This window comes from Ixodes scapularis, unplaced genomic scaffold, assembly GCF_016920785.2.
Source record: "Ixodes scapularis isolate PalLabHiFi unplaced genomic scaffold, ASM1692078v2 PGA_scaffold0__279_contigs__length_252992795, whole genome shotgun sequence".
Lineage (NCBI taxonomy): Eukaryota > Metazoa > Arthropoda > Arachnida > Ixodida > Ixodidae > Ixodes > Ixodes scapularis.
In genome coordinates, this window is record NW_024609835.1 from 89,819,075 (window position 1) to 90,107,432 (window position 288,358).

Below are 288,358 nucleotides of genomic sequence, written 5' to 3' on the forward strand. Positions count from 1 at the left end.
GTTAGGGTGTGATACCTAGATTCTGCGAAGTTGGTAAGGCAATTAAATGAGACGACGAGTGTCCCGGACGTGCTAGAATATTTGCCAGTGCAGAATTGTGACCGCCAGCCCCCCCCCGGGGGGGGGGTCTTTATCACGCAGTAGTGATTGCACGAAAACACTGTTTTACGAGACTCATCCAGTTCGAAACGGCCAGGAGCGAGCAGGAGGTTGAGGCTCAGAAAAACCTTGAAGCGACCTGGCAAACTAGCTCGCCACCCCTTGCACGCTGGTAGTAATCCGATCCGGTGAAGTTTATAATTGTCCTGGAGGTTTATTTTCTGGGACGGAGGAATCGCCTCGCAAAAAGCACAAAAGCCGACACAACTCGAGGTCGAGGAGCGTTCTACCATACAAGTGGCGTCGGAAGAGGAAAAACGGGGGGAAAGAGGGTAGCGGGGGGGGGGGGGGGGGGGGGGGGGGCTTTAGCCTCCTTTTTTCCCTTGCAGGTATTTCGGACTGTTAAAGAAAACAATACGGGGAAAGAGGGCGTGGTCGAGCTTATTTTAATCTGAAATTATTTATGCATATGTATAGCTACTGTCGCTCTTCACTACATAAAAGGTTGCGTAGATGGTCACTGTTAGAAACTCGTTGTCAGAAGGCACTGCTCGTCACATGCTTAGTGGTTCGGAAGTTCAAAGCTGTCTTTTCAACCTAAACACCTGTGCCGATAGTAACAAAAGAAAAAAAAAAAGAATAAATGCCGGAATAAAAAGCAGGAGAAAAAAAAAACTATAAAGAATTCGTCGGAAGTGTTCTATTCGTGCTTATTCAGAGGTTCAGAACTTCGAAACAAGTTTCTTTTACCAGAATGTGTACAGGCTAAAAGAAACACGTCCCAGGAACGTGAAGCGAAAAAAAAAAAGTTTTCTTTTAATGACGTGCTGAACTTGAACACTACTAGAAATCTTCTGCAATGAGTTAATTTATTCCTTAACGTGAAAAAACAACAAATATATTATTTTGTATTCTGCAGATGGCAATGATATGTACTGTCTGTGGTGCTAATTTAAATGCGATACCTCAAACAACTTAGACGAAAATAAATATCAAGTTTAGGTCATAATTGCATGCAGATACATGTTTGGACATTTCTTCGAAACTCACGTTGAATAACAATAATCACATCTTAAGACGGCACTTACCTGTAGCTATACATAGATCATTCTTAAAAAAGTATAACATATCTACCATAAATAGCTCCGGCTGCAGCGTGCTTCAAATCGGGCACAAACGATAATCGTCAAAAACCCGTCGTGTCGTCCGTCCTCGCCCCTTCGGGGATTTATTTCTTTAAACCTAAGCATGCCAGAACATTGAAATAAATGACATTGTCTTTCGTAAGGAACGCAGCACCGCGTGTAAAAGTTCGAGAAAAAAAAATTACGAATGTACCCCACTCCTTGAAATCAAATGAAACCGGCCGCCGGTCTTTCGAAGTTCGACGAACGTCGAACTTTTACCCTAAAAGTTCGAAGTTCGTCGAACTTCTGACTTTTCAGAATTCGAAAGTTCGAAACTTTTCGAATTCTCTTGATAAATAAGTTCGAAAGTTCGAAATTCATCGATTTTTTGGTCAGTCAAGCTCGAAAGTTCGACAAGCATCGAACCTTGCAGCGCAATAAGTTCGAAAGTTCGAAAAAGATCGAATTTTTTAGCGTAATAAGTTCGACGGTTCGAAAAGCGTCGAACTTCTTAGCTTAACAAGTTCGAAAATTCGACCTCCGTCGAATTTTACGATATAGACAATTCGAAAAATCGAAATCTTTCGAACCTTTCGAACCGCTTGATTCGATCATCGAAACTTCGATTCGAAAAAAGTTCGCGGCATCCCTACATGTTACTGTCAAGTCCAAGCACCTGTGTGCCCAAATCTGCACTTTGCACAGCTCGCTATAACACAACATTTCCAATATTGGATACCGTACAGCTTTATTTCTTCATTCGTTAGAAACAACTTTCACACCTGCTGTCTTAATGAAACTTGGCCCACTTCGTGCAGAAACTTAGTGGACATCTCACTCGCCTCCAATATTATTGTTCCAGCAGTCCTACGTTTACAGCGACGAGCGAAATAAATTTCCCACTCAAAGCAATTATGGTGGCGGCCGTCTTGCTTTTCGGAAAATTACTCCAACTCCTTTTTTGGCCGCAACTAGAGAAATTCCACCGAATAACGACTAAAGCTCAATATATAAGAAGAGGAGAACAGCTAAATGCCCTTCTTAGGTCTGCCCCAGCATTCATGCAACGTCACCCTCAACGTATCGGCTCAAAAAGCAAAAGTTTCGTCCGTGCGCGCTTTCGCCGCCATAGCTTGGCATGCGAAAAGGCGCCGCCGGCTGCTGAACGCGCCTCACGGTCGAACGCCAGCTCCTCCGCTACCGGCGCTGCGCGCGTTTTTCAAAGCGCCCCCTATAGCTCCCGCACGGAGTGTATATGTCGCATAAGGCTGGTGCTATGCACGAACCTATGCAAATGCCCTCTTTTTGCGTGTAAACACTTCCTTCATACATGACGTGCAGGGAGCTTAAGTATGTGCGGAGGAGATCGAGGAAATCGGATGTGCTGATCCCACTCTGGTTTTGGAATTTTACGCTTCCGTAGACGTCGACGCACTCTTCCACTGCCTCTAAGGCTCCTTGCTGTGGCACGTTGTATAACCAGCTTCAAGTTCCCCTCTCACACCACAAAAACCGAACGTTTATCAGAAAACAGGAAAAACAGCACAAAAATCGAAAGTCCACACATCTTCATGAAGACATTTATTATTATTTCATAGCGTTCGCTCCTTTTCAAACTCATGCATTGGGAAACTCATGCGGAAAAAGGAAAGAATAAACAGTTGTTAGTCTGCGCCCATTTGTGTTCGTTGTGTTTCTCCTCATCTCAATGTAAACTCATCCATTTCATTTCAATTTTTAGTCACGCGTTTGTTCTGTAGAACTTCGCAGCGCAGCACGTCTATCAAAGTACAGAGAGAGATGGTCAGAAATTGAGTCCGCCGAAACCAGTGGCCGGGATGGTCCCCAAGGCGAAGGTTGCGGGTTCAATCCCCGCTCCTGGCCCAATTTTTCGCCAGCTCTCTTTCCCTTTCCTTAACTTTCATGCAATAAATTCAATAATCACCTTCTCTCCTCTTCGTTCACAATATTACACCGCTGCACTTGTCAATCTTCACTTATTCCCATTATATATATATATATATATACGAATGCCTGCCTAAGGTCAAAACGTCAAATATTTGGTTTTCCACCCCTCACTCTACATCTGTTTTCTATGTATTCAACCTCCAACCAACATGTCCCCATATATTTATTGTTTCAGTATTTATGTGTGTGTGTGTGCGTTTAATATAGCCTTGAAGTCGAGGTCAGATTCTGGAAAAAGTTGAAAAACATCACGTGATGTTTTTGAAAGTAGTGATTTTCCACTGTGCGTCACAGCTGCGTGTGTTCCCATAAGGACAGTCATAGGAATGTCACGCCTTTTTTTTATATATATAGATACTTATATGGAGGTAGCGAAACATGTCCGTACAACGGAACAGAAGTTACTTCTGCGAAAGAGCCTTTCTTGTTTTCGTACAGAAAATAGCGTTTGAGAGAAGGTGGAATAACGATTTTCCCAATTGCTCAAACACGCAATTTTGAGGAGCGCAGGAATAAAACGTAAAACTGTCCACATTGTAAATATTTCAACACTTAAAGCACGCAAACTACTGTACATGACAAAGTTAAATTTATTTCATTTTATTTTATATCTGAAGTAAAAATAAAATCGCACACTTGGCCTTCTGCGCAACTCTTTTACATCAGGGCATTTTTCGGCGATGTTTAGCACATCTTAAAATTAAGTTCTTAAAGGGGCGGTGCAACGATTTTCAGACTCTGCACAATTAACTGCGGAAATTAATCTGTGTCGCCCTTGGAACGAAGAACAAAAAACCGTATTTTCTCGCGAGCGGTGGTTTTTATGTAAAAAAAAAAAATGAAACAAATCGAAGGTCCAAGTGCCTCTCAACTCTCCACGTCGCCTCTCGGGTGACGTACTTTGGGGGATCACATGGTTTCCCCGTGGGTTCTCTCTTTAGAGACCCCATCGCAGAGATGTACAAATTACTCAAAAAAGGTAGTTAGGTTAGTGAGTATTGACGCCAAAAGTAATTGTAGTAGAGTAGAAATTACGCACTTGTAATAGCAATTGAATAAACTACTAACTACTGTAAAAAAGAACTGAGTTACTTTTGAAGTTACTTTCGAAGTTAATATTTTTAATTTTGTGCTAGCAAGATGAACATCACTTTTGATTCGTGGAAAACGCTGCGTGCCTAAAATAAATGCAGTCATTTTATGGCTTGCGTACTCACCAATATAGTGTATTCGTTCGCAGAAGCAAGAGACTGATCTCACCAGCCAGTTTGACTACGCCACCTAACGCCACCGATACCGCAATTCATTGGGGGATCTTTAGTCTTTGGGCACGTGCGACAACCTCGCTGGAGCTCTCTGCATGTAGAGCATGACACTGCACGCACGAGTCATGTCGCGCCCTCCTGTATGGCTCCCGTGAATTAAATTTATGGCGGCGTCACGCATGGACTGAACGCTTAGTGAGATCGGTTAATTTAGTTTCGAAGTCCTTATCGGAGAGCTTTACCCTTTTCCTCCTAAAGACGTCCCCAGCCAAGCTAAAAAGACGTTCCACCGTGGCGCTTGGTGGAAAGACAGCGTTCAATTTTAGAAACAGGCTGTGCAGGCTTGGGTAAGCGAGTGTCGGCATCTTTGGTGTCGATGACAAAACATGTGAGGTTCGCCTTCGGCCAGGTGGTCTTTTATAACAAACTCTCCTCCTTTTTCTCTTTTTTCTTCGGTAAGTTGAGATTGTTATGATTGCCCCTCTTTATTAGAGAGTTTGAGTAGACCGTTTTGATTTTCCGCTCCGCTCTGAGGGTGCCAAACTGCGCATGCGCGGCCTGCTTCGCCGGAATGCAAAGTGGAGGTCCGAATCCGTGTTTTAGTAGAGCATTTTTCTACAGCGTAAGAGCATTTTGAGATGGTTCGAAAAATTTGCTCGCGTAGCCGCACAAGAGGACACTAGTAAGACAAAAAAAAACCTAAACGTTAACACCAAGAGAGTGAAAGGGAGCGTGTTCGTAGAGGTAGTAAAAACGAAGGCGACAATATTAAACACAAAAGAGTAAGCACACATCCGAGAAAAAATATTCAGCAATAAAATATAATAATCGTTCCACCTTGTGTGCGAGTGAAGCCGAAGGTATAAGCATGAGCATGTTGCTCTAAATGGTACTTGCACTGCACGAGCGCGCGTGCTGGTCAAGGGCGCTGAAAGGCTGGCACTCGCTCTTGTAGCTTCTTCTCCACTCAACGTTAGCTCCACTCGAATTAAAACTGAAACGAATTTACGTATTCAAAGTAGAAAAATGTAAGAAAAGGACGAAGTTTGCACATTGCGAGTACATTCTTTTGCGAAGTACGAGCCCTTACAAAAAAATTTATATGTGGCCAGATCTGTAGATTTCAGATATGGCCATATCAAAAATTGGCCACATATAACCTGATATGGTATATCTGCCAGATATAGCCTCATAATGCCAGATATAGCGCCTGATACCCCTGGCCAGGTATGAAAATCGCAGATATGGCTAAGTAAGGAAATTCCAGATCTGGCCAGGCAGTTCAAAAGGACACAAGCCTGAAATCAGCACTTTATATCTTTTTATTGTCTACAATTCTCCCAAGTGCCCCGGCCCGCACTTGTGGAATTATAGAAACGGTGATCCTTCAGCTGTTCAGAAAATTTTATTCCACAAAAATGCATGCTCGCTGCACGCAACAAACATATTCAAGGGTCTCGCGGGGGACTGATCAGTAGTATCAACTAGAGTTTAAGGCCCATTAAACAGTAAAAAGTTGATCATGACGCGACCCCTCACCACACAAAGGTAGCGGCACGACCACCGGCGGAGGAACTCTCGTTCGCCAAGGGAGAACTGCTGGTCGTCCTGGTAGGCGGTGAGTTCTTTTCGGATGTCCCACAACAGCGGCCACAACGCGCGGCGTCGTTGTCGCTGGGCCGTCGCGACACAACGGTTTCGCCACACCACCCACTCACATATTGCCACTAGTGGCAGCGTAAAGGCGCCCCGCGGGCAACGGCCTTGTGTGACGTATACGTCCACCCCGAGACCTCGAAACGAGCGCTGTATTATGCGCCATAGGTCACTCGCCGGTACACACTCTCTCATGACGTGCGCGTTTGTTTCTATTGCACCACAATTGACGCACTGTGCGTCCCGTACCACTCCCCAGCGGAAAAGCCTGTCTTTTGTTGGGAGGACACCCCAACCCTTTAACCATTCAAAGTCGCGCACGTGGTCCGGTAGCGTGGACGAAGTCAGTGCCAGCCACGGGTACGGCTGCACCGCGCCCGGCGGCGGCGGGGGTTGGTCTGCCATCACTAGGCGTTCAACAAGCCTAGGCACCGGGGCCTCGAGTATCTCCTCTCGTGACACGTGGACGCTGAGCTTGTCGAAGAGATCCGCGGTAGACCTGTAAAATGCAGGGGTCGTCTCCGCGCGGGGCCGAAGAGGGCTCGGAAGAGTGTCTCCCAAAAGACGGTTATTGGCGCCGAGGAAGTAAAGCGTGAGCGGCCGTGCTGGGTTGTGTGGTCGTCAAGGATTGCCAGGGTTGTCTTCAGGGCCAGTAGGGCGCTGTCAGCTCGATGCACGGAAAGCTCCTCCCTCCTTCACAGCGGGTGAGGCATAAGCGGGAGCGCCTCACGAGTTCTGTGCGGTTGTTCCAGAAGAAGGTAAACAACGCCGAGCGCACTTGGAGGATGAAGGGACGCGGCGGAAGGGCTACGCGGGCCACATGCCACAACCTTCCGCAGAAAACCGCCTGAACGAGGTACCGCCGCACAGCCATGGGGAAGTCGTAATGGTCAGCCTCAGCGGCCTTCTCAATGATCTCTTGACGCAGGTTGGCCCAGGTCTCCGGTGCCACGCCGGATGCGTCGTACGAGATTCAAAGAATGGTAACGGACTGTGCTCGCGGCAGAAATGGCGGGCACGTGGGGGGAGCCTTGATACAGAGAGATTTGCTTTTTTCAGGGTTCAACCGTGCGCCGGAGAGGTACGCGTACTCGTCGAAGAGTCGGAGGGCCTTCAACAGGCTGTCTTCGTCGCGCATGTAGAGGGTCACGTCGTCCGCATACGCCGAGACGCGAAGCTCACCGGACCCAGGTAGAGCAAGTCCGCTTATGCTGGGGTGCCTGTCGACTCCAACCAGGAAGGGCTCTAAGCTGAGGACGAAAAGTACCGGCGACAGCGGGCACACCTGCCGAACTCCTCGCGTTACCGGAAAGCGTGCCACTAAGGAGCCATTCAGGAACAAGTCACTCCGCAAGTCACTGTACAAGGCTGCGAACAGCTGAGCACTTTCGGAGAAGCCAAACCCGTCGAGAACACCGAGCAGGTATTGGTGCTCGACGCGGTCGAACGCCTTGGCTTGGTCCAACGACACGAGAAGCCTGTTCGCCCGTCGGGAGCGTGTGAACTCCAGGATGTCGCGTGTGAGAGTCGTCAAAGTATGTATGCTGCGGCCCGACACCGAGCACGTCTGTCGGGGGTTCACCAGCTCCGGTAGGAAAGTTTGCAGGCGCGAGGCTAGGGTCGCCGCGAGGAGCTTGTAGTCACTATTTAACAACGTTATCGGGCGCCATGCCCCGGGATCGGCATGGTCACCACCCTCCTTGGGAATGAGTACGATCCGTCCCAGCCGAAAGGATGGCGGTAGGAGGAGGTCTTCAAAGTAGACCCGCACGACAGCGGTAAAGAAGTTCCCGACAATGTGCCAGAACGTGCGGTAGAACTCCGCTGGGAGACCGTCCGGCCCTGGTGCGGAGCCGTTCTTCATCCGCTTCAAAACGTTCCACAGCTCGGTCGCGGATGGGGGCCGCCGCAGGCCCGCGTCATCCTTGGCGGAGATCTTGGGGAGGCCGCTGAGGAGAGTGTGCGACGACACCGAACAGCGATCAACAGGCTCGTCCGACTGGGCCAGCGATCGGAAGTGGGCTGCGAAGCGACCATTGTCAAGGTGGCCGGGCGACCCCCACGCGGAGGGCGTCTGCTGTCTTTCAAAGACTTGTAGGCTTGTGCGATGGGTGTAGCGCAGTACCTCCGGGTGGACCGACGGGCTCCTCTGAGCCTGCAAGACAATAGCCGCGGTGGAGTCCCACCAAAGGTATCGTTCATAGCGTCTCTGCAGCTGGTCGAGGTACGCCCTCATGAAGGGGGTCAAGGCGCCCCCTCGGCGGACGATACGGATTCGGAGGATAGTGTCTTGCAGAAGCCCTCGATGCCATTCGCGGAGGTGCCGTCCCATCAGAGTGCTGAAGCTTTGCCATTGACCTTTTAGGCGGTCCCAAGAAGCCGGCTCTGGGCGCACGCCCACTAGCGACTCCTTGACCAGGTTGCCTAGCGTGCGGCGCGTGGTCTCGTCGTGGAGGATCCTAGAATCCAGACGCCACGGACGTGAGCGTGCGACGGCAGAGTCGAAGCAGAACTTGATAAGTAGCGGACGGTGATCGGAAATCTCTTCTGGGCACGACGGGAAGTCCACCGCAGTACAGGTCTGTAGCGCGGCAGATAGCGTGCGAGGCAAGTACAGCCGGTCTATGCGACTTCCCGAAGCCCCTCTGTTCCACGTTGACTGGTGGGTGGACCCATGCAGTAAGGACCATCCGTCTACGAGGTCGAAGTGCCTCACAAGCCGCCGAAGTCCACGGGCGGACCAGGTTGAGCGACCCTGACCAGGACCTCGAACGTCGGCGTTAGAGTCCAGAACGCAATTGAAGTCGCCGACCAAAAAGCACGGGCCCGCGTCGAGTAGATGCACGTCTAGGCTGCGGAAGTAGTCGTGCTGGAAGGTCGATACAGTTGGCGCGTAGACAGTGACGAGGCGAAACTTTCGTTCACCGAAGAAAAAGTCCAAACGAAGAGTCCTTCCCTCCGTATCAAAAAGATAAGTGGCATTGCGCAGCAGACTTCAATTGCAGACAACCACGCCCACGCCCGACGCGCGGCGCGGCGCGTAAGAAAAAAAAAGCAGTCACAAAAAACCGGGCTTCGAAATCCACAACGTCACGGAAGCGGGCAAAGTTGGTGCCTTCCAAGCACAGAAGATCGCAGTTCTGTATCCTCGCGAAGTGCATCACTTCAGTTTGCTTCGCTGGGTTTCGAAAGCCCCGCACATTCAGGGATAATATGCGAAGGGTGGCCAGTATAAAGTAAAAAAGGGGGATAGGGACGCCGGCGTGTTGCTTAAAACGTGGAGCTGTCGGACGATGCTCGAGAGGGGTCCCGACGCGAGGGGGAGGACTTTCGCGGTTTCTTGGGGCACGTGGCTCGTGGGCCCCCACTGTCAGTTGAGCGGGAACCGCTGCTCCTGAGGGGACGCTTGGAGTCCCCGTGCGGTAGTCGGCTCGAGTCGGACTCCGGTGTGTCAGTTGTGGTCGTATCCATACTGTCGGTCGGTGTCTCTGCGGGGCCACCTGGAGCGGGGTTCTCGTCGATGACGAGGTGGTCGCTGTCGCTGGACACCTCGCCATCACCCGACGCTTGGCTCCACGCTGCATAGGCGGTGTCGCCGACAACAACCGCGGCGGTTCGGGCAGAGTCCGTCGCTTCGGCTGAGGTCACCCCCAAGCCGGTCGGGCTTGGCTCAGGTGGGGCGGGTGGGGGCGGCGACGGAAGAGGCGGTGGTGCGGCCGCGGCTGCGGCGTCAGATGGTGACGGAGGGGCGACAGTGGAGATGGTTGGTACGGCCGGAGCTTCCGGGGCGATTGGACAGGTCGCGTTTCCTGGGTCCAGGGCCGGGAAATCGGTGGCGTAGTTTCCGGTGACCATGGAGGAGTAGCTTCTCTTGGCCGTGCAGTCCACAGTCGCGTGGGTTCCACCGCAGCGTCCACAGTTGTGCAGCCCTCAGTTGGGTGCCCGAAGACACCGCAGCGGTCGCAGTAGCCCGTCGTACACTGTGCCCGGACCTGGCCCTCCTGCCTGCAGCGTCGGCATATGTGCTTCAGGCCGCGGTAGTCAAAAGTAGCACGATGTCCGGCGACGCGCAGGAAGTTGGGCAGGGGGTTAGCCTCCTTCATCTTCATGCGGATGAAGCGGGTTCATGTTTTCACAGTCGCCCTTTGGTGGTAGGTTCCGTAGGAGACGTCGATGACTTTGCCGTACGGAGCCAGGGCTTGGACGAGCTGGTCGTTGCGCACAAACGTCGGCAGGAAGAGGCAAGTCACATTCGTCACCTGCGGACCCGTCGGCACGATGGGGACTGACTGGTTGGCGATGGAGACGCTGCCGGCCTCACGAAGCTTGAGGGTGGCTGCACGGGTTTTGACGACGACTTGGAAGTTTGTACCTCCTAGGTGCTGCGCCGAGAAAATTTCGGGTAGCCCCGCAATGGCGGATATCCCATCAAGGAGATCGTCCGCCGATGTGCCTACTGGCACGACAACGTCGAAAGCGTGCGCTTTCGGCGGGGGAGAAGATTCCGTCGACGCGGCCGCCATGGCGGTTCTCACCCTCGGCGGGGCGCTCGACGACACGTAGCCAGGGACAGCAGAACGCAGGCCCCGGACGAGATGCAGCCAGGAAACCAGGAACTCAGGAACAGCGACGAGGTCCCTAGTGATCGCTAGTTTTGACCAGTTCCATGGTTACACAGCTTCGAGTGTAATTCGTAGTCACCCTGAACAAGCGTCCCATAGGGCTCAAGTGCCTGTCATATCACTTTTAAATTTTCTCTTCAATTGCAGCGTTTATGATACTGTGCAATCTGTCCAACCTTCAACCAAGCTGAGCCACCGAAATCTCTTACCATATTATCATTCTCGTGACTGTTGTTTTAGCAGGAATTACTTAAAAGCCGAGAAATTACAACCAAAACCGGGATTTAGCTCGGATTCAGCGGAGCTGTTTATGACAATTCTACCGTTTCTAACTTAAAATCAGCGTCTTTGAAGCTGTACGAGAATGATAATAATGTAAGAGATATGTCTGCAGCTCATCCAGGTTGAAGGTTGGACGGAATGCTCAGTGCTGACATTGGCGGGACATTTTAAAAGTGGTATGGCAGGTATTTGGGTTCTGTGCGGCCCGTGTTCAAGGTGACTCCGAATTACACTCAAATCTGAGTAACCATAGAATTGCTCGAAATTTTCGATCACTAAGCAGCTGCAGGAACACCGTCCCCATTATTCCTCGAGTACGGGCCGAGGCGCTTGGGGGATTTAGCAAATTGACTATTCGGGTGTAATGTTAACACTTTGAAATAATTAAGCTACATTGAACTCCTCGTGAAAACTGGCTAGCACACATCATCTCAAACTGAAGCTTGACAAAGCTGAAGTTTGGGATTATTTTTGCTAATATTTAGCTCGCGAACAATGAGTCATTCAGAGTTTGCTAACAAAGATTTTTTTCTAAACTTTTTTTAACTTTCTAATATATTGAAAACCGGCCGCCAGATAAGTCTGTTTATACGCCGGATAAGTCTATATACGCCATATCAGGCTGTATATATGCCAGATAAGTTTATATATCCGGCAGATAAGTCTGTATATATGCCATATCAGGCTGTATATACGTCAGATAAGTCTGTACATACGCCAGATAAGGCTGTATATACGCCGTATATAATCATATAATGTTTCATATGGCGAGATATGGGCCAGATATAAGATTTCCATACGGGAGTATACAGTGTTGCTCCAGGGGGGCTATGTTGCGCTTTTTGCACTCCCAGGAGACTAGGGAGAAGGAAGAGACGTCAACAACGCAGCGAATGCAGATTGGATGTTGATTTTGTTTTCTTCTGTCAACATCCAATCTGCGCTTGTTCTATTCGTTGACGTCACTTCCTTCTTCCAAGTCTCCTGGGAGTGCAAAAAGCGCAGCATAGCACCCCAGGCTAGCAAGGCATCTGCACGATGAATCCCCGCTGTTCTCAAGGAAGGAGACTTCTACTAACGAGATTAAGCTGGCTAGACATCGAATCTATGATTTGTATCCCTCGTGCCATCAAGCGCCGAAGCTTCCTTTCCGAGCGCGGTTTGCTGGATATTTCCAACGTAGAAGAAAAACCCTTAAGGAGGCTATCCCGCTTAAAGAAGGACCTGGCTGCTCTGCAAGCGGGCCTCCAAATCCCAGCACCCGACAGATCGGCGCAGGGTGTTGCCAATCTGGCGAGACGCTTTGCATGGTTTTTTGCCGACTGGCCTATCCCAACCGTCTGTTCTTAGTTGAATGAGCGTTCGGACGGAACTCGTCGGCGTTCTTCAGTTTTGTGAACTTCATCGTGGGTCACATCAACGAGAGGTTCGGCCACCTGCTCACTGGCATGAACAAACATAGGTGGTTGACCCTGGCGAAACTGGAGCTGGTCTCACAGGTGAGACCTTGCATGGTTTGTGTAAATTTCGCGTTTCCATTGTTTCTAGCACAGCTGCTCTGTCTGGTAATAAGTTACTTTTTTCTAAACGCCAATAATTTCCCAGGCAGCACAAAACGTCGTGGAAACGTCGAGAAAATGTCCCGGACGTCCGTGACGTCCCGCATGACTTCGATCACGTTTTTTCGATGTTGAGGTGACGTCCTTATATAACGTTTCATTAGAGTCCAATCAGTGACGTTGTGGCGACGTTGTATTTCAACTCAAACATCGTCAACGTTCCCACGACGTTCTCACAAAGTCCAACGCTCACGTTTCTTTGACGTTGAAATGAAGTTCATAAATGACGTTTCTTTGTCGTCCTGTCCGTGACGTGCTGGCGACGTCACGTTTCAACTTTAACGCCGTCATCGTCGCCACGACGTCAAGACAAGACGTTTTAGCAACGTCGAGCACTCACGTTTCTTCGAAGTTAAAATGAAGTCCAGGAGGATATTACATTATTACCCCGTCAGTGACGTTTCAGCGACGTCGCGTTCACACCTAAATGTCGTAAACGTCATACAAGACGTGCTGGCAACGTCGACCACTCACGTTGTGTTCGACGTTTTTAGATTTTGCAGCTCCATCTCCAGCCGCAGAATCGCTGTGGTCAAGGTGACAGTGCTTAAGAGCCGCAAAAAACCTTGATTTTTGAGAGGTTGAGAAATTTAAATATTTATACATTAATTTGCGTATTTCAAAATTCTATTGATTGCAAATCGATGACGCTAGGAAGGGCATTTGCAAAACTCCATGTACACGGGAAAAAAAAATGATCTGAAAGCATGTTGGGAATATCATTTACTTTAGATGTGCTTGTTATAATTTTGGTTTGTTTAAAATATTGTTACGGGTTTAATTTGCGACTAGAACGGATCGAGTTGTGCAATTCTTGCATTTTGTATCACTACTGCGTGGTACACGTTAAAGACCCCAGGCTAGTGGTTGTACTGCACTGCCTAAATTGCTCATCTACAGCGAGTGACTCGTCGCAACTTTCGATGGCTGACCAAGTACACGCTGTATAAATGAATCCCGGACAAAAGCTCACCGGACAAAAGCTCACCCATTTTTTAAAAGACCCGGACAAAAGCTCACCAGGAAAAAATTTCATGTTGGTCTTATAGAGAAACCAAGTTTAGAGAAAAAGGCGACGATCCTCCTTTTAGCGAATTCGGCCACCGCGAAGCGGTGTGTAGGGATATGTCAGGTGAGTTAACATTTTTGTAATGAGCCGCCGCAGACTGCCGCCGCGAAGCGGCAGCAGCGCAGCAGGGTGTTTCGATTAACACGCGCACCAGTGATACCGACCAGTGTTGCGGAATGGGCGCCTTCATTCCATTCCAATTCCATTCCGGGGAATTAGAGTTTTCGATAATTCAATTCCTTTCAACTCCTAGGAATGGGGACACTGGGCACATTCCCACTCCTGGAATGGCTGAATCGCTCCATTCCATTCCTCTAATTCCTAAACGTAAAAATTGGCACTTGACAGCTACATTAATTGTGCAGTGTTTCCGGCATAAGCAGCATAAAGCTGACATTTTCAAACGCATAAATAATTGCTAAAAAATAAATCCCTAAAAAAAAGCACTGATCTTACTAAGCTCACGGTGCTGGATTGCCTGGGTGACTCGAAGCGTCCGCAGCGGCCCATCGCAAGGTGAAACAAGGTATGCAGTAAAGTCAAAGGAAATGAGCGGGCACCCGCAAGCTTGCTTGTAACCTTAACCCACTTGAATGTAAAACATATAACACAGAAAACAAGCATCGGAAGAAAGACCAGGCAAAAGGCGGACTTACAGGTCACAATGCAGTATAAAAAAACAAGGGTCGGAGCAAAGCGCAAGAGGAGAAGAGAGAAGTGAATCTCGCTTTGTTTTAATGCTGAAGCAAACCCAGATTTCGCGCTTCAAAGGAGTGCGTGCGAATGAACGTGGAAGGCAGCACGGTTGGCTGCCTGCTAAACAAGGCGCCTCAAACTATAACAAAACAATAACTGATCATCTTTCGGCGGCGTGCGAGTCAACGAGTTATCAGAACTCTGCGAGTTATAAGTCACCCCCCCCCCCCCCCCCCCCGGCTCCCAGACCTCAGTCTGTGCGCGCGCGTGCATCCTCTATGCCGTCGCGCAACAAAAAAAAACAAAAAAAAACAAGACAGGGAGGGCAATGAGGAGCCGTGCATGGAGGTTTCTTTCATTGCCGCTGCTCCCTTCGTTTCTTTTGCTTGGTTTCTTGTTTCGATCTCGTGTAACACCAGTGAAGCCCTTCTGCGCGTCCGTGATAGGCGCCACCGCCACCCCCCCACCCTTTCCCCCTCTGGTCTTCTGCTCTGACGCTCGTTTTTTGTATTGCATTTTTTTTTTTTTTTTTTTTGCGTTTAAGTCTGTTATATGACTCTGCGCAGGCTAGCAGTTTCCCGCTCATTTTACTTCGGAGCAACAGACTCGCTGACTGGCTCGGCATAGCTAAACGTAACCCCCCCCCCCCCCCCCCCAAAAAAAAAAAAAAAATGAAATAAAATAAATAATTGGGCCCATTCCATTCCCATTCCATTCCGGGCAAAAGGCATCTAATTCCATTCCCATTCCATTCCCCCCAACGTTGCCGCCCATTCCATTCCCATTCCATTCCGGGGTCACGAAAATGCAGAATGATTCCGCCATTCCAACTCCGGAGTGGCAACTCCGCAACACTGATACCGACGCAAAGTAGAAAAGCCTTTTTAAATAGCGTCCTCATTTCGATAAACGGCATATCTCTAAGCTGAGGCCCTGCTTTCTCTAAACCGCGCTTCAATAAAACGTGCCCGTTCTCTAAAACATGTTTTGACGGAATGGCATTCGATCAACCGTAGTAAACCCTTGCGTGGCATGGGGTACAAGTTAACCTAAAAATGGTGCAATGTCCATCGCGTCCGCATTTTATTTCAGCCCGTGTTTCGCCCAGGTAGCGAAAAAAAATGAGGTGAGCTTTTGTCCGGGTCTGTGAAAAAACGGGTGAGCTTTTGTCCGGTGAACTCTGTCCGGTGAGCTTTTGTCCGGTGAGCTTTTGTCCGGTAACCCAATTTGCTTTTTGCACGCGCGTTGTCGTCTTCCATGGGTCCTGGGCCCTGGCACGCGTCTCAGGGGCGCCGCTACACTATCGCCTCTTCAGGTGATTTCAGGCCTGCATCCTTTCCTAGGAGCATCCATACTAGCTGCTCCGCGACCACCCGCTTCGTATTTTCTAACCCATGCTCACCTGCGCACAACCAAAAAATTCGCATCAACATCACAGTTCATCCACAACACCAACTTCCAGCGCCTTAGCGTTTTCGGTAGATCGGTAGATGGTAGTCTTGTCACGTGACTGTCAGTACAGTTCTATAAATAAAATGCCCGGCAATGACGAGACGAAATCTGGTGGATACTGTCAACGGTTTGTGGAAACCTGAATGGCCCAGATGACGGTCCAAAAAGCGTTCAAGTCCAGTCCGCACCTACGTGCCGGAAAAAAACAAAACACAAAAAAAGGAAGAAAAAAAGAAGAAAAAAAAAACAGCCGGCACGGCGCGAGAGAGAGGGGAAAAGGTAGGCAGAGGAGATGCCGGTGGCAGCCCCATAGAGCCCCATGCGATGCGTCGGGAAACTCGGCAAGAAGAGGGCGAGAGAAAAGTGGGGGAAAATAGCGACGGACGAGCAATTGACAAGCGTAAGTTCCGGGTCGTTCCCAAAATATTTCACTGAATGTTTTGTTCTTCGAATTCGCCCAGAGAGAACAGCTCTGGGATCGGTCCAGCTTTTTCCGAAAGCCAGTCACTAGCACCGGTCTTCCCGTCTATGGGTCTACGAGGCAGGCTGCTGTGTCGGCGCGATTTATTTTTTTCGAGTCTGCAAACAGTGTACGTGCTGCGGTTGGATGAGTCGTTCAAGTCGCCCCAAGAAGAAGTCGGTGATTGCCAAAAACGTCGTCGTATTCAGTCACGACTCGAGGACCTTTTTCAAACGTTGAATCGCACTACTGCTCGGATCAAGGTTCCTGTGAGGATATGAATGACGCCCCCCAGAAAACGAAGTGCACATAACGGCGCGTCAAGTCCAGTCTCCGATCAAGACCCTTCAGACGCCTCCGACGATCCCAATCAAGAACGCCCAGCGGACGGAATCCCCCTTCTGAAACCATTCCCGTGCACGCAGCGAGAGTACCAGCTATGTGCGATGGGGCGGCTAAAGCACGCGCGTCAGCACATTAATCAGAAGCTGAACGAGGTAAGCGGTGGAACATTCCGTGCTGCGTGACATCGTCTCTTGTTTATTTATTTACGTGAATTTGTTTGTTCTTTTATATTTTTGAGGCTGGCACATCCAGGGACGTCTCTTGGAGGCACTCCGTATTGCATCTCGTGTCTGAAAATGCTCAAATAAACAGTTCGTACCAAACCTGTGTTTTAGTTACTTCCTTCGTACTTGCATAATAGCAACTTGCCTTCGCAATAATACTAAAAAATTACTTCTTTTTTATGGGGGGGGGGGGGGGGGGGGGGGGAGGACACGACGGCTAGGGAACGTAATTTGGAAAGGTTTCTCGACGTTCTGTGAACGTCGTTGGTAGTCCGGATGCCGTAAACACACGTATCATAAACGTCGAGGGAGGACGCAACGGCCCACTGAGACGTGCATGTGACGTGCAACAAACGTCATTTGGAACGTCCCCTCGACCTTCTGTGCACCTTTTCTCGCGGACATTTCAAGGTTTTATCGACGTCGAAGGAAGGTAACGCTCGGACCTTCGACGTTTTACGACGTCAAGTTACAGACGCCTTCGACGTTCTTTCGACGTTTTCTTCACGTTTATGTGCTGCTTGGGTTGAGTCTTTACTTTTGTTTGGGCACAAAAAAAAAAAAAAAAAAAAAACAAGAAGGCGTACATGGGCAGTGTCAGGACAACTAACGACGAGCACGTTTGTAATCTGTGAGTTTTATTAGGCCACTTTTATAAGCCCTCTATGCTCTACTTTACGCTCTGCAAGAAGCATCGTCCCCACCGCGCATGCGTGGCTCGCTGTGAGTTGGAGCGTATAGTTAGCGGAGTGAGCGTGCGCTCCGCTTCACAAGTTGTAGAGCGTACTGCCCTCAGCGTCCTTAGTGTGACCGCTTAGATCTCAAGATGGCTGCACTTACTCAATACGCGTCGATGTTTTTCAGCGTGAGCTCAGCTTGAAAGAGGCAGAATCAGGAAGTAAAGCGTACCCCCCGCGCGTGAAAAGTAAACAATTCAATTTGAGTTCTATGTAACACAAAACAGGCATAATCAAGCGAAGTGAACGAGTATCTATCTCCTTGCAACCAGCACGGCGTCGGCAAAGTCGTCGCGTTTTACTATGGCTATGCAGTCAGATGTACAGGAGCGCGTGCTTGAACGCCGATTATACCTGTGCACGTGCCCTACTGTCGAAAATGCCACTGAAAGCTGACCACGAGCATAGCGCTCGCAAGCTGCACCTAAGAAACCATTCCCTCTCAACTTTATTTATTCATATTCGCTCGCAACTTTTGAATGGTTTAACTTTCCTCCGGACATGTTCGCTTTGATTTCCTTGGTAGATTTATAAAATAACAGGGACTTGAATGCAGCCTTTTTAAAAGTGCAACCCATGGTGCCGCCATTCTTCGAGGCAGCCTTATTTTGCCAAGTGTCTAGGGAGCAAGAGAGCTGCGTCATTGTTTGTCACGGATGCGAGTCAAAATCTACTAGACACGAATGCTGCGTCAATGCTGACTATGAAATCGGTTTTAGTCACAAGTGTCGCACTAAAAGCGATGCCCAAAATATAGCGGCCGAATATGTTACCCGGGGGTGTTTTGAAAAGAGTTACCAATAACGGTCGAAAGAGTATTCCACGTCAAGTTTTTGTCTGGTGAGAACCAGACAGGCGTAAACAATGCAAAATTTAGCAAACACAACCTTGGACTTTTAAGCAATAGTGGTAGATTAGAGCGCTTTTCAGAAGTTTCGTTTTGAATTCCGGCGTAGCGGGCATCGCATGCACACTTTGACGGCCTCAAAGCTTAGCGGAATTAAGGAACAAATATATATATATATATATATATATATATATATATATATATATATAGATATAGATATAGATATAGATATATTAATTTACAATACACAGTTTTTTACAACAGTGCAATGGAAATACGCTTTATCGTAGAGGAGAAACAAGTCCCATATCACATGTTCTGGTAGTGTTTCAATACTGCTCTGTTGTTAGAGTGCCTTTTTTGTTCTTTTTACTAGGTCGTCAAAAACAAGGGAGCACCCCTGGACAACTGTTGGGGTTTTTTTGACCGCACAGCATGCCCATATGCCGTCCATCAAAAAATCAGAAGAGGACCACAGGAGGGTGCTCGTCGTGAAGCACCAGTAGGGTGCCTACATGTATGTCTGTCTTAGAGTGCCTTCATACACACGCGCGCTTTTGCTTGAGTGGTGACATCTCAGCCATTTTTCCGCTCAACCTTTTTTTTTATGCATTTTGAAGTGCGCGCAATCCGGTGTCGCTCAGCTCGAGCGCGTAGCTTTGGCTAATGCATAGACGCCATTTTACCGCCCGATTCACGCACCGAGTGCGCGAGAACGTCACGCGCTGGCACATTCAGGGCAACAATGGATGTCCTCACCCTGAGACAGACAGACATCTAGGCACCCTAGTCTGTCTCAGGGTGAAGACATCCATTGTTGCCCTGAATGTGCCAGCGCGTGACGCTCTCGCGCACTTGGTGCGTGACTTGGACGGTAAAATGGCGTCTATGCATTACCCGAAGCTACGCGCTCGAGCTGAGTGACACCGGATTGCGCGCACTTCAAAATGCATAAAAAGAACGATTGGGCGGAAAAAAATGGCCGAGATGTGTGGGCGGTTCTTTAACGCCCCTTCCTCGGGTGGACAGACACACGCTCTAGGTTAACTGTTTATTAAGCCCCACCCCTGCCCGTTTCGATCTGGGTGAGCATCGTACCGGCGTGCGGTCGTGTATCACTACTGCGTGGTGCACGTTAAAGACCCCAGGCTAGCGGCTTTACCGCACTGGCTAAATTGCTCATCTACAGCTGGGAGACTCGTCGCCCCTGTGAGGCAGACCAAGTTCTAGGCTGTATAAACACACACACAACCCAATTTTTTTGTTTATTAACCCAACAATGTTTACGAGGCAAGCCTCACGTCAATGTCCGGGCAGTCGGCGGGCAGCGCGCAAACGTCGCCCTGGGTCGGCTTCCCGATGGTCTGGAGGCGCTCAAACGTCGTCCATGGGAACCTGTGGTTCCGGGCAAGTGGCCACCTTGGTTTCGACGGACACTCATCCAAGGGCTCCGGGAAGGTCCCCGGCTTGCGGCGGCAATCCAAGCCCCGCAGTCTAGAAGCCAGGCAGTCGTCTTCCATGGGGGGGGGGGTCGCAGCTCCGGGCAGGTCGCCGGCTAGCGGCGGCAATCAAAGCCCCGCGCTCAAGAAGTCAGGCAGCCGTCTTCGTTCGTCCCGCACAGCCGAGAGCCGTAACAGTCGTCTCTCCGTCCTTTTTCTAGCCTCGTCATCCTCAGGCAGCGCCGCTGTGGGCACGAGATTGTCCACTTCGGCGACGCCCCTTCGATGCTATGGCCACATGTAAACCCCTTGATAAAGGCAAACACATCGAGGGGCTTTAGCCACATGGCGTCAGCAGCGCACGATGCGGTGGGAAGGAACACTATGGGTTCCCACAGATGTCACCCCTCAAGAAAAAGCACTCGTGTGCATGAAGGCACTCTGAGCACCAGGCAGTGATGTGCGCAGAAGCATAATTTGTCAGCTGGACGAACCCTACAAAAACCATTAACATGTTTTTTTTTTTGTTTTTTTAATATTAGAATGCATAAAAAGATAACAGTAAATCCTATTCAAGCTTTTGTACTGAGCAAAATACCTGTCCAACTAGGCTGAAAGGCATCTAGAAATATTTTAATAAAAAACATTTACTAACGACTGTCATTTTACTTCTCAGATGTGCGTGTGAATAATGCATGCAATCAAATTACAGTGTTACTCGAATTCAGCATTGTAAAAGTAGCCTGTGTTTCGTGGCCTTCTATTGCAAGAAAAGACCGTAGCACAAGTGAGGCTGAAACTATAGGCAGGAACTTAAGCTGAAAAACGCACATTCAAAAACACACAAAAGAAATAAAAGAAGTGTAGTCAAGCAAAATGGTTTCATGTCACTCCCCCCCCCCCCCCCCCCCCCCCAAGGCAAACACATACAGTGCGCTCCACTGTTAATACGAACACGAAAAAAAAATCGCTTTTACCTGCAGTTTATTTCTTTGACAGGTATTGAAAGAGCTGAAAATTTGTCACTCAGATTAGTGAACCAAACGAGCGCTTTATTCCACACCAATAGGCTGATTGAATTAAATTCGAGGTCCCTCGAATTTACGGTGAAAAATAAAAACAGAATATTAATTGTTCCCGCTAATAGTGTCGCGCAGTGTACATAAACACCAAGGTACCCTATCACAAACCGAAACATACGAAGAAGAAAAGACTCATTTCATTGGGGGAAAAAAGTAGAGATATAAATGGAGCACTCACTTTAGCTAATTTTCACTGTCTTGCCGCTTAAAGTAACCAGACAAACTATCTCTCCGTTTGCCGACTGCTTTAGTCTTTGGTATTTAGCCTTTACTTTTTGGCTCTGGAGAGCCGCGGCACCGCGGAAAGGCTGCAGCCCGTACCACCGAGGCCCGCTGTGCCGCGTCTAGGGAACATGGTAATTTGATGAGTATATACGTGCAAGATGACGACGACATGGGTTGTTGGTATTGAGGAGGATGGCAGTCCAATAAACCCTTTCCGAAATTCAGCCTGGCCACTTTGATCGCTATCATCATCTGCGAAAAGGCATCTGTGCCATACCAATGGCGGCCTTCTAGCGACTCATAAAGGAAGACGTTGAAGATGCTTCTAAGCGGATGATGCGAGGCCTGTACATTCGGGGGGTCAGTACGACGCGACGTAGGAATGTAACGCAAGAGCTACGTAAGCGTTTATTTCTAATAACTCAGATTCAGTCAATCTGCAGGCGGCACACAATCGGCTTTAAAGTATTTTGGTGAATAGAATTTTCCCGAAGCATCTGAGTGGGATGGAGCTTTGTTCTGAATGCGGGTTCTTGGTCACCATCGAACTGAAAGTGACCGAGAAAGAACTCACACGGAAGAGTTCCTCGCGTGCCGTTGACTTGCTAAAGTGACGGTGCCGATACAAGTTCATTTCCGCCACTGATATGGCAAAAGCTAAACTGCTTTACGAACCACCAGATGGCACTGAATTTCGGAAAGGGTCTATTCGCAGAAGTCCAGATTTTGTGGAGCTGGGTTGGGCGGGTCAGGGGCGCTACGTTGCGCTTTTCGGACTCCCAGGAGACTAGGGAGAAGGAAGTGACGTCAACAACACGGCAAACGCAGATTGGGTGTTGATTTCGTTTTCTTCTGTCAACATCCAATCTGCGTTTGCTGTGTCGTTGGCGTTTACAGTGCCCTATTGCACTATCCACACCGTTCCTCCCTAACCCCCCTCCCCTTTCCTGGAGTGCTTGGCTGGCGTCAGACGAACCGGATGACCAAATGGCCTTGGTGTTACAAGCCATGGATGTTTTGAACACTTAATTTGTGCTCAATATTAAAGTGCATTCTCTCTCTCTCTTACTTCCTTCTTCCAAGTCTCCTGGGAGTCCAAAAAGCGCAACATAGCACCCCAGCAGCGAGCCATGAGGATCTTGCACGCCGTTCGATCAGTGCATGAAGGAGCACCAGGAACATGATGGCGCTGTTGCTCACTGGGGTCCACTGGGATCAAAGCATCATGCTTCAAGGAGATGGCCCAGCCAAAGTAGAAGCTGCCGCTTCCGAGGAACCGAGGCCCTGGGCTCAGATTGAGGCACCGCCGTCGCCCGGTGTGTCATCCTCTAAACGTCGTCGTCGTCATCTCGCATAGAAAAATCGAGCCCGCTGGCTTAGACAAGGCAGCACCTGTTCCCAGCGTTCAGGGGCCGTGAAAGGATTGCGACCAGCGATTTCTCGAAGCAGCCAGAGGTTCTTGACCACCGTGAAACGTTTTCTGGAGGACGCCGTTTCAAACAAAGTCTGCGCAGCCATCCTACTGCAGCGAGGTTCATAACAGTCAAGCGCGCTCCCAAGAATGATTTCAAATGGCGAAAACCTATTCCAATTCCTTTTCAGAAAAACACCATCTAGTGAACCTTTGCTGAGAGTGGAACGTGCTTCTTAAAATGGCGACGAAAGCGGAGCTGACGCTTTACGCTCAAGTCCCAGAGCGGGTCGCGCATGCGCGATGGCGACTCCGCTTTCGAAAAGAGCGGAGCGAGAAAGCGAAAACGGTCTACTAAAACTCTCTATTACCACGACGTTCGTAGAGTATGCTGAGCGAGTGCACCTGACAGTCAAGGGATCGTCTCGCGCCGCTACGATGAGATCATCCGGATGACTGCGCATCTAGTTGCAATGCTAATACTACACTACTAAAAAAAGAAAAAAAAAAAACGTTGTTTGGCTAAACAGAAGATAAAACGAAATATACTTCGCCGCTGACGCAGGGTTTAACAAAAAGGATTCCCCAAGGGTGAGTCGCAATCCTCGCCGGCGACTACGGTGTCCTGACGCGCCTGACACACCTGACAAGTAAACCGTTCTCAACAAAGAGAAGGTCTTCCTCGCGTGGAAGGTCGGAAGGACGCGAAGGGTTATGTGAACAAGCATCGGCGCTCGTACAGTTGCAGCTAGAAGTGGGAACGTGCTCCCATGAACGGATTATTCGTGTATGCGTCTGTGCGCGGGCTAGTCCGGCTTTGCAAGGGAGTATGCGCTGACGACGAGGCGACCATGGGATCGGGCGCCCAGCTGCGAGGTCATTCCAGTGGCTACTCCCGTAGAACCTACCGCTTGAACCAGAACTCACTAAAGGGAGACAACATGAAAACGACAACAACCCTCGAAGTGTCCCCGTTTTTCACGGTTGCAGCTGGAGGCGCGGCGCCTGCGTGCATTACCGGATGAGGTGAATACCCGACCAAGGCTTGTTATGCATCTCTGCCTGCGTTCGTGGGCGAGGGTGTCATGTTTTGGCTGCTCGTCGCCACCTTGGCCCAAGCACGCCTGTGATGCAGTTTCTACGGCTGCCCGGAATGTGAGGGGGCCCCTTGTTTAGTAAAGCCACTTCATCTGCCGGCGTCTTATTTATTTCTGCGCCCAAATCTTTGTGGTGAGCAAACTTTGCACTAGAATTTGAAAGTAGTTAGTAATTTGAGTAGAAGTTACGTGAAAAACTTACTTAAATTAAGCTGCTAATCACCTAAATAAAGCTGTATTTGAAAGTTATCAAGTTATTCGGAAAAGTAGTTAAACTACAGTAGTTTGAGTAGAGTAGTTAAACTACAGTAGTTTGAGTAGAGTAATTAAACTACAGCAGTTTGAGTGGAGTAGTTGAGCTACGTCAGTGTCTGCCCAGCCGCTTCCTCCGCGATTATGGACTTTTAAAAGATTAGCATCATCGAATGTCGCGCCGAGCGATTGACACCAAAGACGGTTCGCCACAGAGGTGAAGGCGAGTGTAGCAGCGGAGGGGGACAGGTTTTTTTTCACTTCCGCGTATCCCCCAGACACACATCAGTTCCGTTAACCGCCACAAGCGGCTGCAGATTGGCAAATATTTCGTTTTCTTCTTTTCGATTACGCGCCGGACTAACAGTTTTTTGGGGCAAGGTGACGCGTTTTCGGTCACTTGTGCCTGGATAAACAATATAAAAAATACAATCTGCCAATTCCTTGAACACTAAAATCGTTGCGCTATTCCTTTAAGCTGACATTTTTGTACAGAGAATTTCATCTTTTGTCAATTTTTAACAAGAATGCTAGTGCTCAACTATTGTAAATGTGTTTTTGCATTGCGCCAGGAAATTTTCTAAATATCGAAAAAGTCAAAATCGGGCAATTTCTGTGTACCAAAAACAAATAAAAAAAACAATCATCCTTATTCTCTACAAACTTCCATTGGTGGACTCTTCAAAACGGAGAATTTAAAATGTGCAGAAAATGTAGTCAGGGTGATTTCAGATAAGATCGACCAAAGGGTGGCTGGTCGACATTTTTAAATCAACTGATGTTTTTATATGACATTGTCTAGTGTCTGGTATAAACGAATCCATACTTAGTTTTGACCAGAAAAAAAATTTGGAGACAAGAAAAATCGTAAGGCAGGGAGAGGTGGACAGTTGCAATAACGCGCACTGATGGAGGGGGCAAGTTTGAAAGTGAATAATTAAAACAATAAAATTAGGAGAATTTTAAAACTTTTTACAAACACACTATGGGTACAACTTGCTTGTAATATAAAGTAATAATATTTATTAAAAATTTATTTAGTTTTCTAAAAATTGCCAAACATGCCTGCTGGAACGACAAATGGCAAACTTTGGAAATCTGTATCTCTTGAAATAAGTTAATCATTATTACATAACTTGCAGACATTATTTTACTAATATATGGCTATTATTGAAAAAAATAAATAAGGTATCTGAGTGACACAACAGTTACAATATATTTAGGCAAACATGGGAAAAAAATCAAACAAAGATAAATTCCAATGGGAATAAAAAAAAAACACCACCTTCGATTTTTTTTAAATTTGGGTACCCTGTTATACTCTATTTCGGCATTCATTTCTATTAGAAACATGTTGCATGATTGCACTGTGAAAGAAGAAACAACTCCCCAAAGTAGGGTCCTTTTTCAAAGCCTACACTTAGCAGTGTCCTATACAAGAAGTGACTCTGAGTTCCAGTTTCATGAAACTTGCACAAATCTTTTATATACATTTATTCAGATGAGGTCATTAATAAAAAGAGCGATCGGTCACACAGTAAAAGGGAGGAGAAACTATATACAGCATTTTACATAAGCGTACAAAGTGGTATCATATTAGAGACTAATGATTTGAGAAAAGTTGATGCAGTGTGAAGTTGTACCTTCCGGTATATTTTACATCTAGAGTAAAATAAATAACTTTACTTCCTCACACAAAAACAAAGATATAATAGTAAGATATTTAGGTTGGCTGTGTATTTACGATTACAAGCAATTTCAGGTGACGGATGCCATAGTGCCTAACTGGAGCAGCTTCGATGCTCTCGGTGTATGAATGAATCGTGGCAAGCCGATATATTTTATCCTGCTCGAGGATAACATTTTGGGATTTTTTTTTATAGTGATCAGATAAAAATTATTAGTAACCACCAACAAAAACAGTAGGTTAAATACCCCGTGAAGAAAAATGTGATAAATAAGATGTCCCTGCATTCAAAATGAGCAGTCCTTGGGAAATCAAATTCGGCACTTTACGCCAAGGTTTTCCTCGCTGTACTCATTTAATAAAGTTGCTTCCAAGCAGATCCGACTGTCCGTGCTACATATACGTCACAGGTCCCTTCTGTTGATGACTTGCTGAGCCGCCACGCGTGCCAAGACTGAATGCCAGGGAAGGCGCGCACCGTCAGCCACTCTTCTTTTAGAGCGCAGCTCTTAGGGGCCCGTTTCCGGCTTAAGCGGCGTCGGCGTCGCCGTCGGCGTCGCCGTCGCCGTCGGCGTAACCAAGGTCATCCCAAGGTCACGTGACCCCTCCAGGTCACGTGACCCCTCCCAAGGTCATCTCAAGGTCACGTGACCCCACGTGACCCCTTGAAGGTCACGTGACCCCCAAGGTCACGTGACCTTGGGGGTCACGTGGGGTCATCTTGGGATCACATGACCCCCAAGGTCACGTGACCCCTCGAGGTCACGTGACCCCTCCCAAGGTCATCTCAAGGTCACGCGACCCCAAGATGACCCCACGTGACCCTTTGAAGGTCACGTGACCCCCAAGGTCACGTGACCCCCAAGGTCACGTGACCCCAAGTCACGTGACCCCTCTGAGGTCACGTGACCCCTCTGAGGTCACGTGACCCTCGAGGTCACGTGGTCTCCTCCCCAAGGTCACGTGACCCCCAAGGTCACGTGACCCCTCCCAAGGTCATCTCAAGGTCACGTGACCCCAAGGTGACCCCCACGTGACCCCCCAGGTCACGTGACCCCTCTGAGGTCACGCGGGGGTCACCTTGGGGGTCACGTGACCTTGAGGTGACCCCCATGTGACACCCAAGGTCACGTGACCCCCAGGTCACGCCTTGGGAATTGTAAACGGCTTTCATTTTTTTTTGAAGTAGATATATGTAATTTTGTGTTTGGTGTACGAAAACACAAAACAATAAATAAGGGCTTATTTTATACCGGTGATTCAGTGAATGGCAGTAGAGGTGTACAAATATTTGGCTAAAGTTTTCAGTTTTCTTTGAACCGCTATATGACCCATTTATAGCCGGTCCATACCTGCTGGAACTGTTTTTGTTTCCTCTGCTGAGCTGAATCTGAACCGAACCGAAATATTTGAACTGTAACCTGAACCGAAGCGAAAACAGTTCCGATTCGACACCCTGCAAAATGTTAGATCACGATTTTCCGTATTTTGCTTCGCCCCAGCCACCCGCGTGCTAAATGGAAAGTAACCTTCCAGAGTTAGTTGTTGCAAACGATTTCTTAATAAAGCCGCGGCCATTTACATATGCAGGGCGTCTTAGAGCGCAGCTCCTAGGCGCCCGCTTCCGGCTTGAGCGGCGTCGCCGTCGCCGTAAACAAGGTCACTTCAAGGTCATGTGACCCAAGGTCCGTGAACCCTCCCAAGGTCACGTGACCCCTCAGGTCAAGTGACCCCGAAGGTCACCTCAAGGTCACGGGACCCCAAGGTGACCCCCATGTGACCCCCAAGGTCAGGTGACTCCCCAAGGTCACCTGACCCCCCCAAGGTCACGTAACCCCCGAGGTCACGTGGCCCCCTCCCCGAGGTCACGTGACCCCCCCCAAAGTCACGCGACACCCCCCCCCGATGTCACGTGACCCTCTCCCCCCGAGGTCAGGTGACCCTCCCGGAGCATATTACAGAATGAGGGGAGGGGGATTAGGGGGAGGAGGAGGAGAAGGGGTCTACCCTCAGTACCCTTCCCTCCTCCTCCTCAAGAGCTGCGCTCCCATTCGGCGTTACAGGGAGTTGTAAACGGCTTTCACTTTTTTTTGTTCACGATACCGAACAACCTCATTTTCGTCCAGATATACAAGATGCACGCCTTTCAGTTTCTTTGATAGAACGCTCACCATTGTCCTGGCCGTCTGAATTGCGCTTACTGAACGTTCTCTCAGGTTGTTCAGCGTGGCCTGGTGCTTCACGAGTCCGCCAACTCCGTCACATGCATTTTTCCCATGTCCAGATGCAGAAAATAACCACTGGGCTTGTGGGCAATCGTCCTTTGCAAATTGGTGAAGCTGGTAGCGATTCTTGAAATGACTGGCGGCGCCGTCACTTACGTATGTCACGTACGAGTATACCGCAACGTTGTCTTCAACCCACTCCTTCACTTTTTCTAGAGCCAAGCAAGCGTGAGCGGCGTGGTGACACAGGTCCTCACTGATGATGGCAAAGCTGTTTGCAGATTTTCTTGTCGTCACTACACATGTAAATATCGAAACTTGTTTTTTTTTTCCAGTGATATGCTTGCACTTCGTCAGGAAGCACGATGGTCCAGTTTTCAGCAAAGTCAAAATGAAAGACAATGCTCCCGCGTTGCATGCACTGTTTTTCATCGTAGATCACTTTACCTTGCGTTTGCCGGATATGGTTGTGAAGTACCCAACTTCCAACCGTCACTTGGATGACTTTTAGGAAAGTCTCAGGTTCCAAAGTTTTTTTCACAAGGTCGCCGGACTCCTATGTTGCGAGCACAATCTCTTCATCCTCCGGGATATCAAGTTCCTGGAGTGTAAGAAACTGGCCTTTTGGGCAGTGATCACAGTCTCCTTGAAGGCACAGTTCTGTTGCTGGGTCGCACAGAAATGCCGAGTTCATTTCACCAGTGTTCAATGTTGAGCCTGTAACGTTCTCTAGAGCGGCAATACAAAGATAATAATTGGCGCAGCGCACACAAACGCACACTTCCTGGTGTGGAATACATTGGACCCGTCTAGGGCGCAACGAATAAAACTTCGTTAGCCCAACGCCGGAATCGGGATGCTTGTCTTTGTATATACGGAAGGCCTCTCGTATTGAGCGTGTCATGAAGCGCTTTGGCACGAACGTTTTCTCTCCGTTGAGCATGACAGAGATGACGTCCTTCTGGTTGGGACTTTGGCGCGAACATTGTAGCTCGTCTTTCGTGAAGTACTCTAGGGCAGCAGACAGGTTCTCAGGGCTCACCTTGCACCTCGTGTAAGGATCCGGCTCATACCACACGCCATGCTTTTCCTTGAGTTTTCGGGATTTACTGATGAGGTACATTGAGGCCTGTGGAATCATCTTTTGAACCTCATTCTTCGTCAGTGTTGACGGCAGGAGTGTAAGCAGTTGACAACGTTCCCGGAGAGAGGTGGCGGTTTCAAAGGCCTGCCGAAAGTTGTCCACCCACTCAGTGCATGTGGAGCATGTTGGTTCGGACGACCCCGATGGTGCGTCCCTGTCGTACGCAATACGTAGCCTTGAGCGTATATTCTTGACAGCAACCTGCTCCAGTTCTGTCTGCTTTCTCTTGACATAGGCAGGCCTGTCCCGACTTCTTACGACGCTTGGTTGTCTCAGCGGCGACACATCTGTAGGTAGTATGCTGCGATTTAGATCTTCAATTGCTTCTTCAGCTGGCACAAATATGTCAGGGCACTGCTCTGAGCTTCGCATCGAGATCACCTTAGTGATGTGCATGAAGCAAAGGCAGCACAGGTAGTCCGTCGCACTCACTTTGGTGGAACAGTCAGGCGGAAGAATTTGCTCCAACGAGTTTAGGTCCAACTCGCCAACACTTCGAAAATTCCGCTGCTTTGGTATAGTCTTTTTGTGTTTGCAAAAGTAATCTGCACAAAACACTCGTTCGGAGCTCCAGGACGTCTTCATAATGTATACATCAGTAATAGAAATTAAACCCCAACTGATGGCATATAATTGCCAAGTGAAAGAACTACTGGGTGCACAAGTGACAAGTCCAAGGCTGAGGAGCTCACTCACTGCAAACGTACATTTGTAAAGAGAGGTCACAACTGAGGCTGTCGGCAAAGCTTGATCCACGTCAAAGGAAGAAAGAGGGAAAGTCTCCAGACAAAAAATTGTGGTCAGCGGCCTTCGAAAAAGACTTTCCGGAATCGCACTGTCGTCCATCCACGCGCTGATACGAAAGCACCCGAGCTTCTACCACGTGGTTCATGACACAGCCTGAGCCATGTCGGCGACCGGTTCGCGAGGGGTTGGCGGTGGGGTTACGTTGATGGTCACTCGGATTAGCCCTTGCTGTACTGAGCTACCGCCTGCAGTGCCTTATCGCCGGCTGGTGTCAACAACGAGAACACACACACCCTGTCTACACCAAAACTACAAGCGTTCACCGCACACGCGTCGCCGCCGCTTTTAAGCTTTTGTGAAATTGCTTTCTTTTGCCGCGGAGAACCGCCTTATCTTAACTACGCGCCTGAAATCCTTCCAGGCGGGCGTACACAATATCAAGCGTTTCGAGAAATGCCCGTGGAGTAGAACTATGGGAAAATTCGGAGCCCGCGATGTCGATATCGTCGCCGTTGTGTTAGTACGCCGTCGCGTACTGCAGTCCCCCGTTGGGGGAGGGGGGGGGGGGGGGGCGGTCTTACTACGATAACATGGCGACAGCGTTTACACCCTATGTATTCACGCGAGGCTCGAGTATTTGGGGATAATGCTGCCGGTTGGTGTGCCCCTTTGTGCCTGATATTATCGCCCGTGACGCCAGCGAGTGAGATGGCGACAGGCATGACTGCTCAGTAAACAGGCGTCGGCGGCCATGTTTTGCTGGTTGAAGCCAACCCCCTTGTCCTTGACAGCGAGCGGGGAAATGCGAAAAAAAGATTGTATCGGCCGTTTTGCCAGAACTAGCGACGAGTGTCGTCTGTGGTTTCCGGCAACTAGTTTGCCATAATCGTGAGCTTAGCGAGGAAATGATTTTTGCTAGCCACAGAACACTACCACGCAGAAAGGGAATGCTTGAACATGTTTTTGTTCTGGATATATATCAGGGATATATATGAGAGAGAGAGAGAGAGATGAAGGTAGACCGGAAGAGGGAATAGCATATAGTGTCGCAGGAGAATAAAGTAAACAAAGTTCCTAGTGGCCGATGGCTGCATGATCTTTTCTCGGATCACTAGTCCGTAATATGATACCTCTTTGTACACAGTAGTTTCTCCTTAATTTAAGTGTGTGAACGATTTCTTTAGTTATCATTGGCCTCATCTGAATAAAAATATATAAAAGATGTGTGTTGGTTTCATGAAACTGGAACTCAGAGTCAGTTCTTGTATAGGACACTGCTAAGTGTAGGCTTTGAAAAAGGACCCTACTTTGGGGAGTTGTATCTTCTTTCTCAATAAAATGATGCAACATGTTTTTAATGGAAATGAATGCCGAAATAGAGCATAACAGGTTACCTAAATTTTAAAAAAATCGAGGGTGGTGTTTTTTTTTATTCGCATCGGAATTTTTCTTTGTTTGATTTTTTTTCCATGTTTGACTAAATATATCCTAACTATTGTATCACACAGATACCTTAGTTATTTTTTAAATATTAGCTATATATTAGAAGAAGAATATCTGCAAATTATATCATAATGATTAAATTATTTCATGAGATACAGACCTCCAAAGTTTGCCATTTGTCGTTCGAGCAGGCATGTTTGTCAATTTTTAGAAAAATAAATAAATTTTAAATAAATATGATTACTTTATATTACAAGCACGCTATACCCATAGTTTGCGCCTAAAACGTATTAGAGTTCTCCTAATGTTATCGCTTTAGTTATTCACTCTCAAACAGGCCCCCTCCATCAGTGCGCGTTAATGCAACTGTCTACCACCTCATGCCTTACGATTTCTCCTGTCCCCAAGTATTTTTTCTAGTCAAAACTAAGTTTGGATTCGTTCATACCAGACACTAGACAATAACATATAAAAACATCAGTTGATTTGAAAATGTCGACTAGCCATCCTTTGGTCGATCTTATCTGAAATCACCCAGCATTATATTGTTCGAAACTAGAAAAAAAAAGTTCAGCCTGACGCACGGTGTAAGATGCACCCTTCTGGGCCCGTTTGCTCGAAGCTGGTTAACTAACCGCGGTTAACCGGATTTCCCTACAAGGGGGAATTTCGGGTCACGTGACCGGCAGAGTGAGTACGGTGGGGAAACAAGGCGGTGCCCCGGTGAGTGAGCGCCGCTCGCTTTGGAACTAATACGTCATAGTAGCTGCAGTAGCGGGCGAGTGAGTCAGCAATGAATGTGCAGGAGGTTTTCGCGTTGCTTTACCTCACTTAAAACGCAAAACATGAGCAATGACCTCGCCGCATTTTTTTAGATAGACTTTTGACTCTGGCCATTCCTAAGCCTAAATGAACGCGATAGTTGTCGGCATGGCAACGTCTTTGGAAAGTGGATTGCCTTGACCCAATCGGCCGGGTATTGATAGCACACAAAAGCAGAGAGCGTTCCCATAAACCTTTTGCTAAATTTAAAAAGCACCAAAGTGCATGCTACGAGTGTAGTTACACGCGCTGCACCTGCTAGCGTCTGCAGTAATAACTGTTCTGAAGCAAAACGCCTAAAACAAATTTTGCCATGCACGCGCGTTCGTCAAAGATTTATTATGATTGGTTACTTCAAATCTTTTATAAGTGGAAGGCCAGCGCGCGCGGATCGTAGAATTACACTTCCAGCGTTCTTTTCGTGTCCGGGTAATTTACTACTAGGTCAATTTTCAGTGGAGCCGAGTTACAGGTTTTTCAATTTATGATGGTGTTATATACGGTTCCTACATGCTGGCCAACCATGCTGCCGGTGTACCGCACGCCTTTCACTGCTCACTTCTTTCTCATTGCTTCTAGGACTCAACTTCGTCGACCTCTTTCGAACTTGCAAGGAAATTTTAACGAGGCTTTTCTTCACTTCATGCAGCCAAATATTTAGAAAATTTCCAAACAAGGGTTAATTTAGTTTTACCTTGCCGATTATTTGTACCACGAGCAATAAAAATGGTTTCTGAAGCTCAAATGGTTTTCGCGCTGCGTCGCGAAAACCAGGCAGCGCGCATCTTTTGGGTCCCCCTATTTCGGGAACCTTTCCACGGAAGCCACGTATATTCGCTACAGCCAGTAGGTGACACCAGCTACCACCCCATAATAAAACACGGAGCTATCGCTCATCCAGCCCTCGTCAATCTTTCTAGGTACTTGTAGGTACCTAGTAGGGAAGGGCTTAACCGCGGTTTAAGGTGCAACCTCACCGTGCATGACGTTTTGGTGCTTTTTCGACGGCTTATAACTTACTTTCTATGTACCTTACAATTATAAAGTTTGTGTCAAATTAAAGAGCCGTTTCTGAACAATGCTTTAATGTCTTGATATCACGATTATTTTTAGTTGTTAGTTAATTATTTGGCTTTTAGAAGACCACAGTCTCTAATATTGAAAAAAATATTTCTCGAGTTATAATGTCCCATCGTCCACGATATTTTACGTGAGCGTTCGGTTAGATGTAATAAAATAAAAAAAGTAAGCAAGGAACTGTACAGATAATGTATATTTTAAAATACAAAATAAAGTTTAAAATCGTAATATTTTATGGCGCTATAAAAACGGAATCACGTCAACTAATCAAAATAACGAGACATTAAATTGTGAAGCATCCTTCAATATTATATTTTCCAGAACCTCCATATCGATATATTATACGTTAAGAATGTTATAAGACCTCAAACTTTTCCCATTCAGTTACGGCGAATTGTAGTTTCTTAATATAAAGTACAGATGGCGACACTTGTTCAAGAACAGCTTCATGTGCATTTTCCGTCGTGTGCCGCTTGGAACGCCACGTGAAAGACAGAAAAAGCGCCAGATGTCAAGGTGTCAGATGCCTGGATGTCCGCAGTGAGCGAGCCAGAGATGTGAGAACAACAAGCACGAGGCTGCGGGTGCACCACAGCTACTTTTGCGCGCGTTCTACTGTGCGTCAGTACACATGCTCGACGCGATCCAAATGAAATGGGCGCCTTGAAATGCATTCTGCCATTTCAGATTCCGCCACGTATGCGAAAATATTTTAATGTTTTTATCACTTGCATAAATCATTTATGGTATCAAACTATGCTTGTCGGAATGGTTCGACTATATTTTGTTTCAAAAACCACCTCGATGGCTCTTAAGTGGCAGTGACATTAAAACGTCTCAGTTCCTCTCAGCCAACGCGCTGGCCTATGAATCTATAGTTCTCGGGTTTAAATATCGGCCGAGGCGCCCGAATCCGACGGACGCCAATCTGAGATTTCGGTTGCACGTCGAAAGATCTACGGTTACTCAAAATAAACCCGCAATATATTTTTTTTTATTATTTGGGCGTGGTAAGTGCTTTTTGTTGGTTTGGCTTGTGAAACCCTAAGATCTGAATATTTGCTTTGCTTTACCTTAGTTCGGAGCGCAACCAACGCTACGGGCTGATGAAGCCACTGAAGCAGCGCCAAGAGCGCGAAGTTAAGCTGTTCGTATTTCTGTGCCTATGCGGTCGGGCTAAACTAAACCCACTAAATAAGCTGCGCTTCATACAGATATGGATGCTTAAAATGATGGATGTCAGTTATCTGAAGCATTATCTCAAATCACAAAAACGCTTTTCCGTCCTCCACAAATGTTTAAACAGTTGGCGACAAAGCAAAGCAATATTACGTGAGCTTCCTGCCACTGAAACTATCGCTGAGGACGTCGCACTTTTGAATCATGACGACCGGCAGTGGCATTTGATTTGTTACTAACCACCAACATGGCGGCGCCCAAAACAATATCGGGGGAAAAATTGCCGATACTCTAAGTGTAGCTCATTTGGTCTAGCTCACAGGATAAATCAAGTACGGCGGGGGATCGTTGGCCGAGTGTGTTGTGGCACCGCAGATCAGAGCACGTGGAGAAATGCTCGAGTGCGAGCTCCGTTCAAAGCACGGAGCTCCCGCTGCAGAGCGTGCAGGGACTAAATCCCCTCGATGTATTTGCGTTGGTCTTTCAAATGACTTCAAAGGTGCCAGTGCACGAGGCCCGTGTCTCGACCGGCCCTTGGACACAAATGGCGACGCAGCACTAATACATTCGAGTTGCCCGTGTGGCACGCGTGCCACACGGGCAACTCGAATGCCATTTACAACGAATGATATTCATGTGATCAACGAATGGGCTCGCGATCTGTCGCGCGTGGAACGCCCCACGCTCGGAGAGTCGCGCGCTGATTGTCCGATCCTTCAAATGTCGTTTGTTTTAAATAGAATTCGGGTTGCCCGTGTGGCACGGGCACCGTGGGCACGGGTATATATTCACTGGCCTTTGAAAACGAATGGCGGCGGAGCGCCCGCTAGTGGCACGTGTCTTGCGCGTTTTCACAATAATGGTTGGCGGTACTTGTAAAAAACGCCTTTATCAAGGGGCTTTAGCGGGGACCCTGGGTTCAGTCGCCCATCTACATCCTACAGTCGTGCGATCGTGTATCACATATACTGCGTAATGCACGTTAAAGACCCCGAGCTAACAGTTGCACTGCACTTTTTATAACCTTCATCGGGTAACAATGTCGTCCTACGAAATTGCTGCTCCCTAAATAACTAACGACTAATTTTGAATGCGCCGTTACATCGCATTTTTAATGTGTGTTCGAGGTCTTTTTTATTTTTATTTTATTTTTGTTTACATCTTTGATTATGTGGCTTTTACTTATAATGAAACAGACTATAGTTGTCAGACTTCTGGAAAATATTATATTACTAAGAAAATAACACGTAAACGTAAAAGTAAAAAAAAAAAAAGAAAAACGCATAGGCGCACCTAAGAAAAATAATTGAAATAATAGAATTGATTATAATTGTGTTTTCAAAGGTTTGAGCGCCCGAAACGCTATTAAAGCGAGCTCGATGCTTTGGATGGTGCGCTTGTTCCAGTGGGGGATCGTTGAGCGCACCAAACGCTATAAAAGCGAGCTCGGTGCTTTGGATGGTGCACTTGTTAACTGGAAGTGTAGTTCAGAACACTATGCTCGCACTCGTATGTTCCGCTTCGCTCGCAGGATAAAGCCAAATACTTTATTGGTAATGCATTTAGTGAGACAAAGCTTACCTTCTGTATATGTGCAATGCCCTCAGTTTTCGCGTTATTACAACGCTTGTTTATCATTATTGTTTTCGTTTCCCACAGCGATTCAGTTCGTGCTCTTTTTTGTGCTACATGAATTATTAAAGACCAAGGTTACCCAAAAGCATTCTTTTTCGCGGATTGTAAAAAGAAAAAAAAAACCTATGCAACTTGCCACGTGTGCCACAACTAATAGAAAATATTCTAAACTTCACATATGACCGCTTGCCTGACTAAACATTGTTGTTTGTCAAGAACAATTGCGATCGTATGAAATCACGTGGGAAAAACTCGTTCTAAGCACGCGACCGTAGGCATGCAGTGAATACTCATAATCGGCGCCGAGATGATTGGTGGAGTTTTTCTACCAACCCAGAGTTAGAATGTTTCGTTCTTTCTGCAGTAAGCAATCAGGAGACAACTTACACCAAATCTGAGGGTAATAAATTACTATGGAGCATTCAAACACAATGGCCTGAGCAGTATATGTGTACAAGCTTTAGCTTTTGATGCACCCTTAACTTTCGACACGCTCAACGCTAGTGTAAAACGTAGGGCTGTTTCATTCTTAATCAGCGTACAATGTGCGTGCTTACACTATAATTTATACAACGTCAAAGCCTACCCAATTGCATCGTTTTCATTTTTGCACACCCCTACTTGCGCGCATGAATCACAAAATTAAGGCTGGCACAGGATGTCACAAAAACAATTTACAGTTTTTTTTTTTATTGCAAAAATAAACCACGCAATGCCTAACGCTCATTCTCCGCCCAAAGGTAGCGCTATAGGTCACAACCAGATGCCAAAGTTTCATCGCGAACGGGCACCTTATTCAAAAGTTATGTGGTTTTCTGAAAATTCCAATGGGAAAAATGGAGCCCATTTTTGGCCTGTTTTTCGCTTATAATTTTTACTTATAATTATTTTTTACTTATTTTTTCACTTATAATTTTTGAAGAAGGTATCGCATTGGGCTGAAACTTTGACATCTGGTTGTACCTCTAGCGCTACCTATGGGCGGAGAATGAGCGTTCGCTGCGATGCCTATAGTTTATTCTTGCGGTAAAAAGAAACCTTGTATTTTTTTTCTGTTGTGACAATCTGCAAGTTGCCTAAACTAAGTGCAAAAGCTATCAACAGACCCAGAATCTTTGCATGGTCAGTCATTGTATTTATCACCGAATTCGTATTAAAATTAATAATTATTCTTTACTGCTGTGAGTTTATTTTTAACCTCGGCATTTTTTATTATGACCCCCGCACCAGTCCTACTTTGGGTTTACCAAACTCAACATCTAAACCTGAGTGTCATTTTTTGTGTTTTCCAGTCTCGTGGTTTGGGTCAAAATAAACATTCAGCTACCTAAATGAGACACCCGACCGCCCAAAAAATAGTCTTTTCTTTTAGGTAGTTAATTCCTCAAGCTAGAATTATGGGAACCAGACTACGACGTCATCACATTTTGCTGGAAATCCACAAAGATCCAAACACATGCACGATAAAAGGGCCCGGCTCGTCATATTGCCGCCCGCATCGCCGAGAAAGCAACGCTCGGTCACGGATTTCTGGAAGATTCGCGTTCATCCTTTTACCAGACGGAACTTTCGCCCTGTTTTCTTGTCCTCGAAAGTGCCAGTTCATCTTCGCCCCAAACGCGCGACGCTCGAACCTTCTTTGCCGAACTTTCGAGATGGTGACGTGGCGCACTGTAGATAAGCAGCTCGACCTCGTCGAGTCAATCTCGCTCTCGCTCTTTGTTACGCTGCCGAATCGCCGCCTGCTTTTCTGTTGCCTCGACGCTCTTTGTTTACTTTTTTTTTGTTTGGAACAAGTTCGTCGATTAAACCTTTATTTTTCAGTTCACTGTTCGTCCTCTTGTCACCTTAATTCGTATCAGTATAAATCTGATCACATTGTAATATGTGTCATTGGCCTCTGAAATCTCCGACAACGGCGCACAGGCAATTTTATATTTTTCAACGCATCGGTAGTTTTGTTGTGCATGTGTCTCGCCATTTCGCTCAGGACGATTTTCGCGTTTTGTTCTGCCTACATTTGCTGGAAACGTGAGCTCGGAGCGTGGCAACCGGCCCCCTTGCACGAGAACTGGCGCAGCCGTGCGCGTTCCAAAGAAAGCTCGTGCAGAGAAAACCAAGCAAGGGACCAGGGATGTCAAATTCTGGATATAGAAAAATACCCAACTGTATTGAAGCGCCACCACACACGATTTCTCGCATTGATGCACAGGCCTGGAAGGCGATCCCACCGCCATCTGTTGGTTCAGAATCACACTAACCAGGGGTGGGGTTGCACCTTAAGGCTGCGGTCCCACGGCAGCCATCTTGAACAAGGCGTTAGTTCAACCAATAGACGGCGACACGCACCCGTGGGGTGGCCGAAACATTGGTCCACGGTGGGATGGCTCGAGCACCATCACGTTCCCCTCCTGGCCTTGCTCGCGCCGCTGCCAGCTGTGCTCAGCTATACTTCGTTTCAGCTTCGGTCCAGACGCAGCCGATGCTACAAGCGTGGGCATGTGGCTCAGAACAGTACTTGCACTGCACGAGCGCGCGTGCTTGGCAGGGATGCTGAAAGCCCGGAGCTCGCGCTTGAAGCTTTGGCTGCGTCTGGACCGAAGCTGAAACGAAGCTCAAGTAGCGTGGCCCAGCAAACGGATGTATGCGAGCATGTCAGGCTGGGTATAAATTGTTCTCTGATATAGGGAGATGCGGTTCGGCGGTTGTAACGGGCTTTCGCAATAAATCTTACCAAGAAGGAATCAAATGTTGATTGACGTGTCAATATTCTATCAATGAAAATTTTTTCTGCAGGAATGCACTCTCAGTAGACTCAATCTTCCAAAACACCAGTGGAAGCGGACGTCAAGTAAACTTCTTCGGGATTTACGGTACTTACCTCACCATTTTAATGATGACTAAAATAACGTCACGAAATATTGTGTTTCACGGGGTCCGAAAGATGTTGTGAAGGTTGTTACATTATAGTTCCCAGAAACTTTCTGGAAAGACTCGAAGTCTTCCTTGAGCCCAACGTCATCATGAACAGTAACTGAAAACGATCCACTATTCAGTCGGTGGGTGGCGAAACGTATCCGTATCTGCGGAGTCATGATCGATGCGTACTCCAGTTGGCTGGAAGTTTTCACGATGCCTGCCACGACGTCCGAACACGTCATTGACGTTCTACGGTCTCTTTGGTCTACTTTTGCCCTACCGAAAATACTTTTCTCTGATAACGCGCCAAATCTTGCTTCAAATAAAATGAACAAGTTTTTGAAGAAAGAAATAAACGGCATCAGGCATCACGTTAGTGCACCATACCATCCTGCAACTAACGGGTAAGCAGAACAGATGGTGCGCGAAACAAAAAAAAAAAGCAATTTTGAAGCTTACGGAAGAAGCAGTTCAGTGAAGAATCGCCAGGTTCTTGTTCCAGCAGCACGCGACGGTCTCATATTACACGGAAAAAACACCCGCCGATGCAATATTCGGCGGACGAAGAGCCACACCCCTCGATCTCATGATACTATGGCCTACGAACGAAGATCGAGAAACTCCCACATCGGGAGTAATGGCAGTTTATTCGGTCGGACAACTCGTCTAAGTGAGGAATTTCAGCGGAAGCCGGGCCTTCCAGGTAAAACTTGAGTAGAAAAAGCTCTATGTTGGTTGACCAGAAGGTGTCATCCCTCTGAATACGTTGGATATCAATGCCCTTGAGTGTAAATATAACTAAATCACAAAACTCTCTTTGTGTATTGTGTAACTGCCCTTGTATTTGATAATAGAAGTTAGGGTGGCGATTTGGACCTTTCACACCAGGCTCCTTTTTCTTATTTTTCGCCTCATACTCCTTTGCGGTTTAAGTACGCTTCAAGAATCTTTTGGAACGGGGGACACTTTACGTCAACGAGGCCATTTGTTCCAAGTAGTCAATCAGGGAATGCTGCTAGGAATCCGTCCCTCATATTAACGAATAAGCTGCACTTCTGCATAGTGAAGTTTTCCTGTTCCACGTACAGTTGTAAAGCAGCAACCTCATTGATTCTACCATATACTGTTGCGGGTGAAGAAAGTCTTTGGCTACACGATACTTGAAACAAGTCTGGCACTGTACGTTGTGGTTCGACACCCACTAATGTCGTCGTCCTTACAGAGCCTTATCATTGCATCATTACCTCGAGCCCCCCCCCCCCCCCCCCCCTCATATTGCTCTTCATCAACAGTAAGTACAATAGGCTACCGCCATATTACAATGCAAGAATTGAAAAATTGAGTCGTTCAGTTCTTCAACAAACTTATTATTTATATAATGTTATTACGTCACATTACCTCGAGACGATCGACGTTCATCGTCGATCTTCAAATACTTATACCTGTATATAAATTAGACGCACAAGGGTCCGTGGCCGAGTGCTTGGTCTAGCGCACACCAGCTCGGAGCACTTGGAGCGAAAGCTCGCTCTGCAGAACCCACCCCCGCCCCTGCCCGTTTCTATCTGGAAGATCATCGTACCGGCCTGCGGTCGCGTATCCCTACTTCGTCGTGCACGTTAAAACCCCAGGTTTGCGGTTGTACCGCACTGGCTAAATTGCTCATCCACAGCTGAGGCAACAGACGCCTACTAAGGCAGACTAACTTCCGGCTCTATAAACATACACACAACAATTTGCAATTAGACGCATAATAACAAAAAACACAGCGTGCCGCCTCTTTTCTTTTGATGCCTTTTTTAAACCAGCGAAAGCTCGCGCGTTCTCTCTTTTGAGACGGTTAGAACGGTCGCACATAAAACCCGCGTTTCTCCTACCCGGCCGTTTCCTCCTCTCATTATGTGTAATTGGTTATAACTAAATAAGCTGTAATAATGGTGTATTATTCATATTTTTTTCAGTTTCAGTCAGGGAAAAGGAGTTTCGCGGGAACTAGAGCCGATAAATGATCTGCGCTTAGAGTATCGGCACTCTCTTCCCCGACAGTGTTCAGAACACCGCCATTTTGGTGCTTGTGCAGAGCAGGCGCAACTGCCGATTGTCATGATTCAAAAGTGCGACATCCTCAGCATTAGATTCGGTGTTAGGAAGCTCATGTAATGTTGCTTTGCTTTGTCGCAAACTGTTAAAAGTGGAGGACGGAAAAGCGTTTCTTGTGATTTCAGATAAAGCTTCAAATAACTGGCAACCACAATTTTAAACCACAATATGGCCAAGTGCCGCTACTCTGAAGCGTAGCTTATTTTATGACACTATTCATGCTCTTGTTCAAGAGGCTTGTAATACCTGGAAAGGCCATGACGTAAGCCCCGTGGATTCCGCAAGCCACTGCCTTTTGACACCTGCCTCTTCCTCATTGTTCCCAATTGTGCCAGTAAATTAGCTATGGTTCAGAGTAATCACACTTGGCCATATTGTGGCTTAAAATCATGGTTGCCAGTTATCTGAATCTTTATTTAAAATCACAGGAAACGCTTTTCCGTCCCCCACAAATGTTTAAACAACCCGCGACAGAGCATTGCAATATTGCATCAGCTTCCTAGCACCGCACCTAATGCTGAGGAAGTCGCACTTTTGGATCATGACGATCGGCAGTTGCGTTTGCTCTGAACAAGACCCAAAATGGCGGCGCCCAAAACAATTTTGGGGAACGGGGTGCCGATACTTTAAAGCTCATTTAGTGACTCTAGGCGTGAAGTGAACTCGGGTGTATTTTTTCCTCTTCGTCTTTATTGTTTATTGATTTCAGTCATATCGAATAATGAACACATTATATCACGCTACGCTTGTGTAATTATTTGTCTTAGATTTATTAACCTGACCCAGTACTTCAACCATTCATTTATCGATAGTAAATCTTCCAATAGATTTGTTTAATGTGAAGGTAAAAAGACACGGAGATTGATGATGATACAGACGCCAACGCCGCCCTCGGAAATTTTTGAACATTAGAAATCAGCAGTTTGTCTGCCATCCGCCAGGTAGCGCAATAAAACACCCAAACAGATTTTAATTGTTTTTAAAATTAGCTAAGCTCGACACCTATTCAAAAACCAAAGCAAGATAACTGTGAAGATTTAATACATCGCAATGTATATATATTCCAAAAAATAAATGTTATTAGATGCCAATAAATCTGTTTGATGTCCAAAAAAGATATGCGTCAAAAACAGGTAAGTTTGAAGGGCTCCTGGAGCGTTATGACTTTTTAAATGAAAAAAAAGCCATGGTCCACCTCTTTGGCAACCATTGTAGCTCTAAATGTTATAAAAGATTTTATCATAGATTAATTATTTCCTCAGCGGCATTTGAAGTACCATGACTCGAAGCTCAAAAAAAAATGCTACGTTTGACGTAAAATATCTAAACAAAAAAATTTTACACAACATTAAGTTTTTTTCTGCATATTACCAATTATAAGCACTACATCCGTAGCTTATTTCATTGTCCTAGCGCTTGTCATTAAAAACATATTTGTGCTCAAAAATTTCAATTTTAGGGCAATATTTGGATGGATGAAAAAAAACAAAGTAGTGCAAATACCAAAAAAGTGTATCGTTACATTCTGCTCCAACATCCTCTTAACAAGACTGCTATATTGGAACCGTGCTATCTTTAATGGATCGTTCATAAAACATAAACTAGCGGAGCAAGTGAGGGTCCGCGCCATCATATTCGCATCGCTATAATTGCGCATGAACAGTGAAAACCAACACACACCTAATATCAAATGAAAGAGGATTGCATTGCCTTTCGAATGACATCAATCCCACAAAACATTATTTAAAAGGAGATGAGTAATGACCTGCCAAAAAGTACCTAAACTGCCACATTCAGTGGGACCGTGGCCTTAAGTTAACCGGCTTCGAGCAAACGGGCCCAGGTGAGGACACGGCGGGGCTAACTGCGCGGCGCGAGGAATCAGATAGCGTTCGTTCGACGGGCATCCGAAAGGCTGCATCATTCTGCGGCCACCGTGCCCGTAAAGCCCCTCTATCCTGGGAAAAGTGGCACCATTTATCGTTGTAGAAATGCTCGAGGCAAGTGCCGGCCGCGCCTCTTCTGGGGAATTAATGGCGTCTGAAATCTAGCTCAGTGCTGTGCGGTGCCGCCATGATCTTCCCAAAGGCTGCACGTTGCACGTGCCTCGTGCATCGACAAACCTTGCGCTACTGATAGTTTTGTAAAGGACAAGCTTTAAAGATGATGGTGCCATAGAAAAGTTATGACGGAAATACCCAAGCATACGGTTAGCGTTATTTACTATACGTTTGACATGCATTTGCCAAGACAGATTAGCTGTTATGTGAACCCCTAGATAATTGTATGACGTTAACTTGTTCAAGTGCACTGCCTGAAAGTTGATAATCGTAAATGCTGCCACAAACGGTCTGACGCGTAATTCTCATTACTTGACATTTGTTAGTATTCAGACGCATTTCCCAGATACCAAACCAATTAGAGATTTTGTTAAGGTCATTCTGAAGCACATAGGAATCGGAACTAGTAGAAATGACTCGAAAAATGACACAGTCGTCGGCAAGCAACTTGATGGATGAGTCGATAGAGTTAGGAAGGTCATTAATGTAGATGAGAAAGAGAAGAGGACCAAGCAGAGTCACTTGTGGCACACATGAAGTAACGGGGGACGAGGATGATTTGAAGTCGTTAGCAACTACAAATTGGGTTCTGTTAGACAAGAAACTTTCAATTCATGCGAGAATGTTAGGGTCAATATTTAATCTGCTTAATTTCAAACAGAGTAGCTGATGAGATACGAGGTCAAAAACTTTAGAAAAGTCCAGAAATATGCAGCAAACATGAGATTCATTATCTAAAGCAGCAAAAAGTTCATGTCTAAATGAAATGAGTTTTGTCTCACAGGTGAACGTCTTACGAAAGCCGTGCTGGTATGATGTAAAAACTGCCTAACTCTCAAGGCAACTAACAAGGTTAGAATAAATTATATGCTCTAGTATTTTACAAGGAACACTAGTTAAAGATATTGGTCTGTAATTAAGGGGAGAATGCGAAATTCCTGATTTAAACGAGGGTACCACATTGCCCACCTTCCAATCGCCGGGCACAATGCAGGTATCTAGGGGATGTGAAAAAAGTTTCGACAAAATTATGGAGGAGTATACTTCGGTGATCTTCAGAAAGTTTGAGTAATATCATCAGGTCCAGGTACAGATGGCGAAGAAACTTTTAAATTTCGGATTAAATGTATCACACCAACCCGGTCAATACGCACAGGATCCATATAAAAAAAGCTCAAATCAGCAACATCAGGAAGACAAACGGAGGGTAGATTCAAGAACGACTTTGCAAACACTTCATTAAACACTGAGCAGCATTCAGACTGAGGAATAGTCACACCATTAGCGTCGTTTAGGTATATCTTATTCTGTTTCGGACCACAAACTATGTTCCACAACTTTATAGGGCTGTTTACCAGTAACAAAGGAAGTGTGTTATTAAAGAAAACTCTCTTAGCTTCTTTCACTGCGCTTTTAAACAGAGCTGTAAATTGACGATAAGCACACCACTTCACATGACTCTAACTCTGTTTGGCTCTGCGATATAACCGCTTTTTCTTTTTTGAAAGACGCTTTAATGGAACGTTGAACCAAGCGACTCGATACTTGCATGAGACTACGCGTAATGGTATTATTTTTGCTAAATAATTCACCTTGTCCCTAAAAATATACCAATTAGTTTCGATAGTACGTTCCGAAAAATCCAGCATGTATTCACCTAAAAACGCTCCAAGCTCTCTGTTTATGGATTGATAGTCGGCCTTGTTGTAGTCCCTAATATACTTTGGCTTACTGACTGAACGATGAGCAGATCATTCAAGAGTTAAATTAACAAAGCAATGACCACTTAGACCGGGCAAGTCGGTTATTGAGTTAACCAAGTCAGGAGATGTTGCCAAAATGAGATCAAGAATATTTGCTCTCATGAAGAAGTTTGTGTAGGTTCTGTTACCCTTTGAGGAAAATTAAAATCAGAGCAAAGGTTTACAAATGCCGTGGATTCACTGTGACCCGGAAACAACCGGGCGTGAATCATTCCAAAGTATTTTCGGAAAGTTGAAGTCCCCTAACAAAAACAAAGGCGAATGAGTGTAATGAGGGTGTTAGATCGCGTCTTGAGTTCGCGTCCGTAATATGAACGCGAACTCAGCAAGGTCATTAAAAATTTTAAGCGTAGATTTGTACGAAATCTATATAATAGACACACTGTCTGCTACCACTTTTATGGCTACGAATCTTTTTTTGTGGACCTCAATCTTTTAACTCTTCATGATAGAATAATTGCAAGAGATATGTGCGTTTTGCATGAGGTTGTGCAGGGTGCTATTGACTGTTCACAGGGTTTTTGATGGCCTTGAAATTCCGTGTGCCCTCTAAGCGGTCAATCAGCTGCCGAGACACTTTTTATTTTAACATGCGATTAACCTGTCCGACGAAATGATTGCAAGAAACCTATAATGCCTTTTTCTTAGACGATGACTATTTTGTTTGATTTTGTTACTTGAAATACGTGCATTTACCTTATGTATTCACTCATTGGACAGCGCTCTGACACCCAGGCCACTTGGCTGTTGCAGGCACTTAATAAAATTATCTATCTATCTATCTACACCACGTGAGAAATTTTAATCCTTTTATTTATGCTTACACAACGTACAGATGAAACTAAGTTCTGTTGTTATTCTGGTTCGTTCGCATCGCTGAAACTCTACGAACGTTCCTTCTCAACACAGTATTTAATTAGCTCCCGAATGTTTAAGGCAAGCTTAACATTTCAATGGGCACCAAACGCTTTTTAACCTTAAACTGTTCAAGCAAATAACTTTTTAATGTAAATTTCTGTAAATCAGATAGTACAAGAATACTCGCCAGGCAAACAAAAGGGCAGAGATATTATGAAGGCAGGCCGAAAAAATAAAAAAAAAAGATATCTCCCCCAGCCTTCGTCGTTTTGTTGATTTTTTTTTTCTTGTAAACTTACGAGAAATATTTTTGGTTACATCGAGCAAGCATTTATTTTATTTATTATCTTTACATCGGGTATATTTCTGTATATGTATTTTTGCTCGTTTCCTGGCTCTAAGCATAAGCAACTGCATTTGTAGGCCAGCACTAATATTTTGTAATTTCTTATTTGAATAAAGTATTATAACTATTATCACCAGCGTGCTCTGCGTAGAAGCCAATATTTTTGTTCTTTACTTGAATGTTTAGAAGAGTATACGTTTTAGTATTCTCTGGTTTATGCTCAGATTGGGCACTTCTCTAGCTAGTGTGCCCTCAAACCATAAATATTCTAAAGAGGCTACAGAACACCTGATTTATATTTTATTACTTTATTTTAGTTCAGACAAAATAAAACTCCCAGAACCATAGGGGCTCTGAACGCTGCTGTTGCTGTCGGCTCTAAGTTTCCATGAAGCTCTCCCTTGGCAAAGCAAACATTAAAGCAATATACTTTTTTTACGTAGAATGATCGATATGACGAGGGGACTCTTTTTTATGGCATTCTGAGGCTATAGCAGGTCCGTCGACCCTCAAAATATCCTTGTCTGCTTCATGCCGCAGCCGTCCGGGCACTGTTGCTGGAGTACGGCTCGTGCCGTTGCGCACGACTCGTCCGTCTGGTAGATTTGATGGAACACCGTGCCGTTGAAGGTTTCGTCTGCAAGAGTTGAAGTGTGCATTCACTGTCAGTAATTTACACAGGCACAACCTCAAAGCCCCTCAAATACACACCCAGGTTAAGTTCGACCTCCAATCCCCCAGAGCCCGTTCCTCCCCTTTGAGACAGAGCACGCAGAGAGCTTATCGCTACGATGCATCGTGTAAGCTCGGTAAGTAAAAAACAACACACGAAACGTTTTGTCCGAACTATGAGGTCAAAGCTGTGATACCCATCACGACTTGAGCAAGAGAAACGTCATGCTGACTCATAGTCTTTTATGTATACTAGCAATGCAACTGGGGAAGCTAAGCGGATGGGGAAAAAAGAGGATGTTGCCGTAAATTAAGATCAAATCTGGACAGTATTACGATACAGATGTATCGCGATGGTATCTCATAGCTACTTTCGAGTATCTGTATCTCTGTATAGATAGAGATACCCATAAGAATAGTAATTGTATCTCAGTCTTCAAATGCATTTACGATGTATTGATTGTATCGCGATACTTTGCCAAGCTTAGGTATATTGCTACATTTGTCCTCAAAAATTAACTTTGGGGTTTTCGCGATAAACTGACTACCAACCTTTTTGGTGCGAATGATCGCAGAATTTCTATATTCTTATGTGTATAGACGCTTTGCGGCAGCTGTGCATTGGCGTCGACATAACCGACCTTCAATTACTGTTTCTTCTTATGACGTTTACTTCATTTCATCATGACCAGAGCAGTGCAGTTTATTTTCATTTTAGATTTTACTGTGTCCTTCTCCCCTGTCTTGGCTCATCAATGCCCGCTTCACTGGCACGGCATCTGGGTAAAATAAGAAAAGGTCGGCGATGACGGTTGTAATATGGCGTGTGTGCAACACGTCTGTAGTAAGACCCCACGCACAACGACCTATACAGGGGGAAGCCTGGTTGCCTGGTATGTATAACGCAGATGAAGTTCCTAAATTGTGAAAAAAATAAGTCTTTCAAAGAAAGGTCCCTTGCAAGAATAGCGCAGTGTAATCTCTTCCCACAAAGCCCTCAACTTCTTCCGCTTGTGGGGACTTTGGCGGCTCCCCGGTCCAGTTCCCCGACCACGGGGCACAGGTGGAGAACTTTACCGCGTGGGCGGCGGGGTCAAGGCGGCAACGAGCACATCGCGCGCGCCGCCAAGATAAGGCGGATCAGAGGCAGCGCACTGCTAGTCGCTGGCTGGACTCAAGCGCCGCCGGTGCTCGTTGGTTTTCTGTTAGTATTCTTCATCGTCTCGTCCATGTCCAATTAAATGTAGTTTCTTGTTGTTGAAACCGTTGGCTCCGTGTTCTTCCTCCGGGTCGGGTATGAAGCAAGGCAAACCGACCCCACAGTTTAGCACTCACCCTGGTTGACTAAGCCCTTAAGAGGACAGTTTGAAATATGCTCTCACGAGAAAACAGGGTTCATATTGAGCAAACGCCCTTTGACACGCACGACTTCTTTTTCTTTTTTTTTTTTTTTTGTTTTTAGCGGCATTTGGGATGGTAGTATTGAGTGCAACAGAAAGTCGAGGGCAGAAAGGATATTCCTTGAAATTAACTACGTCATAGAAGAAGCGGCAACTTTGCCCAGGGGCCCATGCGCACGGCGGCGCTGTTTAGGTACCGAGTCATCTTGCTCTCGAGCACCGCAAGTGCCGGTCAAACGGATGTGCAAGCGTGCCTATCGCTTGGGCACGCTTGCACATTCGTAAAGGGGGCAACTAAAACCATGCCAAAATGTTTGCAATTTAATGGCGGACAGCTGCTCCGCAGATCAGCTGCTCGTGCGCATGCGTGCGTTCACGCGCGGTGAGAAAGATAGGGGGGAGTGGGGGAGAGGCTGGAGCAAAGATTAGAACGTTTGCAGAGGATCGACGTTTTTCGTCCTCCTCCCGCACTGTAATGCAAAGACGACACAAATAAACCACGTGACCCCGAGTGAGCACTTGGAAGCACCCTAAACACTAGGCACGCTAAGAATGGCAATCAAAGTGGTCACGACAGCGGCAACCTGGTCATAACTACAAATGGCAGAGGGTTCTTCCGTAGAGCTCCGAGTCCTTTACACGGTAGAGAAGTGGTTCTCAAATGAAGGTTCGCGGACCCTTTGGGGTTCCGAAGGCCTTCTTATGGTACCCGACACCCTCGACCGTCAAACGAGCCGAGCGACAAGATTTTTGTTTAGAATAGACGATCTCACCAAGCGTTCCGCGCATGCGCGACGCCACCATAACTTTAGCTCACGGGAGGCAGACGGCCGTGCATGCGAGGGCTCGTGCCGTCTCCTGTTCCTCACGCGCAGAGCTCCAGCAAGGTTGTTGCGCGTGCAGAAAGACTAAAGTTCCCTCGACGCATTGCGGCAGCGGTGGCGTAGTCAAACTGGCTGGTGAGATCTGTCTATTGATACTGGCTGTTTTACATGTGTGCCGAGTGAGTAAAGCTAATTATTCTTTGTTTCGGAGCTGCAAAGTTGGTTTCCACGCATTTACTTTTCTTTATTTACCGTTTTGTTGTCGTAATTATCTAGTATCTCACGTTAAACCCCCTATGAATCTCCCATCACACTTCAGCCGATCCAGAAAGTATCCAGAAAACATCGGTGGTTAAGAAGCACTAGCTGTGGTGGAGTTCAGAGCAACTGAATGTGCTCCATCGCCGTGGCGCATGGCTACGAAGGTATTTCTCCTTTTACGAACTCTTCTGCGGGTCAGTTGTCTCGTCGTCACTTTCTCTTCTTTCTTTTTTTTTTCTTGCACTATTGCGCCACCATTGTACTGGTGTCCCAATTCCTTCTTCAAAAACATTTAAGCGTTTATCAGCGATGTCAAAAAGTTGAATCTGAAGCACAGAAATGTTTTACTGGGGTGCATGCCTTTTACAATTATAGCTTGGGAAGTGATGGATTACAAAGTAATTTTGTAACTGCCATGTTAGGTTATTACCACAAAAATTTGTAATTTGATTGCATTACAAAATTTATGTAAAGGATTACTTCAACTATAGGCAACTTGAGTAAAAATACGAACACATTCTTCGTTAACACAATTCAAACATAGTTCAGAGAGCCGATCAAAATAATACCATATTGTAACCAGGTCAAAGCTGACCTCTTCATAAGCTTCATAGCCATCTCTAAACTTTCCGATGTTGGCAGAACCTGTGACATGAAAGTATAAAAGGCAGAATAACTTACTTATTACGTAGACAGTGCCGTTGATGGGATCTTCTGTGAGAACGACCTCAGCTCGTCTGCCTGAAAAAAAGAAATAGCAGCACAGGTAGTTATTGCCCGCTTAAAATATATCATATTGCATGTTAATTTGAAAAACAAAATGCTCATTTATTTTGCCAATGACACGACCGCAACTAAATCAATAAACTTGCGAAAAAGTGCACATTTAGTTCAATTTATTGTTTTCCTTTGAATGGAAGGTTAAGTTTTGTTAATTCGGGGCCAAACGTAAGTTTAGTTCAATGCATTATTTGTCTTTGATCGGACGATTAGCGGGAACAGTTTTCTTTTTGTCTCGGCCTCGGGAATACCGATTAGAACAATATTTTATTAAAACATTAATGGACTGGTATTGCATTAATAGTAACGTAATTTTGCGGTCATTTGTGTCGTTATTCTTCACGCGGAAGGATGGCGGGAAGGAAAGTAAATTCCTTTTTCGGCGCAAGTGTTTCTCGCGTTTGAGGTGATCGATGGTCAAATGAGCTAGCGCACACTTTCTTTAGCGCACATTAGGGTGCCTTCATGTGCGCTTTGTTCAGGTTGGAGACATCTGGCCATTTTGTCCTACATTTTAATTTTTATTTGTTGTTCAGAAGCGCGTGCAAGTGCGTGTCCCTGCACGCGCTTGTGGCGATGACTGTGCTATGACGACATTTTGTTTCCGTCGATGTCTTTGTATCTTACCCGTGAGTGCGTGTTTTCAGCTTCAGGTGCTACAAAGGGTAGCGCTCTTTTCTGTCTTGTCCTTCTTCTTTCTACTTTGTGCGCTAAATACCTTAATATGTTAGGGTAGCATCACCCTAAACAGAAGGACATTGAGGCGCCCTAGCGCACATTAGCTTGGAGCTCGTGAAGTGAAAGCTCGCGTTGCTGAACCTAGAGTCACTAAATGAGCTGCGCTTAGAGTATCGGCACTCCGTTCCCCGGCATTGTTGTGGGCGCCGCCATTTTGGCTCGTATGCAGAGCAGACGCAACTGCCGATCGTCATGATTCAAAAGTGCGACTTCCTCAGATTTAGATTCGTTGTTAAAGGGGCGGTGCAACGATATTCAATTGGAATGTTTTACACTTTACACGAGCTTACTGGCACTAGTGGGACTCAAGGATACTCACACGCAACGCCACCGGCCAAGAAACTCCCTAGTTGCGGCGTAATTTCAAGGACAAAACCGAGTGTTTTCATTCAATCTCTCCTTCGCAAAATCTGATGACGTAGCTGGGCGGTGGCAGTACCGCCCAGTGACGATATTTGAATGCGGCTCATAGATTGGACCCGAGCATGGCGTGGACGCTCGATTTGGGCTCGTGATAATCGATAGCTCGAGGCGCATTCGGGTTATTGCCCATGTCCAATCGCTGCAACGACGACAATAGCCGAGCCATAGCAATGTCTGGAACTCAGCGCGTGTCCTGTGCTTTGCCAACCCCAGCGCGGGGCTATGATCAACATTGGCGGCATATAATCGGCTCCAGATCACGTGGCCGTTTGTTCTGGTTGCGAGTTGAGGGGATGAATTCTGCTCGTTTTTCTTTATTTCTTTCTGCGACTTCGAGTGCGTGTGGTGAAAAACGAACGGGTATTTCACAATTCATTAACGTCAGGGATCCGTTCTAAGCGGTATTTGCGCAAAATACAAAAGTCGTTGCATCGCGCCTTTAAGAAGGTCACGCAATATTGCTTTGGTCTGTTACGAACTGTTAAAACATTTGTGGAGGGCGGAAAGGCGCTTCCTGTGATTTCAGATAAAGCTTCAGATAACTGGCAACCATGATTTTAAGACACAATATGGCCAAGTGTCGTTACTCTGAAGCGTAGCTTATTTAGTGGCACTAGCTGAACCCAAGATCCCGAGCTCAATCCCCACCCCTGCCCTAGAGCCACTAAATGAGCTGCGCTTAGAGTATCGGCACTCCGTTCCCCGACATTGTTGTGGGCGCCGCCATTTTGGCTCGTATGCAGAGCAGACGCAACGCCGATCGTCACGATTCAAAAGTGCGAGTTCCTCAGCGTTAGATTCGGTGTTAGGAAGGTCGTGTAATATTGCTTTGCTCTGTCGCGAACTGTTTAAACATTTGTGGAGGGCGGAAAAGCGTTTCCTGTGATGTCAGATAAAGCTTCAGATAACTGGCAACCCTGTTTGTAAGACACAATATGGCCAAGTGTCGTTACTCTGAAGCGTAGCTTATTTAGTGGCACTACCCTGCCCTTTTCGATCTGGATGAGAATCGTGCCTGCGTGCGGTCGAGCACCACTACTGCGTCTTGCAAGTTAAACCCCCAAGGCCAGAAGATAAAATAGTGTTCTGGCTAAATTTCTCATCTACAGCTGAGAAAGCTGACCCACATTGGGGTAGACTACCTCCCGGCTGTATAAACACGCACACAACAAAATTACTTACTTTTGTTTTGTGTGTTCTTGATTTACCGATTTCTATACATTTCTTTCTGTATTTTAAAAGCTTCATTCACTATAACCTACCCTGCTAACATGTCAAATAGTAATATCGGTATAAAAAAGATATGTACCAATAACGCTTCTGAAAGTGTTTGAACCGTTTTAACTTCTTCAAGCGTTGTACCTAAGATAAAAAAAAAAGTGAATTCATCGTACACACGTCCTGTTTCAAAAGGTATACCTAGCAATTTATACGCATTTTTCAAGAATGGGAGCGATTGAAATATCCATCAAAAAGTCACTTCGATACTGGCGCTAAATAAAACAAGAACTATCAAACTGACCTAACAATTGTCTTTGAAGTTGGTTCTTTTTTTTTTCTTCTATCTTTTGGTATCAGCCTAGTAAGTAAAACTCAGTTTACTACAAACAGTAGAACTGCCGTTGCTCAATGAAGCATTTTCGCCTCAAATGGGGACTAGCTTTATTTTCTGTGCGTGTCATTCGCCTGCAGTATACATTTTGTCTCGTAACACAAACTTTATGGCAGGTAGCCTTTTATTTGGGCACTCATCGACTACGTCCGCCATCTTAAATTACTAAAAGCTACCACGTATTATGCTCGTGAAAATCCTACTCTAGACTCCGACAGGGTGAGAACAGGAGGGAGGAGCTTCCGTTGGCCCGTCCTCCAGCGCGAGGTTCCTACCTTCGACAGCGCTTCGCCGTTTCGTGAGCGTCGAGCGTGCCCGTACGCGCAGCCAAACTACTATAGATGGCAACGAGTGCCTGCTGAAGGACGGTCATCCTAAAGAGACGCCCTTGCCGCTGCAAAGGTCGATTCACACAGCATCGTTTTCTAACGTTGACTTTAAGTCATCGAAACATCCGCGTCTTCAACATCGCGTACCAGGCTATCGCCTTGAACTGGTAACCCCTCTTAAGATGAAGCGAAGATGTACCGGTAATTTGTGGCGTATGCTTACGTAAGCTTTCGTAACGTAACATGAGCTAAGAAAACGTGGCTGTGTGAACCAGCTTTACTCCTGTCAGTGACTATACCCCTTGTCCCAAATAACGGCCAGGCTATTTTAAATCGACCGGAAAACATCGGTCTCTTAACCTATGACGTTCTGATATTGTACAGCGTTGGCCACAGGAGGTGCATTTTTTCTATAAAATTCGCAAAGAGCGAACTTATCTGAGGAAAAAGTAAAAAAATAAAAAGTCTTAACTCCTATGGAAACGCAGCGAAGCCACCGGTATGCAAACCATAGGGCGCCCTATGGTTTGAAGACCGGTGGCTTCGCTGCGAAGACCGGTGACGATGGCGATGACGTCATTGTGATGACGTCATCAGTGGCGTCACCAGTGACGTCACGCCTTCCACAATGCACCACGCGGGTACGCCGACGGTGACGGCGGCACCGCTCAAGCCGGAAACGGGCGCCTATGAGCTGCGCTCTAAAACATTGAAATCTACGGCGAACTCTAAAATATGCAGCAAATACTTCACCGGAATCGAGAAGCGAAATGCGCTCGCCCACCCAGCCCACCCTTGGATGTTTCCATTAGCCTACAGGAACATAGTAGTGGGAATAGCGGAACGGCACGAAAACAATCGCCAGGCTATTCTCAAGCTCACTCAGAAAGTAATAAACGCACATAATAAGAGCCAGTCTACTCAACTTCAACTAAGAAAGCTCTCTTACCTGATTACGCGAAGCTCGAAGATTTTTTTGCTTGCGAGCTCAATTTCGTCTGCGGAGTACGGCGCGCCGTGACATCCACTTTTCCGTCGAAACGGACCTCCTTCCAGAGGTCGGCATTTTAGGTCGCCCTCACTCACCCTCACCCTCACAGCCACACTCACCTAAGCCCCTCACTCACCCTCACCCTCACAGCTACACTCACGTTCAGCCCCTCTCTCACCCTCACCCTCACAGTCACACTCACCTTCAGCCCTTCACTCACCCTCACTGAACCTCGCGGCCCTCACGCACTCACCGCCCTCACGGCCCTCACGCCCCTCACGCCCCTCACCGCCCTCACGGCCCTCACTCACTCATGGCCCTCACGCCGCTCACCGCCCTCAGGCCACTCACGGCCCTCACGGCCCTCACCGCCCTCACCACCCTCACGGCCCTCAAGCCCCTCACGCCCCTCAGCGCTCTCACGGCCCTCACTCACTCATGGCCCTCACGCCACTCACCGCCCTCAGGCCACTCACCGTCCTCACCGTCCTCACCACCCTCACGGCCCTCACGGCCCTCACAGCCCTCACGCCACTCACCGCCCTCACGTCCCTCACCGCCCTCACGGCCCTCACCGCCCTCACCGCCTTCACGGCCCTCACCGCCCTCACGGCCCTCACGGCCCTCACGCCACTCACCGCCCTCACCGGCCTCAGGCCACTCACCGCCCTCACGGCCCTCACCGCCCTCACCGCCCTCACGGCCCTCACGCCCCTCACGCCCCTCACCGCCCTCACTCACTCATGGCCCTCACGCCACTCACCGCCCTCAGGCCACTCACCGTCCTCACCGTCCTCACCGCCCTCACGGCCCTCACGGCCCTCACAGCCCTCACGCCACTCACCGTCCTCACGGCCCTCACCGCCCTCACCGCTCTCACGCCACTCACCGCCCTCACGCCACTCACCGCCCTCACGCCACTCACCGCCCTCACGCCACTCACCGCCCTCACGCCACTCACCGCCCTCACGCCACTCACGCACTCATGGCCCTCACGCCACTCAGGCCAGCTTCAGATTGGGCAATTTCGGCCAGAAACTTTACGTCGCAACACCAGCAACACGCGCCGCCCGCAATCACACGCAGCAACCAATTGCTGCAATTTGCCATCGTCATCATAAAATTTTATTTTTCTTGCACTATTTAGACACAATTACGCGTTATAAACGTGTTTTTATGCATTTAAATCCCGTTAAGAATACTAATGCACCTTTCTGAAACAGTTTATTTCCAAAAAACGATCGATTTCAAACGAGAACCAAGTCTTTCGGTGTCATCATCACCGGCACGAGGTATCACGTGAAAATGTTCGTCCCTGATTAGATGCAGCCGCTTCAAACGTATTCGAATTGCTCCGAGTTGCTTGCTTATTTCGAGCCGGACACGATCTCAGCAATTCGTGTCGATCTAGGGAAAGCTAGAGAACAACCCGCCATTAACACCAAAATTGCTGAGAAAGATGCTCGATCTGAAGGGGCCTCACGCACTCACCGCCCTCACGGCCCTCACACCAACTCATGGACTCACCGTCCTCACGGCCCTCACGCCTCATGCCACTCACTGCCCTCACGCCACTCATGGCCCTCACACCCCTCACGCACTCACCGCCCTCACACCACTCACGCACTCATGGCCCTCACGCCACTCACCGCCCTCATGCCTCTCACGCACTCATGGCCCTCATACCCCTTACCGCCCTCACCGCCCTCATGGCCCTCACGGCCCACACCGCCCTCACGGCCCTCACCGCCCTCACGGCCCTCACCGCCCACACCGCCCTCACGGCCCTCACCGCCCTCACGGCCCTCACCGCCCTCATGGCCCTCACGGCCCTCACGGCCCTCACCGCCCTCACAGCCCTCACGGCCCTCACGGCCCTCACCGCCCTCACAGCCCTCACGGCCCTCACTCACCCTCACACTCATGAATTTTCCTGGTTCAGAAACTCACTCACCCTCACCTCGCCTGTGAAGATGAGGGTGAGTGAGGGTGAATGAGGGCCCTCATGAGTGAGGTTTGCCGAGGTATGCCTCCTTCACGTCGTACACGTGGCCAGATGCATGAAGGAGTTTTCCCTTCGTCATATTGGCACCACGGAAGAAGCTTTCTGGATTCGTAACCGCCTTAAACCCTGTCGTAATCACCACAGGAACACTGTCTGTTGTGCTGCTCGTCGCCATTGCTTCCTCCCGATCATTCTCCACCGGCTACAGAAGAAGCTTTCCGGATTCGTCATCGCCTTAAACTCTGACGGGGATACTGTCTGCTGTACTGTTCGTCGCCATTACTTCCCCATGACTCTGCGCCGGCGGCACGGGAAACCAAAGAAACTCTTCGAATTCGTAAATAACAAATCCCGTCGTAATCACGACCCGGACACTGCCCGCTGTGCTCTTCTTCACCAATAATTCCCGATGATTCTGCGCCGGCTACCACTAGGTGGCGGCAAACAATAAACGACCGCTGCGACGCGCCCGGTTTGCTCGCTTCCTATAGTACCGGATGCAAGTTTATATTGTGACCCTCAGAAATGTTAAGGAAACCGTGGTACTTTTAGTAAGCAAGTTCTCTTAGAGTAGATCCGTGGCGTTTATAAGTCGGCACTTAAGGTCTGTTCACACGATGCATCTTTTAGGCGCGCAACAGTTTCGCGACACTCTAGTTTCGCGAAATGTGCTCGTTCACACGTACCGCTTCAAGTGCAACAACACACACCGATGCACCGTTTCGAGTGAGCTCCGAATCAGATCGCTATTTATCTGGGGACCTGCTTTGTGCATGTTATGCAGTCAATTTACTTTAATTTTTTTTTTCTCACATACTGCACTACTTGGAGCGATCTCGCGTGTGCGCTAAGCCGATTGAGGCGGAAACCAGTACGTGGAGGACATGTGCCGGCGCCGAGCCCGCACGCAGCCAATTCATTGTCAAAGCTCCTATCAATGCACATGGTATTCATAGAAACGCTACGTGCCCAATCTGGTTACTTCTCGGCGCCCATGTCTGCCCCGAGTTTACTGTGCCAACTGTTTCAGAGAGCGCACATGGTTTCACGTTCGCTTGTAAACAAAGCAAACTTGCTTTCAGTTTACTCGATGGTCTCTTATCCAGCGGTATCGTCGCGACAACAACGCTATGAGCACTATTCTAATCTCGCCAACTCCCGCTAATTGTCTTCGTCCATCACTGGATTTTTTTCCCGATATGCTACTTACTTTTCCTTCAGTAGTGCTTGACGTGCTTGCGAAAGCGGCGGCAGTATCCATCGTTCGTGGTTTCGGTTTTTTTTTCGAATTTGGCTCCGCTACAACACCGGCAGTGAAGTGGTCTTCTCAAACAGCTCGCTCCCCCCTCAAAGGACACGTGAGAGCGTTTCTGAGCGGCCATTGGCGCCGCCCTCAGAGTGATTGACAGGACTCGGCAAAGTTTCAGCAAAAGCTCGCTCCAGAAGCAAGGTGTGCGCGACAATTTTTTTAGATACGCGCGTCCTTTTCGGACTCGTTCAGACGGCGTAACCTTTTCGCGACACTAGATGCGCGAGAAAAATGCATCATGTGAACGGGCCTTTACTATGGTGAGGGGGCACGTCACTGTAGTGCAGTTGGAAAAAGTGAGGGGGCCCCGTCACTGTAGTGCGGTAGGCAAAAGTGAGGGGCCCCGTTCCCCGGTGCGGTCTTTGTCTAACGAAACGGTGAGAGCGCTTATAATTTATACGCGCTTTAACCTAGGCTGCCCCCCCTTCCTCCTGCGTTAACACACACGGCAGACAATTCGATCATGCGGCATTATTGAAAGTTACGAAGGGCCTGTCACTGTAGTGCGGCAGGCAAAAGTGAGGGGGCCCGTCCTGTGTTGTATGTGGTGGGAAGAGTGAGAATTAATAACTTGTAATTTACAAGCACATTAACCCACGCTTCGCGGTCTTGCCCTGTATAGCGTCTGTGACCTAAATAAAAAAATGAAAAATGAAAAAAAAGAGTATCGTCCAGAACGCGATTCAAACCGTAGACCCCCGCTCGTGAAGCCGATGCTGTACTGTCGTGAGCAAAAGTCTGGATAACACGCGAGAGCCGACCAAATTGCATCACCGCGCTCCCTGACGGCGCGGCGCCTGGTGCCGAGACCCGCGCAATGCGCACGCACGTCCTTTTCTATCTGCTGGCCCACTCGTTCGCTCGCTTCAACGCGATGCGCTGATGAGCGATTAAATGGGCACTAGGTGCCGCCCCGGGAACCAAGATTCCGAGAGCCTCGCTCACCGCTCGGGACGAGCTTGCGTGATCCGCGGCACGCGCCGTTCGCGCATATCTTTCCCGCGACTCAGCGACGCGTTAAAAACTGTCGCTTCCCTACATTCGTTATTTTTAAGCTTTACCCTATATTTGCCCCGGCTACAATGCAAACAGCTGCTGCTCAATTTATTATGCACACGTTGTAAAGGGTCAAGAAGTCAAGAAAACAACGAGAAAAGAAACATGGTACTGGCCACAAATTCTCACCATGGTTGTTCGCGAAGTGACCTTAAAATGTTCAGTTTGACATCATCTGTGATGACTTGTACCGGAAGTCATAAAATAAAGCGGCTATGCAACGATTTCCGGACAATGGCCAAATAATTATAGGAGGTGTTCTCCGACACTACTAAAGTAAAGAACAGAAAAGCGATTTAGTCTCTGTGCCCTAATTATAATTTTAAACAATAGCAAAGATTCAAGTTTCCGGCACCTCTCAACTCTCTAAATGACGTGCTCAGTGACGTCAACGTGAGGATGCACCGGTTTCCGTGCGCTCTTCTCAAGGCTGTTTATTCTTTCTCTCTCTACTGCACTTCGTGAGGCGTTGAGCTGCAGCGATCCCCGCGTCACCGTCACGGCGCGTTTCCCATGGCCGCCGTGCAGGGCTGTCGAGGGGGAAATATTTTCATTTCTGCTTTGCGATTACACAACAGAATTGCAAGATTTTGCAGGAAGGTGGTGCTTTTTTGATTCTTTCTGAGGTTATCAACAATATAAAAACTACAAGTCACCCAAACTGAACCGCGCCTCTTTTCCCTTCTGTTTTCTTTCTTGTTTTTTCTTGGGAGGGGGGTTAAATAAATGTTTCTTTCTTATTTGGCGTTTTCTTTTTGCTCGTCATTCACCACTTTACCGCGTGCGCATGATCACTCGGAAGGAAGGCCAAGGCTGCCTCGAGTACACGAATACAAGTTCTACAATTCATTGCGGCTGCATCAATATAAGCGACAGTTTTTAACGCGTCGCCGAGTCGCGGGAAAGATATGCGCGAACGGCGCGTGCCGCGGAGCACGCGAGCTCGTCCCGAGCGGTGAGTGAGGCTCTCGGAACCTTGGTTCCCGGGGCGGCACCTAGCGCCCATTTAATCGCTCAGGAGCGCATCGCGTTGAAGCGAGCGAACGAGTGGGCCAGCAGATTAGAAAGGACGCGCGTGCGCATTGCGCGGGTCTCGGCACCAGGCGTTCCGCCGTAAGGGGGCGCGGCGATGCAATTTGGTCGGCGCTCCCGTGTTATCCAGACTTTTGCTCACGACAGTACCTCAGCGCCACGAAGCAATTCCGGAATGAAGTATCCATTGGACATCTGTATCGGTTGCTGTTGCCCCGTCGTCGGTAGTGCAGTTTCTCAAGTGAGGGGCCACGTCACCGTAGTCAGTTCCTTATAATTTATGAATCACCCGTTAATTCTTTGTTTCCTCATGCAAAAGTTGCCACAAAAATTAAAAAAAAAATTAAACGAGAAACGTTTTGCTTTTCAACTTGCAGGCAGAGCAAGCAACCGCGTAATCTAGAGTCGATTATATGGCGCCAATGTTTATCATAGCCACGCGCTGGGGCAAAGCACGGGACACGCGTTGAGTTCCAGAGATTGGGGAGCTTTAGAATGGTGGGCCCCACTAATCTCCACTATAGGGGGGGGGGCTGGATGGCGCATTGAACTAGAGTTCCTGTATAGGCTCCCTACGGTGCACGTTCATCTCCGCAGCGCCGTCTTTCCTGCACGGCATGTTGATCCCGCTCGTCACGTGACTGAATTCGGCGAATAGCGGCGCCGCGCGTTCCAAGAGCGCGGCGCACTACCAAGCAGGGGGACGTACGCCGGGGCGCGTGCAAGGTCCACTTTCCTGCACGACACTTGATCCGGCTCCTCACGTGATCGGATCTTGGCGAATAGAGGCGCGGCGGCACATGGAAAACAGACGCGCAACTCTGGCTCCCGTAGGGAGCCTATACACGCTTTCAGCGCGCGCCAAATTCAGCCGCCATAGCCGACCTTCTCTTGTCTTACCAGATGTATAGCGACTGAAGCGGGCGTTGACGAGTCTCCACAAGGGCCTATGCTGGGGAGAAGGACACGGTAGAATCTGAAATGGCAATTACCTGTCCTGCTGTGGTAATGATGAAGTGGATCGAACGGAATAAAGGTGCGTTTATACTCCAACGTCGGCGAACCTAATGTTCGCCGGCGCAAAACGATGTTCGTCGTCCACTTCGCCACGCTGCGTCACGCTGCGGAAGGAATTGTCAACAGTGTCTATACTCCGGCGCAGTCTAGCGAGCCTCAACGCGCTCGTCCTTGCTACGCATGCGCGTCGTCATGGCAACCAGGGCAATCGCGTTACCATTGCCGGTTCCTCGGTTTGTCGCCGTTCGAAGCGAGCCCGCGAGTCCTTGTTCCGCTTGTTTAGGTCTGCTGTCAACATGAACGTAGACGCTCAAACAAAGAAAAAAGAAAATAGCAGCTGTGCTCCTGTGGCGTCGAATACAGCGCCGGAGGAGGCGTACGATGTATGCGCGCGACATCTTCGACAAGCGGGGTTGGGAAGAGGGATCACAGAGCGGGAAGCCCAAATGCTGAAAGCTTGTGTATGTGCGTGCGTGTATGTTTTTGTAGGGTTCGGTGTGTGTGTGCAGCAATTACTCTTCCAGAACACTAGCGGCGGCGTTCCTTTTCGTCACCGGCGCCGCCACCACCGTACCATCGCTTCCCCCCCTCAACACGCAGACATACGCGCCTACACAATACCCACCCTCGCCGTCGTAAACCATCTGTATGAACGAGTGCGTGCATCCACAATATGGGTGAAGGGATTCCCCCGAGGGGTGCTTTTCCTAAACTATTTCTCGCAAACCACCGCAAAAGACGGGGACTTTTTTCTTTCTTTTTTTTCAGTCGTACGCATTGGGAGTGGGCAATTTAAAACTCTGTCCGTCTTTTGTCCAAACCCGTCGCAACGTTTTCATTCTTTTTAAACTTTGTCACATGGTGTTGTTTACTGCTGCTTGTCAATTTTGTTTTCCGTCCTTTCCGCGCGGGTTTAGTCGTCCGACTAAAAATAGCAGCAAAAATAATATAAAAGATGCTTAGAGCATTGACTATCGGTTCCGTAATAAACATATATGTAGCAGCGACAAGCCAGCTGCCATGCCGCGCATTTCGTGGGCTATTCATACTGGGCCAAAATAAAGCGGGCCTCAGCGGGCCGGTGAAAATGAGTGCCGGGCCGGGCCGGGCCGGGCCGGCTGTCTGAAATATATAGCGGACCGCGGGCTGGTCCGCACCCAAGAGACAGCGGGCCGGGCTGAGACGGGCTTCTAAATATCGGCCCGTACAGACCTCTCGTACTCACAACTTCACTCGCGTAAGCGAAGATATAATTTAATTCATTTCGGCAAGTTCTACAGGCGGAGGAGACATGGACATGCAAAGTGTCAACTTATCGCTCTTCATGCCGCAGATTGTGGTCACCGGACGCCCATCCGTTCTCCTTCCTGAGCTTGTCCCGGTAATCAATGCAGCCAAGATCGTAAAGGCTAGGGCGACTTCTGACTGCGTCAATGAGACGCTCGGCATCACTTGTTGGCAAGTCCGTTTCGCTACCGCTCTGGCTCATCTGGCTACCGCCGTGCGCCATTTTGATTTCTCCCTACCCGTCGCTCGCGCAAAGGTTTCTGGGTAACGACCGCCGCCAGCCGACGCCGAGATTCGAGCAGGGCCTACCTCGGCGAAACCTTCGCCGACGGTCGCCGAGGCGCGCTACGTTGCGTTACGTTCGACTGTCGTCGGAGTATAGACGCTCCCTTTGCAGCAACGTAACGCAACGAGGTCGGGCGCGTGCGCCCGTCGACGTTACGTTGGAGTATAAACGCACCTTAAGAGGAAACAAAAACTGGAGGTCGGTCATGGCGGCGCCCATGCACAGCTGCCTGAAAGCGTCTATAGACGCTTTTCAGCAGCTGTGCATGGGCGCCACCGTAACCGATGTTATGATCGGCCACCCAGAAGGCGGGTTCGGCTTCCTGGCAGCGCCATCGACCACCCATCGACTGACCGGAGTCTCGGGCTCGGCATACTTTGCGCAAATACCACTTACAACGGATCCCTGACGTTAATGACCTATGAAACACGCGTTTGTTTTTAACCCCACGCAATAGAAGTCCCAGAAAAAAATTAAAGAAAAAAGTGAAAGCCGTTTACAACTCCCTGTAACGCCGAATTAGAGCGCAGCTCTTGAGGAGGAGGAGGGAAGAGTACTGGGGAGGGGGGTCAAGTGACCTTGGGTGGGGGTCACGTGACCTAGGGGGGTCACGTGACGATGACGATGCCGATGACGTCATCAGTAACGATGACGATGCGGATACCGATGACGTCATCAGTGACGCCACTGATGACGTCATCAGTGATGATGACAATGACGATGCCGGTGACGTCATCGGTGATGATGACGATGACGATGCGGATGCCGGTGACGTCATCAGTGACGTCACTGATGACGTCATTAGCGATGATGACGATGATGATGCGGATGGTGATGATGACGATGACGATGCGGATGCCGGTGACGTCATCAGTGACGTCACTGATGACGTCATCAGTGATGATGACAATGACGATGCGGATGCCGGTGACGTCATCAGTGATGATGACGATGACGATGCGGATGCCGGTGACGTCATCAGTGACGTCACTGATGACGTCATCTGTGATGATGACGCTGACGATGCGGATGCCGGTGACGTCATCAGTGACGTCACTGATGACGTCATCAGTGATGATGACGCTGACGATGCGGATGCCGGTGACGTCATCAGTGACGTCACTGATGACGTCATCGGGGGTCACGTGACCCCGGGGGTCACGTGAGTTGGGGAGCCACGTGACTTTGGGTGTCACGTGACCTTGAGGGTCACGTGACCCTGGGGGAGGGGTCACGTGACCTTGGGGTGACCTTGGGGAGTCACGTGACCTTGGGAGTCACGTGACCTTAAGAGTCACGTGACCTTGGGGTCACGTGACCTTGGAATGACCTTGGGGGTCAAGTGACCTTGGGATGACCTTGGTTACGCCGACGGCGACGCCGACGGCGACGGCGACGCCGCTCAAGCCGGGAACGGGCCCCTAAGAGCTGCGCTCTAAAACGAGCAGCGTTCACCCCCTCAACTCGCAGCCAGAACAAGCGGCCACGTGGTCTGGAGCCGATTATATGCCACCAGTGTTGATCATAGCCACGCGCTGGGGTTGGAAGAGCACAGGACACAGGCTGAGTTCCAGACATTGTTATGGCTCGGCTATTATCGTCGTTGAGCGATTGGACACGGGCCACTACCTGAATGCTTCTCGAGCCAGTAATTATCACGAGCCCAAATCGAGTGCTCACGCAATGCTCGGGTCCAATCTGTGAACAGCATTCAAATATCGTCACATGGGTGTACTGCGCTCCCCACGTTACGTCATAAACTTTTGCAAAGGAGAGACTGAATGAAAATGATCGCTTTCGTATTTGAAATTACACCGCAACAAAGGAGTTTCTTGGCCAGTGGCGTTGCGTGCGAGGGTTCTTGAGTCCCACTAGTGCCAGTAAGCTCGTGTAAAGCGAAAAAAAAAAATCCAATTGAATATCGTTGCACCGCTCCTTTAAAGGAGCGGTGCAACGATATTCAGTTGGAATTTTGTCTCTCGAACACCTACTTCGAACACCTTGAAGGTGATTCAAGGGGGAGTTCTACCAACAGACCAGCGGAACGGCAATGGGCGCTTCCATCTCAGTCACAATGGCCAACCTGGCAATGGAAGCGATTGAGCACAAGGCGCTACAATCATTCAACCCCAAGCCCCAAATATTCCTGCGGTACGTCGACGACTGCTTCTGTATCATGCAAGCGCCAGAAGTGGACAACTTCCTGGCTCACTTGAACTCCATTGAACCAGCCATCCAATTCACGGTGGAGCACGAAATGCACGGCTGTTTACCTTTCCTTGACGTGCTAATCAAAAGACAGGGTGAGGCACTGAATTTCACAGTGTATAGGAAGCCTACGCACACGGGACGATACCTCCAATTTGATTCAAACCACCCGCTAAGTCACAAAGCGTCAGTAGTTTCGACACTTCTAATGAGGGCAAAGAATATATGTTCATCTGCAACAGACAAAAGGAAAGAGGAGCAAGCGATCACCCGTGATCTAAAAAATAATGGATACACAGGTAACTTCATTCGCCAGATCACTCACCGTCTAAACCGCAGTCGCCGAGACGGGCAACCTACTGGGACTGCACGTCCTAAACCGATTGCACGCATCAGCATACCCTACACAAAAGGGATAAGTGAAACACTATCCAGGATTTTTGCAAAAGAACACGTCACCGTGGCCCATAAACCTGTGACCACACTCGGGCGTTTTCTACCTCGGCCAAAAAGTCGTCCACCCAAGGAAAGGGCCCAGGGTGTAATTTACCAAATATCCTGCACCCAATGCCCCGCCTCCTACATTGGAGAAACTAAAAACTTCCAAGAACGGCTCCGTCAACACAAAAATGACGTACGCAACTTCGACCGCGAACGCAGTGCTCTGGCGGAGCACTGTGAAGTTAATGACCACCGTATCGGATTTGAAGATGCAAGCATTCTGGGTACTGAGACGAACCTACGCAGAAGACAGCTGATAGAATCCTGGCATATTCAAAACACCGCAAATAACATCAATAGGTCTCTAGGCACCTTACCCAGTTTATATGTTCATGGGTTACGAGATACAATCAAGACGGCGCAGGCGAAACGAAGACGACCAGCAATCGACAATGAAGAAGAAGAGATAGCCAGTTCAAAAAAAGACAAAGAAGCTATTATCCCGTTTAGTCGCCCCTGAGGAAGAAACGAACTGTTTCGAAACGTTGGGACAATTTTTCGACTTTTTGGTTGGCGTATTTCTTTATTTTTTACATCAGTTGGAATGTTTTTCTCTTTACACGAGCTTACTGGCCCTAGTGGGGCTCAAGGATACTTGCACGCAGCTCCGCTGGCCAAGAAACTCCTTTGTTGCGGTGTAGTTTCAAGGACAAAAGCGATCATTTACATTCAATCTCTCCTTTGCAAAATTTTATGACGTAACGTGGGTATCGCAGTACACCCATGTGAAGATATTTGAATGCTGTTCATAGATTGGACCCGAGCATTGCGTGAGCAATCGATTTGGGCTCGTAATAATTACTAGCTCGAGAAGCATTCGGGTAGTGGCCCGTGTCCAATCGCTGCAACGACGACAATAGCCGAACCATAACAATATCTGGAACTCAGCCCGTGCCCTGTGCTTTGCCAACCCCAGCGCGTGGCTATGATCAACACTGGTGGCAGGGGCGGATTTAGAGGGGGGGTCCGGATGTCCTGACCCCCCTCTTGATTTCTGCATGTGTAAAATTTAGGGCGTGAAACGAGGGAGAGGGGGAGGGGTTTCCTAAACAAATGGTACGCCGACCAACACCTGACCCCCCCCCCCCCCCCCTCAGGAAATTCCTGCATCCGCCCCTCACTGGTGGCATATAATCGGCTCCAGATCACGTGGCCGCTTGTTCTGGCTGCGAGTTGAAGGGGTGAACGCTGCTCGTTTTTCTTTAATTTTTTTCTGGGACTTCTATTGCGTGGGGTAAAAAACGAACGCGTGTTTAATAGGTCATTAATGTCAGGGATCCGTTCTAAGTGGTATTTGCGTAAATTACAAAAATTGTTGCATCACCCCTTTAAAGACCCCAGGCTAGCGGTTGTACTGCACTGGCTAAATTTCTCATATACAGCTGGGAGACTCGTCGCCCGTTGAGGCAGACCAAGTTTTAGGTTGGATAAAAATACACACAACCCAATTTTTATAGGGGAACGTGACTCGGTGCGCGAGCAACGTCTACTTTCCTGCACGGCATTTGAGTCTGCTCCGAACGTGATTGGATTTCGGCGAATAGCGGCTGTGATTTTATGAACACTGAACCGTTGTATAGGTGGTATCAGTATCCGTCAACATCTGCTTGCCGGCGAATAAACGCTAATTCACCGGCTAAAGCACGGGATAAAACACAGGCTGATAAAACGTTAAAGAAAAAACATAATGTTAAGCGTTTTATAAAGACTAACATTGGTTTACTTTTGTTTTTTTTTGGTAATTATTTTATTTCATAGATTTACACACGCCCCCGCACCTTTTTGCACGCTGACCCTAACCATCTTGGACACGGCCCAAACCCTTTTGCAGACGCCTCCGAACCTTTTTGCACGGCCCCAAATCTTTTTGCACACTCCCCCGAAACTTTCTGCACACACCTCCGAACCCCTTTGCACACGCCCCCAAACCTCTTTGCACACGCCCGCGAACCTCCTTGCGCACGGCTCCGAATCTTTTTGCACACGCCCCCGGAACCTTTTTGCACATGGCGCCGAATCTTTTTGCACAGGCCCCTGAAACGTTTGCACACGCCCCGGACCCTCTTGCAAACGCGCCCGAACCTTTGGCCAACGCCACCAAACTTTTTTGCACGCGAACCGAACCTTTTAGCACACGCTCCGAACCTTTTTCAACACGCCACAGAACCTTTTAGCCACTCTCGTTTCCAACAAACTGATACGGCACAGGAGGCAAGTGTGTCCCGCAGCTCTAATGCCCGAGTCTCACTAAAGCGAAAAACAGAAGCAAACGACAGCGACAGGCCTCAAACATTTGCAGCATGCTCGCGATGGTACCTTTGGCAGGCGTTTCGTCGTTCGGTTTCTTTGGTTTGAGGCTTTTGTCTCTGTCGTTTGTTTTTGTTTGTCACTGTAGTGGGACTTGAGCATAAAACGCGCGATGGACGACGGCGAACGAACGCGAAAACCACATGTCTTTTAACAAAATGTTTAACGAGGTTTTAATGAACAATTAACAAAATAACCAGGAAGCCTCGATTTGGATAGATTTTGCCTAAAGTTCGATCTGAAGTTGCGAAACCTACAACTCTGCTGTCCTATATAAACTAGGTTAGCAACAATTTGATTTATCGAGCGTTAAATAGAAGCGGTAGTACGTGAAATTGTTTTTTTCGCTAGTTCTCGCACATGCCCCACAATATGTGCCGGACGAGAATTGAGATAATAACGAAAACAGAACAAATCAAACGCTCGCCTAGTTCTCTATAGGCACTGCCTAAATGGTCTGCCACATATTCTGGCGGGGGTACGCAACGATAGGTTTGAAACCCTTCAACTACTTGTGCAACTGGACTCCAAGCTAAAAATATTCCACTCACTTAGCCTGTGAGTTTGTCCGCATATCTTCAGTCGATCTCCCCTCGCATTGCGGCGCATATCGTCTAAGAAACTTTGCGGTGCATCAGCCCCTCGTCCGCGCTGCTCACGCCATAGACTCAGATAAACCTCTTGACAAGAACGCTGACAGTTTCGGCTGGCATTTAACGGCGGGGCAGCGCTGGGGGGCTACTGAGCGAGGCCAGTCAACAGCCACGGAAATCCGGTCCTCACTCCCTCTTGCTTTGCGTCTCTGGTGAGCTCAAAATTTTCTGGTAGAGACAATTCCAGTGTGCACGAAACAAAATAATCCAACGTGCTATAAATTTAGTCTACTAAGACCCTTTTCATGGCAGACGCCACCAGTCAGTGCCCCAATCTTTGACGTCCCAGAGAAGTTCCGGTTCACAAAGAGAATGAGCAAAGCCCACCTTAACGCAGCTGCTTCAAACGTCGATGAAACGTTTAAGTACCGATTCTCCAAATAACCCCCCCCCCCCCCCAAAAAAAAAAAAAAAAAAAAAAACAAGCATGAAATTTGTTGAAATTTTCGAATATACTTGTAGACACACTTGCCTCCTCCAAGATGTTACATTTTAGAACCAAAGGCCCTCGTTAAATCTCCAACATCGCTGTCTGCGTAGCATTTATGTTTTTTTAGCACTGGAGCCAGAAGCAAGCTTGACAGGCTTGCGAAGGAGTTCATTTATAAGCAGCGAAATGGTCCATTGGCGCGTGCGTGCCGCTTTGTCAAGCGAATGAAACGCAATGCCATCCAGAACGTAATGCGTTTGTGTTGATCTACTCGGTTTTCAAGAAAGCGAGCAGGTATATTGAGTGACACATCACGCATACTTCGTGCGTTTTTCGCTCTCAGACCGTCACATCCGCTCATTGCTCCTCAATCTCGTGTAAAATACTGCGCTGTAGTTCGTCTCTATGTCTTTTCAGCCCTGCAAACATTTTTCTTAGTTTTTCTGTTTTTTGTTTTGTTTTTGCATTGTTCGCATATTAAACAAAAAAAAAACAAAAAAAACAACACTGCATTCCTTTCCTAAATGCGCCGCGTTCTGCAGCATTGCCATTAACTCACTTTTAGCTTCACATTATACTACATTGTTGGAAACTGTCCCTGGCATGACCAGTCATCGCGTGATCTTACCCTGATTTGGTCACGCGCTGACGCCCACAAAAACAAAGGGATTCCAGCCGCTACCACCAAGGTTTTTAGATATACCAGTTGACAAGGTCCATGGAAGAGCGCGGTTCGATATCAGTAAGCAATAATTAAACTTTTGGACGCGTATAGGCTCTACGAATGTTTTTTTTTTTTTCATCGAATCGTATGGGTTACCATCACAAAATTATGAATTTTTTTTTATTGAAAAAGAAAGATCGCAATGTTCCCCAAGGCCTGTGTATCATAGAACGAATATCAATTATAACTTTCATATTTCTCTGAAAACGTTTTATTTCACGGAATGTTCTTGAAAGCTGACCATGCCTGCACGCGAGCAGGTACGGGCGGATAGCGTTTCCAGAGACACCAGTAGACAGTTTTAGTATAGCGTTGCTGGATCTTACGTACGCAATACGCAATAGTATAGCGTACGCTAAAAAGGACGTGCTCGGACTGAATTTAGTTGTGCGTTACGTTTTCGAGTGAACACCGCGCATGATCTTGGTTAAATTTGCTACAGCCGTAGAATTCCGCGTGCTTATAGCGCAACCATGCTCCTGGAAAGAAATATTGAAAAAGAAAAAGTCTCCAATCATTTTATTTCAGATTAAACCAAGCCACAGCTGCCTCGTCAAGCGCGCTTTTCTGCGGGGTAGAGAGGCTACGAGTACGAGTGCGTAGCCAAATTCAATCACGGAGCCTCCGTCAGTCGTCCCGTCGAAACGGTACCTTTTATCAATGCTATCGCGGAATGAAGTTCAGGGCCCTAATGTCCAGTGTATAGCGAGAACTTCGGCGATTTCTTTTAGAGTCGTTCGTCCGTTGGCGATGAACTGTGGGGATAGGCTTAGCGTTGAGCAGATCGCAGCGTCGACGCACACTGCGAGCGGGCAACATTTCCACTGTGCACTCCTTCAGCTGCAGGGCGATCTGATTCAACCGCGGTAGGTCCCAGAAAGAATCGCCGAGCTGAACACCACACAATTTCACGTAACACAGAACTTCGAAAACACCGCGTCGCCCTTGCTGCGCCAGTCGAGGCAACCGCCATCTAGAAACTGGTGCTCTCGTTGGGTCCGAGATCTCTCGAGACCATCCCGCAAGGCCCGCTAGCCAGCAACGCAAAATCCCGAGCGTTGCGTGCGTACGCAATACGCTAGCCCTTCTATTGCGTTCTGCGCATGCGCACTCACGACCCGCAATCTCCTTGCGTACGCAAAGCTATAGCGTACGGTCCACTAAAACTGTCTAATAGGGAGTTTTCGTAGATCGTTTCTGCTGTCCCGCAACGCTCTCCGCAACGAGCTACGCTAGCCGGAACTCTACAGTCAAGGCCATCGGCGCGCCGGCGCAGTAGCGGCTGCTTCGTTGCGGAAGGCTTAGCGGAGTGGGAGACGCGGTCTACGAAAACTCCCTAATGTCAACGCCTTCACGTTAACTTAGAGCCACTAAGGGCCGCTTGCACCAACGCCGCTTACCTTAACCCAAAGCGGCACTTTCCTAAGCCGGCTTAGCGCCCTAAACCGGGCTCAGGTAAGCACGGGTTTAAATTCCGGTTGCACCAACGTTAAGCCGGCTTTACAGACGCGCCCCTAGCTAAACGCTGGATTTGCGTAGGGAATCTAGGGACACACAGAGCGAACTAGGGAACGCTCAGAGAGACGAATGCGATTGGCGGAGAAGAATCACGTGATGTAAAAAAAAAAAAAAAACCTTTCGTAATAGTCGTGTTGGCATCTGCTTTTCGCTGTATTTCTTCGGTGAGTAACAAATTAAAGGTCTCCAAATTCAATCATTTTTTCGTTTAACTTTCAATAACAGAAGTCAAAGCTTCAAATAAACACGAATGCTCTTTACATCTGTGATTGTGTGTTAAATATCGGTTGATAACAGGATATTTTGACAGTGGTAGTAGTTTTCGTGCTCACATTTTGAGGTGAAGGAGCCATCGGGGACTCTACTCGCTACATCGCTGAAGACCAAACATCATCGATATAAGTAGACAGGCAAGATGACTACTAAAATCAAGTCAAGCCTGAGACCGATGAAGTTCAAAACAGTGACGAACTCGCCACGGCAGCTGCGAAAATGCCCGGAAATCGTCGAATAGAAGTCGAAGAGAGGTCAGGTCACGAGACCTTGCATCGGCGGTACTCGTTGCTATCAGCAAGGTGACAGAATTGCACTGTACCGTCGTTGAACATCCGCTGCAGCCTCAAACGGACTTCAGTTTCACACTGTCGGGTTCAGAAAAAAAAAAAAAAAAACTCCCACTAATTTATTACATCGTGCCGATAAGAACAGTCGTCTCTTCTCATCGACTGCCCCAGCCTCCCCCGATACAGCAATAAACGAATCTAGCATAGTAGTCGTTACGATTTGTCGTCGTTACGATTTGTCGTCGCCACGAATGAAAGATATAAAGCAAAATATTCCTAAAAAATCGCGATCACCAAAAAAGTTACGGTTATGGAACGATACAGTTTTCTGAAGCCAAGATTCTACTCGCGAGATTAGGAAAATTCACTGAAGATTGTCTCAAAACTCAGAAAACGAAAGAAATTGAATTTTCGTTGTTTTATTACTTAAAAGCGCCGCAATCTAATGCGAACGGCAGAGGTGTCGACAATCAGCTGATCGCCGAGATCATGTACTGCCACTATTCAACGCGCTGATCGAATTGAAGGATACACGCTACAAGTGTAAATAAACAAGGTGGTAAATAACAATGCGTTACGGTTATGCGAAAATTAGTAAGTACATACGAATAAGCTCGTTGACAGAAGAACCAACGGGAAGACAGACGTGAGCCCGTGAGCCCCACAGACCCACAGCTCCGTACGTATCTCGGTTAGGGCTAACACGCCCTGAGAGTGGAGAGCCAACTTGAAAACAGGGGTCGATAAACACTTCACGCGACAATATTTTGCATCCTTGTCACGATCGAAGGTCATTTTGTCGAGACTTTCACGCTGATGTATAGCCTAAAACACTTTGCACAACCAATTTCGTCCACCGCGTCGACCGCGACAAACCAGCCGCCATGTTTTTAATCCAGGATTAAGAAACAACAAAAAGCAAAGCGCCCAATGTTGAGCGCTCAAGTTAAGCGTAGTGTAGTGCTAGGTTTAGCGATAAGCGAGTTTGGTGCAACCGAACGAAACCGAAACTAAGCTTAGGTTCCCGGCTAAGCTCCACTTTGCGCTAAGCGGCGTTGGTGCAACCGGCCCTTAATGAGCTACGCTTAGCGTATCGGCATTCCGTTCCTCGAACTGCTAGTGGGAGCCGCCATCTTGGTGCTTCGAGCAAAGCATACGCCACTGTCGATCGTAATAATTAAAAAAATGCGAATTCCTCAGCTTTTTACATCGTGGTAAGAAGCCCAGGTGATGTCGTTCTGGTCTGTCGCACTGTTCTAACATTTCTGAAGAACGGAAAAATGTTGCCTGCTATTTCAAACAAAGATTCAGATATTTGGCAACCATGATTTTAAAGGGGCGATGCAACTATTTTTGTGCTTTGCGTAAATACCGCTTAGAATGGATCCCTGACGTTAATGACCTGTGAAACACCCGTTCGTTTTTCACCACACCCAATCGAAGTAACAGGAACAATTTTAAAAAAAGGAGCAGGTTCACCCCCTCAACTCGCAGCCAAAACAAGCGGCCACGCGATCTAGAGGCGATTATATGCCGCCAGTGTTGATCATAGCCACGCGCTGGGGTTGGCAAGGCACAGGAAACGCGCTGAGTTCCAGACATTGTTATGGTTCGGCTATTGTCGTCATGGCAGCGATTGGACACGAGCCACTACCCTACTTCTTCTCGAGCTTTCGATTATCACGATCCCAAATCGAGTGGCCACGAAAGGCTCGGGTCCAATCTATGAGCCGCATTCAAATGTCGTCACTGGGCAGTACTGCGACCTCCCAGCTACGTCATTAAGTTTTGCTGAGGAGAGATTGATTGAAAACGGTCGCTTTTGTCCTGAAAATTACACCGCAACAAATGAGTTTCTTAGCCAGTGGCGTTGCGTGCGAGTATCCTTGAGTCCCACTAGCGCCAGTAAGCTCGTGTAAAGTTAAAATCATTGTAACCGAACATCATTGCACCGCCCCTTTAAGCACCAAGGCGGCCGAAGCGTAGTTCCTCTGAAGCGAAGCTTATTTAGTGACTCAACGAAGAAGGACCATTTTTGGAAGACGCTCTTTTTGTTCCATCTTTTGCGCAAACTTCATATTTACCATACAAATTACAATATATTCACTTTTCACCGTAAGTAACGAGTATGAGTCTTTCTCTCTGTTACACCCCGTATCTCCATATGGCAAGGCGATTGGCCGATAGTATAGCAAGCGCTTCCGAGCGCACGCTATACGAAAAAGTGTCAACGTTCTATGAGGCATGCAGACTGATTTTGATCTAGTATCGTTGGCTACCACTGCATATATGTTGGCGTGTGAACTCTACTCGCTAAAGTACAATATAGTACGGAAAGCTATTAACGCCAAGATTTTTTGGAGGCACCCTCCTAGAGTTTCCGTTCGTGACGCCATTACCAGACGTTTTCTCGCTGTAACGTCGTGAGTTGCAATTTTTGACTACTTATTATCTGATCCAAAGTACAAGCTCGATGGTATGCGTAAAACGCATCAATAAAAGCTTCGAGTCATCGCATTCTTAAACCAACATCGTCACAGTTGACGCTGGCATTACGCTGATTTCTGTCGACGAAAAAAAAAATTTATGCAGATAAAGACATCCTAGTGAGCGTTTGACCAATACAAGATTTCGACCACAGTGATGCTTTTGGTCACGTACGTCACAAATGGCAGGCGAGCACAGCATGGGAAACGTTATTAACAGGCATTTTTGAAAAGTAACGATCGCCAAAGACGCTTGCAGTGCGTGCGCTAATCATCAAAACGGCGGTGTCTGCAAGAAACTCGTGGAGTCGAGTGCCGATGCCGAGACCCTAGCAATTCTTGAAGCCATCACTCGACCTCACAACCCTTCTGGGAACATATTGTTATGCGTACAGATAGTCAGAAAGCATTTCGTATGTTTCCCGACAATACTCTACCTTGGCACAATCACAGCATACTGCAATGCCATCTTGTCAACCATCCCTTCCTCTACGTTACCCTGCAATGGATTCTTGGACATCACGGCTCGGATGAGCACAACCGAGCTCATGAGCTCACCCGCGTAGCGACTTTTCCGCGTCCTTTGTGCCTATGGCTGGCCGAAGACAATCCCGTGGAGCGCAGAAAGCTCTTACACAAGGAACGTACACACCTCCTAAAAGAACTCCTCGACAACGCATACACTTTTACCACTCCCCTCTCTACCCTGTCGCGGGAGGATATCGTCGTTCTCCGCAGACTTTAGACGAGCTCGGTTATGATCCCACTCTTCCGCCCCTACATACAAGGGCTTTCCTGGGCGCCTTATTTGCCCTCACTAGAACGAATAGCCCTCCCTTCAGGACTGCCTATGACACTGCTCCCACATTCAACCTATACTTCGATCCACCCTTTCCTTCCTACCCCCCGATATTCAACACCATTAGTGGGCAGTTGTCTCGTCCCCCCACCCGATGCGACCCATACTCTCCTACCGGCCCTCATTAGGCATGGGAAGAACTTGTTGGATGAGAACTGGTGGGGCTAACCACTACTGAGCCCCGGACCCTGGTGTATGAGTAAAAATGTGCTCTCTCTGTCTCTCTTTCTCTCTCTCTCTCTCAAAAACTATATACCCTGTATACTACGCTCACCTTCAGATAATACTGCAGCCAATGCAACAAGCACGAGGTCACGAGGTCACGGGCGGCTTTGAAACCTTCTACCTCAGAACAAGCGCTCGCGCAAGAAAGGCACGTCTGCAAGACAGGAGTGCGGGCTAGCTCGCGCTTGTGCACATGACATCTCATGCACCCTAGCCTCGGGCCTGAAAATTCGCTACAAAGGCGAGACAAGGACGGAGGAAATTTTCATGCAATTTAATAAATACTACTGTCAGGACTGTTCTGTAAAAGAGGCTACGCTAGATATATATTTTTTTTCAATCGATATGTAAAAAAGTTTTATTTTTTTTAGTTGGTACACTTGCCTTATTTATTTATCTTAAATTTATTTTAAGTCGGCAGTACTAACGCAGGATCGAACAGGGCTAACTTTATTTTTTTTTTTTTTTATCGAGCAACTTTAACTCAAAATCTGTACCCCGTTTCCTGATTCCACTAGAGATCGAACTGCAGGGTCCACTCAGCATTTTTAATTTTTCTGGATTTTGTTATATGTGATGTACACACAAACGAATCGCACAAACGAAACTTTTTTCCTCGAAAGCGCGTTCTCACTACTAGAAAAAATTTTATTTAAAAATTGCGCGACGGCTTTGCTCTCACCGCGGAGTGCATTAGTTGCTACATTTGCGGTCCTGTGGAATGCAGGCAGGGTGTGGTAGGATAAAAGTGTTTCCTGTTGCATGTAACACACCAAAGTTTAAGTCAACTGCATGCAATTATTATGTGCTTTTTGAATGAAAAATTATATAAAAAATATATAAATTTAGACCCGGTGCAACAAATACACTAACTTTCAGGCCTTCTACCTTAATATATATTGCATTAGCGACTTTGAAAACTACACATAATATAGGCCAGGGCATCTAATTTATGCCTGCAAAATATGAACTTCCGATAAAAAGAGAAACATAAAACATATTTTGAAAAACATTTTCAAATAAAGACTCATATTAAAAAAAAATAAAAAAACCCGGTCTCAATTTTATTAAAACTCTGGGGTACAACTCTCCTCAGGCCAGGCAAAAAGAACGTACAAAAACATGTTGCATCATTTGCTTGGTACAAAAGTTCTGAGCGGTCAAAGTGGCGGTTGCAAAGCGTCTTGACTCCGGCATTTTTCGCCTCACCCCGCTGCTGGTATATATATATATATATATATACAGTAAAAGTAAAAAATAAAATCTGGAAAGACGTTTTTTTTTTTTTTTTGTTACAGCAACCTACAATACATAAATTCCTTATTCGTGAGAAAAAATTACTTTTTCATAAAAAAAAAATTTATCTATATATATATATATATTTTTTTTTTTATGAAAAAGTAATTTTTTCTCACGAATAAGGAATTTATGTGTTGTAGCTTGCTGTAACAAAAAAAAAAACGTCTTTCCAGATTTTATTTTTTACTCTTTTTTTTTGTGGTCATTTGAAAGCTTACGCTCCTTAATCGCGCTTAGAATTCACATGTCTCGTTCATTGAAACTGTAGGGAATAAAAGAACGACGCCTCGGGTACAAGGCTACCGGGCGCTTATGTTACTGCGAAGCCAAAGAGGAGGTTTATTTATGTTTGCCACGCGGTATACGTAGTTCCCGGTCGCAGTCGCTGTGGCTGTCAGGAGCTGGTAAGACTAGGGTGCCTCAATGTCCTTCTGTTTAGGGTGATGCCACCCTTTGTAGTACCAGATGCCGACAGCACGCGCTCACGGGCAAAATACAAAGAAATCGACGAAAACAAAATGTCGCCATAGCACAGTCAGTGCCACAAGCGCGTGCAGGGACACGCTCTTTCACCTGGTTCTCAACAAAAAATAAAAATAAACGTGTGTGACAAAATGGCGAGATGCCACCACCCTAAGCAAAGCGCGCATGAAGGCACCCTAGGTAAGACATTTGAGCTTACGTTTACCGCGGGGCAAACGTATATATCTTCTTTGGCTCCGCCGTAACATAAGCGCCCCGTTACCTTGTACCCGAGGCGTCTGGCCTTTATTCTGTACAGTTCTAATAAACGCGACTCTTGCAGACTTCAGCCCAACTCCGGCACGAACAGTTGTCTATGCGCTTCTTTCCTTACGTCTAAAAACGTAACAACGACCTAAATATGACGGCTCGTCAACGCTTCGCATTGAACAGTATTTGGAGAGTCCACTACTCTGAGCACATCTGGTGGATTACTGCGACAGGTCAGCTATACTCTTTTCGAATGCGCGGTGGCTTGGTGTCGGCGCGTCAGTGATGTCATCTAGATATTTGTGTGTTTGTGCGTGTATGCCCAGGAAAGGGCACAGATGCAGAGCTTCACTGCACGTGAACTTTGAATCTGCCTGGTTTGTGGCCGCCGGCGTTGGTCGTCAACGGGAGAACTCCTCGGTCGCAAGAGCATTTCGAAACCTTCTGGTTTCAGTTCGTTTGGCGGCGCAGACGAAGCAATGGGAGAGGTGACAGACGTCGCCGTTGTGCACTCAATGCACGCAACACATAGCTCACTCAGAGTTTTCTGCGCTGATTACATCCGCGTTCGCAAGAAGAAGATACCTACCAAAAGAAATGCTCACAGTGTCAAGCTCCTAGGTGTTGAATCACTGCGGAAGCATGCATGATACCAGGATCTGCTATTTTGCAGGATATAGACCAGCAGGTCTGCCAGCTCCGCTTTGGGCGCCTGAAGGTGCTCCTATTCTCATCTACCGGCTCACCCGATGAAACCAGCGAGACATTTCTTCAGGAAGAGGAAGAGCTAATATCCTTATCTGCCAGCGCACCTGAAGAAACCAACGATACATTTCTTCAAAAAGAAGAAGCAGTCAATAACCTGACCAGGTGCGTACAACGTTCCAAAGTTTTTCCGTTGAAGCCAGCATATTCCATTCGGAAACGGCTCAGAAAATCTTATGGGCAGAAAAAAGAGGCAGAGATTAAAAAAAAAAGTGTTGGCAAAAATATGCGCACGTTGAAGTATCGCCCATGTACTTAAACATGAGCGTACTTTTGTTAAACTGAACCAAAGAGTTTAGTACCCGTAATAAGTGGCGCACGTTCTTTCCACCAGCCAGCAGCCGCCGGTGTGCGCGAGCACACGCAACAAAAATGACGTCACAGACCTCCATTCGCGGTTGAGAGGACAATGAAATGCATGGGCTTCGGACTAAAGGAGAATAAAGACAGGCTTTTCATCTCTACAAGTGAAAGCTACGTGCTTGTTAGACCAATTCATCGCTTACTTTTTACACCAGGCACCACTGTGTAGATGAAAAACTTGTCTTTATTCTCCTTTGGTCCGAAGCCCATACATTTCGCTGTCATCTCAACCACGAATGGAGGTCTGTGACGTCATTTTTGTTGCCTGAGCAGCGCACACCGGCGGCTGCTGGCTCGTGGAAAGAACGTGCGCCACTTATTATGGACACCAAATTCCTTGGTTCAGTATCCCTTTAACACTTTTTTTTTTCAATATCTGCCTATTTTCACTACCCATTATATTTTCTGAGCCGTTTCCGAATGGAAGATGCTGGCTTCAACGGAGAAACTTTGGAAAGTTGGACGTACAGTGCGCCTCAAACTTAACGCCTCCACGAGATGGTTCGGTTTCTTCACTTTTTGAGCTATTCCTGAACATAGCAGTCAAAATGGCTGGTGAATATTTGTGTCCCCGATGAAAACTTAACCAGGGGAAGGTATTCCAGCAGCTGCAGCGATCAATTCATGTTTGGGTAGCATGCAATAAAATTGAATGGATCAATATTTGCGAAACCGAGTGGCGGCGTTAAGTTTGAGGGGCACTGTACTTGGTCAGGTCATTGACTGCTTTTCTTCCTGGAGAAATGTCTTGTCGGTTTCATCAAGTGTGCTGACAGATTAGGATAGCTCCTATCCTGCTTTGGGTGCTTTGAGGCACCCAAAGCAGTGCTTGCAGACCTAGTCTGCATCCTGCAAATCACCAGATCCTGGTAGTATGCCGCGTCTGCAGTAATTTAACATCTAGACGCTTGACACTGTGAAAATATGTGTTGGAAGGTATCTTCCTCTTGTGAAGGCGGAGGTAATCGGCGCAAAAAACTCTGAGTGAGATATGTGCTGCGTGCATTGAGTGCACAACGGCGACGTCTGTCGCCTCTCCCATTGCTTCGTCTGCGCCGCCAAACCAACTGAAGCCCGAAGGTTTCGCAATGCGGTTGCGAGTTGCGACCGAGGAGTTCCCCCGCTGACGACCAACGCCAATGACCACGATCCAGGCAGAGTCAAAATCCACGTGCAGTGAAGCTCTACATCTGTGCCTTTTTTGGGCATACACGCTCAAACATACAAATGCCCAGATGACATCACTGACGCGCCGACACCTACTCTGCCACCGCGCATTCGAAGAGTCTAGCTGAGGTGTCGCAGTAATCCACCTTGATGCGCCCAGAGTTGTGGATTTTCCAGATATTCTTCAAGGGGAGGCGTTGACGAGCCGTCATATTTAGGTCGTTGTTGCGTTTTTAGACGTAAGGAACGAAGCGCATGCCGGAGTTAGGCTAAAGTCTGTTCGAGTCTCGTTTATTAGAACTGTAGAGAATAAAGTCACAACGCCTCGGGTACAAGGGTACGGGGCGTTTATGTTACGGTCATACTTGAGTAAATTACTTTCAAAATCCAATTTATTACAATTACAAATATATTGCTTCAAAAGTAGTTTAATTATAATTACAATTACTACTACGTGAAAAGTAATTAATTACAATTACAAATTACTTTTTTGAAGTAATTAAATTCCCTTACGATTACTTTGTTTCTGAGAGCGACCCGACTTGGGCCATGTAACTTTAAAGAAGTTGTATAGAATGCAACGTAATTGTTCATTCCTTGCCCTAATGTTTGAGGAGGCTTAAGCATTGCTGCATAAATGTCACGTAGTGTACTTTCCTTTTGTGAATTTTGTTAAATTCATGATAGAGATTGACAGTTTGGGGCAGTGAAGTACTTCCTTCTTATATTTTTAATAAATATTAATAAATTAGTTCCTATGTTGGAAGATGCCAGACGGCTAACGAAAAAATTGGGTTGAAAGACTTTTGTTAGTTCGGCAAATAAAAATGCGTCAATTAGTCATATATGAATATCTTACAACTATTAATCCACATGCGCTAACACGACTGCATTTACATAATGACATCATAGTATTGTAAACTATTTACATTGAGTTGAAATTATAATGGCTCAGAAATTTATAAGAACCGAATCCATGCTCCCGAATCATTGGTGACAATATTCACAGGTGCGAGGTCAGTCTCCAAAATGCTTATGCAAATAATATCCGAAATAAAACCAACAGGAAATAAACTTAAAAATAATGCAAAGATACAAATATGCAACAGTACTGGAAGAAAAACGTATAAAACTGGCAGAAACAAACAAACAAACAAACATAGAGAACTAAAATTTCTAAACTCGAATGAAAGCTGAAGCTAAATTTTTTTTTCTTCAATATTTGGCACGCTTACGTTATCGTTCTTTGCTTGCTCCGCAGACGGCGCCACACGGCGCCGTTGAGGTAGACTCCAAAGGATTGTCTCTCAGCCCGCAGTGTAAGCAACAAAACAACCAACAACGCAATGCTATTTTTGTTGTGCGTGTATGTGCATGCGTGTCTATGTTTGCGAGTGTGTCACCGAGCGCCAGGCCGCTTGTGCGAGCGCTGAGGCTTTCAGAGAGGTTCCGTCGGCTCAACAAAGTCTTGTAAAAGTAATTGTAATTGTGCCTAAAATTTCGCAATTACTGACACTAGAAAGTAATTAAAGTACAAATACAATTCATTTTAGCCGAAAGTAATTTATTACAATTACAAATTACCAAGACAAGCATTTAAATTACAGTAATTTAATCACTGTAATTAAATTACTACCCAAGTATGGTTACGGCGGAGCCAAGGGGGATACGTACGTTTGCCCCGCGGCAAACGTGAGCTCAAATATCTTACCAGCTCCTGACAGCGACAGCGACCGCGACCGGGAACTACGTATCCCGCGTGGCAAACATAAATAAACCTCCTCTTTGGCTTCGCCGTAACATAAGCGCCCCGTAGCCTTGTACCCGAGGCGTCGTTTTTTTATTCCCTACGGTTTTAATAAACGAGACATGCGAAGTCCAAGCGCGATCAAGGAACGTAAACTTTCATGAATGCCCGTAAAGAACCACAAGAAAAGAGAAAACCGGAAATAACTAGTCGTTTCTAACAGCAAACTACAGCACATACATTTCTTATTTGTGGCGAAAAAAAATGTTACTCTTTGCTAAAAAAGAATAAAAAATATACCAGCAGCGGGGTGAAGCGAAAAACACCGGAAGTCAAGACGTTTCGCATCCGCCACTTTGACCGCTTAGAACTTTAGTACCAAGCAAATGAGCTTATGCAACATGTTTTTGTACTTTCTTTTTGACTGGCCTTAGGAGAGTTGTGCCCCAGAGTTTTAGTAAAATCAAGATTTTTTTTATTCGATATTTTTTTTAAATATGTTTTTTATATTTTTTTATGTTTCTATTTTGATCGGAACTTCATATTTCGCAGACATAATTTAGATGCCCTGGCCTATATTATGTACACTTTTCAAAGTCGCTAATGTCATACATATTGAGGTAGAACGCCTGAAAGTTAGCGTATTTGTTGCCCCTAATCTTAATTTGTGAATTTTTTATATAATTTTTTAATTCAAAAAGCACATAATAATTGCATGCAGTTGACTAAAACTTTGGTGTATTACATGAAACAGGCAACATCTTTTACCTACCACATCGTGCCTGCCTTCGACAGGACCGCAAAGGTGGCAACAAATGCAGTCTGCGGTTATGGCAGGGCCGTCGCGCAATCTTGAAACATTTTTTTGTAGTAGTGAAAACGCTTTTTCGAGAAAAAAAGTTCAGTGTCGTGCAATTCATTTGTGGGTACATCATATATAAAAAAAAACAGAAAAAGAAACATGTTGAGTGTACCTGCAGGTTCGATCTCTCGTGGAATCACTCTGCAAAGCAGGTGTGATCTTCAGAAACGAGGGGCGGAAGGCATGCGCGCTTGTTCGCACAACTCTTCTCGGAAAAGATCGATTGCGGCCGAACGGTTCGCTTAGGTACTAACGTTCACTGTAACGATTTGAGGTCATTTCATCGCCCCAACATGACGCACGTAGAAGAACACAGCTTCATAACGCACTGGTCAAACTTAAAGTCCCTAGGTAAGAGCTTCCTACAAGTAGCGACACTCTGAAGCGCGGACTGCATGACGATGCAGGTTTTAGGAATCAAATGGCGGCGCACAGCAGAGGTTTGAACTGAATTCCGCCATTTTGTACCTGCGCAATGTGCTTTGTCATTTGTATTGGTTATCGTTACTTCTAAAATAAGTCTCAAGGAATTTTAGTCAAACTGTCTGTCTAAAGGCTGCCGTTCTGGTCTCTAAATCTTTACAAAAAATATAACCTCTCGGCAGTATTTTATTTCACCTTCGAATGTGGAAGGCACATTCATTTTCACCAAAATGTCCATAAGGGATTCAGGCAGGCCGCAATTTCCTAAAAATGACAGTCACACCAGGGGCAGTTTGCTCATCTTGCGGCCGCGGCCGCGGCTGCGGCCAAGAGGGATTTTTATGTCACGTGACCTGCTCCATAGGGACGAGGAAGTACCTAGCGTCCCTGCTCTAATGGTGGAAACATTCGCATTGCTTCAAGTACAAAAGCCTAACTTCACTCGCAGAAACTGACTGCAGGGATTTTCAACTCTAGTCTAATTGACCGCCCCTTTATACTGTAGAAGCGGCAGGTAAAGTTACGGCCAGGAAGGGTAAATACGAGCCAAAATTTAAAAAAAAACACTCGAGATAAGAACGGTGGCAGTACATTTATATATCCCCGCCAGTGCCGGCGGCTCGCCCCTTCTGCTGTGGTCGAGAGGTTAGAGGGCCAGTACTTGTCGTCGCAGCGGAAAAGTTCCTCGTTGAAATCGCGCTAGGAACCTCTTTTTTCTTCTTTTTTTTTGTATTTCGCGCGTATCTCATTTTTTACTGTGATCCTTTTTACAAATCATCCACTTGCACTACTGCGCCTTGCACGGTTTTTACTGTTAGTTCCACCTGCTCAATCGAAACATCGGGAAGAAAAAAAAAGATCAAGGCAAGCTAACGGTGCTGATACAATTGTTTTATAATGTTCAATAAAAGCTAGGAAACCAAGATAACAGTATCGGTATGACTTTCACACAAACGAAACCGAAACAAGCCTTCTTTCCCCAGCAATTAAACTTTTATCTGTTTTTAAATATACAACGCTCTTGCTGCGACTCTTTTCAATAACAGGAGGCGCCTATTTAGTACTAATAAAAACTGCAGTCGTAACAATTAAAATTTAAAAAAAAAACTTCCACAAAATAAGCAAAATAAAAAAAAAAAAAGACTAACAGCAGTGGATGCATTGGTTGAGCGAAATCCTACAGGCAAGGCAGCGAATCAAACGTCTGAGAAACTCATAAAACCGAAATAAAAGAGATCATATTTTTACTTGCATGGAATCTGATAAAAGTTATATTTTTACTCTTTACATTTTGCTGTGTCAATCGCTTTGTAATCTTAACACATTACTTGTTTAATTTTAGTTATATAGCAGATGATTACAACCGAATGCAAAAATGAATCAGGCGTCGACATCGCAAACCACCCCTCAACGCAAACACCAAAAATTACTTTGGATCAACAAATGGAATTAACTAGAGCAGTCGGAAAAGGAAAACAACAAATTCTAGAGAAATTCAGCAGCACAGTTACCTGGCGAAAGAAAGAGACGGGCATGAGAAGATATAGTAAACTTTACGCGGAGTGCACGGCAGTTGCAGGAGGCGTGGCAGAAGTTGGTAAAGAAGGCCAGAGACATGTATACGCTCTTCCGAGGCCATGAACAACGAACTGGTGAATCAGAACTACCCACGCAATGATTTTATAGATCTCATAGGGCCTTGTCTACGTTATTAGTTAGTGTGCAGTCAAATACAACAAAAAACAAAAGAGAGTTTCTGGCGCGATTTTAACCTTGAAGTCACGCCGCGACGTCAAGAACCGGCTCTCTAACCTCTCGACCACAGCAGAAGGGGCGAGCCGCCAGCGCTAGTGGAGGTATATAAATATACTGCCACCGCTTTTATCTCGCGTCGTTTTTCCTATATTTTGGCTCATATTTACCCTTCCTGGCCGTAACTTTGCCTGCCGCTCCTACAGTGTAAAGGGGCGGTCCATTGGACTCCAGTTGAAAGTCCCTGCAGTTAGTTTCTGCGAGCGAAATCATATGCTTTTCTGCTTAAAGCGACGCCATTAGGAAGGGACGCTCGGTACTTTCTTGCTCCCATGGAGCTGGTCACGTGACATAAAAATCCCTCTTGGCCGCAGCCGCGGCCGCGGCCGCAAGATGAGCAAACCGCCCCAGGAGCTCGCGCTGCCACTTTGAAGCATGCTCCAAAGCGCGCGTGCCCGAGTCTGTCTCGAGTAATAGACTATCGAGCTTTCTAAGACAACCTGTTCAATTTCTCCCGTTAGCGCCTGTAGCTACCAGTGCAGTGCTTGTTCGGTAAGACACTCGTGTTTTTATACGCGTAAATTCTAACATATTTCAGTATATAAAATTTAAAAATATATATATATCCGTCTATATCTCCAGCCTGCGTATTAATTTCATAGTCCTTGTTAAAGAGGCCATGAAACAATATTTTTTCCACTTTCGCTAAATACTACTCAATATCACTCCTTAGCGCTAATAACCGAATAAACCTGCCTTAGTTTTTCTTTCTAAGTAATGACAGTCGGCAAACAAATTAGAAAAATATGAGCATCGTTCCTCTCCTCAACTCAGAGTCAGAAAAAGCGGCCAGAGGTCCTGGTGCCTATCTCATACCGTGAACGTTGATCATAGCCACACGCTGGGGTCAGCGAAGTAGAAAACGCGTGCTGAGCTTCAGGTATTGTTAGAGATCGGCTATTCTCATCACCGCAGTGGTTGGACAGGAGCATCTACCCGACTGTCCGCCGAGGCATTGATTGTTACGAACCGAAGTCGAGTGCCCACGCTGTTTTCGTGTGCAATCATTGAGCCGCGCTCGACTGTCGTCTGACGGGTGGTTTTGATCCCACAATTACGTCATTAAGCATTGCTTAAACAAGACTGAAAAAAAATAGTCCCTTTTATCGGCGCTATTTCACCTCGACAAAGAAGCTACTGAATCAGTGGCGGTTCGTGCGAGCACACTTGGGTAAGACTAGGACCTGTACGCCTCTGCAAAATCATGAACATTCCAACCCAATATCATTCCATGGCCCCTTTAAAGACCTAATCATTTACGTGCCGCTGACCCTCACCTCCGTAAGCGAAGGTGATGCTGTCCGTCTCGGGGACGTAGGAAGCGTCGAATGTGAACCTGGAACGCATAAAATAAAGAAATATAATTATAACGGAACTTGGTTTATTTTTGTTTCCATGTCAAGCGCCCAAAACGTTAGTGCGTGATGCGCGATAAGAAAAAAGAAGCCAGGTTAGCAGTTTTTTAGCACAGGTTCAATTTCTCGTGGATTCTACAGTGGAGAGGCGAGTCGCCACATTTCGATGGCTGGCTGACTTCGTTCTGTCTAAATATTAGCATGTCGAAAAACATGGTTCTGTCTTTTTATGTTCATGAAAACATCCGTTCGATACTCTGCGTACTTTCTTCAAATAAAAACAAAAGAGGCTTGTTTTTACCGCACAAGCTTATTTGTTCAAACAGGGCTAAATAGCTTGAAGTGCCGAAAATCACACTTTTCACTGGCAGACATTTCCTGGTTATCTGACAAACTCAAAAGCGCGAACACTCTAAACTGAAGCAGAGAAGACTAGAAGCTCAACTTCCACTAAGCCAAGCAAATACTCTCAGTTTGAAGCCTCTGGCTTACGGATCAGGCATTCTGACTTCTTACTTGTAGACTTGATCTTCAGTGCCGTTGATGGCGAACCATAGCGTCACGGTGGCATTGCCGTTGTTTGGTTCGGTGCCGTCGAAGAGCGAAGTGTAGTTGACGGACAGTTCCCTGTCAGGGGTAGTCCCATTGCGGTAGCACTGGAATAGGAGCACCGGGTTGGACTGCAGTTCCTGCACCAAATAAAATAATGACCGATCCTGTGTGAATCCGCAGTACAGTCGTAGTGAGAGCAGCGACACCTTGTCTGATCCTAATGTATACTTATGTATCTTGCACATTCTGCACATCATGTTTAGGAATGATGGCCAAATATCTCCTCGGAAAGTGACATACTCGTAAATAATTATAAAAAATATCTAGATAGATGATGCCCAATGACACCTAGTGTGGTCACATGACATCATGTGACACCATGATGTCATCTTACGTCCTGACGTCGTGTAACAATGTGACATCACGTGACTCTGACGTCACTTTGTCACGTAAAGATATCAATGACGCACGTCCTACAACATCCTACATCAACATCATTTTGTGTGGGTGGAAGAAGTCACGACAGTTATCCAAGTAAAATTTATTGTTAGGGGTGTTGCGTTTGAATATGTTACCTATTCTAAAGTTACAATAACAAAGCTACCAAGGCCTTCTAAAAGTTCGTGCATTTGCATTTGACGGGATCAAACCACAGTACGTTTTATGACAAAGTGGGTTGCGATGAACGTGCGCCTTCAGCCGTTCTCACAACGGTCAATCAAGCGTCTTTACCAGGCATATTTAAAGCCATCGAGGGATGCACGCGTGCAATGGGGTGTACCACTGGTCGTGCCTTAATCGACTGTCAACAAGTGTTTTGCAGTCTGTCGTTTTTATGATGTATAGACGCTTTACACACGCGCCAAATTACAGCCCCCATTTTCTTTCCCAGATGCCGAGCCACTAAAGCGGGCGTCAACAAGCCTCCAGAAAGGCCAATGCTGTGGAGAAGGACGCTATAGAATCTAAAATGGCAATAACCTGCCCCGCTATGGTAACGATGAAGTGAAGTAAATGTAATAAGAGGAAACAAGAACTGAAGGTCGGTTATGGCGGCGCCCATGCACAGCGGCTGCAAAGCATCTATAAGCAGTGTGTGTCCGGCTTAACACATTTCTGGAAAGTAGCGCGCGTCCTCGAGCGGCGCGCGTAAGGCATTATGGAAATAGTGAGGGTCGCTGCTCCGTCATCTGCTGCAACCGCCGTACCGCCTGTGAGAACCAGTTTGCCCACGTTCACATTGGGTCCCTGTTTACGGAAGGCGGCAATCTATGCAGCGCCCACCGCTGCGCTGCTTTGTCCATATGAGGTGGGAAATCCTCAATCACAGCACGACTGTCTATATTGGATGAGTCATTGTTTTGGTTGAACCCCTTTTCTTTTTTAAGGTGCAACCCCACCGTGCATGACGTTTTGGTGCTTTTTTGACGGTTCATAACTTTCTTTCCATGTATCCTACAACTACAAAATTATTTTAAATTAAATACATGTTTTTCAACAATACTTTAATGTCTCGATATTACGATTATTTTCAGTTGTTAGTTAATTATTCGGCTTTTAATAGACCGCAGTCTTTAATACAGAAAAAAAAGTATTTCTCGAGTTATAACGTCCCATTGTCCACGATATTTTACGTGACAGTTCGTTTAGATATAATGAATTAGAAAGGCATGCGACAAACTCTACACTAAATGTGTATTTTAAAATAAAAGACATAAACTGTAAAATTGTATTGTTTTATGGCGCTATAAAAACGGAATCACGTCAACTAATCAAAATTACGAGACATTAAATTACGAAGCATCCTTGGATATTACATTTTGCAGAACTTCCACATTGATATATTACACGTTAAGAATATTATTAGACTCAAACTTTTCCCATTCAGTTATGGCAAATTGCAGTTTCTTAATATAAAATACAGATGGCGACGAGTGTTAAAGAATAGCTTGATGTGCATTTGCCATCATGTGGCGCTTGGAACGCCACGTGAAAGACAGAAAAGCGCCAGATGTAAGGGTATCAGATGCCTGGATGCCCGCAGTAGAGTGTTCTAGAGGGTGCAGTGGCAAGAGCGGCGCCCGCTTACAATGGGCCGCGTGAAGACGGTCAACGTAGATGCCGCGAGTGGCGCTGGAGTTGCGTGCCCTAGGAGAATTTGTGGCAGATGGCAGATGTGCGATGAGCGAAGAAGACGACAAAGCTGAGGCGGTACGCTTCTCCCGAACGTAGCGCCGTAGCACTTTTCTTTGTGGTGTAGTGGTAGGGAGTCTTCCCCGTTCCGTTGCCGTCTCGGTCATAAATGCAAGGAAAAAGACGGACGCACACACTGCTTCGCGCCGGGGTGCAAGTCGGGCTACCCGGTCAACAAGGGGAGCCACCAGCGATCGTAAGCCGTCGCTGTTTCCTGCGCCAAAGGGGGAGTCGCGTAGACTACAGGTCATAAATGCAAGGAAAAAGACGGACGCACGCATTCACGTCGTCTTAATCGACGTGGGTGTGTGGCATTCCCTTAATCGAGGTCATCTTAATCGAGAAGATAAACGCCTTGCCGAGACATCAGCGGTGTGCGAGGGACATTTTGAACCGCGCCTTATCGTACGGGACTATGTGCACATCGTCAATGGCGAAGAGGTTAGATTTCTATGCCGCAATATATTACGACTATTTTGTAGTCTTTTTGCGTACTATGGTTGCTGGATATCTGTCATGTGCTTGCTGTATATGTCGATTAAGTGTATTACCACTTTTGAGAAGTCATAAAGAGGCGAGTTGAGAATAATATCTTTTTTTCATATTAGGGGTTGTTGAAGTTCGTGTTCATATCGCATTTTAATGCTTCATGTACCCCCAGTAGGGGTATTGTTTCTTCATAGACTGCCTTCCACAAAAAACTATTCGCTATATGTTCGCCAGTTGCAGTGGCACCTTAGCCGTTCCCATACGCGCTCCGCCTTGCACTTCATACAACGCTGGTCCCCGCATCAGCAACACGATGACAAAAAACAATACACCAGTTTATTGTTCCTCTCACCATTAAAAAAGTAAGAGATTTATTGAGATTTATTAGTCTATTTTTCCCTGTTATATCAGTATCGCGTGGTTTCTTTCGCAGCTATTAAGCGTGCAGCCCAAGTGATATAGCGTTGCAGAACGACCTGTCAAAACTGGGAAGGGGGGCGGGTCGGTATTAATCAAATGATCTCCATCAAAAACACGCGAATAATAAAAGTAGAGGATAGCACACAGTCTAGAGGCATTAGTGCAACGGAAAGCCTACAATTTTTCACATTAGCACTTGTCCTGCGTCGCGAAAAGCTCCAATCGAACTACACTGTACTAGTCGAACCACAGTACACGCCGAGCAGCGCCGACGACGAGGCTGACGGGGGCACGTCCCTGTAGCAATATCTAGGAAGGACGAGACGAAGCCATGTCCGCTGGGCTCTAGACATGAAGCGCGTGTGTCGCCGGCGCTTCGTTCTTCTTTGTTCAAGCCTCTTGCCACAGTTTCTAGGGCTCAGAACAGCAGCACTACGGTGTCGCCTACGCGCTAAATCTTCACGCGGTGGCCGCCGCTCTTTCCACTACAACTCTCTAGAACACTGTACCCGCAGTGAGCGAGCCAAATATGTCACAACAACAAGCGCGACGCTGCGCGTCCTACTGTGCGTCGGTACACATCAACGTTACTGGAACAAGCTCAGTTTCACAGCTCCGCCTGCGACGTGGGCTCAGTCAAGGTCACGAGAACTAGCAGCGCTGCAGTCGAGTCTTACTTCCGGATGGTCTAGCCTGCCAAGTTTGAATAGCAGTACTTGGGCGCGGGCGAGTTGGTGATTCATACTAACACTTCACAGCGCAAGAAAACAGACGCGAACAAAAATGAACTTCAAACACTCAAAGAAAGAACTCTCACAGTGCGCTGACTTTCAACTTTGTTGCGCATTACACTTTATCTTCATGATCTTTTTTTTCTATTATACACATGGAAGTAAAAAAAAAAACAAGGAAGAAAAGGAAAAGAAAAGGAAGCTCTTAACGCGGTGGTAGCAGACGACGCGCGAGACAGGGAAGTAAGATCCGACTGCAGCGCCGCTAGCTCTCGTGTCCGCCACCTGGGCTACTGGCCTTCGCAGGCGAGAGTAGGGAGCTGTAAAACTGAGCTTGCTTCAGTAACATTGGGTACACATGCCTGACGCGATACAAATGAAATGGGCGCCATGAAAGGGATTCCCCCATTTGGGATTACGCCACGCACGCGAAAACATTTTAATGTTTTTATCACCTGCAAAAATCATTTTCGGAATCTAACCGGGTTTGTCGGAATGGTTAGATTCTGTTTTGTTTTAAAAACCACCGCGGTGGCTCTTAAAGGTACGTTTATACTCCAACGTAACGTCGACGGGCGCGGCGTATCGCAGCGCGCAAAGATACTGATTGGCCGCTGACATCGAGTTCCTGGTTGCCGGCCAACGAAAGGGGCGCGTTCTGCGCTACGCTGCGGTCACTGCGCTCAACGTCGGAGTATAAAAAGCCCTTAAGTGGCAATTATATTAAAACAAAACACAAGACATTAAAATGTCTTACTGTCTCTAGGCCAACGCGCTGGCTCACGAATTCATATTTGTCAGATTTAAATACGGCCAAAGTGCCCGCAATTTGTCGGAGGCCAATCTGGGATTTCGGTTACACGTCAAAAGCTCTCCAGGTAATCAAAATAAAACCGGAATTGTTTTCATTGGGCGTGATAGGTCATTTGTGTTGGTTTGGCTCGTAAAACCCTAAGGGTGAATATTTACTATGCTTTACCTTAGAAGTCTATTCACAAGTGAATAGACCTCTAAGGTGAATAGACCACATATGAATAGACCTCTCCTTGAACTAGTAGCCTCGCTTGATATGAAGAACAGTGGATCCGGTGACTTCAACGCAATATTTCATAACGTAACTTACCGCAAGAAAATTCGGCAGTGCACTGCCGAATTTTCTTACGTTAAGTTACGTTATGAAATATTGCGTTGAAGTCACCGGCTCCACTGTGCTTCATATCAAGCGAGGCTACCATTTCAAGGAGAAAGCATGACTCGCGACACTCGAAACACAAATCTTTCAGTAACTTATAGGTAACGTATCTTAACGTAAGAAAATGGGGCAGAGTGAATGAACCTTAAGGCTCATTCACACTGCCTCATTTTGTATGCTGTATACACGATTGCAAACAGGGCACCTCGCCGCCGCCATATTTCTGCTCGTGTGAGCAAGCACGTGAAATTGCAATCCTGCCAAAGCCACCTCCACGCGCATGGCGCACATGCTTGAGCGGATGAGGCACAAGTCGGGACGCCATGCTTGCAAACGTGTATAAGCAGTGTGATCCCGGCTTTAGGTTTTGCTGGCGTCGACTTGAAGAGCTGCTTCCACGAGACAATAGTTCGCGATACCGGTTAGTTCGGATGTTCTTTGAACAACAGCGCATCACAAGGCGGTTGGAGATTCCTGACAAAGTTTGGAGTAAACATCCGTCTCGATCTCGCGCCTAACGCCCAAACGTGCCTTTGCCAAAGGATGTTGTGGAACAACTCGGCGAGGAAAGGGAGGAAAAGATCGAAGTGCATGATTCGCACACTGCAAACGCAGAATCACTTTAAAATAGCGAAAAAAAAAAAAAAAAGCACACCGAACAGAAGCGGCAATGTTGCCAACAGCTATGTATTTTTTTTTTGTGGAGCCCTGCTTCTTACAAGTATCATTAACACACTGTAGCGTCATTTATTTCGTGCCTTTTTTATATAATTTATAATAATACGAAATTATTCGAATAATACTATTTATTTAGGTGTCCAAAAACAACCGAGAATTTATTTTATTTTGTACACCACCGTCGAAAGCAATAAAATAAAAACGAGAAACGTTAACCATTAAGATATAGGACAAATTAAGAGGCATATAAGCGCTCATTCGATTGGCTGCGGTACAATTTAATTGATGACGAAATGTCAAGATGAGGTGGAGCGGTAGTGTTTGTTATGCAAGGACTGGATCCGAGAAAGTGACGAAGTATTACAGGGTGAGTGAACATAAAAACAAACAAAATGTCTAATTACACGTAAAGGAAGATGAAAATAAACTTTCCCATGAAGCTGCGCAGAATAAATTGCCCCATTTATAAGCTTTAGTAAAAACACCAAATTACGAATAGTTTTTCTGGAAGACAAAAGTGAAACGGAAAACATTTTTAGTACATAATCATACTTATAATCGAAGCGCCGCTCAGAAAATATAATATACACAATTTTAATAACTTTTTCTGCACATATTGAATGCTCATGGCCTACATTTTAGATATCAAGTTCCATGTCACAGACGCAAATTCAAGTCGTGACCTTGTTAAAGAATCGAAAAGACGCAATAGAGCGTGGGGGTCCTTAAAATTATTCGTCAATCGAGATACTATATTTCTAATACTTCAGAAGAATTTATAGGCACCACAAGAGATATATGGTTTATAAAATTTGAACCACTATCAACACATACGCCAAGATGTTCTCTGACTGATACACGTTCTATTGGTGTTCCCGTCGATATTGTATGTAAAATAAACAACATTTTGCCGTTCGGAAAAAGGATAACAGCTTTGTTTTTTGTGGGCTGAGAGAAGTTGGCTTAGCTTAGATCACTCGAGTATCGTATATTACAGTCTAAAAGAGTATGAATGATCATGAATAATTTAATAACATCAGCAACAAGTACCATTTTAAAACTCTATGCTGAGGAGGTTTCACTTTTCAATAACTACAACCGGCACTTGCGTCTGTTCTGCCCTAAGCCCCAATGTGGCGGCGCCCACAAAAATGCCGGGAAAGAGAGCGCCGATAGTCTAAGCGTAGCTCATTTATTGGCTCCAGGGTGCACCAGCGCGTTGGCTCAAAGTCACTGAGGCGTTTTAATGTTAGGTCTTAATATCATTGCATATTACAAGCCACCGAGATGGCTGTAAAACAAACTATAATCAAACCAGTCTGACAATAGACTGATAGCGAAAATTATTTATACAATTTATAAAATCATTAATTTGTTTTGTTATATGTGGCAGAATTGCAACTAGCTGAATCCCTTTCATGGCGCCATTTTTTTTTTTCGCTCCTGGCATGTATATTGACGCACTGTGAAATGCGCGCAAAAGCAGCTGTGGTGCACCCGCAGCCTCGCGCTTGTTGTTCTGACATCTCTGGCTTGCTCACTGCTGGCATCCGGGCATCTGAGACCCTAGTATCTGGCCCTTTTTCTGTCTTTCACGTTGCGTTCCAAGCAGCACACGACGACAATGTACACATCGCGACACTGTTAGCGCGAACACGTTATCGGCGCCTTTTCTCATTTTATTAGGAAAGAGTATTAGTGGGCCCACAATTTTAGCCCTTATATTAGAGCCCTAAATGAGCTCTTTCTATAGCAATAATATCTTTGATGACAACCTTTCGGTTCTAAAAGAAAAACACAAAAAAACTGGCGATCGCTTGTTCGCGCTAACAGTGTCGCGCTCTGTACATCAAGTTATTCTTGAACACGTGTTGCCCTCTATTTTTGATAATAAGAAACTGCAACTTGCCTTAAATAGAGCCACTTAATAAGCTGCGCTTAGAGTATCTGCACTCTGTTCCCCGGCACTGTTGTGGGCGCCGCCATTTCGGTGCGTATGCAGAACAGATGCAACTGCCGATCGTCATGATTCAAAAATCCAACTTCATCAGCATTCGATTCGGTGTTAGGAAGCTCATGTAATATTGCTTTGCTCTGTCGCGAACTGTTTAATCATTTGCGGGGGACGGAAAAGCGTTTTTTCTGATTTCCGATACAGCTTCAGATAACAAGCAACCATGATTTTGAGACACAATATGGGCAAGTGTCATTACTCTGAGGCGTAGCCTATTTATTATGCGTGTTTTAACTTGACAGTTAAAAAAAACGTTTGTTTTCTTTTCAGGGGCCCTTTAACTGAATGGGAAACGTTTCAGGTCTAAAAGTAAACTTCCAGTGCAATATATCAATACGGAAGTTCTGGAAACTGTAATATCCAAGGTTGTTTTGTAATTTAATGTGTTGTAATTTTTCTTGCTTGACGGAATTTCATTTTTATAGCAAAATAAAACAATACCATTTTAACGTTTAATTTTAGTTTAAAATATACATTCTCACTACAGTTCCCTGCTTACTTTGCTAATTCGCTATATCCAACCGACCGTTTACGTAATTGGGACGTCGTAACCGTAGAAAATAATGTTTAATGTTAATGAAGCAGAGAGTATTGTCTGTTAAAAACTGAATAAAAAAATAGCAACTAAAAATAATTGTAATATTAAGATATTCAAGCATAGTTGAAAAAAATTATTTAATTTGAGATTTACTTTATGTCCGTAAAATATATTGTAAGAAAGTTATAAACCGTCCACAAAAGAACCGAAACTGTATTCACCGTAGTGGTTCAGCTTAAAGTGACCATGAAATAATTGTTGGGCTGAGATAAATAATTTTCTATTGGAATCTTACATATCGCATATTGTTTAGTGGGCCAAAAGAGAGAAAAAAGATAGGCAATAGCCTGCTTTTCGGTACAAAAATGTGAAGATATAGCGGATTATTCCGTATCTTCTTTCCTTCAAAGCTTTGCGCCTTTTCACTCGAATACATCCGCGGTACCCAAAGCACGTCAGCCTACACCAGTTCACACATTGGACATGAGCAGTGCGTCACTCAGTCGACGAATATTTGGATTCGCGTTCGTGGCCAATGAGTACCCTGACGGCACTCATCGTCGCTTGCGAATGAAAAGGAGCATGGTGTCCTTAAAACGGAGGGTGGAAGATTGGAGTCATCGTACCGGAGCCCAAGCACACCACGACCGCGTGGTTTTCATTCTGCTTTTGAGTTGAGGAGGAAAGCTAAGAAGGAAGAAGGTGAAAAATCATTTCATGGCCCCTCGAAGATAGCAGGATCCCCGGTGCGGTCGCTGTGTTTCTTGGTTTTCCCCTGACAGTGTTCAGTACCTTTTTGTGTTATTATTGCGTTTGTTTTGTATTAGACAACTCATTTTGCTTGGTGTCGCAAATTAAAATGACCTTCCGGTATTTTTGTTTGTTTTTTGTGGTTACTTTTTTTATATCCTTGTTTTTGTTTTGTTTCTTTCTGCGTTGATTCCACCATAGGGTCAAAAAGTGGTGAGAAACAGCTTTGTCAGCTTTCAGGGATTGTCTCTGGGCCTCCGACTCCCCACTCCGTCCCCTACGATGAGAATATTAGGGAGTTCTGGAATAGAGGGACCGCAGCGTTGGGCCCAGTAAGCGGCTTGGGACGTCTGACTGCCCCTGCGCAAAACGTATGCGCATGCCCAGTGCGACTTATTAAGCTGCTTGGGGGACTCCAGAGTAATTGTTTATGACTCAACACGTTGATGCCCCCCCCCCCCTCCCCACACACACAGACACACAAACACACGCACTCCAAAACTCCCTATTTTCTTCCGGGTAATGGGAAGGGGTGCTTTCCTGTTGGCCATGATAAACTAAGGTCCTTTTGCGTTAACCGTCTCCTTAGGTGACCTTTTTTATTGTTGTAAAAAGCAGTTCAATGTGAAATTGTGTAAAAGATTTTCCTTGCCTCGTACTTCCTTTGCGTGGGAGTGCTAGAGGAAACCAGAGCGAGGATTGACAGTCCCAAGACTGCGAAGAACGCCGACGTCGGAGCAGGAATCATGGCAGCGATCTTCCTGAAAGATGTAGACACTTGCTGGGTAGGGAGCCCTGCGAAACGTTTCCAGACATACTGCTTTGCTTTGCCAGGTTCATTTTAAATATATGCAGTCGGCTGCCTACCGAAACAAGTTTATGACCTAAATAAGTTGTACCGAGAAAACGCACGAAAAAAATAAAAATACCGGTTCGAGGTGAATCGCATTCACGGTGTAAGATATGCACGGTGTTTAATTTCAGCTCGGATTTATTTGTATATATAGGTGGTGAGAGTTTAACATGGTTGATTAAAGTCAGCTTCAAAAAAACCTAGGACGAAGGAATGGATAAACACGACAGGAAAGAGCTGACTGGCTCTACTTCTACAATGTACTTATTAGGCTCGGCTGACATTAGTTGAGAAAATATTCGTGACGGAAAGTTGAATATAAACTAAAATCCCTTAATAAACTTTCGAATTAATGGTTTCATGGGTCATGTTGAAATTGCAGTATTGACTGCAATCACTGTTAGAGGCACGATCAATTAAAACAAATTACAAAACGGTACTGGATTTTTTTCTGGAAATTATTCGATCACATATCGCGTTTTGTCTCCCGATTCAAAAATTGCTCTAAAAGAGATTGTTTAGAAAACCCTGCCCACAATCACGCTGGAAACAGTGACGTCGTTGTTTTAATCATGTCGCTACTGTCTCGGCAGCGTTTCCCTGGTGGTGCTTGGTTAGCGTGGTGAGTACGCTGACAGCATAAGTGACGACGTGACCTCAATGATACCCAGAGAAAAGCTCACCGGAGATCACCGAGGACCAGCTCACCGTAGATAAGCTCACCGGAAACAAGCTTACCGGAGAAAAGCTCAAAAACTAACCCACCTTTGTGCGGGTTCGGAGAAAAGCTCACCAGTCTCTGACAGACCCGGAGAAAACCTCACCTCAAAATACATTTTTTACGTAAGGTGGTATTCATCATTTAAAGTGCTACCAAGGTTTAAGGCTCCTATCACGCAGGTCGTACACGCTGCAACACAGTTAGCGCGAAGCGATGTTTCGCATTTTACTTAGAGGAGGGGTTGACCAGCGTCAAAGTATGATTGCACCAGTTTGTGCCCCGAATGAGCAATTTCATCCGCACTAGCAGTCTTTATGGCAAACTATAAAATCTAAGAAAGTAAACAAAAAGCCCATCACTCGTTTATGTTGACACTGTCCCAGAGTACACACCTCACATCAGGTTAGAAAAAAATTGTAAGTAAAAAAATTAATTAAATCAATTATGTTTAATTAAATTCATATTTATTTAAGTTATATTGTATTTATTTGGTTCAAATAACCGTACCAAGCAACATTGATCATTTATCACTACTTCCATTTTTAAACACTGGATAGTTTGATAAAATCTTCGAATCAGTGAAAATAATGCGAAAGAAAATGACTGCAATTTTAACAACCTTTTGTTTATGAAAACCACGCCATACTAAAGCAAAAACAACTTAGCTTATTGTTAATAAAAAAAGCATATTTTTTTGTGTGATTTGATTGTCTTGCAACTCAACATTCCTTTATCAGTTTTTGTACTTATCTTTCGCGTTCCGATTTGATTGCTAAGAAATGGGACGTAACTGACGAACGAAGTCGAAGGTAGAAATGAAGCCCAACGCATCGATATGCTCCGAAGACAACTGCCTTTTTGCTCGTATTCAGCCCGATATAAACATTACGTGCGTGATAATTGTTTAGTATAAATAAGGAACATATGTGCATAAAAAGCATCACATGATGAACAAACGGTAAATAAAAAATACATATTTTGTGACAGTTTTTGCTGGAAAGGTTTGCCTTAAATCATCCAAGTAAAACCGGTCTGATATAAATCACGATTTAAATAATCTTGATTTCTATTCTCCGCATTGACGGTGTCGCCTCACTCCGTTTTATATACACCCATTTCGCGCGAGTGTTACCATATTTAATTTTGACGTTGCATGGATAGGGGAAATAGGGCATTTTTATTGTCCATTAAAATAAGGTAATAATTGAGAAATGAGAAGATTTGCCTATCCGTTGTCGGGATACTACGTAAAAGGTCATTTTATAAATACATAATCAGAAACTGCACAAGCTGATGCCCTCTGCACTGGTTATATTTTCCCGGATGGAAAGGGGCTCGGCAAATGTAAACTGAAAATAAACGTTTAATCGGAAACTTGTGCCAAACAAAATGAAGAACGAGCGTCGAGGCAGCAGAAAAGCGGGCGGTGATTTGGCGACGTACCAGGAAGCCCAAGAGCGGGCAGGATCCTTCTCTAATCTGAGTGACTATCTCGAAAGTTCGCCAAAGAAGGTTTGAGCGTCGTGCGCTCGGGGCGAGAATGAATAGGCACTTTCATGAGCAGGAAAGCAAGACGAAATAATAAAAGTCACGCCCTGAGCAAAAAAAAAAAAACACGCAAAAATAAATGCGAATTTTCCAGAGTTCTGTGACCTAGGCCATGTTCCAAAATTTACTCGATCTTACTCCTGGGTCGCTAAATTCGTGAAACTCAAAGTTGGGGCCGAAGTTCACGGAGCGCACCGATTGGCCTATCGCGACAATGACTTCGCGCTTTTTTCGCCGACGTCCAATCGGCGCGCTCCGCTAACTTTTGGCTCAAACTTTGTGCTTCACGAGTTGAGGGCCCCAGGGGCCCTAAACTCGTGAAACACAAAGTTGGAACAGAAAGTTGGCGGAGCGCGCCGATTGGATGTTGGCGACAAAAACGCCGAGTCATCGTCGTGATAGTCCAATCGGTGCGCTCCCTCAACTTCGGCCCCAACTTTGTGTTTGACGAGTTTAGGGCCCCAGGGGCCCTAAACTCGTCGATCACAAAGTTCGAGCCGAAAGTTCGCGGAGCGCGCTGATTGGACGCCGGCGGAAAAAGCGCGAAGTCATCGCCGGTATAGTCCAATCGGCGCGCTCCGTGAACTTTGGCCCCAACTTTGTGTTTGACGAGTTTACGGCCCCTGGGGCCCTAAACTCGTCAAACACAAAGTTGGAGCCGAAAGTCCGTGAGCGCGCCGATTGGATGCCGGCGAAAAAAGCGCCAAGTCATCGTCAAGATAGTCCAATCAATGCGCTCCGTGAACTTCGGCCCCAACTTTGTTTTTGACGAGTTCAGAGCCCCAGGGTAAGAGTTCAGAACCTTGGCGTTCTAAAACATACCCATGTCCAGCGTTTTCCAATCTATGTGTTCACGTGACAAGGCCCGCGAGAGTAACTCGGATCCATTTGGGTAAGATTTGGAACTCAGCCCGAGTGTTGCTTGTTCGGTCCTGCACGCAGCAATATTTCTCCCCCGTTATTTTTTAATTGGCGCTCTATTGAAATTATTCAGTTTACTTCCATTGGGCAAACGCCTGGCGTGTTATAGGATGGTTTTATCTTTTAAAAATGATCTCTGTTAGTGAAGCGCAGAATGTCCGAATGCGCATAAGTCGCCCCAGCATACTTCGGTTGAGTGAACGTCCGTCACTTGAGTGAACGCTTGATTCTTATTTTCGCAGGTGAGCTTTTCTCGGCATTCGTCAAAAGGCCAGTGAGCTTTTCTTCGCATCGGAGAGTTTCATGGTGAGATATTCTATGGTGAGCTCTTCTCCGGTGAGAGACCACGTCACTCCTCCGAGCGTCACTGTGGTGGGGCTTGATGAGTTCTTTTTGCGCGCAATTCGCTAATCGTGATGGAAAAAAAAACGAATCGAACGATTCATATTTCAATCATATCTGTTATCGCAATTATTCTTCTTTATATTGATCAGGCATCTAAAAGTAATCACCGTCATTACGGCAATTCCAACGCGACCTTTAAAACAAATATTTAAGCAGCTGATTAATGTAGTATATTTAATTCGCCAACTTATCATGAGGATTATCACCTCGTCTAATGTCCGCCGAGACTAATGAATGCATGGTCAAGACAAAGCTCGTTTCTCGTCCCCTGTTTTCTTCTTGTCAGCTCGAAATAATATCAGACATTCTGTATTTAGGTAGGACGCACAGCACGGCGAAGGCTTGGACGCGATCGACCTGGGGTTCTAAGTCGACATTCGACGAGAAGGTCGGCGGGATCCCCGACCGCGACCATTGGCCAGCGCTGCTCTTGACCTTGACGCTGGAAATCGGAGAGTTCGGTGATCTCGCCGACTTTATCACTGGGTGTCAGACTTAGAGCCCCAAGGAAAGTCCTCTTGGCACGCGCCCAAGTAGCCTCGGTCAAACTGCAGTGTCTCCGCCGCCCAGACAGCCAACAGAGAGAATAAAATAAGAAGTCTCCTACGGGCGCCCGTTCTTTCCCTTCGGAGCGTACGCTTTGAACTTGACGGACGCTGGCTTTTGAACACTGCGTCAGATATCTCTCCGCATCAACGCCTTAATGAAACTTCTATTGCCCTCGTTCTGGTTAATGACGAAGCAGCGTCTAAGCAAAACGCGTGGCGCATCCAGAAAACGACTTTACGTACAAGCATGACTCCCATAGAGAAGCACGGAAAACCGGGCCCGTGAGAGGCTGCCACTATTCGCGTATCGAACGTTCATCTGGTGGCGCCGCCTTCTGCGTATATATATATATATAATATCTTACACCTCGGTTATATCTTAAGTTTAGGTTCACGAATCGGGCACGTGTGTGAACTCGGCGCGCTAACCTTATAAAGAGCCCCGCGTTCCAATATGAAATATAATCATGACAAATTACTGAATGTTGAAACTCAACGCTGACCCTCTGAATGTGACGATTCTCTACCGCATGTTTCTATGAGTCAAGGGAGATTATCGCATCAAAATGCACTTTTTTTTCGTCTCTAGTCTACCGCTCGTAGGCAACGCTTTGTTCGATAAATAATATTTATGCTGTCAGTTGAGAATAACTCTAGACAGTTTTAATACATTATAATCCCGAGAACCGTCTTGCGCACAGCCACTTTTGTCCTGACACTAAATCTAATAATACTCTACTGCTGCAAGTAGTGCTAGCAGTTCTAGTAAAACTAGATATCTTTAAACTCTCGCAACACGCACTCATTCAAGGTGCGTTCGTTGATTTCAAATAAGCTCTCACGCAGCGATTTAAAAGTGGCGCACGATGGCCTCCGTCGCTGCTGCGCCAAAAATCGCCCAATTACTTCAGCAATCTAGAAAAAGAACATATATTCAACTCACTTCAAAGCGATGCAACGCAAGGGTGCAGGATTTTCCGGCAGCCGGTGGCGCACACGGTAGAATACACGATGGCGGGCGCGTGTTCGACCCTACAACTGCGCCGAGTCGCTTTTTTCCCCGACTTTCCTCGTCGGCCTTCAAAGAGCCGTCTGCTCGTCAGGACGCTGCTGGTCGGTTTGTCGCAAGTAATCCAACCCTTAAAAAAAGAAGAAAAAAACTGAAAAAATACGAGAACCTTTGATATTTGACACCTGTATATCACATTTCTTTTTTTTTTTTTTTTGCTTTTTTTATGCCCGTTGTTTTGGGAAGGCCACCGCGAACTCCAATCGTTTTAAGTGGTCAAAACCAGCGTAACAATTCGTGTCGCGTATCAAGGTCCCCTCGTTAAAGATCACGGTACGAAAAAGCGGGCCTGCTGATTAATAAAAAAATAAAGAAACGAAGTCCTCGCAGAATACATATAGGGGTTCTAAATTTCGTCAGGGTTTGACCTTATTTATCAATTTCCATTTAATGAATAGGAGGATAGAAGGGACGAGAACTATATCAGAATATGTTTTTTTTTTTCTAATGAGTTTTCTGTCAGATGTCACGTGTTATACAAGATGTTTGACTTTAATCTGAAGAAATGTAAAAAGTTGGCATTATTGACATTTTAGTTTTAAAATGCTTGAAATACAGTATTTAAGCTGCGATCGTTTAATGTTATTTAGAAGAGATTAAGCCGTCGTTTCTGGGAGTGAAGGAAAACCTTAGTTTTATCATTCTCCGTCGATTCATTGAGCGGGGAAAGTCGGTGAATAGGTCACCTGGCGTCAATTTTATCGCTAGATTTAGCGGGAAAACTCAATCGGTGTATAGGTCACGTGACGTCCGGTTTCCTGGTGGATTTAGTGGGAAATTTAACTGATATGTCACGGGTCGTCAGGTCACGTGACGTCAATCCCCCCGCTAAATTTAGCGGGGAGACGGAAGGTGTTTAGGCTACGGGTCATCAATTTCCCCATCAAATCGGGTGGAGGAACATATTTGGTATATAGGTCATTTGACGAAAATATTTTGGCTAGATTTTTATGGGGAAATTATATATGGTGTCTTGTAACGTCAGATCACCGGACGGCAAATTTTTCGCTAAATTAATCTGGAAAAGTAAATTAGTGTATAGTTGACGGGATGTCAGGTGAGGTTACGTCAATTTCCCCGCTAAATGTAGCAGGGAAAATGAATTGGTGTTTAGGTGACCAGACGTCAGGTCACCCGACATTAATTTCCCCGCTAAATTTGGCGCAAAATTTAATTCGTGTATATATCACGTGACGTCAGGTCACGTGACATCGATTGGCGGCACGTGACCTTAACACCGATTGAATTTCTCCGCTAAATTTAGCGGGAAATACACGGACGGTCGGGACGGACGGACAGTATTTTGGGATTGGCGGGTGTCGCTAAAAAGCATGTCATGCTTTGAAAATGATTCAGAGTTAGAGAAGTGCTGTGTTCACCGTGTGTTTGTCAACCTCGGCGGACATTACGTGAAGTGATAACCATCACGAGTAGCTGGCTAACTGACTAAAATATTATTTCAATTAAAGTACTCGTTGTATGGGCCGGGCCGCCTTTAAACTGCAGTTCTATCCACAGCCATTATGACAAACCATCACCATCATCATTTATTAAAACTTGAATGCCCTGAGGGGCATTACACAAGGTGGGGGGTACAAGTTGGAAACATGGTTATATAAAGCAAAGAATCAGGAAAATGAACACTCAGACACTTTGAGGAAAAAGCAAATTAAATAGAGAAAGCACACAAATAAAACATTTCTAAAAGTACAAATCGAATTTGCTATTAGTGCAAATGTGAATGGTTGGTTAGTTGGGATATGAATGTGCTATGATCTGTATTCCAGTCAGTTCTTGTTTACAGCAAGGTGTAGTTAAGAAAAGAGACCTATGAAACTAAAATTGGACGGACCTTACAGACGTTATTACAGCGATGAAATATGGGGGTGGCTTTGAAATAAGAATAAAGATGTGATGTCATGGTTGTCAGAATAACAACTCTTGTGAAAAAAAAGACAGGCGTGACAATGTTCTTCTACAGGAAAGCAGGTCAAGGCCATTTTTTTTTTTTTTTTGCAACGAATAATTGTTTGTTTCTCGCGAGGAATCCAAAAATATGAATCAGATGTCGCTATATTGAAGTGTTTCTATGTTTGTTATTAATGAATGTCGCACAGGGGAACCAGATGAGTGCGTGTATTATAGTTGTTATCTTACGAGTGTAACGAAGTCTAGTTGTTTTACTTATTATGGTGCTAGTTTTAGATTCAGTCGAAGGTACACTCTTAGAAAAAAGGGTATGGACAGTCCTCCCTTAGGGGGAGGAACGGTTTTGTAACCTATGTTCCTTTAGAAAGAGAGAAACTTTCGTCCCTAAAGCAGGGGAGCAAAGTTCCTCCGTCCCCTGCATCTCATTATGGCGGCCCTGAATCCAGCAAATCGAGCTCAATAAGGCTTAAAGGGACCATGAAATGATTCTAAAATCGAATTTCATCCACCGCAAGTCGTAAAAGGTGTGAAAAAAAAAACACAAAAACACAAAAATAGGGAGCCAAAAAAAATCATTTGCTATAGAACTTTTGAAAGAAAACTGGACTCTTTTGCGCCTTCTTTCCTTCGCCTTTTCACTACGATGCATCCGCGGAAACGGAGCACGTCAGCCGAATCCACGTCGCCTGTTGGGTAAGAGCCTACCTCACCAGCACCGCGATCGTAAACAATAAATAGCCGGCGAATGTTTCCTAAAAGTTTTGTTAAATAATATTCAGATCAGCATTTTGTGGCATAATTAGAGATGTGTGGCGAAAATTGCCAAATTTGATAATGCTGAGAGCCAAGCGCCATCTATCGTGTGGTAAACGAAGCAACTACTGCGCGTGCGCAGTAGGGCAGGGCCGACTTCAGTTACTTGGGTGGCGACGACCGACGAACGTTTATTTCCTTTGATTTCCTTCCTCACAAAACTCTGACTGATTGAACGTTTATTTTTCTACGTGTTCTTCTCGCGCGTGCCGACTTCAAGCAGCAAGAAAAAAAGTACTTAAAAACAGACCACGACGAACAAGAACGCTGGATACGAATCCACCGACTCCGACGAAGCGAGCTGTTCAGAATATAGGCCTAGCAGGCACTCTGACTCGGCGCAGCGTTGCTTCGTCGCAAGACCGTCTGCCTACGACCGGCTGGCGTGCTGAATGGAATATGCCCGCGCGACCCTTGTGGACTCTTCCCGTATTATAGTTTGATCGCTGACCTCAATTTCAGATTAAGAGGTGAGGTCAATCTCTTCCCCTTGTCTTCCGAGGCAGTGTTGACGAACACTCGTCGAAAAGGGACTCCCATCGATTCTATCTTCTTGTTTTGTGTGATATAGAGCTGAAATAAACACCGTATGGATTACCTTCGTAACACGGTATGTACACTTTGTTATTGGTATGCCATTTTTATTCTGAAAGACTGCACATCACTGTCTAGCTATAACAGTTCGTGGGAGGTATACGTGCAAAGCCGGTCCAACCTTTCTTTGCCGAGTGTCGCGTCAGTATCGAGTTGCAATCGTAAAAGAACGGTCCCGAAGCGCTTACCAACAGCGCGAATACAGCACTTCCATCAAACGCGCGCGTCCGCTCCGAGTGTGAACAGGTATTTACGTGGCCCTTGCTGACACTCGTAGTTCAAACGTATCTTTTTTAACGTCGGCTCGCTCCTGCATCTCCGAGGCCGCGAAAAACGCCGCGGCAATTTGTTTCCATCTACGTCGCTTTGCAAACGACTGACACGGGCCGCCTTTTACCAACAATGACAGTTGGGTTGACTTCTGGAGTCTTCACCGGAAGACTCGCTGCACTTACCAACAGGCATACCGGCGTATGGGACTAGTCCCATGCTGTCGCTGTAGCGCAACATATCTCATTGAATTTCGCTCAGCTGCGATGCGGCGATGAGAGGCGCCGATTCAGAAAATACCTCGGTCACATTAGCGCAGTAAATCCTACCTGCGCACCCCAACTCGTCGCCGCTAACGCTCCCATTCTCCTACTGCCGAGAGAACTTCCGGTTCTGGAAACACCGTACGTCACGGCTTGTTTTGCGGTCAGTTGGAGAGAAAGAAAGAGTCGATATTTCATTAATTTTTTGTGTAGAAGTTAATAAACCGAGACGAAAACGGATGCCTGTTCGGCATTCAGTGAACATTGACGGTTTAATGTAAAAGTTATCTGGAAAAAGTAAAAAGGTGATTTCATGGTCCCTTTAACGAGGACGCTACGTCTCGTGTACGGGACGAGAGCAGCAGCAAATAAAAGCGTAACACGAGCTTTCCGTGAACTGTGTTTATTTCCGAAGCCAGATTCTACCCACAGGTACAGAAAGTTGCGTTTTGAAAGCAGTTACTCGGCCTTCTCGTCGACAGGACTGGGATGTGAAACAGAGACAACCGATACCCAGTTACTTCGCGCACTTTCCATTTTACCTTTGGTGTTCCTCGAGTCACAATTTTTTCGCCAACCGCACATCACGGAGAAATGGCAAACCAATCCGCGAAACCAAAAGTCGCTCTCAAAAGAACAAACTCGAAGCCGCTGTTTAGCGCGTAGCGTGAAAGAAGGTTAAATCGCTTGCCACCAGATGGCAGGGTCAAGCAGAGTAATTGCAACTTGCTCGGCTAGGCGGCGCGAGGTACCTACTAATTCATGCTCTACAAAAAAATACTTGTTTTCTCAGCCCACTATTGCACATGGGGATCCTCTACTATACACACATTACGCATAGTACAAGCATCAGGTGAACATACATTGAGCACATACACATACATTGCACATACAAACATGAATACAGCGGCACACCACCCTAGTCCGAACACTACACCCGTGCCCTGCGTTTCCGTCTTTTATACTGGTCGTTCTTAACGTACAGAATTTTTCGGTGATTGAATAAGCAATAAAAAATATTACCAGCATGTTGATTTTTTTTTTTTTCATGCAATGTCATACCTCTGAGAGTATTTGGAATGGCTCAGGGGATGAATCTCTTATTAAAAAGCAAACGCTCGATCACGTCGTAATTATTTGAAAACAATGAATCAAGCCGTTCCAATGCGGTTCTAAGCCATGAGTTTGTTTCCCCGCACGGCACGTCGTAGCCTGTATTTCTATTGTAGTGTTTGTTTTTCTATTTGTGCTGTTCGCGCAAATCTGCAATTGCCGTCTTGAATTGATCTCTGTAAAGCGGATATTCACTCAGCTGGAAGTGATGCTTCACGGGCTGAGAAATCGCTTTTCGATCAACTTGAATGCAGTCAAAGCCGCGACTTGCGGCAGGTGTTAAGTGTACGGAGCTACGCCGTGGCGAGCTCGAAAACTTCTAGCGCTCATCCCAGCGCGCCACTTGGAGGGCAGTTTCTCCAGGAACCGTAGTATATTTAAACAGCAAAATAAAGGGTAGCTTTTTTCTTCGATTTTACCTACTATTGTTTTTTAATGCTAAAATTCCACACTGTCAATATATGTACTTTCTGTCACGATTTCGTACTGTTGTCCTTGCCCCAGAGCGCAATCGCTCTCGGGGACGAGACAACCTACGGTCACATTGGCCACTGTACGATAGGAGCTTATACTGTTCAGACCAGCGTTCCAACATGACTATCCGCACGTTGATCGATTGCACGTAATCCCTCAAGTGGTATTAAACTTTTAATGTAAAGCGGAATGTCATCCTGCGACACCCCGCCCCCTCCGATCACGGCCCGACCGGCGGCATCAACGCTCGACAGTTTACGCCATCTCATCTTGTTGTTACACCACTGATACGCGAACACACGGTCACATCGGCGATAATTCCAGTCTTCTGTTCACAAGCCACAACACTGCCATCACGATGTTGCAGCTATGTTGCTGACACGCACAAATACAGAACCACGTTGAACGCCGGTCGCACTCGGCATCGGAAAACAGTACCGAACTCAGCACGGAAGGCACCCAGGCAGCCGGCAGCAAAACCTGCCTGTCTTGGACGCAGTTCCTGCGGTTTCCATAACGTCGAAAACGTCGACACAGATCCGCGTGCTTTCGCTACTGTAGTTCCGTGCCGCGCGAGTCCCGCAATCCGGAGGCGGCCATCGCCCAGTGTACGTGACGCTGCTGGCACTGCTCCGGAACTTCGCTGTTTCTAGCGGCTTCGTTTGCTCATTTGATAAAATTAGTGATAAAAACGTCAATGCAACCGAAATGTTCTGCACGTTTAGACTACAAGACGGAATTACAGGCGGCCTTCGCTGCCGCTGAAGCTCAATCAACTCAAGAGCTATTTATTAAACAACGTGCGCGACCTGCTCGAAAAACGAAACCGGAAGAAGATGAGTCGGGAGGGCGAAAGCTTGCTCCCGTCTGCCTAGAGAAGGAGAAAAACGTTTCGTTCCTCCCGTTTTCTCGTGTCCGCTTGGGGGCGCGCCAGTAGAAGGGAGGAAGACGCGCCGTTGCTACTTTTTTCCTCCATTTTTTCTTAAGGCCCGTTCACACTCTTGCGACTGCTTGCGACCTCTTAAACCTGGGTTCCTTAAAACTTCTTAAACCAGAAAACACACTGGCGCCATCTATTGGGAATCAGTGTAAACTCGGCGGTCCGGCATATTTCTTTTTATTTCTCGCGCAATATCCTTTTTTTTTTGGATCAAAAAACTTTTGTCAATGTTATAAACGAGCCTTTCTATGGGTATTACGCACATTTGACCTCGGAAATCCCGCAAAACCTTCGCTTTTGTGAAATGCAGTTCTAGGGTCACCGCATAGATGGCGCCACAATGTCAGTGTGTTCCCTCATTCTAGAAACATTTAAGAAGTTGTAAGAGATCTCGTCTCTTTCAGTCGTACTCGGTCGCAAGAGTGTGAACGGGCCTTTAGAGTGTAGTGTGATATGTGTGTTCCATGAAAGGTCGTCAGATAGGCGAACTAGGAGATACTTGTAAGATGGACACTCGACAATTACCTTGCTGCACATTGTGTAAGTAGACGAGAGATGACTATGAGAACGTGTAAAGGAAACGGGGGGGGGGGGGGGGGGGGGTGTTGCTGCGGTTTAAAAGAGTTTATTAAATCTTTTTTTATTATTTTTACACCAGTTGGCTTGTAGGGTTATGTCATCATCCAGATTACATACAAATCGGTAAATTACTCAGTCGTCAGTAAAGTCGTATAGAGGATGTAATGGGATGAAAGAGGTCATTTACAAACATTTATAACCGGGAGGGCCAATAACACCGCCCTGGGGGATTCCGAATGGTGCAGAAGAAAAAGATGACGAATAGTTTTTAATTACTTATGCTGAGTACGATTCGTTAAACATTGCCCGATCCGTGATCTCTCGGATGAATGCATGTGAAGTTGGTTTAGTTTGAACATGAGTAAATTATGAGTTACCGTATCGAATGGTTTCCAAATATTAATGTTTGTGGCGTCAGTCTATGTCATTATCGGTGTCACTGTGTATTTTATGAACAAGTTGGGCTAGTTCTGTTTCGTAAGAGAATGATTGCCTAAACCCGTCCTCGTTAGGAAAAAAAGTGGTTAATTTCGATATACTTTATGCCATTTGAATATATTACAAGCTCAAGAAGCTTGCATGGGACACTGGTTAGAGAGATAACACGATAGTTTGATGGTGAAGTTCGATCGCTCCATTTGTGTATTGGGACCCCTCTGCCAATTTTCTGGCCTTTAGGAAGCACGCCAGCGGAAAAACATTGCGGGAAGATAATGAATAAAAAAAACGAACTTACAGTGATTTGGTGTTCTTCAATAATTTGAAGTTAATTTCGTCATCTCCAGAGCGGGAAGAGAGCTGTAACCTCTCCATTGATCCATTGAGCTTGAGATCCCGGAGAAAGTTAACTCAATGGCAGCCATGGGAGGGTGATACAAGTTGTTAATATGAGGCATGCTACCCTTGTCATATCTTAAAAGAGAAAGGGGAAATAATGATTGAAGGGGCGGTGTAACGATGTTCAATTGTAATGATTTTTACACGAGTTCACTGGTGCTAGAGGGATCCAAGTATACTCGCACGCAACGCCATAGACCAAGAAACCTTTATGTTGAGGTGCAATTTCAAGGATAAGAGCGAGCATTTTCTTTACCTCTGCTTCCTAAACCTTTATGACGTAACGTGAAGGTCGAAGTATCTCCCTGTGGTGGTAGTTGAATGCGGCTCATAGCTTGGATCCGATCATTCCGGGAGCACTCATTTTGTGCTCGTGATAATCAATAGCTCGACAAGCATTCGGGTAGTGGCTCGTGTCTAATCGCGGCAATGATGACAATAGCCTAACCCTAACAATATCTGAAACTCAGCGCGTGTTCTTTGCTTTACCAACCTCAACGCGCAGGTATGATCAACACTGGCGGTTTATAATCGGCTCCAGATCACGTGGCCTCTTGTTCTGGCTGCGAGTTGAGGGGTGAACGCTGCTCGTTTTTCTTTATTTTTCTGCGGCGTTTATTGCGTGGGGAGACGAATGAACGCGTGTTTCATGGGTCATAAACGCCGATGATTAGTTCTAAGCGATATTAGTGCAAAGAACGAAAATTGTTGCACTGCCCCTTTAAAAAGCTCCCCCAAAAAAACTCTTTTTTAAACAATCAGGTAGGGACACGCGTGTCAAAAAACAAAATTTTACGCGAAAAAAAAGCAACATTTTTTTAGACCAATATTGACGGCGCGAGACGCGATTTAGTCGGCAATCACCTCATTTCCACTTGTTTTATCTCTCGGCATTTCGGGCGCGTGGTGGAGAGGTGGAGCGGCTTCGCCTTGACTACCGAGATGTTCATTCCAGAGTGACCAGTGACGTCATGAACTTCGCACGAAGAATTTCAAATAAATCTCTCGCCGTCAATATTTTTCTAAATTTTTTTTTTTTTTTTTGCGCGTGCAATTTATTTCTTGACACGCGTGTCCCAGCCAGACGGTTAAAAAAATAGTTATCTTTTCAGGGGCCCCTTGATACGGTTGGAAATTTGTTCATTTGATAATGGCTACCGACCATCACTCATTCGTAGTACAACCAATTTGAATGAAGCAAATACAGACAATTTAAACCGTTTGAGACAATGTCAACGGGTTCTCAGATATTCATGAATCAGCTTTTGCGTTTTAATGATTAATTCCGAAACGAGATGCATATGCAGCGCAAGAACTCCCGCCACATTGAGGTATAGAGGTTTTACGTAGACGTGTCGCACACCCCGCCAATAGGGAGTTTTTGTAGACCATTCTCCCACCTCCACTCGGCTCTCCGAAACAAAGACCTGTGTGCGGCGCTAGCGTTCGCCTCTAGAGTCCCGGATCGTGCAGCGGGTTGCCGAGAACGCTGTGGGACAGCGTAAACGATCTACTAAATCTCCCTATTACCTTGGTACCTTGCCATTGACAGATGCGCCGGCGTCGAGTATCCGAGGCCGACGAGGTGATGGTATGGGTGTTTGCATTGTCGACCGCCCTGGACGCGCCTCCAAGGGAAGAAAGTCGTCCTCTTGTGTATTTCGTTGATCTTCTTGAACCTCGTAAGGACGCTGCAGGATATCACTGTAAGGTTTCTTTCTAGGTGCTCTGCTGGGATTCTCTGGTCGTGGTTGGCGGTGAACAACTTGTGGATTTGGTGACGGAGCTCGGCGCCCTGTTTGCCTTCCGTTGATGATAGAGAGTTGTTTTGCAGCAGTGGCGGCCTTTTTTCGCGGACATCGGGAGTGTGTGGTTGTATGGTTGCCGCTGCAGTTGGCACATTTTGGTTCTTTTCTGGAGCTACACTCCTTCTGGTTGTGTGGTCCTGCACACACCTTGCAACGACGCTCTCCTCTGCAGTTCCTGGTGAGATGTCCATACCTTTGGCAGTTGAAGCACTGAACTGCCTGTCCAAAGTACTGCTCAGCGGGATGGCTGGTAGATGCACTGAAGCATGGCTCGGTCCGTCCGAAAAGTGAGGACGACGGTCGTTGAAGGGTGTTGTTCCACAATTCTGTCGTCCTGGCGTCGGTAGTCTACTTGACATTGAACGGACACGACTCCAAAGTCTTTTAAATACTCCAAGAGCTCATCGTTGCTGTAATCAAGTAGCACTTTTTCATAGCTCCTGGAATATGGCTCCGGAATATGAGCAGTTACCTGGATCTCTGCGAGAGACGAGACTGCGAGAAGCTTGTTTGCGGAGTCCAGGGATGAAACATTTACGGAGAGATTGCCTGCCTTCTTTGTTAACCTTGTGCGAAAATTTTTTTTTCTTGTGTGACCCCTACGATCTCGTTAGCAAGCACGTTTGGGTTTACACGCCAGAAGGACGTGTTTGGTGTTGTGAACTTGAAGACTACGGGAATGCCTGTTGCGCGGTTCTTTTCAGTATGTCACGATAGTGTACGGTACGTCATTGTCGGTCTCATCGGTTATGTCTCTCAATGAATATAATGAGGTGTTATCCTTGCCTTGGTCCCTCTCGACATCAGTGCTACGGATTCGTTTGGATGGGATGTTGTCGTCCGATACCGTTCCACTAATCTCTTGAAGAACCAATTGAGGAGGGTGAGGCAGTGGGCGTCCATCCTCCTGTTGGTCATTGGATATTATGTGGTCGCTTATGGCGTCCATCTTGGCAGGCAGATTGGGCGTCAAACGCTTTCTGCTACACACAGAAGAGGTTCGCCCTCCATTTGCGGTCGGCGGGCTATCGCGGTGCACAATTGTTGATGGTAGATGGCTTCCATTCGAGATAAAAAATTGAATTAACTGGCCTAAAGCGTTTCGTTCTGAAAAAGAGCGAAAAATCGAGCTTCTTGCTCTGAACACTTCTTCCTCTCTCGCACATATAGGGGTCTTGTGCGGTATCGCGTGCGAAGTTCGTACGGGAGGGCCCATCGTATCGCTTCGGATGTGCAAAACCGGTTCCCTAGAATTCCCAACTACCAATCATCCGGAGTTGCTCTGCCGTGGTCCTGCGCTTTTTTTTCTTCCGTGTGATTGGTTCTGCCTGTGGCAGCGAGTGCATTGAGATGACGATTCACTTTTTTCGATGCGATGATTGGCTCTATGGAATCGTACACCGTAGGAAGCGCGGTCGAATGTATCGTGAAACGGAATGCAGGAAGGTTATTCTAACAACAGTCTCAAGTAGCGGTAATAGGGTTGTTGTTGAAAACTTTATTCTTCGTACATTCAGAAGGGAAAAATGATGGGATCAGGCGACCGGGAGCCCTTGAGCCCCGGCGGAATCCACAGCCCATTCACAGGCCGCCGCTTGGACGACCGGATCTGAGCTAAACATCAGTGCGTCCCACTGCTCCATAGTTTCGACGTTCCCATATCTCTTCGGGAGGTTTGGGCACCCCCACATCATGTGGGTGAGGTTGGCTGGCTGAGGACAGAATTGCATATGCCCGTGTACCTATCAGGATAAATGTGCGAATATATTGTGGGATGAGGATATGTGTTTGTCTGCAATCGGCGCCAGGTATGTTCCTGGGCCTTGCTTAAGGATTTGTGGCCGGCGGGGTATCGTTTGCGAGCGAGACGGTATGCCTGCGTAATTTCCTGATACGTGGTCAGTACATCCTTGTGGAGGGTGAAACCCCTTTCGCTATCTCCCGCTGCCCGGTAGGCAAGTTCTCGGGCGGTGTTGTAGGCAAAGTCGTTGCCTGGGAGAGAGGAGTGGGCGGGTGCCCAGACAATGCTGACCGTGTCAGTGGGACGATGTCTCGGAGGATCCTGGCCGCGAACCTCGATATGCGGCCCCGGGCGTAATTTTTAACTGCGCGCTTGGAGTCCGAAATAATGATGGTAGCGTTGGGTAGCGTGAAGGCTAGGGCTATGGCTGTCTCTTCCGCATCTTCAGTACTGGTGGTGGCGATGGATCCGCCGTTGAAGTACCCCCTGGGAGTTCGTGACGACCATCGTCATTGCTGGATTCGTGGCATGGTCGGCCGCGTCCGTATAAACTGCACCGAGATCCTGATGGTATCGTTCGTGAAGATGCTTGCAGCGGTCTCGGCGACGTGCATCGCGGTATTCCGGGTGCATGTTTTTTGGCAGTGGGGAGACCAGAAGGTGCTTCCGGACTTCCCTTGGGAGGTTCATTTTGGGCTGCGTCGTTTTCTCGTGTTGAATTCCTAGCGCGGCAAGAATATGTCGGCCCGTCGCCGTGCTGGTGAGGCGAGTATATTGAGAGTGAAGGTGTCCTTCAATGAGTTCTTCCACGGTGTTATGAACTCCGAGCACTCGTAGTTTGTCGGTGGATGTGCCAATAGGGAGCCCTAAGGCCGTCTTGCATGCTCCTCGGATGGTTGTGTTTAATTTGTTGCGTTCCACTGCGTAGGGTTTCATGTATGAGGCGATGTAGTTGATGCGACTAAGCACAAAAGCTTGTACGAGCCGAATTAAATCATTCTCCTTCATTCTGTGATGCTTGTTTGATGTTCGCTTGATGAGGCGGGATGTTTGATGTGTGACACTATCCAGTTTGCGGATCATTTCGCTGTTATGACCGTTGCCCTGGAACAACATACCAAAAATGCGAATGGTGTCGACCTCATTTATTTTTGTGCCTTGTAGAGTCAGCTTCAGTCTGCAAGGTTGTTCACGCGTCGCTTTGCCTCTCCGTACTGGTCTGAGCACCAAGTACTCCGACTTCTCTGTGGAGCAGGTCATGTCTCGGATGCCTGCGTACTTTTGTACAGCGTCAATGCCTTCTTGCAATATACCTTCGAGACTTCCAGCCGTGCCTGCCTCCACCCAAAGTGTGACGTCATTGGCGTAGAGACTGTGTTTGAGCCCGCGGGTATTTGATTTAACTGCTCTGGCAATCGACAGAGATCAACGTTAAACAGGAAGGGGGAGAGGACTGCCCCCTGTGGGGTGCCTCGGCCACCCATGAATATCGTCTGAGAGGTGGTGTCTCCGACCCTTAGTGTGGCTGTGCGACCTGTCAGAAACGCCTTTACGTAATTATAGGTCATCGGTCCGACTTGGAGATATTCAAGATTTTCCATGATAGCCATATGGGACACGTTGTCGAAGGCTTTTTTAATGTCTAGGCCCACTACTGCTCGGTAGTTCTGTTGGTTGAGCGTGCAAATTGCTTGATAATGTATTTGGAGGAGGACGTCTTGAGTGGATAACCCCGGCCTGAATCCTATCATGGTGTGTGGGAGAAGGTCTTGATCATCGAGATAGGCGTGCAGGCGAGCGAGTATGATATGTTCAAATAACTTTCCGATGCACAATGTGAGGGATATGGGCCTTACATTTTCAAGTTGCAGAGGTTTCCCCGGCTAGGGTATGAACACCACTGTGCCATGCTTCCATTGCTCAGGAAGAGTGCCTTCCTCCCAGCATTGGTTAAGGTATTGGGTTAACGCCTCTATCGAGTTGTCGTCGAGGTTCCGTAGAGTCTTGTTTCGCACTCCATCGGCTCCCGGTGCCGAGGTGGTTTTGAGCTTCTGAAGGGTGGCTCGTACTTCGTATTCTAGTATCGGGGAGTCGAGTTCTTCATTGGGTGATCCACAGTAATCGGGGACGGTGGTGGGTATCTGGTTCCCTATGTACCGGGTCTGCAGTTCTTTATGGAATGCATCCATGTCACCGCGATGGTGATGTATGAGACGGCTCATGTTGCGGCGATGTTCTGCCTTCGTATTTTCTTGGTCAAGCAGGTGTTTGAGAAGGTGCCAGGTCTTGGCCATTCCCAAGCTACCCTGCATGTTGTCGCATAGTTTATGCCATTGTTCATGGGTGAGGTTTGTCGCGCTTCTCCTACAATATCTCTTCATTCCTTGTTTGCATACCTTTTCCGCAACTGGTACCTGTAATCATGGTTAAACTCTCATGCATGTTAAACGCAGTATAGAGGCGACTTAGGTATCATAGTGGAAATTTATGACGGGAACGGCTCAGACTAGAAATGAACGATTTGCAAAAACACTGCAAACGACTTATTTTTCGCGGGCTCAATATTTCGCGATTCAGGTCAACGCTGAAGTTTTGGAATAATACGCGGGTTTTAATTTTCGCCACGTGTTGGGATCTTGATATAGCTTCCAATGTGTTTGCATTTTACCGTAATTGTTTGCGGGTCCTACGTTTCGCGAATCGTAGGCGATTCGCGAAATTCGAGAAAATTTGGTTCTTGCGAAAATTAAGTCGTTTGCAATATTGAGTTGCGTGGAGCAATTCCGAAACAAAAACGTACCGACTAGGCTAAATACACTCTCAGAGAAACTGAAACTGCCACAAGCGACTGAGCAAGATGTTGACAAAAATTTCGTCACGTTCGTGCGGAACGACGCGCGAATTCAGTGGAGACAAAGCTAGAGAGCGTAAAATAATAATAATAAAAAAAATATATATAGACATATTGTTTAAAAAAATCGCAAAAATATAGTGTAATACCACTCGATTAAGGCTAGAAAAGTACGCCGAAGGACCAAAAATAACCTAGTCCCCCCCCCCCCCCTTCCCCCCCCCCCCCCCCTTTCTTCTGTGACGACTGACACGAGTGACGGCCTAGCGCGCTCCTTCATGGCGTGCGGGCCGGAGCGCCAGGAAGAGGGCTTTTTTGTGGGGTGGTGTTCCTTGGAACTATTGGGCGGGAAATCGACCTGTAGGGGGCTTTATCGAGCTTGTTGTCCCCACAGCCCGGTGTTTACTAGCACAGCATTAAAAATAAAGTGAGCTTCGTCATGCTCGATCTGGGCACAAGTGCTTCTCTCTTACCGGCGCTTAGGTCGCACGAGGAGCGGCCTTCGAATCGTCATCTTCGATATCACTGATCAAAAACAAAAAGGAAATTGGAGTTGAAACTAGGCAGGCGAGAGGTTAAGAAAATTGGATTCATTGTCCCTGCAGCTGAAGCGTGCCGCTAGAGGCGTGACTGTTCCATTTCCTCCCCAATACGCGTCCCGGCCAGTGGCTATGTAGGAGCCGTTTGGCTGGTAATTTAACGTTTTGCGCGGTTTTTTCAAGCTGATGCCGCCGGCTCCTGAAGCTTTTTTGCATGTTTTGCGCGGTTACAGACGCCACCAGCCTCTTGAGCCTTTTTCGCGGCTATTAATGCTTTCGCATTAAAAGGCGATAAATGACGTGCTGCTGGTCATGGTGGGCCCTGCAGTCACTGATGGTTTAGGGAACGCAAGACATTTCTAGATTAATCCCGGGAACATGTTTGTAATATGCAGAAGGTCGATGCGCAAGAAACGACACATGATTTGCATGATTTGGTCTGTAATCCTTCCATAATTTCAATGAAGACGGCTAAGCCTATTCTTTCAAGCTCGCTTACGCAAACACACCACCTTAGGTTTTCAACGTAGTGCATAAGATTCGTGGCAAATCAGTTTAGTGGCAATGCTTACCTGCCTAAAACGGAAGCGTTTTGTGCTGAGTCAGTTGATCTGACACATGTAAAGGCATCATCCGTTTACAATCGCCATATGTCTTAAGGGTGGCGGCCCCCTATTGGTCGCTAGAGTCACGAATACATAGGGACAATTTTTTTGTTGCAGTTGAGAGTAGGGCAGTGCATGGACAGTTTTGATCAGGGCTAATGCACGCGCTTCCTTTTCATTCACTGCATGGTTACAACAAGTTCTGCCCGAGAATAGACGCTTTCAGGCAGCTGTGCATAGGCGCCGCCATAACCGAGCATCAGTTTTTGTTCCCTCTTATTCCGTTCACTCCACTTCATCATTACCACAGCAGGACAGGTTATTGCCACTTAGAGTGTTACTGTTTCCTTCTCCCCAGCGTAGGTCTCTCTGAAGGCTCGTCAACGCCCGCCTCAGTGGCTCGGCATCTCGGTAAGACGAAAGAAGGTCGGTTATGGCAGCTCAAATTGACGCGCGCGGAAAGCGTCTATAGACGATTGTAAGCAAAGCGACTGCCGCCACCATGTCTGGTCGTGCGGACAAGCCAGTGCGATTGCAGCTTGCCCAAGCAATGTTCACGCGCAAGTTAAATGCGCTCGCATGCATGTTGCATGTGTTGTGCGCTGCATGTTTCATGTCTGTGTGCATTATATTTGTTGTGTTTGTGCTACCTGTTCTAGCGTATAAAGTGTGCATTGTCTGCTTGCGCTCGAGTGTCCGGGTGTACCTGCAGTGTCTATGTGCTCGTGTTTACACGAATGCGTGCCAAGGAGTGTGGTCTACGTGTTAGGCACACGGTCTCGCCGAATTTTAGCAGACACGCCAAGAAATGGCACTGCTTGAGCATATATTCGCAAGGATATGTTGAGGCAGGTTTTCTTTCTATCCACATGAAAACTTAATTCTTTCACGTGTGTGATTATAAGTACTCTGCGTGCCTAACTTAAGTAACTCCAGAATATTTACGATCACTTTGTAACCTAGGGAATATCTTTGTTCTTGAAGTGAAGACCGTTTTCAACGGTAAATTCATAGTTTAATTTTACAAGAACCGCGTAAATGCCAAAATAAAGTGAGCGAGTACGATTGATGGCCTTTCCCACACTTATAGAAAACTTCTTAACTTATTGGTTTTTAATACTTCAATTATAAATGATGTTTTGGTAGTGGAGGTAACTAGAGGGGGAAAATCTAATAATGACTGGGCACAAGAAGATATGCAAGTCTATTGCGAAAGTCCTTTTTACGCCCCCTATCGTGTGCCAAAAGCAAAATGTATAATTCTGTTTTTGTGTGTGGTAAGCTGAACCAATACCACCCGGAAGACAATGTCTGTGCCATTGTGTCTCAATCGCCATCCCGGTACTCTTCGTTCTCTTTTATGCCTCGCTGTCAACGCTATGCGCCGAAAAACTGAGGGAGACAATGAGATGAGTGCGCGCGGGGACGTCAGAACGTCGAGCTCCTGCTGGGACGATTATAGTGGGTAGACCTACAGCTAGCTGCATTTGACTGCGCTGGACTCGTTGAACGCGTTCAACTGCGAGGGCCAAACGCCGAATACTGGCGTTCCGTTCTAACCCGTTCGACGAGTGCAGTGAAGTCAAAGGCAGTTAGTTACCTATAGGTCTACCGCCCACTAACCATTCTTAGCAGAGCTCGACGTTCTGACGACCCCGCGCGCACTCGTATCCACCTCTCTCTCAGAGTATCGGCGCATATCTGAATGCAAGTTAAGAATGCGCCAGATAAATACCACCACGTACCAGCTACGGCATAAAATCAGTAGTCATGACGAGTTCTGCGACATATGGGCTTTTAGAAGAGAACGACGCCGGCGCAGTGAGTTCAAGGGATCGGGTTGGGACTCTACTCGTGGGCCTGCTCGGATAAACGTGATTTTTCTGCGCCCAGCTTGTCTTTTCCTTCCTGCGGTTGAGCAGTATGCACCGATTCATGTAGACGTAAGCGCGACGTGCGTCTTGGTAGCGGACTATTAGTGTTTTCCGGAGGAACACTGACTGGCGGTATTCATAGTGTAGGAGGAGCTTCTGGCGCAAACAAGCTCCAACGCTGTTAAAGAGACTTGCGTGAGCCATGGATTTGTTCGGCACCTCCTTCCCACGATAGTGATTGCGATTGAGGCACAAGTTGAAGGTACGTGCTCTAGCAGCAGTGCGAGGCCGCACCACTGTAGAAACTACAGAAGCCGACTCAATATATTACGAGGTGTTATCAAAACACTCTAGGATTATTTCTGTACCTTAACAATAGACAATAGAATGGTGATGCGCGCGCAGCTATCGAAAACAGAGACCTTCGTGTCTCTTTTTGTCGAAGGGCGCCGCTCTATGTACACTTTTGGTGCGCGACACGAGTTTTTCTGACCACGCGTGCGAGAGCAATGGCGATTTCAACATGTACCGCAAACAAGAAACGAGAGAAGACTTTAGTTTTGCGTCAAACTCGGTGAATCTGAAAATACACATAGTAATATTTCGGCAAGCTTACGGCAAACAAATATTCAAAACTGTGACGCGTGCGCGGTGTTTTGAGTGGCGCAAGCGCTTCAAGAATGGTAGAACATTACTGGAAGACGAAGAAATTATCGACACTCCCACCTTGATAATGTTGAGGATTTGTGATACTAAACTAAGGCGTAGGACTTCTCGTCTACGTGGTATTCTGGAAAAAACAAGGTTTGCTGCAAATTCTATAGAACAAATTAAAAGTATACGTGGTAAGGATAGGATTATGGCAGAAGTCTATGTTATACATCGGGTAAATTTCAATCGTCTTGACAGCCATGAACAAATTTCGTCTATATTACTATCGCGTTCGTCAAGCTCAAATGCACCTAGTATCTTAGAATTTGTATTGAATGAATCTAAAGGCCGAATTAAGACGAGGTTTTGGCTGCTGATTACAGCCTTTTCCTGAAAAAATAATACTTTTATAAAGTGGAATCATTTGCTCTAAAAGTGTGTCGTTCCGCTTCCATTTCTAACCGCCACGTTCGAAACTTATATATCGTTGTTTCCTTTCTTTGCAGTACCAGACGTCCAAGCGATATTCTTGCCAAGCTCGACCCTTCAGCAGAGGCAATCATTGAACACACTGCAAGACAAAACAACAAGCCCGGGACAAGATAATCGTCACGACACACACTTCAATCTTCAAGAACTAACTATAAACTTTCAATACTCTCAACGCTTTTACGAACAGGCACGTTCATCAGCGTGCATTCTTGTGTTCACAAGAAGACATCCCTAATGCAAATGCCTAGAAAAAAAACTACAGAAGCGTATTTTTCACAGCTGTGAACTAAATTACGTAGATAGGTCGGAATTAGTTTCTCATGATGGAGAATATGAGCATTCACGTAGTATTTGGCCTTATTAAGGTTCTGGTAACTGTATATGACATTTGTACATTGCCAATTTATATGCTACTTCAGAGGCCATGGCACTACTGGAAGAAAACAAGGCAGCGCTTTGGAATTCAACTTGATCAGAATGACCCTGCATCTCCGTACGTGAAGGCTAAGACCTTCAGGGCGGAAAGATTTTCCAACGTAGGGACACTGAACGAGCTAATGACGGAAGCCTTCCGAAAGTACAACGACCGACCGTGCCTGGGTACGCGCCCCATCCTTGGAGAAAGTGAAGAACAAAAGGACGGAAAAGTTATCAAAAAACTATCTCTTGGTGACTATGAATGGCTCACATTTAGTGATGTAGACCACTTGGTTTACCTAATTAGTCGTGGTATCATGACTCTAGGTTTAAAACCTCGAGAATACTTGGGAATCCTAGCCGAGACCAGGCAAGAGTGGACTCTCACAGCGCTCGCCTGCTTCCGCGTCAACGTCCCTCTAGTGACGTTGTACGCAACATTGGGCGAAGACGGCATTATACAAGCTCTCAACGAAACGGAAGTGACCCACCTCGTAACTTCTTACGACCTGATGCCGCAAGTTGCCAACGTTTTATCCAAGACTCCTTTTATAAAACGCATCATCTATATGGAAAGCAAATTCAAGAGGACACCGGTGGTAGTTCCAAAAAACGTAGAGGTGATCCCGTTTTCTGAGCTTGAGAAGCGAGGTAAGACTGCGGACGAAAATTTCAAAGTAGAGACGCCGAGAAGAGACGACGTGTTCATCGTTATGTACACAAGTGGCACCACTGGCATTGCCAAGGGAGTCATGATAACCCACAAAAACATCATGGCAACTTTGAAAGGGTTCAGCGTCAACTGCCAAACTTTTGGCACTGGTAATGACGACTCACACATTGCCTACCTCCCCTTAGCTCACATCCTAGAGCTCTTAGCTGAATGCCTGACTCTAGGACTGGGAGCCAAGATTGGCTTTTCATCTGCTTTAACACTCACTGACGCATCCACTGGACTGAAAGCCGGATGTCTGGGTGACGCAACTCTATTGAAACCCGTTTTCCTGGTGTGCCCGCCACTTATTCTCGATCGCATCCGAAAGAGCATCACAGATATTGTGACGGCCAAGGGGCCCTTCTTCGCCCGCTCCTTCGAGTACCTTCTAGCTTACAAAGCCTTCTGGCTAAGCATCGGCTTCAACACAACGATTCTGAACCGTTTGGTGTTTGACAAAATGCGCGCTTTGGTTGGAGGCCGCGTCGCATTTTTAGCCACGGGAGCAGCGCCGCTCTCAGCCGATACTGACGCCTTCATACGGGCCTGTTTTGACTGCTGTCCGATACAAGGCTATGGACTTACAGAAACTGCTGGTTCTGCAGCTCTCAAGGATCTGGATGACAGAAGTTTTAAAAGTATCGGTTCGCCAATCCTCGGTTCCTACATCAGGTTGGTGGACTGGGACGAGGGAAACTATTGCATCACCGACGAACCGCACCCGCGAGGGGAAATAGTGGTGGGAGGAGACTGCGTGACACCGGGGTATTTCAAGAACGAGGCTCTCACTCAGGAGTGTTACAGGGAAGAAGCTGGTATGCGATGGTTTTACACGGGCGACATCGGGGAGGTGTATCCGGATGGCACAGTCAGCGTAATCGATCGCAAAAAGAACCTGGTCAAGCTTGCGCACGGGGAATATGTGTCCCTCGGTAAAATAGAAACCGAACTCAAAACTTGCCCAATGGTCGACAACATATGCGTTTGTGGTAACTCCTTCAAAACATATTTGGTCGCTCTCGTGGTGCCTAATCCAAAGCAACTACAGAACCTGGCTTTGCAAGAAGGTGAAAGCGATATGAGTTTCGGCAATCTTTGCAACAATCCAGCTATTACTAGAGCTGTGGCAAACGCTATCGCAAAGCATGGACACCGAGCTCGCCTACACAAAACGGAGATCCCCGTCAAAGTTAAGCTCTGTGTTGAAGAATGGCAGCCGGACACTGGCCTGGTGACTGCGGCCTACAAGCTTCGCAGGCGTGAAATTCAGAAGTTTTATCAAATGAGTATAGACGAAATGTACGGTACAAACTAATTTAGCCAAGTGATGTGAAGACAAGTACAAATCAAACGACCGACGAATGTCAGGCGTCTTCACTATTATGTCCTGACATCATCCAAAGCAGCGATGGAGATCTTAAGTTTTTCAGTTTTCTTCACTTACCTAGGGAAACGGCAGTTTTCGTTGCTCCGTAAATAAAAAACAATATGTTTCACTAGTACCACAATATGTTCATCCCTCTACTCGAAACTCGATTATAGTAATACTGATTATAGTATATACTGGTGGGGAAGCATCGATGTAGCCGAACAGTCTCAGATTCATCTACTACGGACACAGCCTTCGGCCATATCAGTGTGGTGTCACTTTTGCTCGCTCTTGTACTGCCCTCAAAAATTTCTTATGTCCACTGCGTTCGTTGGTGTCTGTTTCGTGCGGCTGCTTCGCTCTTTGTAAGGTTGAACTGCCTTTTGAGTATCTTATTATGTTAAGCGTCAGACTAGTGGACTCTGTTCTTCCTTTTTACTTTCTTTTTGCTTGGTTTTACTATGACGGCACAAGAACAGCAAGTTGTTCCTTGACACTACTTAGTGATGGACTGATTGATTGATTTAGTAAAAATATTAATGATATTAAACCGTGCTGTTTGTCACCATTTTGGGCTGAAGTATTTATTCCAGCTGAAATATCATCTAATGTTTCTGTAATTTTGCCTAATGGATTAAAGCCGATCTTCTAATCACCAGAGAAAGCCTTTTTTCAAACTCGGTGAATGTTTTAGGGGCGAAGCTCCTTAGGGTCTAGCCTTGTCCGTCCGGCGTCCGTGCTCACATCGATCTTGCTGGTGCTCGTGCTCGTGAGCTCACGTGCTCGTCTAAAACAAAAGAAAATAATGAAAAAAAAAAATTTTTTTTTCGCAGTCGACGGGATTCGAATTTTTGCGGGGAGACCCCAATGGATTTCGAGTCCATCGCCTTAACCACTCGGCCACGACTGCGGGGCGAGTAGGGGGCTCTGAGATGTGGTAGTAACTCAAGAGCTGGGGATGTCATAGATGAAACGTTGCATGTAGCCGCTCAACGTCTATACAGGAGAGGGCGCTGCGGTCAAATGCTTATATAATCGCGTTAAACTTTGCATGCATTGGCTCAACGTTCATAGACGAGAGGGCGCTGCGGTCCAATGGTCAAATGCGTATATAACCGCGTTCCATACCACACATTCTCTTTCATGGATGAAACCGAACGAAAGGCTTGGCATGCTGCGGCTTAGCGTCTACGCAGACAAGCACCACCAGAGCTTCGCCCCAATCAACATCTTTCACCACGTGGAGATGCGGTCGTTTTTTAGAGCGCAGCTCTTAGGCGCCCGTTTCCGGCTTGAGCGGCGTCGTCGTCGCCGTCGGCGTCGCCGTCGCCGTCGCCGTCGCCGTCGGCGTAACCGCGCGGTGCATTATGGGTAAATTTTCCCGAAGGAACCCGAGGTCCTCCCGAGGTCCTCCCGAAGGAACCCGAGGTCCTTCGGGAGGGCCTCGGGTTCCTTCGGGAGGACCTCGGGAGGACCTCGGGCTCCTTCGGGAGGACCTCGGGAGGACCTCGGATTCCTTCGGGAGGACCTAGGGGGGGGTCACGTGACGATGACGTCATCAGTTATGATGACGATGACAATGCGGATGCCGATGACGTCATCAGTGACGTCACTGATGACGTTATCAGGGATGATGACGATGGCGATGCAGATGCCAATGACTTCATCGGCATCCGCATCGTCATCGTCATCATCACTGATGACGTCATCGTCACGTGACCACCCCAAAACCTCGGGTTCCTTCGGGAGGACCTCGGAAGGACCTCGGGTTTCTTCGGGAGGACCTCGGAAGGACCTCGGGTTCCTTCGGGAGGACCTCGGGCTCCTTCGGGAGGACCTCGGGAGGACCTCGGGTTCCTTCGGGAGGACCTAGGGGGGTCACGTGACGATGACGTCATCAGTGATGACGATGATGATGCGGATGCCGATGACGTCATCAGTGACGTCACTGATGACGTCATAAGTGATGATGACGATGGCGATGCGGATGCCAATGACTTCATCAGCATCCGTATCGTCATCGTCACGTGACCCCCCCAGGACCTCGGGTTCCTTCGGGAGGACCTCGGAAGGACCTCGGGTTTCTTCGGGAGGACCTCGGAAGGACCTCGGGTTCCTTCGGGAGGACCTCAGAAGGACCTCGGGTTCCTTCGGGAGGACCTCGGGAGGACCTCGGGCTCCTTCGGGAGGACCTCGGGAGGACCTCGGGTTCCTTCGGGAGGACCTAGGGGGGGGGGTCACGTGACCTGGGGGTCACGTGACGATGACGCCATCAGTGATGATGACGATGGCGATGCGGATGCCAATGACGTAATCGTCATCCGCATCGTCATCGTCATCATTACTGATGACGTCATCGTCACGTGACCCCTCCCCCCGAGGTCACGTGATCTCTCAGGTCACGTGACCCCCCCCCCCCCCCCTTTCGAGGTCAACTGACCCCCCCAGTACCCTTCCCTCCTCCTCCTCAAGAGCTGCGCTCAAATTCGGCGTTACAGGGAGTTGTAAACGGCTTTCATTTTTTTTTTGGTTACATTCCGCTGAAAGACAATTCTACCTGGAAACATATTCTCGTTAGCACCGTGATAGCTACGCATGTATTTAACTTTTCAAGAGGTCGTTTGTCATGTTGGCATGAACCGTTGCCATGGCCTCAGTCTGAGACTCTAAGCAATTCTCTATGCTGCATTACTGTGTATCGACGGTATGCTGGGCTTCTCTAAATAAAATCACAATCCCAGCAGGCTTTCACTTCAGCGTCAGCAATGCATGCGCTCAAGGGACGCGAAAGTTGAGTTGTAGTATAAGCAGATATTGGGGGGGGGGGGGGGGGGGGGACTTTTAGCAAACCGTTATCGTGTTCCGCGTACTTCACTACTCGAGTCATTGAAGCATGTGTCGGGGTCGCGATAAGGTTAATTGAACTGCGTACGTTTATTTTAGCATAGCATTACAGGTTAGTGTGAGTCATGCCGTGTCTGGTCACAATCTGATGGACAGGGGGTCCGCGCGCGGAAGCGGCGGTCAGAGTTGAGGGTCACCCAGCGGCGGTGGCGATGATGATGATCTCCCGACACCTCTCCCCCCTTTGGGAAAATAACACTTACACTTCCCAAAAGCGGTCAGATGGACGACTCACACGACCACTCCTTGTGACGGTAGGTGCCGCGGCCGGTTGCAGGTGTCCTCTTGTTCGACGTGTAGTGCCGGTCGTTGTCTGCACCACGTGAACGGGGTTGAGCGCGCTGGCCCTAGCATGTGGCCGTAAGACGCCGCTCCTGTCAGAATTCTGACCGCAGTTTCAGGTGGAATAGTGTCGAGCGCACGTGCTCTGCGGCGCTCGCCATAGTGCTGGCGCATCTTCTCCTTTTAGAAGGCATTTCTGGAGTGAAAGTCGGTGTGGTCCCAGTGAGGTTCAAGAGATTCGGACTTTACTGGCACGTTTGTGCGCAGTCTTTGTCCCATGAATAGCTCCGCTGGCGCGTAACCTTCGATTCTCTGGGTCGCACGCTGAGCCACCAATGCCGTGTGGAAGTCTGTTGACTTCTTAAGGGGTTCCTTAGCCGCTTGGACTGTCCTCTCAGTCTCCACATTTCTCTGTGGGCAGTCCGGGCTTGGCGTTAATTGGGTCACTCCCCATTCCTTCAGAAACACCGCGAATTCGCGTGAGGCGAATTGTGGTTCGTTGTCTGGTTCGGAAAATTTTCTGCGCTCCATATTGTGCAGATATTTGGTCGAGGGCGGCGATGATGTCCCTGGTCGTCGTCGTCCTCATAAGTTCCAGCTCCAAGAACCTTGAATAGTAATCGGCAGCAATCAAATAATTACTACCTTCGTAAACGAAAAGGTCAATGCTGACCACTTCCCATAGGTACTTTGGCAGTGGAGTCGCCAAACACGGAGGGTGGCCGGGTTTCCGGTGTTCTTGACAAACGGGACCCCTTCGAACGCAGCTGTCGATGTGGAGCTCAATGCCTCGCCACCAGACTGAATCTCGCCACCAGACTGAATCTCGCCATCAGACTGAATATAATTAACGTAAATATTAAAAAGACAACGACTTATAATACATCCCCGTGGAACACCAGTAAGAATACGCTTCGAACTTGACGAATATCCATCAATATAAACTAATTGCCTTCGATGCTGTAAGTAAGACTTCACTCACTGCAAAGCATGCCCTCGAACCCCATATGTATCAAATTTTGCTGGTAAAATTTTATGATTGAGGCAATCAAAAGCCTTTGTGAAGTCTATGAATGCTCCAAGAACACTTTTTTTTTTCTTCGGAAATTTCAAGATGAATTCTTTCTGGACGAGTAGTGCAGCCCCGGTAGATTTATGCTTTAAAAAACCAAACTCAGCAACTTATGCTTAGAGTAAAAATTAGTTATACGTGTATGAAGTACCTTTTCAAGTGCTTTAGAAAATACTGGCGATATGAAAATCGGTCTGTAATGGACCTTTTCCAAATACCGACGGCACCAGGCGGTGGCTGCACGAACCAAAAATCAAGGAAGTGACCTACCTGCGCTACCATCGATAATGGGAGCTACGTTACCAGTTGCTTCGCTCTCTGAGCAGCGTCGCGTGCCCAACGCAACGAGGTAGGCCTAGCGCGACTTTAAAGAAGGAAATCCGTAGCGTCCACCCAAACGTCGTGTTTTTCTTTCCGTCCACTTTCTTTTTTCGTGTAACACAATTATATATATTCTGCAATTACGTGTTCTACTCGTCGATTTACAGCCTCATTCTGAATTTCCTCGATTTTTTCGTGCCGACTTCCACCGCTTGGCATCGGGCGCTCGCGCGTGCGCAGAACGCTTCTCGGAAAAGGTCCATTACCTATAACATTTACACTCCCCTTTCTGTGTAGTACTGACACTTTTGCTATTTGCATTCTTTTAGGAAAAACACCAGTCATCAAAGAAAGATTAAATATATGCGTTAGCACTGACGCTAATAAATGAACAACATAAGTAACAGGCGTTCTTTGTAAGCCATCCACGTAACAAGCTCCACTTTTCTAAAGTTGTAAAATTACAATAATGACCTTAGGTTCTACAACCGGATCTAAAAAAAATCGAGCTGCTGTTTCTATCATCAAAAACACAATACTTTACAGTAACAACCCCGCTTCCAATATTCACAAATTACAGGCTAAAAGGGTTCGCCAAAAAACGTTCGGTTAGTTCAACAACGTTAAGCACTATTTTAATAATTGAAATAGATAAACAATTCCTATTTAAAAGCAAATTTTAACTTCTTCCACGTGACGTCCGTACACCCCTCTGTTGCCTTGAACACCTTGAGGTAGTAGCGTTCTTTAGCACGCCGTAAATTACCGCCAATAAAAAAGTAACTGTTACTAGTTATTTCAGAAAGCAATTTACAGGCTCTCTTAATCATTTCATTTATGCCAAGTGCCTACATATTAAGATGCAGCCGCCTGCGTTCACAGCAAAGAATATCCAGGACGTCCACCGCTTGAACTTCTATGTCGCGGTGAACATTTAAAAACTCTAATCCGAGCGCTCATTTGAAGTGGACGCTCTCAGGTATGTTTTCAACCGTCGTAGCGAAGAAAATGAGCTCTCGGCTTCCGCCGTTGTTACGGGTAGAGACGCTAGGACCCTGAGGAAACGATGAACGTTTGGGAATAGGGCCTCCGGACCGAGGGCGACCACCTGTGGCGTACACGTGACGGGCGTTCCAAATTTCTCCCTCTTGCATCTGGCAGCCCATGTGAGCAGCTCACATTGGAGTTCAGGAATAAAAACCAGGCCTGAATGGAGCTCCAAAACCTCTTCAGCGCCGAGACCAGCCCCGCTTTCCAATATTTTGAAGGCAAAAGCGTCGAAAGTAATTGCAACATGCGCCGGTGCTTTTGAAATCTCCCATCTAACTTTGTGATCAGATAATCCATGAAAGGATGGAATACGGAACGCTTAAAATGCTCTTCCGTTCTTCCAGCGGAAGTGTTAGAGCGGTGACGTTGCCGACTTGTTACTCGCGGCATCTAAATTTCGACTTCAGTTGTCTCGGCCAGTTTAATGGCGGCTTGGAATATTGCTAAGTGTTTGTGCATAAACGCTTGCTCTAATTTTGTAACTTTTTTTGTGTTGCTGTTTAATTTTTCATGACAGTATAGCTATCTTTTTGTTTTTTCTGGCCGGCACGTGTTGGTAATGCAGTGGTACATCAACAAGCGGAGGGAGTTACAGTAGGAGAGTAAGCCACTGTACCTGTCCTGTAAATGAAGCCTGCTCCGTTTTGAAAAATGACAATGCGGCTTTAGCCGTTTTATCTTAAAGGGCCCATAAAACAAATTTTGGGCTGGGATAAATCAATTTAGATTGGGATTTTGCTGATAGGACATCGTTCAGTGGGCCAAAAAAAAAAAAGGTAGAAAGTCAAAAGCCTCCCTTCCGGTACGAAAATTTGAAAACACAGTGGACTATTCCGTACTTCCTACCTTTCGTTAGCTCTTTGCCTTTTCGCTGCGATACATCCGCGGTCCCCAAAGCGCGTCACCAGGTCCAAACGCGCGTCACACGACACTGAACCACACTTATTATTTTCACCCCTAAGCTGACATTGTGGTGGAAGCTACGCGCTTGCCGGACCAATCAGCCACCTCTATTTCACCACCTGACCTCATGCTCTGCGCGTGGGTATGCGAGAGAGAGCGTGATCCCGTGGCAAAAGTGTGGCTGACCCAACCAGCACGCAGCTTAAACAGCACTGTCAGCTTTGGGGTGAACGGGGTGGGGAAAGCAACTTTTGTATGAATTTTGAGCGACGGGCTAATCTTCTAGGGAGAGAATGGCTGTGTCCGGGTACAGACGAGAGTCCGAGCGAGAGGAGACTAGACTACCCTCTTTCCGTCTTGAACTGTTTGGTGGGGGTAGGGGTAGTAGTAAGGATGCCGGTGAACCCCTCCCGAAATAAAATCCTGGCTACGCCACTGGTGGTGCTGTTATCGTATTTAGTTTGGTCTCGGTGTAAGCGAGCGATCCTGGTTTCAATGGTGAGTTTTCCAACGGAGTGTTTTAGTAACACTGGCTTTCGCATTCCACTCTTCAAGGTAGAGATTACTAGACTACTAGAGTGTTGGGGTCCGGAGTGGCTCGCGTGAGGCGTGTGGTGTAGATCGCGATAGATGTCGACACCGGCGCATCGGCAGTAAGGTCAATATGGTGGTGGTTGTGCGCAAGCACCGCGTGCACGCGCACGTGCGGCGGCACGTGCGGCCTACGGAGACTTTCTCCTGCCCTGTCGACTGCCGTGCGGCGATTTTTTCTACACGCGAAGCCTCACAAGTCCCCATTGTCGAGTCGCGCAGGTCAAAACACTGCCCCATATTCTAGTATATTGTACTAGAGAGGTACGGAAACGAAATGACGTGACTGCGAGCTCTCTACCTCTCGCTTCAAAGTCCACAAGAGAGAAGCTCAATGCGCATCGCGCTTGTGACGGTAATGGTTCCTGTAGTGACACGGGTACTGTAGCTGCAAGCGTTGCCGCTTTGTGGCGTCATCGCGTGACGATCTAGCCTAGAAGTAATATCGGAAGATTGTACGGCCAATTTCATCCGTAACGTCGTTCGCGGCCATACAGGTATTTTATATGTCACTAGCTCACCGCGCTAGTTTTACACCGGAGAGGTAGTAGTTCGAGGGAATCAGTGTGTAGAAATAACCGTTAGTACCTAGTCCTGTAGTACCCAGCAATGGGGATAACAACAATCTGTGGGTGCCATATTTGAGCGCGCTGTTCACAGCCCACCCCGGGGGGCGGGGGGGTATGGTTGGTTTGGCATATTTACCCGCGTCCTCAGACCAAGTTCCTACCTAACGTCTGCGAAAAATGGCAATCCGAATGGTATGGAATGCACGTTGCGGAAGCACTCTGGAAGCTTTAACATATACGACTAAGTGAACACGTTAGCGCTCTCCGCCAAGTCACATTCAGGGTCGCTAAACTCGTCGAGCACAACTTTGTGCCCGAAGTTTGTGGAACGCGCTAATTGAGCTCTTGCGACGCTGACGTGGCGCCGAGCGAGGTGCTAATCATTAGAAGGCTCATTTCCTTGACAGCGGCAGAATGTAGCAAAGTTTATCGGGGCGTGCGTGCAGCGCGTGAGGGGCGAGAGGAGCCCGCTGATTGAACGGCTTCGCAGATGACGTAGCGCCCGTTTGTCCCTACATCGCTACGCCAAGTTAAAATAAATGCATTGCAGATTGTCCCTAGGTGACCTGTTGACGCTCAAAATCCCTCCAAAGTTTGTGTAACAAAAGAAAGTGATAAGAAACCTTGTTTGTCGGAGTTGTCGCTGACGTCAAAGTGACGTTTCCGAACTTTGCGAGAGCCGTGGTTTGAGCTCGAAATCTTCGCTTCAGATCGAGGCGAAGTTAAACTTTGTCAACATGGCGGGGCCGTGTGTTACAATACACATTCTTGTGAAGGTGTAATTACCACAGTACACATCTTTTTTGGGGTGTGCGCACTGGCCCTGGACCCAATAAAATGACTGAACAAATAAATTACACAAAGGAGTCACCGAGACAGCACGTCACTACTTGGCCAATGTCGAGGCAATTTCGGATGATAACCGGCTCCAATATTGGCCGGATGTACGGTTTTCCGCCTCGTCCCGACATCCGGCAGGTGTGGGCGTACCGATGCAAATAAACGATTTATGTCTAATAGCACTGGCACCACTGATCTATTTGTAGGCTGGATCGCGGATAGAGGCCTGCATTGCTGGGGTCGAGCGACACCACCGGCAGTCATCGCTTTACAGGAGCGAATACATGCTGTGGAAAAAAACGGGAAATCTCAATTTTAATACGATAGTAGGTTGTTCTCAACCATGAAACTTCTATCGTGTTTTCCGCAAATAACAGTTAATATTGTGGGCAAGAATATTAAACGCGTTAGAATACAAATCTTTTTTTAAACAATTGTTTTGTGGTTGAGAGTCGAGAGCGACATTGTTGGGCGTTAACTGTGATGTGTTTAATGAGACAAGGGTTACCAATAGTTATTATGGAGTCATACATGATCTCGGAGTCATCAGGGCTCATCAAACGATAAGTTAGAAGGCCTTTACTGAGGACATTAGCATCGTTTTAACCACTTGTACATAGTGCTTCTGGTGAAAGCTTTTTCTTTGAACTGCTGTGAGGTCTTTCGTGACAAACTGAAACCCGGAGCGTGCCGCTCAGTCGCTGAACGTGCCATTTATTTAGCAACCGAAGCAAGCGACGTCGGTAAAGTCGGTGGTGCTTCGGCCGATTTGTTTTTCTTTAAATCGATGTTCGAACGATTGAAGAATGTCTATTTGATCTCCAAGCAACCGATATAATGATCGCAGCACGTCATAAAATACTCGCCCTCGAGCAGCGCATACAAGCTTGCTTCTTTTGCGTGTTTCTCCCTTATGGCGAATTCCACTGGTCGTTTTGGAGCGCGCCGGGATCGACTTTTCTGGAGCGAGCCTATTTCACTGGGCGATCGGGATTGAGACCGACATGTTTCACTGGTCGTTTTGGATTAGCTCCCGCTCCAGATATCGATCTGGATCCGATGGCGAATTCCACTGGGTGTTTTGGAGCGCGCCGGGATCAGTTGACCAGATCCGAAATGGAGCTCACAATCCGAACGGGGTCGCGCCGGCGATGGATCCCCCGTGGAACATGACCACTGCTCTGGGATCGGCATTTGCCTTCATGTCATTCAACTGCCGGGGAATCCCCTTTCCGCGGCGGCCGCGGTCGGTTCGACGCACGAGCGGCAGGAATGGCTCAGGAGCTATTGCCGGAATGTCCATAGCGCGGACCCAAAACCTTCTCTTCTCCTTCCTGGAAAACGAACCGGCTGTCGAGCCAAGGGGTAAACGCCCTGTCACACTGAGGGGACAGTTGGACAACTCTATCCGGCAACACGGGGAAGTCGTGTTGCCGGCGACCCTATCACATCGCGGCAACAACAACAGTCGGGCAACATGTTGCTGCCGCCCGGCAACAGTGTTGCCCGATTTGTTGTCCGACAACCCTGTCACACCGCGCTGACGGCGAGGACAACACGGGGAACACTCCGTCATCTTGATTGTTTACCTTCGTTCGTGTGCGGCGCGGAATCGCTGGAAATGTGACTCTACAAAGTGCTAGTGCGTTCGAAGGGCCGGGAATTACCACGGTACGACATCAACCAGTGGCTGTAATTAGAAAACTTGACACGGGGAATATTTTCCGCTCTTTATTTTATCGAGATGTTCGTCATTCGCTGACAAACCCTAACCGAGGAAAGTGACATTGCTGATATGTTCGGCATTTACGCCACCGTACAAAGTGTTTCTGTCCGGTCCTTCCATGCAATTCCTATTTCTACTGTGAAATTGCGTTAGCACCGGCAGTACCCCAAACCGTCTTTTGTAACGTGGTGTTGAGCTGAACTGACAGTGCTTCAAAAGTGCGACACCGACACCATCGGCCTTCATAACAATCGGTGGAATAAATATTTTTCAACGCTGTCTACTTGTCTACCGCCTGCTATGTGTTCGATTCATTGCCCCAAAACGTCCTGGGTATTTTTGAAACAAATCAGGTGTCTGGTAGCGGCTGGTTCCAAGTTCCAAGCATCAACGTTTTCGCAATCGCGGCGCTAACACGTGTTCGACGCACGAGCGGCAGGAATGGCTCAGGAGAGTCTAGCAAAGATTGCCGGAATGCCCGTAGCGCGGCAAAACCCTTCTCTTCTCTTCTCCTTCCTGGAAAACGAACCGGCTGTCGAGCCAAGGGGTAAGCAAGCGGCCATTACCATTTCTTCTGAGGCGAGATCAGGCGAGATGCCCGCGAGAAAGGAAGTCACGTGTGTGCGCCGAGGGCTGAAACGCTGACCCAGCTGGCTTCCGGTTGAATCCGCCAAAATCGGGGGAGCGATTTTTCTCGGATCCAGATCGAGATCTGGAGCGGGAGGTAATTCAAAACGACCAGTGGATCACGTTCGTCTCGATCCCGATCGCCCAGTGAAATAGGCTCGCTCCGGAAAAGTCGATCCCGGCGCGCGTTAAAAGAATTCGCCACGAGAAAAGTCGCTCCCACGATTTCGGCAGATTTAACCGGAAGCCAGCCGGGCCAGCCCTCGGCGCACGCACGTGACTTCTTTTCTCGTGGGGCATCTCGCCTCAGAAGAAGAAGAAGCACGTCGCTGGCTGGGCTCCTAGATTGTCTCGACATCAGAAGAATTCGTAATGGCCGCTTGCTTACCCATTGGCTCGACAGCCGGTTCGTTTTCCAGGAAGGAAAAGAGAAGGTATTTGCCGCGCTACGGGCATTCCGGCAATCTTTGCTAGAAGCGCCTGAGCCATTCCTGCGACTCGTGCGTCGAACACGTGTTAGCGCCGCCGTAGCGAAAACGTCTTCGAAACGACCGCGGCGGCCGCGAAAAGGTGATTGCCGGGCAGTTGAATGACGGGAAGGCATCCGCCGATCCCGGAGCAGTGGTCATGTTCCACTGGGGATCCGTAGGCGGCGCGACTCCGTTCGGATCTTGTGCTCCAATCCGGATCTGGTCGACCGATCCCGGCGCGCTCCAAAACACCCAGTGGAATTCGCCAATAGAGTTGCGTGTATTGCCTGTTGTTAAGCATTACAGACGTGGACGTAGTTCAACTACTCTACTCAAACTACTGTAGTTTAACTACTTTTCTGAGTAACTTGGTAACTTTCAATTACAACTTTATTTGGTAATTAGTACTTTTATTTAACTACGTTTTTTAGATAACTTCTATTCAAATTACTAACTACTTTCGAAATGTAGTGCTAATTTTGCTGATCACAAAAGTTTGAGCACAGAAGTAAATAAGACGCCGGCAGATGAAGTGGCATTTCCGAGCAAGGGGCCCCCTCACATTCCGTTCCCACGTACTTATACTCGGCAGCCGTAGAAACTGCATCACAGGCGTCCTTGGGCCAAGGTGGCGACGAGCAGCCAAAACATAACACTGGCGCGCACGAGCGCAGGAAGAGATGCTTAACAAGCCTTGGTCGGGTATTGACCTGATCCGGTAATACACGCAGGCCGCGCCATCAGCTGCAACCGTAAAAGAAAAACCACCCCGAGGTTTTTTTTTTTGTTTTTTTTTTTTTGTTTTTTTTTTCGTGTTGTTTGCTTTTAGTGAGTTCTACCTCAAGCGGTTTGGGGGTTCCACTGGAGACGCCACAAGAATGACCTTGCACCTGGGCGACTGTTCCCGTGGTCGCCTCGTCGTCAGCGCATACTCCTTTGCAAAGCCGGGCTCCCCCGCTCACAAACGCAGACACGAATAATCCGTTCATTTGAGCAAGCACGTTCCCGCTTCGACCTGCAACTGTGCGAGCGAGGATGCTTGTTCACGTAATCTACCCCTATAAAAATGGCTTCCGCCATTCAATATACATCTGACTGACATTCTATTGCCCCTATCGCCATTCGATTGCTCTCGCTTGAAATTTATGGACACAGTATTACCCCTTTATTGAAGTTTGGCACTGACGTGGTAGGCGCTACAATGGCAATCAAATGGCGAAAGAACCCTTTAGCGTCTTTTTATTGGCAGGTGTCAATACAGAATTCGGGTATCGTCTTTTTATACTCATCCTATTGTCAATCAAGCGTCCCCGGTGGCAGTGCAATACCGGCCAAATTCTGCTGCAAGTAAATCAAACTTTAGGTACAAATCATAGTTATAATATACGCTAGAGGTTCAATTGGCTCTTGTGTTCCGCGGCAAATTGAAGAAAACCATACATGGTAAATTTCTTCCAAAATGTAATTTAATTACAATTACAACCATTTCGCTCCAAAAGTAGTTTAACCATAATTACAACTACTACTATGTGAAAAATAATTCATTACAATTACAAATTACATCAAAAAGTAATGCAATTACTTTACAATTACTTTTTTCTGGGACCGACCCTTTTCGTCTATATAACTTCAAACAACATGTTAAGGATGCAACGCATTTCTTCATTCCTTGCCCAAATGTTTGAATCGCCGAATATATGTCACGAATTGTACATTTTTTTTTTTTAATTTTCTTAAATTAATGAGAGAAGTTAACAATTTGGGATAATGAAATCCTACGTTCTTATATTTTCAATAAATAATAATAAATTAGTTTATATAGACGAAGACACCAGATCACTAAAATAAAATTGGTTGACACACTTTTGTTAGCCAGGCAAATAAAAATGTGACAATTAGCCATATCTGAATATTTTAATAGTGTTAATATATGACTACAATCTACATCCACACGCGCTAATACAACCATATTTACAGACAAACGTTTCATTTTTTCCTAAATTATTTACAGTGAGTTGAAATTACAATGGCTCAAAATTTATAAGACCCGAATATGGGCTCCCGAATCCATCATGACAATATCCACAGGTGCGAAGTCAGCTCAAAAATGCTTATGCAAATAATATCCGAAGTAAAACCAACGAAAAATAAACGTGAAAATAATACAAAAAATGCGACAGTACTCAAAGAGGGGCGCAAAAAAAACTGGCAAACAAATAAATAAAAAAAATTACTTCATAGACCCTTAAAAACCTCAGCCTCGGCCGCCTTTTTTTTTTTTTTTTTTGACATTTTGTTTTGTTGGGACATTTGACGATATTTACGACATTTATTTTTTATGACTAACACTGAAAAAAAGAAAAGAAAAATGCTGTCGACGACAGTGCTAAAAGCGCGAGCTCGTTGCTTTGGATCGCGCGCCACGAGCGCTCCAGCATCGGGTGCAGTCATGCCAGTCAAGGCTACTCGCTCGCTGCTTGCACGGCCTTCGCAGCTATTCTATGCAAGGGTGATAATCCGTCGTACTGCACACAAGTACAGCTCCAGAAAAATGCGTACGAAATTACTGCGGCTGGGCTCTGTCGCCTCCGGTACACGTAATCTTCATTTGCAACAGGAGTGACGGACGGCACCGGGCGAAGTTTGAAAATGGAGAACGCTTATTTTGATGTTCCTAAGAACGCGACGAGTACAGGCGGCAATGTTGACAACACGCACCAGCGCGGACACCGCCGAGCCGCCGAGCCGAGCACCCAGCCGCACACACGCCGAGCTACCGACATTTCACAATGCAGTCAGCGGCATCCAGAGAAAACGTGTTGTTGACGTAAAAATAACTGAGATGTCAAAATAAAAGCTGCTATTTTTACGTCCATGACGGGAATTGTCCACGCCCCCTGGATATCCAATCGGTGTCGAAAATACGCAGCCTCCGATTCCAAACCGGAACTAAAATCCCGTCGTAGTTGTGTGGCTAAGCGAAGTTTCGTATCGCGTATAAAACTTTTATTTTAATACATTTGTTTTAGTTCTTTAAGTTTGTTAAAACGTTTTATTGTTTTGGTTCGCTACTGTTTTATGAATAGTGTTACATTAACTTTTTTATTTTCGCATTTATTATGCACCTCGAAACAAAGTCTTTTACAAGCCAATCCAATCCACCCGGAACTTCATTTGCGTCGAAGCTTCCGAAGCTTTGGTGTGTCTTTTATTTTTACGTAGAACTCATATCGATCCGATATGCCGCGTCCGAGAATGGATTTTGCGACTAATAAGTAGCGAGGCACCACGCGAGCAAGAATGAACGGCCCTGGAGGTTATGGGCACTGCTCAATTGGCTCATTCCTCGGTGCTTCTCGAAGGTAAGCCTTTTTTCTCTGTGTCCTAAGCTTCCGTTCAAGCATCTCCTTGGTTTGTTTCCTTGCCCTGCCTTTGCCTAATCGCGCCCGAGAAGTGTATTCTGACAGGTATTTTCCTTAGGCGAGCATCTGTCCTCGCGCTTTTCGTCAAACCGTCCGACGGGTTGCGAGTTCTAATCGCGAAGCCATGAGTCGGTCACCCAACACGTCGGTCGACCTGTCAAACGTTTTATCGCACGTGGTTCGTCACTTCGCGTCGGCACGCATCGCTGCCTACCCATATCTGTACTGGCCAGGTTTCTTTGTCGGCCCGCGCGTCTTATCGCTGTGGGTGATCTCAAGCGACGCGAGCGAAACGCGTAAAAAAAGAAAACATTGTGGTTGGAGCCGTTTGATCTACTGCGCTAGATATATATATATATATATATATATATATATATATATATATATATATATATAGAGTAAAGCTATACGCACTCCGGAGTGCACTTCGGCCGGAAATGGCTATACGCACTCCTCCGAGAGATCATGCCGCTCGGGCCACCCTTTTAGAACGGCGCGTGTATCACTGGGGAGCTCGTTAACACAACCCCTCGCCTGCGTTCACGCCGCTTCGCGGCGACAGTATCGGCTGCTAATTACAAATCGTAACCAGTACACGCCGCTTCGCGGCGTCCAGCCGGCAATCCAAGCCCCGCTGTCCCCGATGGCACCTCGAAAGGGAGTCCCATACCATTTAGTTTTGCGAAGTTTCTCAACAACATTCGATTTTTTTTTTTTTTTTTTTACTGTTTATCGCAAAAAAAAAAAAAATGTCCTAAATACCGCCAAATGCCTCGACGAAACAAAATGTCTGAGAAAAAAAAAAAAGAAAAAAAAAGCAGGCCCACTGCGGATGGAACCCGCGTCCACTTGCGTATGAAGCGGACACCTTGACCCCTATGCCATGCCTCCGCTTAGAAAATTCGTTGTGACCACTCGTTTTATGCGAGAAAAGCGGAGTGCGTATAGCCATTTCCGTCCGAAGTGCATTCCGGAGTGCGTATAGCTTTACTCATATATATATATATATATATATATATATATATATATATATATATATATATATATATATATATATATATATATATATATATATATTTATTTATTTATTTATTTGGACACACAAAATAGACGGGCACTAATTAACTTCACTAACATGCTCACATACTCTCCACTTGTCATGATTTTTGTGTGGGCTTTGCCCGATGATGCTAGTGAGTCATTCTCGTTTCAAGTGGAGTGTCCAAACCATTTTGCACGCATGTTCGGACTCTCGGGATTTGCAGAAACTGGGAGTCTGCAATGCCTGCTGTCCTTGTCTTTTTTTCTCCAGTTCATCTTTTTTCCTTGTGCAACAGCAGACTGTCGCACAAGAGCGACATCTTTTTCATGCGTGGTGTCACCTGAACCATAGAATGCTCGCTTCATAGTGTGGCCCGTGAGGCTGTGCGCTTTCCGCTGTCTGCTTTCACGAACACAAATACGGTGATGTACCCAGAGTGCACCGCTCGCTAGCCTTGCGTGAGTACACTCTATATGGTATATGTTGTTCAAAGTACCTTTATGCATAGCTGATCCAACCTGCATTCTCTTTTGCCATTGCCGGTAGCGAATTGTGTCTGTTTAGTATTGCACACCTGCCAACTTCCCCGTATTAACCAGAAGTCTCTTAAATTTTGATCAGTTTGTATGATTGACAGAAAAGCCTCCCGAAAAGAGAAATTACCCTCCCCCTCTCTTTTGTACTAAAGAAGAGTTTTTGCCATCACTGTGGACGGCTGCAATCCCATGAGCATAGGCAGTGCAATATATAAATATAATGAAGTTGTCTTCATGCAAATTTGTTCTCAATATTTCTTTTTAAAACACCCCCCCCCCCCCCTCCTCCCCTGCTTAGAAATTATCCCCAATTTGGTTTCCCCAAACTTGGAAGGTATGGTACTGTCTGTGGCTTTTCTATCTTGTGTCATTTATGTAACGTAATATATCTGTTCTTCATATTTATAGTCGCTGCAGGCCTGGTCAAGGAGGAGTTGCTCAGTGAACTACTAGTTTGAGTTCCCTGAGACGGACACCACTGACATCACCTACAGTGCCGAGGTACAGGCTTAATGGCAGATATCAATAGGAGATGATGGTAAGCTGTCCTATTTAGCAGTGTCGGAGTAACTCACTTGAGTTTTCATCACTGTTTTCGCTGGCAGTTTGTTGCCTGCACACAAAAATGGTCCATTAATTGTCCACGTCCATTAAAATTGATGCAGCCTTCACACTTCTGCGGTTTAGAGCGATTCGCAGACATATGTCAATCATAGTCGAAACAGCGTGGCTCATCATTAGAGTTGAATGCTGAGTTTCGCTTGGCAACTTTTTGGCCACTTCGATCACTACAAAACATTATTTGCCTTCTCAGGTACGTGTCACGTCTGTTTGGTTGGACAGCCACCAAGTTGACTTTGATGTCAGCGCCTGTTGTCATCAGAACCTGGTTCTTGTGCTGCCACATCATTTTTGGTGGTGGCGCTGTCGTCACCTCCCAACACTTGCGCTCCCCGAGTTCCCATTCAAGATGGTGAGTGGTATACTTGTGGGGGCCTCGCTGCTGCAGGTGCTGCCATGTAGCTCTGGCTCGTGGTGGCTCCACCGCCATCATTTGTGCTCCCTGTGATCCCAGCCGGAGTGGTGACAGGGATTATGCAAGGGCTCTTTGTCGCAGGTGCTGCCACGGACTTTGGCTCGTGGGGGTGCCGTCGCTACTGACAAAGCCTCTGCTCCCCGTCGTCCCTGTTGAAATGGTGGCTGGAACTTGGAGAGGGTTTGCTGCCACAGCCGGTCAGTTCAAGTTCCGCACATTCTGCCATAGCCCTTGGGAATTCGTTCCTTCCATGTTGAGGTTCTAGTAGGAGAAGTCCACCGCTGTTGAGCTACATGTCACCACAGCAGTCAATCTGCAGAGGGGCACGGCCACGTGACCACACCTCTGAAATGTTAGAGCCTTGCTGTGGACATGGAAGCCGGTGTGAGAGATTTAATATGCGTCTGGCACATCTGCCCGGCGAAAGAACTCATGGGTGTGCCACATGGAAAGTGAGCAGACTGTGCAAGTCTCTTTTACAAAATGGCACTAACAATAGGTAGTGTCTGAATCATTCTTGTCTTACGTAGGTGGTACTTTCTAGGCGTAATGTGTTAGTAGATAGCTGTGGTGTTATTGCTTAACTCTGAACAAGATACAAAGTATGAGACATTTTCAGGCCAAGTAAAAAATTTCTGCTCACTTTAATCTTGAAGATCTTCCAGAGTTTCACATCATCCAGCAATCCTGAAGGCGATGCACCACATGTAATTATAATTAATATTCCCGCTCTTAGTTTACCAGGAAGGTGTTCAAAAAATTGTAAGTAGTGTTAGTTGCTTAGGAGAGCGATGTGTTGCACCTTGGCGTTCCATTCACTTTGGGATGAGGTGCTTCATTCTTGTGCGTCCTTGGTTGTTTCCTTAGCCCCTAAAGATGTTGGAGATTTATATGTTTTATTTTTGGGGAAACCATGTTATGTTAGTATCTGGCATGCTTTTTTTTTATTGCTGAAAGCTGTTTGAAGTGAGCCTTTTGTCCACCTAAGAGCATAATGATTGGGAGCTTCACTCAGGTGTGTGTTTCTGGCCACACCGCAGAGCATGATTGTAAGCATCGATGTATGCTATTGATACCAAGATCGGGACTTCAGAGAGGATCAGTCAAGTCTTCCTATTTTTATTTCCATTGATTCTTTGGCATTCTAGATATCTTTTTGTAAGCTTGTTCAACTTTCTGGGTCATAGTATTGGGTCGTTCTGTAATTATCATATGCTTTATGCATTTGTCATTAGTCTCATCTGAAGTTGTCATGGGCACATGGCTGACACATTTGGTGCTGCTTTGATTTGGAGGGTAAATATTGTCCGCCATAGGTCTAGCAAACTTCATATATTGTACACTTCAAGATTTTCTCGTAGACCTGATTACTAGGCAATAAGCTCCTTTTCAATATTTGCATTTACTTAAATTGAAAAGCCAAAAGGCTTTTAATAATCAGCCACATGCAGAATAAGAACAGTGTTTCTGCCACCTAGTGAGGGAGAAAATGGGTGGGGGGTGGAGGCCAAAGCAAACGCAAGCAGTGTGAATACAACTCTAGGACTTATATGCGGGGTAAGTGAGGAATTTGAACTGTCTACCGAGACCATGTAGCTCACACATTTAGCAGAGGATAATTGGGTTTGATTTAACAAGCTATTGGGGTGGTTGTAAAGCTCCTATACAGCCCCACATGGAGTCACCCTGCATGCACTGATCTAGACTGCTCGTTTCACATAGATTTTTGTGACCTATTGATCTAACTGCTTCTTTTATTTGCAAATTTTTGTGTTATTCAGGATAATTGGGAACCCAGCAAAAGGTTGGCATGTCATTTTACAGTGTGCTTCACTCTAAAATGTAATGCATGAGCAGTGGCCAAAGCTGATGACACTTGTCTAATGAGGAAATCAATGATACTGCACAAACTGAAGCATATCTTCCTGGGACCGTTGCCATTCCCCTATACAATTATTGCATGACCTCCTTGTTTTTTTTTTATTGCCCTCAATTAATTTGACGAGGACTGGATTGCTCTTATCCTTAATAGGTCGGCGTGTCACGTTTATCTTGAGGTCCAATTAACGGGAAATTTGTTTTGATAAGTTAAATAAGGGGAACAACAAAATATTCAGAGCAATGTCTTTTTTTTTTCTTTCTATTTTTGTGTATCACCGAAACATTTATTGGTCACCGCATTGGAACTGGGAGTGTAACGCACGAAGAGAACTGCAGTGTGACCCTCCAGTCTCTGCCGTCAGACGATGCACACATTCTGCAACATAAATGCAGGATCAGCTTTTTTTTTTTTTTTTTGGGGGGGGGGGGGGGCGATTTTTCTGAGATGACATGAAAATGTTGTGGTCATCACCATCAAAGTGATTTGTTGTCTGCATGTTCCCTGCTTTAGTAACAAGGCCACTGACAAGCCGCTTCACGGGTACTAAATTGAACCGCTTGACAAGTTGCTCAAAAAATAGTGATACACAAATGGCAGTACGAGGACAAGTTGAAGAACCACAAGCAGCGCTTGTCCTATCACTTCTTCAACTTGCCGTTGTCCATAGCACTATTTGTGTTTTGCTCCTCTTCATCTGCTTCATAAAGAGAAAATATATAAGGCTGCTTAATAAAATGACAGCGTCCGTCAAATCGGTAAACATTTCTCTGTAAAACATATTGCCCTGGCCAAGTCCAAGTCTCGTTTTCACGATGAGTCGCATAGTCAATCGGCTAACAATGGTTGATGAATATGATGTAGTTCTACTGAATCAGTAGCATACTTCAATCTCTCTTCTGCACAAAACCTATGTTTCGGAGCGGTTGGCATAGTGTTTTCTCGTCAGCCGAGGGGCTTGAAGCAGGTGCTTAATGTCTGTGAGCCTCCACCATTGAAATTTTAACTTGTCACTTGCTCTAGAACTTGATAATGGAGCAATGGCAGATTTTATGAAGTTTGCGAAACCGACGTCGGAGACCTTCGAATGGGAAAGGTTTACAGGGCTAGAAAAATAATGACAGCACGTCCTCACTCACAATTATCTGTAATAAAAAGACGGTGCCCAAAGAACTGTAGCTAGTTTTAAGTGTCACTCGCTGAAGCGGTTTGTATATAGTGTTAATTCTTGCATTTTGCTGTTTTTTTTCTGTTTCAGGATCCAGTGTTACATTCCTGTGGCTTTTTGGTTGTTTCCCAATTATTGCAAGGGAGTTGCAGGCTTATCATGGGCGACACAGTGCTTTGGTGAGTGTACCTTTTATTTACTGCTTGGCCAATCAAATCGAGTGACTTTGCAGGAAACTCTCTACAGTTTCAGGATGTTTGAGGGTGTGTTCTCCTTCAGACATTCTGAAATGGCACAAATTTTTTTGTGCTGCATCACGATACTCTGTTGAATGACCAGCTGAAATCGTAGTAGAAGCTACATGCTCGTTGGACCAGTCATATGTCTACCTTTCGCCATGTGTTACACTCCCGCCCATAACCATGTGCAGAAGGCAGGGTCAGGTAACGAGGGGGAGGTGGTTGATTGATCCGGTGGGTGCGTAGTTACCACCACAGTCAGCTTAGAGGTGAATGTTAATTACTCAAGCTTTAAATAGGTCACAGTACTCAAAGCTTGAGGAACACCTGAGAAGTTTTTAGAATGTTTTTATTTACAGTGTCTACTCGCTCCACGAGTCTGAAACTACGTCCAACTCGGCTAGCCATCAAGCCAATTTTCTTTCGCCGCCAAGCGGCCAGGCCACTTCAAACCAGGAAAAGCATAGCGGTACATGCTTTCATGGCTGCAAGTGTGTAGTTGCGGATGTGATCAACAGTGAAACCGAGCGGCGCATACACGTAACAAAGCTGGGGTCGAGGAATTGCCCAGCTTTGGACATGTTTCGCCCACCGAATGCATTGATGTCAACAAACACACGGTCATCTGTAGTGTGCTTTCGGACAGTGAAATCGTGAAAGTGGTTAGGCCTAAGGACGGTCGCGTCACTCACCATGCTGAGTGAGCTTCCCTAGTAAAAAAATCTTAAATGTATAAAAAAAATTTATGTCCAACAAACGTGTATGATCCAATAAGATCATATAAGAAAATACAAGAACCTTATAAAAACATATAAGAACAATATAAAATTATATTTGAAGTTATAAGAAACTTCTTTTCAGTTTCTTAAAACTTCTTATATAATCTTATATATTTCCTATATTGTTCTTATACGTTTTTATAAGGTTTTTATATGATCTTATTTGGTCATATGCTTTTATTGGTCACCTAAATTTCTTACATGCAAGATTTTTTTACTATTCACTAGGAGGGCGCTTTTCCTTTGACAGAAGGCACACCGAAAGCACCCTAAAAAAAGGTTTTCAAATTGTAGAACATGGTTATTGTAGCGCGCCCACGACCAGCCGTCAATGCGCCTCCGTCAGTGGAGACATGCAACAGTACTTTGCCGTGTCATACTGCCACCTAAAATTACATTTTCGCGAAGTGTGTAAATGCAGAAATTTACCCTGCATAATGAACGCACCCCCGAAATATATGTCACTTTCAGAATAAAGAGGTGTGTTCATTATGCGGGTAAATATGGTAAAAAAGTGAATGATGACTCAAACAAATGCAAAACTCATACATTGGAATTTGAAAAAAATCACCAACCATATCCTACAACAAGGTCCCAACGTTTCAAAAACAGCTTGTTTTTTTCTTCAGGGGTGTCTGCTTCCAGATAGGGGACAACAGCTTCGTTTTCTTCTACGACAGTCTCTTTTTTTTTCACTTCGTTAGGTGGCTGAGTCCGTTCACGTAGCATGATAGCAATGTGCCAGTGGACCTATTGATGTTTCCTGGTGTTGTTTGGATATGCCATGACTATAAAAAGCTGCTGGCAGAAGTTTGTCTCAACATTTATGAGGGTGTTGGCAAAGTTGATGCGATATTCATTGTCCTCACAGTGCTCTGCAACAGCGCTGCGCTCGTGGTCGAATTTGCAGTTGTTTTTGTGTGTTTGAATTCTTTCTGGGAAGTTTTGTTTTTCCAATGTAGGTGGCATGGAATTGAATATACAATGCCTTGCGCTCTTTGTTTAGAGGGATGACCTTTAATTCGCAGCATCATACACCAAAGTATTGATACCGGTTTGTGGGACACCTGAATACTTTTTTTTACCAGCATACTTGACAGCGCTTCGCTAGTCCCCTTTATGTAGGGAACACAGATGCGGGTGTGTGGACGGATGTTTTTGAGTTTTTAAGCTTTCTCCCGACCAGGCAGGCCTCTGCCAAAATGTTCACCCTCAAAACTTGCACTGCATGTATAATGGCTCTTGGTCTGCGAGAATTTTTGTTTTAGTTTTGTGTTTGTTGAGCATTATTGGGCAAATGACAAAGGCTATGCCACCTCATTATGACCACAGTAAAAAGAGCTATACACTTGATAACATAGTCCTGTCATGTTTTTGCTTTGAAAAAAATGTTAACACACAAGATTAATCTATTTCTTGACCCCTTGACTGGGGACCCATGACCAAAAAAAAATTTTTTTGTCCCTATTTTGCCTATATTTTTTTGTACGAAACTTTTCTTGTGCTACCATCATAGCTTTAATTTCTAAAGGAAAATTATTTCCGATGTTAGGGGATAGATGGTGCTTCCTCCCGTACGATAAAAAGAGTGAGGGTTTAAAGACGCACTCCCCAAACTGATTGAAGAGTGGTGCATCTATGAGTGTGCCCCCCAGGCTGCTGTTAAAATTGCCAAGCATCCAAAGATCTTATCAAAAGTAATAGATAAATCTTTGTCTAAGGTGAAGTGAATATTTACATTAAATTCAAGTAATGATGCAATAACAACATGGCAGTGCCCAGAAGCTGCATGCGCATGAACGAATTTCACCATCCAAACGGATGAAGGACCGTTTTGGCAGAACTGGACAATGAGGAAAAGGGAGGAAAAGGGTACCAATACTTGAGTGTAGCTTTCTAGGCGCTATTATCATTTTAAATTGCAATTCTCATTTGCTCTTTCAGCTCGCACCTTCACGGAGTGCAGCAATGTGGGGAAGCAAGTCGAGGACAGCCTCTCTCGATTTCTGCCCCGGGGGCGCTATGCTCTTCAGGTAAGCTGCTTCCCTCTCTTAAGAGACACGAGTAGACCCTTTTATTCAAGACAAGAATGACGATAATAATCACATAAGATAAAATGGGGAACAAGGGGACAAAGGAGCTTCCTCTTTGACCTTTCTCCCCCTTGTACCCCTTTTCCAGGGATTATTATTGTATTCATACTTATTACATTATTGTGGAGTTGACATTTTGACAACCTGTGGTTGGCTGATGTGTTGTGGAAGTTAAAGCTATTGCACATTCAAACATTGTGTGAAATACAGTAGAACCCTGCTGTTGCATCTTTATGCAGTCACAATAAAGGATCATGACATGAGCGAAGATGTAACAACTGATAATGCCCTTGGGATAGCTATAGATGTTTCAGGAAGCTGTATTCTCTGTTTATCTTACCTTAGCTTTTATGGCTGTAAAAAAGATTGCCTTATTTTATATGTTGACAATTTTTTCAACACTTCTTCAAATTGTGGTTGAAGTATAAGTAACACACTGTTTACAGACAAGCTTGTGTTTGCCCACAGCAGCTATGGGCACTGCATACGCAGGAACTAGATTCGTGTGAGCAGACATGTGTATACATGTGCTGTGCCGACAGCGGCGCCATCGCAGTGATGCGTTGTCTATAGTTGCAGTTAAAAAATTTTTGAAATATAAGGATGCTAAAATTCTGAGCCCATCGAGCTAAACCACAGCTGCCTCAAACAAATCACTGCACCCTGTATGCCACATCAAAGCGGTGGGGCTTGATGCAATCAGCACTGTTTGAACATGGTGGCATGGAGGTGGTAAAGAAAAATGGGGTGTCGTGAGAGCCTGAATCTCTTATTGTCATACAGTACCAAGCAAGAAACACTGTGCAGAGAGGCAAGGAGGTAAAATAAAGGGAGTAAAGCAAAAGGGACAGGGTATGTGTTCCTAGTAGTCATGCCGGCCACCTTGAGTGGCAGTGTTTGGGCATAAGAACCAAGAAGGAAATTCATGAAGCCTGTAATTCTAACACATATATACTTTTGGACGTTCGATAGGACCGGTTTTCGTGAACATAACAGCCGAGAAAACATGTGAGCAAGGTTCTTCTGTGCATATTTTTTAATGTGCTGCAAGAATATTTCTGGTTATATGCCCACTTAATTTATAATGTTTTTCTTCTTTCAGCTGACACCTTACAGACATGTCAGGAAGCAAGGAAAGGTTCTTTTTTCACTCATCGTTTACATTTGGGTGATTAACTTAGTCTTGAAAAAAAACACGTCATTTTAATGACATTGTGATAAATAAATTTTGGGTCTTTAAATTGTCCTTCAATCTTTGTTTTCTTCCCATATTGCAAGCCGGCACTATGTGTATCAAGCATGGAATCAATGGTAGGCCATGTAAACTATTGCAGTTTTTCGGCTGGCCAGCTTAAAATTTACAAGGGGTTGACAATGGCAAAATGGTCACGATGGTCGATCAAATGACGTCTATGTGATAATTATGCCCTTATAAAAATGGTTGATGCCATTTTGTATTATTGCCAAATGGCAACAGGTGTTTAAGAGCAGTCGATCAGCAGGCAACAGATGTTAATCGTCATTGAGATGTCATCTTGTTGACCCGGATAGCCATTTCGCCACCGTCAACTTTTTGCCGTTCTATTGGTTATTGTCGGTGCATTGCCAGTGTATCTACATGCTAATGCTAATTGGCTATTGGAGGCAGTCAAAAGACTATAAAATGTATAGTCCTTTGATTGCCTCCTTTAGCCATTTAACGTTAACATGTAGATACACTGATGATACACCGACAATAACCAATAGAACGGCAAAAAGTTGACGGTGGCGAAATGGCTATCCGGGTCAGCAGGGTGACGTCTCAATGACGATTAACATCTGTTGCCTGCTGATTGACTTTTTGTAAACAGCTGTTGCCATTTGGCAATAATATGACTTTCAAATGGCATTAACCATTTTCATAGGGGATATCCTTCGCGTCCTTCCGAACGCCAGGGAGACCTCCTCTTTGGTGAGAACGATTTATTTGTCAGGCGTGTCAAGATACCGTAGTCGCCGGCGAGGATTGCGAGTCACCATTGGGAGAACCTTTTGTTGGACCCGGCGTCAGTGACAAAATATACATCGTTTCAAAAAAAAAATTTTTTTTTTTTTTAGTAGCGTAGCATTAGGATTGGAACGAGACGCGCAGTCGTCCGGATGATCTCAACGTCGTGGCGCGAGACTTTGCCCCATGATGGTCAGGTGCACTCACTCAGCGTACTCTCCAAACGTCGTGGGAATAAAGAGGGGCCAGTCATAACAATCTCAACTTGCCGAAGAAAAAAGAAAAAAAAGAGGAGAGTTTGTTATAAAAGACCCTGTCGGCCGAGACAAACTTCACATGTTTCGTCATGGACACCAAAGATGCTGACACTCGCATACCCGACCCTGCACAGTCTGTTTCTGAAATTCAACACTGCCGTTCTATCCAGCGCCACGGTGGAACGTAGTCTTAGCTTGGCTGGGGATGTCTTTAGGACGAAAAGGGGAAAACACCGTGATAAGAACTTTGAAAGACAATTGCGTCTGCGAGCAAATAAACTATTTTGGTGAAAACGCAAACCAAAAAATTACTGCATTTATTTTAGGTTCGCAGGATATTTCACGGATCAAAACTGCTGTTCATTTTGCTACCACACATATATAAAAAGTAACTTCGAAAGTAACTTCAAAGTAACTCGCTACTTTTTTACAGTAGTTAACAGTTTACTCAATTACTATTACCAATGCGTAATTTCTACTCTACTCCAATTACTCCTGGCATCGATACTCAGTAACTTAACTACCTTTTTCGAGTAATTTGTACATGTCTGTCAAGCAATGGCCGCCGGTGATGCCAGTGACGGGCTTCCGACCCGCGATCCAGACTTGCACTGTGAGAGTTCTAATGCATTACATTCGCGGAGTGCTGCACAGAGAACCGGCATCCAACGAACTTGCCGAATGCACCGAGTGCTGACTGATGCTGTCGCCATTGATGTTGTGGAAAAGTACCGACCTCAAGCGGAAACTAGCGCCGTTTTGTTCGACGTGATGGGTGGGAATGCGGGAATGCCCAGTCGCTGCCATCGTTTATCTATAGACGTCGGTTGCTGCAACGTGTAACTTATATTCGAGATGACTTTCAATTAAGTAACTCGGTTGTCAGAGATATCTACAGACGGCGTAAGTTTCCGAAACCAGCTGACTACAAAACTGCACACACTTGAGACAATTGATGGCACTGTACGCGCAAGAGCTTGCTTCGTTTTAAGCATGGTATTATGAGTGAACCACTGAAACGATACGGCTTAAATCTAGTTCGTTGGAATATCTAGCAGTACGTTTCTTAAGATTTTTTCATTTCCCTGGTGAGGGCATTGAGAACGAGAGCTTTCTCAAACAAAATGCGACGGGGCAAGTTAGCTGTTGTTCAATATGACTTTGCTCAAGCCTCGAGAAACGTCTCCATGTTTAGTTTTTTTTTTCCGGACGCTGAGTGAAAGCGCCACAGGTTTCTGTTGTGGGAGCTTTATCGACAAATGTTCCACTTTTCACCCGCATACGGATGATGTGAGATCTCGCGGCCTCTTTGTTTGTCTTGGGCCTTTAATTGCACACTGGTAGGTTTCAGCGTCTGTACGGCAACATAGCGACTCAAATTTTGCAAATAAACGACGGGTTGTCGATTCCTCCCTTCGTGAAATGTCAGGCGCTTACAATTCAAGCTCGCGTTTTAGTTTGTGGCCCGCGGGACGCGATTTCGAGCAGAAAATCTACTTTTTTGTTCAGTTCCGCTGTGCGAATGGCTCATTGTAGCAGACGAACTTCCGTCGTCTGCCCTCGCTCCTCGTCTGAGCGAGGCATGACGGGATCGAATTTCGGCCCAACGGCGCTACAGAGCCCAAAGACAACGCACAGCGAGCGGCGTAAACGCTCGCCTCCCCGCGCTGTATCGTGTTCTCGTGCACCGCCCAGGGATCGCGGGGGATTTCTCGTCAAAAGTTGCAAAGTGGCGCGCGCAGGGAGGAGGAAACTTTGCGGCGTTCTTCTGGTCACTCCGCCCGCTACGGTCAGGAAGCAAAGAATGTTCTGTTCCACGCGTTTATCGACCCAGGGCTAAGTAACTCCACGAGCGAGCCATACTGCCGCAAACTGGCGCTACTTCTAATTAACTCATGACGTGACAGTAATCCAACGGAGCTTCACAGACCGCCACAGACGCAATTTTCAAATATGTTTGTTTGTTTAAAGTCTAGTTTTCTTCACTTTTCTGCAGGCAGCCTAGAAATAAAACTTGTGTTTCTGGGCTGCCAGTACTAATAGATCTAAACAAAGAAATAAATAAGTGCGGAAATTTCGTTTCTATAGGCACCCTTTTAAAGGCGGAGCTTTTCTTGAACCGATGGGTGCCCATGTAATGAAGAAAAAATAGACCTTTACAAATCTTTGTAATGAGAAATTAGAGCGCAGCTTTTGAGGAGGAGGAGAGGAGGGTACGGAGGAGAGGTATGCCATTCTTCCTTTCCTCCTCCCGTGCTACTCCTCTGCTCCTCCTCCATTCCTCCTTGTCCCCTACGCGTTTCCTCCTGCTCCTCCCCTCCTCCTCATACTCCTTGTTTCCTCCTCTTCCCTTTCCCTCCACCTCCATCTTCCTCCTCCTCTTGCGTAACCTCCCATCCTCCTCCCCCCATACCCTCCCCTACTCCCCGTTTCTCCGCTAAATTAAGCTGAAAAATTGACGCCAAGTGGCCTCAACAAAAATTCAGTTTCCCCGGGAAACTTTCGCGAAGAAAATGACGTCACATGACTTCGTATCACGTCACCCATGAACCAATTCGGTTTCTCCGCTAGATTTCGCGGGAAAATCGACGTCAGGTGACCTCAAAAACAAACAAATTTCCCGCTAAATCTTGCGGGGCGGTTACGACGACCTCGACGTCGTCATACGCGGAAACGGGCGCCTAAGAGCTGTACTCGTCGAAAAATCCTCCTAGTGGAGCGGAGCAAAAGCACAGGAAAGCTTGGTGATCGTACAATCCGGGGTTCGATTCCCGCGGCGCAGTTAGCTAAATCTCGGTAATTATAATCAAGTATTAATAATTGAGACTTAGTATGTCGCTATATATGTTTTGTATGCCTAGCATGATACGGGCTGTGTACGCATAAAATCCGATCCATAAACACTATTTTTTTTTTCTTTTCTGTCGAGAGTGAGAAAAAAGAATGGCCGGACAACAAGAATCTCCAAACGCAGCAGAGGTTTATTTCACAAAGGAAAAAACAGACCTCAGTAACACATTCAGTGTTCCAATTCAGTGCACAGGCTCTGCTACCCAGGTGGTGTTGGTACGTTTCAACGTGTTTTTCACAGACCAGCACCATATGACCCACAAAAAAAAATATTTCAAAAATCAACTGTCTTTGAGCAGTGCCAATGACGCCAACGTGGCACACCTGTTAGTTGACAACGTCAGGTGAATTATTGTCCCTTCCTGATAGCAGATTGCCGCTAACAAAAACAAGTCTCTTGATAATTTTGCTTCAAAAAGACTGAACCAAAATATTCTAGGAACATAACTCAAACGACTAATATATATATATATATATATATATATATATATATATATATATATATATATATATATATATATATATATATATATATATATATATATATTTTTTTTTTAGCGACAAATAATGGATTTTTTACACCCGTGTCAACATCAGGCCAGCCACAAAAAAAAAAAGTATTCCCTTTTTTCTTCCGTTGCGGTACAAAGATTAAAGAGTACAATCGAAAGGCTTACACCGGCACTATAGAAATTGAAGTCGCAAGCTGAGTAGAATCACGGTGTCATCATAGTTGAGTATTTCCCCTTTTATCATTAATTATTTTCATACAACCCAGGTTCCCACTGCAGGCCCTGCTTCCTTCATCTGCCTTTCCCGCATATCGCAGTAGAGGCTCGCGAAATGCCTTGTTTGTTGTCACGAAATAAAATAGGGTGGTCGCCGTACTCCATCAATTATGTATAATTATTCACTCCGATATTCACTTTAACGACACTTCCATTCCTTCCGCACAGTTCTTAACGGCAAGTCGTATTCGACAAATGCGGAAACTGTTCAACACAATATTGTCCCGCGACCTCTGTACACCGAAATGGCATACGGAACTGTACTGAATGGAACATTTTCTAAAGAATTATGAAGTGAAAAAAAGAAAAGATGTTTACAATTCTCTGTAATGCCGAACTAGAGCGCAGCTCTTGAGGAGGTGGAGGGGAGGGTACGAAGTGGAGAGTATGCCCCTCCCCCCCTTCGTACCCTTCACTCCTATTTAGTAGGAAATTTTCGCTAAATTTGCCGCTAAATGTAGTGGAAATATTCCCTGCTAAGTATTGAGGGGAATTTTTCGGCTAAATTTAGCGGGGACTTCCTTCCGCTAGATTAAGCGGGGAAAATTTTCGGCTAAATTTAGTGGGAATCTTTTTACGCTAAATTTAGTGGGAAAATTTTTCCGATCAATTTAGCGGGAAAATTTACCCATAATGCAACGCGCGGGAATGCCGATGCCGACGCCGACGACGGCGACGGCGACACCGGTCAAGACGGAAACGGGCGCCTAAAGCTGCGCTCTGAAAACTAAATATGCACCGTATTTTACGCACCCGGTGTATAATCTGCAAAAGAAAATTGGGGGTCAAAAATAAAGTTTTTGCTTGGATAGTCTGCACCCAGTGAATGGATCGGACGTCGTGCTTAGTCCGCACGCCCAATCCGAACCTAACATTTATCACACACAGCACACCTTGACAAATTCCTGCAGTATTAGCTCACAAAGTAGCTTGTGTTATACATAAATCAACAATAATAGACTGATATTCATAAAATCCTTCACCTCTTATGACAGTGAATGATCTCGAAGAAAACAAATCCTTGTATAATCTGAACTTGTAGATAGACGCACCCGCTAAAATTTCAACTTTTAAACATGTATAGTTTGTGGACTATAGCCTGAAAAATGCGGTAGTCGTTAAGACAAGAAAAAATATTTGTCGTTTTAAAAAATGTTTAGCAAAATAAATTATGTGCGGTACCATAGTTTCTTTGTAGACCTTTTTCACGAGGCTGATGCCATATTGAATTTTGTCACTTGCGTATGGGCGAGAACATTGTTTTGCAATCGCCACACCAGTATAATACGTTTAGGATATAAGCGTTGCCGTCTATTTTTTTCCAACTTTCTGGTTAAAAACGTTAATTCTTTTTTATTCCCCGATACCGAATACGCCTACCAGGTGGCTCGGGACGAGTGTGAACGAAAAATGTATACACAGAGAAAACCCAGTGTGTCACCGAGAAAGCAGTAGATTGTCTGGAAACAATAAGAATGAAAAGAAAAAAAAAATAATCACGCCGAAAACAAGAAGTTGCGATATTAGCACCATGCATCGGCAGCAGTCATTCTCCGGAACACACTTTGCCGAAGCGAAATGAGTTTCGTAATAAGGTTCGGAGGGTGGTCGCTGCTGTGGCATGGCGCTTATATAGGAGCCTCTGTTTGAAGAGCCTAAAACTTAGATTTAAGAGCGAAAGAGAGAAAGAGATAGCAACTCGAACCAGAATGGGCTCTTGCAACCTTATGCCGGACACCTCCTGCGCAGATTATGTAGACTTGGTTCGCTTGCGCATGAGTGCGTTCTCGCGTGGAGAGAAAGATAAGGGGAAAATAGGCAGCAAAATTCTAAATACTTTGCTAGGGAATACTTTTTACTCTGCGAAAATCTCATGATCTAAGAGCCGACAGCTTTTGCGTAGTTAGAACGGCTGGACGCGCGTACACGCTTAGAAAAAAAGGGTCTATATAGCACTCACTGAAGGAAGGAACGCACTTGTAACCAATGTTTCTTCAGAACGGGAGAAACTTTCGTCCTTCAAAGCAGGGAAGCAAAGTTTCTCCGTCACCTGCATCTCATTATGGCGGCACCGAATCAAGCAAATTGAGCTAAATAAGGCTTAACAAGGACGTTACGTCTATTGAGCGGGGCGACAGGAGTAGCAAATAAAAGTGTAACACGAGCTGTCCACGGGCTGTATTTATATCTGAAGCCAGCTTGCCCCGCAGGTAAGGAACTTGCATTTCGAAAGCAGTCACTCATGGTGTATTAAACTGCTCACTTTCCAGCGCTCCACTCCTCTGAATAAAATCTGCGAGATCTGGGAACGCCTCCAAATCCGAGGTATGAGAATGGCGCGCCAGCCGAACGCTCGGCAGCTTTTCCGAGCGGCCAAAACCGCCGACACGGAACCGGATACCGAGGGCAACTTCCGCAACCGCTCCACTGCAATGGCGCAAGCTACCGCCCGAAACGAAAAGTTTGGCTGATACCATTCATCTATTTATTCAGCACACCTCCACGTCGCATCACCAGTGTCACCACTACTATCGCATTTATGGCGGTGCAACGGTACACCCGTTTCAACGGTAGGAGAAATGGCGGTCCCAAAGGCGAATCTTCGTTTTCCCAGTGAAAATCTCCCGCCAAGTGCCGAAGGCCTTCGGTACTCAATGATATCTGGTGCGTTTTACCGCCAGTAAAGCGAGGTGCAGTACTCGGCCTTAAAGCCACTAAATAAGCTACGCTTTCAGAGTATCGCATTCCTCTTCTTTGGCACTTTGCCGACAATACAGTCGCTCTATTCAACAATATTCTGGTTTGCTGCGGCATCATTGGACAGCAGCAGTCACGTGAGTCACTATCATCATCATCGCGTTTTTTCAACGCCCCCATCTTGGGTCCAGCGATCCACTGCCTGCTGCTGTTTTACTGTTTACTGCGCGCGCACGCTGAAGTCCGTCGCTCAGCACGCATTTTTTCCTTCTTATGTCAATATACGAACAACACGACCTTGATTCGCTGCTACAGCTGCGGCTACGGCTGCTGGCGAAGGCGACGGCTACAGCTCGGCTTGGCTCAGCTACAGGCACTCCTCCATCTGCGTATGGACCCAAGTTGGCGGCGCCTGACGCGCTTCAGACGCGTAGTTTGGGAGTTTCGGTACTCTGAAAGCGTAGCTTTATTTAGTGACTCTACTCGGCCTGTGAATTTAAGTGTCAGTAAGCATTTGGTGAATTTTCTCGCTTGCCTTTTGTTCTCGCGTGCTTTTTGCTGTGAAAGTGCTTTGAATCGTTTTGGAGGCACATGATTTTGCTGGACTTTATGGGAGCGAGAGTCTGCCACCACGGCCAGAGGCCGCTACCAACAGTAGAGCGCGCTTGCAACTGAGGTTCAATCTGACTTACACCAAAGAAGAAACATATCTGCCTTGTCAACAATGATCCACGTCATGTAAACACATTGTCCAATAATCTACATATAATCTTTCTAGCTTGAGCTAACAAAGGACTGTAGATATGCCACCTCAGAATCGTACAATGCTATTGATGGGGTGCTAATGCACGTGTCGCCGTCGCACAATTCCTTGTGAAAAACGCCTCCGACATCTCCCTAGTCGTTTTGTTACGATTCCTGCTCAGGATAACAGTTTCCTGAAGCTATGGGCCACAATCGCATCGGTTGCACTGTATCGCAAGATTACCCGAGGGCGAAGATCTTACTGCCAGTGCGTGTTCCCTTAGTCTGTCGTTGATGCAACTTCCGGTTTGTCCTATGTAAACCCTCCCACACGTTAAAGGTATTCTACACACCACCCCCTCCTTGCACTCCACATATTTAGTTTCATGCTTCTTCTTACATATACCCACCCTCAAATCTCCCCTTTCTATTCTTGCACACAGTTTGCACAATTTCTGAGGCGTTGAGAGTAGTACCGGTACTTCATGTTTTTCGCCCACTTTCTTCATACTATGGCTAAATTTGTGCACATATGGTATCATGGTCGGTCTAACTTTCCGCCTGACCTTCCCCCTACCCCTTCACCCTCCTCGAAGTTTTCGTAACAATCTTTCTGCCACGTGTTTAATAAGCGTAAGAGGGTACCCTCCATCCTCTAGTTTCTTCACCTGTATACCAAAGCCCTCCGCCATTTTGTTTGAGTACGATTTAGTCAGCGAGGCTCCCAAGCACGTAGTGGCAATACCTCTCTTAATAATTTTAGAGTGGTTTGAGTTTTAGAGTAACACCGCTTTCCTTGCTCTGGGGGAGTAAATCCAACATACATGGGGTGGCTTAAATATCAGTTTCGTTTCAGGTCCAAAAGTTGTAAAATGCACTGTACAGGATCGTCTGCAGTGAAACTCAGACCGGCGGCGCAATTCCTAAAAACATCAAACGTTTTTTTGTTTTTTTTTTAAAGTAAACTTTGCTTTTTTATTTTCCTCCCCCGAGTGTAACAGTACCAGGCAGTCGTCTACATACCTAAATATTCGGATGATATTACTATCTAGTTTAGCTTCAATATGTCGCTCGTATTTTGCCAAAATTAACTCACTCAGCACTGGAGCCATGTTCGTCCCAATACATATACCGTCCTTCTGCATGAATTGCGAACCTTCAAACGCAATATAGGTGGACTCCAGGTAGAAGTTCAACTTCTCCAAGAAGCTCCTTCCATGGATACCACATTCATTTTGGAACTTAACTTCCCCATATGTATCGACCTCTTCTCGTATACTTTCGAAGAGTTCCCTATGAGATATCGCGTAAAACAGGTTTCCCACACCAAAGGAAGCCGCGTGACAGAAACCTTTGTTAAGATCTCTCAGGAATTGAACCACGCCCTCTTAGTTACATACCTTGAAGGGGTCCTGGCACTGAAGACATTGTCATTGAAGATAAGACGACATCTGTAGTTGCAATGATCCCTTTTTTTTCAAATTCAAATTCAAATTCAAATTGTTTATTTGACATTCCTTGTCGAACAAAAAATGCCAGGGCAGGAACAAAAAGCTACAATACAGTAGCTTGACGGGGTTCCTGCCCCTACCTTGGCATAAGAAACAACCAAACCGACAGTTTAAAATTGACAAGACATATACACAGAAATTCAAACTATGAAAAATATACATGTAACCAATTTACATCAAATATAAACTAATACTGACATCGTGCACACTAAAACATGTATTCCGACAGTTCTATACAGGAAAGATATAAAGCAAATACAACAAAATTTTTGCACAATTATTCACTGTGTGAAAAAGTGTTCTTTCAATGTTTTTTTACAAATGGTGTGTATATCAAGGTTCCTTTTCTCTAAAGAGTTTAGACAACTAGGCATGCGGTGTTGCAGCCTGTCTAACCCATGATTAGTACGGGAAAAGGGTACCAGCCAGGAATCCTTTTTTCTAATATTATACGATGCATCATGAGGCCTTTTAAGGTTACACAACTTGATAAAAGTGGAATTGTTATTTTTAATGCTAAGTTTATATTTCATTATTAGATTAAAATTGTATAAGTGCTGGAAGGGAAGCACATTGAGTGAAGCAAATAATTCTTTTGTGTGGGCATCGTATGGGGCATTTACTATATGACGAATAGCTTTTTTTTGTAATAAATGCAACTTAGTTTTGTTAGCTTGCGACGTCACTCCCCAGACAAGGTTGCAGTAGTTTATATGGGATGCAAAAAGAGAGTTGTAGAGCATTAGCTTGACTTTAGTTGTTAGTATTTGTCTGAATCTACAAAGTATACCGCAAGCCTTTGCCAAGGTCCCAGCAACACGGTCCACGTGTGCATTCCAGCTTAAATGTTGATTAAAAGTTATTCCCAGTGTTTTGACTTCATTTGTAACTTTTATCATTTCTGATCCAAGCTGTATATTAATATCGCGAGTTATTAATTTTTGCACAGGCGCAAATAGTACGGCTTTTGTTTTTGAAACATTAATTTCTAAGACGTTTACCCTTGTCCACTCAAGCAGTTTATTCAGAGTAACATTTGCCAAACTAACGAGATCATTAATGTTATTTGACTGGAAAAAAAGACTGGTATCATCTGCGTAAATTAAGCAATTTGTGCACTCAATGGAATTTATTATATCGTTGATGTAAATATTAAACAACACTGGTCCCAATACACTTCCTTGTGGGACTCCCGAATGGACACTTAGAAGAGGAGAGCGTTTTTCGTTAATTACAACACATTGTTTTCTATGAGTTAAGTATGATTTTAGAAGGTCGCCAGGGATTCCTCGGAAACCGTAATGATCTAGTTTAGTGGATAGTATTACGTGATTAACTCTATCAAATGCTTTTGAGAAATCAATAAAAATACCTAATGTCAATTTATTGTTCTCAAATCCGTTTAGTATGAATTCTTTTTGTGTCAGTAAAGCTAATTCAGTCGACATGCCTCGACGGAAACCGAATTGCCGCTCCGTAAGTATTGAGTGCTTGTCGCAGAAGGAAGAGACTCTTTTGCATATAATCTTTTCTAAACCCTTCGAAATAACAGGCAGTACTGAAACCGGACGATAATTCGAAAAGTCATTTTTATCGCCAGATTTAAACAAGACACTCACTCTAGCGCGCTGCATGCTTTCTGGAAAAGTCCCCGTGAGTAAACAAGTGTTGAAAATATAACAAAGCACAGGCGCTAAGATGTCTAATACAAACTTTATAGGTTTAATTTCTAAATCATCAATGTCACGGGCCTTGCTATTTTTGAGTGTCATAAAAGTAGAGCAGATTTCCTCACAGGTTGTCGGCGCAAAAAATGCCGTATTTGAGTTAGGCGTTCCTAGAAGTCGTTTTACTCCACTGCTATCAGTTCCAGACACCACTGAGACTAAGTTCGTAAAATATTTGTTAAACGCATCTGCAAGCTCATTGCCCACTACTGTTTTATTATTTACTGTTAAGCGTAGTTCTTCATTATGGTGAGAACCACAGTTTAAAAGTTTGTTGATTTCGCGCCACACCACCTCACTCTGAGTACTTGAGAATACATTCTCGTAATATGCTTTTTTAGAGCTACGCAAAACTTTCGTCACAAAATTTCTATATTTTTTGAATTTGGAAAGATCATTCAAGTTTCTCGTTTTGACAAATTTCGAATATAAAACATCTCTTTTCTTGACCATTCTAAAGCAATCATCTGACATCCAAGGCTTCCGTAATTTTTTAGATTTCCTTACTTCCTTTAGTTTAAAGCAAGTATAATAAACCTGCTTAATGATGGCTATGAAATGTTCATAAGCTTCCTCAGCATTTGTAGATTCAAGCACTATACTCCAGTCTATGTTTGTGATTTCACCTCGAAAAATTTCCAAAGTTTTGGCATTAATTTCTCGCATTATATACGACTCAGTATGTCGTGCCTTTCCCTTGAAAAATTCACTATCTTTAAAAGACATGTAAATTGGAAAATGATCACTTAGACATGTTATAACCCTACCCGACGTTACATCGTCATTCATGTTATTTGTCAAAAACAAGTCCAGAAGGCTTTCAGAGTGACAGCTAATTCGCGTGGGCTCAGATATAACATTCCTACAGGAGAAGGATTCAATAAGTACCTGAAATTCACGTGTGGCTGCCGTATTCTGCAATAGATTTATGTTGCAGTCGCCGCCTATAATAACGCGCAAACCATTTGTACTCACAAAGTCTAACAACCTATCCAGAAAATCAAAAAAAAATTTTAGATTTCCGTTAGGAGGGCGATAGATGACAGCAAATACATATGTTTTGTATTGAAGTGTCAGAGCTTCATAATCTATGTTAATTTTTGAAAAATCTGATAGCAGGCTGCATGACAATTGCTCAGACACAAACTGCAGCACACCACCACCACGTCGATCATGTCTGTTTAAGAAAAAACTCTTGTATCCAGGTAGGCTTAGTACATCGCCTTCGCATGAGTACCATGTTTCGGTAATCATAATAACTTGAAACTTAAAGCGAAGTTCACCAAGAAACATGGTCAGTTCATCATCCTTATTTCGTGCAGACTGTGCATTACAATGCAGAAAGGCTAAACAATCACTGCTACGAGGGCGCGCGATATCTCTAGGTGCAGCCATCAAAAAAAGAAACAGATAAGCATGCAGAAAATGCGGACTAAGCCTCGTTAGGGCCTGCAGCTGTGTCACTCATTTTCGCCAGGTCGGTTTCACAAGTAATTTGGATTGCGCGGGATGTTTCTGTTTTTCGCACGAACACTTTGCCGTTTTTTGTCCACGCGAAGCGCCAATTCATTTCCCTCTTTTTTGCAATTGTCATTCCTAGCAGCTTTTTTAGTTTCGGGCACAGTTGCTCGTTCAAAAAGATTGGCTGTCTCACGGAGAAGCCTATTTCATCCGTTGTAACCCTTATCTTTCGTGCCTTCCCAAGGACTGCGTCACGCTTATCACGACTCTTGAAGACCACCACAATGTTGGAGGTTGTACCGGCGTTTACACCTGAGTTTTGACGACGATCGCCTTCAGCACTTTGGCCGGAATTACTGCTCTGGCTTGCAGTACTGTTCCGTACAGGAACACGGTGGCAGATCTCAACATCGTCCCCCGTTATAGGTTCCTCAAGTGCACCGCCAACCTTACCAAGCACTTCGACTAGGTCCTCGTTGCTGTCGTGAGGAATGCCTTTTATTTCAATTTTTTTTTTTCTGGAGTATTGATCCAGAGTCGTTATACGCATGGCGTTTTCGTTTGCCAGGATTTTGAGTTGTCCAAGCTCATGCGCCATCTGCTCGTTTAATGCTTTGAGGGTGGCATTTTCTTTCTTTAGGTCAGCACATTCTTTCCGGAATGTTTCAACATCTTTGTTCATGTACTCTAAGCTAGCCTTCAGCTCTCTAACTTCCCTGCGCACCTCACGTTTAAGGTCAGCAATGTCACTTCCCATTGCACACAATCAGCGCGTATTACAGTACCAATACACAAAATAATGAAGAACAGTTGGCAGCAGGGGCAACGGAGATAATAAAAAACAATTTTAGATATACAAATTGCAACAAAGTATCACAGCCCCACCTGCGAAATAAGTTGAAAGTCAGCGTCCGTTCGGTCCGTCGCCTCCGCTGCCAAGTGATCGCCGAAGTGGCCGCGGTGTCCTTTTCACGAGAACGGAACCAGGATGGCCAAGCACGTGATCCCACGAGGGCGGGCCGTACAGTGCAGTTGCACTCGTCGTTTGGCTTCTGGTGATTGTTCGCTGCTATCTTCGCTTGCCACGGGATGCTGTTGAAGTCTGCGAAATAAGTTGAAAGTCAGCGTCCGTTCGGTCCGTCGCCTCCGCTGCCAAGTGATCGCCGAAGTGGCCGCGGTGTCCTTTTCACGAGAACGGAACCAGGATGGCCAAGCACGTGATCCCACGAGGGCGGGCCGTACAGTGCAGTTGCACTCGTCGTTTGGCTTCTGGTGATTGTTCGCTGCTATCTTCGCTTGCCACGGGATGCTGTTGAAGTCTGCGAAATAAGTTGAAAGTCAGCGTCCGTTCGGTCCGTCGCCTCCGCTGCCAAGTTTGTGTAACTATAGACCTCAATGGCATACTCTCCTTATGTGTTTTTACTGAGAAAAAAAATCTTAAGATGAAATTCCTTAGCCTGTACTATTGAGGCCTTTAGCCTGTCAAGGCCCAGACTGTGACACATTTCGACGCCCTATCCTTTACCTTCGTGAGGAAGATCTTTTTCACTTGCTTAAAATCCTTTATGACCGCCTGTTTACTTCTTTCTAAAAAATCAGCCTCGGGAACCATGACAAAGCTACCCTACTTATCAGCCACCAGTAGCTTGAGTCCCTCTTTCAAACCGTAGGAGACAACCCGCTCCACCTTATGCCTTTCTGAGGTCCGACCCCTATCTCCCGGGGTAGTACATCCACTCCGTCTAATATACATCTATTTCTGTCCGTTTGCACTATTCTTTCGCCTACATTTCTGACAAGTGCGAGCAGTCCCTGTGGCTGTAGGTTCGATTCACAGTCAAGCTTGGCACCTTTTACCAAACTCTTTACGATCGCTTCAGGTGCTTTGGCGTCCTCCATCATCACCACGTTGCACACGCCGCTCTTCTTTCCTCTCGTAGGCTTGGGCAACGCCATCCGTAGACGCCATAAAAATTCTGTGCTACTTCCAGCTTGCCGGCAACATTCCCTGAACTTCCACTCCTCCAGCTTCTCGTCCTTATAGACAGAATAGCACCATACCTTGAGGCCCTCTTGAAGTCTCGCCTGCCTTCAGATTTCAGCGCGAGAAGGTGGCAAAGCACAAAAACTCGAGAGATTGCCAGCTTGGCTCAAATGTACATTAAAACAATCTAGCGAAAAATCGCCCAGAAACAGAAGGCGCCTTCGCAATCCAGAATTACATGACGGAGCATCTCAAACTCACCAAACAAACCGCAGTTGGATCTAATTGGAAGGTAGAGGCCGTTGTTTTCGAACCATGATTTCACTGGCAGTGTTTTTGTGTGAAAACTGATGAAGAAGTCCTTGGTTTTGGAGGAGACAGCCAGGCTGCGCCATCACGTGAGGAGATGTTTTCCGGCGGATGATTCAAAACCCTTTGTGCACAAAGGTTCTCGAAACATGCTGCTAACTGTGTCCCAAAAGGTTTTCCTCTTTTTCACTTGCTAGAGATACTCCCACAAGTACCTCGATTCAAAGAATTTTGACGCCTCGACAATTTCCTTGTAGAACCGCAGGCGCTTAACTCTCAGCGGTTGCTCCAATGTGCCAGCTACCCAGTGGCTAGGGTGCGCGCCTTCAAAGTTATGGTAGGACCACCGCGTAATTTCATCATTTGTGTATCTGAACAAAAAGAACCGACATGTTTTCACTTAAAGGGCCACATGCATCAAGGCGAATTCCCCATTCTTGAGGTTAAGGAACGCATTTGTGCACTTCGTTTTCTTCCATCGGCGACCACCAAACAAATGCTGCGAAGTGCTGTTATGCCTTGGACACTGTGCTGGCGTCGACTGGATTAGCCTGGGCCGTATACATCAAACAAAAAGAGGAAACAGGGTAACACAAAAAGCTTCGCTGGATAAAATGTTCCATCTTATCCTTCTTATCCAGCAAAGCTTCGTGTGTAACACAAAGATGGCATCTTCTGAAACGTGACCGACGTTTCATACCTAGAACTTTATCCCTAACACGCCTAATGGCGTTCAGTCGCAGTTACTCAGCCACGCTCCTGGAGATTTGTCTAGGTTAAGACGAGATTCCGATATGGCACAAAACCCTTGAATTATGTCCATAGCCCTCAAAGTCCCTTCTCTTTCGGAAAAGATAACAGAAACATCATGCGCGAACACTCGGACTTTCAGGTGTTTAGCTGGCAGTTGAAGCCCTCGGATTCCTTCATTTATTTAGATAGCCTGACACAGTGGATCTAAGTAGACCGCAAGTAGCAGAAGGGAAACGGGCATCCCTGCCTGACTGACAATTGTACGTTGATTTTTCCTGATGTTGGACCGTTTACTAATATTCTGGTGGATATGAAGTTGTAGCACAAGTGTACCCAATCGGAAAGAACATTGCCTATGTTAATGCATTTTACGGCCACGGGAAAACAAGAATTCATGGTCCACTCGGTCGAAAGCACGACTCGTCAATCTGAAGGACCGCAAGGGGCATTTTGAACACTTCAGCCACTTCGCATATTGTTCGTATTGCGTGGAGGCTGTGCTCAAATGAACGCGACTTCAACGCGTAGGTCTGGTGATCTTCGAACACATTTCGCAATGCCTATTTTTTGCCTTTTAGCTAAGATTCTAGCCAAAATTGTATTATATGTACGCAAGACACTTATGGGCCTAAAATTGTTTACTGAAGGTATGTCATTGCCGGAGTGCGGCTTGGGAATGAGTACCACTAGTAATTGGCGCACGGTGGGCAGTAAGCGTTTTCTTTAGATTATCTCCTCCAACACTTTCTGTAGGAGATGTTCTAACTCGTCGGGAGACATATAATATTCCGCACATATGCCGTCGGAACTGGGGTACTTGTTTGACGACATTTCCCGTATTGCCCTTCGGATTTCGTTTTCCGTAAATTCCGTGTAGGTTAAGGCTGATTGATTAACCTGCCCATTAATCGATTAATATTAGAATCACGATTAACTTGTTTAACAATTTAATTAGTTAAGTTTTGACAAACAAACAAAAATATCAAACTTACACCCTTTCACCACGCAGACGTGGTCTAGAACACATGTATGAAAGTAAATTGATCAAATTTCGCCCTAATGTAAGCTGTAGGTAAGAGAGTTTTAACTACAAACAAGCCGAGAACGTTATACGTGTCTCGGCCACTTCAACTCTGTACGAGTGTCTGTGTAGCGCAGCAGAGACTACTGTGAACAATCAAAAGAGCTTACTATGGTCGGAGAATATCAACGAACTCTGCCTCTGCGGCTGAAGTAGTTATTTATGAGTTTGAATGTTTCTAGACTGCTCTGAACTGCCCATCAAGGTGTTTTTAAACTCCGAAATTCTAAATTGCTCCGTGTGTCACATATTCTGCGAAAGTAAAAAATTTAATTTCGACGTATTTTAAACTACTATGCATAGGAATGAACAAAACTGATTAATTAATACATTTATGAGTGTCGAATAATCGGGTTCCGTTTTTTAATCCACGACTAGCCATAGTTACGGGTATTTGCGTACCCCTTGGCTTGCTTCCTTTTGAAGCTGCTGTAGCATATGCCTTCCGCAAGACGGCTATCGCAGACGTTTTGCTTTTGAAACGTTCGGACGTATATTCCTCTTCAGATATATTTGCAATATCCTCTTCAGTGGAAGCGCTTTGTTCGTTTTCGTCTTTTATCTTGCGGATGGTACTGCGCTTGATTCTTTGTTTCTCAAAGAACTGATAAAGCTTTGAAGGTAGTTCATCACGCTCGACCTGTTTTTCCCGGCGCCTCACCACAGCCCTGTAACTTTTTTTCATCGAAGTCAAAAGCTCGTATTTTATGGCTTTTTTACTCCTCTTTTTCGTCTTTTTTTTTGTTTTTTTTTTTTGTTTTTAATTACGAAATTTCTTTTGCCTTTTTTTCTCCATATGACCTTTCTTCACTTTTCACTACCGCCTTCGAATTCGTCCAGCTTTCAGTATCAAAACCCGAGTCTCCAGCTGCTAACCGCAGTTTTTTCTTTTATGATAGTTGAAATCTCTTCATCCTCAACGAGGCTCTCGTTTAAATTTCAGTGCCCACTAAAGTGCGTAGTTTAATGGTGGCTTGTGCCAGCCTTCCACTCAATGGTGACCATGCCATGGTCTGAGAAAGGAACAGGTGAAACATCGTTGCGGGCGTTTTTGACTTCAAATTCATCTAATATTAAAATTTCGTATAACCGCGCGATAGACTCACCAATCATCACGACCTTCGGAACTGCCAACACAATTTAAGTCACCGGCTAGAATGACCTTCGCCGGCGTATCAACCACAGAAATAATCAACTAGAAAAAAACTTTTCCGCTCACTCAAGTTGTTTTGCGAGTACACGCATATCACGCTTATCAAGGTGCCCGTTAAAATACAGTAGACACAGCTGATTCTGCGGCAATCGTCGTGTCCAATATCAGAGCATGCCCTCAAGAAATATTTCCTGAGAACAAACACCGCGCATCCTCCGCTTTATCCGCTCCAGTACGAAAGAAAAACCTAATAGTGTTTCTTGAAAACTTCAGGCGCTCTTTCTTCTTCCTCTCGTGTTTCAGTATTAGTTCATGAACACAGCGTAAATTAATCCGCTTTTCTAGCAACAAATCTAAAAGCCATTGATTCTGCATGGAATTGGATACCGAACTTAATACATTGAGTGTGCCAACGACTGTCATGATTGTGTTTTGGGATATCATATCACGCGGAAAATCTTGCCTTGTATAAGCAATCATAGATGCTAGACAAGAAAACAATCAAGACAACCAACACACTTTGTTTTACCGGTTGGCGTATTTCTGAAGAAATCCTGGTTTGGATCACGTAGTGTTCATGGCAAATACGTGGTCAAGCGACGACGCTCCGACTACCCTCAGCTTGAGGACAGATGGAACGTTGTCCACCTGTTTCCACCACTTGCCACTGACGATGTTGTAGCGTTGACCGGCTGCGCTATCTGGCATGGTTCCTTTCACCTTGCGCATAGTAGTCGTTTTGCTAAAAAAACTAAAAAAATATACATACACTCGGTTCTGAGCTCACAGCGCCGAGTGAGTGTATATTTTTTAGTGGGTCTGTGTTTGTGAGTGTTTCTCTTGTGGTGCGCTGTAACGCTAATCGCGCGGCGCCGTCAAAACTTCTCGTAAACAAAACACGACAACTAATATTCCAGTCGCATTCGTTCTGCCGCGCGCGTACCCAACAAAAAAGTTCCCTATTTATATTTATTTGTCGCTTTTTTTTTAATGTACTACAATGCTTTCCTAATGTCCTCGGGAAAATAATACGCCATGAAACACAAAATACAACAGGAAACGACGCGAATTCAACCGCCAGCAGTGCTTGAAACTGCGCCTACGCAGGCTGCGGCTATCAAAATCACAGTCCACTCGATTAGGGTTAGCAGGGACGCCGGTGAGAATTCAGCCTCGAACCCAGTGACTGGGCTGGAAAATGGTTGCTTGCTTCTGGGGTCGAGTGCTTCTTGGAAAGGTGTATAGGCGCTAAAAAGCTGCTTATTAATCTTCGTATCAAGTGCAACCAAAAACGAAGATTAATGCGTAACTTTTAGAGCACAAAGGAAGCGCCTCATAAAGATCGCAAGCACCACGTGATGGACCTGTGCGCCGGTTAAAAATTATCCTAGTAAAACTGGTCCGATTTGAATCATGATTTAAGTCACGATTTAAATCATCTTGACTTCTATCCTGCACTCTGTTTGTAGCCCTAGTTCCGCTTTTTTATCAACCCCTTTCGCGCGTGTGTTATCAGATTTACTCTTGACGACAGAGGGAATTTGACCTTTTTTGTTTTCTGATCGAATGTGGGAAGAAGCGAAGCCAGAGCTTCTTAAACAAATGGGGAAACATATAAATCAGACAGTACGGTGTCGGTGTACTACAGAAAAGGTCATTTTTGTAAATAAATATGCAGAAACTACTCACGCTGCAGCCTCCTACGCTGCTTATAATCCCCCTCCATTTTTTTGTTATTCGGGAAACGCCTGACGTTTACGGGACGTCTTTAATGTTTTAATAATAAATTCTGCTAGTGAAGTTCAGAATGACCGCATGCGCTAAAGGTCGAGATCACACTATACATCATACAAAAGGCAGTGGCATACGGATTCGAAAGCGGGTCCCCGCGAGATCCGGGCTTCCAATGCCGCATGGAAACGAGTACAATGAGGAAACTTGGCAGGCGGCATTCGAACCACGGATATTGCAGTGACTCGTGCTTGCAGACTGTCTTTGTGTTGATGTATGAGCAGTGCGACCCCGGCAGAAGGCATCCCCGCATAATTCAGTTGAGTGAACGCTCGATTCTTGAGGCTCATTCACACAGTTCCGTGGACTGCGTTGCGCTCCGTTGCGTCGTGAATCACGGCGCCTCTTCATTGGCTCGTCTGAAGTGTCGTCATAGCAACAGCTCCAACGCCACTATATGAACCAGCCTTTAGATTCGTAGGGGATTTTTCTCCGCATCCTTCACACGGCCGGTGAGCATTTCTACGCATTGGACAGTTTTGCGGTGAGCTTTTTTCCGGTGAGCTAATTTTCGGTGACCTTGCTTCCGATGAGCTTTTCTCCGCCGCCCCCCTAAAATCACTTATACGCGTCCATCGAGGATAAAAATGTCGGAAAATATTTGCGGAGCATATTTAGGGATAATTTGGAGGTGCATTTATTTACGATGTTCTCGTATATGTCTAAGGTAATCGGCCATTTATTTATGTTGTGAAATCGTCAGTGAGTAATAAAGTATTATTTTATTATCATCAATTAATTTTACTATATGAAGTTCAAATAACTGCTTGAGACCAACACGGGAGTATGATACTCAAAATCGAAAATACGCCAGCCCTTCAGCCAATCTGCGGAAACGTGCTTTTTTGTTCGCTGTTTTGCAGTGTGAAGCACCAGGTCGCGGGGTATGGCAAAAGGGGCATTCTGCTCACATGATAGATCTAAAAGCAAATACGCGGAATGTGCAGGAAACGAAAAATAATAAATGGTATTTTTCTATATAATCCAATACACGATGTCAAAAAAAATGTATAGAGAGGCAATGATATTTCTAAGTACACATAAATAGCGCGAAGGACAGATGAAGATTCCTATAATCCTAACATAAATCACATTTGGGCATCAGCTAACATGAACTCGAAACTTCGCGAAACACGGACTCGGAAGGCTAGCATTATATACGGTTTTACGTGTACTTGTTTTCGGCCCTCACTTTACAACCGTACTCTCTATCAGTGATGCACATTAACATTTTATTGGGCTGCCGGATATCATCGCGAGATTCCTATATATACTGCACAACTTTAATATTTGGACATCTGATTTGCTAGTATTGAGAACATGGAATTTCACCAGAAAACTGAACTGTTTAACAGAGTTTGCACGAGACGCCATCGCGCACTATGATGGTGGTCAGTGCGATGTGTTGTTGCAAGGAAATTCGAATTCTGTGGTGCAAAATGCACGCTGCGGAAGGTTCGCGCTCAGTGCAAGTCATGTATTTGTGAGACACAATTTATTATTTTCTGGTGCAGCGTCACGAGGAATGGCGCGAGCGTCCGGTTTCACGAAAACGCAATTTCTTGCAGCAAATAAGCTAGTTTCCGGGGCCACGTTTTTCTCGTCTGTGCCGAAAGTGCGGGGAAGAGAAAGCTTTACAAAACACTGTGTTTTTAAAACTACCCCCTCTTTTTTTCTTTTTTTTTTTTCGTTGCTAATTTAGAAAATATATTTTATTCCTGAGCTATACTCCCTCCTCGTTTCGGGGGTGTTCATTTGACAATTATATTTGTGTAACTTCTTAACAGTAATCCTCCACTGCTTTTATTTAGCCCCCCAAAACTGAAAGTTTAAACGAAACTTGGGAAATAACTTGAGGACGACACTCCTGTGAGATATAAAGCGACTGCGACTGGTCTTTCTGAGGCCACAAGGATCTTTCTTCTCAGGTATCCCTCTGATACGTATACTTGCAGCTCTATGTAACGTCGGATTGAGAAGTCCCATTTATTTATTTGAGTATTAGCAAAAGTATACACGATCACCCCAATGACCAATCAATACGAGAACATCTGTTTCCGATGAGAAGATGTGTTTCTGATATTATTGTGTTTTCAATATCCGGGTATCTAGTTTCTGACATCGATCTTGTCTATCCCGATAGCTGGTCGCGCGCTGCTAGGTCTAACGTAGGAGTGCGCGACCAACTAGCCAATTTTATCCTATCCTAACCTATTCTAATAATTTAGAGAAAATAAAAAAATAGATTTTCAATAATTCATCAATAAATTTATTATCAACCGAAGATCGATGATCGCATGACAGTCGATTATCGCACGACAGTCGATCACCGCTCAATGAATAGATCCACTGGGAGTCGCCAATGTCTGTGACATCATGTCACGAGACATCTGAGAATTTTAATTACTACGAAAATTATCCCTTGGCTGGTTTCAAACCAGCGACATTTCGTTCAGAAGCCCGATGCGGTACCTCTCCGTTACGGATGCAATTGTCTCTTCTTTTTTTTTCCAACGCAAAAACAAGTTTATTTACATCATATTTACACGTTCACTCACAAGAGGTCAGACCAGATTCATACAGAGAGTATGACCGAAGAAGAAAAGGCACGTGCATCCTAAGATGTTGCATTACAAACCGTATCATCAGTAGATAGACAAACAAAAAAAACGTGACGCGTGCTACGACGCAGTACACCCTAAGAAATAGGGGGCGCACAGGGGTACTGCCCCCGTCCCACCATGCAACTCGCCAAAACCAAACCTCCCCACCCCGTCCAGCGACCCCGAGCTGGCGACACCAACCCCCAGGAGAGGCTCGATAGTCGAGCAATACAACCCATCAAAATAGCCAATGTACTCATCAAAGGCTGCATTAAGACAATCAAGGTTTTTTTGGCCCTGCTACAAAAACTCAGTAGTGATTAGATCCCGTGTGCAATCGTGGGAATTTGTCACGGAAGTGGGGAAAATCTTTAATAAATGAAAATAATAGGCCACTCCGAGGCCAACAAAAATTACTTTAAAACAAAAAGAATAGAAGTGCTAGGTTGGACCGATGGCAGGCGATAGATCCACGCCCGGTGCAAGGTCAGGTAAGGAGGCGACGACACGTAGATGGTCGAAAACAAAACACAAATTTAAAAAGACTTAACACCAAGCAGTCGGTGGCGCGCGGCGACAAAGTAGGAACAACATAGAAATCACTTACCGAACTATCCAAACACCCTCGGGAGTACATGCACTAACATTCCGGTTAGTAACGCTAATAAAACATTCCCGAACAACCCTCGATAGGACAAACTTAAAATTGATCTAACACGTTGGCCCTAGCCAATCACAACATAAAATAAAAGTCTTATCTGTAGTCCAGACGCTGCCGAAGCCTGTCTTGGAGTCCCTGGTCGATGAAGAGGAGTCGTCACGGAGTCCGGAATCTTCACGCTGCTTGCAGGGACGACCCGACGCCTTACACGCGCACGCACACGCACCGCAGTGCAAACACGCCCGAAGGCTAAAATAAGCTCAGGTCCACCGGCAAACTAGGGTCACAGCCCTACGTACAGGAAATACAATCGCGACTCAAAGACAAGGCAATGACGAGCGGAGTCCCGGCCAGCTCCGGACACTGTTAACCCCAAAGACCAACCACCCTTTTTCCTTCCAGTCCACGTCTTTATATTCAGACCAGCAGCATTTTCAGGGCTCTTAATCTGCCAATCAGCAATGAGCTTCTTAGCGCCAATCACCGCACTTCGTTTTAGCAAAGCAATTAAAAATACAAAGTACAGTACCGAGAAACAATCCGCGAGAGACTTTGCCCGTCTGCGCGGCGGTGAACGCAATTCGAGATGCCTGGAGCACTGTCTTCGGTCGACAAGCAAAATTAAAATAACAAATACAACAAACCAATGCTCTCGGTCGGCTTCGACTTTCGAAGAATGGAGACACCATCCAGCGCTCCCATGTCCTCTCTCACCTGGGGAGAGGGTTCTTCCGCCCGGTTTCATAAACACCCGCATGGGAACGGGCACGGCCGAAAGTTGACACCATGCATCTTGCACGGCTGGTGTGCCCGAGAGTTCTTACACAAAGCTTACAAGAAAACCCCGCGATTCGTGAAAGAATTGCAAGGACTCGCGGCTCGGTTACGCTATGTCAAGTTCAGGTTATAGTTGGTGACACTTCTACAAGGTGGCGCTTGAGGGCGCCGCCACGCCAATCAGCGTCCTCCTTGTTGGCTCGTGGGAATGCGTGTGGGTACAGGTGTGGGCATGCCGCTGGATGTCGCCATGTTCAGTGTGTAGCAGTTGGTAATATTCCCTCAAGATGTCGCGAGTAGCGCGGCTAATCTTATCGGTGACTTTCAATCTGTTGACATTTTCGTAAGGTGTCGTATGCCCCAGGAAGCAAACGCTCTCCGTCATTCGTGTGGTGAAGATCGAGCTGTCGAGATGTTTGGGAGCGGACCTCTTACTAGTTGCACGAGAAAACACACTCGCTGAAGCGAGATAGAAGTCTGCGCTAGAGACCGTAAGACAAGCTACTTCTTTGTGACTGCACTGGAACTGCTCCTCTACCTGATTGTGTTCGTCAAGTTCCCTCCCTACGAAGTTGACCCAGTTGTGTTCCGGGCAGTGTCTCGCGTGTACGAGCACTACGAGCGAAAGGACGAGGAGTGGCCATCGCACAAGGGTCCTTTCACATTCTTGTCGGGTTGGGTGAGCAAGGTGATGTCCAGGGTGGCCGAAGCGGAAACGATTGACCTGGTGGAGTTTCTCTCGGACACGGTGTATGCAAGTATCATATCGAAGCAGCCTACGTGCATCAGCTGGTCACTGCGGATAGTGTGGACTCGTGGAAATAAATTAACAACTATATTTATTTGTCTTCTTTTCTTTTTTTTCCGACCCGGCAGAAAAGATCGGACCTCGCTGTCGGTCCAGTCAGTCTGATGTTGGCCAAGTTCACAATCGGTCTTTTGAATGAACGATCAATTTTATGTGAACTTTTTCTCCAATGCCTCCAGTGAAATATTTCACAATAATACTTTAAGTAAGTTTAAAGTGCAGCTGTCCCAACCTATCCTATTAAATAAACCGTATGAGGTAACCCTAGAGGAATTAAATTTTGCACTGAGCATCAAGAATGTGACGAAGCGATCTAACAATATCTATTTGGTTAGGCCAACGGACGCTGGGCAAGTGGAATCCAACAAAAAGTTTTGAATCCCTGCAAAACAAGACGTCCTCCCGTTGTTGAGATGTTTGTTGAGGAAACTGTTCGGTCCCAAAGTGAGCCTCGATCGAAAAGAAAGTTGTTATTCTATAACCTTCCAGAGGAACAACGGTTTGCACATGTCGTCTGTCTTAGCCAAAAAACTTGGCTTTTCAGAACAAATATTTGGTTTAGGTAAGCCTATGGAAGGCCGTTTCATAGAGGAAGATACGTTCGATAAAGAGGTTGAGGTAGGGCCGACAATAATTAAGCACGTCATGACACAGGACCGAATTGAGATCTTCGAGGGCTTCTATGAATCGGCAGAACACCTCAATGACGTGATAAACAGTGCATACCAATCTGCACTCAAACTCGCTCCTTCAAAAATGCGGCTTCTTCATAGCCCCTATATAACACTCGTAGCATAGCAGTGGCATGACAATGGATATTGTGGTGATTTCGGGGTCAACAAGGTGGGAGCAAGAAAATGAAGAAGAGAAAGAGATAAGAGCGAGCAGTTTGCACGAGAAAAGAGACTGAGACGAGAGACGAAGACGAAGTACAAAACGTTCTCGGGACGGACAGGGCAATCATCAAGCTCACGGGGGCTAACCGCCGAATTCAGAAACCTCTCTCAAACTACACTCAAACTGAAGGGCCGTTCCACTTCCTCGAGGAAGGCGCGAGGGCCGGCGCTGGCCAATCGCGACGGCGGATCCGTCCCCGCGATTGGCCAGCGCCAGCCCTCGCGCCTTCCTCGAGGAAGTGGAGGGGCCCTTCAGTTTGAGTGTAGTTTGAGTGAGGTTTCTGAATTCGGCGGTAAGGCTTGCAGCTATACGCAAGGTCTTCACCCCACGTCGAAGTCTTGCAGCTTTACGCAAGACCTCGTTCCGCCAAGACGGCACAACCAAACCCGGGCTCCACTGCTGCACCACCAACGAGAAAATGAACTCTGATGAAGCTCGCCGTATCCGTGAACTGTAAGACTTCCATTAGTATCGTTTCTTTTTTTTTCCCCTTTTCTTTTTGTACTTATGTCATTCGCGCTTAAATCTTGTGCTTTTTGTGTTAATCATTGTATTATCTGTCGAAATCTAAAGTTTATTTTTCTTTCTATCTATCAAACTGGTCTCGATATCCTTTCTCTTCGCGTCGCATACCTGCGAGAGTGAAATAGTCCACTACAGATATATATTGATCAGTCAGCATTCGCCACACATGCTCGGATTTGGTGAAATGAACGTGTATACTTCCTTTGCCTCGGCAGACCTTGAAGTCATATTATATCAAAATAATTACGTTTTTTACGTATTGCGATATCAAAGAAGCAGAACACGTTGGTTATGTGAAAGCCCCAATTTTAAGAGCCGTTTCTTTTGTGGTGACCAAGGAAAAGGAGATGGTATCGTAGTCATTCAATTTGCTACAATATAAGAAAGGGATAGTGAAGTAAGTCAACACCATTTGTCTGGAGCTCACTGGTGAGAAAGGAACCTATATTCAATTTCTAGACGGATCGGGTCGTGTCGCAGCCACTGGGAATTTTAGAAAATGCTCGTAAAGCCTGCACCGTGCGGTATGAACCATTTTCTCGGTTCTGGACAAAAAAAATTGTCACATTTTGCGTCCGGGCCTTCGTTCCAAGTGGGGAGTGGTCCACTGTCCGACATCTATCAAAGAATATCGTCGGTGTTTACAAGCGAGTGGCTCCATATCTCGGTCGAAAACTCGTGGCCAGTGGCAGAGACGTAGCAGAGCGCGTCAGGCAAGGATCCCCACTTCGAAATGTCTTCAACAAAATAATTGTCCGGACGTATCGAAACACGAGGGACGAGCTTCTGCAAAAGCTCTCCGGTACATGTCATAAAAAAAAGAAGACCGAGAAACCTTCCTCACTCCGCCCATAAAAATCTAGACTTTTTTGATACCTAGAGAATGTCAAGCGTGACTTTTACCCTCCACGAACGATCCTGTTTGTGTACAACGGACAAACTAGAACGTTTTTCGCTGCCGCCTACTTCGTTTGCGCTGGAAAAATCGGAATATTTTGAGTTCTTTCCCGTCGCTAGTGCAACCTCTACGCCTGTTTTAGAATTTAACGTCCCTCCTTTTAGACCAATACTTTCACGTTTTAAAATATAGCTTCCTTCCCATGTAATTTAAAATCGTTCGAGCCATTGGCGATCCTGCGAGCACTGTTGCATCCGGCAGGTCGGTTACGAACGACAAAAGGATTTCGCTTCATTCCTCTGGAAGCTCCCTCTTTCAATACCTTCACGTTTATCTGAATCAAATTCTGGTCAGCTAGTACCAAACGTATGCGTATTGTTTATACCTTGATATTTTTCTTAACGCAAACTAGGCAAATGGAAATCATTTTCTTTCCGCGATGTTCTACGAAAAAGACCTAGTGAATACATTGGAAAAGCTGTAAATTCCGCCGGATGCCAAGGGACTTGCCGCTCGCTTCAAGCATATCCAGGGATCTACTTTTTGCGATCTGTTCTGTCCAATATTCAGCAACATTTTCCAGCAAGAAAAGCTCCTACTTAACGGCGTGGAAATCCGCATCGTGCTGCGACAAAATATCGAAGATTTCAGACTCTAGGCTGCTTCGACGGTTCAACAAAAGAAGATTGTTCAGATTCCTCGCATCGTTTTGTACATTAGACGAGTCCAAGTGGCCCTGACGGTGCTTGTCGGAGTCGAAAGGTGACTGCAATCTACTCCCACAACATACCTGCTACGTGGAGTGAAGATTAAAACCAGAACCGTTTCTCCCGGTGTGTCACATATTGTCCTCGACGACCTCTAACTTCATCGGGTTCCCTCTAATGTCACATTCAATTGGGGCGCACCACACCGCACCGCACTGCACCGACGGACGCGTCGCGTTCACATGGTCGTGTCGGTGCGGCTGCACTACATTCATTTGGGACTTGGTGCGGCGCACGACACCGGCGCGTTGCTGCACCAGCTGCACCGTCGGAAGGAGACCGTGCAGCTTCGCGCACTGCGGGCCGGCGCGGCCTTGAGTTACCGCTCTCCGCCTCCTTCGGCCCCTTCTTTCCCTCGCTTAGTCTTCCTCGTCTCTGTAAACATGGCGGCTCGGGAGACTCTCGCTAGATGGCGCGCGCCGCCGCCCCACTCACGGCGGATTTCGTTCAGTGCTCCACCCGTTTATGTTTTGCCCTTGAATTGACCGCGCCAAGCGCGTTGCCCGGCGGAATGCTTCGCGTTCACTTGGTAGTGCGTCATACGCTGCACCCGCGCAGTGGCACGGCCTTGGGGGCAGCACTTTCTCGGTGCTGCGTGCGCCCCAATTGAATGTGACATAAGCTCGTCGTCGCGTTTGTAAACAGTGAATTGTTTTAGGGAAGTCACGAACAGGACCCCTTCAAATTCGAAGACTTCAATCTGAAAACGGCCGTACTGGACGTCGGTGGGTTTAAGCAGACGGAAAATTTAGATTTTAATCAGTACCTTTATATGAAGGCCTATATGAACTTACTGCATCGAGTCAATCGAAAAGACGTTCCGTTTTCTGAAGGTGCCTTCTCAAAGGAGTTTTTTCTTCTCTACTACACTTTGACTCCCGACAGGGAAGAGCAGAGCTTAAGTCCGATCCTCACAGCCAATGCAAGACTCACCCTCGACTTTCAAACAAGACCTAAATAAGGCAGTCACGACTCTGTTCATGTTGGAAACACACGCGTTTTGGAAATTGGCAAGGAGAGACGGGTCAGGCTCGCTCATTGAAGAAATGGAGAAAACCAGTGTGTCGAACCGAAAAAAATACGGGTTCGGTTACGGTTCAGGTTCAGGTAAATTTATTTTGTTCCGGTTCAGTTCCGGTTCGATTAATTCGATCCGCGAACCGGTTCGCGAACCGGTTCGGTGCGCTGCACCGGTTCGGAAACCGGTTCGGAAATTATAAATGACAAATTGCAACATCAAAATAAATTACAAATAAAACATCTGAAATCAGCATATACGAAACGGGATACATCGTAGTGTAGGGCTCAGGGATTTCTACCAGGAATGGTTTCTTTATGTGCACCCAAAGGTTACCTCACCGACGTTTACGCATTCGGACTTCATCTAATTGGGTCCGACGCAGTAGCTGTAAAATCCGCGACCTCCTTACAAACCCACTTACAAGTAGAACTCGCTAACTATCCCGCCACCTCGGCGTGTAAGCAATTGAAGGAACAGTGGGGACGAAATATAGCTTTCTTTATTTGAACTAGCCTTCGGTAACTCAAATTAGACCCTTAAAAAAGTTTTCATTAAACAAGATACGGAATATGAAAAACACTTCACCGAACGCAACGCCAGAAGGACGTAATAGGATAAATATTAAAATAGAAGAGTTCGCTGTCTCACAAATATGTTAGCTTCTAAGTGCCTATACGAAACCGGATGCATTATCATCAAACTCCACAGCCTTTTCTTTTCTCATTCCGATGGAAGCAAGCTTCAAGAACTCGCGCGTTCTAGAAACGTGTTATGAAATCAGCACACAGCAGCATTTAGGATTTACGAGATTGTACAAAAATGAAATACCGTGACGCGATTTTTTTTTTTTTTTTTTGCACAGCCTTCCAATTCTCTTCCTTCCGTGCAAGCCGCGACCAGCGCAATACTGGTTCCTATGTCAAGATTCATGGATGCAGCGGTTGTCAAGATTCATGGATGCAGCATTTATATTCCTAAGACTGAGTGGAGAAGCAAAATATGTAAGCGAGGGTGTGTGTGTCATTGGACGGCACTTAAAGAACAAATGGCATTGATAGCACATTCATTGTCAACAGCGCGTGGCCGAACCGTTTTGCCATGAGCCGGTAACCGTTATTTTTTTTTCCGGTTCAGTTCCGGTCCGGGTTCATCGCGATAACAATATAACGGTTCGGGTTCGGGTTCAGTTCCGGAAAAAATACCGGTTCGGTTCCGGTTTTCGGTTCGGTTCGGTTCTGGTTCGACACCCTGGAAAAAACACGTATTTTATTCGATGTTTGCAGGGAACCAGTGTCCCTGGTTTTGCGATACTTTTTCCTGCGGCGATATTGGTTTATATTGGTTGATATATTTATATTGGTTGATATATTTTCCTGCGGCGATATCTTTACGTGCTTAACACTGCACCGATATTATATTCCGGCGAACACTGGGTTATTTTTTGTATCTACAAAGGACGACTCGATTAGATATTTTGACAGTTTTGGAATGATTCCAATACGCGAAGAATTTTACGACTCTATCGTAAACGTTTCCAGCTTCCTCTACAACGAAAATAGAATTCAAGGATTCAGGTCGAGTACGTGTGGACTTTACTGTCTATACGTTGGCGCTCTTCTGTGTTGCGGTGTACCACTGCGTGAATGCACCAAGACGTTCTCGCCAACCGATCATCAACGGAACGATCGTTTCATACCTGTGCTTCTGCGGAAACAATTTCCATCTCCCAAGTGAGGGGTATGCTGTTGCAGCGTATTGTAATCTATTTTCAGTCAAATAAAAGTGAACACAAAAAGTAAAGGAAGAATACTTTTATTGCATGCATTCGTACGCATTGAAAACGCTCTACATGAAAACAGGGGGTCGAGGATGTGCTTCCTGTGCGGACTTTCTCCGTCTTTCAGGGGTGGCGAGGCATGTATGACCCCCTTTCCCCTCCACGTTATTCCAGATGATGCTGCTCAAGAGGATGTGACGAATCCCCTTTGTACATATATTAAATACGTTTTCTATATATAAAACATGCATAAATACACACTTTCAATATAACATATTATAAAGATGCATTAACAGAATGAAATGTTATCGTGAGGCAACATTTTCAAAAGTCTGATGAAAAAACAACAATATACCATTTCAAAATTGTAAAAAAATACAGCGTCCGAATTACATTTTCATCGAGTACATAGGGTGGGAGGCGACGTTTCCAATATTTGAAACATATCAATACTCACTCCCCCCCCCCCCCTCCCCCCAAAAAAAAATAATAATAAAAAAAATACACTGCCGCATTTAAACTTTTACCGAACACAGCCGGTTTCCTCGGAGGACGACATTTCCCCGAGTCTGAAATGTCTGTAAGGAAACTTTGAAAATCCGTTGTCTTCGATAAAACGCTTGTTGTCAAAGGGGTTCGTCCAATTTTTTCTACGACGATACTTCTGTTTTAATTTTGCTTACCAGCAATAATTTTTTTCCGTGATAGTGTGCAGAGCTTGGGTGTTGAGAGCCTGAAGGTATAGATCATAAGTTAGCTTACATGAGTCGCATCTTTTTACTTCTTTAGCCCTCACATAGTGTCCTTAAGTCTCTAGTCCAGCGCATAGAATTTCGATTTAAGACACAAATTCTAGATTGCGGTCTTTCGGCAGCTCGTTTTTGAAAATTCCAAGTCGCATTTTGTTTTGAAGCGAATACAAAGCGTGCTAGGACGAGCAACCGGAAGTATCTAGGTGGCTCTCGGCAAGCTCTGTAAGCCTCTCGTCGACGTCCCGACCGCTGATTTGGAGGATAAATAAATCTTTATGTCGCTGTATGCTGCGGGAGCATCCGGGAAAACTCTCCTGATCTGATTATAAAAGAAAGCATACATGACGACCTTTGACATCTCTAGGACAAAGAAATCTGCGTATATGGGCTTGTTCAGAAGCAAAGTTTTCTGTGAAAATTGAAATATGACAACGTTCGGACCGATCGCTAAAAATTTCCGATGGTTAGGTTTTTGAAGATTTTTTGACAACTTCGTTCTCGGAAACGCTAATGACAATATTGTTGTACTGGCGAGGATTTTCAATCGTCTTCCCGTGATCGAGTTTATAAAGAGCTTTGACGGGTTCTTCTGAAAGGTGTTGGTAGCTTGCTTGCGCAGATCGTGATTGAAGTTGATAAATACTTTTCAAAAGGCTCGCTGGGAAAACTGCAGGACGCGTAGAATCTTCTTCAGTTTTAAAACTAGCTTCAGGTACAACTTTATGTTTCGGAAATGAATAACGTAATTACGTTTGGGAAATAGGGTTAAAAGGAGCTTACGTTCAAACTATCTCTCGAGTAGGTCAAAAAATGAGCGTCTTTTGATAGGACAAAAGCTATTCGAAAGGAACCTCTCGTTTCGCCGGAGTCAAAGGAAAGTCTGCATGCGAGTCGTGCAGTTCTTGCGGATAGCCTAGGCCTATCTCCAATATGCAACGAGTGGGCGAGTCCTCTGAAACCTGATCGGGTGGAAGGTATCGATTTCTTCACGGTCGAGCCATCGGATATTGTCATACGGAAGCGGTTCTCTTATGGTTGATGCAGCAAAGACCGTTCACATCTATGAGAAGTTTCTTTGTTAGGATCGAACGAGTCACTGGTTCGAACGTTAGCTCTCGCATGTCGAACTGCACATGGCACGATTCCTCCTCGCAAACCCGATTCAATAAAAGGTAGGCGTTGACGTCGTCTAGCAATTCAAGGTTGACCTTTGGTTGCCTACGCGCACAGGCCAAGGTGAAGGCAGGAAGCGACACGAAAGTCAGTAGATTGATCTCGTAGGTCTCCAGTGTCAATTTCCAAACATTGTGCATTACGTTGGGTGGAAGTAAGCAATTGAGTTTATAGCAGTCGCTGTACTCTTCCTCGTTTTTGAACTTGAACGTTTCAAAAACGACCTGGGCGTGTTAAAAATTCGTCTCGGTAATGTGAGCGTCGTTAAGCTTGTTGTAAAACGACTGACGTGGTGGCGACTCGGGCCCATCGTAGACGCTAAAGTAGGTTATTGTAGGGAAGCACACCCTTTCGTGCCAGCAACTTAACATGTTGAGGAAACGCTGCGCGAAGGCAGCGAATGTTTTCCAGTCCTTTCGAATGGAGGTCCTGCACAAGTGCGTCCAAGCTCGCGGGGAGGAAAGCTATACTGTCGAGAAACCATAGGTTAACCACGTCTAGTGGCTTAAACTGTTGACAGCTACTGGCGAGAACCTTGATTTCTTTCGATTCGAATAAAGGCAGTTTCGGTAAAATGAAGTCCAGCGGCGTACAAGTGTTTGTGTGCAACCAGAGGAATGACTTTTATGTTAATCCTGCCGTGCATATTACAGCCTTGGCACAACCTCTAAGGTCCGGTAAAATGATCGTGGTCCTTTTGCTTACGTTTGTCGAGCGACTCGCCACATACATCACAGTGACTGTCGGAGTTTCGTGTCTTTTTGACCGTCGTGGGGGTCGCTCCTCATCCACTCGGGAATGAGTTTGGACATTTGATTAAGTGTGGAAAGAAACTCCTCGACACATTCCTCGCCTTGATACAGAAAATGTTCCATGACTCATGAGTCCGTAGAACGAATCATTAGACTGCAAAACGAGTGGGTACGTGGCTCTCGTAAACGTGACCCATGTTTTTTTGGTTTCAGGATGGCCTCAAATTCGTAGACGCAGAACTATGAAAATGCGCATGAGTTGTGTGTCAAGCAAATAAAGCGCGTCACCTTTTTTTGGTTCAGACCATTCGGACTAGCTATTTTTTTCTTTATACAACTCGAAATGACTGGTTAGAGAACACCGATAACGAAAACCCATAATGCGTTTTTTACAACTAAATCGGTAACTAGCCCTGTTTTCAAAAAGCCCGCGAAGTTGGTAATGAGGAAAAAGTGTTCGTCGATCAAAACCAAATCTACACACTTTTCCTACTCGTGATCGTTGATTTTGAGAGGATAGACAAACTGTTTTTCCCGTTCGTAACCGTACACGTTTGATGGACAGGCGATTTTTTCGTTCGAAAGACTCGCGTCTTCTCGAAACGTCACTGGATAGTTTATAGAAAACGAATATTTGCTCAGGTGGTGCCTGTATGAGGAAGCTCTCGCTTTATGTTGAGCGGGATGCAGCCCCGCAAGCACAGAAAAGGCGAAGCACATTTTTCTTTCGGAGTCTCTCATGCGCTCATTCACATTCAAAAACATCTTAGTTTGCCCGTTCCTTCGGCAAAGTGAAACTAGGACATCCGACCGTCTGGGGAACGAAACGTCCAACTGTGATGCTACATTGTTGAATGGCGACGAGCGCGAAACCGGACCCACTTTCCTGATACTGCTCGAGGCGGTCGTTTATCTCCACGCAGGCAAGCTGCAGGGCGTTGGCGATGTTCCCCTCGGCCCACGTCGTGTGAATGAAATAGTCAAAGTATTTCACGCAAAAGTCAAATTCACCTTCGGAGTTAAGTCGTGTCAGTTCTGTGGTTAACATGATACAAAAACGCAGGTGTATTCCGTAATGTCTAAACGCGTTGGACATTGTGGACATTGCATCTGAGCTATGACGGAATAGAGTAGAGACGTGGTGAGCCTCGTCGTCGAGGTTGTGAAAATGCATATCATAGCACACTGTAAAGATTCGAAAAGCGCAGTGGCCCTTACAAAATGGAATGCAATCTTAATAGGGAACATTATGTACTAGAGCCAGATGAGGTTGTAATGCCTCTGCCGTGAGACATTGTTACTTCTCGCGTAATTCACAGAGATGACAGGTTACCATTTCCGTAAAAAAACGCCTAAGCGTCCGACTTCAAGAAGGCAATGACAGGTGCCCGCCCCTCGCCAAGCTCTGAAAACATTTAGGCTAATATGCCTGGACACTGTCGTCTGCCAGCTGGAGGGATACAGAGACGGACCGCCCGTAACGTGTTTCTAAACCTCCAATGTCTAACACAGGCACCTTCACATCAGTCGGAATGAGATCCATCTTAACAAAGTTTGACGACGATCGCAGGGAGTTATGCCAGTCCAAGAGGTTCTTCATCTTTGGGCCGGCGGCGGCGGCAGTGGGCTCTTCTGATATAAAGGTATTTAAAGAAAAAATAACACGTTTCAATTTTTTTTTATTTTTGCCTCCCGTGTATAGTGGCACGTTCTGAATAGACGGTGGGCGTACGTCAGTTTTATAGCAACCTGTTTACGAAACTACGGCAACGAGACGTGTCTAGACGTGACAGCCTCCACAATCGCGAATTTGGCACAATGCATCGTATTAGGTTTCTGTTTCTTCCGCTCTTCGCCTTAAAGCAATCTGTTTTGGAGCTGACAAACGGTTGCGCGTGTTAAGCGGGAATTCGACACCGGGGTGTCGGTTGCTTCTCAGTTTATGGCTATGATAAGCCGGTGCAAGAAAGCTGGCGGGTCGTCTCATTCTGTCTTTTTGTAAGGAAAGCGGTAAATCTATCTGGCGAATATAGAAACGGGTAGATACATTGCCTTTCAAATTTGCAAACATGACGTCATTACGCTCGTTCTCGATAAACTCCAATTTGGACGCCCACATCTGTCACGATGATTGATTCTTCGAAATCAGGCAAAAGCTCGTATATTCGTTAACTGCTACAATATAGAAATGAAATGTTTCATAAGAAGTTGGACGTCATTTTCTACGCGTATGTTTACGAGCAACCGTTTTTTAAAGATCACCCGGACGTTGTGTTTACTAAGGAGCTTCCACAATATTTGGATCCCGAAACCAACTTGCTCATTATTGCTGACGACTTTCTCTCAAATAAGACAGAACTGAAGGAGATATGCGAGTATTTCATGGGCGCTGCTCACTACTATAACGCCTCAGTCATTTGTATTACTCAAAACATGTTTCACCAAGATTCATATTTTCGAACAATCAGCTTACATTCTACGGCTCTAATGATATTCCGATCTGTGAGGATTGTTGAACACCTCCAAGCAGGGACGGCGCCAAGGGGATGCGAGGGGTGGCGGGCGCCTCCCCTAAAATTTCTTCTGCCACCCCAAGATGAAGCAGCGTTGTACACAAATAATTGCCTACGACGTCGGCTTGAAGATCCAATGTAAGCCGTTCATGCGTTTTTTTTTTTTTTCTATTAACTTCCAGCCACTGGAAGTCGTACCTCGGGTAGGGTGCCTTCATGTCTCCCTAACCGCGGGCGAGTAAACTATCAAGCGCTTTAGAAAAAGCAGCTTCCCTTTGTGATGCCTGCTGGCTTTTCTCTCCGTATTCCGCTCTGTGGTGCTTATCTTCAGCGGAGACCGGAGACGTGAACGAAGGGGAGCTTAGTTAAAGTCGAGGTCATGGGGAATTCCGGACTGTCTCAGAAAGGGAAGCAAAACCTGGTTGTGAGTCTGAGCTAAGGGGGCAGAGGTCCCTGCTGTGATATCCCCCCCCCCCTTCTTCCTCCTCGTGTCTACGCATTTCCCTTTTCAATGAGCACACCGCATAAGCTATCATTCATAAGCCCGTGGGCGACAGCACCTAAAAGCAACCGCCTCTCCCCCCCCCCCCCCCCAATTTGGTTCGCCTCCCCACTGCCCCCCCCATTATCAAGATCCTGGCGCCGTCCCTGCCTCCAAGTACTTTCTCGACAGCTCTTTAGAAAGAAGAGAGGACATGTCCTTCCGCGTATACATTCGGAGCGTGTAAAACACCATTCAGTTACATCCTGATCGACCTGTCGCAAACTTGTCCCGATATTTTCCGTGTGAGAACTGGGATCTTTGCCGCACCAGCGACCAGAAGTCGTCTACGACACATCCTCATGAATCGTTTGAAGGGACATGCACGGTGTTGCACGTCCTGTGCACGGCTAAATAGTCTAGACAAAGAGAAGTCATCCGTGACGTCAAAAAGGGACACCTAAACATCATTCGCGAAATTATCTTAAAACTCTGTACAGGAAACGTTTCTCTCACGCCAATTATAAAAAGGAAGGTAAAGAAGTTTGTACCCCTCATGAGATCACTGAGAAACCGAAAGGAAAGTTACGAGAATATAGAAAGAGTATTGATACAGAAAGGAGGCTTTTTACATTTGATTCTTCCGGCTCTCCTGTGTCTGTTACTTACGCTAGGAGGAAGAGCTATCGCCAAGGCAATCGGATTGTGAAAACAATATCATCTCGTACCTTACAAAAAAAAGAGCATATTCCTGATATTTTAAGACAAGACAGGGAAGTGGATGACATCAAACTAAAAAAAAAATCATTCAGACATTTTATAAATGTTGACGTCCATACAATCCAAACATTAACAACGTCACGCATCACGAATCGCTTCCCTTTAAAAGAGAACAGATGGCGCCGACGAGCGATGTCACGGAAGATCGCCACATTGATGCTCATCAATATTTTGAGCAAAACATATAGGGAAAAAGGTCGATCGCTTCTATATTTATTAAAGCCGGTGACTGCATGGGACTCCCCCACGTTAGAGATTATAATTGACGAAAAACCTCTCCAAGAGTCAAATATCATTGATATGGTTTCTTATTTAATTTTGCGAGCGAAACAGATGCCAGTTCCCGTTCATTTCGAAAGTATCGCTACGCTATTGGTCAGACAACATCTGCCAACGAGCATCGTAAACTACGATCGCTTTCAAGGAAGAACGGTCAAAGCAGGATCGACCATCCGAAGAGGACCGTCCTCTCCTACTATTCACCGAAGAGTTCCTCGCAGCACCAAGAATCACCACCATCGCCGCACTCACCATCGACCTTCGACTATTCTCATCTTTGATTGAACACCAGCCATTACCAAAATGTTTGGCGATGCCGATTGTCATGAACCCGAGCACTCGACTCGTGCTCATGACAGTCGAGCACGTCACAATGTTACGTGACGTAGCGCGAAGTCATGATGTCATGCGCGTCATGCGACGGTGTCAACGACGCTAATGAATCTAGTGACGTTCTCAATTTAAACTGACTTGACGCAGTGAGTAACGTAACTACATCACGTGAAGTAAAGGGGCTACGTGATGTGACATTACAGCATGTCGACACAATGACGTCACGTGACCGCGCGACACATGATTAATAATTGTTCCAATACAAAGGCACCACTAAAACCCTCTCAATTTCTCAAACATTGGCATTTTGCGTATAACGATTTGATCAATGCATAGAAATAGGTCTGCCAATTTTTATTCTCAAATGGTCATTTCGTTATGCTAGCAAAATAAAATATAAAAAAATCCGCGAACCTTTTTGAACCGGCTACAGTTATATTTTTTTTCCGTTCAGTTCCGGTTCAGTTCCAAAGTGACGAAGACAAGATCTCTCTTCGGTTTAGTTCCGGTTCGGCTAATAGAACCGCTCTTTTCGGTTCCGGTTCGGCACTCTGTCCTGGACAGCTCCTAGGGAGGTAAACACACACCAAAAAAAAAAAGAAGAAACCGAAGCCCTCCCCAAGCTTACCTCTCACCGCACACTTAACACCATCCTGGGAGTCCTTTTCAAAGACGACTTCTTGCACAAAGGTGAGGAAGAACTTCTCAAAGAACTCGAAAGTGCTGCCGTGGTCGCAGTCAAGCGCATCATGTTTCGAAAAGATGGTGAGCAAATACCCCTTCAAAATATGGCACCCTTACTTTTGAAAGGCACATCCTCCTGAAAATGATTAATGCAGGGTCTCTTAACCGCCACATCTGCCCTTATGTCCCCAACACACAGCGGTGCTTCCGTTGCCAGCGTTTTTGCCACGGATCACGCTGCTGTCGAAAGAAGGAGACATGTGCAAAGTGTGGCAGCCAGGACTATGAAGTCGACATCTGTGAAGGTGCAGTTTTCTACGATTCTCTTTCCTTTCAATTTCCTTTCAAAAGGCTCACTCCGTCGCGGTGTGCAAGTGCCCTTCACCGCGAACACAATCTAAGGCTACGCAGAGCTCGCCTGAAGTCCTGGCAGTGGCTCTTCGGGCCCCAACCACCTCGCAGGGGCAGCAGCTCCCCCCCCCCCCCCTCCCCTTTCTCGAGGGAGCACACCAGCTGCCCCCATCTCAGGACAGGCACGGAACGCCAGTGGCTGCACTTACTGTGAGGACTTCCCCCAGTGAGAAGGAGTGACAATCTCGGCCCAACTCACTGGAGGGTGCCTGCTCCTCCAGAGTGGCGCAACTCTCGCGCCGCTCTCCCGGTACTCAAGGGGCTGGAGCGGGCAGAGTTGAAAAACACTCTGCCCTGCACCTCCGCAGCCTCTTCAGCTGCCGTGGCCGGGGCGTGCCGCCCCGTGCAACGAGTCAGGCAGACCCTGTCCACCAGACGTGGAGGCAATGCATGAGGCCTCCGAGTCATCCATTCTTGTATTCCACCACGATGACATGTAGTGGCAGTCTCAGACATACAAAGAAGAAAAGCCAATAATTGCTACCATATAAATTTGTTTCTTTTGACATTCTCAGTGCTTTCTTGCCTTCCCCTTTTTAATTTCTCGTCTCATTTTTTTAGGTAACTTAAAATATTACAATTCATGCAGTGGAACTGCCGTGGCATTTTGCCTAATATTGATGACGTTAATTGCTTTATGGGTGAACTTTGTCCTATTGCCCTCGCTTTGAAAGAAAATCATCTTCATGTTCGCCGTACACAGGTTTTAGGACGTCATCAAGGATTTTTTTTTTTATTAAAGATTGTTTTAATTTTCTTTTAAGGGTCATGGCAGTGATAGCGCAGAGCGCAGTTGCCTGCTTCGAGGTCTCACTATACACACGACTGGAAGTCGTTGCGGTGCGTTTCTTTTTTTAGAACGGATTATAATGTTTGTTTATATTTATTTGCCTCCAAATGTTCTCCTCGATCTCCTTGAACTCCAGGGCCCTGTAGGATAACTCCCTCAACCTTTTCTTTTTAATTTTAGGTGATATTAATGCCCATTGTCCCATTTCGGCGCAGTTCTTGTCTCGATTCTCGAGGCTGAGTAGTTGAACAGTTTTTACTATCGTCTCAACAATATCTTTTGAATGGGAGAAAGTCTACATTTTTAAATTCAGCTCACAATTCATTTACGTCTATTAATGAATCTTTCGTATCACCTCCTGTACTGCCTTGTTTTTTTTGGCCAATTATTAATAACCCTTTTGGGAGTCACCCCTTTCCTATTGTTTTAAAAAGTAACTATTGTCTTCCCACTTTTTTAAAATGAATGCCCCCATGGAAGCTGAACTAGGCAGATTGTTTTCCTACATAACTAAGGATGATACTACATTGTCTGTGACAGAGCAGATAATCAACGCTGCTCACCAGTCAATTCCACAAACTACCGGTACTTTGCCACGTAAGGGCAAACCTTGGTGGAATAAGGAATGTGCCTCTATGCTCATAGAGCGAAATAGGGCATGGGGCAAATTCAGACAGTGTCCCACCTTAAGAAACCTGGTGGAGTTTAAGAAACGAAGGACCAAGACCCACTGGACCCGTAAGAAAGCCTAAAGGAAGACTTGGGTGAAGTATGTGTCCTCTCTACGTAGCTTTGCCACTGCTGAGGTCTGAATAGATTCAGGAAAATTAAAGGTGACGCCAGGAATTTCACTATACCATTTTCAACCCTCCCTCTGCATCACTAAAAGATACCACCAATCTCCTTGGGGAGTACTTTTATTCTGTGTCCATCTCCTCTAGTTATTCCGATTGTTTCAAGTTGTTTAAGGCCACGGTCCCCCTGACTGTGGCAGTTTAGATACTTTTTGGCAGGTCGTTACTCATCTTCTTTTAAATACTGTTTTGTGGGATTCATGTCATTCGAAAGGCAATTCAATCCTCTTTCATTTCATATTATGAATGTGTTGGTTTTTACTGTTCATGCGCGTTTGTAGCGTTGCGAATATGATGGCACGGACCCTCACTAGCTCCGCTAGTTCATGTTTTATGAACGATCCATTAAAGATAGCACGGTTTCAATATAGCAGTTTTGTTAAGATGATGTCGGAGCAGAATGAAACGATACACTTTTTTTTGGTATTTGCACTACTTTTTTTCTTCATCCCTCCAAATATTGCCCTAAAATTGACATTTTTCAGCACAAATATGTTTTTAATGAGAAGCGCTAGGGCAATGAAATTAGCTACAGATGTAGTGCTTATAATTGGTAATATGAAGAAAAAAAGTAAATGTTGTGTAAATTTATTTTGTTCAGATATTTTATATCAAACGTACCACTTTTTTGTGATTCGAGTCATGGTACTTCAAATGCCGCTGAGGAAATAATTAAACTATGATAAAATCTTTTATAACCTTTAGAGCTACAATGGTTGCCCAAGAGGTGGACGATGACTTTTTTTCATTTTCAAAGTCATAACGCTCCAGGAGCCCTTCAAACTTACCTGTTTTTGACGCATATATTTTTGGACACCAAACAGATTTATTGGCATCTAATAACATTTATTGTTTGGAATAGATATACATTGTGATGTATTAAATTTTCACAATGATCTTGCTTTGGTTTGTTAATAGGTGTAGAGCTTAGCTAATTTTAAGAACAATTAAAAACTGCTTGGGTGTTTTGTTGCGCTACCTGGCGGATGGCAGACTAACTGCTGATTTCTAGTGTTCAAAAAATTTCCGAGGGCGGCGTTGGCGTCTGTATCATCATCAATCTCCGTGTCTTTTAACCTTCACATTTAAAAAACATATATTGGAAGATTTACTATCGATAAATCAACGGTTTAAGTACTGGGTCAGGTTAATAAATCTAAGACAAATAATTACACACGCGTACCGTGATATAATGTGTTCATTATTCGATATGATTGAAATCGATAAACATTAAAGACGAAGAGGAAAATAATACACCCGAGTTCACTTCATGCCTAGAGTCACTAAATGAGCTTTAAAGTACCGGCACTCCGTTCCCCAAAATTGTTTTGGGCGCCGCCATTTTGGGTCTTGTTCAGAGCAAACGCAACTGCCGATCGTCATGATCCAAAAGTACGACTTCCTCAGCATTAGATGCGGTGCTAGGAAGCTGATGCAATATTGCAATGCTCTGCCGCGGGTTGTTTAAACGTTTGTGGGGGACGGAAAAGCGTTTCCTGTGATTTTAGATAAAGCTTCAGGTAACTGGCAACCATGATTTTAAGCCACAATATGGCCAAGTGTCGTTATTCTGAACCGTAGCTAATTTACTGGCACAAGCGGGAACAATGAGGAAGAGGCAGGTGTCAAAAGGTAGTGGCTTGTGGAATCCACAAGGCTGATGTCATGGCCCCTCTGCAGGTATTACAAGCCTCTTGAACAAGAGGATGAATAGTGTCATTAAATAAGCTACGCGTCAGAGTAGCGACATTGTGGCTTAAAATCATGGTTGCCAGTTATTTGAATCTTCATCTGAAATCACAAGAAACGCTTTTCGTCCTTCACTTTAAACAGTGTGCGAAAAAGCAAAGCAACATTACATGAGCTTCCTAACACCGAATCTAATGCTGAGGATGTCGCACTTTTGAATCATGACGATCGGCAGTTGCGCCTGCTCTGCACAAGCACCAGAATGGCGATGCTTACAACACTGTCGGGGAAGAGAGTGCCGACCAGGGTGCCGACACTCTAAGCGATGCTAATTTATTTGCTTTCGTTCCGGCGAAACTCCTTTTCTCTGACTGAAACTAAAAGTAAATATGAATAATACACCAATATTATAGCTTATTTAGTTATAACCAACTACACATAATGAGAAGAGGAAGCGGCCGGGTAGGAGAAACGCGGGTTTTATTTGCGACCGTTCTAGCCGTCTCAAAAGAGAAAACGCGCGAGCTTGCGCTGGTTTAAAAAAAGGCATCCAAAGAAAAGAGGCGGCACGCTGTGCTCTTTGTTATTATGCGTATAATTGCAAATTGTTGTGTGTATGTTTATACAGCCGGAAGCTAGTCCGCCTTAGTGGGCGTCTGACTCTCAGCTGTAGATGAGCAATTTAGACAGTGCGGTACAACCGCAAACCTGGGGTCTTTAACGTGCACCACGCAGTAGTGATACACGACCACACGCCGGTACGATGCTCTTCCAGATCGAAACGGGCTGGGGCGGGGTGGCTTCTGCAGCGCGAGCTTTCGCTCCAATTGCTCCGAGCTGGTGTGCGCTAGACCATGCACTCGGCCACCGAACCCCCCCCCCACCCTTGTGCGTCTAATTTATACACAGGTATAAGTATTTCAAGATCGACGATGGACGTCGATCGTCTCGAGGTAATGTAACGTAATAACATTATATAAATAATAAACTTGTTGGAGGACTGAACGACAAAAGTTTTCAATTCTTGGATTGTAATATGGCGGTAGCCTATTGTACTTACTGTTGATGAAGAGCAATATGAGGTGACGAGGTAATGATTAAATGATGAGGCTCTATAAGGACGACGACATTAGTGGGTGTCGAACCACAACGTACAGTGCTAGACTTGTTTCAAGTATCGTGTACCCAAAGACTTTCTTCACCCGCAACAGAATATGGTAGAATCAATGAGGATGCTGCTTTACAACTGTACGTGGAACAGGAAAACTGCACTGTGCAGAAGCGCGGCTAATTCGTTAATAGGAGGGACGGATTTCTAGCAGCATTCCTTGATTGACTACTTGGAACAAATGGCCTCTTTGACGTAAAGTGTCCCCGTTCCAAAAGATTCTTGAAGCAAAGGAGTATGAGGCGAAAAATAAGGAAAAGGAGCCTGGTGTGAAAGGTCCAAATCACCACCATAGCTTCTACTATCAAATACAAGGGCAGTTACACAATACACAAAGATATTTTTGTGATTTAGTTATATTTACACTCAAGGGCATTAATATCCAACGTATTCAGAGAGATGACACCTTCTGGTCAACCAACCTAGAGCTTTTTCTACTCAAGTTTTACATGGAAGGCCTGACTTCCGCTGAAATTCCTTACGTAGACGACTTGTCCGACCGAATAAACTGCAATTACTCCCGATCTGGGAAAGCCATAGTATCATGAGATCGAGGGGTGTGGCTCTTCGTCCGCCGAATATTGCTTCGGCGGGTGTTTTTAACGTCTAAGATGAGACCGTCGCGTGCTGCTGGAACAACAACCTGGCGATTCTTCACTAAACTGCTTCCTCCGTAAGCTTCAAAAGGGATTTTGTTTGTTTCGCACACCATCTTTTCTGCATGCCCGTCAGTTGCAGGATGGTATGGTGCACTAATGTGATGCCTGATGCCGGTTTGTTTTCTTCAAAAACTTGTTTATTTTGTTCGAAGCTAGATTTGGCGCGTTATCAGAGAAAAAGTATTTTCGGTAGGGCAAAAGTAGATAAAAGAGACCGTAGAACGTCAATGACGTTTTTGGACGTCGTGGCAGGCATCGTGTAAACTTCCAGCCACTTAGAGTACGCATCGCCCATGACTCCGGAGATGCGGATAAGTTTCGCCACTTACCAATTGAATAGTGGATCGTTTTCAGTTACTTTTCATGATGGCGTTGGACTCAAGGAAGACTTCGAGTCTTTCCAAAAAGTTAGCCCAGGTGCCAGGACTTTTGTCGAAAGCGGTAAGTGTTCGAAACGTCGACAACGTCGGTAGCCACGTGTTTTGCTTGACACTGGACAGTTACCATTCGCTGAGAAGAAACCTGCTTGTTCGTCTGCCACGAGTCGTCCGATATCAGGTCATCACCGCAACACCATCTCCCGACAAAAACGCATGTCCATAGTTAGCAATCACGTGAACTTATAAATTCCCGAACGCTCATAACTTGCCGTCGCTAAACGCCGTTCATTCATAGCGTCATCATTGCAAATAAACGTCTTCCTATTTCTTCTGATGGTTTTCATAATATTCCTCCTAAGCTGTACTTACAATTATGTGTGTCGGTACTTCCGAAAATATTGCAACAGCGTTTGTTTTCTGGGAACTATAATGTTTCCAGGAACCTTTACCTTTACCTATAACCTTTACAGCATCTTCCGGACCGCGTGAAACACAATATTTCGTGACGTTATTTTAGTCGTCATTAAAATGGTGAGGTAAGCACCGTAAATCGCGAAGCAGTTTACTTGACGTCCGCTTCCACTGGTGTCTTGGAAGATTGAGTCTACTGAGCGTGCATTCCTGCAGAAAAAATTTTAATTGATAGAATATTGACACGTCAATCAACATTTGATTCCTTCTTGGTAAGATTTATTGCGAAAGCCCTTTACAACCGCCAAACCGCATCTCCCTATATCAGAGAACAATTTATACCCAGCATGACATTCTCGCATACATCCGTTTGCTGGGCCACGCTACTTGAAGTATACTTCATTTCACCTAATTTCACCTTATGTTATACCGCAGCGAAGGCTGGAAGCGCGAGCTCACAGCGTTGACAGCTGCCCTTACTGCACGAGAGCTTGTGCTGCCGAGATCTGCCCCAGAGCTCGCGCTTGTAGCCTTTCCTGCGGTACAACATAAGGTGAAACAGAGTATAGCTGAGCACGGCTTGGAGCGGCGCGAGCAAGGCCACGAGGGGAACGTGATGGTGCTCGAGCCATCCCACTGTGAACCAATGTTTTGGCCACCCCACGGGTGCGTGTCGCCATCTATTGGTTGAACTAACGCCTTGTTCAAGATGGCTGCCGTGGGACCGCAGCCTTAAACGTTGTGGAGAGCAATATAATAGAGTCCCAACAGACCAAACACGCAGTATGAGCTAGAGAGTGCACTTCACATAAAAAAGCTCTCTGCTCCTCGACACGATGGGCTGCATTACGAAATGTTGAGTAATCTATCTCCAGAATCTCTTGACGCCCTTCTTAATATCCTCAATTCGTTGTGGGAAAGGGCTTGTTTTCCAGTGGTTTAAAAACGGGTGCAGGTTATCCTTCTCCTGAAGCCGGGTAAACATCAATCTCTGCCCTCTAGTTACCGTTGATCGCTTTAACCAGCTGCCTTGGGAAAATACATGAAAGACTGGTAAAAAGGTGGCTGCTATAGGTTCCTCAAGAACACAACATTTTAGATAGATATTAGTGCGGATTCCCTCGAGGACGATTGACCTTGGATCATTCGGTGCGCTATAAGACGGACATATGTGAAGTATTCGTGAATAGGCAGCATTGTGGACCAGTATTTTATTACCTAGAAAAAAAAACCTACTATTCGCCTCGATATAGACCTAAACGAGGCGCTACTGTCGCGCTATCATCATCATCAATGTGTGGATAGGAAAATGGCTACCCCACAGGCTCTCTGCGGTCGCGGCCAAGAACCTGCAGGATATCGCGATTATTGCCTCGTACAGTATCATTGTGAAAGCAATTTCAACAGAAAATGATCCCATATTGTTCATTGCCTCAGTGGACTGGACCGGAAAACTTCACTTGGCAGCAGAAGCGGCGGCGCGGAAACAACTACCACCGCTAACATATATACCAAAGGAAACATCCCTAGTAGCACCGAATGTTGCTACAATGTTACTGGAATGTGGACCGCCAACATTGTGTATACGTGGCTAATGTCCGCAAAATCTCATGTCACTGGAACGTTATCTGACAACATTCCCGTAACATCACAGAAAACATTTGGGGTATGTTATGCCTTCAACATTTGTGCTATGTGATGCCCTCAACATTTGTAATATGTTATGCTCTCAATATTAGTGGAACATAAATTGTTAACATTGTTTATATATTTCCAATGACCGCACAGCAAACATTTGTGGCATGTTTCGTCCTCAACATTCGTGTGACATTATTTACACCGGGTGTCTCAAGGAGTGGCCAGGTTCTTTAAATCGACCGCGAAATTCTGTTTCTTAGCCTATCGCGTTACGATTTTGTACAGTGTTGCCCACAGGTGGTGCATTTTTTTTTAATAAAAATTGCAAAGCGTGAACTTACCTGAGGAAAAAGAAAAGAAAGAAAAAGGCTTAGCTCCTATGGGAACCCAGTGAAAGCGCCGGTCTTCAATCAATAGGCCGCCCTATTGTTTGAAGAACGGTGGCTTCGCTGCGCTTCCATAGGAGCTAAGCCTTTCTCTCTCTTTACTTTTTCCTTAGGTAAGTTCGCTCTTTGCAATTTTTATAGAAAAAATTCACCACCTGTGGGCAACGCCGCACAAAATCCTATCGCGATAGGCTAAGAAACCAAGTTTCGTGGTCGATTTAAAGAGACTGGCCACTATTTGAGACACCCAATATATTGCCATTGATTACCACTTTTCTACATGAGCTACATAAAAAAACTCAATTTACCCGAAAAAGGAAGGCGATAAACGGACAAGCACACATACATGGCCGCAGTGTGCTAGCCCTCCGTTTCTATCTTTCCTCGTCTTGGGCAAATTAGTCGCAGACTAGCTCCTTCAGCGATTTCACCCCACCTTCGGCTGTGTGAAAGTCGTCCATCAAATAGCACTGCTGCTGAACCGCTCTTAGAAGTTATTCACTTCACTTCAGAAAACGAGAGTACTCTTTTCTGTAATCTGCTTTCAATCATGTCGATCTATCCCAGTTTTATTTTGAGGTGATAGCTTTTACAAAAATCTCAGATTTTTTTTGTTTTTTTTTTTTTTGTTTAGCCAGTCAGGATGTTTAACTTTCAGATGTTTGTCACTCTAATGTTCTTGCAGAAGAATTTTCTGAGCAGAGAAGCCACTAACAAAGACATTTAGCATAATTCTGAAGTAAACTTTGTGAGGGAAAAAATCTTTCTCGAGTAACAAAGAGATAAAAAAAACTTCCGATGATTTTAAATTACAAAGATTGATTTCACTTCCCAAAATAGTTAGCATTTATAACCAACAAAGGTTACACACATTTAGCTAATGAAACGGTATATTGATGATAAAATGATTGTCCCAAGTTGCCTTAATACCCAAGTTGACACCTTACTAACTGTTGAGCAATGCACGCATTGACACTAACATGTCGGTACCAAAAATGTCACTTTGTGCACAGGCCTCACGGAACTCCAAAGCCAAATTTAGCAGCTATACTCCGTTCCATCTTCAGTTGAAGCGCAGCATACACTACGAGCCATCCCAGTCAGTGCAGCGTCGAGTGTGATCTGACCTTGAGCTCCACCTGCTGCTCCACCCAACCGGAAGGCCATGCGATACTCTTCCGGTGATGGGTCGGCTGAGACGGCCTATACCGTTCACTATGCTTTAACTTAAGTGTGAAACAGAGCATGGTGGAAACAGCAGTGGAGGTATTCAGACTAAATATCTCGAAATTTATAAGTGTCGATTTTCATTTCTTTTATATTAAACGTCCACAAGCCACAAAAGTAAAAGATTTCATGGATTACCAGTATCCCCAACCATTGGGCAATTGATTTGCAGGATAACTTTTCTGCAAGATTTTCTCCAATTGCAAGATATTGAAATATTTTGGAGTGGATTATCGATGTTTTACAGCAGAAGCAGACGGACTAATAGAACATGCACATCACAAGATGCATTTGCACCCCCCCTCCCCCCAACAGTGTAATTTCAGCAATATTTCCGCTTTGTGACACAATTTAAAGCAGTCCTTCACTCTACTTTCTTCTCTTGCATCTGCTCGTGGTAAGCAGAGAACAAAACAGGGGCTGCTGGGAGAAGTATGCACATCCCTCTCCATCACTTCCTTCCACCCAAAAGGAAGTTACAAAAAAGAAAACCTCCTTGAAATAGCAACCACCTTTCAGGCAACCATGTAAAATGAGTCTTGCCAAAATGAGTTTTGCGCCCTAAATATTGTTGTAATTGATTTTTTTTTTATGAAAACGCATCTTATGACATGGATGTGCGATCCATGTTTTAACATTTTAGTGGCCCTTTAAGAGGCACCTGTCACCGACCATGAAGTAGGACACCTAGAAAAATTCAAAAGGTTTAGTGAGATAGGGTTTATTTTCATAAATCTTTTAAGTTTTACATTGCACTCAGTAGAAGCTTTGAGTAACAAAGACTAAAACCAATGACTAGCTCAGCTAACTTAAATAAAATAAACTGTGATAAATTGTAAAAAAAAGGTTTCAGCAACAGGTCCAGATATATACTGCAGAAACACTTGCAGATTCACTAAAAGCATACTCAACTTCACAGTAAGTATAATGAATGGTAACAAACAAGCTTAAGATAGCGGCAGAAACATGTAGTTTGAAAGTAACTCTGAGCTAAATAAAATTGACTAGATATAAGAAAACGCGTGTTACAAACAGATCATTCTTGCATCCGTGGGGCAACTGCAAGAGGAAAAAAAGTAATTACACAGACGAAAATTGTAATAAAAATATTTAGCTCCAATTCATAGGCAGTATTGACGTTTACCAGGAATAGGTGTGACATCTACTCGCTCAGTTCTATATACACAGATATTAGATTGTGCAATAGTTGTAAATAAGCTCAATGAAGAAAAACACTAGAGTTCTTGCCACTGATGTTATCATATCTGTTGTTGCCAAAAGTTATCATAAAACAAACATATGTCACATTAATGAATAGGGAAAGAAAAGGAGCATGGACATAAAACTAGATGGCACACAGACCCTTATCGCCATGTTTGTGTCAGGAAAGAGTGTAGTGTCACCCTTTCCCTACACCAAGTGTCATTCTTAGCAGTAGATCACTTCCAGAAGTCAGTAACTTATTTTCGGAAACCTCAATGAGACAGGCAAATGTCCTGCTTGTTCTGTCTCAATAACACAAAAGTACTAATAATTGTGATCAATAATTTACATGCGTCCCCACCCCCTAACCTTAAAAAAAGCTCTGTGCACACGGCAGGCTTCATGTTGCTTGATAATGACATTAACGAGATAAACACCCACTTTTCTCAGTACTGTTTTCAGAGGGCAGTCGAAGTCAGAAAAACAAATGACATACTAAGTAACATAATTTACACATCAAAGGTCAGTGCCTGGAAAGTAGTTATAAAAGGGAAAGTCAAACTGAAAGAAGCTGACTATAAACATAGTAAGAATAAAACGAAGTGTTTGCCTCCTTCTGCCAAGTCACCTCTAAGCGGAGGTGCTCTTGCCAGCGCCATCCTGTAAAAAGCATATTCAAAGCTATACATGGTTTTTCTTTAATTTTTTACAAAATTGAAAAAAAAAGCTGATAGCTACGTGGATGTTGCCTTCACTGTATGTTTGTGAGGTTTGGAGGGCGTTATATGAGGGTATACACGTCACAGTATGTCGGCTAACTAACGAAATTTTGTTACTTCACTTTTTCATAAACAGTTTAATGGGCCATGCTGCAATTGCAGTTTAAAGGGGAGCTATTAGTAAAGGCTAACCCGATTATACAGTTTGTAAAAAAAAAGAACAACGACCACTGAGGTACTCATCGTTAAAATTTTGCCTTCCTTCGCTTCATTAAAACCCACGCACTGAACGGCGGAGCTGGTTATTATTCCTAGAAGAGTCATGAATTTGTTTTAGGTCCATCGTCACTATCTCCACAGCGTGCCTATAATAGACGCGCCGGCGTAACACTTCTGAGATAGTGACAGATGGACAGAAGTGGCTACGTTACTATTTTACCACGCATAATCAGGTGCGCAGTTTTGAATTAAGCGAAGAACGGCAAACTTTTAACAATGAATATCACAAAGCTCATTGCCGTTTCGAAAATTGCCTGAATTGGGATATGCTTTATTGATTGCTCCCTTTAAAACTGAAATCGCAACATGAACAATTAAGCCATCAAATAAAAAGTTAATTATCATGTTTTGGTTAATTAGTGAACATACTGACATTTATCTCCTCATCTAATGTCCGCCGAGCCCCAAACATACAGAGAAGCGGCATCCACATAGCTACCAGCTCTTAGATTAAAAAAAAAAATCGGTAAAAAAATAAGAAAAAAACACTCTGAATCTATAAAGGATTGAAAAAAAAAAAAGATTGGGTTGTGGATATTTAGACAGCGTGATGTTGGTTAGCCATTCAAATGATGCGCATGTGTCTATGCCAGAGATGAGACATTTAGCCAGTACAGTAACCTGGAAGTCTGGGTCTTTAACATGCGATACACAGAAGTGATAAAGAAATGTGTGCCGGTATGATGATCACACAAATCAAAATGGACAGGGGTGGGGTTTGGCACATGATCCGTGGGTTCTGCAGCAAAGGTTTGTGAACAATCTTACTAGCTCTGTGAACAAATCATAATTAGAAGCTGGGAATTCCATAACCTAAATTGTGTGAATGTTAACTAAAACAATATGTGAAAGAATTTTAGATTTTTATTTTATAAAATCATTGTTTAAACGTTTTTAAAATTCATAGTTTCAAATAAATGTTATAGCTACGAAAAATTCAAAAGGAAATCGGTTTTATGAATATTTACACTGAAGTGTCAGTCACGGCTCCTTGACTCACAATCCTAAGATACACTTAGGACAGTGCGGTGTAAAAGGTAATCTGAAGTAGCACAAAATGTAGCACAGTTGTGATGTCAGGAACAAAAAGCATGCTGTTCGAACTCCTGATCAAATAAAGATACTGAAGCAGAGAACCTTTGGCTCCACAGCAGGTTCAGTATTCATAAATGCAAATACTGAAATTTAAAAATATCAACAGAAAATATTAGCATAGCTAGTAAATGAGGTGACATGCCTTCGACTGTGTAACAAGACCTGGAGCTCTTGCAACACCGGAACACGCGCTTCTTCTTTTCCTCCTCGCCTTCTTTGCACTGTCCCACCATATGTGCACAAACACTTGTCAACTGCCTTCTGGAAGATTTCACACGCCCTCCGACGTGTACAGCTGTATAGCTCAATAGATTAGACATCGCGGCTTCAACCAGAGGGACACAGGCTCAAACCCCAGCACTTCCACTCTTCCGGTGCTTTTTTTATACTGTTGAGAGCACTCTTACCGTTACACATTGAGCACTCCAGTTGAAGGGCTGTGTACAGCTGCCTCCATAAAAAGTGGAGTCAACCTATGCCAACATAGAATCTGTAGCACTCACCGTTTTCTTAACGTTCGGATGTCTCGTTTGCTTTCTTTTCTTTGCGCTTGGCATCTTCGTATGTCACTGAGGGAAGAAAACTTAATACTGTAGTTAACCGCAATGTTACGTCTAGATCATGTGAGCCTATGAGCACTTCATAGTTAGCAAAGGCATTGTCCTCACCAACAGGTTACACCAAAAGCCCAGATCATTTTATGTTGAACAGGTAGGCTGGAGCATCAGGTAGAAATAGATTGGCCTGACTCATTATGTACACACAAATGTGGGCTACATTAGTGTTAACATTTGAACACGAGCATTTGGTGTTATTACACCAGTGCATTCATCCTCTTTTAATCCATTGTTATTGTTTGCATGCAGTGTAATGACTGAAGTTTTAGAAAAAAGACACCTACCTCTTCTTATTTCAATCTGGATGAGCACAGTACCAGCACACTTTCATATGCCATATTGACCACTGTGTGACGCACATTAAATATAGACTAGCCATAATAGTGGACTAGAAGTTTCTCCTACAGCATGAACCAGTGTTGCGACACCTCAACGACAGGCTGTTCTTTTAAGAAATTCAGTCTTATTAAATGAGAAATCCACAACATATGTCCCAAAAAATACCGCTCTCAAAAAAGTGTATTTTTAGCCTAAATTGTCTCTTCAAGGCTAGTCCCAGCAAGCAGAGTTACAGATCATAAAAAAAATGTACTGGATAATTCTGAATAGAGGAGGCATTTATATCAGTATAAGTGGCATATCCTTTTCCCACCAAGGTGGGTGGTTAGAAAAATTTGATAATGTTTAGCCTCGCAAAGTGCTGTGAACAGGTTTATTCAGATATTAATCAGGCTTCAGAGTTCGGAACATAATCAGTCAACAGGTTCAACGAACTTAGGTACCATGTCCACATATCTGTAACTGCGTGCAGTGACTCAAGAAAGTAGCAAAAACAGTAACCTGGCCAATTCGCAGAAATATTTGATTTCTATTATTGGACTTACAAGATGATCCCACGACTCTGCATGGGTGCAAAGCCCAGCCAGCAGAGGGCTCTTTGCGATCTTTTGCAGCCTTTTTCAGCCTGGTGCCTCTATAGGGTGGCCAAGCTGTGTGGTCACCTTTCAACCAATTTGATGGTATTACTGAGAAAGCACCGTCCTCTATGAAGTTAACAACATGAAACATTATATGTAAAGAAGAAGTATAGCATTTACTTTCTAAGCCATTTCTGTAAAATTTGCCTCTCAGAACACATACAGTAGAGGGATACTGTTACGCATTCAAGTGAGTAAGAGAAAAAAATAGCATAGCCCTGTCCATGTGGCAAGCAGACACATTTGCATCAGATGTCTTTCACGCTCCACAACGAGTACTCTGTTGAGACTTGTCGCCTTGAAGATTCCAAGCTCATTGGAGGGCACTACACTGACGTACAGGTTATCAAACGCTCTGAAAAACTGGCCACCAGATGCGGTGCTCCCCTTTCAAGTTCCCTCTGAGCGTTTTGCGCTATTCTCCTCATTTTCTGGCGATTGGACAACTCCGACAGTGAACGCTTAACACGCTCCATTCTTCATAATACTAAGTAACAAAATACTACGTACCTTGTTTTCTGTTTACTTTCCCCGGCGAACGGCGGTTGAACCATAGGACGATGGTGCGGATAGCGGTTTCGAAAGCCTCGGCCTTGCGCGGGAACACTGCCGACTCGCCGACCTCGCAAACAAAAGAAACGTACTACTTCTGGCTATGTTCTCTGTTTGTAAAGGTTTACTTTCCACGGCGATTGAACCATACGACGATGGTGAGGATAGCGGTTTCGAAAGCCTCGGCCTTGCGCGGGAACACTGCCGACTCGCCTGACTCACCGACTTCGCAAACAAAAGAAACGTACTACTTCTGGCTATGGCTAGGAAGGAAAGGCCTAGAGCCAATAGAGCGTGCTCAGCGAGCGTGCTCCTCGACTCCAGACTCCAGAAAGACCCCGTGGGCTTTGAATAATTTTTTTAAAGAACAAAAATAAATAATTTTATTGCGTACACTACCAAATAGCAAGTACAATTTTGAAGTATGAAATTATTTTTTATCACCTTAGCACTTTAGCCAATAATGAACACTTTGGTTAAGTTTGGTGGTGTCGGTGAACATTGGTCGACGGCAGGCAGCGTACACAAAATGGTAGCCGTGTTTTTCTCGTTTTCGATTACACCGATTGAGAGCAGACGAAGTGGTCGGCGTACAACCTTTTCAGGTTAAAAACTCCGGCTTATGAGTGCTACATCTGTGCATGCTCTTTGATAGGCGCTTCAGATATGTGAGTAATGAATTCATGTCGCGGGTGACGAAACCGTGTAGAGCGGAAGCTCTGCGAGCGCTCTACACGGCCCTCGTACTTCCCCCTTCTTGACTGAAGTATTGCTCGGCGACCTGGGCCCCGTCCCAACAGCACCTATGGGAACGGCTCGAAAGTGTGCAGCGCCGTGCGACACGGATCATCTGTGGCACAGCAGACGGCTCGTACGATGCGTCTGGGTGCCCTTGGTCGGCGAACCCACCAGTGAGAGGTGACGTGCCTCACGGATGCGCGCAGTGCGCCGGAGGCTCGATGGACCGCTTTCCGGGATCCCGTCGTACTCAGCGGTGTGAACAAACAAAAGAACTGGGCAACCTGAGCCTCTCCGCGGGAGGATCACCCGCCACTGCACATCGCTGCTCCCGGCGGCCCGGTGGCCATCAGGGACTTCCTAACAAGTCCCCCAGCCGCTCGAAGTTCTCTACCTGGATCAAGTGACTAGCCCAGGGAGCTGTGCGAGCTCTTCTCTCGCCAGCTGGCTTCGAGCTCTTGACGACCAGTGACTTACACCATTATTTTTCTTGTTGCTGTGTGCTTGTTTTGTTTTCTTTTACTGAGTCCCCTCTCTCCCTGTCTTCTACACTGTAGGGGGCGGCCTGCTAGCAGGCGCATATGCGTAAGGGTTATCACCTTCCTGCCTAGCCTCGCACGTCGTCGAATTTGCGTCAACTCCTTGTGCAAATAAATTACAATCAAAGTTACATTTACAGAAACAAAAACAATGGTGCCTGCCAAGAGACCTACATCATGTGAGGAAATAGATAGGTACACCAGATGACGCCTATTCCTGCAACACACTCCATTCACCCTTATATAGTGCAGCGAAGACTACAGTCACAAGTTCGCAGCTTTGCGACGTGAGACGGCCATTTGGATATGAGCGAGCGAAATGGCACGTGGTGCGTGCATCCTGCTTCATGGGCGCTCTTTACGAAAGTCAGTCTACCCACCTTGTGCAGAGCCAGACCCGACGCTCTAATGGCGGAACTACACTGTTTCTCCACACCAGAAAAATCGAACGTCTTCGAAAGCATAGAGCAGAAAAAGGAAAAGATGTTGGTCCTTTCAGGTCAGCTTCGATGCACGGAATCGAGGGTGTTTGATTTAGCCGCGCATGATCTCCTATCACCGCCATTAGAGCGGCAATAATGGAGCTTTTTATACTGCCACAAAAGGACTCTGACTTTTGAAAAGGGTCTATTCGAAAGCTTTTGAGCTTGTTCGTGCCGCATGCTGGTGTAGCTCTACCAAAAGTGTAGCGGGAAGTAGGAAACCTGTGCATGGCATTTACTATTTCTGATTACTGGAAGGCCATGCTCCGTCCATTCTATTTAATTATTCATTAGTTAATTTAGAAATTACTTCAGTAAAACAAAACCAGGCGAGTCATATAATACTGCTACATCCATTCAATGCAGCCCTTTACGCAGTTATGTGGATGCCGTTTTCACTAGTGCTTGTTCGGCTCAGCGGACATTAGATAGGAGGGTAACTGCCACAGTCTGGTGACTAATTAACCAAACTCTCCTGATTATCTATTATCTGGCCCCATTTTGTAAGTTATAAAATTATAAAAATTTTATATTTAATAAGCCATAGAACTTATAAATGGGGCCGGGCCGCATTTTACAAGTTATCACAAATGCATCTCCTTAATGTTACCTTTGAAACATGGGCTCTGTTTCTGGATTATGTTGCCCTAACATTTCTGCAGCAACATTTCAGTAACATACATAAAACTGGTGTAACGTTGCATCTCACTTGTCCAACATTGTGTTCATGTTTCGAAAAAATGTTGTTGCAATATCGTTTTAGTAATATGGTTGTTACATTGTTACACGTTGCGTAACGTTGCACAACATTAGCCACATCGCAGCAACGTTGCTGCAACATCTTGTGGTACGAGGGATAGTAGAAAGTCAAATCCGTTGAAAGTTGTTGTAGAAAGTGTTAGAATGTTGTAGCGAAAAACCTGCTTTTCGCTAAAAAAGTTTGAAAAGATAGCCCACTATTCCGTACCTCCTTTCCTTCGAAAGCTCTCCGCATTTTCACTGTGATACATCTTCGGTACCCAAAGACCCAAAGCACGTTATCTGGCCCCAGCGCAAAGGGATACTGAACCAAAGAATTTCGTGTCCATAATAAGTGGCGCACGTTCTTTCCACGAGCAAGCAGCCGCCGGTGTGCGCGAGCACACGCAACAAAAATGACGTCAAAGGCCTCCATTCGCGGTTAAGATGACAGTGAAATGTATGGGCTTCGGGCTAAAGGAGAATGAAGGCAAGGTTTTCATCTACAGAGTGGGGTCTGGTGTAAAAGGTAAGCGATTAATTAGTCTAACAAGCACGTAGCTTTCCCTTGTAGAGATGAAAAGCCTGTCTTTATTCTACTTTGGCCCGAAGCCCACGCATTTCACTGTCCCCTTAAGCGCGAATGGAGGTCCTTGACGTCATTTTCGTTGCCTGTGCTCGCGCACACCGGCGGCTGCTGGCCAGAACGTGCGTCACTTATTATGGGCACTAAATCCTTTGGTTCAGTATCCCTTTAAAGACGAGCACTGTGTCACTCGGACGTATGTGCTCGTGAACGCTCAATCCGTAGACAAACATTTGCATACTCGTTCGTGGCCAATGAGTGCCAAGGCGGCAATTATCATCACCTGCGAATGACAAGTTCCATGGTATGCTTAAAAAGCTCGGTGGAAATTTGAGCACTACAGGCATGTCACGACCACGCGATTTCTCATTTCGTTTTTCAGTTCAGGGTCGCTAAACTCGTCAAGCACAACTTTGTGTCCGAAAGTTGCGGAACGTGCTAATTGGACTCTCGCGACGCTGACGTCGCGCCGAGCGAGGTGTCAATCATTCGAAGCAAAGTTCATCTAGGCGCGCGTGCGGCGCGTGAGGGGCGCGAGGAGCCCGCTGATTGAACGGCTTCGCCGATGACGTAGCGCCCATTTGTCCCTACATCCCTACGCCACGCTAAAATTAATGCTTTGCAAATTGTCCCTAGGCGACCTGCTGACGCTCAAAATCCCTCCGAAGTTTGTGTTAAAAAGAAGCCTCGTTTGTCGAAGTTGTCGCTGACGTCAAAGTGACGTTTCCGAACTTTGCGAGAGCCGTCGTTTGAGCTCGAGATCTTCGCTTCGGATCGAGGCGAAGTTAAACTTTGTCAACATGGCGGTGCCGTACGCTGCGGCCGAGCTTATCTTCCGCCACCGTCGGCGTCGCTACTGAGACCACTGGGGACGCCTTTCAACTCCCCGACGACGACTTTCGGCGACAGTACCGGCTATCGAAAGCCGTTGTGCGTTGACTCTGCGACGAGCTTCGTTCGCCGCCTCGGACCGTGGAACAGCAAGTTCTCTGCGCGCTCCGGTTCTTCGGAACCGGTAGCTTTCAAGGCATGGTGGCGACTGACGAGCACCTGTCAGTCTCCCACATGACTGTGAACCGGGCTGTCAGAGTTTTTGCGGCTGCCATCGCTTTTTTTATTTTATTTTTTCTGTAATATCCGAAGAGGTACTAATAAGCTGGTATACAATTCAGAATGTTGGAAAACAAACAAGAACCGGGGTAATTCTTGGGTAGGGTCGAGTCTCCCGGCAGCCGGCAGAATTATTTCCCCGAAATTCTACTGGCAGTCGTCACTCATTGGCAGTCAAATCAGTTCATCGATCGACGTGTCATCGACAGATCGTTTCATCGGCACGCGATGTAATCACATGAAAGAGATTGTCTTCCGTTAGAGGTATATACACATTAAGCATTTTCCCACCTTTAAACATGTAAGTGGGGTGTCCCATAACTAACACCCTAATACGTGTAGCGATGGACCTTATAAAAAAAATGTAAACTTCACACCTTTAAAAATGTGTGATTTTTTAAACACGTTTCTTTAAAGGAGCAATGCAACAATTTTTGTACTTTGCGCAAATACCGCTTAACACGAATCCCTAACGTTAATGACCTATGAAACACGCGTTCGTTCTTCACCCCACGCAATAGAAGTCCCAGAAAAAAAGTTTAAGAAAAACGAGCAGCGTTCACCCCCTCAACTCGCAGCCAGAACAAGCGGCCACGTGATCTGGAGCCGATTATATGCCGCCAGCGTTGATCATATCCACGCGCTGGGGTTCGCAAAGCGCAGGACACGCGCTGGGTTCCAGACATTGTTATGGCTCGGCTGTTGTCGTCGTTGCAGCGATTGGACACGGGTCACTACCCTAATGCTTCTCGAGCTAGCAATTATCACGAGCCCAAGTCGAGTGCCCACGCAATGCTCGGGTCCAATCTATGAACCGCATTCAAATATCGTCACTTGGGTGTACTGAGATACCCACGTTACGTCATCAAATTTCGCAAAGGAGAGATTGAATGAAAATGATCACTTTTGTCCTTGAAATTACACCGCAACAAAGGAGTTTCTTGGCCAGTGGCGTTGCGTGTGAGTATCCTTGAGTCCCAGGTGTGCCAGTAAGCTCGTGTAGAGTGAAAAACATTCCAATTGAATATCGTTGCACCGCTCCTTTAAACGTATGGTAATGCCTACACCTTTTTATAAAGATGTAAAACTACAATACCCCTTCTCGTCAGGCACGCAGCCAAGGGGAGGGGAAGGGGCATAAGGCCTGGCCTTCCCGCCTCCCCCCCCCCCCCCCCCCCGAAATTTTCCATTTTGCTGGGGCCTCCTCTCCTCCCTCCCCCTCATAGAGCACTTTGTCATCGGCGCCCCCCCCCCCCCCCCCCCTAAACAAAAATCTGGCTACGTGCCTGCTTCTCCTCAAGGTGTAATTACCACAGTACATTTCTTTTTGGGGTGTACACAGTGGCCCGGGACCCATTAATATGACTGAACAAATAAATTACACAAACGACTCGCCGAAACAGCACGTTGCTTCTTGGCGAGTGTCGAGGCAATAGGGAATTTTCGTAGACCGGTCTGCCCCCTCCACTAAGCGTTCCGCAACGAAGAAGTTGCTACTGCGCCTGCGCGCCGATAGCCTTGACTGTGGAGTTCCCGCTATCGTAGCGGGTTGCGGAGGGCCCTTGCGGGACGGCGAAAACGATCTACGAAAACTCCCTAATATCGTCCGAAAACCGGCTTCAATATTGGCCGGATGTACGGTTTTACGCCTCGTCCCTACATCCGGCAGGTATGGGAGTACCGATGCAAATAAACGATTTATGTATAATAACACTGGCACCACTGATTTCTTAGGAGGCTAGATCGTGGATAGAGGCCTGTATTGCTGGGGTCGAGCGGCACCACCGGCAGTCATCGCTTGACACAACTCAATTTTATTACGTTAGTAAATTGTTCTCTACCATGAAACTTCTATCATCACGCGTTAGAATACCAATCTTGTTTAACTAAATGTTGTGTGGTTGAGGGTCCAGGGCTACTTTGTTGGGCGTTAACTGTTATGTGTTTAATGAGACAAGGGCTACTGAGAGTTATTGTGGAGTCATCCGTGATTTCGGAGTCATCAAAGCTCAGCAAACGATAAGTTAGAATGCCTTTGCTAGGGATGTTCGCATCGTTTTGACCGCTTGTACATAGTGCTTCATGGTGAAAGCTTTTTCTTTGAACTCCTGTGAGGGCTTCCGTGACAAACTGAAACTCAGAGCGTGCCGTTCAGTCGCTCGACGTGCCATTTATTTAGCAACCGAAGCAAGCGACGCCGGTAAAATCAATCGTGCTCCGGCCAATTTCTTTTTAATCGATGTTCAAACGCTTGACGAATGCCTATTTGATCTCCAAGAACCCGACATAATCATCGCAGCACATCATAAAATGCTCGCCCTCGAGCACCGCCTACAAGCTTCAATTTTCTGCATGTTTCTTCCTTAGACTTGCGTGTATTGCCTCATGATGTAAAAGGCCAAAGCAACAAGGACGAAAACTTAAGGGAGAACTAGACAGGACGCGGCATATTGCCTGTCGTCAAGCAATGGCCGCCGGTGAGGCCAGTGACGGGCTCCCAATTCGCGATACAGGCTTGCAATGTGAGAGTTCTAATGCATTACACCCACCGAGTGCTGCACGGAGAACAGGCCCCGAACGAACTTGCCAAATGCACCCAGTGCAGACTGATGCTGTCGCCATAGATGTTGTAGAAAAGTACCGACCTCAAACCGAAACTAGCGCCTTTTTGTTCGACGTGATGGGTGGGAATGCGAGAGTGCAGTCGCTGCCATCGTTTAAACGTTGGTTGCTGCAACGTGGAACGTACATTTGCGATGACTTCCACTTAAGCAACTCGGCAGTCAGAGATATCTACAGACGGCGTAAGTTTCCGAAACCAGTTGACTACAAAACAGCTTGAGGAAATTGATGGCACTGTACGCGCAAGAGCTTGCTTCGTTTTAAGCATAATATTATGAGTGAATAACTGAAAGGATACGGCTTAAATCTAGTTCTTTGGAACAGCTAGCAATACGTTTCGTAAGACTTTTTATTTCCCTGGCATTGAGAACGAGAGCTTTCTCAAAACAAAATATGCCGGGGCGAGATAGCTGCAATTCATATATGACTTTGCTTGAGTCTCGGGCAACGTCTCCATGTTTAGCCTTCCCGGACGCTGAGTGAATGCGTCGCAGGTTTCTGCTGTGGGAGCCTTGTCGAAAAATGTTGCACTTTTCACCCATACACAAATGATGCTAGATATCGCGGCCCCTGTGGTTGTTCTGGGGCTTTCATTGCACACTGGTAGGTTTCAGCGTCTGTACAACTACAAAACGACTCAAATTTCGCGAATAAAAGACGGGCCGTCGATTCCTCCCTTCGTGAAATATCAAACGCTTACAATTCAAGCTCGCGTTTGAGTTTGTGGCCCGCGGGACGCGATTTCAAGCAGAAGACCAACTTTTTCTTTCAGTTCCGCTGTGCGAATGCCTCATCGCAGCAGACGAACTCTCGTCGTCTGCTCTCGCTCCTCGCCTGGGCGAGGCATGACGGGATTGTCGGCGCTAGAGAGCCCAAAGACAACGTACAGCGAGCGGCGTGAACGCTCGCCTCCCCGCGCTGTCTCGTGCTCTCGTGCATCGCCTAGGGATCGCGGGGGATTTTTCGTCAAAAGTTGCGATGTTGAGCGCGCGCAGGGAGGAGGAAACTTTGCGGCGTTCTTTTGGTCACTCCCCCCGCTACGTCAAAAAGCGAAGAATGTTTTGCTCCACGAGTTTAGCTACCCAGGATTAAAAATAAGGAGGAAGAAGTTAAAAAAGTGAAAGCCGTTTACAAATCCCTGTAACGCCGAATTGGAGCGCAGCTCTAGAGGAGGAGGAGTGAAGGGTACTGAGGGGAGGGTAGACCCCTCCTCCTCCCCTCATTCTTTAATATGCTCCGGGGGGGCGGTCACGTGACCTCTGGGGGGGGGGGTGTCACGTGATTTCGGGGAGGGGGGTCACGTGACCTCGAGGGGTCACGTGACCTCAGAGGGGTCACGTGACCTCAGAGGGGTCACGTGACCTGGGGGTCACCTTGGGGTCACGTGACCTTGAGAGGGGTCACGTGACCTTGGGGGTCACGTGACCTTGGGGGTCACGTGACCTTGGGGAGGAGACCACGTGACCTCGGGGGTCACGTGACCTCAGAGGGGTCACGTGACTTGGGGGTCACGTGACCTTCAAACGGTCACGTGGGGTCTTGGGGTCACGTGACCTTGAGATGACCTTGGGAGGGGTCACGTGACCTCGAGGGGTCACGTGACCTTGTGAGTCACGTGGGGTCACGTGACCTTGAGATGACCTTGGGAGGGGTCACGTGACCTGGAGGGGTCACGTGACCTTGGGGGTCACGTGACCTTGGGATGACCTTGGTTACGCCGACGGCGACGGCGACGGCGACGGCGACGCCGCTCAAGCCGGGAACGGGCCCCTAAGAGCTGCGCTCTAAAAAATGAAAGCCGTTTACAGCACCCTGTAACGCCGGATTAGAGCGCAGCTTTTGAGGAGGAGGAGGGAAGGGTACTGATGGGAGGGTATACCACTCGTCCCTCCCTCTCACCTCCTCATCCTGTCTGCTACTCCACCCTCCGAGTGGCGTCGCCGTCGCATCACGAGGGTCGCGTGACGTTAACGGGGTCACGTGACCTTACGAGGGTTAGGTGACCCTGTGGGGTCATGTGACAATGACAATGATGATGACGTCATCACGATGACGTAATGTTCATCGTGATGACGTCATCAGTGACGTCACGTGTGACGTCCGGTGACGTCATCGTTATTGTCACTGATGACGTCATCGTCATCATCACTGATGACATCATCGTCACCCATACGTCATTATCACTGATGACGTCATCGTCATCGTCACTAATGACGTCACCAGTGAAGTCACGCGTCCCATAATGCACCGCGCGGTTACGGTGACGGCTGCGGCGACGCCGCTCAAGCCGGAAACGGGCGCCTAAAGCGCGATCCAAACCAACGCTTCTTTTTGCGGCTGTAGGTCGTGCGCGCCCCGGATGTGACGTATTTCGTTACGTTTTTGCTGTTTCCGGCGCGCTTTCTGAGTCAGAACCGTGCGCTTTGGTTTGGACGGGCCAGCTTCGGGCAAGCGCGCAAGCGCGCACGCAGGCACGAGCGCACTCTGGCGGTCCCCTTCCTCGTGTCGGAAACTGGGGGAAAATTCATACGTGGCTTGCACATGACGTCATTTCCGATGCCCGCCAGATAAAAGGGGGAGAAGGGGCTCCCCTCTTACCAGGATCCTCCTTTGTGCCTCCCGAATTTGCACAGGCGTCGCTATTCTCCTCCCAGAAGATTATAGAAGATTAACCCGTCACTCAAAATTCTTACAAAAGCAGCTTCCCTCTCCTCCTTTTGCATGAGCAAGCAAAAGGCAACTGCGACAGACTAGCCGGCCAGACGGCGAAGAAGCGCGGAGACGGAACTAGCTTGCCCTCCACCGATTGGCCAGGGCACAGGAGCGCCCTAATACGTCACCGCTCGTTTTTGTGCGCGTTGAGAAAGAAGTTGAAATCAACCAACTTTTTTATGCGCGCCCGGAAGGAGCGAAGAACCGGCGCGACGTCACGAAATACGTCACATCCGGGGCGCGCACGACCTACAGCCGCAAAAAGAAGCGTTGGTTTGGATCGCTCTTAAAGCGCGGTCCAAACCAACGCGTTTTTGTGCGCCCGTAGGTCGTGCGCTTCCCGGAAATTGCGGATTTCGTGACGTCGCGCTGATTCCTTGCGCCTTCCGGGTGCGCATTAGAAAGTTGGATGATTTCAACCTTTTCTGAACGCGCACAAAAACCCGCTCTGACGTAGTAGGGCCTCATATCCTCTCCCAGCCGATCGGCGGAGGGCACCAGTTCCGGCTCCACGTTTCTTCGCCGTCGGGCGCATGTACTCTCCGCTCGCCCGAAGGCGCACCGTCCTAACCAACGCGCACGCTTATGACTCAGAAAACGCACCGGAAAGAGCAAAAACGTCACGAGTTACGCAATTTCCGGGAAGCGTACGACCTTCGCGCGCACAAAAACGTGTTGGATTGGATCGCGCTTAAGAGCTGCGCTCTAAAAGCGTTCGGGGCCCCTTTAAGGCACGTTCACCTTGAAACCTCTTAAAATATCTTACAAGAGAACACACTTGCGTCACCTATCGAGTAGCCATGGAACACTTGGCGGTCCCGTATACTTTCTTTTTCGGCTCATTATTACTTCTTTCTTGACTCGAAAAACTTTTTCCAATGTTATAAACGACCATTTCTTATACGTAGTTCGCACATTTGTTCTCGCAAGTACTGCGGAACCTTGGCTCTAGTGAAATGCAGCTCCAGGGTCTCCACATAGATCGCGCCAGCGTGCCAGTGTGTCATCTCGTCCTAAAAAATGTTTAAAGGTTTTAACGCACTCGGTTCTAAGATGTTGCGAGCGTGTGAACGAGCCTTTATATATAAAAGGCAACGCGCCGCGAGCGGACCGGCGAGCGAGCAAGCGCGGGATTGAAATTTCGTCACTAATACCCCATTCACACGGTCGACATAAAGGTTCCTTTAACATAGGTCCCTTTGCTATCGGCCAATCAGCCCGTGCTCTTCGTTCGCGGGTACACACCGCGCGTGAAAGATCGTTGATTGATTGGCCGCAGAGAATAAAGGTCCCTTAGCTAAAGGTACCTTTACAGTCGTGTGAATGGGGTATTAAAGGGGGCGTGCAACGACGTTCGCTTGGAGTGTTTTCTTTTCTTTTCTTTTTTTTCAATTTGCACGAGTCTGGTGGCACTAGTGAAGCCCAAGTGTACTTGCACGCAATTCGAATGACCAAGAAAATACTTTGTTGCGGTGTCATTTCAAGGACAAAAGCGAGCGGTTTCTTTCAATCTTTCTTTCGCAAAACTTGATGACTTATTTGGGGGTTAACAGCATCCAACAGCGGTGCTATTTTAACACGGCTCATAGATTGGACCCGAGCATTGCATGAGCACTTGATTTTGGCTCGTGATAATCAATAGAGAGTTTTAGAATAGGGGGCCCCAAAGCTTGGGAACCCCACAAAAAATAGGGTCTCACCACTGCGCATGCGTAGAACCCAAGCTCCGTTTGGAGTTTGGGGTTGGCGCTCGCCCCCAAAGCGAAATTCGAGAAATAGCGTGGGGCCCCTATTTGCTTGCGGCTGTGTTGCGTCGGCAAACATGGCGGCGCCTTCCCCGCTCGCATCGAAGCAAATTCGTCACGGTCGCTGCAGTATTAGCCAATTTCATTGCCAATGGATGGTGCAACCGGCTTTCGCTTTGCTTTATCTCGCTCAAGTGACAAAAAGTGAGCGGTGGGCTCGCACTATTTTATAGACCGACCCTGATTCTGGCCGTTTCTAAGCCTAAAGAGACACGGTAACCGTTGACATGGCAACGTATCGCTATTCCGTGGCTCCGAGTAGATTTCGTTTGTGGCACGATACCTGCAGCTTGAAAACAAGTATTTCAAGGCTTCAAAATCGCTCCAGCTTAGATCTATATAGAGCAGCTGCTCACATAGTATTCGGCGTATTTGAAAGCCTAAATCTTCGGCGACAGACGGTCAAAGCGCACACGAACGCCCAAAAAATCTGAGAACGAGCGCCAAATTAGAGCGCTAAGGATTGGATTGTTTCGGCTGAATACAGCCAACAACATTTATACTGATTTTAGATTGTCTCTTGTTTTAGCCGGTTTGATTGGGATTTACTTTAACTTTTATTTGGAAACAAAAAGTGCTTGCTAAGCCCACATGCTTTACGTTTTTTTAATGTTTCTTTTTTAGTTATTACACTCGTTAGCCGCATTGGCGCTGCAAGCGGGAAACGTAAGCGCGCTGCTTTGCTTTGATAAACCCCTATTCTAACTCCTCCTTCTTCTCCCACAAAGGCATATAGGCTGCAGTGCAGACTACGAGCACGGACCGGAGAACTTCGCTTAGCAGCCGTCGACGCCAACCTTGTTGCGTTTGGGTCCCCCAATTCCTTAGGGGAACCCGAACGCTGAGGCCCCCTATCCTGAAACTCCCTAATGGCTCGATAAGCATTCGGATAGTTGCTCATGTGCAATCCCTGCAATGACGACAATATCCGAATAAAAGGTTAAAAAGCGCGAACAAACGAGGACAATAAAGAAACACGGACGACAGGACAGGCGCTGTCGTCCGTGTTTCTTTATTGTCCTCGTTTGTTCGCGCTTTTTAACCTTTTATTCTGTAATGGACCAACTAGCCCAAACCCAAGTTTTAATGCGACAATATCCGAACCATAACAATATCTGAAACTCAGCGCGTGTCCTGTTCCTTTGCCAACCCCAGTGCGTGGGTATGATGAACATTGGCGGCGAGTTGAGGGAACATTAGTTCCAGATAACGTGGCCGCTTGTTCTGGTTGTGAGTTAAGAAGATAAACCTGCTCTTTTTTTTCGCTTTTTTTTTTTCTGCGACTTTTATTGCGTGTGGTCAAAAACGAGCGCGTGTTTTATGGGTCATTAAAATCGAGGATTAGTTCTAAGCGGTGTTCACGAAAGTACAAAACTCGTTGCATCGCCCCTCTAAGCCTGAAACACATGTGAGCAAATATCGCGTCGCATCGCGCCGCCTAGCAGCGTAACCATAGCAACCGTCACTGACGCTATCGAAGCGAGTTTTGCCCATATCTGTTTCACGCTTTAGGCTGAGTTTGTTCAGACCCCTCCTTCTCCCACCAGGCGATATAGGCTGCAGACTACGAGCACGGACCGGAGAACTTCACTTGGCAGCAGTAGCGGCGGAGCAGAAACAACCACCACCGCTAACACCGTGTTTTTCTACACCACAGGTGGGAAATGTTATTGAATATATCGTGTTATTTTTTTCAATTCGCTTCTGTTGTTGCGCCTGCTGCTGCTGGCGACATTGATCTCGTGATTTTCATGCCTGCGAATCAATACTATAATAGCGAAAAGATCGATGAAGACGATGGCGTCTGTATGATGTGCATAAAGCCACTGCTTACAAACGATCGGAAATTGAAGTGTTCCGAAGGTGAATATTGTTGCCACTCTGAGTGCTCTGGTATAATGTAATCTACTTCTAAGTCGACATAAGATATTTGGCTTGAGTCATGGCGTTGCCAAACCTGCAAACTGTCCAAGCAGCAAAATGGGCTGGGTGGTAAACAAAGGAAGGAGTCCGACCTGACGCGTTGTGCAGATTAGGGCCCCAGATTCCCTAAGCATCCTCCTGATAAATACCCCTTTAGGGGTATTCACATGGGGATTGCTTTTCGGGGAGCGATGTGCGTGACATTAGCGATCGGCCGAACCAGCGGGACTCCCTTCCCGACTCAAGCACTCACACGAACGGCGGGAAGCCGAGACGGACGTCAGTGTTATCAGGCGCATTTAGCGGTCGCACTCTCGACAACAAGGCATAGAGTAATATACAGAAGGGAAAAAGCGGAAAGTCCGGCCAGTTCGTGGCCACGGAGGAAGAAACATTTCCAAGCGCGTGAACGCACAGAGACTTAGCGTTTCGGAGTGCCAAGGAGGCTTTGATCATGCCGCGATACTTGCTGAAACTTGCTGTATACTAGTTCTGCCTTTTTTTCTGCGGCACTCCGCTTTTGGAAAATTTTCCACGTCTTTTCAACGGCAAGTCCCAACACTTACACAGAGTCGTAAAAATTTTCTTTGGCGAATGATGACGAGCAAGTCGAAAAACGTGTCTTCAGCTCGTTGCCGCCAGCTTCTGCAGCGCTAGCAAACCCTCAGTCTGTCTACGAACAAGATCGCCGTCAGGTGGCTTCACTCGCGGGAGCGGGAAGCGCGATCCAGCAGTTGTCATATAGCCCCTTCCCCTTGGAAAATCGCGAGCGCTCGGCGAGTGCTCGCCGAGCGGATTCTTGTTCCCCACGTAAGATGAGAGCAATCTCTGCGTGTGCCGCTTGTAGATCTGGAGCCGGTGGGGTGCTCGCCGTGCGGCTCCAACCACTCCAAACGATCTGTGGGAAAGTGGCGGAGCGCGTCGAGCGGTCCGGAGTAGTTCTCCGCGCAGCTTTTTTTATAGGAGTACGATCCGTAGTCAGTCGCCACATTTCAGTGTCGTTATCAACGTTCCCGCGGGGGAGTGAAAACGTTTCGCGGCCTTTTTGTTTCGATAGCTAGGTGGGCTCTCTTGCTGTGCTTGGTTCCTCTCGTCATGACTGACTCTCCCGAGCATACTGCGGCGCTGATGCTGTTTCAGTTAATTGCAGGAGGCCTAATAAAACGCTGCCACAGCGAAATCAGCGACAGCGACGAAGATACCAGCTTAGATCCAGCTCGAGAAACGACGAGGTAGCTGTTTTCGGCGAACTGCTTGCCGAGCCTTCCGCCTTACCAGCGAAGGGGCCCAAGGTATCGCGTTACGTCGAAGACGTTGTGCGCGCCTAGTCGGATGAAGATCTAGGTATTTCGTTTGTTCGTTGTGTGGTCTCTGTAATGTAATTGGAATAATTAGAAGACAATAAGCCAAATACTCCGCAGATGGAAGCGCCTTCGGAGATGACAACCGCTTCACGGAATACGTGTTTGGTATTGCTTAATTGCATCCTACGGCTCGTACAAGTACTTCTAGTCTTCATCGGGTTTATATAACTGTAAGAAAAAATAGACTGTGTCTTAACGTCGGGGTCCCCGTTGATCAAGTAGTAAACAATCGAAATGTGTGTCAAAGCATGAAGTTCCGATCAGAACTTCATGCTTTCAGAAAGTTAGCAATGGAAACCGAAACTGTTAAAAATTGAGGGCAGCCTCTGGGGAGCGTTACTCTCGATTTGCACCGCAGCACGTGCCACTGGGGTGGATCACGTGACCGACCGCTCATGGAGGCCATCCGCTCGACGACCGCTAGCGCGGAGCGCTCGGCAACTGCCTGGGGAAGGGGATAATAGAGATGAGTGGAAGTATTGGTTTCACGTGCGAAACACATGCACACTCTTTGTGATCGTAACACTTTTTGTTGTGGGCGATGATGATGATAGTTTGCGGCTACTCGAACTGGATTGGAATGGATTGATTTGTAACAAGCTTAAATTGATCGCAGCTCTTTTTTTTAGTCATAAATGCAAATACGAGAAAGCGTGACTCGCGAGCGTGGAGCGGGTGCGTCCGACGGATTGGTGGCCATTCACCGACTACGCCCGACGTATCTTTAGACTCTGGGATCCGGATACGTCCGACGTATCTTCAGACTCTGGGATCGGGATACGTCCGGCGTATCTTTAGACACAGCGTTGTTGTTGTTGATGTTTTTCTAAATGACCACATTAAAAAAGAATATCCTTATTTTATTGGTCAACATGCAGTTATATGAAAGAAAAACATTATTATTAGACATAAAACTGGCCATTTTCATAAATTAGCGAGCACCATTCAGGACCAATACAATGATTTTGTTACACAAATGTTCACTGGTGTAGACTCACCTCAAAAAAGCAACAGCCTAATCATAAAATGACTTTCAGGGCTTTCTTGTTTCTCATTTTCATTTTTGTGCATCTCCGATAATCGAACAATACTTGGCAAAGGTAAACTGTAACGTAGGTCACAAAAATCGAACGTGCCTCTAGGCACGAGCCTCGCGCTACCAGCGACTACCCGTCATGGGTGGTTATCAATTGAGACCGTTCTCGTTTCGACCTTCTCACTTGGCCCTTCTCACAACAACCATTCTCAAAAGGATCTTCTCTCTTGGACCGGTCGCATTTGGTCCTTTCCCGATTCGTCTTTCGCATTTCAACCCTCCTCATTTGGGACCGTTCTCGTTTCGCCCTTTTCACCTGGCCCTTTTCAAAACATCCATTCTCAAAAATATCTCGCCTTGACCCGTCGCACTTGAATCGTCTTTTTAGGGTAATATTAATACATTGATATAATTTGTGTGTGTGTATGTGTGTGAGTGCCACACCTCAGCCATACTCTCTCTGCTAAGGATTTTAACAGTGCGTTGAGGTCGTCGTGAAAAGCTACTAGCTGGCAATAAAACAGACCAACTATTTATCGCAGCCAGATCATATTCCGAAATGTCACGTTGTTTGAGGTCTCTCGACTTGGGACAACGACACCACTTCTATAATGCAGTGGTTCTCAAAAGGGGGTCTGCGAAGGCATCCTAGGGATCTCTGCGAAGCCCTGTCTAATCAGTCAGGCACGGCAATATTAGTTGTCTTTCTTCACGTTAAGGAGAAACGTTCCAATTTTCGGGAGAGTACTCTCGTGTGTATGTCAATGAGATAAGTCTATTTCACACTAGCAATTCGTTATATACCGGGTGAAACAAGGAGACGGTAGGCTCTTTAAATCGACCGGAAAATTCGGTTTCTTGACCTATCGCGCTACGACTTTGTACAGCGTTGCTCACACATGGTGCGAGCAACGCTTGCTCACACAAGAGCGGACTTACCTGAGGAAAAAGTAAAGAAAGAAAAACGCTTAGCTCCTATGGAAACGCAGCGACGCCACCGGTCTGCAATCAACACGGCGCCGTTTTGCACGGTAGACAAGAGATGGCGCAAGCGGTAGCGACGCCAACTGCCGCCAACGAACGAGCAGACGACGCCGAGAGCCGGCGTAATTAGCAGACAAGGAACTGCAGTTCCTTGTTGTTACCGCGCCTGTCTTTTTTGTTACTGCGACTGTCGCCGCCTGCGGAACGCGCGCCGCTTTTGAGTCGAAAAGATTGTCTGCTAAGGAGCCTTTGAGGAATACCTCGGCCGGCTCTCAGCGCCCGTATGCTCGTTCGTTGGCGGCTGGTTGGCGGCGTTCGTTGCGCCATCTCTTGTCTACAGTGCAAAACGGCGCCGTGTTGATTGCAGACCGGTGGCGTCGCTGCGTTTCCATTGGAGCTAAGCCTTCTTCTTTCTTTACTTTTTCCTCAGGTAAGTTCGCTCTTTGCAAATTTTACACAAAAAAAATGTACCATCTGTGGGCAACGCTGCACAAAGTCGTAGCGCGATAGGTTAAGAAACCGAATTTTCCGGTCGATTTAAAGAGCCTACCGTCTCCTTGTTTCACCCGGTACATTTATTAAATCATAATCATGATAACCTATACCTTTCTATTCCCCTCACCCCGAACGGGATCCTCCATCATCTGCGCCTTTCTACAAGGGGTCCGCGAAACATTAATGGTTGAGAACCACTGCTATTATGTATCCTATTTCTATTCAATCAAAGTTTCCAAATTAAATGTCCATCGTTTTGTTTTTTTGTTTTTTTCTTGTTTGCGTAGAGGAAAAAAAGCAGGCGTCAACGTACGATTTTTAGTGCGTATCCTCTACACATAACATATATCTCATGGTACGTTGGGGACCAAAGCAAGGTAAGACTCATCAACAAAGCCGCGAAGGCGTAACGACGTTAGAAGCATGCCGAACTAGTGCCATTCAGTCTTAGTGCGAACGGGCGAAATGAGAATCGGTCCAGTTGCGAAAAACACGATTCAGATCTTATGAGAAGGTTCAAACGACAAGGACCGAATGAGAATGGTTCGAAATGTGCAAGGTTCAAATGCAAATGGGACGCTTTGAGATACACCCACCTGTCATCGCTACATCCTGGTCGTCAAGCTGCTACTTTAGTCTCAGTACATTGGACATTTGCGAGGTTAGACAGTTTTAGTGGACCGTATGCAATAGCTTTGCGTACGCAAGGAGATGGCGGGTCGTGAGTGCGCATGCGCAGAATGCAATAGAAGGGCTAGCGCATTGCGTACGCACTCAACGCTGGGGATTTTGCGTTGCTAGCTAGCAGGCCTTGCGGGACGCTCTCGAGAGATCTCGGACCTAACGAGAGCGCCAGTTTCAAGATGGCGGTTGCCTCGACTGGCGCAGCAAGGGCGACGTGGTGTTTTCGAAGTTCTGTGTTACATAAAATTGCGTGGTGTTCGGCTCGGCGATTCTTTCTGGGACCTACCGCGGTCGAATAAGATCGCACTGCAGCTGAAGGAGTGCACAGTGGAAATGTTCGCCGCTCGCAGTGCGCGTCGACGCTGCGATCTGCTCAACGCTAAGCCTATTCCCACAGTTCATCGCCGACGGACGAACGACTCTAAAAGAAATCGCCGAAGTTCTCGCTATGCACTGGACATCAGGGTCATGAATTTCATTCCGCGATAGCATTGATAAAAGGTGCCGTTTCCACGGGACGACTGATGGAGGCTCCGTGATCGAATTTGGCTACGCACCCGTACTCGTAGCCTCTGTACCCCGCAGAAAAGCGCGCTTGACGAGGCAGCTGTGGCTTGGTTTAATCTGAAATAAAATGATTGGACACTTTTCCTTTTTCAATATTTCTTTCCAGGAGCATGGTTGCGCTATAAGCACGCGGAATTCTACGGCTCTAGCAAATTTAACCAAGATCATGCGCGGTGTTCACTCGAAAACGTAACGCACAACTAAATTTGGGCCGAGCAGGTCATTTTTAGCGTACGCTATACTATTGCGTATTGCGTACGTAAGATCCAGCAACGCTATACTAAAACTGTCTATTAACTGGGACGTCGTCCAAGAAGAGCTCTAAAAGCTGTTCCCCGCTGTTGAGCGACCGGCCTCCCTTTCTGTAGCCGAGATCGTACGCGACGAAGTCCAGCGGGCCTTGCAGTCGGAAGCTCCCTTCAGCATGGTCACCTCAGAGGAGCCGACGTGGACCTACGCCGCCATTACCCGATGACCGCCACCAGTTGCCCGCCAGTAACCGGCGCCCTCTCGACACGATACGCCTGTACCCCAGTAGGCTCGACGCCAGAAGGAACGACCCCAGTACGTCCACCAAGAACAGTCGAGACCAAAGAAGACGGACGTCTAGAGAACGGCTGACCTACGCCCGCTGTTCTACCACTGCGGGGAAGCCGATCACATTTATCGCCGTTGCTCATCCCGGCAACTTCGGCATCACGGGTTCCATCCGAACGACCGGCTCCCATGGTACGGGCAGCGCCCATGAGACATGGACGAGTCCCTTCAGCATTGCTTTTCCTAGGTTCTACCGGAAAAAAAACTGTCTCTCCTGCGTCGCCGGAAAAGCTGTGCGGCAATACCGGGAAATGGTACTTCGAGGATGAACGACGCAAACATACTCCACGAACGTCGGTGAGCTCCCACCCTGCCGACGAGACGCATCTTAACGACGCTCCCGTAAAGGTGTCAAATAGCCTCATAGTGGTTATCGACGGAGACAACGCAACGATGCCCATCGACACCGGAGCAGACTATTTCGTTCTGAGAGGGAAGCTCTCTCGCCGCCTTCGAATAGTGATGAAGCCGTTGTATGGTCCACGAATGCGAACAGCTGGAGGACACTTCATCACGCCAGTAAGGAGCTGCACGGCTCGCGTTGAGATTCGTGGTGAGACGTGGCCAGTCCAAACCTGTAGACCTTATGTCTGAAGACGGCGGCGTCATCAACATGGGAGTTAACACGTTGACGATCAGGAAACCTTTCTTAATGCCGATTGATCCTAAAATGACCTCAGCTGCCGTCCGGGTCATCGCCGACCACGTGAACCTACCGCAGCGTTCAAGCGATTTCGTAGTTCAGACGACCCGGCAGTTTTCCGTGGACAGTCATTTGGTCTAGCTTAGTGTTAATTTATATAAGGTTGCATCTGGACGATTCACCTTTAAAGGGAAGAGTAATTCCGCGTGCATAGAGAAGAAACGGTTCTCTCTAGTTTTGCAGATTCGTGTTTGCCCTTAGCCCGCGTGTAAGAGATAAGCAGGTCAGAATGACCTTGTCGAATCAGTCTCGCCCTAGCTCCCTCCCGAACATTCTAGGCCGAATCTTCGTGACACCGAGTGTATACTTCGTTTCAGCTTAGGTCCGAGCGCGGCCGATGTTATGAGCCAAAGGGCCAATCAAACAGCGAAAGAGGCACAACGTCCTGACGTGCTCTCTGCTGTTGATTGGACCAGCCGGTATTCGCCGTGTCTCTGTACGTGCTCCTCCGCCGGCTAGTCCTATCAAGCGCAGAGAACACGCCATGACGTTGCGCTTTTCGTGCTGTTTGATTGGCCCTTCGGCTTATAACATCGGCTGCGCTCGGACCTAAGGTGAAACAAAGTATTGTAGATAAGCAGTCCAGCATATCCGTGCCGACTCAGACTGTCCCGACGACGAGACGTATACACATTCTCGCTCCAGCCAGCTGTCACGTCGACGCTACGACGTTCGCTGCTGCTGTTTCGACGCTCATTCTCTTGTTTCTGGCAACAGTTCGTCGATTAAACCTTTACTTTCAGTTTACGCAAGTCGAGCCTTTTCCATCCGCGACGATATATTTTCAGTGACTAACAAAAGTCACTTTCTACCACTCGAATCTGGGGACGTTCTTAGATCCTAATCTAATTTAATTGTTTTTCTTGTTTTTTTTGAACGTACAGTCACTCCACAATGAATTTGATCAACTGAAAGAATCTTTGCTGTGTTCTGGCTTGTCGTTTGATCTTATTATGTTAAAAGGATATCACAGTAGAAGGGCCCATGCATTTCTTAGGGCAACCTTTTACCCTTTATTTTAAGCAGTTACTGAACCTATTGGCATCGAAGTGGTTGGATTCGAAGTACATTAAGAAAAACTTAATATCTTCACGGAATTAAATTTTTCAATTTTGCGTTCAACATCGTTTTGCGGGGCCCCGAATTCTGAAGAAAAAAAAAAACACATTTTGTTTTAGCTTCCAATTTTAGCGTTTCAGAAATTAAAAAAGTATATATATATGTAACATAGTACCACCTTGTTGTGTAAAGTGTATTTGTGAATCTATATCTGCTAATAGAATTCCTGGAGGCGCTGTAGTTACGAAATGAATTAGGGAAGTTTACGCTCCGGTGAAATCAAACATTCGTCTGCTAAACACCATTTTTTGGGCTCTACGCGGTGGCGCCATCCCGTGCTTGCGCTGGCGAAACTCCACGCTAAACTCCACGTGATCAATGGGTCCGTGCAGGGCTGTATTACTCCGCCGCTCGAAATTCGCTGCGTGCGGTGGTGTGGTTCACTTGTGTTCAATAGTCTATGATGTGCATTTTCTAGAGGGTCTGTGCAGCGCTGTATTACTCCGCCGCTCGAAATTTGCTGCGTGCGGTGGCGTGGTTCACTTATGTTCAATAGTCTATGATGTGCATTTTCTAGAGGGTCTGTGCAGCGCTGTATTACTCCGCCGCTCGAAATTCGCTGCGTGCGGTGGTGTGGTTCACTTATGTTCAATAGTCTATGATGTGCATTTTCTAGAGGGTCTGTGCAGCGCTGTATTACTCCGCCGCTCGAAATTCGCTGCGTGCGGTGGCGTGGTTCACTTATGTTCAATAGTCTATGATGTGCATTTTCTAGAGGGTCTGTGCAGCGCTGTATTACTCCGCCGCTCGAAATTCGCTGCGTGCGGTGGCGTGGTTCACTTATGTTCAATAGTCTATGATGTGCATTTTCTAGAGGGTCTGTGCAGCGCTGTATTACTCCGCCGCTCGAAATTCGCTGCGTGCGGTGGCGTGGTTCACTTATGTTCAATAGTCTATGATGTGCATTTTCTAGAGGGTCTGTGCAGCGCTGTATTACTCCGCCGCTCGAAATTCGCTGCGTGCGGTGGTGTGGTTCACTTATGTTCAATAGTCTATAATGTGCATTTTCTAGAGGGTCTGTGCAGCGCTGTATTACTCCGCCGCTCGAAATTCGCTGCGAGCGGTGGTGTGGTTCGCTTGTGTTCAATAGTCTATGATGTGCATTTTCGAGAGGTACCTTTTTCTGCTTCCGTTTACGAGCAGCGCGAACTCGGGGGTCTGTATTTCATCTCACAAAAAACGGCAGTGCTGATAAAAGCACGGCCGCGAGCGTGTGACAATAGAAAGTGCTTTTTCAGTGCGAAATCTCGTACAAACGAGGTTTAGCACAATATGTAGGGCCGAGGTCGAAGCTACCAGCACGAGCATTTTGTCCTGAACGACCAATGTCACTGCACGAGCGCGAGTGCTTGTTAGAGGCCCGGAGATCGATCTTGTCGCTTCTGCTACACTGATATGTCACCCGCACTCCCTTTTTATTTATTTTATTTTTTACGGTGGTTTTTTTTTACTGAAGTGCAGCAGAACGAAGACTACTGACGCAAGATCAATACCCAAACAAGATGGGGGGAAACCGCCAACCACGACAGAAAAAATGTACAAACTTATGACTGACGCACACGAGGTGATGAACAAAGAGATGACCAAGACTAATGATTCCTTGAAAATGGAAGTTGACGATGTCGTTAAAATCAAAACATTCATGAATGCCACTTTCGAGGAACTTTGAGGAGCAAAGCAGGAGTTGGAAGACTTGAAAAAGGCGCATGAGGGTCTAAAAGCGGAGAAAGAAGGTCTAAGGCAGTGACTCGCCAAAGCGCAAAAAGAAATCACGAAGCTACAACACTATTCAAGAATGAATAAAATTGAAATCAAGGGCATCCCACAACTAAAGGACGAATCTCTGACTGAAGTGGTACAGCTTATTGGAAACAAGGTAGGAGCGAAGGCACAACCGTCTGACATTGACGTGGTGCACCATGTGTTGTCTTTCCTCACATTAAACGAACTTTTAGGAAAATAAAAGACTTTAATACAGGAAAATAAACTTAAATGTTACACGTGCGGCGAACGCACACTTGCGTGCCGCCATCTTGCCCGCATTGCTGGCCGTCTGCCCAATGTTGCTCCCTTCGTTTTCGGATTTCGCTAACACTCGGCCACTCCTGGCAGCGAACTGTCCTCAGTTCATGTGGCGTAGTCCCCAAGGTACGAAGGTCTTTTGGGCACACGCACGCTGCGTCTTGGCACACTGTCTTCTTCGTCGGTGCTTGATTGGTCGGACGGTTCTTGGCATCTTCCACCCCATCTCTTCAGTTGTAGATTCTTGACCTTGATAGTTTCCTCTTTGGTCCTTTTCTTCATTGGCTTCTCCAGAATCTGTGCGAGGTTAGCCAAGTCTGCGTCAGATCGCTGGATGGCCACAACTTGGTCTTCTAACCCTAAAGTGAGGCAAACCTCAACCCTGGTTTCGACGACCTCATCAAGGGTGTCCTCCGACGCCCCTACGGGTTCGCGACTCAGGTAGTCCACATGAGCCATTTTCTCACCTGCACGGTGCTTCACCTCAAAGTCATACTCCTGTAGCAAGTCAAACCACCTTGCTATCTGTGGTTTAAGAGTCTTGTGTGCATTGAGGTACACGATTGATTGACAATCTGTTACCAGCGTGAACGGAATGCCTAGAAGGAATGGACGCAGTCTTTCCATACTCCAGACTACTGCCATGAGCTCTAGTTTTCCTGCATGGTAGTTCTTCTCGGCATCAGTAGTGCGCTTACTGACACAAAACACCAGGTGCCAGCGTCCTGACTCGTCTTGCTGAAGAATCATTCCCGCAAGTCCATGCATACTTGCATCCGTGTGGAGTTCAGTTGGGACTGAAGGGTCAAACAACTTCAGTATCGGGGGTTCTGCTAGTTCCTTCCGGAGTTGGTCGAAAGCCTCCTGTTGCTCAATTCCCCATGTAAAGTTTGTGTCTTTCTTGGTCAGACGAGTAAGAGGTTCCGACTTCAGTGCATAGTGCGGAATGAACCGTCTGAAAAATCCTGTCAGGCCCAGAAACCTCTTGACCCCGTGAACATCGGTCGGCGGGCTAGCTTCCAGTATGGCTTGTTGCTTCACTTCACCTGGCTTTAGGTAGCCCTTCACAATCTTGAAGCCTAAGTAATCAAGTTCATCACTTCCGAACACACACTTGGAGAGTTTCAGGGTTAGTCCGGCAGCCCGCAGAGCATCCAGGACTTGTTTGAGCTGAACCAGCAAGTCCTCCCAGTCCTTGGCTGGAATCAACAAGTCGTCCATGTAGCACAATGCTACACTGTTGCGCAGAGTCCCAAGGACTTTGTTCATCAGACGTTGAAATACAGCCGGGCCATTTCTCAGCCCAAACACCATACGTTCAAACTGTCCAGTCTCATCAGGCGTGATGAATGCAGTTTTGGCCTTCGATTCCTCGCTCAGTGGAAGCTGGAGGTATCCGTTTGCACAGTCTAACACGCAGTACATTCGTGCACCGGACAGTCGTTGCAGCTGGTCGTCAATGTTTGGTAATGGGAAGTGTTCTGGCACAGTCTGGCTGTTAAGCCGTCGATAGTCTATGACAAGACGATTTTCTCCATTTTTCTTTTTCACGAGTAGCACTGGGCTAGCGTATGGCGACGTTGTTTCGGTGACGATACCAGTCGCTTTCCACTCTTCGACAATTTTCTGGATCGCTTCCCTTTCCGCCGCATTAGTCTTGTACGGCTTGCAGCTGACTGGGGTACTTCCAGGTTTCTCCGTGACGGTCATTTCTAGATGGTTGCAACACCCCAACTCAGACAAATTCAGTGCGAAACAGTCCCTATACTCATTCAGCATCTTCAGCAGTGCATCCACTTGCTGTTCATTGATGTCTTTTCCGACATTCAGCATGCCACGATCTATGGGCTCTTGCTGAGGCACAGTCCTCACTGGGGTTATCTCTTCCCTCTCCGAGAGCGATTCTGCGTGAGCAAACAAACTTCCCTTGAGCAGCTGTTGGTCTTCATCCTTGTCGTTCAACACAGGTATCTCAACCCTTCCGTGTTCAATGTGAAGCAGCATTCCCTTGTCGGTCTCACCAGGTACGATGAGACTTCCTTCACTCTTACCAGTCTCCACTGTCACCCAACACACAGCTCTTTTGGGCAGCACCATGGTTTCCTTGACACGCAGAGGTTCCTTGGAAGGCTTTATCTGGGCAAGGTCGATGTCACAAAATGGAAGGTCATCACGGTAGCCAATCCTGAGCTCATCTCCCATGCGCAGGTATGCAATGTGGTCTTGTTCCGTCCAGGTCCTACCGACCAGCATGTCCACAGGCAGGGCACTGTCGTTGACGACAATCACCTTGACCTTATGGCACACCACATCGTCGATTTCAATGTCGACCTCCGAAGTTGCGATGGACCGCACTGTAGATGTGTCGGTGTTCCCAAATGCATACAAGTCTTGGCCCTTGCACACAACTTGTAGGTTACACTTTTCAGCCGCTCGATGACGCAATATGCAGTCTGAACTACCAGGGTCAATCATCACCGAGAGCTGGTGAGTTCCATTGATAAGAGCAGCCTTCAGGAATTTGGCTGGATCACTGTCACCTGAACTCTGATTCACCACAAAGTTGCCAACAGGGTTTGCTGCTGCGCAGTTTCTCGCCATGTGTCCATACTTTCCGCAACTGTAGCATTTTCGCTCAGCTTGATCTCGCTTCAAGGATTCCGGTGTTTTCTTGGGTGGTCCCCCAGCCCTTGCCTGATCAGTCGGTTTGATCATGTTATTTCCCTGACTTATTGAGCCTCTGGCCACACCCTTCTGATCTGTGAGGCGTATTCCACTAGTCTGCTCGGTCGGACGTGTACATAACCTTGAAGTTGATGACCCGACACGAGGTGTTGCACCTGGCTCACCGCTGTGTGGCTTGCCCCTTGGAGACATCTGAATCCTTGATTCACTCATTCTCTCCAGCCTTCGCAAGTCCGCCAACAATTCATCCTCGTCCCTGTGCTCCTTTGCCGTCAAGGAGATGCACGCGTCTCTATACCGCAGCCCAACCAAAACTTGCTCCTTGGTATCTTGCATACCAAGACCCAATTCCTTGCACAACAAGGTCTTTTCGAGGAAGTAAGCAGTGGTAGACTCTCCCCTCATCTGGATTCTCTCCTGCATCTGCTTCCATTTTTCGGCTGTGCTTGTTTCGCCCACAAAGGTTTTTCTAAAGGCCACCTTGAAGTCCTCCCACGTAGTAAGGTCTTCGACACGGGCCTGAAGCCAAAATCGAGCAGGTCCCTTCATGTGGAGCCTGGCGTTCTCTAGCCTGAAGCTGTCCTGCCAGCCGTGCAGAACTGCCATGGAGTCAATACTCTTGAGCCACGCCCCGGCCTCGTGTGACGACCCCTCGCCGTCGAAGTCGTGAACAGCCTTATTGAGGTCCGGCATAACATGAAACGTTTCTGGTTTCCTCTCGACGAGGTCGAGTAACCTTCGGTTTTGTTCCAGTAGCGCTTGCATTATCTCGTTTCCGTTGTCGTTAGCCATCTTGGGGTTGTCTAGACGTCTTCCTAGGTGTACACACAGTTGCCGCTTTTGTTTTTTTCGCCTTCGGTTATGCGTCCAGGCCTACAGACGTCACACAGAGCGTCCGCACGCACGGTCCCCACGAGGCAGCACGAAGACTCACGTTTCCGCCGTCGGCACCTCACGAAGACGTTACCCGTTGAGACAGCGTCCACATACACGCAGTCTGCAGGCGACACAAAGAGCCCACTTTCCACGGCCGCTACCTCACGACGACGGCACAGGCTCGGCACTGTCCGTAGCGTCAATTGAAAAGTCAGCGAGCATCACCGTCGGCGCAATCCGACGACATCGGCTTCCAGGATCGCCTCACCACGAAGGTTTCGGTGAATCCCACTTCTGAGATGTTGTCTTTCCTCACATTAAACGAACTTTTAGGAAAATAAAAGACTTTAATACAGGAAAATAAACTTAAATGTTACACGTGCGGCGAACGCACACTTGCGTGCCGCCATCTTGCCCGCATTGCTGGCCGTCTGCCCAATGTTGCTCCCTTCGTTTTCGGATTTCGCTAACACATGTGCCAACGAAGGAACGCGGTGGAACGAACGTTATTGTACGGTTTGTGTCCAGAACAGCACGAGATAACCTTTTATGTAAGAGCAAGAAAAAGAAAAACGACTAACCCCTCGCCAAATTGGATTTGCAGATGAAGCTCTAGTTTATGTGAATGACCACTTGTGCCCAGAATACAAAGGCTCTACTTGGCATGGCGATCGCCAAAAAGAAAGAAAAAAAAATGGAAATTCGTGTGGGTCGCGCAGTCAAAAATTCTGTCGAGGAAGGCTGAAAACGCAAGCGTCGCGCACGTTGTCTCCCAAGATGACCTTGCCAAGATTGTGTAAGCTACTGTGAAGTTGTGCCGCTGTTAAGGGATCATATTAGGTTCAATGCACGGCGCACAATTCAACACTCTCAACCTTCTTCACTGCAATGTTAAAAGTCTTAATCGGAACTATGACACACTAACGGCCTTGCTACTCGGCTGAAGTTTCGATGTGGTCTAATAGGATTGTCAGAGACATGGTTGAAGGGTGATCAGTTTGTGAACCTGCCAAGCTACAAATTGTTATTATTGCCAAGGGCGGCTGATTTGAGAGGTGAGGGCGTGGCGTTTTATCTATCAGAAGGAACAATCTATAAAAGAGCGGAAGAAGTAACAGAAACAAAAAATGAAAGCCCTGTAACGCCGGATTAGAGCGCAGCTCTTGAGGAGGAGGAGGGGGGAATGGTACCGAGGGGAAGGTATATCCTTCCTCCCTCCTCCTCACCTCCTCATCCTGTCTTCTACTCCTCCCTCCGAGAGGCGTCGCCGTCGTCTCACGAGGGTCACGTGACCTCACGAGGGTCACGCGACGTCACCGGGATCACGTGACCTCACGGGAGCCACGTGACCCCTATGAGGTCACGTGACCCCGGTGACGATGACGTCATCAATGACGTCACTGAAGACGTCAATCAGTGACGATGCCGATGCCGATGACGTCATCAGTGACGATGACGATGAAAATGCGGATGCCGATGATGTCATTAGTGACGTCACTGATGACGTCATCAGGGACGATGACGATGACGATTCGAATGCCGATGACGTCAACAGTGACGTCACTGATGATGTCATTAGTGACGATGCCGATGTCAATGACGTCGTCAGTGACGTCTCTGATGTCATCAGGGACAATGACGATGCTGATGTCGATGACGTCATCAGTGACGTCACTGAGGACGTCATCGGTGACGATGCCGATGAAGTCACTGATTACGTCACTGATGACCTCATCAGTGACGTCACGCGTCCTATAAAGCGCGATTCAAACCAACACTTCTTTTTGCTCCTGTAGGTCGTGCGGCTGCGGATGTGACGCATTTCGTGGCGTTTTTGCTGTTTCCGGGCGCGCTTTCTGAGTCAGAACCGTGCGCTTTGGTTTGGACGGGCGAAACTTCGGCACGAGCGCACAAGCAAAGTGCAACTGCGACAGACTGGCCGGCCAGACGGCGAGAGAGAGAGAGAGATCGCGTTGTCATGTTGGAAGAGAATAAAAGGGGGGGGGGGGGGAGGAGAGGGCAGCCAGACGGCGAGAAACGCGGAGCCGGAACTAGCTTCCCCTCCAACGATTGGTCGGGACACAGGAGCGTCCTACTACGTCACCGCGCGTTTTTGTGCGCGTGGAGAAGAAGTTGAAATTATCCAACTTTCTTGTGCGCGCCCGGAAGGAGCGAAGAAGTGGCGCGACGTCACGAAAATACGTCACATCCGCAGCCGCACGACCTACAGGCGCAAAAAGAAGCGTTGGTTTGGATCGCGCTTAATGCACTGCGCGGTTACGCCGACGCCGACGCCGCTCAGTCCGGAAACGTTCGCCCAAGAGCTGCGCTCTAAAACTGGGGAATACGAGATGCTATACATTGAACTGGAAAGCAAAGTCCCTGTGGGTGGGATTTATACCCGTGCCACACGGGCAACTCGAATGCTTTACAACGAATGACATCCGTGTGATCGACGAATCGGCTCGCGATCTGTCGCGCGTGGAATGCGCTACGCTTGGAGTGTCGCGCGCTGATTGGCCGATCGTTCAAATGTCATTCGTTGCGAATGGCATTCGAGTTGCCCGTGTGGCACGGGTATTACAGGTAGCCAGGCTCTCGAATACAGTCGTTCTTCATAAAGCTGAAAGACGTACTCTAGCGCTTTTCTGCCAGCAGTAAGAAAGCCATAATATATGACGATCTTAACATAAACACTGCTGACTGCTGTGGTAATGAATATCAAAACCTTATAGCTTCATTTGGCTTTCATAATCATATCATCGACCCAACCCCCAAGTGACCCATACTTCCTCCTCTTCAAATTACCATATTTTGTCAAACTTCGATACGGAATCAATGAAGGCCGGTGTTATCAACGAAAACGTTGCGGACCACTTTCCCGTCTATATCATTGCTCCTAACCCTCAGCCCATGTCTTATAGGCCACTTTCGTATAATATACAAAGGGTAAATTTTGAGAAAACCAGACAACTTATACAAGAAAAATACTTCTCAAACCGTAGTCAGTGATATTAACTACGCCTATAAACAGTTTTGTGATACCTTAAAGTGTGGCTGCGTTAACGTAAACTTTAACTCCCGTAGAATCTCTAATTTTACACGTCATATTTGCCCTTGGATGACCCCAAAAATACTCGATGTAATAAAACTAAGGGAACTCTTGCGACAAATGATGAGAGAAAATAGGGATAGTAAGGACTACGAAGAACAATACCAAGTTACATGCAAGCTATCACTTGCTTTAATGCGCAAACAAAAAAAAAAAGAAGTATTACAGCAACCGGATCTTGAACGCAAAAGGAAATCGAGGAAGACATTGCATCGCTTTGGAAGGACGTCTCAGAGAAGCAGTGCTGACTGCACTGCGTGCGGGGAGGTTGAAGACATCGATCACATACTATGGCACTGCCCGGAATACGAGAAAGCACGGAAAACATTACTACCTTCGGTAAGGGCGACAGGGGCACAGGTGTCCCCAACACTGGACCTGCTATTCCCTACTAGTGGCAAGCAACGGGCGCGGGTCATATTGTCACGAATGACAAGTGATGAGGCGATAATGACTGAAGAAACTAAACGTATAATGGGGGCGAACTTGTACCCAAAAATAAAAAGGAAAAGGAAGATAACAGCAGAGCGTCGCGGGCGTCGAAGTCGGCGAAAGAGCAGAGTCGAACGCTGGGGCGAAATTGGCTTCGGCTTGCCACGCGGAGCCGTTTTTGTACACGCCTGGGCTTCTGGAGCATTCGGCGTAGAAGGTTCGGCGCGTAGAACATTCTAATCTCAAATCAGCAAGACGGTTCTCGAATTTACCCGAATACTAGTCTGCAGGAATAAACAAAAAGATGCGCCGCTCCCAGGAATCGAAACCTGACCCTTCGCGTGGGAGGCAAGCGCAATAACCGTTAGGCCACGGCCGCGCTGCCTACTTGGCGCGCGGCATTACTCCCCCCCCTTTAAAAAGTGCATCGCCCCGGTGCAATGCAAAACAAAACAAAATAAAAAAGAACGATAAACTAAAGAGTCCTTTGGAGCACATAAGCTCCACAGTCCTATCGAGCGTAGTACGGCTTCAGGCGCACGACGTGGACGACCTCAGGTCGTGGTGGGCGGCGTGACGATGTTCGTGTTCCGTCGGGCATCACCTCGTAGTTCAGCGCGCCGAGGCGACGAAGTACCTTGTATGGTCCAAAGTACCGTTTCAGCAGTTTCTCACTGAGGCCGCGGCGACGGATGGGCGTCCAGACCCACACCCTGTCTCCGGGCTGGAGGTGGATGTCCCTGTGACGAAAGTTGTAGCGGTCCGCGTCGACGCGTTGCTGGCCTTGAATCCTGAGTCGGGCGAGCTGGCGGACTTCTTCGGCCCTTTGAGCAACCACCTGGGCGTCGTCGCTCTCATTGTCAGCTGGCTCATGGGGCAGCATCGCGTCCAGCATGGTTGTTACTTTCCGACCATGTACCAGCTGGAAGGGAGTGTATCCAGTGGTCTCTTGAACCGCCGTATTTTAGGCAAACGTGACGTAGGGCAGCACCTCGTCCCACGTCTTGTGCTCTACGTCGACGTACATAGAGATCATATCGGCGATTGTCTTGTTGAGTCGCTCCGTCAGCCCGTTGGTCTGCGGGTGGTACGCAGTTGTACGACGATGGCTGGTGTGACCGAGTCGGAGGATTTCTTGGGTCAGCAGTGCCATGAACGATGATCCGCGATCTGTAATCAGAACTTCTGGAGCGCCGTGCCGGAGGACGATGGACTCAATGAAAAACTTGGCAGCTTCCACAGCAGTCCCCCAAGGAAGAGCTTTCGTTTCGGCGTACCGCGTGAGATAACCTGTGGCGACGATAATCCAGCGGTTCCCCGACGTCGAAGGCGGAAAAGGACCAAGTAGATCCATTCCGATCTCCTGGAAGGGTGTAGTTGGAGGAGAAATAGGCTGCAGGAGTCCAGCCGGCCTCGTCGGCGGTTTCTTGCGTCGCTGGCACTCGTGGCATGATCGTGTGTATAGGTGGACGGTCTTGGGGAGCTTCGGCCAGTAGTACTTTTCACGAATACGGGCCAGTGTCCGGCTGTAACCAAGGTGTCCGGACGTCGGGTCGTCGTGGCAGGCTTGGAAGATCTCTCGAAGGTCACTTGGGATTACCAGCAACCACGGTGTGTTGTTGTCGCCGAAGTTCTCTTTGTAGAGAACTTCGGCGACAACCTTGTCGAATGGCGAAGGTCGGCAGTACTTGTGAGAAGACGCGTGGCACGGTACTCCCGCCCCCTTCCAGGTGCTCGATTAATGCGCGCTGCTCAGGATCGTCCCGTTGACGTTGTGCCATATCGTCGGTGTTCACTGCTCCTAGGAAGCACTTGTCGTCATTGTCGTCGCTGCAGCCGGAAGGGCTTTCGACGGGGGCTCTGGACAGGCAGTCGGCGCCGCTGTGCTTGCGGCCTGACTTATAGACCACTGTCATGTTGAACTCTTGTAGCCGGAGACTCCATCGAGCGAGGCGTCCTGACAGGTCCTTCAGGTTCGCAAGCCAGCAGAGCGAGTGGTGGTCCGTGACTACACGGAACGGGCTCCCGTACAAGTACGGACGAAACTTCGTGATTGCCCAGACGACCGCAAGGCATTCTTTCTCAGTCGTGGAGCAATTTTTCTCCGCCTTGGACAGTGTCCGACTTGCGTAGGCGATGACTCGCTCGATGCCTTCTTGCACTTGAACCAGTACTGCGCCTAGTCCCGCGGTACTTGCGTCTGTGTGAATTTCTGTTTCCGCGTCCTGGGTCGCTAAACTCGTCAACAAAAATATTCTTTGTGTTATGACATAGTGGGGGGAGGAGCCGAAAGATAGCTGCGAAGTTTTCTTTTCTCACAAACCCACAGATCCGTCTGTCTTCGTGACGTTTTTCGTTGAGGGGACGAAAAATCCCTACGCGTCCCTAGGCACCAACAAGGGCAGCAAAGCGCGCGGAGACGACCGTCGCTCATACGTGTGACGTCACAACAAAGATTATTAGCTGCGACCGTCATGTTTGATGGTCTCTAAAAAGCACAATCGAGGCTTGGGAATTGCATTTTAAAATCACCACCGTTGAAGTTGATAGTCTGGTATCGTTCTTATTTCCGCCGATAAAGCATAATTTACTGAAAAGCGTCCCGATTTATCTCGGTCAGGCCAAAGTGTAGGCCGACGTGGCTAGGCCACAACCAGCCGACTACCGTTGTCCACTTTTGGGCGAATATCGCCTCTGGGCAGTTGTCCCCTCATCGGCGGGATAAAATCATTTTATGGTAGACATTCGAAGATCAGTCAGTTTGGGATTAAGTATGTGTTCATCAACGGAAATAAGGAAATAAAAGTAATGTCAGGGTGTCAATTTTGGCGGTGATGCTTCAAGAACGCAAGGACACTAAACTTGACATCGTCAATTTGAACACGCACCATCAAACTTGTCGTTCACAACTGATAATCCTGACTCCATCGTCAAAAGTATCAACTATGAAATGACGTCACTGAACGCGCCTGCACACTATATACGTGCCCTGGCACGAGTCTTTCAATTGCAAGTCTGTCATGGCCACTCTTGAGTTCATGGAACGCGAGCCGTTTTAATTCCAGAATCTCTTGAACCGTTATTTCGAAAATTACAGGCTGTGCTGTTCCTCGTCATTGCTCATTGGAACACCTCTAAACAGGGTCGTCGAAACAGGAGGATGGGGAGGGGGGGGGGGATTTAACCCCCCCTCCCCCAGCTGCGTCGAAAGAGGGGGCAAGGGACATAAGGGTGGAAAGGGGAGGGGGGGGTATCCCCCAGCCCCGAACCACCATAGCATTTCAGAGAGTTATAATAGAATATTAGGGGAAAGGAATGACCCCCTTCTTCACCACCATCACCGCCTCTATCTCTCTCTCTCTCTCCCGAACAATTTCTACGGCCCTTCTTGAGACTCCTCTTTGTTCGTGCGTGTGTGTGTGTGTGTGTGTGCGTGTGTGTGTGTGTGTGTGTATGTGTTTGTGTATGTGTGTTGGTCTTACTTTAATTCTTTCTTTAGAGCACAGCTCTTCGGCGCCCGTTTCCGGGTTTCGCGGCGTGGGCGTCGCCGTCGGGGTAACCGGCCCGCTAAATTTAGTGCGAAATTGACGTCACATGACCTCAACACCAATTCAATTCCCAGCTACGTGACTTCAACGCCAATTCACTTCTCCGCTAGATTGTCATGTGATGTCCTTTTCCCTGCTAAACTTAGCGGAGAAACTGAATGGGAGGAGGAGGGGCGGAGAGGAAGAGGGGAGGAAGAGGGGCATACCCTCCTATCCGTACCCTCCCTTATTCCTCCTGAAGAGTTGAGCTCTGATTTCGCATTACAAAGATTTGTAAACGTCTTTAATTTTTTTTTTATTTCCCTTTCTTCGGCTTTTTTTTTTTTTTTTTTTTTTTTTTGTTATTTCCCGTTTCCCCTCATCTCTCAGACATTACCGACGTCTCTACATAAACCGCCTGTGGGTGACCCCGGTGGCGTTGTTGACAGCGGCGGAAGATGAGCTCTATAAAGCCGCTCGCGTGCACCGCGCACGGCTCCACAACATCACAAAGTTCAATCTTCGCCTCGATTCCGAAGCGAAGAATTTGGCCTCAAATAACTCCTTCCCAAAGTTGTGAAACGTCACTTTGTCGTCACCAATAACTTCCACAAACGACGATCTTGCGACGAGAAAGTTCAGAGTATTTGCCGGCCGCCTAGGTACAATCTACGCATCATTGACTCTAACGCGGCGTAGGGATGTAGGGACACTCGGGCGAGACGTCATCAGTGCAACCGTTCAATCGGCTGGCACCACGGTGTTGCTCGCACGCGCTTCGATGGAGCTCGCTATGACTTTGTGTTTTACATTCTCGCTGGAATTTGAGCACCGAGAGAGCTCGGATGATTGACACCTCGCTCGGCTTGACGTCAGCGTCGGGAGAGTCCAATTAGCGCGTTCCGCAACTTTCGGACACAAAGTTGTGCTCGACGAGTTTAGCTACCTTGGTCGAAATGTCCAAGCACAGGAAGAGTCTGGAGTCGTCGTTTCAGCTCGTCGAATGCCTGCTGCTGCTCCTCGGCCCAATCAGACTTCTCAGCGTCCTTCGTGAGATTTGTAAGTGGTGCGGAAATACTTCCGAAATTCCGAACGAAGCGTCGATAATAGGCACAAAGTCCAAGGAATCTTCGCACGGCCTTCTTATCTGTCGGCGCTGGAAATGCCGCGACGGCGCGAGTCTTCTCGGGGTCTGGGCGGACGCCTTCGTTACTAACCACGTGGCCTAGGAACTTCAGTTCGTCATAGGCGAACCGGCACTTTTTCTTTATTGATACTGTCAATCCCTTGCGAGATCGTAAGAGGAGTGGTACATTGAAATACTTTCAAGCAGGATGCACTTGCTGCGACAACAGAAAACAAAAATCTGAATATGTGGCAGCATTTACAACATCCGGTGGTAGGCTGTTCCAATCGATGATTGTACGAGGAAAGAAGGAGAACTTAAATGTATCGTTTTTATATTTATATGGCTTTATTGTTTTGCTATGTGTGTATCTTGTAGACCTGGGGCAAAAAAAAAGTTATATATTTATCTTTCTCTATTCCAAGCTCGTGATTGGCAATAAGGTAAAGAAATTTAAGGCGGTTTATTCTCCTTCTTTCCTGTAGAGCTTCCAGGCCTGCGTCATTACAGAGGTTTGATGGAGATACATATGAGGAGTACACGTTATACACAAAGCGCACTGCTAATCTTTGAATTCGCTCAAGTTCTGAAATATAGGATGAGGTATGTGGATCCCAAATGACGCTAGCATATTCCAGCACTGGCCGAACAAGTGTTTTATACAGTAGTAGTTTTGTATCACAAGAGGCCTGTCTCATATACGTACGCAAGAAACCAAGCTTACGCATTGCTTTACTTGCGGTTTGATTGATATGAACATCCCATTTAAGATCAGACGTTATTGTCAACCCCAGATATTTATATGAACTTACTGTCTGAAGGTTACGGTTCCCAATCGAATAATTAAAAGTAATAGGCTCCTTTTTTCGAGTAACTGAAATACATACAGTCTTTGATAAATTTAGTGACATTTTCCAGTCATCACACCATCTAGACAGTTTTTCTAACGAGGAGTTTAGTACTTCACAGTCCGCAGAACTTTTGATTTCTCTAAAAATAACGCAATCATCCGCAAACAGTCGGATCTTTACTGGAATTCCAGAAACAATATCATTCACGAATATTAAAAACAACAAAGGCCCCAGGACCGATCCCTGTGGGACGCCAGAGGTTACGTGTGCGGTACCGGAGCATGCGGTGTCAACTTGAACAAACTGCTGTCTCAGAGATAAGTAACTTTCAAGCCACTTCAAGATAGCAGGATTATCTAAAACTGGTGACAACTTTATCAGTAACTTTTCGTGCGATACGCGATCGAAGTCTTTCGAAAAATCTAAGTAAATCACATCAGTTTGCCCCCTTACGTTAATCACAGATGCAAATTCATGCACAGTTTCTGTCAGTTGGGTAATGGTAGATACTTTTTGGCGAAAGCCATGTTGAAAACTAGTAAAAAAATTATTTTGTTCAAGATATGTCGATATGTGCTTAAACACCACATGCTCCAACACCTTACTGCACGTACTAAGCAGACAAATAGGCCTATAATTGGAAACTGATCTTGAGTCCCCAGACTTTAAAATTGGGATAACCTTTGCGGCTTTCCATTTGGAGGGTACCGTGGACGTCTCCAGAGATTTTCTGAATTTCAAAACCAAATACTTGGCGCTTCATTCCGCGTATCTTCTGAGAAAGGCATTAGGAATGTTGTCTGGACCAGTTGCCCTTTTAATGTCAACATTCAGTAGATAATTCACAATATCCTCCTCAGAAATCGTTATATTCGGCAAAGCATTTCTACTATGTGAACTGTTTCCCGGCACAGCCGCCATGACCGACCCTCGATTGTTGTCAGGCTGAAGACCGACGTGAAGTAGTTATTGAGAGTATCAGCAATAACGGCTTGAGTGTGAGTCCGGCGGTCTGAATGGCTTGAAGAACAGCTCGGGGTCGCCTCAAGTGCTCGTCGAAGTCACTTGAAAACACTACGACGTCGTCAAGGTAGACGAGACAGCTCTGCCACTTCAGCCCTGCCAGTACTGTGTCCATGACACTCTGGAATGTTGCCGGCGCCGTGCATAGGCCGAAAGGCATCACCTTGAACTCGTACAGGCCATCCGGCGTGACGAAAGATGTCTTCTCTCGGTCCCGTTCGTCGACTTCGATCTGACAGTAGCCGCTCTTTAGGTCCATCGATGAGAAATATCGAGAGTGGCGCAGCCGGTCTAGAGTGTCGTCGATGCGGGGAAGTGGGTAGACGTCTTTCTTCGTCACCGCGTTCAGCTGCCGGTAGTCAACGCAGAACCTAAGCGTTCCGTCCTTCTTCCTAACCAGCACAACTGGAGAGGCCCACGGACTGCTTGAAGGCTGGATTATGTCGTCGTTCAGCATTTCTTCCACTTGCTGTTGAATGACCTCCCGTTCTTTTACGGAGACTCGGTACGGCGATCGGTGCACAGGGAGCACGTCGTCCTCGGTGACGATGCGATGCTTCGCAACGGTGGTTTGGCGCACCTTCGACGACGTCGCGAAGCAGTCGCGGTATTCGGCGAGAAGGTCACTCAGCTGCCGTCGTTTCGGGCCTGGAAACCTGGGGTTCATGTCAAGCTGCGCTGGCGGTGTAGTGTCTTGCTGAGCTGGCGATGATTCTTCAGCAACCGCGGCGATTTCGACGGAGTTCCGAAGTTCCTCGACGTGGCCCACAGCAGTACCTTTTGTGAGGTGCTGCGTTTCTTTTCGGAAGTTTGTCACGAGGACCACGGTGCGCCCATCCTGAAGTTTAGTCACTCCTCTTGCGACGCCTATTCCTCTTCCTAGGAGCAATTGAAGGCTGCCTTCCAGAACAACTTCGCCGCAGGTAGCTGCATCGGTCACGACGGGTACGACAATACTTGATCGCGGTGGCAGGTTCACGTGGTCGGCAGCGACTCGGACGGCGGTTGACGCTGTTTGGGGTTTCTCTAAAGGTGGGACAGGCGTCCGCAGGGTCAATCTGTTTTCACCAAGGTCGATGACGGCACCGTATTCACACAGAAAGTCCATGCCGAGAATAACGTCTCTGGCCCAGTCTTGCAGAATGACGAATTTCACAGCGCACGTTTCACCGTGGATCTCGACGCGAGCTGTGCATCTTCCGACTGGTGTGATGAGATGCACTCCGGCGGTTCCTATTTGAGGTCCATCCCACGGCGTTGTCACTTTTCGCAGGCGGCGAGAGAGCCTCCCACTCAAGACTGAGTAGTCTGCCCCGGTGTCCACGAGCGCCGATGCGTCGAGGCGTCAATAACAACGTTTAGGTTGTTGGACACCATTGCAGGGGCGTCGGTGCGCTGGGGGGCGTCGGGAGAGTGGGAGTGCTCCGGCGTTATTGGAGGCTTTTTGCTTTCGTCGTTTTCGGCAACGTCACCTCCAGGCGTTACCGCACTTAGTTTTCCCGACGACGCAGGGGAGACAGGCTCTCTCGGCGGGGCCGTGGCGCTGGAGACGCTGAACGTCGTGGCGAAGGGGAGCGGGCTTCACGGCAGCGAGACGACACTGGGGAGGGCGAGCGTCGAAGGTACTCCTTGATGTCGCGAGGGCGTTCGCCGTACCTCGGGCGTGGCTCGTTGGGGTGGAACCCACGCAGGCCCATTTGCCGGTAGGGACAACGGTGGTAGATATGGTCGGCCTCCCCGCAGTGGTAGCAGATGGGTCGTCGATCCGCTGTCCTCCACATGTCGGTTTTCCTCGGCGACGGCTGTTCTCTGCGGTCGTACAGACATACTTCGTCGTTGCGTCGGGGGTACGCCTGCGTTGGTTGGTATCGTCGTGGCGCCACCGGGTAATGTTGAGCAGTTGGAGGCGGTCATCGGGCCACTGCGGCGTAGGTCAGCGTCGGCTCATCGGCTGCGGCCACGGTGACAGGGGTATGCGGCAGCAGCGCTCGCTGAACCTCGTCCCGAACAACCTCGGTAATGGAGATTGAGGCCGGGCGCTGAGGAGTCGGCAGCAGTTTCTTAAGCTCCTCCCGGACGATGTCGCGCATAAGTTCACGAATGCCCGTGGTGTCGTGGGCAAGGTCGCAAGGGGACTGCGAAATCGCGCTGGCGCCGGGCAGTCTCTGGTAGTGGCTGGCCCGGGCTTGCAGAGCACGCTCGATATTCGTGGCTTCTGTGACGAATCCTTGAACGGACGTCGGTGGGTTGCGTACGAGTCCACCGAAGATGTCGTCCTTCACGCCGCGCATCAGAATACGCAGCTTCTTTTCGTCGGTGGCCTGAGGGTCGGCGCGGGAGCTCAGGCGCAGGACGTCTTCCACGAAACTCGTGACGCTCTCATTGGGGCGCTGGGTCCTGGATTGCAGCAGATCTTCGTCCCTATCTCTCCGATGTTGATTGGCGAACGTACGCGTCAGCTCGTTCTTGCAAAGCTCCCATGAAGTCAAGGAAGCTTCGTGGCTTTCGAACCAGCGCCTTGCAGACCCTTCAAGTGAGAAATAGAGGTTCTGCTGACGCTGTTCGTCACTCCACCCGTTGTGGCGAGCCACGCGTTTGTACTGGTTGATCCAGTCTTCGACGTCCTCGTAGGTCTCGCTGAGGAAGGGAGGCGGCGTTCGCGGAGCGACGGGCAGGACGACGACGGGCGGGGTGGTCATTGTCGGGATGTTCTCCTTCGCCCTGTGCTGCAGGGGTCCGGATTCCGGGAGTTGGACTTCGATACGGCGGCTTCTTCGGGCTTCGGCGTCCTCGACGAAGGGTAGCCTTCCGGGGCTGAGCACGTCGCTTGGCCGGGATGTCTTCGGAGGGGTACGCTTAACGGGCATAAAATGCACTGCCCAGCACCTCCACCAAAATGTCACGAATGACAAGTGATGAGGCGATAATGACTGAAGAAACTAAACGTTTAATGGGGGCGAACTTGTGCCCAAAAATAAAAAGGAAAAGGAAGATAACAGCAGAGCGTCGCGGGCGTCGAAGTCGGCGAAAGAGCAGAGTCGAACGCTGAGGCGAAACTGACTCCGGCTTGCCACGCGGAGCCGTTTTTGTACACGCGTGGGCTTCTGGAGCATTCGGCGTAGAAGGTTCGGCGCGTAGAACATTCTAATCTCAAATCAGCAAGACGGTTCTCGAATTTACCAGAATACTAGTCTGCAGGAATAAACAAAAAGATGTGCCGCTCCCAGGAATCGAACTCTGACCCTTCGCGTGGGAGGCAAGCGCAATAACCGTCAGGCCACGGCCGCGCTGCCTGCCTGGCGCGCGGCAATATTCCGTGCAGTGCTCGAGTTGGCGCATGTGACCGAGATTTCAGACCGTCTCTAACTGCCGCTCGCGATTCGGAAACCGGTAAAGATCACGTCACACGTTTGCGACGTGATAATGATGCAAAACTCCAGTCAACATAACTATGTTGTGGCAGAACTGCGGAACTGCGGCTGGGTGAAACGCGGTGGCGCGATATGTTACACAGGTTCAGCTCGTCGACGCTCCGCGGCGACGAGCTGTACTTGTGCAGTTGACCGAATGTTGGGAGCGATGTTTTAGGAGCGATGTTTGAACAATGTTTTAGCCGTGTGTTAGCAACGCTTTGCCTCTCCCCCCCCCCCCCCCCCCTCCCTCTACCCCACAAATGATCTGATTGGCGCTTTCCCCTAGTAACTGCTAAAATATTTTATTCAACCCATCTCAATTCACATCTTTCCCTCCCTCTTCCCTTTGGCTATGCGAGCCTTTCCCTGCCTGGAGAATAACATTTCGCGTAGCCATTAAACCCCCTTTCCCGTTTTATACACCACATCCCCCCCTCGAAAGATATATGGAACGTCAATCATTCTTGAGACGAGTTTAATTCATTTAAGGCCCTCGACGTCGTGAAAACATGAAGGGATCCAAAAATACCAAAAGGTTAGACAAAAAGGACGGACAAGACAAACATATTTCGAAAGATGTTGACCCTATGTGTCCTCTTTGTCTAACTTTGTCGTATTTCTGAACCCATTACCAACGCGCTCAATCCAAGTTTATGTAGGGATCTATGGCATGTCATTCGGAAGCCAGCTGCGCACGCCGACAGTCGCCTACTATCACGGTTTTTTTTAGTGATATTAGGGAGTTTTAGGGAACCATTTTTGCATATCCGATACGGTACGATGGGCCCAGCCGGTACGAACTTCGCATATATGAGTCTTCTGTGGTAGCGCATGAGCAGTTCGTACCGGAGTGCCCATCGTACCTTATCGGATATGCAAAAACGGTTCCCTAAAACTCTCTACTTAGACTAGCAGCAATACGGTCCAACGCGACAGCGTTAAGGAGCTCGTGTTGCAGGAAAGCCGGCGTCGACGTCGGTGGCGTTGTGACGCGAAAATCTGGATCGGTCGATAAGGTCATGACGTCACAACCAGATGACCTCGCGCGGGAATTTTAAACAACCCTCAACGCTCACGTGAAACGTCAAGTCACACGTGGGATGAAAATGATTAAAACGTGACACGTAATGCGAATTAAAGGTCGCCTCATGTCTCAAATGATTTCATTTTATAAAGTAATTAATTTGCTTTAAAGAAAAAATGTGCAGACTTTTAGGTGGGATCCCAATCTACAGCCCTTGGGCTGCGAGCAAGACACGCTACTGACAAGGCCACGCAGAAACTTCTATATCTTTCTTACATGATGTTTTGCAAGCCCCCCAATACACGTTCAGTCGCACTTCGATGTACAGTCGGATATTCACTCCTAAACCTTATTTACAAACACCTATCACACACATTTACATTTGGCATACTATACATGTGGCCATTAGACCTTTTATGGAGAAAGTGACAAACTTGTAGTTCAAAGGTTCCAGTGAAACTCACTCACAAGCCAAGTTAACATTTATATCAAATCTGAGAGACCTAGCCATGCGTCAAACATGGGGAACCAGTCAGGTTGACTTAATCGTGAAGCGTATTCGTGACTTCAGCGACTTATAGGGGGCGCCACCACCAGGGTGTCAAACCGAAATTTTTATCGGTTCGGTTCCGGTTCGGGTTCACGGCTTTCGGTTCGGTTCCGGTTCAGTTCCGGGGAGCAAAAAATAACGGTTCAAACCGGTTCGAACCGGTTTGAACCGCTAAATTGAGAATATATTTTCCACGTTGTTCTGGCCATATACACTATTTACGCCGTGAAACGATTAACTATATAACTTCTTCGATCGTCCGTGCAATTTACTTTTGTTTTTAGGTACCAAAATATGAAATTCAGTTATTTATTTTGACGCAAGAGTAGAAGAAAATCTACATTAACGCACATAACGTCGTGTTCATACGACTCGACATCCCTTCCCGTACCAAAATGTCAGATATGGCCCTGATATATTTTATATACGTTCAGATATGATAATATAAGCAGTCAAATAGGGCTGTATTTCGCCAGATATGGGAGCTAATACGGCCGTATTTCGACATATAGGTGGGCAAATACTGCCAGATCCGGCTGTATAAGTGCGTAAATACGTCCATATATCACCATATACGCGTGCAAATGTAGCGCCCTGATAATGATATATGGGCCCGTTTCAGTCGTGCAAGCAACAAGTCATATGTACTCGCTAAGACACTAGTTGATTGATCTATATTGCATGAGTCTCTTGTAATTGGTTAACTATTGTCAACATCCTGAAAGTGAAGTTATTCCAGGTATTTGGACCAACTAATCAATTGCGCAATTTGAAGATTGAAAGACAAATGAAATTTGGTTGTATGTTTGATGTGTGACGATATGACGAAGTGCGACCGGAGCGCGAGTTAATTAAATAATGGATTTTAGTCGCAGCTCTTAGGCACCCGTTTCCGAGTTAAGCGGTATTGGCGTCGCCATCGGTGTAACCGCCCCGCTAAATTTAGCGAGAAATTGAATTGGTACGTATGTCACGTGACGTCAATTTTCCCGCGAAATCTGGCAGTGAAACTAATTTTTTTTTTTCATGTTTCCCCGCTAAATTGAGCAGGTAAACACGAACCGTTAGCTTACTCAAGATGCAAGACGCTACTTCACCGTCCCGAATCCTTTTCCCTTCGAACGGAAGCCGTTGCGCCCGGAGTACAATACGCAGCTCTTTCAAAACCGTTCGCGCAGCATCGCATCCGTTCGTTTGCGAGCGACGGCGATTCATCGTGTGTTGAAAGCCGGAAGATGTGCTGTCCGTGGTGTCTTTTATGTATAACTCGTTCGTAAAAAAATCTGAAACAGTGTACACGTGATTTTAAATTTATTGGTAGAAATACATATATATATATATATATATATATATATATACATATTTATTTATCTATTTATTTGTCGACATCATGCACAAAAAAAAATAGTCGCGTTAATTGTTTCATTTAAAATCATAATGTGGTTTATACAGCGTAAAACATAGTATCTTGAAACTTGCATCGTTTTGAGTTCAAAAGCTAGACTTCATAGAGCTGTATGTTCACTAGGTATTGACAGCAGGGTAGACGCCAAGCGTGTTTTAGGCAAATCGTGTCTCCGGTTAGGGTCACGTGACTACAGTCTAGAATCTGGTGACAAAGCAGGACATCGCACCTGCCTGGCGCCCAAGGCCACACATAGCATTCACAGCACAATCAACCTTCGTTACAAGTGACACATCTCCTGTTTGTGGCCCCAAAAGATAAGCCTTTTGTTCGTGAAACCCCGTTCTGGCCGCTCCTTCGATCCTTTTCTCTCTCCCTAAGCTGAAAGCGTTGTAAATAGTGAGTGGTCACGTGGTTTGACGGATGACGCGTTAGCCGTTGCCGATTTCGGAATGCGTTTAGCCGGACCTAGCTTGGCGTGTGAGTTCTCCCTCTGTGGCAGATGCGTATGTCTGCTTCTGCAAGCGATTTCTTCAAAGAAGCCCAAGAATTTTTTGTGATGCGTTTAGTGTTCGGTTCTACAAACGACAGCTTGTGTTACATCGTGTTGAATCTTCACGGGCACCTTTTCGTTTCTGTGTTCGAGTGGTGGTTTTGCCGTGGCCGTGTCGACATCTCCCTCGTACAACACCTTTCAAGTCGCGTCTCATCAACGTAAGTGCGCTGCAACCTACTTCGTGACAATTGATCGTTTTTCCTAAATGTATTCTTCCAGATTACCTCTAGATTTAGGCCGTGTCTATCTCCTGGCAGCCTGGAGAATCATTGTGCAGAATGTTTCGGCATTGGTGCGATTGCGCTACAAGCAGAAAGTTTCGACATGCCGCCGACAAAGTTTTGACGTGTCGCCAAAAAACAACAGCAGCACAGACTCTTAATTACGCGTTCCAAAATTTGACGAGCGGCTTTACGAGTCGCTTGTAGAAAGATTGTTACGATTTTGCGAAATACTGGTAAACAATGCTAGGTCATCCGCGGGCGTATCCCTCTCCGCCCGCTTGTACTTTCTCTAACTTGACGGACACTGTCTCGCGGTTCATGCTGACGAAACCATCAGGATACCGGGTAATTGCTACAGCCGAGCGCGGCACAGTTTACCATTGCTCCCGCTGTGGAGGGTCGAAGAGTCAACTACCAGCACGGTGGATACCGTTTCTTTTTTTTTTTTATTCTTGCAGATTTGTTTTAAAAGAAGCCGTGAACGCTACACTTACGCGGTTTGTGCGAGAGTGATACGCCCAGGGGGACGTTATGTAGTTTGCTAATTTATACGATAAGTCGGCTAATTAAATAAAATTCATTGATTAACTTTTAATTAGTGAAAATAGACATATGGTTTCAATTAGAAACTTGCTGAGCGTCGTCCAAAACCCCTAAACCAGTAATTTTTAGAAAGGCTGAGCGCGTGTGAAGCGCAGCAGTGCGCTGAAGTTACCACTTGTGGACCAGGTACAAGGCTGGGGCTAGATAAGAGACAGAAAAATTGCGCGGGCGCCTTACCGAAACCGGTAAGGCGCCCGCGAGTGGTGCGACCTGCTCCACGAGTGGTGGCTTTAGTGCGCTTCTCACGCGCTGAAAGACTTTCTGAAAATGACTGATTTAGGGATTTTGGACGACGCCCCGCTAGCTGCTTATTGGAACCGTATGTCTATTTTCACTAATTGAAAAGTTCATTAGTGAATTTTAATTAATTAGCCGAGTAATTGCAAAGCTTAGCGCCCACGTAATATCCCCCTGGGCGTATAACTCACTCGCAGAAACCGCATAAGTGTGGCTTTCATGACTTTTTTTAAGAACAAATCTGCAAGAATAAAAAAAAAAAACACCCTGATATGGGAGGCAGATATACCCCTATTTGGCAGAGCCAGATATGGATATATAAAAAATTGGGCAGATCTGGTTATATAAGGCTTATATAAACTGATGTGCTTGATATGGCCAGATCTGCCCAATTTTTTATATATCCATATTTGTTTTTTTATATAAGTCCAGATCTGCCATTTTCGTAAGGGTTTGTTTACCAGTAGCACATTTTTTACCTGAATCAAAATGTTTAAGTACAAGAGTGAAGAGGTGAGCTTGTTGGTACATCTATAAATAGATCAGCTTGAAATTTAGAACTCTACGGCATTTTCTTGTCCTTTCTTCGTGTTTAAGTAAAATTCTAAAGTTCAAGCTGATTTTTTTACACGGTATAAAATATTGTCGCAAAGTGTGGTAGGTCGCCTAAAATACCCGTGATTGATACAACTTTGTGTCGCAGTATTAAAAGTGAAATCGTGATTGTGTCTTTGAACCAAAGAATTAAATGCATCACATAAAATTTTAAAATAAGCACCTCGTGGCCATATATATTACCAGATATTGTTTACGAAATACACTTCACAATATATATGTATGAGATGACGACGCAACTTAGCTAAAAGCAATGAAATTTTCAAGATGTCACAAAAGCTTTAGAATAATTCCTTTCGGACTATTTGTTATAGGAACACCGAGGGGCGATCAAAATGCTTGCTGTTCTAACCAAACATTGTTTACACTCAGTACCGCATGCATGCGACTAATCATGCAGCAAGGAGTGATCGCGATTATTCACCCTAATCTATACGCACCTTCGCACTCCGATCGAATCTGCCCCAATATAGCGCTTGTCCAAATGAACATTTTCTTACGCAGAAGAAGCTGGCATAGCCTGGCTGTTGAGGTTTGTTCTTGACAAAAATCCGGCCAATTTAATTTGCAAATGAGCATCACCCTTGCTAATTGATGACTTTAACGCGATAGTGTTAAGGAACTCATGTCGCAGAAAACCCGATGTCGGTGGCGTGACTAGAAAATCTTGGTTGGTCGATAGGGTGATGACGTCAGTGTATACATGCCCCAGCGCAAGAATTTCAAACAACCCACAATGCTCATGTGAAACGTGACATCACGCGTGGAATGAGAGTGATTAAAACATGACATGTAATGCGAATTGAAGTTCGCCCTATGTCTCAAATGATTTCACTTTTTAAAGTAATTCTTTGCCTTAAAGAAAAAAATTAAGAATTTTAGGTGGGATTTGATCCCACGACCCTTCGGGTGCGAGTCAGACGCTTTTGACTAGGCCACGCGAGGCACGCTTTCGTGGCAAATGAGAATGCGATGCAAACGAGGCCCGTTAAGGCTATCGCGTTCCACCTTTGAAGGCGAAGCTTAAGCGTCCTCCAAGATTCTTTTTTGTTAAGTAAAACGAAGTAGTATTCCACATTCTACTCGACAAGGCAGCTACTTAATTGAACACTTTCTGACGGTTTGCGTGCGTAATCGTCATAGTTCCGCCACGCGCCCTTGTTTACTTTGTTTTTGTCCAGCCCACAGACACATAAAAGTAATGTTCCCCACATAAAAGAGGCAATAACAGACTTCTATATGCTTGAGAAGTTATATGTGTGAGGAACACAGTTATTTAAATTAGCTTCAAAATCAGGAATGTGTGTAAGGCTGTCCCATATCACGTACAACGTGGCTGTCGAGGATAAAAACGCCGGAAAAGATTGGCAGAACATTTTTCAGATAATTTGGGGGGCATTGCTTTAGTGTGGTCGGGCACTTATTTGTGTTGTCAAATATTCAGTTAGTAATTAAATACATTTTTATAACGATCAATAAATTTTACTTTATAAAGTTCCCATAACCGCTTGAGACCGACGAGGAAGGACGATACTCGAAACTACGCGAGCTGTGGGTCTGCGTAAAAGTGTTTTTCTGTTTGCTGATTGGCAGTGTGAGACATCGGGTTGCACGGTACGCCATAGAGGGCTCTGTACTCACATAATAGATTGGAAGTCAAATATATGAAATGTTCAAAAATAGAGAGATAATTAATGTTATTTTTCTAAACAATCCCTTAAAGAACGCCTTACTGCAAAAAGATATGCGTACAAATCCACGCAATGAAATATATAATTTTACATAGATAGGGCGAAGGACAGACAAGGATTCTTTAAATCTTAATATAAATCACAATTTATCAGCTTTTATAAGCTCGAAACTTCGCGAACTACTGCCTCGGGAGACTAATGTTATATTCGGTTTTACCTGCACTTGTTTTGGCCCTCACTTTAACCTATGCTTGAATAGTCATGCGCGCTAACATTTCTCTAGGCTGCCATATATCATCGCGGGACTGCTAAAAAATCGCACAACTTTACAATTAGGACATCTATTGATAGTGTTGCAAGCATCACATTTCACCAGAAACCTTAACTGTTTAACATGGTATGCACGTGACATCATCACACTATAGGTTGGTGGTCGTTGTGATTTCTTCTTGCTAACAAAATCGAATTCGATGGCGCAAAATGAATGCTGCAGGAGGTTCAAGCTTAGTGAAAGCCAAGTATTTTAAAAGCACGTATTACTATTCTTAGTGCATCGTCGTGAGGAACGGCGCGAGCGTCTGGAACGACAAAAACGTGCTATTTGGCAAGAGCCTTTTGCACACAAAGTAGTTTCCGGGGTCACGCCTTTTGGTCTGCGCCAAGGATGCAGGGAAGAGGAACCTTTACAACACAGTAGGTTTTTAAAATTAACCCTCCTCTTCCCCACACATCCAGCACACACACACACACACACACACACACACACACACACACACACACACACACACACACACACACATACACACACACACACACGCACACGCACACACTTCTTTTTACAGCGGAGCTATTAAGGGCTAGTTGCCTCAGTATCGTGTCCGTCAGCAAACAAATGACGACACTAAACTCTGGACAGCTACCGCCATCTATAAGTGACGACGGCAACCAGACAACCGACTTGCTGGTTGTCTGGTTGCCGCCGTCGCGTATAGACGGCGGCAACCTCTACAGCCTTTCCACTCTGGCTTGCCGACTTGAGGCCGGCCATTACTTCATTTCCAACATAGTACAGCTTCGCTGGTCTTCCTTCTTCACCGAAGTGGAAAGGGTGATAGTATTCCTGAGAAATTGTCTCCTCCGTTCGTGTGTGCTAATTCGACAATTTTAGTTTTCACTTGTTAACAGCAACCCTTCACTGCTTTTATTTTGTACCCCGTGAAGTTTAAAGGGGTCATAAAACGATATCGGGTTGGAATGTTCATGACTCTTCCGAGGCGTACTGGTCCTAGTCTGACCCAAGTATACTCGCACAGGCCGCCACTGATTCAGAAGCTTCTTTGTCGCGGTGAAATGGCGAGGCCAAAAATGAGACTATTTCTTGCCTTCGCAAAGATTGATGTCGTAATTGTGGGATCAAACCCACCCGCCTGACGACAGTCGAGCGCGGCTCATGGATTGGACAGGAGAACTGCGTGAGCACTGTACATCGGCTCGTAACAAGCAATGCCTTGGTGGACACTTGGGTAGTAGCTCGTGTCCAACCACTGCGGTAATGAGAATAGCCGAACTCTAACAATGCCTAGAGATCCCCCCCCCCCCCCCCTCCAGTACGCGTTTTCTTCCATTTCAACCCGAGCGCGGGGGTATGATTAACGTTGGGGGCATAAGACAGGCACCAGGCCACGTGGCCGCTTCTGCCTCCGAGTTGATGGAATAACCGATACTCATATTTCTATAACTTTTTGGCGACTGCCATTGCCTAGAAAAAAAAAGCAAAGCCAAGTTCAATCAGTTATTAACGTTAGGGAGTGATCCTGAGTAGTATTTAGTGATGCATAGAAATCTTTTTATAGCTTCTTTAAGCAAAATACAGAGGGGTTCGAAACTTGGGCAATAACTTGAGAACGACGCTCGTGTAAGACTTACAGCGACTGCCATTGTTCGGCTGTCCCTCTGAGGTCACTAAAATATCTTCTTTTTTAGGTATTCCTTCCGTACACACATGTAGTTCTATAAAACGTCATATTAATAAGTCGCATTTAGTCATTTCAATACTTCTATTCTCGGGACATCTTTCGGATGCAGTTCTCAATGATGTACAATTGGTCCTGCAACATTTTTTTGTACTTTCAACAAATACTGCTAAGAAGTAACCCCTGACATTCATAGCTTGCGAAAATATGCATTAGTTTTCCCCTCCGCGCAATAGCAGATGCAGAAAAAATAAAGGAAAGAGACAGCTGTCGATCCCCTCCTCAACTCGCAATTTGAACAAGCGGCCGCGTGATCTGACGCTAATCATATACCGTCAGTGTTCATCATAGTCATGCCCTTGGCGGCTAGGGTTTGGAATGCAAAAGCTTGGGCTGAGTTTCAGATATTTTTAAAGCTGGGCTATTATCATATTTAATGGACATAAGCCGTTACCCGAATGTTTGACGATGCTGAATGTCAAGAACCCGCGCAATCGACTAGGTCCTATGAAAATCCTTTACGTCACGGTGTCACGTGACTCGGTGCAAAATCGTGATGTAATGTTACGTCACGCTGTCAACAAGGCTAATACATCTAGTGACTTCCTCAAATTAAATCGAGTTGATGTAGTGAGTCACGTGACGTCACGAGGTCACGTGACATTACTTGACAACATGTATTGACACCATGACGTCACGTGACAACGTGACACATGGTTAATCATAGTGCCAATACAAACGCGCCACGAAAACCCACAGTTTACCATACGCTGCAATTCTGTATATGACGATTTGATCAATAGAAATACAGCCGCCAATTTTTTATTCCCACATGTTCATTTTGTGATACTAACAAAAAAGAAAGAAAAGAAATTACCTTGAACCGTTTTGAACCGGTTACCGTTATATTTTTTTTTTCGGTTCGGTTCCGGTTCAGTTCCAAGATGGCGGCGAAGATTGCGGTTCGGTTCAGTTCCGGTTCGGCTAAAAATAACGGTTCTGTTCCGGTTTTCGGTTCGGTTCAGTTCCGGTTCGACACTCTGGCCACCACTAAACAAACATGGCGGCTGGGAGCAGGTTGCGTTGGCTCGGTCGGGCCGCCTGGACAGGTGGCGCATTCAATTTAACAAACTTTTTTTCTGTAATGCCCTATTTTATAAGTATTTGAACTGCGACGGTAAAGTGTAGCCGGTGTGAATAAACTTGCACAGCATAGTTCTGTTTTCCCGGTGCTTTTTGTTCTTTTCATGACAAACTTTTGTTTCGGAGATTTCGTTCAAAACCGACATTATGGGCTCTGGAGAGACGGTAATAGACTCTAATAAGTTTTGATCAGCTTAAGAAAGCGGCAATAACTACAGAATTGTTCCACCGGTAGTAATTTTCAGCTAACTTGCATGCCTTGACCATGAGACTTACCTGTCCGCGAAATCGAGCATTTGTGTGTATCCGCGTTTAAGAAACAGCTCCAATCGTCTGCTCTGCCAACAACACAGGCTGCAGGAAAATTACGAAAATTAAGCTAGCGCTTCTTGAGCCAAGGAGAATGTTAAGCCGCTGGCACCCCACTAAGCAGTTAATATTCGTATTTAAATTCAGGTTTTAGTGGCAATCAAGAAGTCATTTTGAAGAATATGCGGGTTATGTATTATATTACGTACTATCTCCCACTAAACCGATATTAGTATACTCTTCGGGTTGAAATATGAGCTTAGTTGACTAGCTACTAGGTGAACTGCTGAATAAAAGTATATTTGACAGACAGAAAGATACTACTTAAACTTAGCCAAATGGTTCTAGCCGGCAGCACGGAGACGAATGAGGAAAAACTGAAGAGAGTCTTCAGCGGAGATTCACGCATAACCTCTCTGCATTGAACTTGACTTCGAATCCTGAACGGAAAAATTTAGTAATTTTTGTGGACGGACAACCTCAGCAATGTAGACGTATATTGCTGCTGGCTACGACGGGCGTATAGCATAAATATTGGAGGCGCGATAGATCATAATGTCCTGAGAGCTTCTAACTTTGCGAGACGCTTTTGAAAGCAGACAATTTCCCTCATTAATCGTATGCAGCGAGCCGGTTTTCCGGAGTCAAGTAATTACAAAATCAACCCAACTCTTTCGGTTTGGTCCAGAGGCGTTTCGGCAAAAAGCAGCCAAGCTAAATAGCCAACGCACCGACCAACTTGGGTGGTTCAATCTTTAAGCTAATCGAACGCAACCAAACTCAAGAAAAGCAGCTATCAAGCCTTCCCATTCACTTGATTGCAACATTGATCTTCGCTTCAGTGTAACACCTAGGGGTGTGCGAATAGTGATTTTTCAAACCGGATCGAATACGAATACGAATCGAATAAGTTTCCAATAGTTTCTGAATAGTGAGTACACAGCTACTAAAAAAAGCAAAAAGATTATGATATTATTTTTATTATTCGAAAATGTTTCTTAACATTATTGTAAAAACGCGACTAGACGAGAATGAGTGGAGTTCAACGATATAAAATTAAATAGAGACAAAAGCTACTAAAATATTAGAATGCTAAACATAATATCACGGTTCACGCGGATGCTGAACATAAAATCACAGTTCGCCTGAGCCTGGTACATCCTGAAGCAATGTACTAAAGGCCGGTTCTCACATGCAGCGAAGCGCTGATGTAGCGCTCCTCACGTGTCGTCAGCTACTTATTGTCAGCCATGAGCAACAGTTTTGACGGTGCGATGCAAAGCTGGTGAACGCTGCCGTCAGCACGCGCTAAGCGCGAGGTTAGCGCTACGCTTGTAGCGCTCCGCTGCATGTGTGAACAGGCCTTTAGTAGGATCTCTACATTCTCTTTTTATTCGTTGTTGTAGTAGATGTCCTTGAATCGAGGATCAGGGAAAATGGCAAGGGCGTGATGGGCCAGTGTGGTTAAGTGCAGGAACCTTGTTTTCACTGATTTGAGAAGATTCTGGGGAAACGCATGGTCATGTTCCCCTTGCGCCCTCAAAAAGCAACATCTTCACACACTGAACAAGTGGAACAACCATGGAAAATGTTGGGAAAGACTCGACACCGAAAAACTTCCACACTCTAGTGCGCTTTCTCTTCGAACAACTTCCCGCTTCTTCTACTTCTACTTCGCTCATACAAAGCGGCGGTGCCGTTGCAACCAGTTCTGAAACGTCTCCACGACACGCTTTCTGAAAGCGTGCACGAGCAGTCTCGTGCCAAAGCGGTTCCTAAAGGCTGAACCGCATGTAAGCGATTTAGCGAGCGGCGAGAGTCAGCAGCAAGCGACGGAGATCTTTCACTGTCCATTGTCGCGTCGCTCGGTGTTTGGATTTTTAGAAAACGTTCTCATCGCCTTGGTGGCTTGCCTCATCGCACGACTGACCGAGCGACAGCGAAGTGGGTTGACGTCGCCTGTCTCGTCTCTTGGCGAATCGCTTTCATGAGAGTTATACACAGTAGTCCCTACCGGAGGCGACAGCAACGTACAGTACGTATATAAAGAAACTGCTGCTGTCGATAATGATAATTATTGTCTAGGGGAAGAGGGTACGTATTGCCATCTTGCAGCCATGTGCGGCAGGCGTGCCGGGGCATTGTGGGACTCCTGTGAAGAGAACCTCGCAGCGCGACACCGTAACGACTATTTGGAAATTATTCGAAAAATATTCGAAGCTTTTAAAACTTATTGTTCGATTCGATTTATGAATCGAATAGAATAATATTCGATTCGTTATTCGAAAATAGCGAATATTCGCACACCCCCAGAAACTACTCGTCTGTCGTCCTCAGTCCACTGTTCTAATCCTTATAAAGAAATCACTTATCTGTTACCAAGTAGTCCTCACTTTGAATATAACTCGAGACAGACAAGAAATCAAAGCGTTTTTTCGTGATTCCTTTCTCCATAAGAAGTATGGCGGGAGAACGAGACAGTGTTACAGTCAACACTTTGAGGAAGCACGTGTTTCGTTCAATGTCATCCTACTTGCTCCCGGCTCTGTGGAAGACTGCTCGGCGTTTTCTATTTCCTCATCATTAGTCTTGAGCGTGCTCCCCCGAGATGGCACAGCAAAACAGCGAGTGCACGTCCCTCCGGGCCAAGGGGATGTTTTCTTGCTTGACTGGTATGAAGTTCTTCTACGTCTTGCACTAAATATTCGATGAGTGCCGTAGGCGAAAGATGCAGAGCTACCACGAGCAAGCCGTTGTCGACCTTGGCGGCACAAAGTTCACCAACTTCGTCTGACGTGCCACAGAGATCGATGGGTACAGCACAGACCCGTACCCATGTAGATAGAAACTTGGATAACGAGTACACTACGTTTTCATATGTACCTCTCTGTGATTTATGAGCGGTGATATGACTTGCCTGCAAAACGGGTAACTGGCATCACCCCTCCTCCTGCTCTTTCCTTTTTCTTCCCCTCCTCCTCCTACTCTTCTCCAACACTTCCTAGAAAAGAAAGCCGTAGCGCTCCGAGTGGTGACGTCATAGTGTCGGAGGAGGAAGGCTATAACGCAACTACGGGAGAAAATATCTTGTATCGACGTGAAAAAAAATGTTTCCTTGTCAAGCGGCGCGGTTGTGTTTGTGCGCGTTTATTCGACATTGATATACGTTTTCAAAGCGCGGTCTTGTACAATTTATTATATATATATATATATATCCCTTATGTACCCTCGTGGGTTTCTGGATCGTTCGGCGTGGAAGGTTCGGCGCGTAGAACATTCTGGCCTCGAACAAGCAACATGGTTCTCGAATTTACCAGAAAATTACTTTACAGGGTCAACAAAAATGCGCCTCCGCGGCCAGGAATAATATTAATTGGGTTGTGTGTGTGTTTTATACAGCCTAGAACTTGGTCTGCCTCACAGGGGCGACGAGTCTCCCAGCTGTAGATGAGAAATTTTAGCCAGTGCGGTACAGCCGCTAGCCTGGGGTCTTTAACGTGCATCACGCAGTAGTGATACACGACCGCACGCCGGTACGATGCTCATCCAGATCGAAACGGGCAGGGGTGGGGCTCGAACCCAGGATCCCTGGGTTCTGCAGCGCGAGCTTTCGCTCCACGTGCTCCGAGCTGGTGTGCGCTAGACCACTCGGCCACCGATCCCCCGGCCAGGAATCGAACCCTGGCTTTCAGCGTGGAAAGCACGCGCGATAACCGTTAGTCCACGTGCGCGCTGCCTTCTTGGCCAGCTGTGCTCGCGGCATTATCCCCCCCTTTAAAAAAGTGCATCGTCCCGATGCACTTTTTACAACGCTTTACCAAGGTTGGAAGTACCAAATTTATATTTATGATTATCCCCCAAAACCGCGGGACTACGTGCAGTCCCGCAGCTCCCCAAACATTTCGAATGAACCGGCTCCGATGCGACATCTTCCCTCCCCCCCCCCCCCCCCCCCCCCACCAATACGAGCTCCAATTCACTTAAATTTACGTTGTGTATGAGCTTCTGACTGTCTGAAAAGGAACGCTGAGACATTTTAAAAGGAAACCGAAAACAAATTCAGTCATTGCCGCAGGGAGCGCACACGAGCAAGAGATGGGTCCACAAAGTTAAGCCTCTCGTCCCACATTGCTGCCGCTACTCTCGTGTGTGCTCCCTTTTCTTCCCGTCGTTTTTCTGTCGTCACCGCAGTCTCGTTTTTTTTTTTTTTGTGTGTGTGTTCGTTTTATACTATGGCATTTACGTGGATTCGCGGAACAAGTACTGCTACGGTTTGAGTGACATGTGTGGCAACTAGCCAACGATGACACTGGTCGATTATCCATAGACCTCTCTCTCGGCAAAGAGAAACTTCTTGGAGTTTGAGTTAAAATGTTTTCGTGGCGGATATTGGGGGACGTATGGATACCATCGACGGGTGAGAAACAACTTATTTACGGGCTTTCTTGGTCATGTAGGACGCAAATAAAGTGCTGCAGTCGTTTGCTTGTTTTTTTCTTAAATCTTGTGATAGAATGGAATCTCGTTCTTCGTCGTTATCCGTGTGCAGTTGCGTCGACATTTGCAAATATGCGTGGTAATATTTTAGTTTCCACTTGAAGGTGAATAACAAGTTTGTGTAATCATTGAAAGTGCGTTGTTTGTGCTTATGTCTTCATTTATATTCATGTTATTTCATTGCCTTTAGCGCGTTTATACCTAAATCTTAACTGTATTAAGGTAATAGTAATATTGTATACAATGTAAGTTAGATTTTGTTCTAAGGCAGCTCGAGCCCATAGGGCGAAGTAAATCAGGTGACGGTAAATAGTAAGTTTAGTACCCCTGCCACACCGAAAAGTTAAGATATTTTCGTTAAATGATACGAGATTTAATCAGCTCGCGGTCTTGAGCGATTATACGAGCGTCGCAAACTGATTTGACGACCCCATATATTCATTCGATCGAAATTAAATTAATTTTGCCATGTGGCCGGGGTATAATGCAAGAATTCAGTAACTGCACGTGATAACATCGCTCGCATGATCGTAAGTGATACTTGTCTCGACGTGTCCGCGTTAATTACCTCTACCTGACTTTTAACTGTGATCTGTTATGCTTTGTCCAATCACAGCGAGTCTCGCAATTTTTTCGAAGGTTTTCTGCATGAAATATGCATTCCTACAGCAGTAATTACATGGCTCAATGTTTCAGACTTAAAACAATCACATTTTTTCTATAGACGCCTTAAACGCACACTTCGTGCCAATTCGTACCGATTATTTAGAGGTGTAATATTTTGCAAGCGTAATAAATGCTTTCCAGACCGTTGCTATGTGCAGCTTTCATTGTAGGTAATAAGACACGCGCATGTGACTAAAGGCGCGTTACGACGGTCGATCCACGCGCTTTGCCTTCGCTTCGACGCGCGCCCCCGATGGCCTTCCTTCGCGACGTCACATGAAAAGCGCTGCGGCCTTCTCTTCTAGGAGGTGTTGCCTCCTCATCCTCCTATGTCCTCCCCTCCACCCTCCTCTCCTCCTCCTCCCTCCTTCACCTTTCTCCTTCTCATTTCACGGTGGATTATGGGAAACGTCCCCGCCGCGTTATCGGAAACGTCACATTATGCGAAACGTCCCGACGGCGACAGCGTAACCGCGCGTTGCATTATGGAAAACGTCCCATAATGCAACGCGCCGTTACGTCGACGCCGACGGCGACGTTTCGCATTACGGGGAACGTCACATTAGGGAATTGTAGTAGACCGTTCCCGCAGCCCGCTAAGCACCCGGATAGCGCTCCGTAATCCGCCACAAGACCTTGAACTATGCAGAGAACGCTGGCGGCGCGCATGCGCAGCTGCGGCGTTTTCTTCGGGGATAACGTCGCGGAGGAGAAAAACGATCTACTACAACTCCCTATTATGCGAAACGTCCCAACCGCGACGTTTCGCACTCGTCCCGACGGTGACGCCGATGCCGCTTAAGCCGGAAACGGGCGCCTAGGAGCTGCGCTCAAAAAGTAAGTTCTTTTCATTATCTATGCGATAGTAATTCAAAATGTCGACCCTTCCTATACAAACTATTTAAAGGAGCGATGCAACAATTTTTGTACTTTGCGCAAATACCGCTTAAAACGGATCCCTAACGTTAATGACTTATGAAACACGCGTTCGTTTTTCACCCCACGCAATAGAAGTCCCAGAAAAAAATTTAAGAAAAACGAGCAGCGTTCACCCCCTCAACTCGCAGCTAGTACAAGCGGCCACGTGATCTGAAGCCGATTATATGCCGCCAGTGTTGATCATAGCCACGCGCTGGGGTTGGCAAAGCGCAGGACACGCGCTGAGTTCCAGACATTGTTATGGCTCGGCTGTTGTCGTCGTTGCAGCGATTGGACACGGGTCACTACCCGAGGTAGCGATTATCACGAGCCCAAGTCGAGTGCCCACACAATGCTCGGGACCAATCTATGAACCGCATTCAAACATCGTCACTTGGGTGTACTGCGATCTCCACGGTACGTCACCAAATTTTGCGAAGGAGAGATTGAATGAAAATGATCGCTTTTGTCCTTGAAATTACACCGCAACAAAGGAGTTTCTTGGCCAGTGGCGTTGCGTGTGAGTATCCTTGAATCCCAGGTGTGCCAGTAAGCTCGTGTCAAGTGAAAAACATTTCAATTGAATATCGTTGCACAGCTCCTTTAACAAGGTGAACAGTCTGAAGTGAAGCGTCTGGTTTAGTTCATTTGTACGCGTTGGGCGAATCATCCAGAGCTCATTTTGTCTTAAGTTGCGTAGGATGATGCGATGTTTTAAGTTGGCTAGTTCAATGAAATGAACATTATTGTACTGAAGAGCCCTGTAGTACGTTAGCAAAAGCTCGTAAGCGTACATTTGGTGGACGGTTTTTACATCAAGGGATTTAAAGAGTGATTTAGTGGAATGAAGAAACGGAGTTCCTGAAATTGCACGTACCACCTTCTTTTGTAATAGAGCAACGTATTAAGATTACTCTTTGTTATGGCGTCCCATATCAGGTTGTAGTAATTTAAGTGAGAGCAAATTCATGTATTATATATAGTTAATTTAATTCGACCAGCAAGTGAAGTTTTAAATTTTGTTATTAGGCCTACATTTATACATATTTTTGCTTCCACATAGTCTATGTGCGCGTTCCAGCTCATTTCATGAGAAAACAACAGACCCAGAGTTTTAATGCAGTCATCGAACTCAATTTTTTCATTGTTTATTGTAAGATGAGATAGGATATTTAATTCTTTTATTTTTGGGCCTAAACAAAATAACTGGTCTTTTTAGTTTAATTTTAGTTCGTTGTTTAGCGTCCAGGCGGTGATTTGTTTTAGCAGTTCATGCCCCATATATAGCAATATAAGTACAAAGATTGTTATGGGAGAAAAAAATGCTTGTATCATCGGCGTAAATTATCAGCTTTACAACACCGTTTTCCGCCACATGCACAATGTCGTTTATGTATAGTATAAATAACGATGGACCCAATATGCTACCCAGGGGAAACCCGATTTTATAGAAAGCTTATCTGAATGAAAATTCGGAAAAGACACATATTTATTTCTATTTACTACGTATGATTCTAGGAGATCAAGTGCTAGGTCTCTTATTAGAAAAACATGGTAATCAGTAAGTAAAACATCATGATCGAAGGAATCAATGGTTTTTGAGTAATCAAGAAAGACGCCTAATGGGTAGTTTTTCTTTAATCAAAAGCATTCACAATTTGTTCTTTCTGGTTTAATAAAGCCAATTCGGTAGATTGATGTTTACGAAAACCGAATTGGCGTATCTGAAATTAAGAAATACTTATCAATATGTGTTATGAGTCTATGGTGCATTAGTTTCTCAAGTGATTTAGAAAAGATAGGAAGAATTGAGAAGGGCCTACAGTTATTTATCTCAAGCCTATCACCACCTTTGTGTAGAACGCTAATAGTTGATACCTTCATCTTTCGAAGGAAGCAGCCTGTTTCAAATGCGAGGTTTATATACAGGGTGTTTCAGAGAACGCAGGCCGATTCGCTCCTGCGAAAACTACTCAGCGCAACAAAAAAAGGCTCGTGGCGTTTTGGTCAGTCCGAGATAATTAAATTGTTAATTATTTTTGCGTAATTAACTTTTTTAATATTGTGTTTAAGGGCATGGTTTAAATTAGAAAATTTCTCAGCATCATTGAAAAAAATTCAACCAACAAATTGCAGAACGATAGAAGGAACGCGACGAATTTTACGGCTTTCTGAAAAACCGCACAAAATCGATGGGTTTTTAAGTTTCGGTTTGATATCGGAGCGCATCTCAGCCCCGGCGGCACTGCGCCCCGTGGAGAGATAGTGCAACCAACCTCTGCTGCGCTGTCATTGCGCGACGCAGCAGAGGCGGGTTGCGCTATCTCTCAAGGGGCGCGGTGCCGCCGAGGCCGAGATGCGCTCCGATAGCAAACCGAGACCTAAAAAACCGGCTGATTTTGTGCGGTTTTTCAGAAAGCAGTAAAATCCGTCGCGTGACGTCTATCGCTCTGCAATTTGTTGATTTAGTGTTTTTCGATGATGCTGAGCAATTTTCTAATTTAAACCATACCCTTAAACACAACATTAAAAAAGTTATTTACGCAAAATTAGTTAACAATCTAATTATCCCGGACTTTAGTAATTTTCCTAAATAGGCAACTGGCCCAGGACCAAAACGACACAAGCCTCTTTTTGATGCAATGAGTAGTTTTCGCAGGCGCGATTTGGCCTGCGTTCTCTGAAACACCCTGTATATGTATATATACAGGGTGTTTCAGAAAACTCAGGCCAAATCGCTCCTGGGAAAATAAGCATCGCACAGAAAAATGTTGATGCCGTGTTGGTGTCTGCCCAAGAGCCTATTTAGGAAAAATAATGACGTTTGAAAAAATAGTTTTTGTTCTGCTTTTCAGAGAGTAACTTTTTATTTGTTCATGTTAAGGCCATGGCGTAAATTAGAAACTTACTGGGCGTTGTCAATGACCCCTATATTAACCCTTTTTAGAGAAGTATAAAGCATGCCGAGTATTTTACCATGTTTTGAAAAATCCTTCAATTCTTACGCGTACTCTGGTTTCAAATTCTTATCCAAGCGCATCTTGGCGGCAGCTGTCCTGCCCTCCGACGGCCGAAGCGCTGAACCAAGGCCAGACAATTCGCTATACTTCGTTTCAGCTTAGGTCCGAGCGCGGCCGATGTCTTGAGTCGAAGGGCCAATCAAACAGCGGAAAGGCACAACGTCATGGTGTTGCGCCTCTTTCGGTGCAGTTGATAGGATTAGCCGGTATTCGCCGTCTCTCTCTGTGTGTGCTCCTCCGCCGGTTAGTCCTATCAAGCGTAGAGAGCACGCCATGACGTTGCGCTTTTTGCGGTTTGATTGGCTTCGGCTCATAACATCGGCCGCTCTTGGACATAAGGTAAACAAAGTATAGTCTCGCCCGCCCGCCCGCCCGCCCGCCTCTCTTCTCTCTCTCGTAAAAAACAAAGAAATGTAGCGCGCGCGCGTGGCTAGGGGATAAGGAACACCTTGCTGTTCGAAAGAGCATGACATTGCAAGATTGAGCTTTGACTTTCGTGCTGGCCTTGGTTCTGCGCTTCAGCCGTCGGAGGGCAGGACAGCTGCCGCCAAGCTGCGATTGGATAAGAATCCGAAACCAAAGTACGCGCCAGAATTGAAGGGTTTTTCAAAATATTGTAAAATGCTCGGCGTGCTTTATACGTATGCTTAGTAGGAGAGCGTGTTGGTTTAAGTCATGGATGAAGCAAGAATAAACAATTAAAACAGGGACAACACAACTACATCTTTCATGTCCCTGTTTTAATTATTTATTCTTTCTTCATCCATGACCCGTGCTTTATAATTGTCTAACAATTGTTAATATAGGGGTTATTGATGATGCCCCGTAAGTTTCTAATTGAAACTATGGCGTTCAAATGAACAAATAAAGTTATTTTTTCTTTACAAAAAACTATTTTTTCTAAACGTTATTATTTTTTCTAAGTGGGCTCATTGGCAGACACCAAAACGGCATCAACCTTTTTTTTTTTTTTTGTGCGATGCTTAGTTTTCGCAGGAGCGATTTGGCCTGCATTTTCTGAAACACCCTATATATATATATATATATATACAAGGTGTTTCAGAGAACTGAGGCCACATCGCTCCTGCGAAAACTATTTATCGCAACAAAAAAAAGGCTTGTGTCGTTTTGGCCCTGGCCCGAGGGCCCATTTAGGGAAACTATTAAAGTCCGGGATAATTAACATGTTAATTATTTTTGCGTAATTAACTTTTTTAATATTGTTTTAAGGACATGGTTTCAATTAGAAAATTGCTCAGCATCATCAAAGACACTAAATCAACAAATTGCAGAACTATAGAAGGCACGCGAAGCATTTTACGGCTTTCTGAAAAACCGCACAAATTCGCCGGGCTTTTAAGTTTCGGTTTGCTATCGGAGCGCATCTCGAGCCCGGCGGCACCGTGCCCCGCGGAGAGATAGTGCAACCAGACTCTGCTGCGCCGTCATGGCGCAACGCAGCAGAGGCTGGTTGCACAATCTCTCCGCGGGGCGCGGTGCCGCCGGGGCCGAAATGCGCTACGATAGTACACCGAAACTTAAAAGCCCGGCGAATTTGTGTGGTTTTTCAGAAAGGCGTAAAATGATGCGCGTGCCTTCTATCGTTCTGCAACTTGTTGATTTACTGTTTTTCGACGATGCTGAGCAATTTTCTAATTGAAACCATGCCCTTAAACACAATATTAAAAAAGTTAATCACGCAAAAATAATTAACAATTTAATTATCCCGGACTTTAATTGTTTTAAATGAGCCCCTGGCCGGGGTCCAAAACAACACAAGCCTTTTTTTGTTGCGATGACTAGTGTTCGCAGGAGCGATTTGGCCTGAGTTCTCTGAAACACCCTGTATATATATATATATATATATATAGGTGTGAAGTTAGGTAAATATAAAAACAATGGACTGGGAAAAGTTAATAAGTCAGAGATGCGTACTGTCGGAGTTACTAATTCGAAGTTTATTACGACGTTGCCAGCGGGGACCGCTCTTCTTTAAGTGAAGAGCGGTCCCCGCTCGAAGCGCCGTAATAAACTTCGAATTAGTAACTCCGACAGTACGCATCTGTGACTTATATATATATATATAAAATGGGAAACGGGGACCAATGAAGGCTCAAAAGGAAGCGTTGAATACACGTCTGGCGGGTACGCCTGCCCACCAGAAAGAACAGTGCGCCACGCGGGTGGTGGCGCGAGCTTGGGGTCAGTCGTCTTCTTTTGCGATAGCACTAACACTCGGCCATTCTAATATTCAAGTCTCCTCACTTGCTGTTTCTTTATTGTCAACATCAAATGTGTTGAATCATTTCAGCTTGTCGACGGGGGCTGTGGACGTGTAGAAACGTCGCGTCCGCTTGTGGCCAGTTATATCCTCGATGCGGTAGGTGTCATTACAAAGTCGCATCTATTTTCAGCTGTAAGTGCAACTTATTGTTCTTTTTCTTCTTTTTCGGGGCTCCGCCGTTTCTCACGGAAGGTTTGTTGTCGTAGCAACCATCGCTGTTTTAGTTTTGGTGATTCGTATTGTGGTGAGGTCGTTTGCTTGGTTGTCGGCTTGCCGACGCGTTTTCGCTGTTCACCCGTTCGCGGCTGCCCTTGCCTCTTTTCTGCTTGTACGGTGGTGCTCGCCCATTTCATTCTGATTGTCTAGAGGCTCGTGAGGGTTGTCGTAAGAAATTATGTAAGTTGTACCTGGATTGCCCCTCTTCTTGATGCGGCATTGGTGACCAAAGTGACCTTGGCCTGCGCAGTTGTGTCTGTAGCGTTCCTTAATTGGCCGCGTCTTGAAAGGCGCTCGCATGATAGGACCGTCCTCCGTTGTAAGGTGGTATCTCCTCCACAGATCAGGGCAAAGATGAGGTCCTGTTCGTACATCTTCCACTTTGATCGGTTCCAGGAGATCCGTCGTCCTTCGCTTGATAGCGGTTTGAGACATTTCTCAACTCCAGGAGCCCCTGGCTGCTACATCGCCTTTAGGAAAACGGACGTTAGAACTGGGTGCGTTCAAAATAGGCAAAACCGTGTCGTCATCTTCTGTGACATTTCTCATACAAGCAGGCAAACAGTGTTCCTCGCCTTCTTGCATGCGCAACTGTGCGTCAACAAAGACGTGTCCTGCCGCGGACTCCTTGGTCGCCGGATGGATGATCCCCACGTAGTTCAGTGGAATCACAACAGACTCCTTGGCCCATAACACCAGGGAGCGTGGTGGAAGATCAGACTTGACTGTGTTGAAGTCATTCATCATCATCAGTAGAACTGCCTTGTTCCTCGAAAATGCAAAGCGTGTTCCTTCTTCGCTCGATGGTAACATCCGGTTGCTCTGTAAACGGTTGTCCAACTAGAATTAGAATCGCTCGTGCTTTATTTGGAACAACGCAGATTGGAACGCAGGCTGTCACCTGGTCTACAGTGACGCTTGCTTCCGTGATTCCGCACTGTAGGACCTGACCAAAACCATAGCTTCCAATCTTACATCCTCGGGACGGCTTGTTATAGTTGATTCCTAAATCATCGGCATCCACCTTGTGTAGCGTAACGCACTGACTTCTGAGGTCAACATAAGCTCGGACAAGCTTCCCGTCTACGAGAGCATCTTGAAAATACTTTTCGTTTCGTGCATTCACTTGTTATTTGTTTTTGATGCGATGATTTTTTACGGACACACTTCCTCTGCCACTTGATCTGCAGTCAGCTGTTTTATATCCTGTTCGGTGACCTTCGCTACAGTGTTCTCGCTTCTTTGTTTGACTGCACTTTACAGACATATGTCCGTATTCGTCAAAATTGAAACACCGTTGTTTACCACTAGAGTTGAATGGCGGTTTTCGTTTCAGGAGCTTGTGGGCATTGCGGTCGCTGGGTGAACTGTTCTTTCCCGCCTTTGAACCGGTTGCCGCATCGGATCAGTGGGACGCTTCCCCGACGGCGGTGAGACGGTCGTCGAAATGTTTGAGGCACTCCAGCAGATCCTCCAGAGTAGAAAACTTGACATCGCTCAGGCTCCGAACGAGCGCTTTATCACTGATGCCTGTAATGACATAGTCTGGAAGGTGATAAAGACGCGCCAGGCTGGGTTTCTGATGGTATTACTGTTCGACGGTTTCGTTCGGCAGTTTTAGCCTCGCTTCCATTTCCTGATGTCGGCGCTGTAGGTTTACAACCGGTGGGAAATTATTTTTCAGCTCCAGCTTCCATTCAAGCCACGAACGCTGGACACTGACGAGGCTATTTACCACGTTTTGGCGATCCCTTCTAGCTTCGTTAGTGCAAAACACGCCGTTTGTATTTTGGTCCACGAGTATACTGCCGATAGTTCGTCGACTTTTCGTATCAAATGTTCAAGTGTCTGCACGAGATTCATGGCGGGGCTGAACACTAATACCAGCTTACCGGATTCTGCAGGTGGTCTTGGGTCGTGCGTGCGCTGGGTTGCGGGACGAAGCAGGTCAGCCATGTCCGTGACCGCTCCTCGCACGGCGGCTTGTACAACCTCTTGTACAATAGTCTGAAGCCCAGACAGGTCACCTCTCGGTCCATACAAGCCAGTCCAGATTGTTAGCGGAACGCTTGCTGGGCCTTTCAGCGGTATTTGTTGCCCCACGGTGTCGGTGTCGGAGCGTTCCGAATCTTGATATGCCACACCACCTTGGCTCGTGGTTGCGTCGTCGCCACCGCCAAGACTCGTGCTCCCTGTCGGGGCGTCGGGGAGGGCCCGCCGGCGCAGTCTGCCGTATTCGGTTCCGCTCTCACCGCCGCCGCACTTCCTCGTTCATGTCGAGGTGCTGGTCGGTGCCGCTGCTGTGACGATTCGTGGCCACAGGAGTCGACTTGCGCTCGGTCGTGGTTGCCGGATCAGCCTTTGTCCATCCCTCTTCTGATATGCTAGGGCCTCGACATGGAAAACAGGACCAGTGAAGGTTTAACAGGAAGCGTTTAATACACGTCTGGCGGGTACGGCTGCCCAGAAAAAAGAACAGTGCGCCACGCGGGTGGTCGCGGGAGCTTGGGGTCAGTCGTCTTTTTTTGCGACAGCGCTAACATTCGCAGACAACGCTTCTAGCCTTGTCTGCGGTACAACATAAGGTGAAACGGAGTGTATAAAATCGTGGTACCGACACGTGCACCACTCAAAAAAAATAAAAAATAAAATAAAAATGCGGGCTGCGCGAGTTTTTTGGATAACTCGACTCAAGGAGGTTAGAAGTACTATACTTCGTTTCAGCTTCGATCCAGACGCAGCTGATGCTACAAGCACGAGCATGTGGCCCAGAACAGTGCTTGCACTGCACGAGCGCGCGTGCTTGGCAGGGATGCTGAAAGCCCGGAGGCCGCGCTTGTATACCTTTGGCTGCGTCTGGACCGAAGCTGAAACGAAGTATAGGAGAGGGCACGTTGCAATATTGGTGAAGCCTAGTCATACAAAGTTTAAACGATTTTGTGCCCAGCGTGACCACAGATCTCTCTGGCGATAGGTGCGCGTGACATGTCACGTGCGAGATGGGTGGTTGATTGTAGGAGGATTCCTTGCAGGCTTGCGCGCGCTCTGTCCGGTAGGTTTTATCATATAGAAGGCTAGGCTGTGGTGTATTCTAGTACACCATAGCTAGACGAAGGCTAGCTACGGTCACGTTATGTGGTGAGAGTAAGAAGCAAAATGAGAAAGAGGCGAGGCGTCAAGGGAGCATGGCTTGTGGAGGCTACGCGGCTGACGTCATGCCCTCTCCTACCCTTCTATTCTCCATGACTCGACTACAGCGCCGCCACGAACTGTCGATACACCCGCCCTCACGAGCTCCCGTTGCCGAGCCGCTCCGGTCCCAACACTACCCAAGTATTCTAGTACACTGTAGTAGAACGGCGGCTCGGCTGCACGAGCGCTCGAGCAGCTGGGCCACCTGTCAATGCTATCCGCTCGCGCTTGTAGCCTTCGCGCAGTGGCCATGTTAAAATAGTGGAACCCCGCTATTCGGCTACATGATCACGGCTTTTTCAGTACACTGCACACAACAACGAGAAAGCTTTTTTCTGAAACAGTCGAACTGTAATTCCTACCTAGATTCATCTCGTGTGTGCCTTTTGATGCTCTGAATCGCTTCTTCTCTTCAAAGATGGTCGGCAGAGCGTCGGGTTCAGGCGAGCCTTTTTCAGACCCAAACCCATACATACATTGTTTTCATATGCGCCGTCTGGAACACGTTCTGAACAGAAAACTGTGTACTTCCTCAAACTCGTCTGTTTGCATAGCGGGAACCCATCCCTTGGAAATCTCGGTGTCGGAGTCAAAAGGGCGGTAAGCGGGAAGAAAAACGGCGACCAGCACTGTTTGTGCAAGATGGCGGCTATACGTGAGTACGGCATCGTGCAACAACGCGAGTCAGTTGTGTCGGTCTCAAGAGAATTCCGCAAACGCGTCAACAAACCAGAGAACAATCAACATGTCAGGCGATTGAGTCAATAGCACGTCTGGACAGCGAATAAAAGCAAGCGCTGCGCAAGGGAACAACGACGACGGCTCGAAAAGTTAGTAGGGCCGCCTGCGAGGGAGGCGCGGCCAGCAGCGGCGAGGTCCCCTTTTGTGACGTCAGTTGACGGGCTTCCTCCTCTCTCACTTTTCTCTCTGCTTCGGAGGGGCGTGGCTTTAGCGCTACTTTGAAGGCGCTTTTCCGCTTAATCCGCGCATAAATTGACCAAACGAATACGATATTTGGGACGGCGGAGATCCAATTAACAAGGCTCAGGTGTTTTTTCTCTGTAAGAAAATTAGAGCAATTAAATAATGTTTCAGTGGTAATGAGTATGTAATAAATTACTTTTCTAGGCTTACAATATAGTAATGTAATGAATTACATTCAGACAGTAATCTGAGAATATTACTTATTACTTTTGAAATTACTTTTGTCCGAAATACGATGGTTCGTGTTATGCCTGATTCACATGGTGCGAACTTGCCTGCGATTTCGCAATTGCGACGCCGTTCTTGCGGCGCAACGCAGTTGCGGTGCGAATTCGACTAATTCGCAACTCCGTATTTTGCCAAACTTTCCTTGCGAACGGCCGCTCTTGCGAAGGGGACGGACAGCCAATCAAACGCGGCTCGTGAAAGACGTCACGGTGGTCATAGCAACGTGGGAATCAAAAATATCAAAAATGCGTCACCTACGTCGTCGTCTTCAAAACTCGCTGCGGGGGTGGGGCGGCGGATGTGCTTCTTCCAAATGAATATCTTTCGACGGGGGATGTAAGCTCCAGTTCGGCATTAAAACGAACTGGCGTTTGCGTACCACGCGAGGGTTGTGGTTGCTTGCTTTGTAAAATTGCAGGCGATAACAATTGACGCTTCTGTTCGATCACTTTGCGTAAGGGACTCGTTGCATAGTAGAAAGATCCTTTCTTCAAATCTGCTTGCAGATGACGCGAAGGTCGGTCTAGAAACCGAGAAACGCTGAACAGCACCTTTTTATTAAAGCCATTTGATAAAAATCGAGCTTCACATTTTTACGCAGTGCCAACAACTATTGATATGTAAACGCGCTGGACGCGTGCTACGCGCGTGACAGGGGTGTAAAATGGCTTTGATTACGAGGTTCCGATCAGCGATTCTCGGTTTCTGGACAAACCTTCGTGTCAGATCTGCCAACAGATTTCAAGAAAGGGTCTTTCTACTATTCAATGAGTCCCCTACGCAAATGTCACACGTGCCACGCGTGACATTTGTCATAGAAATCCTGTGACAATTTGGTTTCGTGCATAGTTTGCGATTATTTCACCAACATGATTGTTTTGGCTTTTTTTATTTTGCATCTGAAAACTTGTGGTTTTTTATTTATGTCGTGTCCTTTATCTTCAGTGTTTTGTCATGTTCGGAATCGCTAATATTGTTTTGAATGAAAAAAAAAAAGCTAAACATTTACTTTAGCTTGTTCATGCTGACCTACGCTGAGGAAGTACAGAATGTGTTTTGCACGTCCAGCGTGTCGTTCATTTCATGAAAATCGGTCGATAAAACGCATTCTGTGTTAAGTAAAGACCCGATTGGGCAGCGTAGGTCCAACGAAAACAGTGAAATAGCACCTCACCCTGTGGGGAATCAGCCAGTACTCTGTCGATCTACTTTGGGCTATACCTGCCACAAAAAGTGTCCGCCAGTTTGTCCGTAAAAGAGGCAAAGACCACAACCCATTTTCTACAAAAAAAAATTGACTGATTTGCAGGCAACAGGTCCGGGGTGGAAATGAACTAGAGAGGTGACATAAGGCAGGGGTGATCCAGGAATAAATTTTTTACTACTCGCTTTCAATGTTGAAAGATAACAACTAACAAAAGACAAAAAAGATGCAATTACAAAAGAAAAAAATCAAGTACAGGCTCACCTTTTTGGCAGACATCAAATATGAATAAAGAGGAGCATAACATGTTGCTGGAGTCATGGGGTGCAGCGGCGCCAAAAGGCAAATATTTGCGTTGTGCGCCAGTGTTGCAAGGCCGCCCACTCATCTACGCACGCCGCCGACAATCCGAGTACCCCTTGTCAATGGCCAGACGAAATGACCCCTACGTGACCCGCGGAAGCTTCAACGCAAGGCACGCCGAGAAGGAAACTCGCCGTGCCTTCTGTTATAGTTTCGTCGTAACCACATAACCCCCTTCAGCCCACCTCGCACTGCAGAGAAGGTAGATGCTACGCTTCTTCGGCGTGTACAAACACACTCCCTCTCAACACTACACTACCTCCAGCACGCTTCAGATCTATCTGAACCACCTAAATGCACATACTTCGGAGGCTACTCAAATAACTCTCACACACCAAGTTAAAGGGAAGCTGAAGCGGCTTTGTATTTTGAGGAAACACACTTAAATCTTCATTTCACCTCCAGGATCTCGAATATCGAAATTATTTCTTTTATAATTTTGTGCATGGAGGTAGCAGAAAATCATTTTCAAAGTACCGCCGAAGGCCCTCCTTCCAGGAGCGTGACATCACAACAGGAGTTTTCGGAATCTTCCTTCCAGCAGCGTCCACCAAAGCTATGCACGCGTACTCTCGCTATTTTTTTTTTTTTTTTTTTTTGAGAAGGGCAGAAAAAGATGTTAACACTTGTGCCAGTACAGGGGAATACACCTGGCAAGCTAGGGATTGCATGCGCGGCCCTCGAGCGACACGAGCTTTGCGGCCGAAAGGCCCTCTTATGACGCCACGACGGGTCGGGTATTTTTCGTGTTTTTTTCGCGTTTAGTTACATCTTCGAGGAAAACAAACACGATATTCATATCCACGGGATAAAACTACGCTAGAATCAAGCTCTATCTCATTTTTTTTTAAAGAAGTGTTCCGGCTTCCCTTTAAGGACTGCGCCTCAGTTAAGGATCTTGCAGAACGTGCACTGAAAACACTCGTCCCACTTATCCAACCAAGGATCTGAGAGGACTGTGTCACTCCTCCACGGGCTGCAGAGTATAAATTACGTCAACTCCTAGTTAAGCACATTAAGAGCGTACATGAAAATGGAAAGTCCCTAATTTCACCCCCCTCCAGTAGCACCGGTCTTGGTACAATACAGATGTTTCACTTTCTCTGTTGAAAGTCCTAGTGGGCCTCACACGGAAGCCGTCTCTCACCAGAGCGCCCGTTCAAAGGTAGCTAACTCGCAGCGGCAGAATATTGTTGTAATGGTGGCCTCAGCTCCCTGTTCCACTGGAAATAGGTCAGACGATCCTCACACACAAAAACTTGAAAACTTCGTGATTTGTCACCATACCGCTGACACTACTTAGGATTTCAGTCCAGCGCGGTTCCTTTGCCATGACACTGCAGCTTCCTTTACAAAGTACCTGAAATACAGATCTCTCACTGCGGTGGCCACTGTGTTGCATTTTCGGGCAGATTGGTCGACGTGCCGCGATCTCAGCCTTGGTTGGTGGAGCAACGCGTTTGTCTGTTGACACACCTCCTTGCGCCACTGGCCATCAACGATGTTGCCGAAGTGGTCGACTTCAATCAGCATAGGAATTTAGCATGTGCAACTTGTCGTCTTGTAGGTAGTTGTGCAGCACACAAGCTGCGCGGACGACTCCAGTGGCGTGATCTGGGAGGAGGTCGATTGGCCTGCGGAAGATGCAGAATCTAGTAGCCAAAATTTCGAATGCGTTCTCGACGCCCCTTTTGGAAATGGGACAAAGACAACACTGTGATTTTCGTTATTATAATGCAAGTGCAACAAACCTGAAGGTTACCTCGCTCTACACAGTCGATAGTTTAATATTTTTAGATAATCGCTGAGGTATCAAAAAGGACAGGGCCTCAGAAAGTCCGACCTCAGTTGAAATGCCTCGTCTCCAACGAAGACGGACAAGGCGATAACATGGGAAGATGGCAGCCGATTTGGTGGTGGACAATTCAAGGCAGCTTGACTGAGGCACTGTCCTATCCTTGATGCCTTGAAGACGCCACAATCACTTTGGTGGCCATACGCTCCAGCGTCTGTGGCCATAAACCTCGACTTGCTGTCCACGACGGCCATCAGCACTATAGAGTAGGTTACCCTGAAAAGCCGAATGTTACGTCACTTCATGCGCTCTTGCAAAACATGATATGTGTTAAAGTAAATTTGTAGACCCATATACAGCACCTTGTAGTTATAGTACAGGCTTCCAGAATCGGCAAGGGCTTCGATATGTACGTGTTTTCCGTCAACGTTCCCCACACAATTAGGAAAATTCCGCCCTGTCTCAGAGCCCTCGGAAATATCCCTTAGTCTGTGATTCTTGATGGGAGCTAGAAGTACATCACAAAGTTCAGACATAGTTTTACGTTGTTATTTAAAAGCCGTTCATGTAATCTTACTTTACCTATAGTAATACTGGTAATAAATGCATCCTCATATATGAGAAATACTTGTTGACGCTTAAAAATTGCGGAAACTTTTATAACTGGATCTGAAAAGCTGTGTGTCTGTTGGTTTTCGTTTTCTCCCTCGCTCCGTTTTTTCTACGTTCAGCTGGAAACTTTCAGAAGCATGTTTAACCAACTAGCCCAGCTCCAGGCACTCACCACTTACTTTTGTAAGCTATCATACTATGCCCAAGTCAGGCCGGTGTCAGACTGCTTATACAAAAGACAAAAACAGTCTGCAGACATCGATCGAACGCGACTCACTGACGCATCCGTGTTTCATAAGTCGCGTGCCAGGCTGCTCCTTTCATTGGTTGCCATGCGACATACAAAGCAGGGATGCTGCGGTGCCTCAAATTACTATTTGTCTGCAAACTATATTCGTAGGATGCGTAATGTGTGACCGCGTCTTTCGAAGGTGGCGCAGTAATAGCATTGGGGCCCTCAACATCCTCAGGTCTGCAGCCCTCCCTTCCCCCCAAGTTCGTCTCTATAATCATAAATCAATGGCTCTCTGGTGTGTAAACGTTTTGAGAAACCATTTTTGATAGTACAGCTTTCAACATGATTCATCTAGATATTTCGGCTGCGAATAGTTAGGAGCAGCTGCAAAGGACTGAGTTTGCTGCAGTGATTTGTACACCCGACTCCCATAATTATCTCCAGGCGAGTTGTGACACCCGCCCCCCCCCCCTCCCCCCCCCCCCCCCCCAAATGTCTTAAGCAATGTATATAGACGCTTTACACACGCGCCAAATTACAGCCGCCATTGCTGACCTTCTCTTGTCTTTCCCAGATGCCGAGACACTAAAGCGGGCCTTGACAATCCTCCAGAAAGGCCAATGCTGTAAAGAAGGACACAGTAGAACTTAAAATGGTGATAACCTGCCCTGCTGTTGTCATGATGACGTGAAGAAAATATAATAAGAGGAAACAAAAACTGAAGGTCAGTTATGGCGGCGTCCATGCACAGCTGCTGCAAAGCGTCTATAAACCTAAAGCCAGCCCCTTCCAAGACCCCCCTATTGATCTCCAGGTTGGAGGCGACACCCCTCAGAATTTCTTGACCAATGCATATGGACCTAAGGCCACCCCCTCCCAACAGCCCCCCCCCCCCCCCCCCCACCCCCCGAATAATTGCAACACCCCCTGATTTAGAATTCTGGATGATTCCGTGGTTTGGTAGTGTGTAGAAAGAGTACACCGGGGCGGGCGGGGGGGGGGGGGGGGGGGGGGGGGGGGGGGGGAGTAACTTGAATTCATCAATTTCTCGACACCACCACTGTGAGTCTTGTTCGTAATGATCTACATCTTTAAAGGCGGTATTTAGTGGACGCCGTATTGGCGCGCATTATTCGCAGCTAGAGCTCAAAAAGAACTGCTACGTACTGCTGGCAAAGATAAACAATCTTGACGGTGTGAAATATACGTTGCAGAAGCGTTGTGCAAATTCACTAACAGCACGTGCTCTCAACAGCAACCGGTGCAAACTATGGCCCCCTTGAATACCACACGACCGGAACGCCACCTTTATTTTGAAGTGTTTTTTTCATTACGAGACGCCAGCGACTCTTTCACAGCATGCATGCGACACTAAGGATACGGTTGGTTTTAGATGAGGCGCGTTTTTATTGGCTGTCTTTTCGTACCGTCGCAGTGGCGCTGGTGACGTCACGAAAGATGTTTGACAATTGACGCAGCTCCGATTATTTCATAATCGCACTGAACTTGCCTGTTTGCCGCAACAGCGCCGTCGCAACTGCGAAATCGCAACTAAAATCGCTCCATGTGAAACTGTCCTCTTTTCCCCAAGTTACCAAAGACGAAATCAGATTTCTTTGCTTACCTTCAAGTGTTTTGGGTGAAGCACCTTCCATATATGCGGACATCTCTCATGCACGATGGATGCCACTGTTGACACTCCAACCTTGAATTGCAGTGCAAGATCCTACATTGACGTTGCCGATGACAGGTACCTGAATAAAAACAAAACATTGCTGTGTGCATTAATGTATGGAAGCCGAGAAACTAGTAATGAGTTCGCCATATAAACCAGTTTAATTGCACCTCGTATTCACTCCAAACAGTGGAGTTTAAAGAGAATACCATTTTACCTCAAAATGATAGCAAGCCGCACCCGCGATGAAATGGGCTCTTTGACGACATATTGCTTCGTAAGCTTTGTTTCCAGGCGAGCGTGGAGTCTTTCAAAGGCGTTCGGCATTAGCCGGTAATATCTTCGAAACTGCTCCGGGTCCCTGTGCAGCATAAAGAGGGTCTTCAGAGAAAACGTATTCCAGAAACCTGCTCGCAGAAAAGCACAAGTCGACTTACCAATGAGTAAAACTCCGATTCTTTGGCTCTGTTTTGCCAGCACGGCCTGACCCACCATAACCGCGGGCTTCCGTCTAGGAGCAGCAGTTTTTTTTTTTCCGCAGAAGTAGGTATTCATTTTTACAGAGCAGTCTGACCTCGTCGTCATCTAAAGTAGCGGCCATCATGCTCTATGAAAGTCAAGACGCGCTGCTACTTGCCCTCTTTCAATATGGAACATCGTCCACGTGACGAAGCCACCGGGACAACTGTTCGCCTTGCGCGACATGCCAAGCAACGCAACAACTAGCTTGCTCAAGCAGTTATGAGCTGTGGCTATCCCGGTGTCCTTGTCGCATTCGTCGTACTCGTTGTTTTCGTCGTTTTCGTTGATGCGAATGCAGTCGATGCAAACGTCTGAATCGGCCCTAAATACAAGTGTACCGCGTACTTTTTTACCAGAAGCTAATAAATAAATCTGAAAATTTAATAATTTTGTTAAATATTGAAATTAGTATCCTCAAACGAATTCAAGGGTTCCAACCATGTGCTTCGCAAATGCGGAAAATCGCATATGTTCTCAATCAATGTGAAAGGAAACGCGAAATTTCGCATGTGCGGCTCATCGCTTCACCGATTTCGCAGAAGAAAATCGCACCATGTGAATCAGGCTTTAAAGGGGCTGTGCAACGACAATGGGTAGGAATATTTCTTACTCTACACCAGCTTCCTGGCACTAGTGCGACCCAAGAGTACTCGAACGCAACACCACTGACCAAGAAGCCTCTCCGTCGCGGCGGAATTCAAAGGATGGAAGCGGAGCTATTCTTTCAGTCTCTCCTTCAAAAGCCGTCATTTGCTCCTTCGCGAAATTTGATGACGGAGCTGTGGGAACAATGGCAACAGTACGATCCCCGGAAATGCGTCATCGAGCTTTGCGGTGACGATATTCAAATGCTGCTCACACAGTGGACGCGAAGACTGCTTACGCATTCGATCTGGGCTCGTGACAATCGATGCCGCGACATGCATTTGGGTAGTGGCCCGTGTCCAATCGCTGCAACGCCAACAATAGCCGAGCCATAACAATGTCTGGAACTCAGTGCGTGTCCTGTGCCCTGCCAACCCCAGCGCTTGGCTATGATCAACATTGGTGGCATATAATCGGCTCCAGACCACGTGGTCGCTTTTTCTGGCTGCGAGTTGAGGGGGTGAACGGTGCTTGTTTTTCTGTAATATTTTTCTAAAACTTCTATTGCGTGGGGTGAAAAACGAACGCGTGTTTCATAGGTCATTAGAGAGTTTTAGAATAGGGGGCCCCAACGCTTTGGGGAACTCAACGCTTTGGGGTACCCAACGCAACTACACCTCACGCAGCGTGCTTATAGAATAGGGTCTGTGACGACGCAACGCGGCACGCTCGCCTTGTTCGCATGCAGCGCCATTGCGGACAACGAACGAACTTCTTAACAGTGAAAAATTATTAAAACGCAAAACATTTGCGCTGAAACGACACTTTATCGTGGCTTGCGGTTCAAATAATAGGGAGGGTAACACCAGTTGGGAACGGCACAGCAAGACCCATCTGCCGACCATCTCTAAATCAGAAGATTTACTTCTCTGGTCACAAGAGTGTGCACGTCCTCAAATACCAGGCTATCATGTGCGCCAATAGAATTATCTGCGAACTCGACGGGCTATTCCCCAGGCATGACGCTGGTTTGTGCAGCTTGCTTTTAGCCCATCCTGTAGCTGATGCAGCACGACAGATATAGACAGTTTTATAATAGGGGGTCCCAAAGCTTTGGGGCCCCAAAGAAAAAGGGACCCAGCACTGCCCATGCGCAGAACCCAAACTCGTTTGGGGTTTTGGGTTGGCGCGTGCCCCCAACGTGAAATTCAAGAAATAGCGTGGGACCCCCAATTGCCTGGGGCCGGGTTCTGTCGGCAAACATGGCGGCGCCCTTTCCGTTCGCTTCGGAGCAAATTCTTCATGGTCGCTGCAGTATTAGCCAATTTCATTGCCAATGAATAGTGCAACCGGCTTTCGCTTTGGTTTATCTCGCTCAAGTCACAAAGAATGAGCGGTGGGCTCGCCCCGTTTTAAAGATCGTACCTGATTCTGGCCGTTCCTAAGCCTAAACATACGTCGTAAGTGTTGACATGGTAACGTATTGCTACTGCGTGGCTAAAAATTCGTTCACAAAGACCCATTTTTTTTTGTTGGTTTTTTTTTTTACGTTACGTTACGAAAAGTCACCGAAAAATCTGTGCTTCGTATTAAACTCTGCCAGCAGCAGGTCAACCCGGTCGCTGATGGCCCGCGTGGAGTAATTCTTCCGATTGCTTCGGAGACGGAAACCTTTTTGGCAATTGAAGTCCGTCTCTTGGAATCCTCGAATGGGTTAGTGGCGTACACCTCGCGTAGCACATAAATGTCATCGTCGATCGAGAAGGAAACGCGCGCGGGAGCCTTCTCTTCCGCCATTTTCTTCTGGCCTTGGATAGGCCTCGACTCGTTCGGCCATCCCGCTTCGGGTGCAGCCGAAACAATCCAATCCGTAGCGCTCTAATTTGACGCTTGTTCTCGTAGTATCATAGAGAGTTGAGCTAGCTGATACTTAGAAGACATACCTAAAACAGCGGACAAGCACAGGAGGAAGATAACAAAACACAGGAAGGGGCGCTGACTCCCAACTTATGTATTCTGAGAGAAAGAGAAAGAGGAAGCTTCAGATATGAAGCCCACGTTGTTGTTCTGTTTTTCTTTTTTCTCATCTTTTTTTTTTTTTTTTGTCGTGACCTTATAATGTCAGTTTTCTCCTTTTCTACTGTAACTTAGTAATGTATCTGTTTTTATTCTTTCTTTTTCTTTTACCTTGTGGGTGCACATGCTTCATGTCTGAAGCTTCCTCTTTCTCTTTCTTTCACATTGCATAAGTTTGGATTCAGCGCTCTTTCCTGTGTTCTATTTTCTTCCTCCTGTGCTCATTCTCGAATTTTTTGGGGTATGTTTCGTTCTCGAATTTTTTGGGCGTTCGTGTGCGCTTTGACCATCTGCAGCCGAAGATTTAGGCCTTCAACTATGCCGAGACCACCGTGGCCGAGAATGAGACGAACGCGAGCGCGCATACTCTGCGAGCAGCTGCACTATTTAGATCTCAGCTGGAGCGACTTTGAAGCCTTGAAATACTTGTTTTCAAGATGCAGGTATCGTGCCACAAACAAAATCTACTCGGAGCCACGGAGTAGCAATACGTTGCCATGTCAACGGTTACCGCGTATGTTTAAGGCTTAGAAACGGCCAGAATCGGGAACGATCTTTAAAATGGGGCGAGCCCACCGCTCATTCTTTGTCATTCAAGCGAGATAAAGCGAAGCGAAAGGCGGTTGCACTATTCATTGGCAATGAAATTGGCTAATGCTGCAGCGACCATGAAGATTTGCTCCGAAGCGAGCGGAAAGGCCGCCGCCATGTTGGCCGACGCAACCCGGCCCCAAGCGCCAACCCAAAGCCCCAAACGGAGTTTGGGTTCTGCGCATGCGCAGTGGTGAGCCCCTATTTCTTTGGGGCCCCCAAGCTTTGGGGCCCCCTATTCTAAAACTCTCTATTAACATCAGGGGTCCTTTCTAAGCGGTATTTGCGCAAAGTACAATAATTGTTGCGTCGCCCGTTTAAGATGGTCCTTCAGTAATTAAATTACGTTTCTGAGGTAATGAGTATGTAATAAACTACTTTTTATGCTGATAATATAGTATTGTAATGAATTACTTTCAAACAGTAATTTCCAGAAAATTGCTCCTTACTTTTGAAATTACTTTTGTCCGAAATAAGATGGTTCGTGTGTGAGCTTAAAGAAAGAAAAAAGAAAATGTATTTTGCATGATGAAATATCGTCAAAAAGACATCAGAGTGAATAAACAAGGGCCATCTGTGCGCAAAGTTATGTACGAGGAACAGGGGCCCTAACCTGGACACTCGGCGAGAAAGTCGGCGAGAAATCTGGCGGCCGTGATTGGCCAACTCCGCACTTCACCTTGGCGCCGGCCAGTTGGAGCCGCCAGATTTCTCGCCGACCTTTTCGCCAAGAGTCTAGATTAGGGCCCCAGGACGGACGCGCAAAGGCGGGCTCAAAATTTGAAGGAGATGGAGAAAAGGTTTCGTGTGAAAACATCACCGAAAGGCCGCGGCTCACGAACTCCGGACGAGACAGATTCAAGGAGTCACGTCATCATAACAGACGCCATCATGACGGTACTATACTTCGCTCACCCCTAAGCTGGCAGGGCAGAAAAAGCTACGAGCTCACCGGAACCAATTACGGCCTTCCTTTCATCACCTGAACCCTTCTCTGCGCGTGGGTATGAACGAAAGCGAAGTTACGTGGCGGAAGATAAACGTTCGAGTGGTTCAACGAGCACGTAGGTTCCACGGCACTGTCATCCAAGGGGACAATGTGATGGGCGCATCACCATTGAGGTCAACAGATTTTAAAACCTGAGATGACAGAACACGCCGGTCCCCAGTCCTCTTGCTCTTTCGCCAAGCAAGGTCAAGCCGCAAGCTTCGATCATCGTGAACAACAAACGACCGGAATAAATGCTTAATTCCGAATGCCTCGTCAAGGCCCCAGAACGTTTCGCGCGTACCTTGGCAAGTAGAGATGCTTTTAGTGGCATATACGGGAAGAGAGTAAAACAGGTGACGCTCGCGGTACCGTTCTCTCGAGCCCTATATACTTGGAGAGTTTGGCCAATGGGTGGAGCCTGTCGCCTGCTAGAACAAGCGGACTATACGATCACACAAAATAGAGGGTTTTGGTTTTGGCTACCCTACTTACGTGCGCTAGTCCAAGTGGGTGGTTGTTAGTTGTTTTATAAACACAATTTCTCGAACTCTGACATTTTGTTACGCTTGCAATTGGTCCCTATATTGTAGCACTGGCCATCCTTTCTCGATCTCCAAAAAACATAACTTACAAATCAGTTTTATCTCTTTTGGTTTTAAACAAAATTAGGCTTTCTCAAACAAAAATTAATCTGGCGACTGAGCGCAAGGGTCCACAGCGCCTCTTCTAGATGGCGCCCCTCACGGCACTGAATTTTTGCGGTGCTTCTTTTTTAGACCTAATATTCAAAGTATTGAAAGTTCAATTATCACAAAAAGAGGAATAGGTTTAAGCTCATATAATTTTGAGAGATGGTAGCAGAAAAGTAAGTTCGAGCTTCTGATCACCTGTGCAGCGCCACAAACACTTACATTAGGGATAAACACTTTTATTACAATGGTGGGTCAAAGCATACCTTGCGTGCCTAGTCCACAGTAGGCTCGAAATTCGATCACACAAAATGGCGGAGGGAAGGTGCCACCTTCTAGTTGCCTTACTTCCAGCTGTTGTTGCTGGACTGTCGGTATCTTAAAAGATTTTTGAACTCTCACAGCAGAATGGGCTCTGGCCTCTCTGTCTTTCCTTGGGGAGTTTAGTCGGGAATAAGCAAACAAACATATTCGCCTTCCGTTTTTTTTGTTTTTTTTAGGGGGGGGGGGGGGGGAGGGGGGGGGGGAACTGCACATTTAAGGAAGCTCGCGCCATCTCTTTCCTCAGTTGGCGACGAACCTACAGAGCCACGCCCTCTCGGTATCGAACGGCCGTGACCCAGCAAACATCCAGCCCCTTTGTGTGACAACGTGAAATAACTAGGGCTCTTCGGGTGTTTTGGAATAACACTCCTTGGAAGGAATTCGCGGGTATGCAAACAGAGCACTTGGGAGAAAAGGATTAGATTATGTCCGAGTCGGAAGGGAAACCTTTCTCACTACGACTTCTTATAAGAACGAGCTCCCACGGCCCGGCTTAAGTTACTGGCACGGACTATATCTTTATCAAAATCACAAAGACGGAGTCATATTTCACTTTCCTTTAACTAAGTGCCTTCGCCGTTTATTCAGCATGCAAAACCGATTAGTCGTCTGTCTTGAGTCACATCTAAAAAAAGAAGCTATTAATCATGTTTAACACTTCCGTCGTCTGCGCCAGCGGAACGATTAAGGTAAGGTTCACGTTGAGGCACATGAGGCATGTTCCGGTGGAAACAGAAAGATCGGAGGTCTGGTATTTATACTGTAAATAAAATTATCACGAATTACGGCCTCAAGGCAGTGAAATGTAATGTCAAAGTAATTTCATTACTTTTGGAAAATGATTTTAATTAATAATAATTCAGCCCTGTTTGTTGGTGTTTAGCAAATTGTGAGGCAAATCGGGGACTATGAAGAAAATGCCGGAGTACTCTAGCCCACGATCCTGCCGCTCCGCCAACATCGACGCCCTCAACGCATATTTATTATTATTTCGGCCAAAGTTTATCGTATTAAACCTCCATTTCTCTCAGATTTTTTTACAAAGTCGCAGCTTTTCATACGTGACATTTACTTCGAAAATATCGGAAAGAGTCCGAGTATCGGCAGATTCTTCTGTTTTTTTGTCTGTCTCTTTTCCTGGCTTTGATGTCCCTACCCCCCCCCCCCCCCCCCCCCCCCCCATAACACATAAGAAACAACTGGCGTTTCGCTGTTAATTGTTGCCCATTTTGGGAACATTATGCAGTTTGCCACCATCGCGTTCCTGCAGCCTGACACGAGGTTAATGGACGGCTGTTTCGACGGTGCCACATACTTGTTACGTTGGAGGACGCCGCCGCGCATTACCCCAAGTCGGGAGGGGGAATACGCAGCGCCCGTAAAGCACAGATCGTCGTAAACGAGTTCCGCCGTGCGTTGTTGCAGTCGACACGTGTCGCATAGCTTGTTGTGGGGCTCTGACCCGGGAACCAGCAATGCCTCTACACTTCCCGGTGTGAGCATCCGTGGCACGGCTCAGAGAAGGACAGCGGAGCCGGTAAGAAACGTGCACTTGCTCAGATAGGTGTATATATCTACGGCAACACCCCCTAGATACGCCGGGCTCTTTTTTTTCTATTTTTAATCAGTGATATGAAATTAGACGAGACGCTGTCGCTCTTAAGCCGCCGTCACACTACTTATACGCTACACATCAAAGACACGGCGCTCTTACTGCAGGAATAAGGACAGAACTATCAGCAGGCACAGTGCTGCCTCGAGCACATGTTCCGAGTATGTTTTCTTTGTACGTGTTTTGTACACATCTGCAGATAGTGATTGTATGATGTAAAGCAGTGTGACCACGGCCTAATAGAAATTTCGAGCCATGGCGGAAGAGGTAAACCCTCTACATTTGTTGGAAGAAAAAAATGTCACCTCTGGAATAGTATTCAAATATATACATACGGTTAGAATGTTTAACCTTGTTATATCACCCGCCCGTTCAGTTTATTTTCGATAATTTGTTTCAAAAGATCAGACTCCCTGATACAATATTGCCACGCTCGTCAGCGAGCGACCGCGCGCGTGGCCGAGTGGTTACCGTGCTTGACTGTCGTGCAAAAAGCCTGGGTTCGATTCCAGTTAGTGGAACGCTCTTTTATTTGTTCTTTCATTGCGTTCTCGTGAGTTCGAGAACATTCTCGTCAGATCGAGTTCTGAATGTTCCAGTCGCCGAACAATCTAGGCCGATTGTTCCAGAACCCAACGCGCGTACATAAGGGACTCCGCGTGCTGATCTGCAGTTCAGTTTCGCCCCAGCGTTCGACTGTGCTGCTACGCCGATATCGACGCCCGCGACGCTCTGCTGTTTTCTTTTGTACCCTTTTATTTTTGGCACAAGTTCGCCACATTAAACGTTTATTTCTTTCTGTTTATTTATTGTTTATTTGGTCACCACCCGTGACAATATAGTCCCGGAAGTCTGAGTTAGAAACGCGTTTACAACAGCGAAAGCTTCCAACGTGCACACCTTCATATCCAAGCACTGTCTTGGGACGTGACCCTATAAGTTGGGTATGTATTTGCCGGTGATTATTCATTCGGTGCGTCTCTCTTTGGTGTTGAATTTATTTTTTGAATCCCCGGTGTATTTCGGGTGGACGACTCGTGGCGAGTCTAAAAACCTTGATTATAGTTGAAAAAAGAATTTAGGTTACGTAGACAAGTAGTCAACTCGAATAAATGTTGCCACAGCAAGCGCAATTGAAGTTAATTATTTTGAAGGAGCTGGCACAAACCTTAATCTCAGAATCGCAACAAAAAAGAAAAAGACGCATAGCTTTACCTTGTTTCTTAGTTTGTACTCTCGGTATTGAATTATATAATGGCAAAATACATTAATGAAATACTTCGAAGGTTAATGGCGAAGCATAATATAGTAATTCATATTCTTTTTTGATTTCGTGTATGCAAATATAGACAGCGTGAAATATATACAAGCCTAGTTTAAAGATCTCACTAGGGCTTTTGAAACGATGACTCATTTTATATTATTATATAAATTACATAGTGTAATGATTTGGGGGAGGGCATAAATCTTATTTCAAAATAACCTTCTTGATAGACACCAAGTGGTGGGACTAGGTTCCCACCACTTGGTATGAACTTCTCGTTCAGAACGGAGTCAGCACCTACGAGTGCCACGAGTGCACCAAACTGCCCGGCGTCGATTCGGCTAAGCTTTGCTCCGACGATGTGCACTGTTGTGTGGATCCCAGTGGTGATGCAGGCGAAGAACAACCTGACAAAGAGGAAGGACCTGGAGACAACGCAGACTTTCTAACGATCATCCTTCAGCTTTGCCGGAAGGTTGATGCTCTGTCATCTGAAGTACAGGCCCGGCGAGCAGACAATGAACAGCTGCACCTTCAACTGGCCCATAATGCGGAACTCCTTCGTAAGTCCTTAGGCACTGGTCCTCCTCGCTCCCCTTTGTTAAATCAAGAAGCTGCACATGCAAGTCATATGTCAGCGGCTCCGAGTACTACAACTAATGTGGCGGTGCCATCTTGTTCGACTTCCTCAAATTTCGAAGCTAGACGTACCAGTTACGCGTCCACGCTTCGGACCACTATGACTGGTGGTGACATGCAAGCAGGGAGACCAGTACGCCCCCTACCAGTTTGGAACCGTGCTCCTAACCTGGAGCATGGGGACCCCTTCGTAGCTTCGAACACCGGTATCCGCGGCAGTCGATCGACTACTGACGAAGACGGATACACCCTTGTGCAAAAGAAGAGGAGAGTAACGCCCGCCACGGGCACGAACTCTACAAGTAAGCTGACGGCTGTACCTCGACCTCCGAGGAGTAGGGCGCTCTTCGTGTCTCGGCTTGACCCTACAACCACTGTTGACGACATCGCAGCAATACTCAGCAACGTCATCAAAACATGTGTCTGTACCCCACTTCCCTCTAGACATGTGAGGTATGCATCGTTCCACATGGCTGTAGAGTGGGACGATTTTGACGAGGTGAATGACTTTAGTGTGTGGCCCATTGGCTGTCTCTTTAGGCAGTTTTTTGGGCTGTTGAGGAGAAGCGAAGAAGATGCATGATGAGTGTACCATTTATTATCAGAATGTACGTAGTTTGAGGACTAAAAACGCCGAATTTTTTTCGGAGGCTATGTCAAGCACGTATTCAATCATATGCCTAACAGAAACTTGGGGTGTAGATGGAATTTCTAGTTCTAATTATTTTCCACCCAAGTATGAAGTATATAGACGTGATCGTGACTATGTGAAAACGAGAAAGAGCTTGGGGGGAGGTGTCTTGATTGCTGCAGATAAGAGCTTGAAAGTTAATTGGAGGAGCGATCTCGAGTGTTATCCTCAGAGCGTGTGGATTGAAGTACTGTCTACCGATGGTAGAAACTTTCTCATTGGCAATTACTATTTTCCGCCGATCTTTGATCACACTATTTTCTGTGAGCATATCAACTTCCTGGAAGAAAGAATTGACTTCCCTAAATTTCGAGTGCACATGTATGGCGATTTCAACCTTCCTGGTTACGATTGGGAGTCAGGCAGCTTCTTAGTCAGTCACACGAACACAAGGTTGAAGCTACTTTGTCTGTTAGACTTCGTTCATTTCAATGGTTTTGAACAACGTAATACTGCACGCAACTGTTGTGGAAACATACTTGACCTTGCCCTGGTCACTTCGGCTGTTGATATCAGTCTTGCCAAAGCTCCGCTATCTCGGGTGGATAACTATCATCATCCTTTTATTGTATCATTTTTCTTCCCACTTGTCAAGCGAATTTTCCATTCACAATCATGGTTTTCCTACTCCAACGGTGATTACTATTCATTGTATCAGTATCTTCGGGACTATGACTGGAGTAGTGTTCTAGCTGATCAGTGTGTTGAATCATCAACTTCCACACTTTCGACTATTGTCCAGGAAGGCATGCGACTCTTTATACCAAAGAGGGTGTCTCATAAAAGTGACTATCCCATATGGTTCTCGAAGGAACTAAGACATTGCTTAAGGCGCAAGCTACACTATCATCGCCTGTACAAAAAAACTGGCAATGTCGTTTGGTACACGAGATTTAGTCAATGTCATGCAGAGGCGAAATAATTGTTTAAGCGAGATAAACAACAACATGCTGACATCGCCGAGCAATCATTGAGCAAACAGCCACAGTGTATGTGGAAGTTTGTCAAAGAGAGCATCAAAGAGAATGTTACCACGATAACATTGCGAGATAATGAGGATTGCGACTCTGACCCTGTTGATGTAGCTAATCTTTGTGCGCGCCACTTTAGTGCTTCTTTCAGTACAAATATTGGCCTAATGCCTAGCTCGAATATAAACTGCCTGGATGTTTTGACTGTTGCTCCAATTAATGAATCTGAAGTCTTGGAGGCAATTAAAAAATTAAAACCAAAGTTATCTACGGGAATAGATGGAATTCCCAGCTTCATAGTAAAAGGTTGTGCTCCACTCCTTTGTCCAGTTTTGGTTCATATCTTTAACTTATCACTTGCATCTGAAACATTCCCTACCGCTTGGAAGCGCTCTGTTGTTGTTCCATTACATAAATTGGGTGATCGATCCATGGTTAACAACTATAGGCCAGTCTCCCTCCTTTGTAGTTTTTCTAAAGTTTATGAAATTGTTTTGCACACCCGCCTTTACGCATATTTTTGTCGGACGATTATTCCTGAGCAACATGGTTTCATGAAAGGCCGCTCCACAGAAACAAACCTGTGTTCCTTCCTACATCAGATTGTACCATCTGTCCATAGCGGAGGACAAGCGGATGTAGTCTACTTTGATATGAGCAAGGCTTTTGACAAAGTTAATCACCGATTGCTGTTGAGTCAACTCTGTAGTTACGGTCTGTCCCTTAAGTACTGTCGTCTCCTCGATAGTTACTTATCTCATCGGCTGAACTTTGTGCGAGTATCCGGCCGATTATCTGCTCCTTTTTTATCTACTTCTGGGGTTCCTCAAGGCAGTAACCTCGGTCCTCTGCTGTTTTTGGTTTTTGTAAATGATCTAACTTCCTGTATTAAACAAACGCGGTTTTTGTTATTTGCTGATGATACTAAGTTGTTTACAGCGGTTAAAACGGTTGAAGATTGTGAATGTCTTCAGCGCGATATAACTTCTATTTCGGCGTGGTGTTTTTCAAATGACCTACTCTTAAATGAGTCAAAGACGAAAGGCATGTCCTTTTCTAGGAAGCGTGAAATTCTGAGTTTTCCCTATGTATTAGATTCCACCAATATTACTCGCGTTGAGGTCATCCGTGATCTATGCGTTTTTATGGATCCTGCAATTAATTTCAACCATCACGTGACCACAATTACGAACGCTTCCTTTCGAGTGCTGGGAGCCATTACACGAGTGCCACGCGATTTTTCTAAACCACTTTGTATTTTACGTTTGTTTTCTTCACTGGTGCGTAGTCGTGTTGAATATGCCTCAGTTGTCTGGAACTGTATTGGAGTGACAAATTCAGGTTTAATTGAGAGTGTTCAACGTAGGTTTGTTCGTGTTCTGTTTGATCGTTATTTTCAACCGAAATATTTCTATAGTTATGAGAGGATTTTTTAACTCGTGAAGTTAGACTCGTTGCACAACGGGAGTACAATTCGTGAACAGACATACTTGTATAAGATTGTAAATGGTATAATTGACTCCCCAGAGCTACTCAGCCACATCTATTTGCACGCTCCTCGTCAGTCTTGTAGACTTTATACTTTGTTTTATTCTATCGACTTTTATCATGCTGCACCCATAGCACGCCTACAACTGACTTATAACCATTTAGAACAGATTTCTGCGAATGCTAGCCTTGATGTATTTGATGAAAAGCGTAAATTTCGACAGTGTGTTGAGGCTATTGTTCTTTCCTAACGTTTCGCTTTTATCCTGTTTAGCGTTGTATTTCTGAAGGAATAAGTGCACCACTAAGGAGGCGTCAAGCCGTTGGTGGGTCACTGAAAATAAGAATAAACATAAAGAATAAACATAAATATAATAGGGAAATTAGTCAACCGCGGGGTACCACAGGGAACAGCACTCGGCCCATAACTTTAATTTATCCGTTCATCAAATAACCGAGGTTCAACTAATAAGTAAGCCTCTTTGGTTTGCTGATAATGCGGTAATCGTCTACACCCATAAAAAATATACAAACGCCGTAGGGGATGTTCAGGAAAATATTTTCAATATTCTTTCTTTGGTACCGTAAAAATCAAATAATCGTACATGTTACAAAAACCCAAGTAATGTGCTTCCGAGAACCTTCCAAAAATACAAAACTGAAGAACCAATAAAAATTCACAAGAAAAACTGTAACAACGGTTCTTGCCCGACACCAGAATATGTAGACAATGTAAAATACATTGGAATGTACATAGATCATAATCTTAAGTGAAAAATTCATGTAGAACAGGTATGCAAAAAAATTAAGAATAATGACGGCAGATATCCATCATCTGTACTTCGGATTATATATAATTTCTTAAGAAGATTGGTATCATAGTATGGAATACCTGCTTACGGGTACTGTTCCAAAGAATATATTTAAAAAGATAGGACATAATTATAAAACATTTTCAAAACTAAACATAGAAGAGATACAGTTCAGGAAATAACGTTACATCCAAGCAGAATACATGTAAAAACCCTTTATAAAAACGAAATACAGGGAGGCATCAAGAAAATACTACGCGCCTAATCTTTTCAACGAATTTCCTGAAGATATAGCTCAATGAAAATACCCGCACAGTATAAAAAATAATTAAGAAATTGATCAATGAGGAGACAAAATGTAACAAATTATAAAGAAAATCAGGATTAACAAAGCGGACCACGCCTCCGACCGTGTCTAGTATTATAAACTTTTTGTTGTTACTTAATGAGAATTTGTTTCAGCTCAGATTGTTAGTAAATGTTCAAACTACCCTTAATATTAGAGAATTTATTTTAACTCATGAAACAGAGTTGAACATGTGTGCTATTACAGTGAAACTATTAGGCAGTGCCAGAGGCATAAATTTCATTCTTAACATGAGCCTGTGTTTACCTGAGTATGTACCAATGTTTAACTTTCTCTATCTCGATAACGATCTCATAGTTTTTCATTAACTAAACAGAAAACAAAATTAGACTTTTCCGGAAAGACTATTATGGTTAAATGGCGTAATTTTGCGATCGTGTTGTTTTTTATTGTCTTACATTGCACCAATTTGATTAATATTAATAATATCAAAATTAAGATATTTAAAAGGTAGTTTTTCAAGCTCTAATTTACTTTTTTGCCTTTGATATAATTTCAAACGCGCAAACAAATATCGCAATACAAAGTGCGCAAATTATCATCACTAGTGTGAATTACAGCATTTTTAATTAACAAGTTATAAAAAAGAGTTTTAAATAAATTAAAACATTCTAGCTAATCTGAGAAATCCATGTAAAGTTACATTAATCGGGAGTAAAGCAAATGGGGCTATCAGAGGCGCGGCTTTTCACAATCGGCAAAATCTTCAAAGTCGCCGCAAAAATCGTTACAAAACAAATTGCCAAAAATTGAAAAAAAAAAAAAACGGATTCCGCGTTTTTTTTTTTTAGTTATTAGTTTTTTGTTGTTGTTTTTTTAACAATCTGAATCTTCATTTTTACGCGCCGTTGTTTTGCCAATCTCAGCCTTTCCAGGTCGAGGCCCGCTTGCACGTCTGCTCACTGCAGCGCGTTTCGTTGGCGTTGGAAACCGGTGAAACCGTGGTGAGTTTTAGTATTGCGTATACGAGCGAACGCAGGCACTCTGTCTTTGCGCAAGCGTTGCGTGTTCAACACTGCGCGTGCGTGGAGCCCAAAATTGCGGTCTCGAATTGGAGCAGGGCGACGAGGGGCATGCGCAGCGTGGAACACGCAACTCTAACGCAAACACACAGCGCTTGCGTTTGGTTCTATATTCAATACTAAAACTCTCTAATAAGGTGCAATCCCTTATCGGCTATAGCACTACCCTGGGAAAGTGAAGAATGTTGTTTGCATTCGGAAATGACATTTCGCGAGCCATGATCGCGAGCAGTTCCGCCGTGCCCGCTGAGCAGGAGAACCGGGAGACCCTCACTAAGGCGCTTCCCGTTTCCGCCGCACGAGGGCGAGCAACGAGCAGGAGACGCGAATTGGCTTATTGGGGCACAAATTATAATATGTTAGGAATGAAAATGAAAAAACGAAAGACGTTTTCAATTCTCTGTAATGCCGAATTAGAGCGCAGCTCTTGAGGAGGAGTAGGAGGGGACGGTATGCACCTGCTCTCCCTCCCCGCCGCTTCCTCTGCTCCCCTCCTATTTAGCGGAAAGTTTTCGCTAAATTTCCCGCTAAATTTAGCGGTAAAAAGTTTCCTCCAACTTTAGCAAAAAAAAATTTCATCTAAAAACTGTTCCTGCTAAATTTAGCTGGGAAATTTTCCCGCTAAATTTCGCGGGGAATTTTTTTCGCTAAACTTAGCGGGAAAATATTGCATCTGAATTTAGCGTGAAAATTTTCCGCCAAATTTAGCAAAAACTTTTCCCGCAAATTATAGCGGGAAAATATTTTCCGCTACAATTAGCGGGGAAATTGTTCCGCTAAATTTTTCCGCTAGTTTTTTCTGCTAAATTTAGCCGGAAAATATTTCCGCTAAATTTAGCGGGGAAATTTTTCCGCTAAATTTTGCGGGGTCCTTTTTCCGCTAAATTTAGTGGGGAAATTTTTTACGCTAAATTTAGCGAGAAAAGTTTTATGCTAAATTACCGGGTAATTTTTTTCGCTAAATTTAGCCCGCCAAATTTAGTGGGGAAATATTCCCGCTAAATGTGGGCGTCGTACGTGTGACGTCACTCGTGACGTCACGTGTGACGTCATTATGGAAACGTCCCATAATGCAACGCGCGGTATCACCGACGCCGCGCAAGCCGGAAACCGGCGCCTAAGAGCTGCGCTCTAAAATGTATTGTACTTCTTTGCTTTGTACAGTGCTCTCCAAACTCTTCTACCCTGCAAACCTGCCAAAATATTAAATAACGCGTCGCAACTTCCCCCTCCTTCTCCCCTCCCCCCAAACTTCTCCCCTGTTCTGACTTTTCCCGATGACACAAGCTTTTCGATTTTAGTGTATGAACAGTAAAACACAATATAGACGCTGAAATGTTATTTGCCAGTTGCTATAATCAGACTGAATCAGCTGGGCAAAAACCCATCCCGAGAAAGAAGAAAAAAAGAAAACACGTGTGCAAGTATGAATGACCGTCCCAATGAATGGCTAAAGTGAGCTTGTTTCTTAGGGCACAGTTTCTCAAAACAAGGGGGGAGCATAGTCAACGCACCTCTCAGTTCCGGCTCGATGTTGAGCTGCCCCCGCGGGGGGTGCTTGCGCTAGTGGGCGTTTGGTCACCACGGACCCCGAGCCATGTGGCTTCACTCACCCACAGCTGACTGTTCGTGCCTTTCCTGTGTCCGGGGAGAAGGAAATGCTGGTGGTTGAGTCGAGCCCAGGGAAGGTTTGGAACCTTCGGGACCCCCCGGGCTAGGCAAGACACAACTTCGGCCCCCGCATCTCGTAGGCGGGAGCCCTGGGAAAGCCCGGCCAGGATCATAGTCAGTCATTTCTCTCCATCCCTCCTATCTCTGTCTTTTTTCTCCTTCTCTTCGTTCCACTTTCACTTTCTTTGGCGGCAAGGGCTAACCATGGGTGGAGAGAAACCTCTGTCTGAACACACACTTAGGTATAGTTTCCCGGCAGCACTGTTAGGGTAACAT

General features: G+C 46.3%; 4 protein-coding genes and 1 non-coding gene across 11 annotated transcripts; 2 read left to right on the forward strand and 3 right to left on the reverse strand.

The window, feature by feature from the left end:
• Positions 1-46,271: 46,271 nt before the first annotated feature.
• On the reverse strand, positions 46,272-100,683 carry LOC8039499. Of its 3 annotated transcripts, none has more exons than XM_029991684.4 (6): positions 100,500-100,683; positions 95,213-95,355; positions 85,520-85,692; positions 84,926-84,984; positions 49,821-49,880; positions 46,272-46,619 (listed from the first exon to the last, which is right to left on the reverse strand). In XM_029991684.4, the coding sequence occupies exons 2-6, from the start codon at positions 95,306-95,308 to the stop codon at positions 46,492-46,494; spliced, it is 516 nt and encodes a 171-aa protein (XP_029847544.3). In that variant the 5' UTR covers positions 95,309-95,355; positions 100,500-100,683; the 3' UTR covers positions 46,272-46,491. The 3 variants fall into 3 exon arrangements, with proteins under 3 accessions (XP_029847544.3, XP_042144983.1, XP_029847543.3); XM_042289049.1 differs by having other exon boundaries at positions 46,275-46,619; positions 95,213-95,321; XM_029991683.4 differs by having other exon boundaries at positions 46,311-46,619; positions 100,495-100,683.
• Positions 67,707-122,157, forward strand: LOC115329980 (long-chain-fatty-acid--CoA ligase 4-like). 4 transcript variants are annotated; one of them, XM_040215139.2, is made up of 3 exons: positions 67,707-67,825; positions 98,846-98,924; positions 119,013-122,157. In XM_040215139.2, the coding sequence occupies exon 3, from the start codon at positions 119,319-119,321 to the stop codon at positions 121,443-121,445; it is 2,127 nt and encodes a 708-aa protein (XP_040071073.2). In that variant the 5' UTR covers positions 67,707-67,825; positions 98,846-98,924; positions 119,013-119,318; the 3' UTR covers positions 121,446-122,157. The 4 variants fall into 4 exon arrangements, with proteins under 4 accessions (XP_040071073.2, XP_040071071.2, XP_040071072.2 ...); XM_040215137.2 differs by having other exon boundaries at positions 98,846-98,909; XM_040215138.2 differs by lacking the exon at positions 98,846-98,924.
• A 170-nt stretch (positions 122,158-122,327) lies between these two features.
• On the reverse strand, positions 122,328-122,409 carry Trnas-cga. Its single transcript has one exon. It is a non-coding gene; the product is annotated as a tRNA-Ser (tRNA).
• Positions 122,410-136,061: 13,652 nt separating this feature from the next.
• On the forward strand, positions 136,062-146,294 carry LOC120843705. Of its 2 annotated transcripts, XM_042289054.1 has the most exons (7): positions 136,062-136,216; positions 138,272-138,392; positions 138,669-138,827; positions 138,972-139,087; positions 142,028-142,116; positions 144,900-144,988; positions 146,151-146,294. In XM_042289054.1, exons 3-7 carry the CDS (start codon positions 138,715-138,717, stop codon positions 146,152-146,154), a joined length of 411 nt encoding a protein of 136 aa, XP_042144988.1. In that variant the 5' UTR covers positions 136,062-136,216; positions 138,272-138,392; positions 138,669-138,714; the 3' UTR covers positions 146,155-146,294. The 2 variants fall into 2 exon arrangements, 1 of the variants encoding a protein (XP_042144988.1); XR_006077468.1 differs by lacking the exon at positions 138,669-138,827 and having other exon boundaries at positions 136,065-136,216.
• Positions 146,295-159,041: 12,747 nt separating this feature from the next.
• On the reverse strand, positions 159,042-159,827 carry LOC120837565. Its single transcript, XM_040207015.2, has one exon. The coding sequence runs from the start codon at positions 159,825-159,827 to the stop codon at positions 159,042-159,044; it is 786 nt and encodes a 261-aa protein (XP_040062949.2).
• Positions 159,828-288,358: the final 128,531 nt, after the last annotated feature.

What these genes read in the sequence shown, in the direction of transcription:
- LOC115329980 (XM_040215139.2), top strand. Translation starts at nt 119,319, where the DNA reads ATGATGGAGAATATGAGCATTCACGTAGTATTTGGCCTTATTAAGGTT.
- LOC120837565 (XM_040207015.2), bottom strand. Translation starts at nt 159,827, where the DNA reads ATGGGAAGTGACATTGCTGACCTTAAACGTGAGGTGCGCAGGGAAGTT.
- LOC8039499 (XM_029991684.4), bottom strand. Translation starts at nt 95,308, where the DNA reads ATGATTCCTGCTCCGACGTCGGCGTTCTTCGCAGTCTTGGGACTGTCA. An exon ending in CCACGCAAAGGAAGTACGAG is followed by an intron (nt 85,693 to 95,212) that starts GCAAGGAAAATC and finishes TATTTGGTGCAG; the next exon opens with GAACTGCAGTCCAACCCGGT. An exon ending in CATCACCTTCGCTTACGGAG is followed by an intron (nt 49,881 to 84,925) that starts GTGAGGGTCAGC and finishes TCTTTTTTTCAG; the next exon opens with GCAGACGAGCTGAGGTCGTT.
- LOC120843705 (XM_042289054.1), top strand. Translation starts at nt 138,715, where the DNA reads ATGTCAGCGCCTGTTGTCATCAGAACCTGGTTCTTGTGCTGCCACATC. An exon ending in AGGGTTTGCTGCCACAGCCG is followed by an intron (nt 139,088 to 142,027) that starts GTCAGTTCAAGT and finishes TTTCTGTTTCAG; the next exon opens with GATCCAGTGTTACATTCCTG. An exon ending in ATGGGCGACACAGTGCTTTG is followed by an intron (nt 142,117 to 144,899) that starts GTGAGTGTACCT and finishes TTGCTCTTTCAG; the next exon opens with CTCGCACCTTCACGGAGTGC.